We start from the raw sequence: 282,257 nt of genomic DNA on the forward strand, positions 1-282,257 counted from the left end.
TGTCCCTGGCTCAGCTGCTTTGGTGGCCGTTCCTCTGGGCTGCCACCCGCTTGTGCTCCCTGACAGCAAATCACCCCTCAGAGTCCATCAAGGCCCAAGGGAGACAGGAGGCGCAGCACCAGAGGAGCTGTGCACCCCCGGGCAAGGCAAGAGGGGCTGGGGCAGGAGGGTCCAGTGGCCACTGCAACATCAAGACGTGCAGGGACATGCTTGTGGGTCAGACACTTCATCCCTCTGGTCTGGGGCACTGGGCTTGGACCGTGCCACAGTGCCCAGGTCACCAGGAGCCTTGGGCTGAGCTTGCCCAACCACCGAGGTGGACCCGCCACACCATGACCAGCAAAGGCTTCCCTGGCTGCAGCAGAGACCCGTCCCCTCTGCCCTAGGGCAACGGAGCTGCTGAGGGGCTGGAGCACAAGTGTGATGGAGCGGCTGAGGGACCTGGGGGGTTCAGCTGGAGAACAGGAGCTGAGGGGAGACCTTCTGATCTCTGAACTGCCTGAAAGGAGCTTGGAGCCAGGGGGGTCGGGCTCTGCTCCCCAGGAACAAGCGCCAGGAGCAGAGGAAACGGCCTCAAGTTGCGCCAGGGGAGGGTGAGGTTGGATTTAGGAACAATTTCTTCCCCAAAGGGCTGTGGGGCATTGGAACAGGCTGCCCAGGGCAGTGCTGGAGTCACCATCCCTGGAGGGTTGGACAGACAGACATGAGGTTTTCAAGACATGGGGCAGTGCCAGGGCTGGGGAACGGTTGGACTCAATGATCCTGAGGGTCTCTTCCAACCAAAGTGATTCTATGATTACGAATCTCTCCAGCAGTTCATTGTGGAGGGAACGCTGCTCATTAGACAGCAGCGCTAAGCATACGGTTTGCAGTTGTGAGCATAAGGAAACGCTGAGCTAATTGCTGCACGAGGAGTGGGAGTACTCTTGGCACGGAGCTCCAAACAAGGGGAAATGAACCTTCTCTTTTCCTCAACAGCCTCCTTGCAGAAGGCCCCTGTTGCCCTGAAAACAGCAGCTGCTTCCACGAGCACTCATGGTGCCCACGCTGATCCCTACGCCTCGGCATGGGGGACGAGGACAGGGGGGAGAAATGGGACAAGAGGACACCAAGGGGATCCTGAAGCAAGGCAGTGATCTGCAGCTGGTGGGAAACCGTTTCTTTGGCAACACAGAAAATTAACATATGACAAATACCATTTGGAAGAGCCACTGCAGTCAAGGCTGGGTGCTCACCTCGGCTTTGGGCTGTGCTTTTTGTCAGTGCCCACCTCTTCCCCAGGGGATCCACAGCGGAGCTGGGCACAGCCCCGCAGCAGTGGCCAGCGCTGCCGAGGAGCCCCCGACCCAGAGCAGCCGGGGGCTTTCCCAAACCCACTGGGATCCGCAACTGACTGTCTGATCATCAGTCAGAACTGGGGCAGGAAGATGAGAAAACATGGGAAGATAATGCACCACAAAAGTAAAATATATCTGCCTTAACTATTCAACAGCCTCGACGAGCACAACGCTTCAGCACGCTGCAGAGAGCAGCTTCACTGGGCGCCCAGCCTGGGTGGGCTGTTCCTCACAAGAGCAATTTCATTCACCCAGCTCCCATCTGCCCTTTCACATGTTCCCATCACCAAGTTCCACCTGCAGTCAACTCCACCAGCACTTTCTCATGCACCATTCTCACCCGCCTCAGTGAAGCTGCTGCCTGCACGAGGGCTGCGGGTCCAGCTGCTGTTCACGCCACCACGTCTCCAGTTCGCAGAGCCCAGGGCTGCCGGCAAGGGAACTCGGTCCATCCGCCCAGCTGAAGAGCTCCCATTCCCGCCTTGGGCAGCCTGAGTGCTGCCTCCTTAGGGCAGCAGTTTACGAGACACTTTGAGGTTGGAGAGTACAGAGAACTAGGAAGAAAAATTCAGTCTGACTTTGACTTGCAGACAAAGGCCACGAGGATAATTGCAGTGACTACCGTTTTTCTTTTTTTTAATTATTTTTTCTGGTTTAGGTGGGTTTATTCCTTTTGACACCTTGCAGCTCAGTCCTTCCTTTGCCATTATTTTTGGTATTTGCTTTCCTTCCTTTCCTTTGTGTACCTCAGCTGACGGCTCTGGTCTCTCGCAGCCCCACGCTGTCTCTGCAGCTCCTCTTCCCCACCACCTGCAAGTGTCTCCTCCGCGCTGCTGCTCCTCACCCGCAAAGCAGCTCCTGCTTGTCACCGAGCTTAGCAGCATCCAAACCAACCCTGGGAAACACTCAGGCCCTGTGGTGCTGCCATGCCCACAGCCCCCGTCAGGCTGAGGAGGAGCTGGCCCAGCACCCAGGCACGTTTCATGCCGATGCCCATGCAGACGGTGTCCGTGCAGCGTGTCTCCGGCAGCGATGCAGCTGAGATGAGGGGGCTGGAGCCCACCAGCCCTGTGAGCAGTGTGCACAGACCTGTGCAGCTGCCAGCATCGTTCCAACCGCTGGCAAGGGCTTTACAGCCAGAAAGTCCATGACTCTTCCTGAAGTGTACCAAGGGGAAGCTGTTCAACAGGATAAACTATGCTGGAGCACTAGTGGTAATTGTAGCAGCAGCACCAACCAAGCCAAGCTGTTGCATTGCTCTAGAGGTGACAGAACCGGGGGCAGGGGGTGCACGGGGTGCCCCAGCAAGGCTGTGGGAGAGCAGAGTAGCTGGAGCGAGCCTGGCCTGGCCGGGGGGACAAACAGCTTTCCGTGCACCAGGGGGAATGATTCGTGTTAACCTTCACACTACACTTTGGTCACCTGGTTCCCCTTCAAGCCGCTGCAATCGCAAGCCCGGGCGCTCCTCACAGCCGGGGTCACCGCTGGGGTTCCCGGCCGTTCCCCGTCAGTCGCGGTGGGGCAGCTGGCGGCTGTGCGGGGACGTGGCCCAGGGAAGCCCCGGCACATCCCCGTCTGACGGGTGAGTCGGGGGGTCACCGCCGTCCTGCTCCCCCAGTGCGCAGTCTCCGTCTGCCTCCCCGCAGCGCCCCGCTGCCCGCGCCGCACTGCTGCGGCCCTGCAGCGCAGACATGCTGGTCTGCTGGCCTTGATTCTTCAGCACCTTACCTGTTCTTGTCTTGACCCAGAACCCTTCCTGCAGAGAAATGACACTGTGTGTCTGCTGACCCTTGTGGGCCACGTCTCTGGGTCTGGCCGTGCTGGCACCTCTGGTGCCGCGGGAGGCAGCCGGGGGCGCTGAGTTGGCTTCTCCTCTTGTGGCTGCTCCACCGCTGGGCTGGGGCTTGTGTCCCACCACCTGCTGCACATCTGCAGCTGGACCGCCACACGCCTTGGAGGCATCAGCAGCCCCTTCCCTGCGCGACTGTTGCTTGGCGGGGTGCCGGGCTGTTCCATAGATCTTCTGAATTACAGTATAGCCCGTTTTTGTGTCACAGCAAATGAGGATTTTCTCTGCACTGCCAATCCAGGTCTCTTGTTCTGGAGACTGAACGTTGTGCGCCTGCCCCGCTCCTCCTGGCGCAGCTGGGGAGCCCTGGGGCAGCTGCACGGTGTCTTCTGCTCTTGGCCAACTTTTCTTCTTCCAAAGCTCAATTGTTCTCTCCCGCTCCACCAGCTCTATTTTCTGAAGGTTGCTGTGCTCCAGCAGCAGGCTGCTCTCAGAGGGCGACACACGGACCTGGCTTTGCTGGTCAGGTTGTCCTGACTCCTCTTCTGCAAGGTGATGGGGCCACAACTGCGGCTCTGATGCCTCCTCACTGCCACGCCGTGACTCCTGCCCCGACACCAGCTTGATGCCGTGTCGTGGCTGTGGCTCTGATGTCTCCTCCTTGCCATAATGTGACTCCTGCCGTGACACTAGCTTGATGCCGTGTCGTGACTGTGGCTCTGATGTCTCCTCCTTGCCATGATGTGACTCCTGCCCTGACACCAGCTCGATGCCGTGTCGTGACTGCAGCTCTGATGTCTCCTCCCTGCCATGATGTGACTCCTGCCCTGACACCAGCTTGATGCCGTGTCGTGACTGCAGCTCTGATGTCTCCTCCCTGTGACGCCGTGACTCCTGCCCCGACACCAGCTCGATGCTATGTTGTGACTCTGGCCTCAATGTCTCCTCCCCGCCACGATGTGACTCCTGCCCCAACACTGTCTTCATGCTCTGTTGTGACTGCCGCTCCGATGTCTCCTCACTGCTATGCCGTGACTCCTGCCCTGACACTGGCTTCACGCTCTGTCGCGACTCTGGCCTTGCAGTCACCTCGCTGCCACGTTGGGACTCCTGCCTCGACACCAGCTTGACGCTGTGTCGTGACTGTGGCCTCGATGTCTCCGCACTGCCACGACGTGTCCCCTGCCCTGAGGTCAGCTTGATGCTGTGTTGTGACTGCCGCTCTGATGCCTCCTCGCTGTCACAACGTGACTCCTGCCCCAACACTGTCTTCATGCTCTGTCGCGACTCTGGCCTTGCTGTCACCTTGCTGCCACGTTGGGACTCCTGCCCTGACACCAGCTTGATGCTGTGTCGTGCCTCTGGCCTTGCTGTCACCTCGCTGCCACGCTGGGACTCCTGCTCCGAGATCAGCTTGATGCTGTGTCGTGACTGCGGCCTCGATGTCTCTGCACTGCCATGACGTGCCTCCTGCCGCAACGCTGGCTCCATGTTCTGTTGTGACAGCTGCTCCGCTGTCTCCTTGCTGTCGTGACATGACTCCTGTCCTGACGCCAGCTTGATGCTGTGTTGTGACTGTGGCCTCAATGTCTCTTCGCTGCCGCGTCGTGACTCCTGCTCCGATAGCGACCTGATGCTCTGTCGTGACAGCAGCCGCGGTGCCACCTCGCTGCCACGCCGTGACTGCTGCCCCGACGAGCCGGGGCTGCTGCCCCGCGCCCCCCGCGCCAGGACCGTCCTGCTGCCGCGCGGCACCTCCTGCCGTGACAGTGGCCTTGCTGCTTCAGGATGTTTATCTGAAATTTCCTCTTCTGTCCCACGTACTGATCTCGTCTCTATATTGATGCTGCTCCTGGATCTTAGAGCAGGGGGTATCTGGATTTCTGCCAGAAACCTGCTTCTCCAGACCTGACTCGTCTGCTGGCTCCTGTTGGTGACTTGTCTGCCTCTTGGGCTGATCCAGACGGTCCCCTCCTCAGGGCTGTAGGTCACCCTCTGTCCCGTCCTCGTTCTCTGCCCGGAGTCCATGCTGAGCGGTGACTCCGGCCGGGGGGGGCCGCCAGCCGCTCTGCCACGGCTCGTCCCCCAGGCAGGACTCTGCCCCCAGGCTCTGCCAGCTGCCCCCGCTGCAGCTGTGCTGGGGGCTGGGCCGGGAGCCCTGCCCGAGGGACGGCGGGGACACGTCCTGCGGGGGCTCCTGCTCCTGGGCAGCTCTGCGGGTTTGCTCCATCTCAGAAAGCTGCTCCTTGATCACTGGCCTTTGAGCAGCACTCCCGTCACTGCCAGCTCGCGGGACCACATCACCCACCTCCCGGTGTGACCCTTGGCTCTGCTGGGCTCCTGGTGCCTCCGCTCCTCGGGCATCAGCTGCTGGTTCTGTGCCCATCGCATACTGGCTGCTGCGATGCTGGCCTGCAGGCTGCTGCGGGAGAGAGCATCCGCACCCGCACGTGGTACCGGGATGGGCTTCCTCGCTCTGCCAGCGCTTGTGGGGTGGTGGGTGGGGGCGTGGGGCAGGAGGCTGGTGGTGGCGTGGGGCAGGAGGCTGGTGGTGGCGTGGGGCAGGAGGCTGGTGGGGGCGTGGGGCAGGAGGCTGGTGGGGGCGTGGGGCAGGAGGCTGGTGGGGGCGTGGGGCAGGAGGCTGGTGGGGGCGTGGGGCAGGAGGCTGGTGGGGGCGTGGGGCAGGAGGCTGGTGGGGGCGTGGGGCAGGAGGCTGGTGCGGGCGTGGGGCAGGAGGCTGGTGCGGGCGTGGGGCAGGAGGCTGGTGCGGGCGTGGGGCAGGAGGCTGGTGGTGGTTCCTCTGCCCTCTCCTGCTCTCCAGATGTTCCCACCACTGTGAGGTCACAAAGCAGCCCCTGCCCCGCTGCTGCCTGGCTGTTCCCCCCCAGCCCCTCTGCTGCAGCCAGACCGTGGCCCCACAACCCCACAGCCGTCCCAGCTTGTCCCCCTATGCTGCCCCACAGCTGCCCCAGCCTGCCCCAAAGTGGACACCCTCATTGAATCATAGAATAGAATCATGGAATCATTTTGGTCAGAAGCGACCCTTAAGATCATCAAGTCCAAGCGTAACTTAACTCTGGCACTGCCCCATGTCCCTGAGAACCTCATCTCCACATCTTTCAAACCCCTACAGTGATGGCAGCTCCACCACTGCCCTGGGCAGCCTGTTCCAATGTTTCATAACCTTTTCTGTGAACGAACTTTCTCTAATACCCAAACTCATCCTCCCTTGGTGCAGCTTGAGGCCGCTTCCTCTGCTCCTGGCGCTTGTTCCTGGGGAGCAGAGCCCGACCCCCCTGGCTCCAAGCTCCTTTCAGGCAGTTCAGAGATCAGAAGGTCTCCCCTCAGCTCCTGTTCTCCAGCTGAGCCCCCAGCTCCCTCAGCCGCTCCATCACATTGTGCTCCAGCCCCCCACCAGCTCCGCTCCCTTCTCTCCACTCGCTCCAGCACCTCAAGGGTTTCTTGGCATGAGGGGCCCAGAACTGCCCCAGGATGGGCGCTTTGGCCTCCCCAGTGCCCAGCACAGGGGGACGATCCACTGCCCACCATCCCCTGCACCCCACACATCCCCTCATCGCCACCCCCATCACCCCCAGCCATCCTCCGCACATGCTGTTCCCTGCCATGCTGCCTTCCCCAAACCTGCATTAACAACCTGCCATTTTTGTCTTGGTTTTGTTTAATTGCAAAATTCATTCAGGTTTTATAAACCTTCAGCTCATCGCCCAGCTTGTTTGTTCTGCTCAGCTTATTCTGGAGAAACATCTGCTTCGGAGGATTTCAGCAGAGGAGGCTTCTCACAACGTGCAGCTGACAGGGCCACTGCCACTCATGGGCCAACACTGCTCCTTAACAATCTTGCACTCCTATGTGTATAATTTAAAGATAAATTAAGAACCCCGTGGCTGCCTCCAAAGATGCAGGAGAACTGTGTGCCTCATTTGTGCTGTATGTACAGCTGAAAATCCCCTTTTAATTTGCTCTGTCGCAGTTAAATATTACTGCTCGCACCGCATATAACATCTTTTACGGCAGCAAGACAAAAAAAACCATTATCTGGATAAAGAAGTGCAGAAACAAGTTTCCACCCAAATCTCAGCACAAACAAACCCCCACTCCTAGTTCATGATACATGATCAAGGTTTTATCAGTTCTAAATCAGCATGTATATATAGAGCTATAATGCAACCACAGGTTAAAAAAAATAATGATAATAAAGATTTTTTAGTGAATTAACAATGCAAGAACACTGAATTACTGAAAAGAAAAGTTCCTAGGGAAGCAAATGAAAACTGAAGATGTAGGAGTAAAACCTCCAGGCTAAAGCTGTTGTGATATGCACCCAAATAAACTTGAAAACGTGCGTAGGAGCCAGGAGCCAGCCTGGTCAAACCAACCTGGAACGGGCAGTGCCCACTAAGCGAGGCACACCCGGCACGCTTGTGCACAGCAAGATGGATCTGTAATAACCACACAGAAAGCAAAGGCCGGAAGAAATTCATGTCCAGAGAAAGGTGGGCTTTGCAATTAGTATTTTTCTTCCAAACTTCACAAAATTCTTTCATTTTTTTTTTTTAACAATGCATTCTATTTCTTTCCAATGTTTCAGAGCAAAGCTGTGGTTACCTTTGGTTGAGCACCACCCCAGCAATATTTCACCCCGCTGGTAAACGCACTCGGTGCAACAGCATCACCCTGCTGGAGGGCCCGAGGCCACCGCAATGCCAACACTGTGCGTTTATACAGCTCGAATGGAGCACATAGAAGATGTTTCCAAAGACGCTGCTGCAGAAAAACGTGTGGTTTTCTCCCTCCTTTGCAAGATTCTGGTACTCCCCGTGGGACCCAAACTTTTGTGGGGGATTGACCACGGAGTTAAGTACACAGCCCATGTTTTTAGTGCTCTCAGAAGAGCCACCTAAAACTCACCATCTGCACGTACGCCCTGTGGGTTTGTCAAGCCTTCCCAAGTGAAAGCCCCAATCCGTGCCAAGCGTGCTCCAGCCCAGCATGGACGACCTGTCCCCCGGCAGAGCACCAGCCGTCCCCAAGCCCCAGCACTCACTCGCTGTCCTCGGCCACGGAGAAATCCCCGTTCTGGAAGAGACCGCAGCAAGGTGGCTCTGGTGGGGACGGGTGGCAGAAGGGAACGCTGACCGGTCCTCCAGGCTGTGCGTCGCCCCACCAGGCTGAGACAAGAGGATGGTGTGGTGATATCATCAAAGGACACGAGCGGATGAAGAAGCTGAAGCGGGCGAGGGTGGCCGGGGCGCTCAGGCAGCTCGCGGCGCTGAGCCCCACGCGTCCACCAGCGTCTGCCAGGGGTCCTCCTCCGCCTCCTGCTTTCTGTATCAGAGCTGGTCCTGTGGGGAGAGACATCATCGCCCTATTTGCCATTTTGTGGAAATGAGTTTGCGTTTGCTGAGCGCTAAACCTCCATTCCTCGCCTAGGGAATTCGGAAAGTGCTTCTGCCGGGGACTGCGGTCCTGAGCTTCTATTTTCTCCCTATATAAAAAAGAATAAAAGCAGGACAATTCTTCCCTCTTCTTCTCTCTTTCTCTTCTCCTTTGAGTTACTACTATGGGCTGTTTCAGGTTAGAGCTAGATATCTGTTTATACTCAAATATATGTACATATATATAAAAAATGCTATCAATCACCTCAATGTTTCATTCTTTGGAAGCAGGCCAATAACAGTATCAATTTTTCCCATCTACTTACAAAATAGCTCCAAGGTAAAAGGTCTCAAAATTACAATAATTTCCTGCCAAGAAAGTAAAATGGAACGTTTGAGGTAGCCACGTGGGTTCTCACTTCAGACAGCGCAGGAGGAACGCACACCTACATGGCTTTGACGGGGCCTTTCTGAGGCTGCTTGGATGGCTAAATTTGGTTACATTTGGGATTTTTACCTAACATATTTTATAAAAGCATCTGAAAATAGTCTTAGATTTGCACATGCAGTATCTCCATTATATATTATGAAGTACCAGGGGGTTGATCGTTACCTTGGATTTCAATTAACCAACATGAAAACCTGTGAGACAAAACTGTAAATCAGTCACTCCAGTCTTCCGAGGAAGCTGCACCAACCACTTGAGCTACAGAGAGAATATTCCTCAGGATGGCCCAAACGGCGTTTTCCTGGTGCAACACTGCAGCACTAACAATGAACTAAGAGGGACTCAGGTTTAGACTCAGGCTCAGGCTTAGACTCAGGCTCAGGCTTAGGCTCAGGCTCAACAGACACGTGGAAGCAGCACAGGGCCACGGCAGCAACTGCATGATGTTCTGCAGGAGAAGAAGGAGGATGCCAATATTTATACTGAAATAAGAATACAGCCCAACAGCTGTTTACCACACTAAACCCTTTTTCACATGGGATATAGGCAGCCAGATTCAATCTGTTCCAACACATCTATCGCTCAGAAAATCCTCTGGATTTTCACCAGGAAATCTCACTTTTGTATCATCCACACACATGCTGTTTCCAGCAGTTCTGTCTCTAACAAAAACCCCCGAGCATTTCAGCTTTACCGCGATGAATCCAGCTTATCCCAAGCTGGACGACACCCGAGGGTGGGTGCACGCAGTGCTCTCAGGGTTCCTAATTCCTGCCCATTTCTGGAAGCCTGGCCACCGAGACCATTCCCAGCAGAGCTGATGTGGCTGTTACCTCAGAGTCAGCAAAACCTGTAGCCGTTCTTTCTGTGGGCAGCCCAGGATGCAGGTTACCCAAGGATGGGTGTTGATCCGCTCGTGGGCACCAGTCCCCTTTGGTTTGTGCTGCGATGCACTCGCAGCAGCGGTCCCCGGCAGCCAGGCTGTTGCATGCACATACAGCTCTCGGATATCTGCTTACAGGACGGATGTGTGCTCCTCAACTGTCATCTGGACCTCGCACACCATCTGCCTTCGCAGGAAAAGCCTGACAAACGCTTTGCACCGCACTGTGAGCTTGCGGGCTCTGGGCTGCAGGAGGAAGCCCCGGTGCAGAAATCACCACGTTCCTCCACGGGTTGACACCTTCAAGCAGCAGGTTGTCACCTGCCCACTCCTTCTGCTCGTGTCCCCCACCCAGCAGTCTGATTCTGCGATATGGAGGATAGAAAGCGGAAAGAATGATGAAAAGGAGAAATACGTGCTTGAGCAGCGCTGCTCGCAAACTGCCGTAATTGGATTTGCGAACGCAATTACAACTGGAGTGTAGAAGGCCACGGCCAAACCCTGTGTGCTGTTTGTGAAACCGTGCAACTGAGTATGAAAAGAAGGCGCAAAAATGAGCTAACTGCTCTTACCTTGAAACGCTCTGAGAAAATACCTCCTGACCTAATTCTGCCTCACGGAGTCAACAAAATCAGAGCCTGAGGCGCTCCAATTAGAAATCACCAAAATGTACTGAGCTTTAAATAAGAGCACATTCGCTATTAGAGCAATCGCGGATCTTGCGTTGTAAAGGAACCAGCCCAATGATAAAAATACAGAAATCATCAGAAATAATTCAGCAGAGCTACAAAATTTCAGTACCACAATAGGTGATGTAAGCCAAGCAGTACTGGGGCCAGCGGGTGAACAGCTGGCAAATAAGGAAGGTGAGAAGTCAATCAAGCAAAATGAAATCAACTGTTAAAAAAATAATAAAATTAGTTGGTACACACTGCTATGGTAGAGAAAAGTTGTGCCTCAAAAGCCTGTTGCAGGTCCTTGATGAAGCAAACAAACATCTCTGCGCATAAAGGTGGGTGGGTCAGCGTAGCATATTGGGCATCACAACGTGTTTCATCAAAGGCTTTGGAGGAAAGAACCTGTTGTAGGGCAGGAGGAAAGTGTCTCCTGGGTCACTTTGCGGGGAGATAAAGACAAGCAGCAGGTCAGCAAGGGGACATCACACAGGGCCAGAGGGCGCGGGGAAGGAAGCTCGGCAGCACTGTCAGCAGCACGCCACACAACGCGTGCAAGGCGCAAAAACTCCCTAACGTGACAATATCATCAAAATTATTCACCGTCAAAACCGAAGTTGATGAACAAAACATTTCACAGCAGAGAACGACTTGGCAAGAGGAAGGCTGATGGCACCGAGTGCTGATCAACCTAAATAACGTAGATGGGAAAAGCACGGGCTCCCGAACCACGGGCAGAGCCCGGTGCCCCAGGGGAGGCGGGAGAAGGAAAGGGTACGGTATGTCAGAGACTGTAGAATCACAGATGGTTTGGGTTGAGGGGACCTTCCCAGTGCCCCCATCCCCCCCTGCCATGACAGGGACATCTGCACCAGCTCAGGGTGCTCAGACCCCGTCCAGCCTGGCCTGGGATGTCTCCAGGGATGGTTCATCCACCACCTCTCTGGCCAACCTGGGCCAGGCTCTCACCACCCTCAGGGCAACAATTCCTTCCTCATGTCCAGCCTGAATCTCCCTCCTTTAGTTTAAAACCATCACCCCTTGTCCCTTTCCAACAAGCCCTACTCAAAAGTCTGTCCCACCTTTCTTATCAGCCCCTTTTCAGCCCAGAAAGGCCACACTAAGGTCTCCCCAGAGCTTCTCCTCTCCAGCTGAACCCCCAACTCTCAGCCCGTCCCCCAGCAGAGCTGCTCCTGGGATCATTTCCACGGCGCTCGCTGCTCATCCACAGCACACGGATTCTTGCCAGGCACCCAAACAGACCAGCTTTGTTCAGCCTGGGAAAGAGACGCTCTGGGGATGGGATGGGATGGGATGGGATGAGACAGAGCAGGGAGACAATCTCGGGGGCTTGGGAGACACAGAGAGCAAGAACAAATTCTCATTACACAGGTTATAGGTTACCTTGTGAAATTATTAGGCACTAAGCTGAAAATAAAGCTTAAGGAGGAGTTCATCATATAGCACATAATTAACTTGTGGAATTCACTCCCCCACAGACTGCTGCAGAAACCAAATTAGAAGTAATTTCCAAAGGCAGAGACAGACTCAGGAAAAACAGACCCACTGGTGGATATTAAGCATGATACGGCTGCTCTGGAGAAACGCTACAGGAAAAACCTCTTTTTTTTTTCGTTTTTGTCCTTATAGCCTTTTCCTAAACTTTTTTACTGCTTTGTCTGAGAACACGTCCCACAGCTGTCCGCCCAGCCAGCTGTGCATCGCTCCGATGGCGCAAACCGGACCGTGTCCGTGCTCCGTGCAGCTGTGCCCAGCGCTGGCTGCAGCTGCTGCAGCACCGCCAGCCGTAACGGAGCCGTGCCCAGCGCTGGCTGCAGCTGCTGCAGCACCGCCACCCGTCAACGGAGCCGTGCCCAGCGCCGGCTGCAGCTGCTGCAGCACCGCCAGCCGTAACGGAGCCGTGCCCAGCGCCGGCTGCAGCTGCTGCAGCACCCGCCAGCCGTAACGGAGCCGTGCCCAGCGCTGGCTGCAGCTGCTGCAGTACCGCCACCCGTAACGGAGCCGTGCCCAGCGCCGCTGCAGCTGCTGCAGTACCGCCACCTGTAACGGAGCCGTGCCCAGCGCCGGCTGCAGCTGCTGCAGCACCGCCAGCCGTGACGGAGCCGTGCCCAGCGCCGGCTGCAGCTGCTGCAGCACCGCCACCCGTAACGGAGCCGTGCCCTAGTGCTTCCTACAGAAAACACTGCTGCTGCTCACAGACCTACCCGTCTGCCTTTAAAATTCAGGCTGCGTAAGCCACAGTTACCCATTTAAAAATGAAAATATTTTCCTGTACATTGATGACCTAGTGCATCAGCAGCTTTGCTTTCTAGTCCATAGTGAATTTTCCTTTTCCAACATTAGCGATTGCCAGGTTTTTGAGTGAAAAATGTCACATGCGAACAATTTAAGGTTCAATTTAAGGTCCCAGGATGTCAACATGATTCTGATGGAGCCCTGCGTGGACTCCCAGCCTTCCTCTCACAGTGACTCTTGCCTGATACACGTTTCAGGTGATAGAAGATAATCCTTATTACAGTGAGTAATGAAGAAGGCAGAGGCAGCTCGTGGTGCCTGCAAACCGGCATGGCAAGCCGACCGGGCGGCAGACGGCGCATCTTTCAGATGCACATCTGTGGTGCAGAGGAGATGCTGCTGCAGCGAGGGATTCGATCCCATCACACTGTTAATCCCCCACTCTTCATCGCTGAACAGCCGGCGCGGCTGCCGCGGGGGCGCTCGGGGCAGTCCTGCTTCGCCAACCTCAGACGTGCTCCAGGGGCGACGGTTATTCAGATCACGCGGGTTGATATTTCTCTGGAAATACATCTCTAATATATTTTATTTAAAATAGATTCAGTACTCTCCATTTTCAAAGCAAAAAACAAGGGCCCGGAGCAATCTGCAGCTGCAATTCAAATTTAGACACAAAAAAAGGAGAATCTTATTCCTTTTCCACGTGGTGTTGACCTACATAATCCTTGTGCGCCCAGCCCCAGGGACACCGATGCCTTTTTAGATCTACCCTGCCTGACCGTCCCCTGTCTCTGGGTTTCAAGTGCTCCCACACCAGCACAGAACCAGAATTTCTAGGAGCAGATGGAACACAAATTCCATTAAGAACAGAGGATTTTTCTAACCCAGAACGGTTGCTCGGTACGACAGGAATTCCTGTGACCAGACACTCACAACGCAAAGGAGTGGAAATCAGGTAGAGACGCAAAACTTTGATTTGCACCTATATATCTGAATCTGCTAATTGTGCCCTCTGGGAGCTGAGCCTTTTGAAAACAGCGTTTCTTTGGACATACATGAAATAACTCCTGGCTATCTCAAACACAGTCTTTATGAATAAAGTAAACATATGTTGATCCGTTATTTCTAGAGTAATATGCCATCTGCTATTTGACAACAGGTTCCTCCGAGTGTAGTGATTAGTGATGGGTGAAAGTGGAAAGCCATTTTCTACGAGATTTTGCTCACTTGCAGACATTTTGTGCAATCAGAATCTATCAACGTAAGTCTTGAAAAATTATCAGGAGGTTATTTATTCCAGCCCGTGGCACTGAGGAAAGAACACGCCACCAGGCGTTTTCCAACCGGTTCTTGCCAACAGCCACTGGTGGACACACCACAGGAGAACCTCTCTGACCCACTGACCACCCCCTTCTAACCCACCCCAGGTCCCATTGGCTTCCTGGCCACCAGGGCCCAGTGCTGGCTCATGGTCACCCTGCTGTCCCCAGGACCCCCAGCTCCCTTTCCCCTACGCTGCTCTCTAATAGGTCATTCCCCAACTTACACTGGAACCTGGGGTTGTTCCTGCCCAGATTCAAGACTCTACACTTGCCCTTGTTAAATTTCATTACATTTCTATCCATCCTGTCCAGGTCTCTGATGGCAGCACAGCTTCCAGTGTCACCACTGCTCCCAGCTCGGTGTCACCAGCAAACTTGCTGACAGTCACTCTATTCCCTCATTCAAGTCATTGATGAATCTATTGAATAATCCCTCCCTGCAGGGAACTCCCCGAACCACCTTCCCAGCTCTCTCTTCCCAGTTGTGTGATTGAAAACTCTGCTCCTGCCCCGGGAAGAAAACAGGACCTGTCTGTGTCTGACAAGAGAAACCATTTGAACTTCAGTTTAGATTAATTTGACGCCTGATTTAGGCAAAATTCTATCATTTCTTGGCAGGAAAGAACAGTTAAAACATAACTGAATGAAACCTTGAAACAAAAATTCAATACAAACTCAAAAGAATTGCTGTTTTAATTTCACAAATGCCAACTATGCCCAGGACCCCAGGATCGCCAGCTCCTCTCTGAAAAGCAAGCTATGATTTTGAACGATTTAGGTAATTAATCACTTCAGTTTTCACTGGACTAAGTGACAGGGAATGGAATCTCTTCCAAAGCACGAAGTGCACCTGCTTTCAGAGCACACTGAACAAGATGGAGATAAAATACACCAAGTCTCAACAAATATACAGCCCAGCACATTAGTAGATCATTAAAACTGTAGCGAAAACTTCCATCAGACCATATTGTGGAACACTTTTCTCATTTTCAACTACAATAAACTCGAGCAGCACCTGAAAAGCTCTTCTCATCCTAAAGCCTGAGCAGGAACAAAGTAGGAAGGGTGACAAACCTCGAGCACACCATGTAAAGCCGGGAATAAAAGTGCTTTTCTCATCAGACTCTTGGGGCTTTCAGCATGGAAGAGATAGAAAACATGTCAAAAGCACCCGAGAGTCCTCGGTACCAGTGGGGGCTGGCACACCCAGTGATAGCAGCATGGGCATCTGCTCCTCGCCCGTGCCCACGGCAGAGGGAAATCAATGCAGCAGCTCTGATTTGTCTCACCTGCTCACCCACCTGCACACCAGGTCTCACTTGACACAAGTGCTGCTCCTGCCGTGCACGGGTTGCTTGAGAGCCCGGGTGAGACGAACACGGGTGGCAAAACAGGACAGAGCGTAAGGAGATTGTGGGATTCAGCTCAGGAGAAAATAACACAAAACTATCCTTTTTTTTTTTTTTTGATGTAGACTATTTCAGCTGCAATGCACCTACAAGGACCATCGAGTCCAACTGCCCAGCCACTTCAGGGCTGTCCAGAATTCAAAGGATGTTATTAAGGGCATTGTCCAAATGCCTCTCAAACACTGAGAGGACTGGGGCACCAAGCACCTCTCCAGGAATCCTATTCCAATGTTCGCCCAGCCCCTCCGAGCCCCAAAACGGAGCTATCGTGGACAAAATAGCAGCTGCCACTAGTGCAGGAGCTATAGGAGACTGGGAGTCCCACAGCAAACCCACTGAAGTGAACAGAAGTGATCCAGCGGGTGCACAACTACCATACCAGCGTCCAAAGTTTGCAACATGAGTCATGCGGCCATAAATCAGACAGGAAAATAATAAACCTTGAAGAGTGTGCCATGGCAAAATCAGGACGAAAGTATATTAAGACTTCCAAGAGTGGGCAGAACATACATTAATTATAGGCCCAAAAGATTGCTGTGAGTTACTAAGATGACAGTATAGAGTATTAGTAATTCCTTAGATATTATTTTGCTCCGTTTACTCGTTTCCACAGCATGTAAACGTTCTGATTTAACACTTAATGATGGGCTCACAGAAATACGTGTGCAGCACGTCTCTCCCAATAATGATACTTTTCACGTTTCTTACGGCCATAAGCACGCAGCTGAAGAAAGGCTGGAATAATCACATTATATATTACAGCCATTTAGTTGTAGAAATGGAGCATGAAATAAACACTTTAGTTCATTAGCCCTAGTAAAGCAGCACAGTGTGAGTCCGCTCTCCGTAATCACCGGTAATGCGTGCTCAACCTGGTGACACGCTTTATCACCAAACCTGCGAAGCAGCTCAGGGTCTCATCCTGGAAATGCAACGTGTGCCCCCAAGAGATGGTTTTCTGGAGGAAAGAGGCTGTATTTTGTAACGTGTTGCTTCCCCACGGCCACCCCGCAGCAGGCGATGCCAACAGCAGGCAAAGCTGGTCCCTACAGGTCTGGCTGACCCATCACTCCAAACAGGTGGTTTGAGAGCCCCAGGGAAGACCTGGCTGTCCTTGTTTGGGGTCTGCTCAATCTGCTAATTAATAGATGCAGCAGCCCTGCTATCTAATGCAGATGCGACACGCTGGTGCCTGCGAGCGCCCCGGGAGATCTGCAGCCCTGGAGCGTCAACCACGAGCTGCACGTCCACGATGGGGCTTCACAGGGATGGGGACGAGGTGGGAGGAACGTCCTCCTGGCTTTGTGCTCTGGGCAGCTTGTCCCCTTGATGAGATGTGTTTTCCCAGGCTGGGTCCTGCTTGAGTACCACAATACAGAATGGTCACTCCCACAACAGAGATGCTTTTCTGGGATTCAGGAGATGCCCTGGACTGTTTGGGAAAACATTGCTCTGTGTTTCTTCCATGACCAGGGCCAAGCTACATCTCCATTCTGAGGTTTGGTGTTTCAAAAACCGAGCTATAACCCATCTCTGCACAAGGCTCTGATCCCCAAAGCTTCCAGTGGCCTGAGAGCACGTTCAGCCCTGAGACCCCAGTGAGAAGGGCCACAAACACTGCAGGGGAAATCAACCCCGTCAGAGCTTCCTATGGCATGCGAGGTCCTCCACCCTGGGTTTCTGCCGTCTAAGAACGGAGACTCAGGTATAAACCAAATTAGCCAAGAGCCACAGCAGCTGCTGATCCCCGGGTGGCCCTTCTCTTCCCTGCCTGACTGGTGCCTTCCTCCCACTCGCAGCGTGGTCCTCCTCCGGGAGCGTGGTCCTTCTCCAGGTCCGCGGTCCTCCTCCAGGAGCGTGGTCCTTCTCCAGGTCCGCGGTCCTCCTCCGGGAGCGCGGTCCTTCTTCTCTGGGAGGAGGTGACGCCAGCGCCTTCGGGGAAAGTCAAACTTAATGATGAAACGGGCAGGAAACAGCCTCACTTCATTGAAAGCAAACGGAGCAAGATCGACATGCAACAAAGCAACTAATTTGCCGCAGCAGTCCAACCTGGACCCGCGGGTCCCTCCAGCTCGCTTGGTGCTCCCAGTACAGACCAGTGCCAGCCATGGCACGGCCAGGGGAGGGATGGACCCAGCACCCGCATCACCCAGCTCGACACTGGCGCCCAGCAGCGCCGCTTGGTGTCCTTTCCACAGACCAAAGCCTTTTGCTTTACATCCATCTGGATTTATTTTATGTGCCATCTCTGCATCCCTGCACGGCTGTGAGGACTGAGCGGGACCCCACACTCCTCGCAGCCCCCATAGGAAAGAACACAGCAAAATACCTACAGCAGTGTTGACAAAGCGCGGGTCTAACCCAAAAGCCTTGGCTTTTTGTTTTTTACTGTCTCTTTCTAACAATAATCTGGAAATAATGAGAAAATTACTCCTCCCACAGAGGAGCAGGAGACTGTTGTAGGCACTCCAGGACAAGAGGCTATTTCAAAACGTACTCTGTAAAATATATGCATATCAGCTACAGCTTTACTCTGTGGCTCAAATTGTGCTGTTATCTTGGGGAAAAAATGAGATGGTTTCCATTGGAGAGCAGGATCTACATCTCCTTTAACAATTTCTTGCCAAACCACGTAAAATATAACGCCTGTTCCTGTGTTCTTTCAAGACCTGAACCCAGTAGAGTAGCAAATGACCAAAAAGAAGTGTTTAGAAGGACTCATTTTCATGCTCTGCAGGCGCTAACCTTGTCTCCAAAAGCCAAGGTTGATGCGTCCCATGCCAAATTAAACCGAAGATGTAGGCGGTAATGAAAAGGGTAGCATTCCACGAAAACCCTCACTTTTCAGTTAGAGAGGCCATGGTTTATTAGATATGCAAAAATCACAATGTCAAGGTAACTTTGCAAGTTAAGCTTTCTTCCTAAATGCTCACGTATCCCAGTGGAAGGGAGAAGCTGCTCTGGATTTTCATCACTTGTTACCTGGATGCTCTGCAGAAGAAAACTAAAATGCTCCGTTGAAAATAAACCATTTGTCTCTTAACGCACAAGGGAAACATCCCCTGATGGGGGGATGGAGCATCCCCCGCCGGGGTCCCAGCAGCGCGGGATCCCCGCAGCAGCAGCGCCGGCGCAGAGCGGCTCACCACGGCAAAATCTTCCCCAATCTTCTAACACGCTGCTTCCCAACACAGATTAAAAGCCTCGACGTCCAGATGTGCACGTGATATCTGACCTATTTACATGAACTCCCTCCCTGCCGGCAAGAAGCAAACCAGAGCGAGAGCTCGTTACCAGCCTGCATAGCCAGAGGAGAACCCGAGGGAGGCGGAGAACGCAGATCCCGGGGCCGGGGGAAGCAGGGATTAAACGCAGTGAGCGGCCGGGGTGAAGCCCACGGGGCTCGGTGCGATCCTGCACCCCGGTCGCTCCCCGTCATCTCAGGGCAGAAGAGAAGGAAAGGCAAATGGTGTTTTACTGCAGCTGTAAAGTGAAACTACGCATGAAGAAGCAGAAAAAAAAGGAGCAGATTCTAACTCATTGCAAACCAAAACGAGCTGCAGAGGACATTTCATCATGATTTCTTTTCCGAGGGAAAACAATATTGGAAATCTGCAAGGCCTGAGATTTGCATCTGAGGCCAATACGCTTTCCCTTTCTCATCTCCATTCCCCTTAAATCTTTTATAGGAGTCGTTAAAAAATGCTGCACACTACCACAGTCATAACAAATAAACTTATGCCCATTAACAACTGCCTGGAGCACAGCGGGAAATCAGACAGATATATCAGTACCCCCGCGCAAAACAAACGCGCTGGCAGGAAGAGCAAGGCTTTCCGCACAGCCCGTGCCAGGGACGGCAGCCACCTGCCTCTCCAAAATAACATCTTCCTGCCCCCCGTGCTCCACGCTACACACGGCCCCGGCTCCCACGGCGCAGCCTCAGCAGCTCTTTCCCTCCCTGATTATTGCACTGAAATGGGAACTGGAGCATGCTGTGCAGCCCAGGTGAGAGGCAGCTGTGCAGGACGCCCACAGGCAGCTGTGCAGAATGTCCACAGCCAGGTGTGCAGGACGCTCACATGCAGCTGTGCAGAATGTCCACAGGCAGCTGTGCAGGACACCCACACACGGGTGTGCAGGATGTCCACAGCCAAGTGTGCAGCACGCCCACAGCCAGGTGTGCAGGATGTCCACAGGCAGCTGTGCAGGACGCCCACAGGCAGCTGTGCAGGACGCCCACAGGCAGCGGCACAACCTGCAGAAGGCTCCGGGGAGAAGCCACTCGCTGCGGTGCCACCATGAGCAGCACGGTGCTCAGCCGTGCCGCCTCCTGCAGCGGGCTCTCCAGGCACGGGCTGTGCTCGGAGCACGCGATGCTCCCGAGGAGCTTCAGGAACAGCTCACGAGCCACGACAGGTCGGTACAAACCACGTTTGCTCTGTGTGAAGTGAAGCGGGGGCTTTGTGTCTGGTGCTGGTTTGTAGTGTGCTACCCTGATGGAGCCTGGGGAAGTGCTGCTGTGATTTATTCATATCCCAGCAAACCAGCCTTCATTAACTACTGAAACTTGCATGTGGAAAAGGCATGTACTGTCGGGTGCTGTTTAATGAAGAAAAATGAGGCAGCCGGCACATACATGGCAGTGAGAGCTGGATCTCTGGCTTCCCTCCCTGGGCACCCGCTCCCTCCTCCGCATTACTGATCAACATTTTGAGAGTTTCGCAGCATTTCACTCCCAGGATATGTGGCCTGTCTCCTCTCAGGATGCTGCCTCAGGCTGGTACAGGCAACGGCCCATCAGTCCCGGGGATTTTATGCCATTCCCATCTATACATGGCCGCATCCTTCCCACTCTGCACAGGGGCACAGCGCTCGGGGCTGTTCGGAGCTCTGGGTGCTGCTGAGCACGGCTACGCCACAGGTTGCCAGTGAGCTCAGCATCCATCACGCAGAATGAAGAAAAAGCCCTGGCATTGCCTTTGCCTTATTTTCAGTGCAGCAGACAAGGTATTTCTCCGCTTCGGGCCACGCAAATTACAGACGGTACAGCACTGCATATAAAATGTTGTGCTGCATTCAGAATTCACTTCCAGTTTCGATGCATTTGAGGTTTAGCTGGCTGTTCATGGGGAAAGAGAGAATACAGACTGGCAGCACGTTTAGTGCAAAACAGCAGCCGAAGGCCAAATGGCTTTGGTTTCCCCACGCAGGACCTCATACGGACAGCAGGGGTATGGGCACTCCACCCTTGGATGGAAATGCAGTAAAAAGTACATGTTGAGGTTTATGTTGCTCAGGTTACAGGAGCCCAGGCCAGTTTGGGATGTGTCTTCATGTACGAGATGAACCACGTCCCCTCCCCCAGCCCTGTCCCAGCAGCAGCACTGAGCACCAGCGCTCTGAGCATCCTCCCACCCACAAACAGCCACACACGCCTTCCATTAAGCTCTCCATTTTCTTTAACTGAACTGCCACTCGTGCCTGCTCAGACACCTCCTCAGCAGTACCAATATTTATCTAACAGATTGAAAAACTATTTTAATTTTCAGGAAATATTATTTCTTTTTCCCCTCCCTGGCAGCCTGACATACACAACAAAACAATGAACAACCCGCATTCGTTTCACGCGTTTCTGAACACGTTGGCAACCACCGTCAGAACATTTAATCGTGTTGCTCTCATAACGTTTGTTTTGCATAGTTCCACAGTCACTTCGTGGAGCACGGCCATGGCTAACGTGACCTGCCTCGAGTCATATGCAAGAGATAGTCTCGTACTTCATCCAAATTTGATACCGAAAAGACCTGCAGAAATAAAAGCTTAGGATATAAAAGGCAAATGTTGTTGCAGCCTTCTTGCACTCTTCCCTGCACTTAATGCAAAGCTTGCTTGTGGTAAATGGGTCGGAGTCTGCTCTCCCTGGTTGTGAGCGAGTCTAGAAACTGCACTCCATGTGAAACACTTATCTTTGACTAATTCCACCGATATCAGATGTGAAACTGCCACCGGGTTCATATGTCTCAGCTTCGCTTACCTGGGCTCAGCAGATAATAATAAAGGAAATATTACCTGCCTACAGCACCATCTGTGCACTCACACTGCTCAGCACCGCTAATCAATTCCGCCTTGGCCGGCTCTCTGGACCAGCCGTGGGGACACGCGGGTACCGGCCATAAGTCCCAGACCACCTTTCCTTCCAGGCTATTCATCTGCCTTTGACATTTCGTAGTTCTCCAGCTTCATAAAACTCATTTCTTACTTGTTTCATGTAAATCAAATTGCATGAGACTTCTGCCTTCAGATTATAAATGATCACATTAAACTAGAAGATGCTCTTGGCCACAGTCTAAAAAATGTGATTTTGTACAGTTGTTCTTTTTCCTTTTTTTTTGTGAACAGTCAGTTTTGTACGTTCCCACACCTGGCCATGCGCACATCTGTGTCCAGCAGGCTGGCAGCCGCGCACCGCTGCGCCCTGCCGAGAGCTCGGGGCAGGGCTGCATCCAGCCCAACCACCAGCGGGACACGGACCTGCTGGAACTGGCCCAGAGGAGCCACAGCAACGATCCCAGGCTGGAGCAGCTCTGCTGGGGGACAGGCTGAGAGAGCTGGGGTGCTCAGCTGGAGAAGAGAAGCTCCGGGGACACCAGAGAGCAACTTTCCAGTACCTAAAGGGGACCTACAAGATGGGGATGGACTTTAGAGCAGGGCCTGTTGCCATAGGACAAGGGGTGATGGTTTTAAACTAAAGGAGGGAGATTCAGGCTGGACATGAGGAAGGAATTGTTGTCCTGAGGGTGGTGAGAGCCTGTGCCAGGTACCCAGAGAGGTGGTGGCTGAACCATCCCTGGAGACATCCCAGGCCAGGCTGGACGGGGTCTGAGCACCCTGAGCTGGTGAAGATGTCCCTGTCATGGCAGGGGGGGCACTGGGGAAGCTGGGAAGGTCCCTTCCCACTCAAACCATCCTGTGATCCTATGGCTCTCTTTTGGCACAGGGTCACCGCTCTCTGCCTTGTGCCTTGCAGGGGCAGCTGCTGCTGCTGCACCCCGGGATGTCCCCTCTTCAAAGGGTCCGACCCTCCTGCCCCCCCAGCACCACCCGGGCTGTCACACCACGGGGGTGCAAACTGCTTCATCTTCTGCTCAGCCTCCAACAGGCCGTGAACACGCTGCTGGCAACCACCCTACCACTGCATTGCCAATGGAAACGTAATTCTTAGAGTCAAAATAAGTCAGAGCAGCAAGATGAACAATGACAATAAAGTTTTGCTCCTTTTTCTATTTTCCTCCCCCCACCCCCAGCCGGGTGTCAGATGAAGCTGCGCACTGCAAAGCAGAGACATAAATGTGTAACATGTCACAAAGAGCCAGGGGACTCTGCACCCATGTAGGTGCCGTTCCACCTAGTTACGCTAGAAGATCTTTTTTCTAATGATGCTAAGATACAATAAGGGAAGATATTAGTGGGATTCCAAGGGCTGGCTTGTAACGTCCCACAGCTGGGATAGAAAACGCTAAAACAAAACCCAGCATTCAGGAAGGGGTTTGGGAGCTTGAGCTGGTACAAGCCAGTCTTTATTCACACTCAAGAAGGGAAACTCCTTTGGCCAGGCATCTGAGCACGATCCGCATCCCTTCCCGAGAGCATCCTGCAGACGGGATCACTGCACACCCCACCGGGAGCGGGTCCCCAGGCACCGGCAGCCACTGGTGCAGCCCCGGGAAAGGGGCAGAGTGCAGTGTGCCCCTGCCCTGCTCACACCGGCCCAGCCTGGGCTGCCGCAGGCTGCTTTCTCCTTGTTTCCTTGAATTACATGGGAAAGTATCTCCCTGATCTGAAGGTAATCGGCAAAGCAACCTGGGCACTCAGGAACTTTGTGAAAATAAATGTGGGAGGCTAAATTAGTTTCAGCATTTTTAAGTTGCATAAGTGCAAAGGCAAAAAAAAACCCTCCAAGAGCAGCAATAACAAATATTCCCACTGAGGCTGGTTTGCCGGAGGCTGCAGGGGGAGGAGGGAAAGTGGAGCAGGAGCTCAGCCCCAGCAGCCCCAAACCCGCAGCTCCCAGCCAACACAGCGGAGCCAACATGGCTCCAGATCTCCAGCACCAAGAGCAGCCACGGGCACCTGCAGCCACTGCCCCAGTCCCACCCGCCCTTCGCCCACCTCTGTTACAGGGCTGAGCCACGCTTGGGCATAAAATGAGACATTTAATGAGGTGTCGGTGCCTCCTCCCTGAGTGCTCCGGGGAGGATGCCGAGCAGGCGATGCTCCTGCTGCAGCATCATGGACCACTGGGACTTCCAGAGAAAAGCCTGGGCATCTCCCCCAGGGTGGCAGGACCAGTGGGACAGCATTGGGTCATTTAACCCAGGGGCTGTCAGATGCACCCTTGGGGGAAAAGGGAGGGAGAGCAGTGACCAGCCCTGCTCAACACCTGGCAGACCCCACACCACGGACCCACGAGCGGGAGCAGCTGCAGAGGCCCCGCTGCAGGCTGCCCATGAGCCCGTACTGAGCTCTGCCCCTTACACCTGAACTACGCTCCGTCTCCCTGCTGGCAGCCCGTGAGCAGCCTCCACTCACAGGGCTGTTGGCAGGACACCAACATACACACAGGAATTGGTGCCCTAAGTCATGATGCTTTAAACAAACAGGACTGAAGGAAGCATGGAGCCAAAGCCTTTGATGTATGAAATGTATAAATAAGGAAAACACTGTGGGTTTTTTGTTTGGCTGGTTGTTCTTTTGTTTTTTACAATAATGGTGGTGAGAGCCTGGCCCAGGTTCCCAGAGAGGTGGTGGATGAACCATCCCTGGAGACATCCCAGGCCAGGCTGGACGGGCTCTGAGCACCCTGAGCTGGTGAAGATGTCCCTGTCATGGCAGGGGTACTGGGGAGCTGGGAAGGTCCTTCAACACAAACTATTCCATGATTTTATAATCCTATGATCCCATGTTGGCAGGTACTGTGCAAGGGACACCGTCACGCACAGCCCACGTGCACAAGCGACACCCGTGACCAGGCGCAGCAGCGCTGCCCGTCCCACCGCAACACCAGCCATGAGAAACAGGGCACAGTGTGATGGGAGCGAGACGGGAGAAAGGGAATGGCTACACCTCCTGCAAAGTAACAGCATAACTAGCTGTGTATATAGACATGTGTGCATTGTACCATCAACAAATAGTATTTTGATCTTCTCCTACTAATATTTGGGGGCAAAAGAAAAGCACCAAACACTTCCCCAGTTGCCAACGTTGACTACAAAATCCCAGTCCCAGGTCCCCACAAACAGCCACTGCCTGACGGGAGCACAGGACAAGCAGGGACGAGCTGCTGGCTCTTCCTTTTAACCATGTCATTCCGCTTTCAGCAAGTTTGAACCGAAAGAGTCGAGTGTCAGCACAAAGTGTCAAGTCTTGCCAAAGGCCACGATGGTTTCTCTCTTAACCAGGTTCTTCCAGCAATGCTATTGAATGATTTTCTGCGGCAAACACCCAACGTGTCGCCCACGTCCTGGCTTAGCCCCCTGGCTCACCTGCTGCTCCCAGCCTGTGGGAACCAAGCACTTCACACAAAGCCATGTAAAACCCCTCAACAACCTCTAAGCGGCTTCAAATCTTGTGCCAAAGCGGTTACCCAGGGAGCCCCTGGGGAGACAGAGGCTGGATGCAAATAAACAGCACAGAACGACTTTCAAAAGAGGAATGAAGGAGGAAAAACCCACCAGCTCGTGTGTTTGAGGGCTGGCCAGGGATCAGCGGGGACTTCTGAACCGCCAGGCCAGCAGAACACAGAACCTCTGCCTAAACTCCCACTACTCCTGGCTAAAACACTTCTTGTTGCTTTCCCGAGGGCAACACCTGGGTACACACTTGGAGGGGCCAAAACGTCAACCAAGGTCCCCCCAGCAAGCTTGGGCCACGCTGGAGCCAAACACAAACCTCCCACCCCTTTTGAGGCATTTCTTTACAATTACGTTCCCTGCGCAAGTTTATTAAAAAAAGTGTGGTTTATGGATTTAATTAAAGTACCGCATATGAGACCTTGCTAATCCTGCTCATGCTGCAACTGTATTAAAGCGCTAAAAATCAATATATTTGAGCTTAAATATTTTATTATGGCAAGCTGTTAAATATTAATGACGTAACAAGCAATCAGTGTCACCATTTCTGCCTCTTCCATAGGAAACGTGCAGGAAGTTAGAACAAAACGAGCAATATCTCTGCTTGGTTTGATGGCCGGGCAGCTGGGCTTTCCTCAGCCCACCAAATAAATGTCACCGGTGATTTACCCAGGTCACAAAAGCACCTTCCCATGGCTGCTCCCCCTTGTTACAGGGGATGGGGACACGGGCAGCAGAGTGGTGACAGGGACCTGGTGGGAAAGCAGCGCTCTCCTGTTCCAAAGGTCGCCACCCGCTGCCAGAGGACCGGGGAAGCCTTCCACCCAAACCGCGTCCCTGAAATACACAACTCTTAACGATGCTTCTGCTTACAGGCTGTCAAATTATACCGCACAAAATGAATCACAAACACGGGTTTTGTAATCACATTTTAGAGAGATCTGAGTTTATTAATATACATGATCTTGTAAACCTGGCTCCTGCAAAAGAGGCAACGAAGGAGCCAATTTGTTTGTGATCAAATCCTCATTCTAGAGCAAGTCAATCTTATTTTCCGTCCTGCCACCTCACAAACAGCACATGACAGGCTGGTCTGTGCCCGGGACGAGCGCTCGGCGGTGCCTGGATCCCCGGGGAGGGCAGCAGGGGCAGATGCTCCCTGGCAATTATAGAATCACAGTTCCCCCAGTGCCCCCCCTGCCATGACAGGGACATCTGCACCAGCTCAGGTTGCTCAGAGCCCGTCCAGCCTGGCCTGGGGTGTCTCCAGGGATGGTTCATCCACCACCTCTCTGGCCAACCTGGGCCAGGCTCTCACCACCCTCAGGGGCAACAATTCCTTCCTCGTGTTTAGCCTGAGGACGCGGCGTGTTGGGAGGAGGAACGCCCCAGCCATGGCTGCGCGGACCAGCCACTTTTGGAGCACTTTCCACGGCTGATCATCATTAACCCTGTGTTTAAGTGGGGTGGGAACTATCTGACCACCTGCAGATGTTGGCCATGCAAATACCCACACCCACAGCCCCTCCTGTGGGGACCCGGCACCCCGGGTGCTGGTCATGGCACGGGATGCAGGTGGACACCGGGACCACCTCTCGGTGTCCATCTGACAGCAAGACACAGGGATGACACAGGGACCATAAAATTCTGTGTGTGGCAGGACGCTGCTGTGAGCAACGCCAGCCTTAGCAGCTTTATCCAAAATTAAAGGCCATGTAGACTCCCATTCCCCCCTGGTACGAAGGCACACATCTCCAGTGCCATGCCTGGGACTGCAGGTGTCCCTTGTCCTGCTCACCAGTACTCACACGTGCCACCTGTTGTCGTGTTCCTCCACACACTGTTGTTTACACCCTCCCAGGGACATCCATGCACTGAGTTTCTGACTCTGACTGTTCAGCAACACCGCGCATCTAATTTTTAATCTGACTAATAGGGTTGAAATGTCACACTAATAGCAACCTCTGTGCCTCATGGTTTTCCTCTATCACTCAATCCTTCGTTATCAGGTAATTAGAAATATTTATCTCATCCTGCACTGCATGTTTTTTCTCTGAACAAAACCTAAGTAGATATTTCCAAGGGGTAAAACGGCACCAGGGATGGGGCGGGGGAACGGGCAGCACAGGGAGGGCCCTGCAGCACACCTCCTGTGCCCAGCTCGGGGCAGGGGACACCCCAGCTCTGCTCTGCTCTGCACACCTCCTGTGCCCAGCTCGGGGCAGGGGACACCCCAGCTCTGCTCTGCACACCCCCTGTGCTCAGCTCGGGGCAGGGGACACCCCAGCTCTGCTCTGCTCTGCACACCTCCTGTGCCCAGCTCGGGGCAGGGGACACCCCAGCTCTGCTCTGCACACCTCCTGTGCCCAGCTCGGGGCAGGGGACACCCCAGCTCTGCTCTGCTCTGCACACCCCCTGTGCCCAGCTCGGGGCAGGGGACACCCCAGCTCTGCTCTGCTCTGCACACCTCCTGTGCCCAGCTCGGGGCAGGGGACACCCCAGCTCTGCTCTGCTCTGCACACCTCCTGTGCCCAGCTCGGGGCAGGGGACACCCCAGCTCTGCTCTGAACACCCCCTGTGCCCAGCTCGGGGCAGGGGACACCCCAGCTCTGCTCTGCACGCCCCCTGTGCCCAGCTCGGGGCAGGGGACACCCCAGCTCTGCTCTGCACGCCCCCTGTGCCCAGCTCGGGGCAGGGGACACCCCAGCTCTGCTCTGCACGCCCCCTGTGCCCAGCTCGGGGCAGGGGACACCCCAGCTCTGCTCTGCTCTGCACACCCCTGTGCCCAGCTCGGGGCAGGGGACACCCCAGCTCTGCTCTGCACACCCCTGTGCCCAGCTCGGGGCAGGGGACACCCCAGCTCTGCTCTGCACGCCTCCTGTGCCCAGCTCGGGGCAGGGGACACCCCAGCTCTGCTCTGCACGCCCCCTGTGCCCAGCTCGGGGCAGGGGACACCCCAGCTCTGCTCTGCTCTGCACACCCCTGTGCCCAGCTCGGGGCAGGGGACACCCCAGCTCTCCTCTGCACACCCCTGTGCCCAGCTCGGGGCAGGGGACACCCCAGCTCTCCTCTGCACACCCCTGTGCCCAGCTCGGGGCAGGGGACACCCCAGCTCTGCTCTGCACACCCCTGTGCCCAGCTCGGGGCAGGGGACACCCCAGCTCTCCTCTGCACACCCCTGTGCCCAGCTCGGGGCAGGGGACACCCCAGCTCTCCTCTGCACACCCCTGTGCCCAGCTCGGGGCAGGGGACACCCCAGCTCTGCTCTGCACACCCCCTGTGCCCAGCTCGGGGCAGGGGACACCCCAGCTCTCCTCCAGCCACATGAGGCCACTTGTGGGTGAGAATGAAAAACCCTGACCATGAGTCCCAAACGGGAACAACAAATTGTCACCAAACCCCTGGCAAACGTGGGAAACACCACCGGGTCCCATGGGGTCCCTGCCCCAGCACCACAGCTCTGTGCTCTGCGGAAACACAGGTGTCCCATCCCAGGGGCACAGAGTTGGGTCCCCCCATGGGATGGGGACACTGGTCTCTCACCACCCATGGCTGAGGGAGGCGGTGCAACCCCCGAATCACATCGTTCTGCTGTCACTTCTCACTAGAGCTTTGCCAGAAATGTTATTTCTACATTTCAGTTTGTGTTTTCCTTGTTTTTTTTTCTCCTCTAAGAAAACAAGACCTGGGGAAAAATCTTTCCAGGTTTTAGATTGTCTGAAATAAATAAAAGCAACAAACTGATTCGGCTTTAAAAGTCATTAAAATGGAGAGAAATCAAGTGCCTGTAATTATTACCAGCGGAAGCGGTTCTTTTTCCTACTCGTTAGAACCCTCTTTGAAGCCAACAGCATCCTTCATGCCCAATGAGATCCTCTCCCATCACCCTATTTTTTGCCGTACGGAAGCACACCCGTGCCGCTCCTGACACACACCCCGCGGCGCTGAGCCCCAGCTCTGCACGCTCCCGCGGGTGCCCCGCTGAGGACGAAGGACGAACACGGCTGACGGGCCCCCAGCCCCACGTCCCAGCCCCATCCAAAGGGGTTTCACAGACACACCTGAGCCCCCAGCTCGGCTCTTGTTCTTTCCCGGGGCAGCAGGTTCGTGCTGCGCACCCGCGTGACCCCGGGCTGGGCAGCAACACCGCACATGGGAGTGTTACCAATAAAACCACAGCGAGCTGCCTTTGCTGGTGATTTCTGTCTGTACCTGCTGTGCAAATCCCAATCCCCACAGCACCCAGCCCTGTTCTGCGTAGCTCCCTGCAAGCGCTCTGATATCAATGCACAAATACCTCCTTACCTTATGCCATCAAAAAGCCAGGGAGCATCACATGCAGCTGCAAATGCCTTTTCATCCACCAGAGCTGCTTGCTGCGGAAAATTCTCACCAGCACTCAGCTGCTAAGCTGCAAACCTGCTCCGTGCCAGGTTTAAACCTGCCACTTAAACCACCTGAGCGATGCCGCAGGTGACCCCATGCTGCCCATCAGCAGCAGGTGCCACCAATCCGGGGTCCTTGTCAGGGGCTTCTTTCTGCTCGGGCTTGTGGTGACACTGGGGACATCGAGCAAAGGGACCTTCTCCCTGCCCAGGCGGATGTGCAAGAAGCACGTGTGGGAGAGGTGCAGGGCATTGTGAGGAGGCTCAGTGCATTTTGGGAAAGCTCAATGCATTTTGGGAAGACTCGGGGCCATTCGGGAAGGTTCAGTTCCTTTGGGGGCGGGTCAGTGCGTTTTGGGAGGGCTCTGTGGTTTTTGTGTAGGCTCAGTGCGTTTTGGGGAGGCTCAGTTCCTTTTAGGGAAGCTCAGTGCGTTTCGGGGAGGCTCAGCGCGGTTCGGTGCGGTTTGGAGCGGCTCGGCGCGGCTCGGCGCGGTTCGGCGCGGCTCGGCGCGGTTCCGAGCGGCTCGGTACGGCTCGGCGCGGTTCGGAGCGGCTCGGTGCGGCTCGGAGCGGCTCGGTGCGGTTCGGCGCGGTTCGGTGCGGCTCGGAGCGGCTCGGCGCGGTTCGGCGCGCGGCCGGCGCTGCTCTCCCGGGCGGGGGGCGCTCCGGCGGAGCTTTGCTGCCATCTGCCGGGCACCGCGGGCTGCTGGGCGGCTCTGGGGGGCTCCGGGCGGTCGAAGGGACCTTTACCCGCCCCTTGGTTTAACTCCCAAACCCGAGCGCCGCGTCGGTCCTGATGCCAGCAGAGGGTCGCAGGCACAGCCCGCCGCCAGCACGGGGCGGCTTCCCGCGCCCCTTTGGGCTGATTTTAATAGGACACAAGCACCAGGAATCAAAGGAAGTGGTTTATTGAAGTCTCACAAACCAAAAAGCCGTGTTGACACACAACACGCAATAAACACCTCTCCAGCTCGGCCCCTGCACCCTCTGGCTGCAGGGCCCCCTGGCTCCAGGACCGCTGCACCCACGGTCCCAGCACAGGGCAAAGGACCATCTCCGAGGAGATACAGAATGTCATGTCTGTGTTTCCATATTTCGTTTAGAAAAGATGGAGAGTGATGGAAGCCGGCGCTGCCTGCAGGGCCGGTGGGAAGCCCGGGAGATGATGCTCGAGGAGGCTGGGGCTCCCAGCACACCCCCCTGCACACCTCTGTGCACCCGGCTCCGTCTGTCCTCGGCAGAGCCGGGCGAGCACTTTGCTCCCACTTACGTTCCCCCATCCTTGCCCTGTTCTCCTGCTCCTGGAGCGCCCAGTGTTGTGCAGGCACCTGCACTTTCTACATACTCTGATTTTTCTGGAAGAGTGTCAGCATTTCTCAGGCAGGGTGTCACTGTCACAGCTCCACCAACACCCCTCCGCGAGACAGACTCTCCTGGCCACGTGCATTTTGCTTCGCATCTCCAAGCGGCTGACAGCCGGCAGGGGGGAGAGCAGAGGACCAGCCCACCTGCAGCAGCATCCCCGCGTTGGGAGGTTTCTGGGAGCACGCTGGGTTTCTGGGAATCCCCTGCTTCCCACGCTGCTCCTCTGTGGCACAGGACAGACGTCGTCCTTCTGGGTACATGGAGCCACCCAACCCCGTGCTGGCGCTGTGCTGGATGAGGCAGCGGGTGGTGCTGCACCGGCAGCCCCCAGGGCTCCGTCATCTCCAGATCAGTCGGGGGGGCTGGGGTTTTGGGGTGGATGACAAACACCCCTGGCCAGTGCTTGCAAGAGGGAGTTTTCCCGGTGCAGGGCCAGAGGACAGCGCCATGGGGTGCTGCGTCCCAGCGAGGTCCTGCTGGAGAGTCCCCATGTCCCCATGGGGACAGGGTGGTTGTGCGGTGTCCCTCTCGTGCCCGCTGCCCGTGCGTGGCCATTCCCATGACAACACGCTGCCACGGCGCAAACACACGATAAACCCGGATGGAAATGGCTAAAAGCAAACTCCATCGTCTGCTCCGGTGACAGAGCCGCTGTTAGCGCTCGCCTGCCCGCGCTGTTCCTGCAGCTGGGGAGAGAAACAGAGGGACAGAAAAACTGACAAACTGTACATTTACTGTGACTGTCCCCGGACGCCGCTCCTCCCTCCTGCCCAGCTCCTGCTGGTGCCCATGGGTTGGACCTGTCCACAGCACCCCAAAATACTCCAAAACCACCGAAGCGCTGAAGGCAGGAGGAGCTGCAGCTCCCCCGAGTTCCTGCCCTGTCCTCCTCCCATGAAACTTGTAATTCGCTGCTTGATGGTTCAGAGAAATCCTGTGGTTTGCATTATTATTCAGCACAATCTCATCAGCTTTTATCCTTTAGCAGTGACCTTATGATAGTAAGTTAAGCCTACAGAAATAGCATTTGTAATTAATCTATTTCCATAAGATTAGCATGTCAAATGTCACAGGGATACATGTAAGATCCCTTCCAAGCTTAAAATCCCTTTGTCCAAATTGCTTTAAAACGGTGACAGTCTCATCAGCAAGCAGCCAGCCGGGGGGCAGGGAGGGCTCCCATGGCCCCTCCTGCCTGGCCCCCAGCCCTCCGCAAAAACCACCAGCTGCAGTCGGTGCTGCCAAATAACACTTTCTGCCCCATCCACCCGGAGTGGCCAGCGCCAAAGAGCTGCTGAACTCCCCTGGGGCAAGGGGACAGCCCCCAGCAAGGGGACACCCCCCAGCAAGGGGACAATCCCAGCAAGGGGACACCCCCCAGCAAGGAGACAATCCCAGCAAGGGGACACCCCCCAGCAAGGGGACAGCCCAGCAAGGGGACACCCCTCAGCAAGGGGACAATCCCAGCAAGGGGACACCCCCAGCAAGGCGACAGCCCAGCAAGGGGACACCCCCCAGCAAGGGGACAGCCCCTCAGCAAGGGGACACCCCAGCAAGGGGACACCCCAGCAAGGGGACAGCCCCGCACCGCTGCCATAGCACGGGCCGAGCCCGGTGCTTTGTCCCCCATCTCCCCAGCCCGGCTCCGGCATCGCTGCACGGGAGAGTCGGTGTCCCCACTGACCTCTTCCGCTGCAACACTGATGCACCATTTAAAAATCGGCCGAGAGATGACGCCCGGAGATACCGAGGGATTTACTTTATCTTTGTCTCACAGGAGAACATTGCACACAAAGTCCTCCCTACCTGCCGGGAAAATCCCTGCTTGATTCCCACCTGCCGGGAAAATCCCTGCTTGATTCCCGCACAGGTGCTGTGGAGTTTGCTGCCGTGTATTCTCGCGGGGTTGTCACAAAACACCCCGAGTCCCGCCAGGTCTCTGCTGCCGCTCCTCGCGCAGCGCGGGTGCCCCGGCTCCCCCAGCATTCACGCTTTGGCTCAACCGTGCTGCTGCCTCGCAGGCGGCGTGGCCTTCGCACCCCACGGTGTGCCCAGCACCCCATGATGTGCCCAGTGCCCCATGATGTGCCCAGCACCCCATGATGTGTCCAGCGCCCCATGATGTGTCCAGTGCCCCACGATGTGCCCAGCACCCCATGATGTGTCCAGCACCCCATGATGCGCCCAGTGCCCCATGATGTGCCCAGCGCCCCATGATGTGCCCAGCGCCCCATGATGTGTCCAGCGCCCCATGATGTGTCCAGAACCTCATGATGTGTCCAGCACCCCATGATGTGCCCAGCACCCCACGATGTGTCCAGTGCCCCATGATGTGTCCAGCGCCCCATGATGTGTTCAGCGCCCCATGATGTGTCCAGAACCCCATGATGTGTCCAGCACCCCATGATGTGCCCAGCACCCCACGATGTGTCTAGCACCCCATGATGTGTCCAGTGCCCCACGATGTGCCCAGTACCCCATGATGTGTCCAACACCCTATGATGTGCTCAGCGCCCCAGGATGTGCCCAGCACCCCATGATGTGCCCAGCACCTGCCTGCCCTGACAAGGTCCCAGCACCCCAGCAACGGGAGTTCAGGCAGGAGCAGGTGATGTTATAACTGCCTTTCCTCCTGGGGATAGAGCAGCTTGCCCGTGCTGAAAGCTTCCTTTTGAGCTTTTAAACTTTTGCAGAAAGAGGAAAAAACCCTTGTTTTCTAAGCACAATCGTCTCCCCCCTCTTCCCGGTTTGCGGACAGGGGTCTGTGCGACATGTGTCCCCGCAGCCGCCCCGGGCAGCCCAGCCGCTGCAGGACGCTGCCGCACGCCGAGCAGCCCCCGCGCACAGAGCGGCGCCCGGATCCCAAACTCCCTCACCGAGCTGACTCTGCAAAAGTCACTGAGCGCTCCTGCCTCTGCAGAAGCACTTTACAAATACAGGCGGACAGACACACACTCCAGGTCACAGAATCACAGAATCCCAGAGTGTCAGGGGTTGAAGGGCCCTGGAAAGCTCATCCAGTGCAATCCCCCCATGGAGCAGGAACACCCAGATGAGGTTACACAGGAAGGTGTCCAGGCGGGTTGGAATGTCTGCACAGAAGGAGACTCCACAACCCCCTGGGCAGCCTGTTCCAGGCTCTGACACCCTCACCATGGAGAAGTGCCATGGTCTGTGCAGCCCCTCCAGCTGCTCTGGCGGGATCGTCACTCGCACCCCGGCCCTGCGGCCCCAGCGTCCCCCCGGGCACCTGGAGCCCCTCGCCCAGGGGACTGGCTGCGTGACCAGGAGCCAGGACAGGTTGTGTGACAAGGAGCAAAAACAGGCTGTGTGACCAGGAGCCAGGACGGGCTGTGTGACAAGAAGCAAGGACAGGCTGTGTGACAAGGAGCCGGGACTGGCTGTGTGACCGGGAGCCAGGACGGGCTGTGTGACCAGGAGCCAGGACGGGAAGGACCACACAACCCCATGAACCAGCCACCACTTGTACAGGACCGGCCCTTTCTGCTATTCCCCATATTTGTTCTCCCTAAATCATCTCTGTCCATCCCCTTCCTCACATTCAGTTCCTCCCTGATAATCTCAGAATAAATCCCATGTGATCCCAAAATACAGGGTGTTTCAAAAAGATGGAAATCACTATATCTTTGCAATTGGGTCTATCTCCCTGAAACACCCTGTGCCCTCCCCTGTCCCACAGCACGTCCGCACCCCGGGGCAGCGGTGCAGTCACCGTCCCTGGAGGGCTGGACAGACGGAAGAGGTTCTCAGGACATGGGGCAGTGCTGGGGTGGGTTGTGGTTGGACTCGATGATCTCAAGTTCTTTTCCAACCAAACCGATTGTGGGATCCGCTGATTCCCCGAATCCGTGCGAGCAGAGCCAGCCCAGCCCCACAGCGCTGCTCCGGAGCGCTGGCGCTGAGCAGAGCCCGGCACTGGCTCCGCGTCTCCCCGGTCACCCCGTGTCACAGCTCATCTCGCAGCATCTCCAGGGAGTATTCAAATGAAGGGTTTTTTTCCGTTTTCTCACTCTATTTCTCTTTTTGCTCTTGGAAATACAGGATGACACTGTGCGATAAGGTCTGTCACTTTACATTAAACAAACCAGACTGGTTTTTATCCTGCAATAATCTGAATGCAGATAAAACGTGATACCCCTGGGAAGAGAGAAGCCATCAGGAGGAAGAAAGGGACCAAAAGCCAGTCATCTGGATACCTCCTGGGATTAACCGAGGGCTTTTCAACTCTATAACATCATGACAGCTTTTTATTAAACCAAACACCAATCAGACCTTGTTGTCTTCAAGTCCTTGTAGCAGAGGCTCTGTGGGGTCATTGTGCAAAAGAGATGCTACAGGTGGTTTTGGAAAAACACGCTCACTATGAGGTTAGTAACAGCAATTCAGAGCAAAAATGTAAACCTGAGCCTACACCGTGCTGGCGTTGTCCCCTTCGGTGCTGTGCCCAGCTGAAGGGGGGTTTTAAGGAACTTGGGGAAGAGCCGTAGTGAGTCCATCAGTGAAGACAAACGTATCTCGGGAGCTGTGGGACTGGAGACCGTGCAGGGCAGAGCTGGAGACCCTGCTGTCTCTGTGCACGCCGCGTTCCTGAGGCTCCCGGGCAAGGACGAGCGCAGCAGGCGGGTGGCATCGCCCACCCACGCTGCCGGGAAGGCGAGGGCTCGCAGGGCGAAATGTCACCAGCCTGTCTCAGCTTCTCCCCACAGGCTCATCAGCCACGCTTAGGGGACAGGAGGGACCCCCATGTCCCGGTGTCCTCCTGGGGGGCTCTCCCCGCTCTCCAGCTGCCCCCAGAAGGGGTTTGGTTCCTGTAAAGCCCAAGGTGTCGCAGCTCTGCGGTGCGCGCGGGGGGAGCGGTGCGGGCGGCACACCCGGGAATTGCCGTTGTCCCACCTCCCCAGCTGCCACCACTGACACCCACCGCGTCCCTCGCAGCTGCCAGCACACGCTGTCTGCCGCTTCACTCCCAGCGCCGGAGCCCTCCCGTCCGCTACCCGGCTGGAACGCTGACAGCTGACCACCGCACATTATCCATCTCACCCAAGGCAGGACAAGTGTTTTAAATGCTGCAGTGATTCATGGTAATTAGAGAAACTCTTGCAAATACTCTTTTTCTCTTCTCTTCTCTTCTCTTCTCTTCTCTTCTCTTCTCTTCTCTTCTCTTCTCTTCTCTTCTCTTCTCTCTCTTCTCTTCTCTTCTCTTCTCTTCTCCTCTCCTCTCCTCTCCTCTCCTCTCCTCTCCTCTCCTCTCCTCTCCTCTCCTCTCCTCTCCTCCTCTCCTCTCCTCTCCTCTCCTCTCCTCTCCTCTCCTCTCCTCTCCTCTCCTCTCCTCTCCTCTCCTCCTCTCCTCTCCTCTCCTCTCCTCTCCTCTCCTCTCCTCTCCTCTCCTCTCCTCTCCTCTCCTCTCCTCTCCTCTCCTCTCCTCTCCTCTCCTCTCCCCTCCCCTCCTCTCCTCTCCTCTCCTCTCCTCTCCTCTCCTCTCTTCTCCTCTTCCTGCATACTCGTCACGCCGATGTGGAAATACAAAGTATTTGCCATTTAAGATGGTGGGAACAGGACCATGAGCAAGCTGGCACCCCCACAGATGTGCCTTAAAACACCATGAGCAGGACGCTCACCCCGAAGCACAGTTTGGTCCCGGTGCAGGGCGGATGGCACCGTTGGTCCCGCTGCCCCAAGCCCATGCAGGTGCTGCTGCCCCGGGAGCCCCCAGGTTTGCTCCGGTGCATGTGGGACCTCAACACTAACGAGGCAAAAGCTGAATGTCCACATGTGGCACAGCTTGCAGAGCCTCCCCCCCAGGGTTCCACCACCCTTTCATTCCTTCCTTCTTTTCACAGCTTCTCAGTGAGCTTTGGAGGACCTTGAAGAATAAAGACATGACTGTGTTTGTTCCCTGGTTGGGTACCAGCCTGAACTGAGGTAGTTTAATCTGAATAACTGCAAACCCTTTGGGAAATTCATGCTAAATTTGTAAAGTATTTTTATCTCTGGCTCTCCAAATTGATCTGCACAAGTAAGTAAAGTACTTTTTCATTTAGGACAATTCAGGATTTAAAATAAACAGTACGGCAGGGAAAACTCAAGACTGACTTTGTGTATGTGCCGGCATACCTCGAAATATTAACTTTGATTTCCAGTACCACCTGGGAATGAAGTAGAAGTTGGAATGGCGTGTTTAGGAGACACCTGCCTGGCTGTGAAGCTGGACATTTCCCAGCCAGAACTGTGATTCTGTGATTCTGTTGTTCACATCTCCACATGCCCGTGCTGGGCTCTGGGACCGCAAGCTCACGCTGCTGGGTCCCATTCCATCCCGGGTGGGCTGTTTTGGGCTCTTTTTCAGCCTCCCAGGGCAGCCTTGGCAGGTGAGATCTGTAGAGAGAGACTGGAGCAGGCTGCCCAGGGCAGTGCTGGAGTCACCGTCCCTGGAGGGTTGGACAGACGGACATGAGGTTCTCAGGACATGGGGCAGTGCCGAGGTGGGTTATGGTTGGACTCAATGAGCTTGAGGGGCTTTTCCGATGAAAACAATGCCATGATTCTGTGAGTCGTTGCCAGCCCAGCACTGCCCAAGTGCTGCTGTGTGTAACCTCATCTGGGTGTTCCTGCTCCGGCAGGGGGATTGGACTGGATGATCTTTCAAGGTCCCTTCCAATCCCAAACATTCTGTGATTCTGTGTGATTCTGTGTCCCTGCCAGGGCTGGGTTTGAGGGGACCCCGGCAGCACTGCAGGAAGAGGCCCCAGCAGCGCCCGGCTCCTCTGTGCCCATCTCACAGAATCACAGATGGTTTGTGTTGAAGGACCTTCCCAGCCCCCCAGTGCCCCCCCTGCCATGACAGGGACATCTGCACCAGCTCAGGGTGCTCAGACCCCGTCCAGCCTGGCCTGGGATGTCTCAGGGATGGTTCATCCACCACCTCTCTGGGAAGCTGGGCCAGGCTCTCACCACCCCCAGGGCAACAATTTCATTATATCCAGCCTGAATCTCCGCAGGTCACATCCCCTCCCTGAGCCCCCGGAGCGCTCGCTGATCGCTGGGGGTGCTGCCAGTGCAGGGGTGCGGGTCACAGCCACAGCCTCCCCAGGTCGCAGCTGCCGGTCCTGCACCGGCTGCTGGGGACGTGCCCGCCTTTCCCAGCATCTCCCGCTGGGGCCGGGTGGCAGGGAAGGAGCGGGCGGCCAGGCAGGGCTGGGGACAAGCAATGGCACCAGCTGGGGCGCTGCTAACGGGATGAAATGTGCGCAGGGTCCCGGCAGCGCTGTGCCCGGGACAGCGGTGACAGACACCCCGACACCCCTGCCCACGGCTCGGGAGAGAATCCCACAGCGAACGGCCCCTTGGTGGTTTTATTGAGCTGGCCAGCGCCCCCACGGGCAGGGGGGCCTGGCTGGGTGCGGGGGGGCCGGGGGGCTGAGACCCCACCCGTGCGTGTCCCTGCGTGAACCAACACTGCCATCCAGTGCCCGCCAGCGCCGCTGCAGCCGCCCGTTCCGACACCGGCGGCCAAACAGCTCCGGACTGAAAAACAAGACTTCATTTTCCTGCAAGCAGCCCCCGCAAGCCCGTCCGTCCCTCGGGGGAGTGCTCGCGTTTGCTCCACGCTCTCTGAACACCGTGAGTTGAAGCCGACCAGGAGGAGCAGCTCAGGACCCGCGGCGTGCGCAGCCTCCTCACCCGCCTGGGCACTCCGTGTTCCCTCAGCATCTCCCCATCTCGGCTTCAGGCACCAGCACGGGCAGGGACAAGGGACATCTCCTGTCCCTAGAGCCCAGGTGGCCCTTGAGCACACAGGCCCGTTGTTGGGGCAAGAGGGCAGCAGGAGGCACTGTCCAGTTTCCTTCAGCTGGGGCTGGGGGAGCTGAACTCCCCTCCTTGCCCCACAACCTGTCCCTGAGCCTGCTGGGCTGTCACACATCCCGAACCCTGTGTCACCTGGGCCATGCTCTTTTGCAGCGTCTCTGATGCAGCCACAGCCCAGCACTCTCACAGCATCCTTCACGCAGCAGAGCAACATCCAGAGCATCCTCCTTCACAGCATCCTTCACAGCATCCTTCACACAGCAGAGCAACATCCAGAGCATCCTCCTTCACAGCATCCTTCACAGCATCCTTCACACAGCAGAGCAACATCCAGAGCATTCTCCTTCACAGCATCCTTCACAGCATCCTTCACACAGCAGAGCAGCACCCAGAGCATCCTCCTTCACAGCATCCTTTGCAGCACCCAGAGCATCCTCCTTCACAGCATCCGTCACGCAGCAGAGCAGAGCCTGAAGCTCGGGGGTGGTTTGGGTGCCTGTCTGAGAACGTGGGAGTGTAAAAAGGGTAAACATGAGTATAAAATAACCTCCCTCCGCGTCTCCTCTCACGGTGCTGTGGGCACACCCGCCCTGGGCCGGCACGCTGGCGTTTGCCAGCCCCCACATCCCTGCTTTCACACCACGGACAATTTGGAGCTGACAGACCAGGGCTTTCAGCATCCCCTGGTGACTCAAACGTTTATCTGGGCTGGGAGCAGAGGAAAGCGAACACTCCATCTCACATTTTTCCTGGCAATATACATATCAGTAATTTGAAGATACTAAGTATTTATTTTGGGTGTTTGGGGAAACACATCCATCTGCTCATCCCTGACACGGGGGGACACCTGCAGCTTCAGGTGCATTTTTTAGCCGTACCGCTGGGCTCAGCATCCCCAGCCTGACCCTGCGCAGCACAGCCCGAGCATCCATGGGCTCGGAGAGAAACGTGTCCCCCGGGCCGCCCTGTGCTGGGAGCACTGGTGCTGGTGCACACCTGGGCGCCAAACCCCGCAGTGCCCATTTGAATCAGAGGAAAATTCGGAAGTGAATTAAGATAAAGCCAGTTCATCCAGGTCCTGGGAAGCAGGAATTGTTCAGAAATCCCTCTGTGTTGTGAGGAGGGGGGATTTCCAGCGCTGGTAACTCCTATTAGAAAATGCAATCCAGTAGATGAGCAGCTTTGCAGTGAGGTCCAGCAGGGAACCCCCACTGCCTTGAATCCCAGTCATCTGGGGCTGATGGTCAGACCTTAAACCCGGGCTTCTTGCTCTTGGCATTTCCAAGTTTACCCCAGAAAACTTCCCAAACGACAGGCTGTGGCTGTTGTTGACAGGTACAGGCTGTGGCTGTTGTTGACAGGTACAGGCTGTGGCTGTTGTTGACCGGTACGTACTGTTTCTGTTGTGCTAAAACCATTTCAACATGGAAGCAGAGCAGCAGTTGGTTACTGAGGGCAGGGAGGGCAGCGGGTCAGAGGGGGAGCGGAGGGAGGGGAGATGGTGCCAGTGGCCACTGATGGGGAACCGCTGGCCCAGGGTCCCCAGCCCGTTCCCCTGCACCCGGTGTGACGCTGTTTGCTGAGGGGCAGAGGGGCACAGCCACTGCTCCTGCCCCACTGGGCATCGCCCCGCGCATCCCATCCAGCCGGGCCTGCAAAGGCATTTAGGTTTATAAAAAAGACTTAAACTGGCCCAAAAGCCAGCATCCATCACTCACTGCTGGCCATTTCTGCATTTCACGTTGTAATTGTCACAAGTGTTGTTGTGGTTTTAAGTTTGTTGCAGGTGAGTGTAAAACAACGCGGTCTCTGTAGCTGCTGTCGTCCTGAAGCAGCAGCAGGTTTGCAGCAATCCAAGATGCTGCACCCTGGGGACCGGGGTGTCCCCGGAGACCCTGACTCTGCCTCGGCATCCTCTGCCACCAGCATCTCTCCCGGGGACCTGCGGTCCCACACAGCACACACATCCCCCAGGGCGGGCAGAGCCACCTGCAACCAGCCCTCATCTGCTGGGATTCACCCCCTCATCTGCTGGGATTCACCTCATCCTGCTGGGATTCACCCCCTCATCTGCTGGGATTCACCCCCTCATCCTGCTGGGATTCCCCTCCTCATCTGCTGGGATTCACCCCCTCATCTGCTGGGATTCACCCCCTCACCCTGATGGGATTCACCTCCTCATCTGCTGGGATTCACCCCCTCATCCTGCTGGGATTCCCCTCCTCATCTGCTGGGATTCACCCCCTCATCTGCTGGGATTCACCTCCTCATCTGCTGGGATTCACCCCCTCATCTGCTGGGATTCACCTCCTCATCTGCTGGGATTCCCCTCCTCATCTGCTGGGATTCACCCCCTCATCTGCTGGGATTCACCCCCTCATCTGCTGGGATTCACCTCCTCATCTGCTGGGATTCACCTCCTCATCTGCTGGGATTCACCCCCTCATCTGCTGGGATTCACCTCCTCATCTGCTGGGATTCCCCTCCTCATCTGCTGGGATTCCCCTCCTCATCTGCTGGGATTCACCCCCTCATCTGCTGGGATTCACCTCCTCATCTGCTGGGATTCACCTCCTCATCTGCTGGGATTCCCCTCCTCATCTGCTGGGATTCACCCCCTCATCTGCTGGGATTCACCCCCTCATCTGCTGGGATTCACCTCCTCATCTGCTGGGATTCCCCTCCTCATCTGCTGGGATTCCCCTCCTCATCTGCTGGGATTCACCCCCTCATCTGCTGGGATTCACCCCCTCATCTGCTGGGATTCACCCCCTCACCCTGATGGGATTCACCTCCTCATCTGCTGGGATTCACCCCCTCATCTGCTGGGATTCACCCCCTCACCCTGATGGGATTCACCCCCTCATCTGCTGGGATTCACCTCCTCATCTGCTGGGATTCACCCCCTCACCCTGATGGGATTCACCTCCTCATCCTGCTGGGATTCACCTCCTCATCTGCTGGGATTCACCTCCTCATCTGCTGGGATTCACCCCCTCATCTGCTGGGATTCACCTCCTCATCTGCTGGGATTCACCCCCTCACCCTGATGGGATTCACCTCCTCATCTGCTGGGATTCACCCCCTCACCCTGATGGGATTCACCTCCTCATCTGCTGGGATTCACCTCCTCACTTTGCCCTTTCTCTGCTTAAAGAACCGCGCTAGCTTGTCTTCTGGGAAACCTGGACCCTTGCTGTTTGAAAAGTGAAAGCCTTTCTCTGGTCAAGGGGTGCTGGAGCCAGCAGAAGGACCTGGCAGCGGCACTAGCCACCGGGCAGCGGTACCAGCCACTGGGCAGCGGCACCAGCCACCGGGCAGCGGCACTAGCCAACGGGCAGCGGCACCAGGCACCGGGCAGTGGCACTAGCCAACGGGCAGCGGCCCTAGCCAATGGGCAGCGGCACTAACCACTGGGCAGCAGCACTAGCCACTGGGCAGCGGCACTAGCCACCGGGAAACATCACTAGCCACCGGAAAACGTCACTAGCCACCGGGCAGTGGCACCAGCCACAGGGCAGCGGCACCACGTGCAGCATGGGGCGCCATCCCGCGGGCACAGCACAGTCGGTGCCGGGGCCAGCCCAGCAGCAAAGCGGATAATCTCTCGAGCGATACAGCAGCTTTCTGGGGGAGACACAGGCCGACTGTGGGGAGCCTGATTTTAAAATTCAGCGGATGATAACACGCTGCAAGGCGTAAGACACGAATCGCACAGCATCAGATGTGTTTTCCGCCACTCCTGCTACTTTTAGGCAGCATCAGTATTAAAAAGCCTGCGGGAGGAAGGGCTGGGAGCAGGGGGCAGGAGAGGAATGTCAAGGCTGGGGAGCAGGGAGCAGCGCGATGGACCCGCTGAGTCGCACCCAGCCAGGCTGGCTTTGCCGTGACAGGGGACAACGCTCCCCGGAGAAAGAGCAGCCTGATGGAGGAGGTGCAGCCTTCTACGGCAAATCGGCACAAAACACAAGCTGCAGCACAGTTGCTCCCATGCTTTAAGCTGCTGTGTGCAGCCCACGGGTGGCTGGAGGAGCCTGGTGAGGTGGGGGGTGTTTGCAGCCCCTCCGGGCTCCCCTTCCCTTGGGAACAGCTGCGGGGTCCCTGCAGCCCCACACCGAGGGTTGTCCTCCCTCCCTTGGCAGGCACGGAGCAGCGCTGGGCTCCAGCCACAGGGATTTCTCTCCCCGCAGGTTCCTGTTGCAAGATGAGCATCCTGAGAGCCGGGCGGGCAGGGACCGCTGCCCGCACACCCTGCAGGAATCGCTGCCCACACACCCTGCAGGAAAGCGCCGCCCAAGGCACAACACAGCACTTCCACCGTCAGGAGTGACAGTGGGTGCGTCTTGCTTTGGATGCAGCGAGACGCCTCCAGGCAGCTGCCATGGAGGCACCCAAAGGCAGTTTTACGCAGACACCAAGTTCCAAAACAGACTTTATTCTGGCTGGAAAAGTGCAGCCAATAAATGGACCAAAACGGGGTTCATACAATTAGTTAGCACTCCGACACCATAAAACAAAGGTTTGGATGTCAGTTGAGGAGGTTATTGGGGTGCAGCAGAATGAGGATAATGAGGATCCACAGCGTGCATGCACGCACTCACAAGAAACAAACCAGAGCCCTCTGACTCCAGGGTACTCACAAGAAACTATCACTCACCTGGCTAGGCAAGGACTACACTCACCTGGCTAGGCAAGGACTACACTCACCTGGCTAGGCAAGGACTACACTCACCTGGCTAGGCAAGGACTACGCTCACCTGGCTAGGCAAGGACTACGCTCACCTGGCTAGGCAAGGACTACACTCACCTGGCTAGGCAAGGACTACGCTCACCTGGCTAGGCAAGGACTACACTCACCTGGCTAGGCAAGGACTACACTCACCTGGCTAGGCAAGGACTACGCTCACCTGGCTAGGCAAGGACTACGCTCACCTGGCTAGGCAAGGACTTATTCAAGGATACATCCAGTAAATTATCGCTCACCCAAACGAGTAGATGAGGCACTCCCAGTCCCAGGAAGTTTCCTTAGACGGTGTCCCAGTTTAAGGGGGGCCCTCCAGCACAGACTCGCAGCTCCCAGAAGACCACGCAAAGGGGATCCTCAGAGGGAACCCCGTTTTATAGTCTGATCAGATCTGGCTGTGGGCATTCCAGAAGCTTCTCAGCTTCTCTGGGCCCCTCCTCTGCTAATGACCCATCAACCCACTCCAGGTACCAGAAGGGAGCCACTAACTGCCCCATTGAGGGCTGCGGTTCTCAGGGGGGAACTGCAACTGCCGCAGCGGCTCGCGGGGCGCGGGACGCGTGTGCCGGCGTCACTGCCGCAGGCAGCCCAGCCCCAGCCCCAGCCTCTCCTCCCCTCTGCCTGCAGACGCAGCAGCTGCTTGTGGGCAGGACAGCGCACACAGTTACAGACCGTGGGGATGCTGTGGATATTACCTGCTCCAAGGCTCCGCTCCCAGCCCGGCTCCGACCTCCACACCACTCCCGCGGCTGTGAAACGGGCGACGGCCCGGGCAGGGCTGCAGACCCCGCGTGTGCTCAGGAGGATGCCTTCACTCACCCGCCTCCACGCAGCGGTCTGGGCTTCTCCTCCGCCTGCAGCAGCGCGCGTGCCTGATGCTCAGTTACTTCCACGCGGTTCCTGTCGGTTCCCACTTTGCTGCGGTGTTTCCCTGCTCGGCTCGTGCAGCAGCCGGGAGATTCCTGCGCTCCAGCTCAGGCCTGGCCGCTGCAGCTGAGAAGAGACGGTGACCAGCTTCATTTCACAAATTACTGCATCACAACTTGATCTGAATCAATGCCGGATGCATGGGTGTGCAAGGAGGCCATGCTGTGTACAGCTTCCCTGCTTTAAAATGCTGCTCGGTTTAAAGTTTTGGGGAAGATTTAGTGTTTTGTAACCTACCTGGCACAGAGGCGACCTTGGAGCACAGGGACAGAGACGCTGAGCATTGCCCTGGCAGTAACACCAGAGCAGACCCTGCGGTGCTTTACTCACTGGTGCAGGCAGAGACTGGGACACTTGGGGAAAGGTTTTCAACCCCTTTTATTTGCATTTTTAAACACTTTCCCAGAAAGAGACAAATCATGTTGTGCCTTTGGGGTGCTGTGCCAGCAGAGGTGACAGGATCGGTCCGTGGGGTCCACAAACACCCCAGAAGTGACCACAGCAAGGGTGGAGCAGGAAAGGTCACAAAAACACACCTTGTTTCCAAGGGCAGCCAAGCTGATGTTCCCCATCTGTGCGGAGCTCCATCGCTGTGTTTGGCTTGAGGTCAACCCCCCCGGAGGTGCTGGTGCTCCGCCAGGTCAGAGAGCGGGGTCCCAGAACCCTGTCCCCCCTCCCTGAGGATGCCCTGGGCATCACTGGGTATATTTTGACCCAGGCAAAGAGTCTCTTTCCCGCTTTGTTTTCCCTTTTCTCCCCTTTCCCAGGGCACTGCTGGAGGGGCTGCTCAGACACCGCGTTCCCCCGCGCGCTGTGCTCGCCCACACTGAAGAGCTGCGATCGCTCCCACGTGCGGCGGAGCAGAACAGGCTGTTAGTTCCCCAGGCTTCTTCCTGAACTGCAAGTTGGTTTGGGTTCTGCTGCCTTGGACGGTTACACTTTCCCACAGACAGCAGCTCCTCCATTTCCAGGCTGTGCGGCTGCATTTGCTTCTCCCCAGCTCGTGGAAGCCTCTTCCCTCAACTCGTGCGTTGGCAATGGTCACAGGATCACAGGACAGTTTGGGTTGGAGGGACCTTCCCAGCTCCTCCAGTGCCCCCCCTGCCATGACAGGGACATCGTCACCAGCTCAGGGTGCTCAGAGCCCGTCCAGCCTGGCCTGGGATGTCTCAGGGATGGTTCATCCACCACCTCTCTGGGTACCTGGGCCAGGCTCTCACCACCCTCAGGGCAACAATTCCTTCCGCACACATTCCTCCCCAGCCCCTTGCTGCCTGCACTAGTAGCGCTGTTGATTGGTACAGACCATTGTATTTAGTTTTGCATACACAGAATATACCTATTAATAACACAAAATATCATGTCTTTACCTTCAGCAAGCATGGGCGAATTCTGCAAAGCAAATCCGGGTCCACATCAGAATGAAATACCTGCTGCATCCTGACGTTCGTGATGGGCTGAACAACTGCTCCACAGCCTGGAGGTTTTAGGACTAAAATATGGCTCCAAATTTGCAGCTCAAAGCTATCGGTATTTGAATTTCATCTCCAATTAAATAAAGCACTCAAGCATGCACTTAACTCTAATGCTCAAGTAACATCACTGAAAGCAATATCATTTTTCTACTTCAAAATGCACAGGACTTGAATTTCTAACAGCACCGCCAGGAACACAACCTGCTGTACGCACGCCCTGGGACAGGGGGAAAACAAGGGGGGTTTCTGTCCCCTAGAGAATCAAAGGGCACCCACTGCTGCTCTTCTAGTTAAACACGGCTCTTCCCATTCTGAAAAACTCACATTTTGAAACAAGCCCTTTCCTTTCCCCCCACATTCCCCAGCCCCCGCTGCCACCCACCCTCACCCGGAGGGTCACCTCCGGAGGGGCTGGGGAGCGGGGACGGCACCGGCTCAGCCGTTACCCTTCCCGAGGACACTGTCCCGAGAACAGGTACTTACATGACTCCTCAAGCTAAGAAAATACAGTTTTCCTTTGGGAGGAAAAATGCCCGAAGTTACGCTATGTGGTGACCTTGCTCTGGCATCATCCTGCGCTGGATGGGTCCTGTCCCTGCTGCTGGCACCGGCACAGGGCACGGAGCCACCAACAGCTGCAGCCAAAACGGCCCAAATGTGAGGGTCTGCGGCGCCTGGAAACGCCGCACAGCGGGATGCAGACAGGGATGGACGCACGGACAGATCTTGTTCAGCAGGGAGCGCAGAGCCGGGCAGAGCAGAGAGCTGAGCCAGGTGACACTTCATAGGATTTGACAGTTCATAGGATTTACAGATACGGGCCTGGACTAAGTTACATGAGCTGTTTTTCCAATAATTGTTATTAGAAACACACCGCACTGATGTGATGTTTGTTTCAGTTACATTCCCACTCATTCACAGACCAGGCCAAGCACATTCACACATCCCATGCACTAGGGGGCGGTTTTCCAGCCCGAGATCCCATTCTCACCAGTCTGGGCTGTAACTCTTCACAATTATGAGAAACGTACTTGAACACAATCTGTCCAAGGCCTTTTCTATTTTGCTGTGATCTAATTACGTTAGTATTTCTTTGACTGTCCAGCCGGTCATGTTAGTGCTGATCTTCCTTTACCATCCAGGTGGCTGGAACCGCACACCTTGCTTTCCCACAGGGGTCTGGGCAGGGGGAGCCGCTTTGCCACCACAGGCTGGTGCAGCTGGCATGGCCCAGGGCAAACGGCATTTTACTAGACTGCAGCTCTACTAACGGAGAAAGTCAGGAAACACAGGGCTGTCTAATCTGTGTGGAGTTAAAAGTGCAGCATGGCTGATGAGAGGGCCAGAACAGGGCAGAGGATCACAGCGGTGTTTCCCAAGGAAGAGTTAAATTAAACCTTTATGTGCTGAGAAACAGGAAAGCGGTTCTGAGGAGCAGAGTCCGATGTGTTCCGTGGAGCAGAGCCTGGTGTGTGCCGTGGAGCAGAGCGCTGGTACAGGAGCAGAGCCTGGTGTGTGCCGTGGAGCAGAGCGCTGGTGCAGCAGCAGAGCCCGGTGTGTTCCATGGGGCAGAGCGCTGGTGCAGAGCAGAGCCCGGTGTGTTCCGTGGAGCAGAGCGCTGGTGCAAAGCAGAGCCCGGTGTGTTCCGTGGAGCAGAGCGCTGGTGCAGGAGCAGAGCCCGGTGTGTTCCGTGGAGCAGAGCGCTGGTGCAGCAGCAGAGCCCGGTGTGTTCCGTGGAGCAGAGCGCTGGTGCAGGAGCAGAGCCCGGTGTGTTCCGTGCAGCAGAGCGCTGGTGCAGGAGCAGAGCCCGGTGTCTTCCGTGGAGCAGAGCGCTGGTGCAGAGCAGAGCCCGGTGTGTTCCGTGGAGCAGAGCGCTGGTGCAGGAGCAGAGCCCGGTGTGTTCCGTGGAGCAGAGCGCTGGTGCAGGAGCAGAGCTCGGTGTGTTCCGTGGAGCAGAGCGCTGGTGCAGCAGCAGAGCCCGGTGTGTTCCGTGCAGCAGAGCGCTGGTGCAGGAGCAGAGCCCGGTGTGTTCCGTGGAGCAGAGCGCTGGTGCAGGAGCAGAGCCCGGTGTGTTCCGTGGAGCAGAGCGCTGGTGCAGGAGCAGAGCCCGGTGTGTTCCGTGGAGCAGAGCGCTGGTGCAGGAGCAGAGCCCGGTGTGTTCCATGGAGCAGAGCGCTGGTGCAGGAGCAGAGCCCGGTGTGTTCCATGGAGCAGAGCGCTGGTGCAGGAGCAGAGCCCGGTGTGTTCCATGGGGCAGAGCGCTGGTGCAGGAGCAGAGCCCGGTGTGTTCCATGGAGCAGAGCGCTGGTGCAGGAGCAGAGCCCGGTGTGTTCCATGGAGCAGAGCTCGGTGTGTTCCGTGCAGCAGAGCGCTGGTGCAGCAGCAGAGCTCGGTGTGTTCCATGGAGCAGAGTGCTGGTGCAGGAGCAGAGCCCGGTGTGTTCCGTGGAGCAGAGCGCTGGTGCAGGAGCAGAGCCCGGTGTGTTCCGTGCAGCAGAGCTCTGGCGCAGCAGCAGAGCCCGGTGTGTTCCGTGCAGCAGAGCGCTGGTGCAGGAGCGGAGCCCGGTGTGTTTCATGGAGCAGAGCTCGGTGTGTTCCGTCCAGTAGAGCGCTGGTGCAGCAGCAGAGCTCGGTGTGTTCCATGGAGCAGAGTGCTGGTGCAGCAGCAGAGCCCGGTGTGTTCCACGAGGCAGAGCGCTGGTGCAGGAGCAGAGCCCGGTGTGTTCCGTGGAGCAGAGCGCTGGTGCAGCAGTGTGAGCGGTGCTGGAGCCGAGCGCCGGCCCGCAGGCAGCACGGCTGCAGCTGCACAGATCTGTCTTTCCTGCATGCACCAAAGGTGGGCTCAGAAATGCTATCTTTTTTTAAATAAAGCACTTTTTTTTTTTTTCCCCCCATCTCTAGTTAATATTACACCGCTAAAACCCCCTAAAAGTTACCCTCCTCTCTCCATTATTATTCTGGGCCATTCCTAAAGTTAAGGTGAGTGTATTCAGTACCCTCAGGACCCAGAGGGCTGCCCAGCGCTGCTGGAGGTCAAATACTATGCAAAATGTTTGTGTTTTTCTGACACAGCCTTATTTTTTCTTAAATGGATAAATCTTTACACTAAACTAAACTGGTGGGAATCCTCGCCCGCCCTGTCTGCTTGCCAAACGTGTTCTGAAGTATAAAACCTGATTCTATGACTTAAGAACTACACCAGTGTGTAAGAGAAACCTGCAGAACTAGGGAAAGCTCAACCTAAGTCCTTGATGGCTGTTACCTCAAAGTGTTTTGTTAACATAGTATTTTTTTTCTCCAGGAAACCCACTTTAGTATTTCCCTTTTTTAGCAGCTTCAGCACAACTCGAACTTTATCAGGCGGTGTTCTCACAGCCTACACGATGACAGGTTTTCTGGGCAGTGTTGCTGAGCACCAGCACTGAACGGCATCTCATGCAGCAGCCACCAGAACCTGAATTCAGGCCTTGGGCAAGAAAGCGAGTTCAGCACACTAATGTACAAAAATTAAGCATTTCTGATTGTATTTAGATGAAGCCAGGGAAATACTGATTTCCTGGCACAACTGCCAAGACTTACATTGCCAGAGAAAGGGGTACCTGGTGGTACTTCATGGAAACCATCACCCCAGGTGAAACCACCACCTACCACGTGGATGTGAAGAGCTGTAAACACTGAACTAAGATTATGTACCTGCGAAGCCCTTTGGCCTGAACAGCCCATTCTCTGCAGTCACTCAGTGATGCTGCGTCTTCACCAGGAGCTTTCTGAGCACCAAGAACACAGGTTTGTGTGTTCCTGCCATGGCAGCGATTCATCAGGGAGGCGACAGTTACAGCCACAGGGACAGATGGGGAACAACAACCCACGCACTGAAATCCTCTTCCTCGTGAGCTTCTAATAATGAGGTATCATTGCTTTGGACTAACAACTCACAAAGCTGTTCCTGTGTGAGAATTCTCAAGCTACAGTGTTATTTACATCCACCAAAACCAAGTGTAACAACAAGTTTTTGCTCAGGTTTATTTACTAAATCGTTTCACATTCAATGGAATAGTTACAACAATACTTACAGAGCATTATCACAAGAGCAAACGCATTGAGAGCGCTCATAAAGACCCAGAACGCAGGTTACGGTTATTTTCCTGTTGAACTCAACTGCGGCTTTTGTAAACAAGAACAAAACCAGAACGCTGCTAAAAAAGATGGACACATAGAAACACTCTACGTACACAAAGCTACATATATTACTTTATACTCCCAACCAAAGCACTCTGGTCAAGTCCGAGTACAATTTGGTGTTCTCTGTACAATTATGAAATCCCGCTAAAAATTATAGTTACCCTTGGGTTTAAAATACAGCACAGCGCATAAGGCAAAAAAATAAGAATTATCATCCAGTTCTTGGAGTTGAGTTGAATATCAAGAATTTAAGGCAAGCTTGGACATTTTGCATTGTTTCACATAGTGAATGGGGACTTACGAATGGGAAATCCACACAGTAACACGCTATGTCCCAGGAAAAGCTGCTGTAACGCGTGCTGGCCACGTGCGCCCTCCTGAAATTCCAGCCAGACTTTCTGAAAGCAAACACCCCTAGTGGAGAGGCCGTCAGGAGCTCACCGACAGACCTGAACTAAAAAGAGCAGAAATTCAGCATCTCTATGTACACATATAAACTCAGACCCATTTTAAAGTGCTTCACAGATAATTTTGAGTGATTCAGAAAGAGAACTGGATGATAACTTATAGTTGTATGACATCTTAGTTGAAGGTCCTTAATTTTAAAACTGCGAGACAGACATCACAAGGAGGGTGTTGTTCTTTAAACGCAGATTTAAACTGGTTGTCGCGTCTGATCTTTGATAACCAAGCACTTCAGTGAACGGGACGAGGAGCACCCGGAACAGAAGACGGCATGACTGCAGTGACATGACCCCAATGCTGATACACCGCTCGATCCATTTCTAGCTAAACTCCTCACCTAATACCAGCACTACATTATATTGGGTATTTTCCCCATTCTGCAGACCAAGCCTGTGCTTGTTGCTGCTGCTCTGCCAACTGGAGCAACACCACAACACGGCTCCATTGCTATGGGCTCATCTGACACGGCCACGGCCCAGGAAGAGAGGAAAACCTGGTGCAGTTTTAAGTGCTTTGACTTCCATAAATGAGAGATGTTTCTAGAGATTGAATAACCATCCAGACCACCCTGACCTGTGGATTTGTTTGTTCTGATGAAGTCAAAACGGTTTCTACACCTTGCACCACTTTCTACTAACAGTTCCCATCAGAACATCTCGGTGAGTGTCGTCCCGCATGGAATCCCAGCGGCCTTGAACTCCAGAAGGTTCAGTACGTACCAAACTGCGTGGAAAGCCTCCGATCAATAGGAGGCACTAACTTCTTAAGTAAAGAATTTATATACATTTTTTTAATATTTGTTTGTCAAGCATCTTTATCTCAGGTGTATATTGGAAGATACAGTAATTGATGGCATCTCTGGAACAGAGTGAGAAGTGAAACAGGACATGGAAACATTCAGCTTGTGCCTCCACCTGAACGGCAGGAGAGGGTGGAAACATCTCCCCCAAACCTCCCACGTACAATCATTTCACTACTTGAGTCCTATCAGAGTCACCAGAATAATCCAATTACGTTATTATTGCTATAGAACTAGAATCCTTAGCGAGTCAAATAAACTGCATTGAAAATGCTGACATTGTTTTAATTTGATTTGCTTTTAAAGTCCTACTTAATCCCAGCAAATCTGAAGAATGCGTGCAGGAAGTTATGATCTGTGCAAACACCTATAAATAATGTCTATAAATAACGTTTTACGGTGTAAACACCCCCGTGTTTCTGACTGTTTCAAATCCGAACGCTGGCGTCCGGAGGAACGAGGCCCATCAATGACGCCCTGGGCGGCCGGAGCAGCTCTGCAGAGCGCACCGCAAATCACCTGCACCCAAACCTCCCCTCAGCGCACTCACACACAAATGGCTTCTAAAGCAACTATTGGAAATATTATTGCACCTTCCAAAATAATACTATACCGGCTTGAAAAACAAGGGGAAACAAACATGAATTTAACATGTTAAAACAAAGGGAAAATAACTCTGGAGGCAGAAAAATTCTTCAGTACCAGGCCTGGCAATACACGTACAGACAACAAAACAGAAAGTCAAGACAAGCATGGTTCCTAGCTAAAATCAGACAACAAACAAAGCATTCTAAATCAGCTAAAATTCATGTTTATTCACTCATCTATTTTAGAGAAGGGTCATAACCTACCGCATCACTTTCTATTTCTCTGCCCAAATTCTCACTAAGTTCAGTGCTATGACAAAGCTGTGTCGTTAATGAGAGGAGTGGACCTGCAGCACCGGTTCCTCACACAGGACGCGCTCTGGGGACGAGCAGCTGCGCCCCGAGCTGCTCACCCGCTGCAGCTTGTGGGAAAGGCAAGGCTGTGCGAAAAAACCCGGACTGGTCACGCCCTATTTATGAGAATAAGGACAAAAATGTAGATATTCTGAAGGAAAAAAAAAGTAACAGAGAGCTCAGCGAGTACGTTGTGTTACTCTCGGCAGTTTTCATAGGCACAAATGTATTGAGTGAATAAGAACGAAAACCAGCAGAACACTGCAAACGCCCCTGCTGTGCGCACACCGCACCCAACTCGAACAGCCGCGCCGCTGAGTCCTGCCTGTAGCACCATTGGGGTATCTGCACACTCTGAGAAAGCAACCAGACATGCCTATAAAAAAGAAACTTATATGGAATACGGACACACGTGTGCTTGGGAGAAGGATGGGATGGATCCATTTCTGAGTGTTTGTTTTGTATCGTGCTATGAATGCTGCTGTGGCATCTTCCAATGTATTATTGACATTTTTCCTTGCGTTACCATTGAACACACAGAGCAGACCAGCAAGATGAGGTCCTTTAAGCCCCCACTATTTATCCACAAAAAGAAAATATCAGGGAAAGTACAAAATGTGATTTCATCAGATCAAAAAATTTTGTGAAGAGGCAATAAACTTGCCTTGCAAATGTCTTTAAGTCGTTACTAATTACCATCCCAGCCCTCCTACCAGTATGTGGGTGGCAAAGGGGAGTGTGCAGGCAACATACTATGGCATTTATTATTTACAAATCTTGAGATCCAGAAACAAGGCAGCCCTTTAGTTACTGTTCATAAAAAACATCATGAAGCACTGGCATTTTTGTAATCTGAAGACGCAGCCAGACGAGTGTCAGCAAACCGCGCGGCCCCACGGCACACTCGCCCACCTCCAGCCCCAGCACAGGGAGCTTCACGTTCAGGGTAGACAGGAGGAAGGGAGAAAGGCTCTAGACGTGAAAGGGTTAGATACACGGCAAGTTTTCTAACCATATCCCAGGCATGTACAGCACTCTCTCAAATCCACTGCCATCACCAGGGCGCGATCTAAACCCAGCTGGTGATGAGCTTTCCGTTCCTTCTGCCCGTGTCGCTGAAGGAACAAAGGCCAATTACCGGAAGAAAACAAATCCTTCCTCATGTCAATCCCAACTCCACCGCGTTCCTCCAACCTTCCAGCTCCGGCAAACGCAGCTCACGGTCTCTGCCAGCGGGGTTCATTTTCAAGCACGTTAAGCTCCATCTTCACATCAGGTCCACAAAGTCCTACTTTTCATCAAAGTGCGGTCAAACCAAAATTGCATCGACAGTACATCATCCCTGCGGAGTCCAGCCAGGTGTCCGCGATGGGATCGTACTTCTGGACAGTGTTCAGGTAGGACGACCCCGAATGGCCTCCGACCACGTACAGGTAGTTATCAATCACGGCTGCGCCAACGCCTGCGGGGAAGAAGAAACAAGTTGCACTATCACCAAATGTGGCAATAAGTAGTAATTCTGACCCTAAGCTGAGCAGTGCCCCCCAGCCCAGAAGCTGAGCAGGTAAGTTCTCACAGCCTCCCCTTCTTTGGGCCGTCTTTAAAGCAAATGCATGTAAATGAAGAGCCCGACTCTGTTCAGTCGTTACACTCCTTTTCAACTCTTCTCACACACTTTCCTGGGACAAAACAACGCTCTTCTGTCCCAATGCCCCTTGTCAGGGAGACAGAAGATGCACCGCTGAGTCTCAACATAAAGTACAACAGAACAGTTACCGCAGAATTGCTGACACTCACTCAAAAGTAACAAAAAAATAAAAGGTAGGGTAGAAATATTACTTCATATTATTTTTGTTAGGGCTCAGTATCAATAAACTAGATGCTAATTAAATTAGAGAAATCAATACTTTCACAAAGCTGATTTAGTGATCTTTAGTCCAATTCACAGACAAAGGACAATGCTCTGCAGGCAAGTCAGTGCAAATCCATTGCAGCTGCTGTCGGGTCAAATGACAGTTTCTTTCCGAAAGGATGTCCCAGGGAACTGCGGAGAGTCCTGCACGTCCTACCTGTTCTGGGTTCCTTCATGGGTCGACACACAGTCCACTGATTTTGGTGAGGATCGTATCGCTCAATGCTCGATAAGTGAGACACACCGTTGTGTCCACCTACTACAAAAATGAAGCCCAGCATGACACCGACACCAAAGTTGATTCGTTTGTCAGCCATCGAAGCTACTGTCTCCCACGAGTTCATACTTGGATCATAGCGCTCCACGCTGCAAAGACAAACAGCTTGTCAGCCTTGGATTTTAGTGACATTTGAATTTCACAAGAAACCAGCATTTGTCGGAGGTACATGTAGTTCTGCCAACCAGTATTACACACCAGGAAAAACGCAACACAAAGAGAAAGGGCCTGAGCTGATGGAAAACTCCGTAGCGTGGTGGCTTTGTACCACCCAACGTAGCACACAAGAAACTAAAGCCAGTGATATCACCTATGAAGCATCAATCGCATCCCAGTGTCCTTCGACAACAAGCAGTGTTGCCAAAAAGCAGTTTTAACATATTTCATCCTGGCACAGCGACTGTAGTTCAGCCGCGTCTCCGATGTCCTCGTGCCACTACCCTGGGTCCTCAGGTGACAGATGGAAACAAAGCGACATTTTTCAGCGCTGGCTTCGGAACTGAGAGCTCTTTCAAGGGTGACTGCTGCTGCTTATAAAAAAAGCAACTCATGCAAAACTGAGCACAATGCAGATCTGAAGTCTACCTATTTGTATCAAAAGCTTCCTGGAGGCTTGCCTGAAAATAACACACAGAGAGGAAAACACGTGGAGAGCATCTCTCTCCAGAAAAGCAGTACAGAGGGTGCTGATCAAAACACTAAGAACAGAAAAGGCCTTCAGGATAAAATCAAAATTAATTATAATCATTATTTTTTTAACCACCAGAGCTGCACAATGGTCAGAGTCATTGACACACACATGGAACTAACTCTTTGCTTCACAAACCATTTCATATAAAAACATAGCAAGTACAGACAGTAAGTGCAGTTAATGATTAATGCGATGTTGTCAGACTACACTGTTAAACAATCAATGCATCCCTTCCTATAAGCAAGATTTTCATTTTCATCCTTTATTCAGCTATTTAGGCTTGTAGTTGATTCACTGGCTTCCTGAAGGACACACGGCTCATTTGTTCCTATTGACTTGAAGAGTACAAATGATTTCTTTGCATAACTGAAGGCCCCTGTCCACCCACAGAGCAATGTGGAACAGAGCAATTGAAGAGCGTGCCAGTACCAGGGAACCTCCTTGCGAATGCGAGGTCTGAAGCAAGCCTGCTCCTCCCCAGGAGACAGATTACTGTAAGATTCCACCGGAGGTATGTATTTGTTTTGTGTACACTGAGAAAGCAAAAAAGTCCTATTAATTTCAAGGTGGTGTTTTCAGTGTTAGAGCTGACCATGCATGCCTGTATTCAGCAGGCTTGCGGTACAAGACTCGTGCCAAGCAAGCCTGTCCTGAGTGCTGCGGAACCGCCGCGCAGCACTGCGACACACAGGAGTGCGCTGCACAGTCACCCGGCTGGGGCTCTGCAAGTGGGGTGTCTTGCACCACCTTGCTTAGTTATATGCACATATGTCTTTGTCTTTACCCTTTTCCCTTCTAAGGGGTTTAAAAACAAACCAAACCAAACCCTCAAACAAGCCAGCCCTGAGCTGGAACACACAAAGGTAAGTTAAAACAATGATTTCCCAGTTGAATTATCAGACTGATGCTGCAGAACAAGGATTAATGAGGCCCACTGTGGATTACTGATCTTAAAATATTTTTGTAATTGGCTGCTTAACACAAGCTCAACAGTGAGTTTTGCTGATTTCAAGCTTACAGCATCAAGTTCCACGCATCAGAAGCACACACCTGTTCATGTGGGCTGGGCCATAACCACCAATGGCGTAGATCATTCCGTCCAAGACGGCTGCAGCAAAACAGCTTCTTGTTTTGTTCATCGGGGCCACCAGCTGCCACTCCTTCACTTTGGGAATGTATTTCTCCACCGTTCGTAAATAAGACTGCCCATCGTAGCCACCCAAGGCATAGAGCTCTCCCGCCAGAACCACCACTCCCAGGGTACTCCGGCTCTCAAACATCCTTTCCAGGGACGTCCATGTGTTCGTGTCGGGGTCCCAACACTCCACGGAATTCTCGTGCTTTCGGTAACTGATGCCTTGGCACACGTGGGTCGCAATCCCTCCTACAACATATAATTTCTGGTCTAGGACAGATACTCCAAATTCATAGCGGGGAATGCTAAGAGGTGCCAGGCCTATCCAGGAGTCATTCTGAGGAAAATACATTTCAACACTGGAAAAGAAAAACAAAGATTCTGTGAGCAAATCGAACCTTCTGGAGCTCTGTGATGTGCACATGTGCATCGAGGAACAGTCTTAAGATTATTATATGTCCTGAATGATGGTTGCTGTTTCTTCTAACAGCCCAAACATCAGCTGAAATCAAATGCAGCTACTGTTCTAAAGAGCTAAAACCCCAGGGCCGCACAGCGAACACTGTGATGCAGCAACACAGCCAGGAGCCACGGCACTGAGAGCTGGAAGCACGGGCAGGACAGCGCCATGGACAGCGCGAGGGGAGCAGCACGGCAGCTTTTGGGGACAGGTGTGACTGGGGTAAAGCTGAAGATACAAACCGCAGGGATACACAGGGTAAAGTGAAAAGCAAAATGTCAGAACAGCCACAGAGATGAGAGAGAGCAAAAGAGACAATTACAGAGGAGAAAGCACAAGTCTATATATATTTGCAAACATACATTTAGAAAGTACCATTTGCAGTTTTACAAATACCTATTTCACATGCGCTGTATAATTTAAATGAAATGTCAAAGCAGAACAGACTAATTTGGAAAGCCTGTTTTCAAAATCCTGCTTATTTGCATTTTCTTTCAATTATACTCAGTGTTAAAATATGGTGGGTCTAGCCTATCACGTATAAAGTCTAGTCAATCTACATCAATAGTTTAGTGAATAAATTACTTAAATGATTTAAAAGAATAGCTGGTACACAGGAGATCTGATCTGTTCGAGCACGCGAAGGCTCTGGAGCACTGGCAGCACCCAGCAGGGCCGCGAGACACCCGCCCGGCGCCCGGCACCCGCGCCCACTTACACACAGGCTACACTAAATATATCCTACGGAATCTTGTCATTATGAAGCAGCAGCTGACTCTACGTGAAAATAAAACAGCCCTCCTGCAAGTACAAACGAAAAGCAGAAGGAGAATAGTGGAATTAAGGTTGCCTAATTCCCAATTTTAATTGTATTAGGAAGTGTTTGTTTAATCGATCTGTGACTTTTTTTGGTATGCCAAGAGCAACTGTTTAAACTTAAGTACGAACGGAAACAATAGCTTAAGAAAGACTAATATGAATAATGAATTAAGGAAGAGGAAATTCCTGTCTGCACTAAAACATGGTTAATAGCAGTGAAGAGAATTATTGTTTAAAAAAAAAAAATAAAAATACTTTGGTATGTTATATGACCACAGTCATTGAAGAAGCTGTCGAAAACAGAGCTGAGGAATCCCAGAGGCCTACTTTATTTGCTCAAATAGTCTTTTTATTAAATACAAATCTGTTTACTTTTTAAATCTATAAACCAAACCACGCCCAGCCTCCAACATCTACTTCAGTGTCGACCCCTGTTATTGTGAAAGTTAACTTCAATAACTGACAACATATCTAAGCAGAGGCAAGAAGAACATGCAGATCTTCCCAAGTTTCTCAGGGTATGTGTGTATCTGCAAGCACAGAACTGCCACAGAAAAGAACATCTCTGAGTAAAACCTCATTCCGCATGCCGCTGTGGAACCAGGCCGGGCGGCGTGTCTCAACACCAAAACCACTATACGTGGACGTGTAAGTAGGAATATACATGCAGAGCCACACACGGTTTCTCTACTGCTTCTGGAAATGTTAATACAATGTTATAAGCAAACCCAACCACACCCGTATGGGAAGAGAACTGTTCTATTACATTCCTTTTGCTCAGCAGATTCGCCTTGGTGATGTACTCCAGTAACTGCAGAGGACGTTCATGTGCAAACTGGGTACAGAACGAGGGGCACTTACCCGTTTCTGCCAGCACAGACACGGACACCTACTCAGCAGTGGAGATTAGGGCCGCAATTCCACTCTGATCAAGAACGTGACACTGCTAAGAATTACCTCTTCACTGCTCTCTGATTTAAATCTATTTTCATTCCAAGGGCTTTCGAGTTATCAGGAAGTATATTTGTCATATTAAGCTAAATTTTCTTATTTGATTGTTCTGGAATAATAATAGATCAGGGAAAAATTATGTAAAATGAGAAGACCTGGGAGGGTAAAGAAGTAGCATGCAGACTTACATTAATCACTTTTATTAACCAAATTCTCAATGAACAGAATTAAAATAAGATTGTACAGCTATTTGTGTTGGTACAAACAAAACCCTGTAACACTGAAGATTACTCACGAAATCAAAAAGCATTTTGAACTCAGTGCTTGTCCGTGTTCAAAACAGCCCTAGTTAAGAGTTCCTGTGACAGAAAAGCAGGAACCATAGTCCTGCAAACCACAGCTCTCCAACGACTGCCGGAGCCCCGACCCAGGGCAATAACAAACACGCACCAACACCGCACTACTCACGTTCTGCAACAACTTTACCACTACTTACCTTTCCAAACACGCAAACAGCCCAGCTTTTCCTCCCACAGCACAAAGAACTTTAGGAGCACAGCGAGGTCGCGTCATCAGCATGGTCTGGTGGGACAGTCTGTGTTCGGGCATGAAGTGGTATTTTAGGGCCTCGTTTAGCAGATGTTTACACGTGTGGTCATCACGAATGAGATGGTTTGCTTCGTATAACCGCGTAAGAAACTTCACGCTCAGCAGCGGCAACCGCACACAATGCAGCAGCTGCGCTAAGTACTTCTGCCGCTCCTGCACGTCGTATTTGATCCAGGACTCTAGTGCATAAAAAACAGTTTCTTCTGTCACGACATTCAAGCAGTCATTGGAAACAATTTCATCCAACTCTGAATGCGTAAGCTCAAAAAATTCTTCCGTCTGACAAACATCTTCAAAGTTTTGACAGATGTACTTGTTAGCAGCCAGGTAGAGGTCGTGGCAGCCGTAGGTCTCTGCAAAACGAGAAATCCCGATGCAGTTGCCAGGGTCGAGCTGGCTTTCGAGAAACGCGCAGCACTCCTTCACGACCAGTTTGATCTGGAGCAGGTTGGCAGCCGGAAGAAGCGACTCGACCGTGTCTTGCGAGATGAAGACGGTGCCGGTGTAGGCGTACTCCACGATGGCCTGCAGAGCCGCCTCGTCCACGCACTGGAACTCCACCTCCGCGTTCTCCTTCTCCGACAGGTTCCCGGTGAACATGGCTTTGAAGTAGGGGCTGATGCTGGCGAGCACCACTTTGTGGGCGTGGATCTTGACATCGCCCACCCGCAGGATAATGTCACAGAGCTCGTGATGCTGGCGAAGGAGGTTCAAGCCTTGCAGGAGCTGTTCGGAATGCAAGTGGGTTAAGTTGGCGAGCATGTAGGTTGGAGACGACTGGTCCATCTGTGACAAACAGAATTTTTCACGCGTTACTCAGGGCTCCAGCTCTACAGCTTCATTACTCATGTTACTTCGACATGCCACACATAACATTTAAAAAATATTTTTCCATTTTTGCTTTTATCTTAATTAGGTTTATTACTTTCCAATTTACTTTTTCAGTCCTTGTGCGCTATGCTTTTTCATGCAAGTTAAATCCAAGACAATCCAATGTTTATTAATAGCATATGCTATATTAATCTTTGACTTAAAAAAATCCAAATCATACCAATCCAAACACCACACCCCTTCCCCCTTTTTTTTTTTTGTTCTGGAGTAAAATGCATATTATCTGAAGTGTTGAATACACGATAAGGTTCTACATCAGATATGTGAGAGAACTGAACAGGGACTGAAATAAAGCTAAACAGAGATAACTAAAGAGTAGAACTGGCTTGTGTGAGACAAAGTTTTGGAAGTTCTGACAGCCCTTTCTGCTGCGGACGTCCCGGCCTGCCCGGCGCGGCTGGGGGGCAGGCAGCCCCTGCTGTGCTTCCCCACGCAGCAGGGACCGGCTCCCCGTCCCACCCCCGCTGCACAAAGAGGCAGAAAAGTCCCACAGAGCCCTGGGCTGCAGCTCCACAAAACTCCCAAACGCTTCTTCTAAAAAGGTTTAGTTTGCATCTCGAGAACTGAAAGCAGTACAATACCTGCTCTAATTTCAGACTCATGAAAATTCCAGCAGTGCTGCCCACCACTACCTGCTGGAAAAGGATCTTAGCTCTTTATTGACACTGAATTATTATACCAGGGAGAGGGTGGAGGGTGTGAACATGTCACGATCCTGGACCACAAGGAGATGTAACTATTGTTCTACATGGCAACCACCCAACTCCTGAACTGAAAGGCTGATTTAATTGTGATTTGCTAAATGACTACGCAAACTGCGACATCTCACTTCTTTTATCGTTACTAAGAAGTTCATCATTTTTGCAGCTCCTTAACTGTCATGTAATTTGCAGCGAGCCCACTTACAAAGTGCTTAATCTGAAAGAATAAAATTAGTTGCCAACAGAACATAACAGCACTGACAGAGAACTGAAGGCTTAGAGCTAGGGATAGAAAACCTCTTATCCATTAAAAGATAAGCTCATCCCTCTCCTATTATAACCTTATATTGGAAGAAAAAAATCTCTAAAAGAAAGTATTTTAAGCAGATCTGCAAGAGGCAAGATTCCATACAACACTTTCCACATAATATTTTTGCAGCACAAATTACATGGTGGGGGGGAAAAGAGCTGTTCAGCAGCTAAGCCACTTTATTCTCCTTCTGTGGCTGTGCTCAGTTCATAACTTATTGTGCGTATATGCAAAAATCATAAAACACAAGGCAACACCACACGGCAGGAAAAAGGAACGGATACAGTTCAGATGCAAAACCTCATAAAGCCAATTCTAAATAATAACTTTTGGTAGCAGCTGGGCAGAGCTGCCTCCTGCTGCACCTCACACACCTCCTGCGTGGCGATGCTCGTCCACCCCGCGCGTTTGCATGTGTCTGGTTTACTGCTGAACGAGAAATCAGCAGCTGGAACACCAACCAGCCCTGAAGAACATAATCTAGGAAACGGTTTGTGCCCACAACGCTAATCAAACGGGGCTCTGGGCTATCAGATCCTGGCCACAGCCAGTAGGTAACACTTATCTGGGACAGTAGGGAGATAATGGAAATCAAAGGGCTAACCAGAGATGTAAATAACTAAGCTCGCTTACTGCAGGTATTTTCTCTTCTAACTCCCCGGTCAGTGCGGGAGAACTCGGCATTTCCCCCACACGAAAGCAGCAGGAAGCGCCGCTGACACATTTCTGTTCAGGGCAGAACTGAAGCGCTCGCCAGTTCCTCATTTCGGCTGCAAAACGCTCGCGGGCAACGCGCGGCGGGGCCGGTTGTGCCCGTCCCGGGCTCCGAGCCCGAGAGCCCCGCCGGGCTCGCCTCAGCTCCGCGCGGCGCACAGCGCCAGGCCCGCCTCTGCACGCCAAAGCACCTGCAAGAAATCACTTCCCAGCACCAACCGCCTTGCTGGCGAAATGTCACGCTCCCCGCGTCCTTGTGCGGCAGCTCCAGCCCGGCCCGTTCTCCGGGGCAGGTCCCCACACACCCGCGCCCGCCGCCCGCCACACACCGAGCGCGGACACAGCCCCCCCGCCGCCCCGCGAACGGTTGCAGGACCGCCCCGGCCAGCGCGCGTGCCGGGCGGGCCGGTCTGACCTGCGGGCGGGGGCACAGGCCGCGCCGAGGCCCGGCCCGCCGAACCGCCGCTCGCTCCGCTCCTCCGCCAGCGCCCGGCAGCGCGGCGTCACTTCCGGGCGCTACCGCCCCGCGCCCTCTGCCAATCAGCGCCGGGGAAGCGCCGCGCACCCACAACCCCTGGGCCCGGGCAGTGCCACTTCCCACACCGCGGGAGGGGGAGAGCGTGGCTCCGCTTCACCGGCGGCGCAGCCCAGGCACCTCCCGCTCCCGCCCCGCGGCTCTCGGGTGTGCAGCGGGGCATCCGCGCTCCGCAGCGCTGGGGGAGACGTGAAGGAGCAGTCAGACCTGCGACGGTCCCCCCCGCCCGCCGCGCTGTGGGCGGTGCCGCGCAGGCGCGCCGCGCGCCGGCCCCTGGCGACAGCGGTGTTGTGGCGCGCGGCGTTGCCGGGGCGGGTCCGGCCGCCCATGGCCGCGGCTCCAGCGCTGCGCCCCGCGCCATGGAGCCCCCGGCGGGGCCCGAGCGGCGGCTCCCGCCCTGCCCCGGCCCCGCTCCCCCGCGCCCCGGGCGGCCGGCGGGGCAGGAGGGCGACGCCGCCGCCGCCGAGCTGCCGTGGGGGCCGCGGCCAGCGCTGTGTGGAGCAGCCCCGCGCGGGCGGCGCCGCCTGCCCAGCCGCCCCGTCCGCCCGCCCGCCGCCCCGCTGCGCGCCCTCACGCCGCCGCCCGCCCGGCGCGGCCCCGGGGAGCTGTCCCGCAGCCTGGCCTGGCAGCGGCAGGAGGAGGAGGCCGGCGCCGAGCCCTTCCCGCGGCCGCCCGGGGAGGACGCGCCGCTCCCCGCGCAGCCCGGCGGCACCGGCCTGAAGTTCGGGCTGCTGCCGCCGGAGCTGCACGCCGGCCTGCTGGACCAGGAGGACTACCGGAGCCGCACGCAGGCCGTGGAGGAGCTGAAGAGGGTGGTCGGAGCCGCCAGCCAGGCCGCCGTGAGCTCCGCACCTGCCCCCGGCGTCCTGGGGCTCATCGGCCTCCTCTGCGCCCTCCTGGACGACTCCAACTTCAAGGTGGTGCTGGGGGCGCTGGAGGTGATCCACCTGCTGGCCCTGCGCCTGGGCGACCGCGTCCAGGCCTTCCTCACGCCGCTGGTGTCGGCTGCTGCTAAAGTGCTGGGGGACAACAAGCTGGCCGTGCGGCACGAGTACAACCGCCTGCTCCTGCGGCTGATGCGGGCAGCGGGGCCGCAGCCCGTGCTGCGCCTGCTGCTGCAGCACGAGTACCTGCAGCACAAGAACTCCAAGGTCCGCGAGGAGGTGGTCAACATCTGCATCGTGGCTCTCCTCACCTACCCGGGCGAGGAGCTGGACTTGGCCAAGCTGGCGTTCGGGCTGGCTCCAGCGCTGCTGGACGGCAAGCGCAGGGTCCGGCACGCTGCCATGGAAGCGTTCGCTGTGCTGGCGTCTTCCATGGGGCCGGGCAAAACCGCCCTTCTCTTCAAGGCGGTGGATGCCGTGGAACTGGAGGAGAACGGGGATGGCGTGATGCACGCGGTGCAGGCTAGGCTGGCCAGAAAGACCTTGCCCAAGCTGGTAGACCAAGGCTTTGTAGAGTACGCTGTGCCCTTGCCATCATCTGGTCACAACAGGGGCTCGTGTTTGCCCCCCGGAGCAGATACAGACTGGTTGTTGATGGGCAGCAGGACGCAGAGTGCACACAGTTACTGCGGGTACCGCGCACAGGACGATGCTGTGCCCAACTCCAGCTCCCACGGTGCGTGTGCCGATGAGGGAATAAGTCCAAGAAGAGTCCTGAGTGCGGGTAAAGGAAAAAACAAGCTGCCTTGGGAAAATGAGCAGGCTGGAGACGGGGAAGGCGGAGCAGGAGTCAAGGTGCCTCTCACAAGGAGTGTGGAGCAGGTAGGTATTTGTAGCTCACTGGGCTTGTTTATTCTAAGACATGCTCTGAAGAGAGATTTGAAAGTTGCCAAAGGCTTATTAAATTACGGGTATTTGTGAGGTGTGGCTGATACTGCTAGTACTTTATGTGCAGGGGTCTCAATGTGTGTGTCAGTCTGGGAAGGCAGATTTGAGGACACTGTATGTCAGATTTAACACCACAGGAACCAGACAACATATCACTTATTAAAAAAAAAAAAAAATCTTTATTTTTAGGTTACCTGGACTCAATGAGGCACTTGTCACATCTGGCCCTAGTGACCCGTCCCTGACAACGGCTAGCCAAAATCCAGGGAACGCGTGCAAAAGTGGGGACATTTGTGTTTGTGGACAATTTGAGAGTACCTGGTGGACCGTGGGGGGTTTCCTGAACACAAAAGCTGTTTGGTTCCGTCCAGGGCAGGCAGAGCTCTGGGGCGAGGCTGAGCCAGCGCTGCTTGGCAGCATGCTAACCTGTACAAAAACCTGGCGGCTGCCAAATGTCTGTGTGGCTCTTGATCCTCAGTCTGATTTGACTGGGAAAGTGTAGGAAACAGCAGTTCTGAGTTTTGATTTTCCCACTTGCTGACCATGTTGGCAGCTGCAAAGGGAAGGAACCTTTGGGGAGGTGTTCAGGTCCCTTTTATGTTGGCAGTGTCCTGTTCTGGGACACATTTGTAAACCGTCCATGTGTTTAAGACCTGAGGGTGCAGCTGCCTGTGTGGTTGTGGTTTTTTGGTGGGTCTTATTTTGTCTTTAACTGGACATGTTTTAAATTTATCGTAACTTGATCTCCAGTGAGTGAGTTTCAGGCAGTGGATCTTTTCAGAACCGACTCCCTCACTACCACCTTTGCGTGTTCAGAATTTATCTCTTAGTTTCTTAGTAACTTGTTCCTGGATAGGATGAGGCCGTGAACAGTGCTGCTTTGTGACGGCTCGTTTTTAATAACGTCTCCTAATGAAAAGAAACATGAGTTAATGCTATTGTAGTGTCAAATCCCTAAGTTTGTATGTATACTTGTACATACACAAGCTCGTTCCCTTTGTTGGTGCAGGTATTGGCTTTACTGAGACTCCTCAAGAGACCTGCATCTTTCTGAGTTGATGAATCAGGCAACTAAGTTCCCTTGGGTTATCTACAGAGCAAATAGGGTGTGGGCAACAAGTTATGTAGCAAACACCTCTCGAGCAAGAAGGCTTTTCGTTTTGAAGCGGCTTTTCAGTGTTGGCTGACACAATAAGAGTGGGTTGGCTGCGTTCTGCAGCACCTGTGCTGAGCTCTGGGCTGCGTGCTGCTGCAAACAAAATGCAACCAGCACACACCAAAACCGGCTGGTGGAAGCGCCTCTGCCTGAACCAGCCCTTCCTTGAGGTCACAACTGCTGTGGAAATTGTTCTTTTTAAAATTATTATTATTATTTTTAATCTTTTTGTACATGTGGTTGTATTTATTCCTGTAAATTGGGAGGAGTGGCCAAATTTTCCATCCCTGGAGCAAGTGAAAGAAATAATTTATGGTTTCTATTTTACTGCATACGTAAAGTGCACTTACAAATGGCGTGAACTTAAATTTGACCTGGAGAAATAGCTACATGTTCATGGCTTCAAGTCAGTGATAGTGAGGTACTTGGTTTACTAAGGAACATCCTTGATACCACTATGATAAATGTGGTTTTGTATGTGTATTTTTATGTGTAGCATGAACTTCATGGGTGTAAATGCCCCCATGTAATATTGGGCTGCAAACCAACCCAGCTGTCAGGTATCTGTGTGACTGAATCCCTGTGGGATGACAACTTTTCTTCTTTTCCCCTTGCAAGACTTTGCCATAACATCATGCAAATACTTCAAGTTTAAATGGATGTTTTCCTTTCCTGATCGTCTTTATTTTTACATCCCTGTGTATTATGCTGAATATTTAACTTCGTTCCTACTCATGAACAGATGTAGAACTTGCGTTTGTGCCACCTGTGTTTGCAGAATGAGACCAGAATCTGTTTCAGGCTTTATTGGGTGGAACAGTGTTGTGAGCAGGACTGTGTGTGGCGATGGGCACAGGTTCCTTTCCTGAGTCTCTTTTCCTTGCTGCTCTGCAAGGACTCGAGCTGTGACATTAACCAGTCTTGCTTTTCCTTTGCTGCTGCCACGTACTATACCATAGGTGGCAATGAAATTACTTCTGCAGGGAGAAAATCCCATTTGTCATGTGCTATATTTATTCCTATTTAATAAGAACTAAATTTTTTGCACTAATGACTGTTTTTCTGAGACAACCTGTGCCTCCTAGAGATTCCGTTTGCCTCTGTCTCTTCCCTCTGCCTTCTGACTCGCTGTGTTTGCCTCTCACTTCCATTTTACGTTGTTTTCTTGCATATTTAAGTTGGTAGAAAGCAGATCGGTAGCTTTGAGGCGTCAGAATTTGAAGACTTCGTAAGCTGCGCTCTGCCAAGGGAAACGCGTCATGCTCCTTTTGCACTCTTGAAACATGTCCGAATAACCAGAAACCTCCAGAATTCATTTCACATTGCAGCATAACTCCACGTAGCTTTGTGTTTATGTGCAGGTAAGTACTGACAGGACTAACATTTGAGGTCACCTTTGATAGGATTTGAAAGCTGCCTGTTTTAACTCGGCTGTAGATGAACACAGCACCGAATTACAGCTGCATTATCACCAGGTTGCTTTAGTGGTATCGGTTTGCCTGAACACTGTGAACAATGTCAAGAGCGCTGTTCCTGTCGTTACGAAGACACATCTGAAGGCTGATGCAGCACAGCAGCTGATACTTTGCGTTCAGTGGGTTTGAAAAATGTGGTTGGATCCATGTGCAAATTCAAGCTGTTTCTTTGCTGAGTGTACGGCCGGCAGACATAAGGCTTTACAATGAGTCTGCAACTGGCTTTTGGGAGCTGGGTTTAAAAATTGTTGTGGGTTAAACAGCTGCCCACCTGCCCAGCTCTTTCACAACACGTTAAGTGGAATGTAAGTTGGACCTGGCTCAAGGAGTAACTGTGTCTCTCTGAACAGTCCGCGTTTAGTCTGCTCACACTGCTGAACCATCGTACATCTCCCTGCGACAGCGGTTGTTTGACTGATGCCGGTGGCACTTGTTTGTCACTCAGAAATAGTGCTGGCACTCAGTTTTTGCTTCAGCGTCTGTAAAAACTGTTTGGCTGTGCCGGGGCTCCTGTGGAAGACAGAACACGATCTAATGCGGCTCCTGTGGCTTTGCCCTCAGTGAGGGAAGGAGCAGCCTTGTTTACAAAGAGAAGTGTCATGGAGGTGTTTTATCAGAAGATAAGGCAGGTGCTGCTCATCATCGTGTGGAAGGGAGAGAAGAGCAGGGATTCTGTTTAGTTTCCTCCCTGGTGACTGGCTGGGCAGCCTCTGCTGGGTGGAGAGCCGGGCTGGGCAGCCAGGGACCTCCCGTGGGATGAGGCTGATTGCTTTCAACACTTCACTGAGTCCTGTTGGCTGGACCCACATTTACTGTAACGGGAGCTGAAACAACACTGTGGTCTGAGCGTTGAAGTATTTACTGGATCACTGTGGGCTGACAGCGTCGTTACCCTGTCCGCACATCCTGATCGTTTGTCTTCTGTCGCTGTACATCTGTCTGCAGAGGCTGTAAAGCTCCCCGGGGCAGGGCACGTCTTTCTATCTGCTGTTATCCCGGGGTGTGTTTGTACCTTCAATACAAGGAGAACTGTGTTTTCACTTAAGGCACATGAATAAGCCTGGGCAGTGTTTCCTCTACTTGAAGACATTCCTTATTAACTGAAAGAGTTTGCCATAAGCTGTGTAAACAAAGCTCTTTTTCTTGGGGCGTTTAGCAAACAAAGTAAAGGGGAGAAAGAAGGCTAGCGCTGCATCTCCTCTCAGTTGTTTTCAGTAAGGTATATCATGCATAAAATTCAGATAGTTGACTCGTTTGTATGAATGTAAAAAATTAATAATTAATTCAGACATTCCTTTGAAATGAATTTGCTTAAAAATTAACTTTTGGAGTAATTCTGGGGCTGGAAGAATGCATGAAATGAGCTTAATGTTTAAAGTTGTTTTTCTACTAGCGTTTTTAGGGTCATGTTACGGAGCGATTGTCCAAGGCCATGTCTAGACTTTCCTGATCAGATAAGAGATGAAGTAAAACATGTGTAAGTTAACGTGTACTAAAAATACAGCGTCGATAAAGCACGTTCGTTGCCTCCAAGGGTTTGTCTGAAGGCAGCTCCTGTCCGCGATGTTGAACTGGGCTATTGATGACACATTTCCCTGCAGTCCCTGAAGTCCTTTGAGAGCGACAGTTTCGTGGCTGTGCGTAAGCTCAGGGTTGCCAGCCGTGCTACGGGGTTGGGGTGGCTGGCAGCACAGCCCCACGTGTCTCTGTGTGCCTGCGGGGACGCGCCGCGCTGCCGCCTCCAACTTTGCCTAATGCCCTTAGCGAGAACCCTTAAAGCGAGAGGGGCTGGAGCTGCCCCCACCTCACCTTCCAGGCGATGCCTTTGTTCTGGGATGAGAAAGGAGTGTTCTCCCCAGTAGTAACGGCAGAAGACACGACCGATGGGTCAACACTGCAGGGCCTTTCTCAGGAATCCGGTAGCTCCAGCGCCTCTCCGGGAGCCGGGGAGCAGTGGTGGGAGCAGCGGGACGTCGGGTCACCCGCAGCCGCCTGGCCCCGGTGTGCCGGCTGGCACGGGCTCGGACACACGGACACGGGGTTTGCTGGCAGAGACCCGGTGCTGGTGATGGGGCTCAGCGGTGCTCTGCCTGGACGGGCACTCGGGGGGTGTGCAGCACTCACCCCTCCAAAAGCTCATTAAACAAAACTGTCTCGGTTTAATCCGTGGGTCTTACTTCTGACAATGAATATCCTCTGGGTAACGTGCTGGGTTGTGTACTTCAGTGCTTTAAATACTGAGACTGAAGGCTCATGGCTTAACTCTAACTCTATGTGTAGTTTGGGGTACAAAAGCTCTTCCTAAAAATCTCAGTGCCACTTCTGTAGAGCTTACGGGCTCCCCTGCTCTGCTGAAACGTGGGGAAACCAGCTGGCTGCCCCAGCCCCAGCACGCTGCGCTCGGGTGGCTCAGCCCCAGCCCCAGCACGCTGCGCTCGGGTGGCTCAGCCCCAGCCCCAGCACGCTGCGCTCGGGTGGCTCAGCCCCAGCCCCAGCACGCTGCGCTCGGGTGGCTCAGCCCCAGCCCCAGCACGCTGTGCTCGGGTGGCTCAGCCCCAGCCCCAGCGCGCTGTGCTCGGGTGGCTCAGCCCCAGCCCCAGCGCGCTGTGCTCGGGTGGCTCAGCCCCAGCCCCAGCGTGCTGTGCTCGGGTGGCTCAGCCCTGCCGTGCGTGCCCTGCGAACACTGCACTGCATGGAGAGCAGAACAGCCTGCTCTGTCTTGCAGGATGAGAGTTCCCTGTGTTTTTTCCCCATATGCTGAGGGGCCCCATGCTGGCTGTTGAAAGCAGGGCTCTTTTGGGGGGGAGCAAGAGCATTTGAACGTTTTGCTGAAGTTTTAACCCATGAAGTGTTCATGAACTACACACATTTTCATATAACTACACTGTGGTGTTGTTCTCCATTTACATGCTGGTCTGATAACCGGAAGACTTAATAGCTGGATGTTATGAAGACCTTAGTGGGTGTTCAAGTGACCTGTGAAATGAGTTTCATGGAACTCTGTTTTCCGCGGTGCTCAGGAGGGTTAAAGGGCTGAGGCCTCTGTGCTGGGAGCTGTGGTGTTCTGCAGGCTGGGGGCATGTTTTGGGGTGACACCGTTCGGTGTTTGTGCTGGTGCTGATCTCATCCCTGGGACTGTGGCGCTGGTGGCTGCGGGTGTTCGATCAGGACCTTTCATCTCGGGATGTCAGAACAGAGCGTCTGTCGGTGATGGGTCACTCACAGGGCTGTGCTTTGGTAACCGAGTTGATGTTCTCATGGGTGGATTCAGGTATTTTTACAACGCTGGTGGTACCAGTGGAATTTAAATGAAGCTGAAACCTTTTGAGAAATCCCTTTGCCAGGATCTGCTATGTAATTTGGTGAAGGGACCTGGGGTGCTGGGGACAGCAGGGTGACCATGAGCCAGCACTGGGCCCTTGTGGCCAGGAAGCCAATGGTACTGGGGTGGGTTAGAAGGGGGTGGTCAGTAGGTCAGAGAGGTTCTCCTGCCCCTCTGCTCTGCCCTGGGGAGACCACACCTGGAATCTTGTGTCCAGCTGTGGCCCCTCAGTTCCAGCAGGACAGGGAACTGCTGGAGAGAGTCCAGCGCAGCCACCAAGATGCTGCAGGGAGTGGAGCATCTCCCTTATGAAGAAAGGCTGAGGGAGCTGGGGCTCTTTAGTTTGGAGAAGAGGAGACTGAGGGGTGACCTTATTAATGTTTATAAATAAATAAAGGGTGAGTGCCATGAGGATGGAGCCAGGCTCTTCTCAGTGGCAAACAATGATAGGACAAGGGGTAATGGGATCAAGCTGGAACACAGGAGGTTCCACTTAAATTTGAGAAGAAACTTCTTCTCAGTGAGGGTGTCAGAGCCTGGCCCAGGCTGCCCAGGGGGTTGTGGAGTCTCCTTCTGTGCAGACATTCCAACCCACCTGGACATGTTCCTGTGCGACCTCACCTGGGCATTCCTGCTCCATGGGGGAATTGACCTGGATGAGCTTTTGAGGTCCCTTCCAATCCCAGACATACTGTGATTCTGTGATCTGGCAGCCTTAGGTTTGCGTTTGTCTGCTGTCACCCTGCGTGCCAGTGTTTAGCAAATCTCTAGTTGCTCTCATAATAATATGTATAAAAGAAATGGGTTTTTATTGCTGTGGCTGGGATTGGAACAACTGAGCAAAGTTGTACAGTCGTGTCAACATTGTGTAATTTGCTCCTTCTGTATATATTCTTTTGTCTGTATGGAAAACCGGGGTGTCAGTAATTTGTAGGAGTACCGTTTATTCACAGACTGGAAGATGTGTAGATTGAGAACAATGTTTTCAGGCTGGCTGATCACAGAAGCAGGAATGCCGAGCTCTTATCTCCGCTTTTATCCCAACTTGTAATAATGTGGAACAAACCACTTCCCTCATTTTTCTCATTTGTGCAGTAAACCTGGTGTCCTCGGGGTCCCCGGGCGATGAGAAGCCAGCACAGCGCTGCTTCCTTCCCATTTAATTCAGTGTGCTTACTGCAGATCCAGCAATCGGAACTTGTTTTGTCTTCTTTGCAAAGCTTCGTTATTTGCAGGTCCGATCTGCTGACGCCTTTCACACCCGCTGGGCTCCTGCTGCCACCTCCCATTGAAAACGATCTTCTTTATTTGGAAAGGACCTGATGCTTTTGTGGAAACTCTTGAAGTTTTTTGTCTGTGTTCCAGAACCATAAAAATGTCTGGTTTTAAGATATTATGTGATCAAGTAAATGTCATGATGATTTAAAAACTATTAGAGTGTGCTCATAGCCGTGCTGCTCATCTCATGACTGTGCTGCTTCAGGTTTTGAGTTCTGGCCACACTTTGTTTTGTGAACCCCCTTGAAAATATGAAACATGAAATCAATCCCCATCAAGATACGAAATGAAACCCCACCAGGATATGAACTCGGAGCACTTGGCTGCGGTCCCAAGCACGGTGCCCTGTCCGGATCCGCGGGCAGCCCTGGGTCCCGCGGGGGGTGCCCGGTTTGCACCCGCCCCGGGCTGGGAATGCAGGAGGTAATTGAATCGCACTGGTGGAACTGCAGTGTCCCGGTGCAACAGCTTTAGTGAGGTTCCCCGTTTGAGAATCTAATCTGTCTTTATGGTGAACTGAGATGTTCAGTGAAATTAAAAACTGCATGTTTCTATAAATGAATGTGCTGTGTATGTGTCAGATCCAAACTCCCCGCTCGCACAAGCGCTCTATTGAGTAAAGGAGGGTTTTAGGCTTGACTTTATGCTGTTCTTTCCAGTACTGGATAAATATTTCCATTTCTGTTCTGGCTTCTCTTTCGGGCTCAGTGCGAAGTTTTGTCTGTGAAAGGGGAGAGCAGAGTTAAAATAGCCTGGTAATGATTGACATTACTGATTTTGCTATTTCAATCAGAAAACAAGAAACCTTTATTTAAAGCATGATCTTTTCTTCGCTAAATACTTATGTTATTGAGATTTTTCCTTTAGCTGTAGCTGGTTCTCATTACAAGATGCCGACACTGCCAAGCACAGTGTTTAGACTCAATCCGGAGCTGCTTGTTTCACACCTCGGGAAGCCACTGGCTGTTTAAACATTTACATGGCTTAATGTACATCGCTCAAGATGTTAATGTATTTTTTGTTGCCTTTTCTTTTCCTTCAGTGCGAATAGTGTCAGCCTGTATTGGGGTGAGAACTGGAAAGGAATTAAAATGCTTTATAACACTTAAATGCCGAATCGCACTTGGTTCTGTGGGTGGGGTGAGGCTCACAGACACACTCTTGCTTTTTGTTGTCGAAGTGATAGGGAAAACGACCCTTTATTTTCTATCAGTTGTCTTGAACATATCGGCAGTGGTTTGTGTAGCTTTATTGCGAAGAAAGGCGGGTGTGGGCTGTGCTGGATGGCAAGGTGAGGCGGGTAGTTCTGTTTGCACGGGAAGGGCTGTGCATTGGTCTCACACACCTGAATGTTCCTGTGTTCTCCTTTCCCCGCAGTTCTCTGCGTGCGGTGATCTCCTCCACCCCGCGAAGCTGCGGCCGTCCCAGGGAGCACCGCTCGGCGACCAGTTCTTTGCCAGCAGAAAAAGAGCTTCGAGGAACTTCCTTCCGAACTGCGTGGATTTGAACGGGGAGCATCCCTCTGTTTGCGCTGGTAAGTCACAGCACGGAAAAGCGTTCCATCTGCTGTTGGCAAAACACTTTTAGAAGAACCCGAGTGTGAATTTGTAGCTTCATGAACACAATTTATCATTTCTTGATTATTTGTTATTGATTTTCATTACCACGAAGAGCTGACTGCTGGGCGCAGGAGAAGCTGTTTGCCAGTCTTGCTGTGTGCACACATTTTTGTCATTTCACGCAGACCCAGGGGAGTTTATAGATCAGCTCTTTTTGCAGACAGCGAGACCAGAAAGAAATAGTGTGGTTATGTGACCAGTGTGTTGGAGGAAAGGACTCTGGCTGGACTTGTATCCTGAGATACGGAGCTGTCTGCTGCTCTGCAGGGTTAGGATCAGCAACAGAGGAATTCGGACCATATTCTTTCACACTGCAAAATACAGATAAAGCAGCAAATTAAATTAAAAGGAGACGCAGAATTGTACTGACTTTAGAGCAGGAATACGTTGCTGGCTGCAGTAGCAGTTAGTATCTAACCAGGATGCTGTCACGGCATTGTTGGCGGGGTATGAAACACCAAACCGTAAAGCAGGTGGCATGTTGGGAAGGTCGTGTTTCTGCAGGCAGGCTGTTCAGAAGAGCAATCAGTGCGCAGCTCTTGGAGCTTTGCACATGTTCTCTTGTTGCTTTGCGTAAGCAGCTGCAGTGCAAAGCTGTCCCAAGAGTAAGCTCTGAAGGTTGTTTTAAAGGTTCAAAATGTTTGGATGCTTCTGCAAACCACGTCTGTAGAAGAGCGTAGGGGTAGCGCTCCACTTCATTTGCGCTGGCAGTGAGACTCAGTGATTTGTTTGAATAGCCGAAAGGCACGTGAAGAGCTCGGGCAGGCCCGGGCCTGACTTGTCCCTGCCCGCGGCGGCTCTGCTCTCGGCTTTGCCGACACGCGCCAGCGTTCCTCACCGCACTAAAGACACTCGCTGTGTTCTGGGGCTCTGAGGTCTTGTCTTCCCTTTGTTGTCACATCTTAAATGAGAGAGCAGCTCTGGGTTTTCCTTTGGACCCCTGCAGTTCTCAGTTGGAGAAGAGCCCTGGAAGAACAACCAGCCGTTTTTCCAGCTTGTGCCCATGCACAGTGTTGTGAGGTTGCTTGGAAACTCCTGAATGAAATACTTTGAAAGTAGCTATATCTGACACTGGAAGTTAGATAAAGAGTCTCAATTCACTATTAAATATTATGGTGTATTTTTTGTCGAATATCATATGTGAAGTATTTCTGTAGTTATTCCTGTGTTTCTTTCGGAAGGTGCTCTGGGCTCCCATCAGCCGCAGGTTTCAGGGAAATGGGGAGCACTCGGATGCACACAGACACGCAGGAGGAGCGGGAGTGTGGACAGTTTACAGTTTTTAGGATTAAATAGCTGTCAGCAAGACAAAGGTACGTGGATTCTGACTCTGTCATAAGTCAGTGCATGTTACTTTGGAAATGCCTCTATTTCTATGCTGCCTTAAGAAATAAGAACTATTACTGAAAGGTTGTTCAGCCCCTGTTCAGCCAGATTTGTACTTCCCTCCTGTTTGTGGTTATGAGTTTGCAACCCACACGGTTGGTATCTGACTCTGTGCTATGTAAAAGGTGGTGTGTAACAGAGCCTGAACTGGTTTTGACAAACTGATTTAGAGAGTTCTGTTACTGTCACCAGTCAGGTCCCAACAAGGGCCAGGCTGGAGCCTCGTCCCCCGGGATCGTGAACGTCCCTCTCGGGTCCCTGCGAGGTGTGGGGCACAGGCTGGTGTTGGAGCACGGAAAGCTTCTCATTCTCATACCGTTGCTTTAATTTGTGGGCCCTGTGCGCAGCCCTTAGCAGACAGGTACTGGGGCGCTGCCGCGCCAGCCGGTTCATGCTGCTGGGTTCAAAATCGGGTTGCGGATTCGGTTGAGTGAGGAACAATGCGATTTGCAAAACGCAGTTAGCTGCTGTATCTGTTTGCTTGGGTAAGATGCTGACCTTCGGTTGCAACTATCTATAGACGCTGTATTATTTCATTGTACGTTATTGTAAGCGCCATCAAAGAGGCTAATTACAGCAAATACTGTTTTCATTCTCTTTGCTCAGTTTGTGCCAGCCTAAGTTTTCCCAGCAAGTCCCAGAGAAGCGTTTGCAATCAAGCGGAGCCCACGGGGTCCCTCCAGGGTGCCAGCGCCACCCAGGGCACCTTCACGCTGCCGTCCTGCGCCCTGCGCTCCCCCCGGCACAGCCCCAAGCGCCTCTCCCCGCCGGCCCGCTCCCCAAACGGGCCCCAAGAGAACGGGCTGAGCTTCTCCAGCTCCTGGCCGCTCAAGAGCTTCGAGGGGCTGCCCAAGCCCAGCGCACCCAAGCACCTTCTCGCTCAAAAGCCAGCAGACAGCACAGGTAGGAGAGATGCCAAGAGAGGAAAACGAATTTCAGGTTTGCATCGTGGGTGGTTTCAAGTGGTGGCAAATAAATGGGGAATTATGCAATGCCCGAATTTCTGTTAGAAACTGAGGGTTTTATAGCTGCTCTAGTCTCGTCACCTCACCAGAGGCTTCTTTAGAAAGGGAAGTCTTTGTATTTCAGTGGATTCAAACACTGGCATGTTTTGTTCCTTTCGTCTTCTAAATACGTGAGATAATATGCACCTGTTCTGCTTTTCTTAAAGGCTTTATTCAAATCTGCTCCTACTCAGCCAAACAAAACACATTTATAATAGGAACTAAAATTGTGTGCCTAAGCATGTTTTTCTGTTCTCACCTCGTTGTAAAAGGAGTTTTCGGGTGTAACACAGAAACGAGACGTGAAGCTCGTTGCGGTGAGTCCAGGGCTGAGGTCCGTTTGTCCTCCGCAGGGCAGGACTCGCGGGACGCGCGCTCCGCGCTGCAGCCGCGGCCCAGCCTGCTCGGGCACCGCGGGCTGAGCGGGGCCAGGCCCGTGCCCCCCATCCCCCGCCTCGCCAGCCCCCTGCCCGACAGGATGCGGCTCGTTGTCACAACGCGGAGGAACGAGGAGTGCGAGGACGTGTGGCTGAGCGACGTGGACGGGAAGCTTGCGGCCCATCTGGCAGAGCTGAACGTCGATGACGAGGAAGTGGACCAAGAAGAGGTTGGTTTAAATGTGACATAATGCACTTCTCACCGTTCATATATTGTATCTTTCTGAACAAGTGTCAGGAGATAATGTTTCAGACTTTAATTTTGTGGCACTGTCATCAGTACAGGAGGTTTCAATGAGGTCATAGAGTCCCAGGTTGGAAAGGACCACAAGGATCACCTAGTCCAGCCTTTCTTGGCAAAGCCCAGTCTAGACCAGCTGGCCCAGTGTCCAGTGCTGGAGACCCCCCACCTCCCTGGGGAGGCGATTCCCATGGCTGGTTGTTCTCATGGAGAAGAACCTCCCTCTTGTGTCCGGTCCTCGGGTGTCTGACAGAAAAGCCGATGGTGAATCACACTTCCCGAGTTTGTTCAGGCATCTTGATTTCCTGCATTTTCCTCCAAGTTCAAGTTGTGATGTTCTCAGTTGCCGTAGTACAAAGGCGGAACTCTGGACCTTTATGCAGCTTCTGTTTGCATTGCTTTGACCTAGTTTTAAATTTCACGGCAAATTTAAGTGATAATCCTTTCTTCAGTTATAACAAAGGGCCCGAAATAGCAAATAACTTCCATGATAAAGGTTAATTTGGCTCAGCCCAGGAGTTTCCTCAGCACCCTGGCTTTGCTGCAGCGGGCTGTGCTGATAGCCATGCACTGTGACCCAGCTCTTGGAATGCAGCCCTTGTTCTGTGGAGTGAAATGAGGACTGATGTGGAGCTGGGTGAGGGGGTGTCCCCTGCGGCTGTTCGTGTGACACAGGCACGCTGGGCGTTGGGCTTGGCGGGTCAGCACCCTCCTGGACCTGGAAACACACTGGTCATTATGTGTATCCAGTATGTGCCACTCAAGCCATGACATGGAAAATATTTAATACCACTCGATTATTTCCAGGGACGGTGGGGAGTTGGAACTGTATCCACACTACCCTCACCAGCACCAATCAAAACCATTGCAGCGTAGGTATGATGGGATTTTGTGTGATCTTCCCCACATGATCCCATGCAACGCATCCTTAGTTCTGTCACAGTTCACAGAAGTTGTTTGCATCTCAAATCCTGTCTCTGGTCTCTGCGGGTGTGGGAGCAGTTGCTGTTGCACTGAGTGGCTTTGCCCGACTGTCTCCATCTTCTGCCCTCCGCTCAGTGCTGAACGGAACTGAGGGTGGGAAACAGACAGAAGAATTTGTTGTAGTTCACACACGTTCAGCAAGAAGAGGAGAGGCTGTGCAGTAGCACGACGCTCTGGTCATTACAGATTTTCTTGCCTGTTTGGGTAGGAGCTCTGCTTGCCGGGCACGGTTTTCAGGATCCACTGCTGCGTGTTTTGCAGCTTCGTGCGGTTCTGTTGTGGAAAGCCTGAGGTCCCAGGTGTGTGCACTATGAGCCATCTTACCCTCCTTTAGTTCATTTAGAAAGAAAAGAGCAGCTGAAGGATTTTTGCAGGAATCTGTTCTTGTGTTTTGCAGAGTGAAGCCAGGATACAGTGTCGCTGTGCATTTGCATTTCCCTGCAGGGTAATTATTCTTGTGAAGTAAAGCAAGGAAAGGGGTCATTATAATATTGCATAACCCACGTGGTGTCACGTGCACTGGCTCCAGTGAATTGAACGGCACTCTCAGAAACGTGCTTTCTTTTGCTTAAGAAAGGATTTTTCCTATGCAGTGACTAAAACCTGTCGTTTTGTTTCAAACCCCGTCCAGATGCAGAACTCCCTCAGGTCCGTGCGGAACAGCGCAGCGAGGAAGAGGGCGAAGCTCAGCAGCAGCGTTTCGGATGTGGAGAGCCCCGACTCCGCCGTCCGGCTGGAGGTGTCGGCGGGCTCCCCGTCGCGCGGCTCGTCCCGCAGCGAGAGCGGCGTGTGCAGCCAGGGCTCGCTCGCCTCCCCCGAGCCCGCGGGCCCCCACGCGAGAGTCACGTGAGTGCAGCTCCCACGCAGCTTCTGCCCGTGGTCTATCAGATTGCTTAAGGGCTTGGCTTTTGGTCTCCTATCTAAAAATAAATCGCTCTGTACGGTAGCTGCTTAATTATATTACTGTAGTTTGTGCTGGCTTTGAAATCAAAAGAGATCCCTGGTGCAGCCATAGGAACCCAGTGCACTACACACTGCGTTAAGACTTTATCCTCCCACAGAAGGTGTGTGAACCACAGCCTAGAGAAATTAGTAAGAAAAAGAATGAGCTCAGAGGAAGGATCAAGTTTGCTTATTATAGCCTGGAAACTGAAGAAGAAATGGTTTGGGTTTTTTGCCATAAGAGGAAGACAATGTAGATGTTTCTTACTGTGAATCAGGGACTGTTTCATTTTATTACTGGCAGTTGTTAATTTAAAATGCCTTCACAGAGATTTAGATGGGCTCTGACTAGGGTGTATCGTTGTTCCTATGAAAATTCGTTGTATGTTTAACAGGTCAGACACCGTTCCCCTGCTGGGCAGCAAACCCCAGCCTGCAAGGGCATCTTCTGCGGGAACCAGCGACCCACACGTGGCGGAATGCAGCTCCAGCACAGGTATTTCCCGCTGCTCTTCAGGGTATGTCCTGCTTCACTGAGGCAGCAGAATGGTCACCCCACGCATCTGTTCTTGTTCAATGAGCTCATGTCCCTTCAGCGCCTAAAGAAAGGTACTTGCTGGAGCCTGTTTGGTCAAATTTGGCTTATAGTGTGGTACTAGAGGTGGAAAGGAACTCCCGGATTTCTGTCTTTCTGTGTCAGGCTGAAATGTGTTAATGCAGATGCCACCTGTGAGTGTGTGCAGCTCAGGATCAGGGCAGGATTGAGTGAGCATTCACTGGACACCAGCTGGGTAAGAGCAGGAAGGGTCCAAACGTTGCCAGCAGTTCATTTCTTGGTAGGAAATTGAAGTGCTGCTGTTGTGTTTTACACCCACACTGAAGTACAGGTAACTACAGGTTTCTGTAACGGGCAGGAACTGATTGTTCTTGCTTATGTTTAATTGATTTTGATTGAGCTGGATGGAGGAAAGGGGCTGAGGCAGCCGTGTCACCCAGGTGCTTGCTGGTTCCTTTCCCCGAGCCCTGCTCTGCTGCAGCCTCGTGCAGCCTCAGCCCTGCATTCATTCCCGAAAGTTTACCAAGTGGAGTTCAGTTGAAGCTGGAGGGCATCTTACCCGTCTGAATTGGCAAAGCCATCGCATTGAAAAAACAACAGTTGCTACTGAGACTCATGATCTTTTTTCAGGAGTTGAACTTGCTGCTCCTCATCTCAGCTCAGGCCACTTTCCTCAGGATGAATTAGCAAACAAGCTTGTCAAGGAACAGCATAAATTAGGAAGCAAGTACTGCACGTACACAGTAATTCATGTTGCGGTTAAGCATTTTGCATTCATTGTATGAAAAGAACTTCTGTGAGGAGTTGACCTTCAGTGCAAAGTGCTGAGCAGCACATTGACTTTGCCCACTGAGCCAGTTAATCACGGTGTTGTGGGAGAGCTTGCAGGCTGCTGCGGGAGCACCTGTTAACTCATGGGATGTGTGCGCTAACCATAAAGAAAAGCCTTCTGCTCCTGCTTCTGGCTGCACTTGGCCCATCACACCAGTCACATCTCAACATCTCTGGACTTTCAGACTTACAGAACTTGTAAAAATCAGATTGCTATTTAACCGCTCACATCAGCTGGAAGTTTTACTTCTGGCACTGAACATAAATCCCCTTTGCTGCTGTTTGTATTTGAAAGGCTTTACACTAAAAAATGATTGTTCACGCTTTGGGTTAGATGTTCAGCTTGGGTTCACCTGCGGCTGAAAGCTTCCGCCTGTGAAAATGAACAGAACCTCAGCATCTCTTGAAATACCCAGCTTTCTGAAACGAGTTTACTGTGTGCATGGAACCAGGTGAGAATCCTGTAGTTTACAGGAAAAACTGTTCCTAATTTGGTTTTACTATTTGTTTTCCGCTTGCACGGCCAGCGTTTGATGAGAAGAGCACGTCCCAGGTTGGTGTCGTTGGTCAGCGTTCAAACGGCGGCAGCGGGTGCGGAAACGACGAGGACAAGGAGCAAGGAGACGTGTCACGTACCCCTTTAAAAGGTCAAAATACGGAACACCAAAGAAGTGTGAAGCAGTCGAGAGGTTTGTGAGTTTGCTCTTTGTCTGAGCTCTCATTTGTGGCAAAACCCGAGCCTATGTACAGCCTTTTGTAAAACAGGGTTTATAGCATTTTAGAGCATTTCAAGGTGTTCAGCCAGGTTTCCTCTTTCCCTCCCCTTACTCTAACAGATTGTGGATTTTTTTGGCATTAACTGAAATTAGAGTGACAAATTAAAATTAAAAGTCAAGCAATAGTACGTGGTGTGAAAAAAGGGACCAAATTATTTTATATCTCGGTCTGAACGGAACAGCTCCACGAGTGGTGTTGTTCATTGGTAAAATTAAGAAACTTAAAGCATTATACTTTACATTTCAGTTTTAATGGTGTTGTTTTAATGCCTGGTAGGAGCTACTGCTCCCTACAGCAGAGCTGTTGTGTGTATGGTATAGAAGCTCGGTGGGTTTTGAAGTCAATTGGGGAGCACACGGTTTGATCTCCCTCGGAGCGGCTAAAACAGACATCAAGTAACCACGGTTTAGTGACAGACACAACGCTAAATAACAAATTCCACATGTTAAAAGACATTGAATAACGAAGATCTTTGTCCCAGTAAGACTTTTTTTCCTCTGTCTCTTGTTTCAAGATGAAACCTGATGGCTCTGTCTGTTCCCAAGGTTTGGTAGGAATGCTGGGGTGCTGGTTTTTGGGAAACGTTTAAAGCAGGTGATTCGGGTGAAATAGCAAAAGCAAAGGTGTCCTTCTCTTGTCACAAACTATCATTTTTATTTGGAATGAGTGTGGCCGGTGTGGAAGCACATGATGTCTGTCATCCGCCTGGCTGAGGAGCTGGAGGGGCTGCTGATCTATATGGGACACGGCATTAAGTGCTGATGGGGGAAAATATTGGAGCAAGTTCTGTTCTGATTCAGTTATGCTGAATTGCGTAAGAAACGGTTCTGTACTCCCACCGAGGGAGTTAGAAACTTGTGTTTCTTTTGGTGAAACCAGTTGATTTAAAAATCCTCTTACAAACATGGGTTTTCTTCATTGTCGTTTAGGAGAAATTTCATTTGCTACCTGTTTACTGTGGTTTCGAAGATATCAATATTCAGTAAATCCTGACAACTTCAGTAACTTGAAAATACACTAATTCATAAGTGATCAATTTAAATGTCAGTGTATGATGACATTTTAGAAGACTAAAACACATCCCAAAGCGTAAAGTACATGATTTACATTGTGTGATTTCTTCTTTTAAGGTCTTGCAGAGCCCATGTCTGGTTTTCCTCCGATGAACGATCCAGATCTCGTGTCCCCTGGTGTCCTGGCTGAAGACGCAGTCGCAGTTGTTGGTAAAGGTATTACAAACCAAAATTATCTCCTGGAGCTCATCAGAGTTTTGAAATGAGGGAAAATGTACTTGGGTAGAGCAGGAAGAGGAAAAGCAGATTCCTCACAGCACTGTTGATTGGGGGCAATCTCCAGTTCACACGGGAATACCAGGAATTCTGCTGGGAGTCTGGCAGTCCCTGGAGATGCTGTTGGTTCCAACAAGAGGAATGGCAGCAGATGATTAAGGTTGGGTCTCGGTTCCATCCCAGCGTGCACACTTGTACGTGTGTCCGTCCTACTCGGCAGAGTAAGGTACGAGTACCTTTGGGTGGGAGTTTGCACCAGTAGCACCATAGCAATGGCTTTATCTTCTTCATTTGTTGGTTGTCTTTAGTTTTTACTAAGTTCTGCCAAATAACAGGGTTATTGTGGGGAGGGCACAATGTGCTGTGCCTTGCAGGTGTTTTTGGGAGCTCCTCCAGTGCCCGAGCCCCCACGCAGCCCCCAGTGTGCGCTGCCAGCGGGGGGGACCCAACGGAGCCAGTGGGGAGCGGCGGCCAGCAGTTCCACCCCGAAAACCAGAGACAGGTAAGGAACTCAGCACCATTGCATTGTCCTGCTCCCTGGCTTTATGGGTGTGAACACAGCTGGGTACGGGTTTGCGCTCTCTGGGTTACGGAAAACAAGAGTTTGATTAAAAAGAGCAGTGCAGGGAAAGGGGCCTGGGCATCCTGGGGTCCACAAGGTGACCATGAGCCGGCACTGGGCCCTTGTGGCCAGGAAGCCAATGGTACCTGGGGTGGGTTAGAAGGGGGTGGTCAGTAAGTCAGAGAGGTTCTCCTGCCCCTCTGCTCTGCCCTGGGGAGACCACACCTGGAATCTTGTGTCCAGCTGTGGCCCCTCAGTTCCAGCAGGACAGGGAACTGCTGCAGAGAGTCCAGCGCAGCCACCAAGATGCTGCAGGGAGTGGAGCATCTCCCGTGTGAGGAAAGGCTGAGGGAGCTGGGGCTCTGGAGCTGGACAAGAGGACACTGAGGGGGGACTCATTCCTGGGGATCAATATGGAAAGGGGCAGTGTCAGGAGGATGGAGCCAGGCTCTGCTGGTGACAACCAGGGACAGGACAAGGGGCAATGGGTGCAAACTGGAACACAGGAGGATCCACTTGAATATGAGAAGCAACTTGTTGGGGTGAGGGTGTCAGAGCCTGGCCCAGGCTGCCCAGGGGGTTGTGGAGTCTCCTTCTGTGCAGACATTCCAACCCGCCTGGACACCTTCCTGTGTAACCTCATCTGGGTGTTCCTGCTCCATGGGGGGATTGCACTGGATGAGCTTTCCAGGGCCCTGCCAACCCCTGACACTCTGGGATTCTGTAAAATACGTTAATTCGTAGCTCAGATGACCTGCAGCGCTATGCAAGTCCTTTAATTTATGTTTTTCTTTGGGTTCCATTATGAGGTGAAGACTAAAGCTGGGTTAACAATGAGAAGTCATTTGTCAACATCTGGTTACAGAATCATAGAGTCGTTTTGGTTGGATGACACCCTCAGGATCATGGAGTCCAACCATAACCCGCCCCGGCACTGCCCCATGTCCTGAGAACCTCATGTCCATCTGTCCAGCCCTGCAGGGCTGTGACTCCAGCACTGCCCTGGGCAGCCTGTTCAATGCCCCACAGCCCTTTGGGGAAGAAATTGTTCCCAGATCCAAGCTCAGCCTCCCCTGGGCAGGCGCTGACTGCACACACAGTCCTGTGCTCCTTAGTTACCCGCTTTGCACACACCGAGAACGCAGCTGCTGGTTCTGCTGCTTGCGCAATGTTATATTGAGCCTAAAGCAGAAGTTTCTTGTAGTTCAGCATTATTTGTCTAGCAATTGTTAAACAGTGTGAATACCTGCCCCAGAGCACGGTTTCCCGAGGAGTGGTGCTGCGTCCTTGATTATGTTGACAAACGTTAAAAATTTCAAATGAAAATCCCAGTCTTTCTGAAAGCATTTGAAATAACCTATTGATGTTACTAAAACTTTAAGTTAATGATAGACAGTGTCTTAATTTTCTGATTGTCACTGAAGATGTGAATAGTTGGCGGGATCAAATTCAAAGGAGAAAATGGGGGAACGTATTAAATGTTACTGAGTTTTCAGTAGGAATTGTAATTGTCTTAATAATTCAGGAGGAAAGGCTCAGATCCAAGGGGTAAAGACCGCGGTTTAAAAAACCCCTCTGTGCTTAAACGTTACTGTAGAATGTATATTTGTTACTTAAAACTCTAGGAAACTATACAGCACCACTGGAGAAACAAAGACCTTTGCTTTTAGACCTGAATTCCTGAACCATTCAGGTATTTTGGTGTAAATTATGTCTGTTAAACGTTGGAACCTGGAGTGTTGCGTCCCTTTGCCCATAGGACGGCTCGTTGTGCAGAAGGTACCCATCCAGCTATGGCAGGGCGGGTTTAGTATTTACATCAGGGATTCCCCTTCACTCCGTAGAAGGGCACAAACAGTAATTTTCCATGCTTGCCTTAGAGAATATCGAGAAGTTATTGGGTAACTTGTGCATTGCATTGTACTGCAGATCATAGCGGTGCGTTAATGTTCCGCAGGTGAAAGTTGCCTTGTCAAAATCTGCCCAGGAGAAGATGAGGCGGAAGAGAAGAGAAGAGCAAGAACAGGGTCATGAAGAACAGCAGGAAGGAAAGGAAGAAAACCCTTGGGAAAGACTTCAACTGAGTGAGCCAGAGAAAACAGCGACAGAAAGTGAGGATTAGGGTTTGTCTTAATAATAGACTATTAAGTGCTGCTGAAGTGGAAATTACAATTCTGTGATAATTGCCAGAAATCGTGACTCTTTAGTGTGGCATGAGTTATTACTAGAGTAAATTTACACTGCAGTTGACTCTTCAGCCGTTGGTTGTCAGGTTTGTAACGTGGAGAGGGAAGGGCTTGCGGGAGATACTTAAAAGACTGTAGTTAAGAAATATTTCAAAAGACAAATTAGGACTGGAAATAGTAGTTTTTTCCTTTTTCTCTGATTTTTTGTTGTTCTTTGCACATTTCCTTTTCTTTCCTAGACTTAAACCTCTGTGGGGATCTATTAACATCATCAGGAAATGTATGTTTGTCGTTAGAAAACGTGGCCTTGAATCCGTCATTAAGAAGAACATCCAGTTTGAAGAAAACAAGATGCGCAGCCCCACTGGATCCTGGTGAGCTGGTACAACAGACTAAAGACTCTTAGAGTAGTGGGATTCCTACAGTTCCGAAATACCATCAGTTTAATATGGTTGATTTGTCCACGGGACAGTCCTGAGGGGCTCTGGTAGTTTGATACCTGGCGGGTGGTGAAGGGCATTTGAATGCGACACTGCTCCCTTCAAACCTTTTTCATCCATAATTTGTCAGGAAGATATTTGACACGAGAGGGTTTCTAGTTTGCTCAGCAACTTGTATAGTACATTAATGGCAAATTGACTCCCTTCTGTCTCCAGAAAAAACATTTCTGGGAACATTTTGTTGCAGAAATGCCTTTAAACCATCCGGTAGAAATCTTTTCAGAATAGAAGCTCGCACTCACGATGGGCAAAGGTCTCCAGGGTTTCTCAGGTGCCTCTTTGAGTTTTAGTATATGGTGCTTTAGCACATTGTGCATCTGTGTTTACATTGGGAAGTTGCAAATGCAGATGTAGTGGGTTGTTTGAAGTGGTGGTTGTTTGCAAAACAATTCATTCCCGTGACTGGGATGCTGCAGGATGCATCGTACCTGGGAGAGCTGTCCTTTTGAAAGCTACCTCAAACTCTTCTTCCCTTCCTTTGGATTAACTGTTTCCTTCAGATGACGCTAATTGTTTCTTATGGTTCGCGACTGCGCAGATGAAGCTCCTCGCGGGGCCCGCGGGCGCTACAAGGAGCGGAGCCCGCCGGTGGCGCAGAGCCCGGAGATGCTGGCGCCGTGGGAGCTGCAGCCGCTGGCGCGGCCCGAGGCGGCTCTGGCGCAGGCGCTGGCGCTGCTGGCCGGCGAGGACTGGTACGTGCGCACGGCTGCCGGCGCCGCTGGCGTCGGGGCCGTTCTTCTGGATAACCTCATGAAACAAACAGCAGCAAAACCTGCACCATCAAACACAGTGAGGAGGATGGCAAGTGATGTAGGAGAAAAAAAGGAGAGAGTTGTTTTCGGTCCAAGTCTAGAGTAAAGTGTAACTGCTGTAAATTGAGGATTGAGAGCCTTGTAGGGCTGTCTCTGTGCGAGCCTGCAGTGACTGGAAACGCCGCACAGCGGGACGCAGACAAGGATGGACACACAGACAATCTTGTTCAGCAGGGAGTGCCAAGCGAAGCAGAGCAGAGAGCTGAGCCAGGCTCAGGCCTTTACTAGCCATTGACAGTTTATAGGACTTACAGATACGGGCCTGGACTATGTTAGATAAGATGTTTTTCCAATAATTGTTTTTAAAAACAAACCACACTGATGTTATGTTTGTTTCAGTTACGTTCCCACTCATTCACACACCAGGCCAAGCACATTCACACATCACGCATATGGGGCAGTTTTCCAACCTGCGATACCATTCTCACTGGCCTGGGCTATCGCTTGTTACACTCATAAAAACCATACTTGTGTATAATCTGTGCAGGGCCCGTTAGCTGGAACTGCTGTTTCCACGTAAGCCTCGCTCTGGAGAGGCCCCCGCGCCGCTTCCTGTGCCACCCAAAGCTCCCTAGCTGGCCCAGGGCTCACGGCACTGCTTCCTGTGCCACCCAAAGCTCCCCAGCCTGGCTGAAGGCTCACGGCGCCGCTTTCTGTGCCACCCAAAGCTCCCCAGCTGGCCCAGGGCTCACGGCACCAATTCCCGTGCCACTCAAAGCTCCCCAGCCTGACCGAGGGCTCACGGCACCGCTTCCTGTGCCACCCAAAGCTCCCCAGCCTGGCCGAGGGCTCACGGCGCCGCTTTCTGTGCCACCCAAAGCTCCCCAGCTGGCCCAGGGCTCACAGCACCAATTCCTGTGCCACCCAAAGCTCCCCAGCTGGCCCAGGGCTCACAGCACCAATTCCTGTGCCACCCAAAGCTCCCCAGCTGGCCCAGGGCTCACAGCACCAATTCCTGTGCCACCCAAAGCTCCCCAGCTGGCCCAGGGCTCACAGCACCAATTCCTGTGCCACCCAAAGCTCCCCAGCTGGCCCAGGGCTCACAGCACCAATTCCTGTGCCACCCAAAGCTCCCCAGCTGGCCCAGGGCTCACAGCACCAATTCCTGTGCCACCCAAAGCTCCCCAGCTGGCCCAGGGCTCACAGCACCAATTCCTGTGCCACCCAAAGCTCCCCAGCTGGCCCAGGGCTCACAGCACCAATTCCTGTGCCACCCAAAGCTCCCCAGCTGGCCCAGGGCTCACAGCACCAATTCCTGTGCCACCCAAAGCTCCCCAGCTGGCCCAGGGCTCACGGCACCGCTTCCTGTGCCACCCAAAGCTCCCCAGCTGGCCCAGGGCTCACGGCGCTGCTGCTCAGCTCGGCGAGGAAAGCCGTCCTGTGTGGCCACCAGTGCCAGCAGCGGGCAGGACGGGGAGAGGCGGGTGCTCAGATAGTCCTGCTGCACCCTGAGAAATGCTTGCTTTGAAAGAATTGCCTGCGTTACATGTCATACCTTGATTTTATCATCTAATCTGTTTTCTATTTGTTTTCTTGGAATTCTGTGTTTAGATATTTTTAGGAAAACTTGCAAGTGTTTTGAACTTGGATTTTGTTTTGCACAGGGAGAAGAAGATGGAAGGTCTGAACGTCGTTCGCTGTTTGTCTGCCTACCACGCGCCTGCTCTGGCTGCAAAGCTGCACGAAACCAGCCTGGCTGTGGCAGAAGAGGTTACATTTTACTCTGAGTATTTCACTGACTAGACACGTGTGTATGTATTTAATGCTCTGTGAAATGGTGAAACGGTATGTTCACCTGTGCTTAGCTTGTCTCTGTTGGACGGTCTCCAAAGGATGAGTCCGTCGTTCAGCAAAGCAGCTCATACTTCAGATACCAACACTTGATTTGATTTGATTTGCTAAGAGACTGAAAAAATGTAGTTTGTAACTTGATAACATTTTCATGTGTTTGTATTTTAACTCTCACGCGTAGTGAATCAAGTCAGAAATGTGTTTCTCAGTTGCTTTTAATGTTACTTAAAACGTACAAAGGGAAACATGAAGCTTTACTTATTTTGCAGTGCATTTTCTAAACATTATTCATTGTTTGTCTGGGTTTTTCCTGTGTGCAGGTCAAGAATTTACGCTCAGGTGTTTCTCGAGCTGCTGTGGTCTGTTTAGGGGATTTGTTCACCCACCTGAAAACGAGCATGGATCAAGAACTAGATAATGCAGTAAAGGTCCTTTTGCACAAAGCTGGTGAATCCAACACATTTCTAAGGGAAGAGGTAGACAAGGCTCTGAAGGCTATGGTTACTAATGTGACTCCAGCACGTGCACTTTGTTCTCTTATAAATGGAGGGCAAAGGTAATTCTTACAAAGACTTTTTGAACACATAACTTGTGAATAGATTAAATTTATCAAATAATAGGCTTTTAAAAAAAATTAATCCAGATACTAAAGGCAGAGATTTGAAAATACAGCAAGTCAGCTCTGAAAAAACCAACCACCAACCACCACAATGTTTGCTGGCCTAACAGTAAAACGTGCCCTCTCTGTTTCTTTCTGTACATTATGGGAAACGTTGGCTGTTGATTTTTGGAGCTTGGTCTATTTTCCGGTCATTTTGCAAGACTGCTAGTTTTATCCACTGTCAGTATAGCGTTCGTAGGACACTGCTGTTCTGTTCTGCCTAGCAACGCTCACACAGCAGTCTCGTTTTCCGTTTGCTCTGCAGCCCAATGCCTGTCTTTTCCAGCTCTTCAGCACCACCCTTGATTGAGGAAGATGATTTACAACTTACGGTTCTCTAGCTGCAACTATCTTGAACTGATTTCAGGTTCTTTTCTAGACTTTAACAGCTGGTTAAGAGTCTCCTTGGCCTGCGTTTTGACTGCCTTGCAGCGGGGTGGCCTCTGTTTCCTTGCATACCTTGACCATGAGACGCCCCAGTTTCTGGTGCATGGGTTGGCTCGAACCCATAGCTCAGCTCAGCCTGGGGTAGAAGTTACATTCCTTTCTCTTGCTTCCCTGTTAAATATCTTGCTCTTTTATCTCCTCACTCGTGCTAACAGCAATACGTAAGCCACTAGGCAGTCCAGTACGTTAGATACAGAGACCTACTTAATCTCTATTTGTCATCACTTAGATGACATTTAATAGGCTGCATCTCTCGCGGCCTATCCCTTCCACTAAATACTTCAGATTCTGCATTATAAATCAATCTTTAAAGTTTCTGCACAGCTACAAATCATAATTCAACATGTTTCCAATTTGGTTTCCTGGGAAGCTGGTTGTTGTGGGATATATTGATTCTGTCTCCTCAAAGCCCATGAGAACCATCCTGCAATTACCTGAGCTTTAAACTGAAAGGCAGGTATCAGCCCTATGGACTTAAATTATGCATGAAATATGCTGGCATGTAGTTGTTTTGGTGAACTGAAGAGCAGCGACAGTAACCGCATGTGGCTTTAGTTCAGACACCATGGAACGTGGTCTGTTTCTGCTCTCCCGTCTTTTCCTCAGAAACCCCTGGCTGAGCAATGCTGATCATAACCCACTAAATCTGATCCCCCTTTGCAGGGGCAGATTCAAACACACGGGCTGTAAAGACTGACCCCTCCAATTTGTGAGCTCAGGGGTGTGTTCGCACACTTGGGGCATCAGACGGATATGAGCTGCGAGTCTGCAGCAGCCCCAGTGGCAGCACTGATCTCGTGGCCGCTGCAGCCATGCAGTGCTGGCGCAGGGCGCGGTGTGTGCGGTGAGTCCCTTGCAGCGCTGCCCCGCAGCCGCCCTGCTGCAGCCATGCAGTGCTGGCGCAGGGTGCAGCGTGCGCGACGGGTCCCTTGCAGCGCTGTGCCCCGCAGCTGCCCTGCTGCAGTGGTGCAGTGCTGGCGCAGGGTGCAGCGTGCGCGACGGGTCCCTTGCAGCGCTGTGCCCCGCAGCTGCCCTGCTGCAGTGGTGCAGTGCTGGCGCAGGGTGCAGCGTGTGGCGGGTCCCTCGCAGCGCTGTGCCCCGCAGCCGCCCTGCTGCAGACGTGCAGTGCTGGTGCAGGGCGCAGCGTGTGCGGCGGGTCCCTCGCAGCGCTGTGCCCCGCAGCCCCCGCCCCTGCTCCCAGCCGGCCCGGGCAGCGCTCCCGCGGCTGCGCCCTCTCCGCAGCCCTGAATACACGGCTGTCTGTCAGGATGGAAACCTGGGAGAAAAAGGACACCTGTCTTCAGTATGAAACTGAAAGGTGCCATTTGACACGACTGTGTCATTACGCACACGGTATATTTTCTAAATTGGGCTTATACGTTGGGTTGCTTATATTCACCACAACTTCTGTATTCACGTTAACGATTATCGTTTTGCTTACAATTCATAAGACCTTTTAAAATTTACCTATTTCGACCCACTTCAAGCCTGATGTATTAACACTTGCAACCCCCATTAGACATACATACTGATTCTTCATCAGCCACAAAATTGTTTTTGACTTTGCCGACAAGAACAATTAGAACTGTTTTCATTTCCTTTTGCGAGAGACCGCTCCAAAGGCACTGGGAATAGGCGCTTGTTCCGGGAGCACGATCGCAGGGCTAGAGCTGAAAGTGCATTTCAGAACTTTTTAAATCTTGTGTCTTATCTGCGTGAGTCGTGTTTAATTCTAAGGTCTTATGTGCACACACAAAACATGTCCAACTACTTGGCATGAGCAGCAGGCGTTCGAGGGGAGCCGGGGCTTATCTGCATCCGCGTAGCGAGGTCTGTAAGCCGAGCAGGGACGGAGCAGGAGCCAGAGCGGGGCTGTGTTCTGGGTTCAAACGTTGTGGGTTAGGCAGACCCGGTTTGTGCTGGGGGTTCATGTCCAGCTGCTGGAGCCTCTGCTGAGCTTTCCCAGCCCAGCTCCTTTCCTCAGCTCTCTCCTTTGATCCTGTGCCTCCCCACGAGCGCTGAGCGGGCGCTGAAGCGTCCTCAGAGCGGGGCTGTAACCAAAGATCAACACAAAACCAGAACAGTTTGAGTTTGCAGGATTGTGTGCGACTTTGCAACAATGTGGGATGAGCGGGTGCCGCAGAATTGATAGACGAGGTTAGATTGACGCGCAGGTTTGAAATCTGATTCCAGCTTTTCTGCCATTTCCATCCGCACAGATGTCCAGCAGCCCCTTTTGTAGGAAATACACCTCTGCAGGATAGTTGATAGAAAACTGCTTGGTTGAATTTTAAATTGATATAAAACACACAAAATGTGTTTCTGAGCACAGGGACTAGTTTTTCACAAAACTGACGGAAAGAACATGTAGTAGTGTGTTTCCTAAAATATTTTAAAATGATTTTAAGGAAAACTAGAAGTTAAATTCTAAAAAAAGAAAACGACTGGTTTTAGTAATCCAAAAGCTGCAGTTAGAGGTTGAGACTGACTTTAAGCAAAAAGGATACAAGTTTTCTTTTTCCATTCTGCATTCCTGTAGTTCGGGATGTCAAGTGAATGTAACGACGTTTAATCCAACGCGTTATCCTTTTAAATGAAGTTAATTGTCTTTGCTCCACAATGTTGTTTCTATGCAGCCAGCACGAGTATCTGCACATGAGCAGTATCGTGGTTGCAGGTTCTGCTAAAATGGCAAAGAGACGTCGTGCGCTGCGCTGGGCAGAGCGCGGCTGCGGCTGCGGGGCTGCCCCGGCTCCGCGCTCAGCTGCTGTGTTTCCTGCAGCCACCTGCACTCGGCGGTCAGGAGGTGCACAGCCCAGCACCTGGCGGACATCCTGGAGAGCATGGGGCCGGAGCGCGTCCTGGCTGGAAGCAAAGCTGGCGCCGATCGGGTGCTACCTGCCATAGCCAGGTTTGCACAGGACAGTTCGCAGCAAACGAGGTGAGTGGAATCAGAATCGGTTTGGTTGGAAAAGACCCTCAAGATCATGGAGTCCACCCGTTCCCCCACCCCTGGCACTGCCCCATGTCCTGAGAACCTCATGTCTGTCTGTCCAGCCCTCCAGGGATGGTGACTCCAGCACTGCCCTGGGCAGCCTGTTCCAATGCCCCACAGCCCTTTGGGGAAGAAATTGTTCCCCATATCCAACCTCAGCCTGCCCTGGCGCAACTTGAGGTTACTGGTTAAGATGGGCACGTTCCAGGGGGCTGAAACCTCTGCGCAGCTCAGGGTGATCCTCTGCAGGGACAGAGTGGAACCGTGGAATCATTTCAGTTGGAAAAGACCCTTAAGGTGTTGGAGTCCAGCAGTTCACTGGCAAGGCTGTTAGGCCAGCAGAGGTGACAGGGCTTCCCTGGCGGCTGCTGCAGCCTGCCCACCCTGCTGAGGAAGAGGAGGGGCCCCAAGGACACGGGTCAGTGACGCGGTTGAGTTAACGGCTGAATGAAGGGAACACGCGCACTGGCTCCTCGCTGTCTGACTCACGGGGCAGGTCCAGCTGATTTAAAGACTGCTGAAATGGAAGACTGTTCTCATTAATTTCCTCGGTTGTTGATTAAATAGTGGTTGTTAAGCATAGTTTGAGGGAGGATGAAAAGAGCACCTGGTTACACAAACACATAAGTCTTCCCACGCTTTCGTATTTTGGAATTGCACACCTGTAATTATCAAGAGTTGCAAAGCTAAGCCGTGTTTATGGGGGTGCATGTCGTGGTCTGTTCCCCTGCAGGTATTACGGTCGGAAGATGCTCTTCATTATGATGTCTCATCCTGATTTTGACAAAACACTTGAAAAGTATGTGCCGCCCAAGGATTTGCCTTACATTAAGGAATCTGTTAGCAATCTGCGTGAGAAGGTGCGTGGAAAAGCTCTTACCAGCTGAGAAATGTGGACTTGTGGCTGTGAAGTGTGGCCAGTGGGTGTACAGGGCACGGGAGGGGTGTGTTGGAGGAAACGAGGGAGCGCAGCCTGGCAAGGTGCTGGGCTGCCCTGTGGGTGTCACATTGGCTTCTGCAGCGTCTGCAGCAGCGCGGGACTGCGCCAGCTGTGCTCATTAACGGTTCTGCCTCTGTGCAGGGGCTGGGGGAGATGCCGTTGGATACACCCTCAGCAAAAGGAAGACGTTCCCAGACTAGTGGTGTTGGACATTCGAGGTCGTCGTCGACTTCCCGAGATGCCCTCAACACGACTGACAGGTAATGGGCTGCGGTGTCTCACCTGTTAGTGACACGGTCTCTAGGTAACAGCCTCACCACGGCAAGACAGCGTAGAAACAGCCACAACAGGCTCATGGAAATTAAACATGCCTGAAGGAAAAGGGAAAACATGACATGTCCCAGATAAGCTCTTTTAAATAGGGTAATTGGTCAAAAATAGCTTTGTGCATTTTGAAATCAGTTTGTTTATTGACAGCTTCTGAAAGTACACACAGGACACGGAACACTTGGAATTCACCGCGGTGAATGTCCCCATCAGTTCAAGTTATTGTTGAGAGACTGTGTAGAAAAATGTGCCTAATAGTAGGTGCAGGACAAATGATCTGTTTGTGCACTTACCTGCACTGTTTAGTCAGATCCTAACGGGGGATGCTGAGGTTTCAGAACATACTCTGTCCGTTTGTAGTGTTCTGGTTTGGTCTATTGAACTGAAAGAGAAACCCCTCAAAATATAAACCAAGCCAAAAACCTGAATGTAGAGTTCATAGGGGCTGGGACGGCCTCTGGGTTGAAGAAATTGTATCTGTTCAGGAACAGATTGCTGTAATGCACACTCTGCTGTTCAAAACAATAACTCATTTCACATTTGATGGTAAATTTTGCCTTGGCGTTAAAGCTACGTGTCTGCTTCCCTCAAAGAGGTGCTGCCTGCTGCACTACGCCGAAGAGTCTGGGATTCAGGTACTCGAGCGGCCTGGGATGCAGCGGCAGGACGGGAGACTTTGGTGTCGCCTTTTGCTCGCACAGAGCGAATAGGCTGGAATTGGAAAATGCAGTAAAGATGCTTATTCCATTCTGCATCAAAGACTTCTGTTCTCAGGTTAGGAATGAGCTAGTGACGTTACCTGGACTGGTCTGTAGATGCAGGGCAGTATCTGGACAGAGAGTGATTCCACTGATTTTTCAGTTGTCCGTGACTGTCTTGTTGATGAGGTGCTACAGAAAATGTGTCTCAAAATCCTCCCTGAGGAGTCGTTGAATTCCCGCCTCAGTGCAGCACGTCGCTTCAGTGCCACCCAGACTGGGATGGGGCTTTAAGTGCTTTGAGAATAAAGGATTAAACGGCAGTAGCTTCTTTCTCTTTGCCGCGTTGCTGTGCGGGAAGGTCGCGGCTGCTGGTGGTGACAGGGGCGGCTGCTCTGGTGCAGGGACATGAACAGGACGCCTGCCCGCTCGCGGCTGCTCTCCTGGGTACAAAAGCCTTTAGAGCAGAATGGATACCGAGACTTGAGGAACAACACTTACTACTAGGTGATTTGTTTGAAATCACTGTGTTTCGGGTGAAATCCTTCTTCACCAGAAGGTTTTCTGTGTATTTGGGACATTTGCACTTCCATGGGAAGAGGATGTGTGAGATGCTCCTGCGTCAGCTTGCGAGTGTGCTCACTGAGCGACTTTTTCCTTTCCAACAGAGACACCATGGAAGCCCGCGAAGTCACAAGAAGAACAGCTCCTCGTAATTCACTAGAAAATGACGAATATGTTAAAGACATTATAGGCTTATTGAACGCAAAAGACTTTCGTGATCGAATAAGTGGCATTAAGCAGCTGCTCGCAGATACAGAGAACAATCAGGGCTTTGTTGTTGCCAACATTGTGAAGGTAACTGCGTGAGAACATTTTATGTCAAAGGTCTTTAAAGTTGTGTCACGAATTTTTCTGATAAACTCTTGGCTCCTTCTTTCAATACGAATGTCTGATGGGCAGGAGAAGATGGAGGAGCCGGTCAGGTGCTCTCAAGGGCGAGATATTTAAGCTACAAAGGTAGAAAAGGAAGTAAATAGGAGGAAGAAGTTGAAAGTTTTCACTTAGGGATGGCATTTATTGAACTATTTCTGGAATACCGCCTGTAGTTTCACATGCCACGGCTCAGTAAATATCAAAATACTGGAACGGGCCACAAAAAAGCAGCAAGAATAAATCAAGATCTGAAACATGGCTGCAAGTTCTGCCTGTTGTGTTTACCCGGGAGAAGGTGAGGAAAGGTCTTTATGAAGCTAAACTGCAGTGTCCTTCCTAATAGGAAAGGAGAAAAACCCTATGGTGAGTCCAAGAGTTGTAAACTGCAGAGGGATGTAATGCAAGCAGAACCAGGATTGTTCAGTCTTTGCTGTGCATCTATGAAATATTCTATGACACCTTGCGATATCTTAACTGTGCATGTGTTCGTAATCTGTAAAACATGCTTTTTGCTAAATAGAGCTAAAAATAGCTGTTTGCAGAAAATATTAGTCATACTGAAAGGCAGAGGTGGCCAGTTCACCTCCCTTACCTTGGAAAGGACTGACTCACGTTCAGATGAGATACAGTTAATAATACACAGTCTAAAAATGTTGCTTTACCCACTAAAAAAGAACTGTCTCAGGTGTTTGCATATCAGAGCTATCTTTGCTAAGATGGACAACTAAAGCGTAACAGTAAAGCGGGAGACATCATGTCCAGCGCTGACACCCAGTGCTAATTGAGATGAACGCTGTTCGGATCCTTTTTCAGATCTTCGATGCTTTCAAGTCTCGCTTACATGACTCGAACAGTAAAGTCAACCAGGCCGCGTTGGAGGCGATGCACAAGATGGTTCCGCTGCTGAAAGACAACTTGTCACCCACGATCAACATGTTAATCCCCGCCCTGGTGGACAACAACCTCAACTCCAAAAATGCAGGGATTTATGACGCTGCCACAAACGTTATTCAGGCTCTGTGTCAACATGTAGGTGAGTAACTGGCTCTCTCTTAGCTCTGAGTGCCGGTTGCTCAGGGCAGCTGTGGAGTCTCCGGCCTCGGGGGTCTCCGAGGGTCCCTTCGCCCTCTGTGGTTCTGGGGTCCGGGAGCCAGAGCCTGTGAATCTCAAACACGTCCAAGAACGCGATTCTTGCTGATTCGGGTATGGCACAACTGTTTTCCTTCCTCCCGCCTTTGGGCTCTGGAGCGGGACCTTCGTATTTTTGGTAAATGAATGTGCTGCGTTCTACCAGATGCTAGGAGTCAGTTATTAATAGTAGCTTTTTATTCTTTTCTGCCCTTAAATAGATCACTATGCTTTTTGAAGTGAATATATCACAAGTAAGGCTCTTATTTACATGTTTCCAGATTGTGTTTATTCCCAGACTGTTTAATTTTCTGCTTAAGAATTTTAATGTGTTTTGTTCCTTGCATTTAGACAACTATTTGCTCCTGCAGCCGTTCTGCACAAAAGCCCAGTTTCTGAATGGAAAAGCGAAACAAGACATGACAGAAAAGCTTGCTGGTAAAGTGGTGTTTGACTGCATGTTTGGTTGATTGTGTAGCATCCTAATTAGGCAAATTCCTCACACGATGGTGGTGGATGTATGTTGTCCCTTCTGTCACGGTACGTCGCAGACATTAATGATGCAGATTTCACCCCCTTCTAATGCAAATTGAAGCTATTGCTGACAAAAGATTATTATTATATAGTCAGAGGGAAGATGTATAAATACATGGAAGATGTATAAATACCTTCAGCTTATAATTTCAATATTCAGAGAGAGTGAGTTTTGTTTTGTGATGAGTTTTGTGCTGTCAGTCACTGAGGAGGTTGCAAGTTTTGGTGTTTTAAGTGAACAAGGGACGTCTTTATGGGAAATAGACTTGGAGCAAACAGATACTATTTGCCTGACCTTCAGGGTAGTTCTGTGTATGGTACTGGTGAAATTGAACTAAATATAATGGAAAGTCTGTTCTTGAAATATTCCTAAATTGATGCTTTCGGAATGTGTTAATCCCCAACCTTCAAACAGTTCATCTCTTGCTGGGATTTTCTGGAGTAGTTTGTATTACGTTTCAAAAGAGTCCATTCTAGCAGAAAGGCAAACATTTGCAAATGAAATACTTAAATCGTGACGTGATTCTCTGAGCAAGGAAAATGATTCATCTTATATATATATATATTTTTAGTATAAGTTTACTTTATTCCTTAAACTCAAATACCTACTGCATATTTCTGAGATAGTGGGAAGACCATAAACCAGCAGGTGTTAGGCAGTGCGCTCTGAGCAGTGAAGGTCCTTAAGATAATCCTAACTAAACAAAATTCAAAAAACCTCTTTTCTTTTGCTTGTTTTAATTGAATGGAAAAGTGCAGTTATCAGCAGTACCAGTGCTGCTGTGTTAACTCTCGAGAGACAATAACAGGGTGTTTGTAGGAGAGGCTGGAGCTTTTCTGTCGTGTGCAACAACAGACAAGCTCTTGCGTATCGCGGCCATTCCTTCGCTAGCTGCTTTGAGAAGGTGATTTGGCACAAAGTGCTTTTATAAAGACCCCTCGCAGCCTGGGATCACTTCTGAATTGTGTCATATGGCGCACACTGCTGGGTGACCTGCTGCCTCTCCCGCAGATCTCGTGACGGAGCTATACCCGCGGAAGCCTTACGCCGTGGAGCAAAAGGTGCTGGTTGTCCTTTGGCACCTCCTGGGAAACATGACGAGCAGCGGCTCTTTGCCCGGAGCCAGAGGAAACATCCGCGCGGCCACAGCCAAGTTAGCCAGAGCACTGTTTGCACACATGGGCCCGAGTCTCTTAGCTCACGCCGCGGCCCAGCCGCCGCACATCAGGAAGAGTTTAGAAGAACTTCTGGAGGTGGCGACCTAAAAGAACAGCCTCTGCACGCGTGGAACGCCATGAGCTGGCAGCGCCGCGCGCGCCCGGTGCGGGTCGCTGCGGGCCGGGCTGGCAGAGCTCTGGGTGCGCTCCCGGCGCTGTCACCGCCCGGGGACGCAGGACGGGTCCCTTCTGCTCTGCACGTGTGTTCAGAGCCCCCGCGCAGCTCCCTGTTCGTAGTGAATTAACACACTCGCCACATCGCCATGTTTGACTTGTTGAGCCTTGCACCAGTCAGTGGAAGAGAATCACAGCGGTCACCATACAGTACAACAGGGTTTTGTGTGATTATTGGTGAAAAATACGTATTTTTTTACCACACTTGCGCATTGTGCAGTATTACTCGCTGTGCCCGCTGTCCGTTTGCTGTCTGCACTGGGGGAACCAGCCCCAGCCCTCCCTGGCAGCGCCGGTAAAGCTGCAGCCTCACCCCCCACCAGTACTGTACGCGTTTTACACAGGAACCCGAGCAGAATAAACGGATTTATTTCTGTAGCGCTGCTGCCGCCGCCTCCGTGTCTGAGAGGGAGGAGGTGTAAGTTGGGAATGAGCTGATGGAGAGCAGTGCAGGGAAAGGACCTGGGGGTCCTGGGGACAGCAGGGTGACCGTGAGCCAGCACTGGGCCCTTGTGGCCAGGAAGCCAATGGGACCTGGGGTGGGTTAGAAGGGGGTGGTCAGTAGGTCAGAGAGGTTCTCCTGCCCCTCTGCTCTGCCCTGGGGAGACCACACCTGGAATCTTGTGTCCAGCTGTGGCCCCTCAGTTCCAGCAGGACAGGGAACTGCTGCAGAGAGTCCAGCGCAGCCACCAAGATGCTGCAGGGAGTGGAGCATCTCCCGTGTGAGGAAAGGCTGAGGGAGCTGGGGCTCTGGAGCTGGACAAGAGGACACTGAGGGGGGACTCATTCCTGGGGATCAATATGGAAAGGGGCAGTGTCAGGAGGATGGAGCCAGGCTCTGCTGGTGACAACCAGGGACAGGACAAGGGGCAATGGGTGCAAACTGGAACACAGGAGGTTCCACTGAAAGAGGAGAAGCAACTTGTTGGGGTGAGGGTGTCAGAGCCTGGCCCAGGCTGCCCAGGGGGTTGTGGCGTCTTCTTCTGTGCAGACATTCCAACACGCCTGGACACCTTCCTGTGTAACCTCACCTGGGTGTTCCTGCTCCATGGAGGGATTGCACTGGGTGAGCTTTGGGGTCCCTCCAGCCCCTCACACTCTGGACTCTGTCAGGCCGCAGCGAGCGGCGCCATTTCGAAGGGGGAGGGGGAAGAGGAGCGCGGCCCGCGTGCGCGCGGGGGGCGGGGCGCATGCGCAGTGCGGGGCGCGCAGGCGCCGTTCGCTCTTCCTGGGCCCGGCGGCGGCGGGAGGCGCGGGCGGCAGCGGCCCGGGCAGGTACCGGGGCGGGCAGGGCCTGGGCGCGGCGGGCGCCGGGGCTGCGGGTGGAGCGGGGCCTGGGGCGGCCCGGGGGCTCGGCCGGGCCGGCTGCGGCGGCGGGCGGGAGCGGCGGGCCTGAGGGGAGGACGCGGCGCGGCCGGGGCTCCCGCGGCCCGGACAGCCGCCCCGCCGCCTGCCGCCGCGGTCCCGGGCGGCGGTTACCGGGCCGCGGGAGAAGCGGCCGCGCTTGCCGGAGCACGTTTCGTGCGTCGTTACGGTGTTGTGGGCGCTAGAACGTGGCTCGTGGGGCAGCAGGCGCGGCGGGGCCGGCCCGCGCTGCTCCCCGCCCGCGTTTGTGAACGCCGCTGTGTGGAACGCACCTTGAATTGACACGGGCTGAGTGCGTGGGTGCAAAGCTCGTACATTTTTGCACGTATAGAAATAATTGTATTAGCTTTCTCAATCTTACATCTGCAAGCATCCACTCAACTGCTTTTTTCAGGTGTTTGGGCTGCTGTTTGCATCACGTAGCCCTCTTATGCCTTGGTTTTGTGGTCCGTACGGAGGTGTGGAGTGGCAGCAGCTGTTCTGATGTCGTGTATGTTCTCTGGTAAAGGCAGCGATGTTGCTTGCCCAACTTACAGAGCGTGTTTATTCTTAAAATCAATATTGGAGCCACATCTCCAGCACTCAGTAACCAAACTCCTTTGGTTGCGGCTTTCCGGAGTGACCAGGCGGTGGGGAAGAGCTGCTTGTTAACAGAGTAAACTGCTCATCTGCGTCCTCTTTTCCCGCAGAGCAGAAGCCATAGGGCGCTCTGTGTAGTCGCGTTGCCTTCGTGTGACTCTTGAATGGCACGAACTGTTCATTTTTATGAATAGTTACTGTATAAGGTTAAAAACTACGAATTCTTCAGCTTAAAGAAATTGTGTTGGTCTGATTGCCAGATGACGTATACAAAGGAGAACAGAAATACTGACTTTTGAAAAGCAGTTATTAGATAGTTGCAGCGCAGGCCATGCGGGCTTTTTGGCACCACTCCACCGTCACTTGGCCTCGTGAACTCCCAGGAAAACATGACCTGTTATCTGGTGCATTGAAGCTGCCAGAGATAGGAGACAGATATTTGTCCTTTCTGTTGGCAGCAGTTTTCTTGCCACTATAATATTGCTGGCTTATCGATGTATTTGTTGAAGTGGAAGCAAGCGGTCTGTTTGTTCTCTTGTCGGGCTTTCAGCGACAAGGGTGGGGTGAGGACTTTTTAAATGCAAAACTTATCTGCTGTTATCTCCTCTGAGGAGAACTGAAGGGAAATAGGAGGGGCAGCTGCTGCAGGGCGTGAGGGTGGTGGTCTCGCACTGTTGTGTGGTTACAGCTGGAGCTATTGTGTTCTGCATGGGTGTTGCACTTCCTGGGATCCCTCCATCCTTAGCACAGAGCCTGGAGGTGGAGAAGGTGGTGGCTGAGGTCTGGCGGTGCTGAGCAGCACCCAGCCCCCCTAGGCTGCACTAGGCTGGACTGGGCTGGACCAAAGTAGGGTGGGGCTGGGCCTGGGCAGCAGCGTTTGGCAGGAGATCAAGCTGAAGATCAAGTGAAGATGAAGCCCGTCCTGAGGGGCAGGAGGAGCCTGTGCATGGAGCCGGTGGCTGATGTGAGGGGAACCTTTTTTGTGGCCATTTGGTGCCACTTAGTTTAGACAAACATCCTAATTGGTATGGCCTGAGTCTAGTGCTGATAGCAATTCTTTCCTTTGCAAAGTTATCACCTAAACCAGTTCAGCTGGGTGCTGAGGGGATGTTTTAACGTGTATTTATTCTACAAAGAAGTTCGTCATTGGTACTAAGTAGGAGAATTAAATAAATTTGAACTTAATTTGTTTTTGGAATAAACTTCCGCTAGATCATACAGGAAAACTGTATTGGTTCATTTTCATACCTCACTAGCTGCTTGTGATCACTCACCTTTTAGAAAAAACACAGTGATTTGTACGTGCAGGTGTTAAAATGTATGACTACTATTAGAGTTTTCTAAGTTGTGAATACGGCTCCTGCATGAAGCAGATCTGATTGACGAAGGTTTGTGGTGAGATATGTGGGTGCCCAGAGTGTTTGGGAGACACTTGTCTGATAATTCACAGCCAAGTTCTACTTGAATCCTCGCTGCACGAATACTGATCCTCTCGTTTCCGCAGGATCTGGTTGTGCGCAGCAGCGGTAACCTGCGCCATGGAGAACTCGGATAACCCAGAGGAGGAGAAGCCGACCGTCAGCAACGAGAGCACGGACAATGGCGCCGAAACAGCGACAGAGGAACAGCATATGGACTTCAGTACAGAAATTATGAGTGTGACTGAGATGGAACAGTCACCTGATAGTTCCCCTGGCCTGAATGAGGAGAACACAGAGGAGAGTGAAATTCCGAATATTGAGAGTTTACAGACAACAGATATCGAGGCTGGCTTCCCGCCAGACTTTGACAAGTTCTGGAAAGTGGTAGACGACAATCCCCAGGATTTCACAGGATGGGTATATCTGCTGCAGTACGTGGAGCAGGAGGTTAGTACATGGCCCCTTGGTCCTTAGCCTCCCAGAAAGAAACAAAGAAAAACAACCCGAGTCCTGCATATTCCAGTGACAAGGCTTGAACTGCATGTTGGGCTGTCACAGATACTGTTTGGAGACAGTTGCCTTTGGCAGTGTCGTCAGCAGAGATCACAAAACACACTCAGTCCTTTTAAAGACAATATTAAAACAACAGCAGTTTTTAAAATAACGTGAGGTGTTTTTTTAAGGAAAGGATTAATTTCTTTAATTGTGTATTTCTTGCAGAACCACTTACCGGCGGCCAGGAAAGCGTTTGACAGGTTTTTCACGCACTATCCATATTGCTATGGGTATTGGAAAAAGTACGCAGACCTTGAAAAGCGCCACGACAACGTTAAGCAGTCCGATGAGGTATGTAGGGAGCTGGGCCAGCTCGGCCTCGCCCGGTTAGCCAAAGAATGACCAACCTCCCGCGAGTCATTTGGCTGCCAGTACCTGCCGTGCACGGCCAGGTCTGTAGGGATTTTGTTTGCACTTGTCACGTCTGTGGCATTTGTAGCTAATGTTTTTTCTCTTTGTTGGCAGGTGCGTTAAACCTCTACAGTTTGTCAAGCTTTGCAGTGCAAGCCTCTGTATTACACTGCAGCTTAACAAGTAGGGCAGGGCTTTTCTGTCACTTACATTTATTACTCATTTTCAAAGCAATATAGTTGGTTTGCTGGTCACAATTGCTCCATCTTATTGCATTTTTGGTCAGACGCTGTCAATGATGCTCTAATGGGTCTGTGCCCTATGGTCTGTACCCCAAAGCCTGCCCACACAACCTGGTCAGAATGCAGGGACCGCTGCGCTTTGAAGATCAAGACTCTGCACGTGGAGATCAGAACATTGCCATGTTCTATCCAACCTCCACCCAAATGGTAATGGTAGATTATTTAAACAAAATTCCAGTAATTAGTATTTCTAAGGTTCACCGGACAACACAGTGTTGCCTCTCTCTTAGGACACCAGTGAGTATTTGAAGTACAGTTCCCGTTCTCTTCATAGGTTTATCGCAGAGGGCTTCAGGCAATTCCTCTTAGTGTTGATCTTTGGATACATTATATAAACTTCTTAAAGGAGACCTTGGACCCCGCTGACCCTGAAACTAACAGCACTATTCGGGGGTAAGTTGAAAGCAGCCTCGGCGGTACGAGCAGCCCGCACACGCGGTTCGTAGCGCTGTAGTGGGGTTAGTCAGCTGGAGCTAAGGGGTGAGCCGAGAGCAGCCCGCACGTGCCTTCAGGGTTTTTAGGAGATGATGGAACCAGATTCCATAAGAAGGGGCAGAGACCTTTAGACCAGATGTTAGGCAATACTTAGTGCAGAACAGGAAGAGGTTTCTCATAGAATGTTTTGGAATTCAATTCCGTGGAGGTTTTTGGAGTGTGGCTGGAATGTGTTCCAGCTCATTGTGGCTGGCGGAGGTCCTGCTTAGAGTCAGAGGTTGGACTAAAGCTTCACCCAAAGCCTTAGCTGAACGTAAGGTGAAGCAGCTTCTAGGTGCATGATTGATGTATGGCTTTGGCACGTGGAACCGCTAAAGTAGCGGCTTTGGAATCTTTACAAAATATAAGTTGTAAACATTTTGTATTTTCTTAATATCTTGAGTTCCTGTTGCCTTTGTTTGTTCTGTTGTGGTAGAGCTGGAGGAAAAAATGAGTGTGAACCGTGTAAAATTCTAGAGATCTCGATACAGATACCTGGAAAATGCTTTGAAGAATTTACTCACAACCACACTTATGTTCATTATTTAAATGAGGATGCTCATAATCCTTAGAGAAATAAGAGCCAGAACTTTTCTTCCTCGTTCTGTCACCACATCCAGAAACAACTGTCAAACTGTTTCGTTTTCAGAGCTTATGAACACGCAGTCTTAGCTGCGGGGACAGATTTCCGCTCTGACAGGCTGTGGGAAATGTATATAAACTGGGAAAGCGAACAGGGAAACCTGCGGGAAGTCACGTCCATATACGACCGCATCCTTGGGATTCCAACGCAGCTCTACAGTCACCATTTCCAGAGGTGAGGAGAAAACAGACTTAATTAACACTGAGCTTCTTGAGCGCTCGCTAACCTGCTGCTGTGGGAAAATGTTCACTCAGAGCAAGAGCTTGAATTAGTTACTGAATTTTGTATACTGATGTACTTATTGGTGCACTCATCCAGTTTGATTGTTTTAAAGTACACATACACATTGTAGGAACTTGGGTTTAGTTAAATTCACGAATTCTGCTGTGGAGTAAAGGGAGGCCTTGGAGTTGTGAGGAAGAAGAGAGGATGTCTTTGGGAAATCAGAATGAGAAGTTTTGGGCTTCGGTTCCTCATGCAGTGCTCACGTGCGGTGACCCTGATTGGATTGGCTGAAGAGTAGTACGTGGCTGAGTTTTAGGCAGTAGAATTCTGCATTCATACGAGAGGTCAAGAGGGAACCGAAAACCTCAGTTAAATTCTGCACCAGTCTTCCCCGTAATTTCTACAGATCTTTTGGGTTTGAAAGGGAAGCGTCTCCTCTAAAGCCAATCTTGTCCTGTGCCATCACTTTTACATGGCAAGTGGGCTGTCTTTGCCGCTGAAGTTCACTCTCCTTTCGTTTCTCTTTGAAATGTGAAGCTTTTCAAGTCTGGTGGATGGTAAAAGTTGCTTTTTGTCTCTGTTTTGTCAGAAGCTGCATCCTCAGTGTTGCTCTGGATGAATAAAATAACGCCAAACCCCGCTAGGATTTATTGTCGTGCTTGGTTACACAGAGTATTGCAACAGAAATCATCACATTTACGGCGACTTGTTTCTGCCTGTCTTAGGTTTAAAGAGCATATACAGAACAACTTGCCTCGAGACTTCCTGACCACGGAGCAGTTTGTGGAGCTGCGCAGGGAGCTGGCGTCTGCGAACGGCCACAGCGGGGAGGACGCGCAGCCTGCGGACGACCTGCCCTCGGGCACCGAGGAGATCACCGACCCTGCCAAGGTGCCCGCGCGCAGGGCTGGGGCTGCCACACTAGTTTGTTCGGGGACAGTTTTGTCTGTAGCTGAGGTGTTCCCATAGTTCTCTTGCACATCAGCGCTGTTTGGCTCACGTGGTAACAGCCTTTGTCTCCAGAAAACACCTTTCTGGTGTTTTATTAAAGAAATGATTATTAAGTATTAAAGAAATGGAGTTAAAAAATGAAAGAAGTGATGTGCAAAATTTTAGGAATGAATATCAATAATTCCGGGTTAAGGATTAGGAACTGTGGTCTGAGAAAGCTCTTCATCAGCGATGGTCTGCACGGGTTTGTGGCCATCGAAGGCCCAAGAAAACTCTGAAAATGTACACGGACTGAAACCAAGTTTGACTTGGATCCAAATTCATCTTTAATCTCAAATCATCTTTAGCGTAAGAACATGACGAGAGAAAACCAGCTCGGGGGGTTGTGCTAAGGGCCAAGGCGCCTTCGAGGCAGCGTCCATCCCCTGGCTGTTTGGGGTCATGGTCTGTCATCTCTGACACTCTGCATCTTGCTGTCCTTGTAAAACGCACTTAGAAAAGTGATGTGGTGTCCACCTGTGTTACATTGTTGAAAATTCTGTTTTTAGCTGGTCACTGAGGTAGAAAACATGAGGCACAGGATCATTGAGATTCACCAGGAGATCTTTAACCACAACGAACATGAAGTCAGTAAGAGGTGGACGTTCGAAGAAGCGGTAAGTGTGGCTTTTTCTGCGTAAGGCAGCGTGCACAAAAGGTTTAAACGTAAGGCTGGGAGCTTGGAATGTCGAGTAACAGTTAGGACTTAGAGTTTAAGCTGTTGTTGGGCTTAAATATACATGTACGAAATTCTGTGTCTGTCACTGCTGCCTCATGCGTCCGGGCTGTTGCACAGTAATAATGGGGTGAAGGTAATTGTAGTGGAAAAGGTAAGCCTGCCCTAAAAGGAGAGATATTTCTATGGTTTTGTATTTTAACATTACACTTTCAAGCCTGAAATCAGTTAACTTTGTTTCCCAAAAGTAACCATCCCAACATGCGGCTCCTGTGTGTAATGTATTAAAAGTAATTAAACAAACTAATCATTTGATCGCTGCAAATGTGGAACTTTTTCTGCTTTGGAAAAAACAGCCTGATTTTTTTAAGTCTTTTTCCTGTATTGCATAACATGGTTCTTGTTGTAAATTCACTTCTTTTTGAAAAGTACATGGAAAGTCTGTCCCAGCTGTTGGACACGGGCTCCTCAGCGGTTACGTGATGTCAGCGCTGCCATGTTGCCTTGTCGTACTTTGTTAGACTGTGAGGAGCTTGAAATAAAAAGTTCAATGTGTCTTTATAACAGACAGCAATTAGGGAGACAGACCGCGGAGCAGGAGAGCGCTTAGACCTGCTCTGCTGCTACTTGAGCAGGAACAAGGGACCTGTGAATTTGTCCAGGTGGAGTTCAGGGTTCCATAAGGGGCTTCAGTGAGGAGCAGGAATGGGGTGATTTGCATTAAATTTTAGGTGGCCTTGAAGAATTGAATGTTGTCTGGAAGGAGGCTCTGCGTTTAGCTCAATGTTTCAATGTCTGTTCTGAGCTCGGTCCCAGACGGCTCCTCTTGTGCTCCTCAGTGACAATGCAATTGTGGTAGCTCTTGGAAACACCAGCTTAGTGTGAAGAGTTCATAGGAGGTTCAGCTTGATACTTTGCTTTCCCTTGCCATGATTCTCAGCTCAGTGCTGGGTTTGGTTGGTAGGACGCGCTAGCCCGGCTGTCAGTCCTTCAGCTGGCTGGGGGTGTGTGCGGGGACACCATCCGTTGCTGTTCATGGCGTTGTGACCACAGGTTTGCAAGGGAGAAACTGCACTGATTCTTCCTCAGCTTCTGTAAACACTTGTGCTGGCAAGTCACTAGCCCAGAATGTGACCGTAACATCTGATCGATGCTTGGGTAACCCCTGCAGACTTGAATAGATAATGATGGGTGGTTCTGAAGCCCTGGTTATTGCAGTGGAATGATTTGAGCGGTGCGTGGCTCTTTGTGTTGTTGAAGCACGGTGGTGGTGGGCTCGTGGGTCACCAGTGGCCGTCCTGTGACTCTTGCAGATAAAGAGGCCTTACTTTCACGTCAAACCTCTGGAGAAAATTCAGCTGAAAAACTGGAAAGAGTACTTAGAGTTTGAGATAGAGAACGGCACTCATGAGCGAGTTGTGGTCCTCTTTGAAAGATGTGTTATTTCATGTGCCCTCTATGAGGACTTCTGGATCAAGGTAAGGGAAGCGCTTTACCACCCACCTCCTACCGATTGCACACCTTGACCTAGTGACTAACCGTTGCACTCTTGTGGAACGTTGTTCATATATAACTATATCTGTTGCATTAGGAGATGGTCTGCTTGCAACCAGATTTGACTGCTGCATATGCCAACTTCGTTGCCTCTCTACGTCCTTCCTTACAGAAACTAGTCTAGTGGTTCAATAAAGGTGCTGAATGGGTTTAAACAAAAGAATTTTATCGTTCTGTCCTGGTTTTAAAGACAAATACAAGCTTTACATTTCCCGTCTCTGCTCTGTTTTCGACTGTAGTATGCCAAATACATGGAGAACCACAGCATCGAAGGAGTGCGGCACGTCTACAGCAGGGCTTGCACCATCCACCTGCCCAAGAAGCCCATGGTGCACATGCTGTGGGCGGCCTTCGAGGAGCAGCAGGGTAAGAGCTCCCTTCGCTGCCATTGGAAGGGGTGTTGGGAAGAGCCTGTGGGGTGTCTCGTGTCCTAAAGCATCTTCACCGGTGTTTTAGGCAACATCGATGAAGCGAGAAGGATCTTGAAGACCTTTGAGGAGTGTGTTCTAGGGCTGGCGATGATTCGCTTGCGGAGAGTGAGCTTAGAACGCAGACACGGGAACATGGAGGAAGCCGAACACCTGCTTGAAGAAGCTGTTAGGAACGCCAAATCAATTAGCGAATCGTCGTTTTACGCCATCAAGTTAGCTCGACACCTCTTCAAAGTACAGAAAAACCTCCCAAAGGCAAGAAAAGTGCTGTCAGAAGCCATAGAGATCGACAAAGTATGTGTTCCCTCCTTGCTGTGGTAAAAAACCTGCTCTTTGTCTCAACCTTGTAATTGCTTTTTAAATACGGCAACAATGATGACAGGAATTGTAACTGTACGTAACGTTGCGTTACCACATGGAGACACCAGTCCCTCTAAACTGATGTTGCCGTATTTGCAGCTGGCAAATCTGGAAGTTTGCAAACTTCTTCACCAGAAGCACCGTGTGCTTCATTCCTTCCTGCTTCCTTTTTAGAGCCTTAAATAGTGTAGGTGTGTTCACATCTCCAGGTGAACAGCATTTGTTGTGGAGGCAGGACTCGTAGTATTTGGCACTCCAAATACTACTGGCTTACTATTAGCCCAGAGTGACATGTGCTTTTGTGGTGTTAGATCACTTCAAATCTTGCTCTAGAAAGAAAATCTTACTATTCTGATGTGTATTTATGATGTAAACGTTCTGTATGCATCTGGTAAACTTACATTCGGCTTTAATACCGAAATGTGACACGTGTGACTTCCCGTACATCTTTTGCACAGGAAAACACGAAACTGTATCTCAACTTGCTTGAGATGGAGTACAGTGGCGATCTCAAGCTGAACGAAGAGAACATCTTGAGCTGTTTCGATAAAGCTGTCAAGGGCGCCTTGTCTATAAAAATGAGGATTACGTTTTCTCAGCGAAAAGTGGAATTTCTTGAAGATTTTGGTTCTGATGTGAACAAGTAAGACGTAACCTTTGTGGCGGCCGGATGCGGGTCCCCTAGAGAGCGCTTGTGGGGGCAGGGAAGGAGCAGGGTTAGCGGTATCTGTTACATTGGGCTCTGTGCTGAGGAATAGCTGCTTTTCTAAACCAAGCTGCTGTTTTTAAGTAGGAATATCTTCTCAAAAGATTATCACTTTTTTTCTGAGATGCCCGGCGCCTCATAGAGTAAAACTGCTGCCCGTAAGTGCTGCCTGTGGTTTTCTCTTGCTGAGTTTATAGCGGAGGATCCTCAAAGCGAACGTGCCGAGTTTTGTGACAGGTGTAATTTGATGTCCCGTACCCTGTCAGCTGCCGCTTGAGGGTTCCAAAACTGCACGGAAGCGTTAATGATGCTGTACACTTATGTGGGAGCATCAGGTGAATTAGTTAAAACTATATCTACTTTTTTCCTCTTTATTGTCAAACAAGCACTTGTTTTTATTCACATTTAGCAGGTAATTAACTTGGAAGGGCTAACCATGAGTTAGTTTCTCAGCTCTGTGTGTTTATCGATAGCTGTCCCTGGTTTCCGCTGCCTCTCAGTTTTTACTTGCACCTCAGCCAAGCGCTGCAGGTTTGGGATCAAACAAATCGAGGATTTCAGCTCCCAGATAACACTGGAGCACAGAATAAGCACCAGAAATGGTTTTGAGCAGAAGTAATTCTGGCAGAAGCAGCCGTTTGCATGTGATACCTTGTAAACTGGTACAGAGCGGATCAGATGATATTTAGCTATTAGTGAGAATTTTAGCTGGGAAGTAGAAGTATCCCTCTCTCGCTCAGCAACATATGGTTATACCTGATCATAATAATATGACTCTGTTTTGTGTTGAATACACCTGTGCTTCCCCTGTGGTTTGGGAAAGGGCTGTAGGTGATACTGTGGAGCTGGAATACTTTTGTATAATACTGATTTGCAGTATTGAAACAATGCCAGCGCGGCACGGCCGGCGCCAGCGTGCGGCCGTGCAGTCACCGCCGGGAGCAGCTGCAAATAACAGGGCTTAGAAAACTACTTTATAAAGGAACTGTGTGAAGTGGGAGAACAGTTGAGCAAGTTGGGAATTTCTGAGCTACCAGAAGGTTTTTCACTCCATATTGTGGAATTGCTCTTCACATGAAGCTTGTTGGCTTTCCCATCTTCATGGTGGGTTGCCGATTAAAGTTGGTTGATGATTTTGGTCTAGAATGTTGTTGTAGTTTTAGTTTGAAATGGTCATTTTAAAGTGTTTGCTGATGTTTTAAATGTTCCCATGAAGATGGTGGGCGAAGCTCTATGTGTTCTTGTCTCCTTCAGGCTTCTGGATGCCTATGACGAGCACCAGGCGCTCCTGAAGGAGCAGGAGTCCTTGAAGAGGAGAGCGGAGAACGGGTGAGGGGCCGGACGCGGGAAACGCCCTCAACACCGTGCACAGAGCGAGCTTGGACACTGCTTGCATTTTTCCTTTAAATACGCACAGAGACACACAGACACGCACGTATACACACACACACACACACACATATATATGCACACGTATACGTACGTATTTTCCAGCTGTAAACCTACTGCTTGCAAGGATAAGATCTCTGCTTTTTCATTACTTAAAGTATAAACTAAATAGGGCTATATTGTTGGATAAAATATTTGCAAGTAGGTTTATTGGGAAATACCTGTCTCAATTTTGTATCACAGAAAAACAGCACTGGTAGAAATAACTCTGTGTCTGAGCAGGAACGCGCTTTTGGTGCCTCAGTTTGAGCAGCAGAACAATTCAACAACTGTTCTGAAGCACAATGTACTGCTGTGTCTCTCGAAATCAAATTCTGTTATCCTGTTTGGACAGGGCACCAAGCTTAAAAATATTACTAACCCTTACCCATTATAACGAGTCTGACACGAACTCACGCTCACCATTTGATCACAAACCCCGTTTACCAGCAAGTTTTCCCTTGGCAGATCTGAGGAGCCAGATGAGAAGAAGATGCTCACGGACGACCCGACTCTGGCGTCGGCGCAGATGCTGGACGGGGACATGCAGGTGAACCAGGCAGCGTACAACTACAACGCCTGGTACCAGGTGGGTCTGTGCTCGTGTTCTCAATGCCTGCGCGTTGCGGGATTCCCGGTGGCAGTGAGGAAAGCCCAGAGTCAAAACTGAGCCCCTGCTTTTCTTGGTTGCTCTGTGGGCTGTGACACACAGAATCCCAGAATGTGAGGGGTTGGAAGGGACCTGGAGAGGAGCAGGAACACCCAGATGAGGTTACACAGGAAGGTGTCCAGGTGGGTTGGAATGTCTGCAGAGAAGAAGACACAAGCGTAAAATACTTCTAGTGCAGAGCAAGATGAGGGGTCTGGCGGCAGGGACGTTGCTGCGTGGAGGCAATAGACATGGAAGCGTTTTGCCCACGAGAGTTACCTCAGGTGTGTTTTGATAGTTCCTTTCTCCAGCTGGTAGTTCCCGTAACGTCTCCATATGGATTGCACTGCACTATCTGTACGGATTGCACTGCACTAGTATGTAGTGCGTGCAAAACCAGCCCGTTCAGTAGCTCGTCTTCGGGGCCGCTCTTGCGTGATGTTTGTGCTGCCTCACGCCTGCGTGCGGCTGCCCCATCCCTGTTTGGGGACGGTCTGTGCGGTGGCCTCTGCTGCTGCAAAGCACTGGCCGTGGGGACAGCAGTGCTGGGCATAACACAGCTCTGGGGTGACAGAACGCAGCTCCTGCCCCCAGCACCTCGGGCTCTCTCCTTCATTTGAGGTCCTGCTGGGAGTGGTGCTGCATGTTTATTGAGGAGATGAAAACACGACAGGCAACCTTTGCGCTGAGCCTGGTGTAGACCCGGCCTTGCAGCGAGCGCAGCCCTTGGTTTAGGTCAGGACCAAAGGTGGCTCCAGAGGGGTGGCAGCCCGGGCCCTGCCCTGTGGCCACGCTCGTTCACGAGGTACCGATCCCACCGTGCCGGGTGTGACACAGGCACCGCGCCACCGGCACAGCGCCACCGCCGCACTCTTCGGAACAGCTCCGGTTACAGAGGGAGCTTGGGTGACTGCCCTGGAACCGGAGCTCGCTGTCAGGTGTTCTCTGTGCCACACGAGCGCTCGCACTTACAACGTTAATTTTTCTGTTCCTAGTACAACTACCAGAACGCGTGGAATTATGGACAGTATTATCACCCGACTTGATCTGAAGAGGGAGTGAAGTTCACTGTGCTGCAGTTTCAACAAAGATGGAATTAAAAAGAAGTTTATTTTTCTAAATTAGGGATATGAAAGAACTGTTGTAATACCTGCTTTTCGGTCTTTTGCATGTGAGGTGAGCTGAGGTTCACAAGGTACGTGTGAAGCAAGATTTGTGTGCTGGTAACTGATAAATGGTATCTCTGTACAATTCTACTTTACCATAAATGCATTTTTTTAAAAAAAATCCCTGCACTAATTTATGGAGATATCTGATGAATTTGTTCAGTCTCATAATGATTCCATAGACTTAATCAGTTAAGCTGTAGTTTTTTCAGGGGTTGTTGTTGTTTTTCCCCAAGGCTGTTCTGAGCAGCGTGGGAGCCAGGCCCTGCTGTCGCGACACGGCCGCTCTGTCGCGACACGGCTTCCTGCCTCACTCCTCTTGTGACGATCGAAACCCTTCAGGCTACACTGGCAGCCTTTGCAAGCTGCGACACCTGTTTTCTATTCTGTGTGGGGGTCAAAAGTGAAAACACAGTGCAAAATGATGTTGCATTCTTTTTTAAAAAGCACAAACTGTGTTTGGGATGATTTTTGTATTTAGTTTTTCATGTACACAGTGTGAGCAGACTTTTTTCATTTTGATCAAAGTGATCATTCTCATTTTTGTAATAAAAGCAAGGAATCCAGTAGTCCTCTGAGCTCTCTTGGATTGCCTTTCAAGCTGTGAGTCAAATGCCCGAGTCTCTGTTGAGCGCCTGTTCTGTTCCAACACCCGTGGCTGCGGCACAGAAACCTCTGCAACGCTTCCAGAACGAGGGGTGGGCAACACAGCTGACATGGCTATGAACACCTTGAAAGGAGACATCTAGTGGGTTTTTTCCCCCTAACTTAAGGCAATGCCTCTTCTAATACTTTAGGTTAAATTTCTGGGTGAGTGCTGTTCTAACAACCAGAACACGAAGCTGAAGCCTCACACGAGGTATCACAGTGGATTCTGCTCAGGAAGAGGCCCCTGGGCAGGGCAGGGATAACAAGAGCAGCCCCAGCCACCCCACAGGGCTCTGCGCTTGAACTCTGCGCTCAGGTCAGTGCGGCTCCTCCCGCAGCAGGACAAAGGAGGTTTAAGGTGGTCAGATACACACACGAGTGAAGTCACTTGCATTATAAACTAGGTTTGCTTTAGTGGTACGGTACTGTACAGCAGTTGGGGGAGGGAAAGCAAACTTCATTTCAGTACAAGGCCACAGTTGTAACTGAATCCTCAAGTCACAAGAGCAAAACTGCATTCTCAGAAGCTTTCTTGATCATAAATGGATTCCCAGCAGCAAAGGAAACTTCATTCGATATCCACCAGTTCCACTTCAAATAAAAGTTTTGCATTTGGTGGAATCCTGTTTGAACACATTAAGGAAGCTTTAAAAAAAAAAAAAACAACCCATTAACACACAAACCCATGTTAAGTGATTTACCACCTGTTCCCCATGTGTCAGTTTTATATTTCACCGATCCATTTTAACATCCTGGATTTAGTGCGGACCCACAGCTGCTCTCTAACGTGACTTGTGCTGACGCATTCAGCACCAGTTCCACACGCCCCCTTTATTGAGATCATCTGGAGATGAACTGCCCCATTCTGGGACACAGGCACTGGTGTCCTCCTGGGACGAGCTTCCTCTGTCCTGCTGTCCCACTGAGAGAATTCCTGGACAGTCTTTGAAATTATCATGACTAAGGATTTGGGCATGAAACAACAATGGTCCCTGCCATACTGGGCAGCATCCCCGTCCCTGCTGCTGCAGCTGGAGGACAAAGCAGGCACAGAACAAACGGCATGCTCTCCTCCAGGGGACTCCCTGCGGGAGCTTTTCTCCAAAACGAACAGGCAATCACATCCATCAATTAATGGATATTTTTTTATATTTGTTAACATTCTAAGCCTGCTATGAGTAACAAGCTGATGCTCCCCCTCTTATATCCCTGTTCTTAAAGCCCTTTATTCCACCAAGCATTTCCAAGTTACTGAACGAGCAACTGAGCGGGGAAGGATACTTGGCATCGGGCTGCCCTTTCTTGCCGTACGCCCACTCCGGTTCAATTTCCAGTTGAGCCTTCTCTCCTTTACTCATTGTTAAGAGCGCTTCATCCCACTGAAAGACAAAATGAAAATAAGAAAAAGGGCTTTTCTAATGTATTGCAAGGAACACCGCGCGGTAGTGCATCCCTCCCCAGCACGCTCGCCCACTGGGTGGTGGTTTCACCTTCTGACCTGCGGAAATGCTGCCCTCAGCTCATATCGCAGCTCCCTTGTCAGCCTGCGCCCTGTTCACTGCGCAGATTTGAGAGTTAACTCTGTGAAGATGTCAGTGAACTGATAAAGTAACGTGCTGGTTTGAGCGTAACCACTTTGGGAAGGCAGTTTGCAGCAGACGGCCACACAGAACAGGGGGCTGTCTCTGCTGTGCCACTGGATTAGCATTTATTTAAGGCTGATTTAAAGACTGACTGTATTTCAGTGCCTGTCCCTCTTCCAGACTCCCAAAGCCACGTTCAGTTCAGCGCTGTATCAACACTCCGCAAACAGCTGCTGCTCACGCCTATAACTGCTCCAAGAGCGTATCTGGCACCACACGAGCACCAGGCGACTGCTGCTTCTGCAGTACTGGCCCCAGCCCATGGACATCATCCCCCGTCTCAGTTCCAGTCCAGTCACCCATAAAGGCCTTTTTCCTGCACAGCAGCAGCCTGAAAGATGATGCTGGATTGGGCTTGGTTAGTTTGTTAAAGTCAGGTAAGCACCAGCTCCTCCCTGTGTTATCTCGCGCAGACAGGCAGCAATTTCAGCTGCTGCCTGTGCCCAACACACCAGGGCTGTGGCTTCCAGATGTGAGGGAGCAGCTGGGGGAGCAGACGCTCGATTCCTCCACCCAGGGCTTTCCATCCCTCCTGCAGCTCCCGCCGGCGCGCCGCAGCGCTCGCTGCCGCACAGAGCGCCAGTTACAGCAGCAAACTGCAGCTCACGGCGGTCACAGCAGCAGCCAGAGCTTCAGCATCCAGCTCAGAGCCAGGATCAACTGAACGGCGCACGATGAGGCACAAATACCAAAAAGCTGCTGAGAGAAACTGATCTTCTGACAGACAGAAGCCCCCTGAATGCACAGAGACGGACGGAGCCCTGGGAGCCCCGTCACCCTGTCTGTAGCACAAAGCACTACACAGAAGCAAAAGGCTGTGATGTCCCAAGGAACACAGAGCTGCTCCACACACCGCTTGATGAGAGGAATGACACAGCAGACAGAGGAACGCATCTGTAAATCATAAATATTACATCCTGCGGATAGAAACGCTTTCAATTTCCCTTTGCAACCCCACAACAAACAAGGACAGCAGCTCAACATTTGCACCCGGGTTATACACCCTGCAGAATGAAAGCGTTTTGGGTTCTGAGGGAGCTGTACATGCTTTACTTACACCTCTGATGACTTTTCCTACGCCAACTTTGAAACTGAAGGGTTTGGCTGCTTTTTTCTTCTTTGCACCTGAAAGACAGTTTTATGTTCATTTGTTTTAACATCACACCAGCATACACCGTACTCCTATCCAAAATACTGTTACGGTAATGCTTTATGTAAACACCTGTTCTTACTGTATTATTTTTAGCCCACTGTCAGATTTTTAGGGGAAAATTTAGTGCTGGGCACTAAAAACATAATTAAATGTTCAAGTTGCACCAAGAGCTCAAGTTGATGAGCAGCCTTCAGACACTGATCCAGTGAACCTGAAAGACTCATTTCTGAATTATTAAAGTTGATGGTACAAGTCATAAACATGTTAGTGAGAAAAAAGTCAACAAGGAATGTGCAACATAACACAGTAAGCACAATGAATCACAGAGTATTCCAGCGGCAGCCCTGCTGTTCCTCCTGGCGCTGGACATCACTACTGCAAAAGTGCTTCCAGCGTTTCAGAATTTCATAGACCTGAATCTTTTGATTGAGACACTGTCACCAAAAATCCCAGCACACTTCTCCGCAGTGGCTGCAGTACAGCAGACTACTTGAACTCACTCTTGTTCCAGTGCCTCCACGTTTCCGGGTTTATTACAGGAGCACACCAAGACGTGTCTGGAGAAGCTGACTCCACTGTGCGGGATCAGACTGCACAGATAAGGGAACCTCCCTAAGCGGGAACTGTCGTTCCTCCAAAGCAGTTTCAGCACGGATTAAATCCCCGCATTCCACGTGATCTACAGCCCGGAGAACGCCAAACGTGAGCTCTGGCAGGATGCAGCTGCGTAACTTAACACCAGCCAGGCCTAAAATACTGCCCTGCATCTGCTCATGGAAAATGGGGCTCCGGGGCGGCTGCGGGGCCACCACGCTCAGCTCAGCACACAAAGGCCAGAGCAGTCTGTCAGGACTCCTGCCATGCGCATCTTCCAAAAGCGAACGCTGCCCAAGGCTGATTAATGATCATAGCTAATGTCCCGTGTGCGTTTGCAGCTAAAGCCAAACGACCTTACTTGTTTGAACATTGGTGTCGAAGACTGTTCCATCCTGTAGTTTTCCTGTGTACCAGCAATGAACAGTGTCTCCTTTCTTTGGAAAGTTGGTTTTATCGCCCTTCTTCAAAATTGATTTTGTGTACTTTGGTGGCCCCTAGGTTTATAAAAACAGAGTTGTGACTGCTGCATTGACCAGTCCCACACCAACCACACACACAACAGAACAACCACTTAGTTTGCAGAACTAAATGAACATGCGCAGTGTTAGAGAATCACAGAATCCCAGGATGTCAGGGGTTGAAGGGCCCTGGAAAGCTCATCCAGTGCAATCCCCCCATGGAGCAGGAACACCCAGATGAGGTTACACAGGAAGGTGTCCAGGCGGGTTGGAATGTCTGCACAGAAGGAGACTCCACAACCCCCCTGGGCAGCCTGGGCCAGGCTCTGACACCCTCACACCAACAAGTTTCTTCTGACATTCAAGTGGAACCTCCTGTGTTCCAGTTTGCACCCATTGCCCCTTGTCCTGTCCCTGGTTGTCACCAGCAGAGCCTGGCTCCATCCTCCTGACACTGCCCCTTTCCATATTGATCCCCAGGAATGAGTCCCCCCTCAGTGTCCTCTTGTCCAGCTCCAGAGCCCCAGCTCCCTCAGCCTTTCCTCACACGGGAGATGCTCCACTCCCTGCAGCATCTTGGTGGCTGCGCTGGACTCTCTGCAGCAGTTCCCTGTCCTGCTGGAACTGAGGGGCCACAGCTGGACACAAGATTCCAGGTGTGGTCTCCCCGGGGCAGAGCAGAGGGGCAGGAGAACCTCTCTGACCTACTGACCACCCCCTTCTAACCCACCCCAGGTCCCATTGGCTTCCTGGCCACAAGGGCCCAGTGCTGGCTCATGGTCACCCTGCTGTCCCCAGCACCCCCAGCTCCCTTTCCCCTACACTGCTCAGCCCCCTTGCACCCACCACCCGGGCGGGCTGTGCACCCACCTCCTCCGCGGCCTCCTCGCTCTTGGCCGCCTTCCCCTTGCTCTCCTCCGCCTTTGCGGGCTTCGCCTTCTCCGCCGCCTTCTCCTCGCCGTCCGAGCCCTTGAAGCGCTGCGGGGATGGGGACAGGGCAGTGCCGGGTGAGCCGCCCGCCCGGTGCCCCCCGCCCGGTCCCCCGCGCCCCTCACCTTGCTCCGGAACAGCTGCGTGTAGGCCGCGATCAGCTGCTCCTTGTTCGCCGTCTTCGCCACGTTCTTCACTTGCCCCAGCAGCTTGTGCTCGGCCAGGAACTGCGGGACACGCCGGTGAGCGCTCACACACACACAGACACACGCACAGATGGATGGATAGATGGATGGACACTCACCGGCTGCGCCGCGTGTTCCTGCAGGAACTTAATGATGTCCTTCTTGGGCAGCGCCTCGCTCCGCAGCTCCTCCGCGCTCCAGGGCTGCGCCGGACACGCCGCCGCCGCCATCTTCCCGCCCGCCGCCACCTCCTCCTCCTCCTTTCGCACCGCCCAAGCTACCCGGCGGGCGCCGGGAGGAGGGAGGTGGGAGAAGGGGTCGCTCCGCCCTGCGGAGCAGGGCGGAGCGACCCCTTCTCCCACCTCCCTCCTCCCGGCGCCCGCGGGGATTTGAAGCGGCGGCGCTGGGAGAAAATGGCGGGCGGCGCGCGCCCCCTCAGAGCGCCGGGCGGGCTCGCGGCGCGGCCGCTTGAGGGGCGATGAGCGGCGGGCGGCAGAGCACCCTGCCCCAGGCCTGGCGGCTGCCGGCCCCAAACGCTCCGGAAAAGGAGAAAGAGGAGGTGGCAGACGATGAGCTGCTGTTGGCGGCGGCCGCGGCGGACACAGCGCCGGGTTTCTGTGAGGCCGCGGGCTCCATTTGGATCTACCCCACCAACTACCCGGTGCGCGGTTACCAGGAGCGCATGGCCCGCGCCGCCCTGCTGGGAAACACGCTGGTCTGCCTGCCCACCGGGCTGGGGAAAACCTTCGTGGCCGCCGTCGTCATGTATAATTTCTACCGCTGGTTCCCCTCCGGCAAGGTGCTGTTCCTCGCCCCGACCAAGCCGCTGGTGGCCCAGCAGATGGAGGCGTGTGCCCGGGTCATGGGCATCCCGGGCCGGCACATGGCCGAGATGACAGGTACGGGTCGGGGTGGCCTCGGAGGAGCTGCTGCTCTGAAAGGGCAGCGGCCTGAGAAGACGTAGTGGAGGAAAAAGGAAACAAACAGAACTCTGGTTTTTAGGACAAGCAGATTTCAAAGGTGTTAATGTGAGATCTTTGCGATAGTTAAAAGCCCAGGTCACCGGTGTGAGGGAGGTGGGGCACTGGGATGCGTTCTCTGGGGTTCACAGGGCTTTGGGGTTTCCACACAGAGCTGTAAAATCACAGAAAGTCCTGAGCTGGGGGGACCCACAGGGATCATCGCAGTCCAGCTCCTGTCCCTGCACAGGACACCCCACAGGTCACACCGTGTTGTCCGGTCTCTTGTTGAACACTGTCAGGTTGGGGCCGTGACCCCTCCCTGGGTTCAGTGTCCAGCACCTCTGGGGAAGAACCTTTTCCTCATGTCCCACTGACCCTCCCTGGCACATCTGCTGCCGTTCCCTGGGCTCTGTCACAGAGCAGAGCTCACCCTGCCCCTCCTGCTGAGGCACCTGCAGCCCATGAGCTGTGCCCTCAGTCTGCTCTGCTCCAGCTGAGCAAACCCAGGGACTGCAGCCGCTCCTTGTATACTCTGTATGAAACCTAAGCCAAAGAATAATTACCTTTTTTTTTTAAGTTCCTACAAACCTCATGATCTGTAGTCCATTGCTTACTGAAGTAATAGCCTTAATGACTGAATCCATAAGGTGTTTTCAAGTGCAAACCATTGTCAGAGGTGTGGATGGGGTGTAGGGCTGCAGGAGGCTGCGGTCATCTTCATCTTTCTAACATTGTTTTCCACAGTTCTGGGTTTATGGTGTGAACTGTGGGGTTGTCCTGTGCAGGGACAGGAGTTGGACTCCGTGATCCTTGTGGGTCCCAACTCAGGACATTCTATGATTCTATGGGTTTGCTAGTTTAATGCAAAAAAATCTTCATAGTCATTGCATCCGCTTTTTTTCTTCTTCCCCTGCAAATGGGACTAGCACAAAGGTGTGCGCTATTTTGAAAGCCACCTGTTTCCCAAAGCCAACGTGACCATCTGCCAGCCCTGTCTGCCTTTGCTTTCGCTCTCTGGGTTTGGCTTGTTAGCAGCAGAACGGTTTGCTAATGTTATTTCTTTAATTTTCAGGGGGAACCCAAGCCCTCAGTCGGAAGGAACTGTGGGCTACCAAGAGAGTCTTTTTCCTTACGCCTCAGATAATGGTGAATGATCTGTGTCGTGGGACATGTCCTGCTGCAGAGATTAAATGTCTGGTTATCGATGAAGCCCACAAAGCTCTTGGAAATCACGCCTACTGTCAGGTAATGCAGCAGTCACCTCATGCCTGTCTCACAGTCACGAGAATCTGCCCCTAAAATCACATCCAGGATCTCCATGGAGTGTCACTGTTGTCATTGCTGCAGGGAAATTGTCCCTTATGTCCTTAGCTTTGTGTGAGAGAGACCAGACCATTCTTCACATTGTCGGTGCCCTGGTTTTAAGTAAAACCTGGATTAAAACTTGGTGTGGTGGGGTGGGAAGCTTTTTAATGTCTGAATACAATTTTCATTTTTGTTTCAAAATGTTTTTTTGACTGGGGCAATTAAAAAAAGTCAGGATGTTGTTTCTTTCAGCAGTGTTTGTATTCACGGGTGTGCTGTGCTGTGTGTGCTCTGTTGGAGTCACTCTTCAATGGGGGGAGGTATTTTTATCACAAAAAAAATGTGGGCTTTTTTGTCAAGTTCTTTATATTAGTTAAATAAGTTCACGATTTCTTTTTGAAATTGGGTTTTGTCTCGATTAGCAAAGAGTTTGGTGTGTTATCTCGGCTTAATCTCCTATCAGGATGTGACCTGAAAGAACATTACAGCTTTATACCCTGGAGAAACTGATAGGATGTCTCTGGAGTTGCCTCGTTGCTTACTAGCCAAGATTTCTGTTTAGTGGCTTTTGCTTTGGCTATAGTTGAGCAAAGTCTCTTCTGTCCCCGGTGTCAGCCCCAGGGTGGTGAAGCTGGCAGGTTTGTTCTCTGTTCTAGCTAAAGCTTCACATGAGTCAGTACAACTGTCAGCACGGGTGGAATTCCTTGTTAGTCTCCATTTACTTATTCTCTGTAGATTTTATGTATATAATTAGTAATTTTCGTCATTTTTTTGCCTTCCCTGTGCAGCACAAGATGGTTGGAACGCACAGTGTTTGCTCTGGGGGAAAATGGAGCAGGGAGGCAGTTGGGTTGTTGCTGGAGTGTTCAGTAGCTGTCGCATGTGTCCCAGTTGGGCCCTAGGGAGGGCTGTAGAATGAGAACCTGCGAGGGCTGAGGGATATTCAGCCACTTCCCCAGTTGCTAATGCAACGTTTTCAAGTGAGACTCAACTGGCCGCTGGTTGGTGTTGTGCTTGTCATCTAACTTCTCTTCAGATTGCATGGGACCGTTCATCCATTATTTACTTTCTTTGGAGTGGTTCTTCAAACTTCTGTTTTGGCAAGCTGCTGGAGTTAGTGTGCTGTTAATCTTGTTGTTAAATTAAGATAATTTACCAAGGTTGTTCTGCTGAATGGGACTGGTTTAATATACTTAATCAAGATTAAGTGTTCCTGGATAAAATGGCTATAAACTGAACACTTCCTGGCTCCCATTTGAATTGAGATATACTCCTTTTAGAATATTTTGTTTAAGCTTTTCCTACTTACTGCATATTTTCATGGCAAATAATCTCCTTTAAGGCTATTATTAATGGAAACTTTCCTGTCCTTAGGTTGTGAGGGAACTAATCAAATACACAAATCAGTTTCGGGTCTTGGCCCTGAGTGCCACGCCGGGCAGCGACACGAAGGTGAGTCAAAGCTGCTGGCATGGCCGCAGTGCTGAAGTTTCTGTAGCAGCTATCTTAATGCCATTTGATACAGCGTGAACACCGTGTGGGATACTGAAATCTGTTAGAATTCCACATAAAAACTGAATCTCTTTACAATCTGTAAGTTGCTGAGGGTTTGTCTTTTTCATGCTATAAACATTATCAATATTTATTTCCTGACCTTTCTAAAAGGAAATAATACCCTGTTGTCTGGGGAATACAAACCCACTTGAACAGAAAAGGATGTCCTCCCAATGGAGAATGGCTTTCGTGTTCTGTTTGGTGTAGTCTGTTGGGTAAGGCTGAGTTTTCAGTTGATGGCAAATGCACTAAATCCAGTTTAAGCTCCTGGCCCAGGTTACTTCTCATCAGGTGCTTCATGGGGCCCCCAAAGCCAAGGGCAGAGCTCCATCACTGCAGCCTTGTGCCCCGCATGCTTTTTGCATCCAGAAACTTAGCATTCTGGCTCTTCCTGTACCACTTGACAACTTTAAATGGAAACTCTTTTATTTTTCATCTATAAGTAGTAGGTACGTTTTCCTTAGAATTACATTCCAAGACTGCTAAACCATGGAAATGGTCACTTTTATGCGAAACTGACTTACATTGTTGGAGTCAACATGGTTTTTTTTGTGGCTTCTCCCACAGGCTGTGCAGCAAGTGATTTCCAACTTGCTCATTGCGCAGATCGAGCTGTGCACTGAAGACTCTCCGGAGATCCAGCCCTATTCTCATGAGCGACTAGTGGAAAAGATTGTTGTTCCACTCGGTGAAGAGCTGACAGAAATCCAGAACACCTACATCCGGGTGAGTCGCTGCCTTTCCTTATTGGTAAACGGACAGTACCACTAACCGTGTCATTTCCCTTCTTTTTTACATCTCTTTCTAAAGTAGCAATAACTTGTAAAGGTACCAATTTCCTATGCAGTGAACTTTGCCTTTGGGTATGAGGAAAATGAGAAAGCATGGTTTCAACTTGAGCAGCTGCTGTTTCACTTTGCACCAGTGATAGCTGCCACTTCGCAAAAACTTCCAAAGCTCTGATGGAACATTGAAAATTGAATTAGTTTCCTCGTCCTCTTTGGGGAGGCCTAAACTCAGGGGTCCTGAATGTGGCTGAATTTAGTGGTGTTAAGGTGCTGAGAAAGGCCATGCTCGTGTTGGCCGGGTTATTGTCAGCCTTATGAAAACTGTGTATTGAGGGAGACATTTTCTCTGATTAAGAATATTCTTTAGAGCTTTAAGTCATCTGTAAATGTAATTAGTTCTCCTTGAGTTTTTAGTATGTTTGTTTGGTGTTTTTATTTTCAGGGGGAAGGTGCTTGGTATGTGTGGTTTGGGTTTTTGGAGGGGTTTTTGGTGTTTCCCCCCCCACTTCTTTTTTACCAATAGGTAATGTTCATGTATAGGACAGGTGAGCAGGAACCAGAACTGTTAGCCAGTCGACACTGACTTCATGGTCTAGTAGACAATAGTGTTACATCAGCTACCACTGTGAAAATTAAAAATGTATACTATTTTTTTGGGGAAGAGGCATAAAAAAATTAGGATTAAGTTAGTACTGATTGTTGGCCTCAGAGTGTGTTTTTGGTTAAAGCTTAATGATTTTGGTGTAGTTTACGTGACGACCATTGCTCCAGTGAACTTATTAATTTATTTCCTAGATTGAATTAGATCAGCTGTATTCAAACCTGTGACCTGGGAGTGTGTGTAAATGAAGAAGTTAACTGATTAGCTAGCAAGAAATTTAAAGATAGGTTTGCATTACTACAGGTGCCTCTGAATGCTCCTATGGAGTGCTGGGGTTTAATCTGAGTCGTTCCACCTGAGATTTTAGCTGAAATAAGCACAGGTTAGGCTAATCTGGTGTAATTGAGGAGTAGAGACAAACTTTGACTACGTTGTGGCTTCAGTGGTTTCTGTTTCCTTTCTTTGATCTGGTATTTGCATTTGTATTGCTGCTGCTTTACGGAGAGACAACTCCCAACAACTCTGGGGGTGAAGTATGGGTTGTGTTCTCTTTGGTCTCAGTCGTGAAGTGTGTTCTGACCAGCCACATGATTTAGGAGAGAACTCCGATAGGCATGTTCTCTACAGTTTGCTTCTGAAAGCACTGTGGGTTTTTTGGAAGTTATTGAAGTTTTTTGGGTCTTGGAGTGACCATTTCAAATTTGGGGCTGAAGCGGCTTGTTTAAAATCGTAATAGCAACTTGTGGCTTCTGCTGTTCCCATTCAAATAAAGACAGCAAGAGGACTCGTGTCTGTTAGAGAAACGAGAGCCAGGTGTATCTGCACAGTAAAATCATCATCTTTAATGTCGACAAACGGTAAATACGACAACATTTCAGTGAAAATGAAGGACAGTGTAAAACAGCGCAACGTGACAATGCTGGGCAAATGGTGTTTAGATTGGTGTACGTACAGTAAGCAAGGCCCTGAGTATCACAAGAGCTGGAATAAACTTGAGGCACTAATGCTTGTTTGAAAAATACACAGTATGCAGGACAACATTCATCTCTTAAGGCTTCATCATTGAATCTTCCAAAAATATGGGTCAATTCTGTTTTGTTATTTCCTTTGAGTAGTGTAAATCAGATAACTTCAAATTGAAAATGGAAATCCATTAATTAATGGCTTACAAAGTAGAGCCACAGGTGGATAATAAAATATTCTGCTAACAGGAGTTACATAATGAAGCTTGACATGATGTTTCCAAACTTCCTCCATAATGTATGTGAGTAATAGTGATGTTTCCTTGGCATTCACTGTGTAACCATGAAGGAAACTTCACTGTGGGGCAGTGAAACCACAATTCTTTGTGCCCCTGCTGTGGGGCCATTTACAGAACCTGGTACAACTTTCTGTTGCCATAAAGTGTATCTTCAAACGAGATGAATTGGTTCTTTGCCGGCAGCAGAAGCCATCTAATAGAACTCAAAATAAATACTATATTGGAATTCACAGTTACATGTAACAACACTGAACACATTGCTGCAGTGAGGACACCAGCACACTCAGATAAACACCTTATTTCTATATTGCAGTAACAGTGTATCTATAACATACCACTAGTAGCTGAGTCGCAGGAGTGTTTAGGTGAAGATTGCCTATGGAAAGAGACATAAGATAGAGCAAATGCTTTGAAAATATAAAGTATGTACAAACGAGTATTTTCTGGTGAGAGGATTTAACTGCTTCAAATAGCTATTTGACGTTTGTTGTGCCGAAGCATTAAAACAATTTCTGTAACTGGCAAAAGCAATTAAATTGCAGAAACTTCTTTGATTTGTCATAAAATCCTGTCAAAGATGAAAATTGTTTTAATTTGGTCATATGAAAATCTTGGGGGGTGGTGAGGGCAGAACACAAGCTGCTCTGGAACGCCTGCCCGGGCCTTCTGCTCAGCTCCGTTTTAAACCCCTCCGATTGTTTTCCATTGATTTGTTGGCTTTGTTAAGACTGGCTGGCACTTCCAGCCACTGAGGAAATGTTACAAACAAATATAGAGGAATGTAAATAGAAATCAAACAGGAAACAATTCAACATATTGAAAAGGAAGCCTTTCTTTTGCTCTCTGAGACTCTATTTTGAACACATTGAGAGGAATAAAAGACATGACCAGTATCTCCATTGTCTTGTTCTATTAACTGAGCAAAACTTTGATGTGCATTTAAATTGGCACATCAGACAAAGTGGTCGCTAAGTGTGGCCACAGCTGGCACAAGCATTTGTACCAGATTTGATAGTGTTCTGGCTGCAATAAGAGAGCCCCCAAACACACAGTATTTTTTGAGATTCTACCCCCCCTCCGTCAGTTTAAAATCCAATTAATTTGTGGCAATACGAACATCTGTGCTGGCCCAGCGCAGGGTATCTGGACAGCCAGGAGTGAGTGAGGACTGGCTGGGTTTGTTTTTTCCTACAAAGACGATGGGTTGGTTTGTGTTCACAGGAGGAGGTTTGATTTTCCTCTCCTTGCCGTGTCCCAGGGCTCTCGGCGGCAGCAGCCCCAGGGAGCCCCGGCTCCCCCGGAGCCTGTGCAGCGGGGCACCGCTGCGCTCTGCTCCTGCTGCTCAGCAGGAGCTGCCAGGTTAAGCATCAAATCAGTTTTGTGGAGGGCAGAGCCTTGTGGAACCGGGAGGCCTGGAGTTCGTGACACCTGTGTGTCTGTTCATCACAAGTACCACATAAATCCACTTTGTTTGCCACTTAACTCTAAGCTGGCAGACACTGACTCTAGTTACTGTTTTGTATGTTGTAACTGAGTAACACAAAACCTATTTAAAGCCTAAACCCTGTCATCAATACATACTGCTGGTGATACACTCAATGAAATTCTACATAAAAAGACATCTACTTCTATCCAGATTAAACTCTACCATCATATCTGTCTGGGGAGACACTAGGAGGGGATTTTTGAGAGCAAAATTGTTTGCTACCCCCATTCTAAAGTGCGGTAGGTGCTTGTTAGCGAGTGCCGCTTGCAGGCTTTCTGATGCCTGTAGAACTGCGTGAGCTTGTCTTTGGAGCGCAGCGTGCTGCGCTGGCAGGTGTCTGCTTCCAGAAATACCGTGTAGGTGCGGGTAAAAGAAACAAGCTGCAACAAGGAAAGCTAGATACTAAGAATTCTCACAGTGAGCGTGGTCAAAGGGTGGAACAGGACCCAGAGGGTTACAGGCTCCTCAGCTCTGGAGGTGCTCAGACATTAATATGACATTAATAGTGTGGTGCTGCTAGAAGAGCGTTAAAAAAGTACTGAAAAAATTACTTGCTTCAGTGTTTTAACATCAGCATGGTTAGAACATGAAAGTGTTCAGAAACCTGGACAGTCAAGAGCAACCGCTTTCTCTTTGGGGATGCCAAACAGCGCCATGGGATTACCATGAGTGTGGGACTGAGGTAACCTGGAACCTTGGCTGCCAAAACATTAATGAGCATTAGGACTGTTCTGCCTTCTTGGTCTTTCCTCATAGTTAATAGTACTTTGGTTGAACGCTTTTTGAGGTATGCACTGAACGTCTGCGCTGCACATGGTGACGTTAACAGCAGTCAGCACTGGCCTACTCTTACTCCTTGGTTTAATCCCAGGGTCTAAATCTGGTAGTTCTCTTCAGAATGTTGTTTTTCTGCGTGTGTGAGGCAAGGTTAACGTGTGTCCCACTGCAAACCCCAGGAGGGTGTTTGTGTGGCCGGTGCAGCCCTGGGTGCCGGAGCAGGGACCTGCCCAGGACTGTCCCGAGCCACGGGCCGGCTGCAGGAGACACGTCTGTCTCCCTTATCTTGGAAAGAAAGACAAGGTGAACTAACCTTCAAAGTGCTAAAAATCTCCGTAAAAGTTGTGTAAAAACTGTAAAAGTTGACATAGGAAAGCGTGTATTTTTCGGGTATTACCTCGGTTTGATTGTTAAGGTGGAGTGGTTGCCTTGCTAGACTGGCTAAAAGTCACATTTCTAAAATCCCAGAGGGTTTGCCATCTGGTCTGACGTGATCCACGTGTGAGGTTCTGCCGGTAGACGGGAGCGGGGGCTACGGCCTCTGCAGGAACCAGATCTCGTTGTGGCGGTTGGCAGCGGCCGGGTTTGTGTAGCCTGCGATGATGAACGTATCCTGCAAACATAACTCGGGGCTATCCAGAATTTCTGCCAACAGGTTTATTTCCCTCATTATAGAGTCTTCATTGGTGATTCCTCTGAAGCTCCTGTAACAATCAACCTCATATCAAGTTCTTTTTAAAATCCACAGTTTTTCAAGAGCCTAGAAACGCCTCCTTCTCAACTATCTAGTCGCGTTTCACAACTGATAAAACCTGACTGTCATCCCAAATGCATAACAGGGTTTTTTAACTTTTGTAGTGAAATGCCAGATGCTTTGTTCCCAGCTACATAGAACAGTCTGTGTTTTGAGATGCTGTTGGATCTCACATCTATAGATGCGTCACTTTCCCCAGGAGGCTGCTGACCGTTATTTCCTGAATATCCCAGCCTCAGAAAGCATGCAGCTTTTAACAGTTACCCAAATCAAGTCTTACTGTTTGTTAGCTCTTAGAACTTGATTTTAAAAAGGTAACGTGCCCAAACAGAAACCAGCATGTTTTTACTAGAGCAGATTGAGACCGTTTCTCACCTGCTATACACGATGGTAGAAGGCCATTCTTCAATGATGATGTCGGAGTCAAAGGGATGCGGCGGCTCATCCTGCAGCACCGGGGGCAGGTAGTACGCCACCGTCACCGACTGTGTCATCTCCGACTGCGACTCGTTCGTGTGGACTATGGTCACAATGGGCACGGTTATCCCCAGGTACAGTCCTGAGGAGACAGGCGCCACGCTCAGAACATACAAAAGCAGGTCTACACAGCGTGCTTGACGCCTGAACTAAAACTGAGTAACGTAACGTGAGTGCCACAGAGCACAAGGAGTTTTGTTACTGAAAGGAATTCAGTAGGAAGTTTTAGAAAATGGGATTGTGCATTCCAGGTGGAAGCAGCATCTTATTATGCCTTGTAGTGTGTGTGTGTGTGTGTGTGTGTGTGTGTGTGTGTGTGTGTGTGTGTGTGTGTCTCAGAAACCTACATGTGCAAATGCGTGTGCATGTCTAAAGTGCGGTATTTGGTGAGCTCTCCTGCCTTCCTGTAGGACAAGGAGTTTGGCTTCACTTCTTTCCCTGTTTATCCTGTAAACTGACCTAGTGTCCTGTCTTAAATATTTGGGAGCAGAGAATGTAGGCAAGAGAAGGGAGCTGCGTGGGGAGCTGGTTTGGGATTCACTGTTACCGAGCATGCTGGTGTACTTTTGCAATGCTATAGGAAAGCGTTGGCTGTTCTGCCTGCGCGGGTGGCGCTGGTGACAAGGAGCGGGAACTGCACTCCTGTACACACTTTGAAAACACAACTGCAGTCAAATTTACTGTTAAACAATGTTAAAGTATTAAAGGAATGGGGAAAGTGGGGAAAATATGCGACTAGGGAAAAGATTTCACGATCAATGTTTTTAGTTTCTTGAGAGATAAGGGTTGACTTGGTTACATGTGCTATTACAGAACAAAACGCTGGGCATTGCAATACGGGGAAAAAAAGAGAACTGGGGGCTGGGAGCTGAAACCAGATGAAATTGAGTTGGGAACTTAGGTGCACGTTCCGTGCAGGCACAATCTATCAAAGGCATGGTGGACTTGCCATTATTTTAAAGCACTTGGCTTAAAACTGGCTTATCTTTCTGGAAAATGTCCTTCAACCACACATTTGTGGTGTCCATTCAGACATGCTCAGGTTGAGTATCGTGAACTAAAATGAAGGAGGCAAAACATTATGGTCTCTTCTGGCGTTATACTCTGAACAGGATCTTAGAATAGGTGATTTCAGCACTGCTGTGAAAACTAAACCACTACAGTTCTGCAGCAAAAGCCTATTTCATAGCTGAGCCTGCAAAATGGGCAGAGCCAGTTCCCCACAGTGCTTGGGACACGCTAATAAAAGCTAATACCTGTCTCCCCAATTAGGAGCAGCTAGTGCATAAATACAGCGTTTTGACTTGAACGTAGAATTGTGGTACCAAAATTACCTGAGGAATTCTGCTCACAAATGTACCTCATAAGCTTCATGAATCCAAGGCATATGCTCTGCTCATACTGTTTTTCTTTCATTTTTATACAAGCCCATTTGGCTTTTCCATACTGACGTTTTTCGTAAAGGAGATCTCCAAGCTGCAAACACAGTAAGAGAATAGTTTTGTAGTTAAAATTAATCACCCAAACAAATAAAAGTCAAACAATATTTCAGTGCTTTACTCGTAGCACAATGAAATCAGCTGCTTCAGGTGTGTGACCAGAGAGCAGCAAGCACGAGGAGTGGTTTTCAAGTCCCCGTGTACCTGAAGCAGGTTCAGTTTAACTGTGAGTGCACACACGCTTCATGTCCAGGTCCAAGCTGGCAAATGATAAATCAGCACCCAGAGCAGCGCAGCGTATGTGTCTCACCCGAGTACAGGACTAGTTGCCTGGCTTTCCGCTGCCACTGACATAATCTTGAAAGGAACGTGGATTTTAATGCTCCCTCATATAACTCAAGAAGGGCTGTGCTGCTTATTTTGGACCAAAATTAGTTTCACATGGCTTTCAGGTATTTTTCCTTTAAACTAAGGAACTGTCATCTTTTGGACTTGCAGTATTAACCATTTAGTTGCAAATTACACTGAATAACCTTCTTTTTTATCTGCAGTTCTTACAGTAGCACTGAGAAATTGCTTTGAAACATTTAATTACAACACAAACAGTCAGGAGTCCCAGACTGCTCAGATGAAGTATATGCAATCAAATAGTGGTATTTGTAAATCTGAATTGTATAGATCTACTTAAAAGAAATGCGACAAGAATTCTTCATACGTGGTTAGTAAATATTTCTTGATTTGTCACGTATTTAAGCTCAGACACTTGTTTGCACGTTTCCTGACCTGTTAACAATCTGCTGGACATCAGCTTCAGTTTTTCACTACAGGATAAGTTGGATTTGATAGGACAGGTTTGCAAAATGCTGCTTTGTTTGATAATGACCCATGATACAAAAGTCCAGCTTTGGTTTGAAATTCAGTTATTAATCTCTTTCAAGTATTCTTTGATAAAGTTTTATTAATATGGTTGTGTAAAGAAGCAAATGCATTGATTTGAATGAAGAAAATAGGCATTTTATTTCAAATGCCAAACCATGAGGAGTTTTGTTAAATTAATTCTAAAGATGTCAAAGACTGTAATTCCTGGTCGTCTTCTGACTTTCCTGATAGTTTCTACTTTATAAAAAGAAAAACTCACGTGTGCAAAACCAGTGAGATGTTAAAAATGAAAGGTAGCTACCCAGTTCCAGTGTTTTGCACTCACAATGTTGAATGGTTAAATGGTTAAAATGATGGTGTAAAGCAGCACGTTTTGGAAGGCGGGCGCTAACAGCGGGAGGGAGCAGTACCTTCTCCTTGCGCTGGATGAGGGTGAAGGGGATGCTCTGTCTCTCCTGGGGGCTGTTGTTCCTGGTCAGCTGCTGAATGGGCTCGGCCATGTCTGCAAGCAGAGAACACAGTGCTGGAGGAACCACAATGGAACAGGGTTCGTTCTGCTGCCCCTTAGCTGACCCTCAGGGGCTGGTGTTGGTAACACGTGTGGGCAGGAGGAAAGTGTCCTCTGAAGTTAAAGAAATAGGAGATAAGGAGACTTAAAATTGCTTTGTGTATACTTCACCGAAGAACTGTATCTTAAAAAGACGTATTTGTTTAACAAAGAAATTAGAACACATTTGTGTTAACAGAATTGCTTTCTGTCGCATGGTAGTTTTATGCATGTGCTGTCTGGTTAGATACTGAGTACATTAGAGGAAAGCTCTTATTTCAGTTTGGAAGGAGCAGAAGACTGACTTAGAGTGAAAATTAACTCTGCAGCAAAACTGAAATGTAACTTATATAGGGGTGTGAGTAGCGCAAAGCAAGTTTTGGTGTTTGTCAGGTTCCATTGCACCTGCCAGAAACAGAAAAGAGCGGTGCAATGTTCTCAAATGGTCATATTCACCATGAAACATTGGTAAAGATGAAATGAACATAACAGCTTTATTTGGTAAACAGGGCACTGTGCGGTTTGCCCTTTAATTAATTGTCAGACTTCCGGTCGGGCTCAAATGGATAGAAGGAGCAAATCTATTTTAGCTGCATACATAGTACTAGCATACTATAGTACTTCTGTTCTCCCACAAGACTGTAATTTAAATATGGCTGGATTAGGTGTATTTGCAGCTATGGTTGCATTGACATCAGTTATAGCTGCAGTTCATAAATGAAGCTGATGCCTAACAAACAGGCTTGGAAACTCTGGCTATAAGGTTAGCCTTAGGAATGGAATGGAAAGCTAGTCCCTTGCCTTGCAAAGCTGAAGAAATGTAGGCATTTGTGTACTTTGACAGAGGATTAGGAACTTCACTTTTCTGTACGGTGTTTGAAAGCCTGGATGTGGATTTCTGCTCTGCTGCCTCGTGGTGTCGGTCAGACGTGCCAGAAAAGGACTAAAGCTTCACCTGGACCATCAGCCCTTCTCTTGGGTGTTTCAGTGCCTCAGTATCTTGGGTGGAAAAGGCAGGAGGATGAGAAGAGCATCATCCACCCCTCGGAGAACAGGAGACCTGTGGTGTGGGAGAATTAGCTTGGCCTGGGTCACTTAGTGAGTCTGTAGCTGAGCCGGGAATCAAACCTACATCTCCTGGCATCCAGTGCAGGGAGTTTAGCTCTAAGACTATTTGGAACAGTATGATCCTTTTAATGAAGGGGAGAAGGCTACAGTTTAGTTAATTTTAAACATGTTAAAAAAACCAAACCAAACCAAAACATAATTGGTAAGCATTAAAAATGTAAGCAATAACTGACATAAAATGTATGTCTTTGGAGACTGGAGAAAAATAAAAGCAGATTAGACCTCAGCAGTGAATTTTTCCATACAGTACTCAAGAATTAGGAAACACTTTAGGACTCTAGAACTGTTGACTCTTTTCTATTCCTTTATTCATAACTGTAGGCTTTTTTTCCTTATTAATGCATGGGGAAGAAGTTACAACTAATTGAGTCCTCTCAGGAGTCTTATTCTTCAGTTCATGACTCCATGTCTGTCAGGCATGACAGTATAATTTGTATTATAAATATCTTAGCCTGGCCAATACTTAAATTATACTGCTCAAAAGCAAGTGAGTTGCTTCATGCATCGTCTGTCAGTCCAGGCTTGCACACCTGAACACCGGCATGACAAAACAAGGCAAGATGGCTTGTAGCAGCGTGGCTGGGTAAGGCTTGGCTTGGTGACAGTTCAGCATCGTTATTACAGTTGCTGCTATAGGTAGGTATTGTGAAAGAGGCAAATCTTTTCAGACACATTTAGATAAGGCACATTTGACAAGACTTGGGCATAGCAGCAAGGTTGAGCAGTATTTAAATTGCTGTGTGTCTCAATTTGTGCCTTAGACGTGCTGGGAGTGTCAGTGGGGTGGGATGTACCCGTGAGCTGCGCCCTCCGATCACGCACATGGTGACTCTAGAGCGTCAGCGCTGGAACCAGCGCCTGCGGGAAACGAGCCCTGGAAGAACAGCACCTTGGGAGCGCGCTTGTTAGAGGATGTTCTTATATTGAAATTAGAATTGAGGAGTTTAAAAGTAGCTGCTGTAGCATATTTTCTGTGTCTACTGGGAGTAGATAAAATGGAATTTTCAAGCCAAGAAAGTTAATTATACCTTCCTGCACCTTTAATTTTCTTTTCTCTTTTTGTTGCAATGTTTGGCATAGACCAGTTGGTCCGTAGGATTAAGATCTCGTTACCCATGGTAAATTGGCGTGCACAGACACCAGGCTGGCAGTCAGGAGTCAGCCAAATGAAGCTCCTATATTTTCTTATGTGGCGATGTCTGAGAGCAGCTGCTGGACAGGGACAGCAGTCCAAAGGGTGATCTGCTCCCTGTGGCCAGGCGGGTTTCTCCTCCCACAGAGTCACCCGCGGTTCCTCCCCGTGTTCCCCGAGGCTCCAGGGTGCTTAACCTGGCTGGATAGCAGCCACAGATGTTAACGGTTGAGTTGGTCTTTGAATGTAAACTAATCTGGCCAACTCTCTTAGGCTGCTCTGGCTGAGATGTGCTCTGTGATACAGCCCTGGACAGTATCTGAAGAAAACTCTCCTGTTTAGATTTTTGTAACATTTGCTCAGCATTGCAAAGTAAACCTTTTGTAATACAGTAACTAAACTGTGGCAAAATGCTACTTTGGACATATTTCCTAGGCTTAATATCCTGCCTAATAAATCTTAGTGAAAGAGGGCATTGAAATTCCCGTGTATTGGAGTACCAGGTAATTTCATGGGAAGGAATCTTGTTTTCTGCTGCACAAAGGTACTCAGGAAGATGAGGCTCCTAGGTGTGACTGGAGAAGGAGCTTGTGCCCTTTGCTGCGTTGGAACGTTTTGCAATGACAGTAGTTTTGTTTTGGTAGTGTCCAGTGCCGTGTTGTTTAAGGCTTTGCTGCTGGCCATCCTCTTAAAGCGGATTTATGTGAGCAGTGGTGATGCTAACAATATCTGCAGATGGGAGGAAGTTTCTGAATCAGCTGTCTATGTTACTCTCTGCTGCTTGTTATGAGTTACCTGACTTGTTACAGTGTTTCAAATTCTTCAGTCTTTCTTAAAATGGAAAGTAAACAATTTCTTCATGCCATAAGCCTGGGAGGCATGCTGTCAGAAAGCAAATTCCATCTTTTACTTGTTCACCCTGTGCCATCCTTCACTTCACCCATCTTTCTCTAAAGAACTAACCTGTCGAATAGCTACAGCAAGGGGAGATTCTTAAGACAAATGCTTTTGCAGGTAGTGAAATTGAATATTAAGACTGAAAACTCGCATCAGTCATTTTTAGTGTAAATAGGTCAATCCACTACTACTACAGCTGCTTCCCTAAGTTGAAAAGCCTTGTGAATCGCCCTGTGCAAAGCTTTAGCTCGGACTGTGTGCCACAAGTGTCCATTGCAATGCCCCGTTCTGTACACCCACGGGGACAGCCGGCCTCGGGTCCCCTTTCTGTACACCCACGGGGACAGCCGGCCTCGGGTACGGGGCTACCTGGCTCCTCCCGGCCCGTCCCCCCCGTCCCGAGGGGCCAGCTGGTGAGTCGCAGGGCGGGCTCTCCCGAGGGGAACGCTTTGCAGATGCCAGCCCGTTGCCGTGGCACCGCTCCGGTCCCCGCGGGGAGCCCGTCACCAGCATCGGTGCCGCGCTCGGGGCTGCCGAGGGGGACCCCCTGCCGCCGAAGGTCGGGAATAACCGGGAAGGTTACGGGACCGGCCGGTAAGCTCGGAAATACCGCCTCGCTAATCCCCCCAAGCCCAGCGGGCTGCTGTGGGCGAAAGCGGCTTAGCCCGGGCCGAGCGCTGCCGCCCGCGGTCCCGCCGGCTCTTACCCCGGGGCACGTCCACCTGGTGCCCCCTGCCCACGCTCTGCCAGTAGCTCAGCAGCCGCTCCTGCTCCTCGTCCTCCATGCGCTCGGCCTCCTCCTCCAGGCTGCTGCCGTTGCTGTGGTACGCGGAGTCCGGGCTCTCCTCCGGCATCCCGTCCAGGTCCTCCAGCGTGATCATGGCCGGGCCACCCGGCTCCGCGCCGCTCATGCGACAGCCGCCCGTCTCCATCGCGCCGAGCCGAGCTGAGCGAAGCCGAGCTGAGCCGAGCCGGGGAGCGGGCTGGAAGCGCTGCTGCCGCCGCGCCGCTTTATCAAGGGCTTGCCCGGCCCAGGGATTGAGGGCGGGGGGGCGAGCGCTGGCACACGCGGGGGCGGCCCCCGCCTCTGCCCGCCCGCGCCGGGGCAGGGCCGGGAGGGAGGAGAGACGGGCCCGCTGCGCGCTCCCCCCTGCGCTCCGCTGCGCTCCCCCTGCTCCCACCTGCGCCCCGCACCGCGCTCCCTGACCCCCGCTCCCCCCTGCGCCCCGCTCCGCGCTTCCCCCGCTCCCCCCTGCGCCCTGCTCCGCGCTTCCCCGTGATCCCCGCTCCCTCCCGAACCCCGCTCCCTGACCCCCGCTCCCCCTGCGCTGTCCGAGGCAGAGCCGGCAGACATGGGCTCCGGCAAGGCACCCTGCTCACTCCGCTAGCAATTGGGATGATCTGTAGCTTCACCTGGGGCTGTAGGATCCAAGCAGTATAGATCTTAAAGGAGTTTCTCTTTCATGTGTTGGTTTTTTTTTCTCTATTAACTCGTGTTCTCTTTCCTGCCTGTTCTGTACATTTTTTTCCCCATGTCCTGTTAGTCCTTCTTTGTTGTGACTTTTTATATTTTCAAACCATGGTTGACACACAGATCCTTCTTTTATTCAGGAGTCATTCCGAACTGGCTCAGGTGAGGAGTGCAAAAGCTCTGGGTCATTTTGTTATTGAAAAGTCCAGTGTAGGTAGTGTTGCCCAGGCAAGCCTTTCTGAGGAGGAGGTTGGGGATGGCCATGACAATTAAAGCAGAATCTGAATTTGAATTGGTGGTCTGTGTGGAGCACGTGATTCTTTTTGGAGTCATCTTTCATTCCAACTTTAAATTTGATGTGAACTAAGTGGTTTGTTCATTGTTTTTGTTTGTTTGTGGTTTTTTTTTTTTTTGCACAGGCAGGAAAGGGGAACCTGTCGGCTTCTAGAATTTTAGAGTAATAGGAAAATAGTCCTGTGCCGTGCACTGTTGGGAAGCGTGCAGGAGACCAAAGGCTGGGGATGTACCTGTTGACTCTGATGTGTGTGAAGTGATGCTTCACCTCCCACCCCAACCCCCTGTTTTGCCTTTCTTTTGTTTTCTGATCATGCTCAGCTTTGGTTTCCCAGCCCCAGGGGCTGCTCTTGCGTGACGATGAAGTATTAATTGCCTTAGAAGCCAGAGATGTGCAAGTCCTGGCGATGCGCTGACACTCCAGACTGACATCCTGCTGTTCCCATCACCTGTTCTGCCAGCCCCAGCTGAGCAGCCAAGCACTGGTGTTGGGTGCAGAACCGCAAGGGGAGGAGCAGGGGCCAGTGGGAGAGTCCTGAGCGATCTGTTGTTTCCCGTAGCATGGGGGGTTTTGCGGAGAAGTGGAAGGCAGCGGCTGCAGTCAGTGGAGCAGGCGGCTCCAGCGTGGGGACGTTTGGCCTCAGCCGTGGGCAGTGCCAGCACCGCAGGCTCTGCTCCATCTCCAACTCACCCACAAGGCAAATCCTTGACAGATGCTGCAGATGATGTTTGATTGTCTGATGGTTTGATTTCTTGCTGCCTAGAGCACAGACTCACAAGCTGCATTGCAAACATGCTGAGGTGGACAGTATTTTCTTGCAGTTACCTGATTTTTACTTGTTAGAACTTGCTTTTTGTGGCAGCTACATTACTGTGAGTAGGTACCTTGAAGTAAAGCACAAGATGAATTGCTCCACATCACAACTAGTGTCTAATTACACTTAGTGCGATGCAAATGCTGGGTTCGGTTTTGAGGGTAGGGAATTTTCAATGTAATTTTGGCAGCTGGATTATTCCTTCCCGGTGAGGCCATCCTGGCTCTTGCAGGAACCCCTTGTTCTTGAGGTGACTTTGAGGCAATGGGTAGAAGCTCTTCCTCCGCCTACCCTGCATTAATAATGCTGACAGTTTCTCACAGAAAACAGTCGCAAGTCTTTTGTTCAGGCATTAATAATGATAGTGACTAGTTGCTTAGATGAAATGATTTCTGTTTAGAGGATTGCTAAGCGTCGTTGCTGGAGGTGGGGAAAAACCAAACCAAACCAACAACAAAACCAAACAAAATACAAACCAAAGCAACAGAACAAATAAAAAACTAGAAAAATTGTCTAAAATCAGGGCTAAATTTCTCTATTTGTGAGAAATGCCGGTGGGTATTGACTGTTACCTGTGAGAAAGAGACTGGTAGGAGTTTAAGATCCTGCTTTAAAGATCCACCTGCACAAATTCCTGTGTGTGTTTATTTGTGATCTGCTCAGTAATGACCCCCAAAGCGCTACGTTGGGCCGTGCGCCATGGTCTGTGTCGGGGCGCTGCTGCCGCCTGAGCTGACAGTCGCTGGTTGTTGATAGAGCTGAACAAAGCTGAATTTTGTTGTATTTGGGGTTTTCCCCAACTCGTTAACTTGGTGCATGGCTGCCGGCTAATCAATAGCCACTCTTGAGAGAAATGGGTTTGGTAGCACTGTGTTCCTGGTGCTTTCCTGGCAGATTGTATCTCGGAATATAAAAGACAAACAAATATTCAGCCTTACAAATTGAGGACATGAAATACCCTCAGTAGGTGCTTCTTTGTGCCCTGTGGCAAAGGGATGACCTTTACTCCCAGCGAATGGCAGACTGAGACAGAAAAGCCACCTGTTTCTTATAACTTCTCAGTGAAATTAATGGAAAAGTAAAAACTGTAGGCTTTTTTTCTTTTTTGTAACTTCTAAGAAATGAAAAATGCTGTAACAGGAGAAAAACAAGATGTTATAAAAGCACAAACTCTTGTATCTTTCTTATGAATAGCAGCTTCAATGGGTAAGAGATCCCCGGGGAGACTGTCAAGTGTCTGAATGAGTTAATGTAGACTTGACAACAGGACTTTGAGAGGTGCTGAGATTGTTACTGGGTTGATCAGTATTGGCTTTGGACAATTATAAGATCAGCCTAAAAACACTGTCCCCTGCTGGGGCCCTGTTGCTTTAGTTTCATTATTGGAGAGGTAAGAAAATGTCAGTAGAAAGCTTACACAACATAGCACTTTTCTGCCTCTTGTGTAGAGTTTGTTTGTCATGACTCAAAGTTTTACAGGCAGAATAACCAGAACTGAGCACCAGTTGTGGCTCCAGATGCTGTTCGCAGTGCCTTCCCTGTCATAAACCCACATTTTTTTCTATGAATTGTCCTCCTTCCTTTCTTTGAGGTACTATACTATGATTTGAGAGGCTTCAGCAAATGTTCTAATAAACATTTTGCTTTCGCGTGTTGTGTGTGCCTGGGAAGTTTCCTTCCTGGCAGCGGCAGGTGTTTGTGAGCGGCCCTGGCTCCAGCGCCGTGGGCCAGTGCTGCCGTCACCGGGACCTGGTGGAGCTCAGGGCTGGCCCAGCCTGGGCTCACCGCGGGCAGACACCGAACGCGGATGTGACTTTCAGCAGCACGCGGTCATTACACTCACACTTGCCGAGGCAGCACACTTTGTGAAGCCCAAACCTTTCTAGCGTGTCCTAAACCAAAGCAATGAACGCTCTAGATCTGCACTGAACCTTCACCCGGAGCTGCGCAAGGCCCTGGGTGCTCTGTGCTTCCTGCAAAATCTGTTTGCTGTCCCCCCGGGCACTGATCACAATTCTATTGTGAAGGGTTGTGATAAATCCACCTGTGGAGCTGCCTTTCTAGCGGTGAGTGGTGGGCTCAGAGCCTGCAGGAGCTCCCCTCTTTCCCTTTCTTCTCTTGCTTTTCCCCGTTTGTTGAACACTTGGCAGTCTGGAGCAGTGCTGTGGTGTGCTGTGCGACCACACCAAACCCCGGGTTTGTTCTGTGGTTGTTCCCCACCCTGGTTTGCTGGTTCTGGTTGAGCAGGCTGGGGTGTCAGCAGGACTCCATGTGCTTTCTCCCAAACCCATCTTCTCTGCTCTGAAAGAAATGCAATGCAGTTATAGTGTTTATGCATGGGAGATTGCTTGTTTTTCTTCGGTAATTGTACTTGCAAATCTGCAGTAAAGTAATTAGGCGGTGGCGTTTGTTTACAGCCTTTGTTACTGTGCCAAGAGAAAACAGATTAATAGCAGTTTTTAGTGAGAAGCAGCTGGAACAGCCAGAGCTCTTTGCCGTGCCAGCTCTGCCTGTAGCACACGCCGTCCTCAGCTAACGTGGGAGCTCCTGACACGCGGCCCGAGCCAAGCTCGGGGACAGGCTTCAAACAGACAGCGTTGTTTGCTGACCAAGATCCCTCCTTCAGCAGAGCCCTGCATGTGCTCCGCAAGTTCAGTGCCGTATGGGATCGCTTTACCACTTGTTCTCTATATACTGGTGGTAAATCTGTCAGCTTTTTGAACTCCATTTACGGAGCTAGAAAACACCCATAAGTCCTAGTAAGCAATTAATTTGAATTGATTCTACAGTTCTGTTTTTAAATGGGTAACATAACACTTAAATGTTTTGGAAAGATGGAGGCGACTTTCCAGAAGTATTATCTTTTTAATTAAAAGTAGAGGTATGGACGCGAGATAAATGTAATTGCTGTGAGTAGAGCTGGTTTGTGTATCTCTTCTAAGTAGGTTATGTTTACTGTTCCTTGTTAGTTTGGAAGCTCCAGGTGACTGGATCCTGCTGTCTCTCCTAATAGTCTTCCTCGCTTTGTTTTGCAGAAGCTGATTAAATCAGACGGGGTGTACATTGGGCACACAGCGGCAATATCATTTTCTTACATCTTATAAACTAGGTCAAGGGATGAAACATAAAAGTACACGTAACCAAAATTTCTTTTTAAAAGAAGCTGTGCAACAAGTCTAGGAAATAGAAACCAGTGCTGAAATACTGTACTTCTGTGGGCATTGCTTTTTAATGAAAAGGTTCTTTTCTAGAGAAGCACATTTGTGTTCAGAGACTGGCTCCATTTCCGCTACTTGAGACATGGTTTGAGCTTCATCTTCAGCATTCCGAGTGTCCTCCTGTCCAGCTGGTCGGGGTTTGGCGGGAGGGTAATACGTAGCAGAGCATTCAGAACTGAGCCTGGATGTGCTGGATGTGCTTTTGCCGCTGGCTACAGCGCGCTGTGGGACGGACCTGGGGCCAGGCTGGGAACCCCCAGTTTCCTTTCACCCTGCCCAAGTTCTCCCTGTGGTTTTGAGTCTGTGGGGAGTTAACGCTGCTCTATCTGACAGTGACAATTATTCCCACCCTTGTCTCAGGGTTTGCCACTTAATGCCACAGGGCACTGCACACAGGGAGATACCGAACTGTGAAATAATCCAGGCAGAGAGGAGTTAAACTAACCTGCCTCTGCATTGATGTGGTATAAGTAGAGTGTGGTTTTAATAATACTCTTGCAGCCTAGCAGGTTCTAAAAACCCAGCACACACTACATGTAGCATTGTTACTTAGTGTGTAACATGCATTGCACTTTTACAGTCAACTTTCTTTCCCTGTTAGGGCAAGCTGAAGACATAATTAGATCAGCATTGTTTGAGGCCTGAAAGTTAGACCTGGTTTTATTGTGCAGCTGGACTCGGTTTTCAGCGGGCTGAAAGAACAGCAATAAAGGGCTTAGGCATTTGTTATGCTATGGGCTTCTTAGTGCAGCTCAGCTGAACTGCCGTTCAGATGGCCGGCAAAGCTGGGGAGCGCTGCGTGTGCGTGTCCGCGGCGCGTGGGAGCCGGCTGCTGCCAGGCCAGCTCAGGCCACTGTCGGAGGAGCTCCTCGTTGTGCACTGGGATGTTTGGTGCCACTAGCCAAGTGGGCCACCAGCTTGTAAGGAATTTTGGTAGAACAAATCTGATTACTCCAATTATTACAGAGTTAGCACTCATGCACAACTAAGTCTACGAAAAAACTCCTGACCACCTAAGGCTGAGAAACAAGGAGGAAAAACAGGATTAAGATGAATTAGTGCAGGTCAGTTCCCTTGTTCCACCCATGTGGAAAGCAGGTACATGTGATGGATCAAAACAAGTTGCCTGTTGGCACGGCTGCTGAAAGAAACGGGGCACTCCAAACCTTGCACCCTGTTGGCTCCTCGTCCGCCTGCCTCAGCTGAGACTGCTCAAAGGTGAACACAAGTCTTCCTGGGCCCGAACCACCACTGAATTCAGGTTATCAGGCCGAGGGAGCCGCAGCACCGGTTCGGTACCAGCCCACTCTGCTCTGTTAGCACTCTGCATGGGGTGCTTGCACTTCTCAGTTATCTGATGGATATTGGTTGTCCTGGGGGCAGGAGGGTGTTCATCTATAGGATGGAGGGCACAAATCCTTACGGAACTAAGTTGTGATAGTTCTACTGATCTTAGGAGAAAATGTGCTAAGTTTGCCTAGAAACATGCTGGTAAGGGAGAACCTCCGGGTGAGGCAGAGCACCGGGTGGGCATCCGGTAAGCAAACAAATGCACAAATCAATACCGCTTGGTTTGAAAAATCAGTGCTTCAAATAAAATAAATGAACTATGTGCGTTCTGTCGTGTAAGATCTGTAAAAACATACGCTTCCACATCTCTTATATACTCCTGTGCTTTGTTTGCAGGTGCTAGAAGCATTTGCTGGACGCCTGATTAAAATAGGAGTTTTAGCAAGACGGGATATTCCCAGCCTTACAAAGTACCAGATAATTCTAGCAAGAGATCAATATAGAAAAAACCCTTCTTCACAAAATATGGTAAATGTCTCCATTTGTTCCACATTATTAAAGTAGCAAATAGATAGTAATACTCCATAGTGTACAACGTTTCCTGGTGCATTTTTAGTTAATTTCCTTTTTAACGTTCTGTTTCCAGCCCCAGAATAAACCAGGCTTACTCGTGCCACATTTCTTGATGCTAATGTAGGAAAGTTAAGGATAAGATGAAGAACTCCATTTCCAAACTGAAATTGCCTTGAGAACTTAGACTATAATTACTGAGTGCTGAGTTCACACTTTCCCCTCAGAGCTACATTACTGCCTCTATTTTCCTGTTAATTGTCTTGAAGAGGCCAAATTTTGCAAACTGAAAAAAGACTATTACCTTAAAAAAAGAGACTGAGTACCTTAAAAAGAACATTGGGCAATAAACTTCCCAGCAGGCAGGACGGCTGTCCTCATGGACATTTTGTAGCCTGGGTAGGATGCCGGGAATCCCGCTTTGCCAACGCCGACGGGTGGTGCAGCTGTCAGAACTGGAGTGTTGCTGCATCGGGAAGTGACGAGCTGGTCTTGGAGGTGAACACAGGTATTTGGAAGAGGCAAACAGATCGGCTTCATTGATCGTGAGGGATTGTATCACCTGTTTCCTGAAGGTTTTGACAGATGACAACTCACTGTGCATCAGCTGGCGCTTTGGCTCTGTTTCTCACATGTCAATCTTACTTTTGTCGTAAGGATTGCGCTATGATTCCTGCTGCTTATCGACTTCCTAATTGTACTGATGGACCTGCTCTGTTTTCACAGGGAATGCATCAAGGCATAATTGAAGGAGATTTTGCGCTTTGTATCAGTTTATATCATGGTTATGAGCTGCTGCTGCAAATGGGATTACGGTCATTATATATCTACCTTTGCGGAATTATGGACGGATCAAAAGGTGAAATGTCTTCAGAAACATCCTTCTTGTGTCTTCACTGCTCGTCTAGTTTACCTCATCTCTATGGCTAGACCTGCACAAGACAGCTTATAGAGTGGATGGGTTCAAATAAAGTCGGTATTTTGTCCCACTTCATTGCTCCTGGAAACAGGTTAAACACAGAGTATATTTGGGAAAGCCAATGTGTTTATATGGCAGCAGCTCTGAAAAAAACCAAAGCACAAACAGCACCCAGAGTCAGTGGCAGTAACAGCTTTGGAGAGACAGAGAACAACCATCATCAGTTTAAACTGAGAAATTGCTTGGTCTTGTAAAGCATTCTTCCCCTATAGCAAAACTCACATACACGTGACTTTTAAGTGGTTTAGCCGGGTTACAGATGTGTCCCCATCACGTTAGAATTTCTCTCCCAGCTGTGCAACATCTGCCATGCTTGCCAAGAGAGGTAGAAAGTTGTTTTCTCTTCCGGCCTCAGTTTATGTTCCTATTTGTGTCACTGGCTGCTGTGAGTCTTTTGCAGCTCTCCGCAGTCCTTGTGAGGGCCGTTGGGCTGCCGTTGCTGCCCAAAGATCCGGTTTGGCACTCCTGTCTCTTTGAGGGGGGGTTTCCATGTGGCAGTGTCAGTGCAAGCGCGGAGGGGCAGGCTCCAGCTGCCCCGGTGCCCGCGGTGTCGCTCGGGGGTCTCTTCTTCAGCCGGGTTTGCCCTCTGCTGTGTAACTGCGCACTGACTTACAAGAGCTACTTTGCCTGCAGCACTTGTTAGTTAATATGGCACTGCCTTGTCCTAGGTGTGAGCCAAAAGCGTACAGTGCTTGTGTCATGTTATAGGACAGCTATAGAATGTATTTTATAGGAGGCATGTGCTAACAATTTCTCATTAATTTCATGCTTTTGACATTTTTACAATTCATTGCTTTCACACGTGTGGATTTGTCCATTTGTGATGGTATAGTGCTGTTAGAGCACTCCATGTATTTCAGAGCTGCTCAGATCCCTTAAACCCCTATTAAGAGATGACCGATGGAATATAGTTCTAATATAGTTCTAATAGGTGTTCTGTGCTGGTGTTCTGGTAAGACTGCTTTCTGGTTTGAGCAGAACAAAATTCTTTTCAACATGGACATAAAATAATTCAATAAACTTCTTAATTTTAGCTGTTAGTCTGGGTTCCCTTCCCTTTGAGTGGCTGGCAGCGTTTCATACAGTCACAGAGGGACCTTCCCAGCCCATCCAGTCCCACCCCTGCCATGAGCAAAGATATTGATGCCAAACAGTGCTTATTACAGTTTCTGAAGCCAACATGTGTCTTTTCGCTCTTGAAGGGAGCTTGCTGCTTCTGGGGAAGCTTGTCTTTGGGACAGCAAAAACTGGGTTCACTCCAGAGGGTAAATACTAAGGTGTTTCTACTTCTTCCAAAGGGCTGACCCGTGCGAAGAACGAGCTTGGTCGGAACGAGGACTTCATGAAGCTGTATCAGCAGCTCACAGACATGTTTTCTGATGCATCTCAGGCTTTAGCAAATGGGAATGTTTACAAAACAGGTCAGTATTTCCTTTCTGTTTAAATGCAATGGTAGGTACCTCTACACAGTTTGTAGAGGCAGGAAGCTGCTTGTTGTGATACTCTTGGCTGGTATCCTTTACTCCAGATTGTTTTCCCTGGGTCCTTACCTGTCTCCTTTCTCTCCTTGGTTTTAGGTACCTCCAAACAAGTTTTCTATTTTGAAGTTTTTAATTCCATTGAAAATGAAATGTTAAAATATCACTGTTTGACTAGATGTCTTTTACAGTGTGACTGTAACAAAAGGAACAACCCTTTCTCAAACACTGGGTTTAACAAATGTGCTTCCAGAAGTAGCTGACTGGTTAGTTGAGGTGAATGCAATTAGAACTAGTGTCAGGGATTTGTGTGTCTCAGAGAACTATAATGGGAGGAAGTGAAATTTACTAACCCTTCATACTACTTGCAGGTTTCCTTATATCTTTGATTTATCTCCTTTCCAGTGTTTGAAAATAAAAAGGGATTTATCTACAGTCATCCGAAACTAAGGAAATTGGAGGAAATTGTAGTAAAGCATTTCGAATCCTGGAAAAAGGGATGTTCAGGTAGGTACCAACAACTCAAAAAGTATCCAAACAGCTGAACCTGTGGATCAGAACAAGCAATATCGTACTGATGTACTTCCTTATCTGTTCAAGTGCTTTTTTGTTTTCCGTGTTTGTGTATCTCTGTGTGGAGAAGTCCTCCTCAGAACAACTATGCCGTAACGTTTATTTGAGAGCTCTTCTGTAAGCTCCTGTTACTCCTGTGCAGCCTGCTCTGGTCACCCCGCCTTGGCAGGGCTTGGACTGGATGGTCCCCTGAGGCCCCTCCAGCCCCAGCCGCTCTGTGGTTCTGTGTGGGATTATTCATTTGATAGCAACTGTTGCACCAGCTCAGTCAAAAACGCTGGTACACTTGTTGCTGGTGATGCTCACCGTGGCAGATGTGCTCTGGAATCCCTCTCTCGGGGCAGTGCTGCCGTTCCTTCTGCCAAGTGAGACGCAACAGGGTTACGGAGCGTCGGGATTACAGTTCTGATAGCCAGCCTGTTGCTAAGCACGACAAACCTTCAATTACCGCCATCTTTCTCTCATTCTTTTGCATGCTGACCCAAAGGGAAAACAAAATCACCTCAGACAGTAGCCTGAGATTATGAAGCAGAATATTCCGAATCGGTCAGATATCTCTGGTTTTAGGAAGTTTCAGCTTTGTGATCCAGTTGTTGCTTTTGGAATGATGACACCAGTAACAGTATTTTTTTGCAGCTTCTTTTTTTTTCCTGTGTGTATTTGGATCTTTGCGCTCCAGGAGCTCTGATAGTTTCTGATCTGCCCTTCCATTTTGGTTGCTTTTTATTTTATTTCTGTCTTAGACGCTGGACTGTCAGAATGCACTTTGACGGACTGCTGCTTTCTAGCAGGAACTTTGTTTCCTCATTTCAGATTCTGTTAGTTTGTAACATGTCCAAATGCATTTGATCAAATTACTTACTTCTTTTCTTTCTTCTTCTCCTTCCATCACCTTCCTCTTTCCTCCCTCCGTGCCTGGCTCTTCTTTCCTAGAACACCACCATTCTATCCTATTGCCTTTTCGTTTCAAATTCTGTATTCTGTGCTGGAGTTACTCTAAGTTTTGTGCTCAGTACTCTCCTGTCTTCTTTTGATAGCACGGATTTTGCTGTCACATGAATCCCGTCAGATATGCTTTTCCTTGCAATGTTGGTCAGACATGTCTCTTAATGTTAATGATGGGTAACTCATGTACAAGTGTTTGGTTCTGTGTGTTTCTGTCTGTGCACATAAGTCTCAGAACTGAGCAGGTATGAACCGTGAGTCTTTACTGTTATAAATACGTAATTATGGTCTGGTCACAAAGTTGGAGGCTTTCTGGTAGCTTAAGGAGTGTAGTGAGATCCAGCTTGTGTCTTCTTAGCTCGTGCATCTCCCACCCAAATGCACTGGGCAGGTGGCAGAAAGAGTGAGACACTGTGATTTCATTTATTTGCATCGTTATTCACTGTGTCACAATGTCTATTTGAGCAATAACCCCAAACCTGTATTTCTACCCTTACTCCCTGTTTCTTGGAAGTAAACTCTAAATTCACACGCACACAAGTAGCAACACCCTAAATTCTGGTTTTGGACTCTGACACACCCGTGTCCTGATTTCTCCCTCCTCCAGACAAGAATTTGTCATGAGTCTGTCAATAAAAACTTGAGTACTCGTTAAGCTCCCAAACTTAATTGCGTATATCTTTGCACCATCAGAACGCTCTGAACAAAAAGCCTCAATCATTATGTGAGCAGCAGAAAATACGCTCATGCAGGCGTGCAGCATCTCTAGGGGCCAAGCAGGAGCCAAGCAAGGCCCTGGACCTGGCTCTGCTTTGTCCCAGCTCCGCGATACTGCGCTACTCTGGATCATTAGCCGCTGTGTTCATGCCTGTTCAGCTTCTGAAACCAATAACTGATTCTACAAAGCATTTTCCTTGAAAAGCCCTGCACTTGAGGTGGAAGAGCATTAATTAGAAGTCATTAGCCATATTGGGGACACCACCATCTCTTTTTTCCCCACTTGAAATGAAAGCTCTCCTGTAAGAATTTCCAGGAGCAGTGCCAAGGTGCCCGTGACACTCAGAGCCGGGTCTGACTAGAGAGGAGCCGGGCTGAGCTGGAGCTCCTGGCCGAGGAGCACCTGGCCCTGCACAGGGAGCGCTCTGCCCGGCCCTGCAGACATGCTGGCTCAGCATAATGAGCTTCCCCCAGCTAATCTTCCACTCTAGATTACTTGTCAGATTGATTATGGGCTGCTCACGTCTTCGAGTTTCTGAGCCTGGTTTTGGAGATGGTCAAGGAGGTAACGGCAGCAGTAGAATATTTTTTGCAGTGCAGGGACAGGTGCTACTGAGCATTATTGCTAAATATGCTCAGAATATGCTAAAAAGAGATATAGTGTAATGTTGTTTAGAGTAAAGTTAGCAGAGGAGAACCATATGAACTGGTGTAAGTAAGGGATCTCCAGCCTGCGCTTATTCCAAGGTGTGCTGTCAGGCTGCTGGAGCTGCTTGATGCTGGAGCTACAGGCGCAGCATGAAACTGGTGTTGAGCACCAAGTGACTGTTCTTCGTGTGTTCAGGGAAACATCTTTCTATGCATCCAGGCTTGAGTATTTGAATTCTTTGTTTAACCTTTGAGTGAGATAAAGGTGGTTTGTGGAGAACTGTATAAAAGAGGAGATCTTGATCTGTGGGAATGTGTTTGATTTCACCTGGGGGCTGTGGCTGGTAACGCGTGCGAGCTATGCCGGCTTCGCTTCTTCGTTATCTGCTTTTAGAGAGTCTCTTTTTTAACATGCTGGGTTTTCACTTTGTAACAGGCACGTTGCTTTGGTGTTTGAGTGGGCTAAAGAGAAGCTGACTGTCCAGGCTCACGTGTAGCTCACACAGCCTGTGCTCATGCAGGCAGATACCTTTATATTTTTAACAAAAGAAGAAGAAAAAAGGTTGAGCACCCAGAAGAGAAAATCCATGATAGAATAACATAAGGAATGTGGGTTGGATCAAAAGCACCTTACTAAGAAACAGTAATTATTTTTCCTTTTTTGTTGAAGAGGCAGAAGTTATCTTTGCTATTGAAATGGGAGACAACCTGCCGTAGTAAATCACAGGAAGCCAGTGTACAGCTCCTTTATTCCAGCGACAGCGGCTTGTTCCTGTAGTGCGAACCCCAGCTGACTCGGGCTGTTTAAGCAGCAGATTTAACAGTCACATTGGAGACCCTTTGGAAGAATGCATCTTAAAGTTCCTTTCAATGCACTTGCCATCAAACCCGAGTAACATTAGTAGTGGTGCCTCAGATATAAGGTATTCTCACCATAGCTGCTGTAAATTTTCCTGTTAGAACACTGCTTTGGTGCTAAAGAGGAATGGTTGGAGCAGGTGCATAAGGGAGCGTTTTCTGGGAGGTTGGTGTTAATAGGCTGAGCGGCTCCTACGTGCCGGTTTCTCTGCAGTGTACTTGGACAAAACCTTCCCATTAAGTGAGACGAGAGCTGTGAATGTGTAGCTTGTGGGATGATCTACCCACAACATTTTATTGGTAATTATTTTAAAATCTGGCTCCCTAAGCAGGTGAAGGCACGACCGAAAGCACCTCTGCCAGTGCTGCGGACACCAGAGTGATGATCTTCTCGTCGTTTCGAGACAGCGTGCAGGAAATCGCGGAGATGCTGTCGCGGCTCAGCCCGCTTGTCAGAGCGATGACGTTCGTTGGCCACTCCACGGGAAAGAGCACAAAGGGCTTCACGCAAAAGGAACAACTTGAGGTAAAGAAGAGATGAGATCTGTGCTAGGAAATAGTCATTAAAAGTATTAGTTGTGTAAATAATTACATGAGTATCAACACAGTGGCAGAACATTAATGCTGTTAGTAAATTCCTATGTAGTTTAGTTGCTTTCAGAGTATCTAAAATTATACTCACTCAGAACGCACAAGTTGAAATATTTTATGTATTTACATTATTTGAACAACTGCTAAATTTATTTATATATTTGAAAGTCTGCGGAAATATTCAAATACTTGCTTAGGGGATTCTTCTTTTTCTTGTAGGTAGAAAAAATAAGATATATCCTTAAGTTTTGATTTAGCAAAGTTTAAAAAAAAATGAATTGCAAAGTTGGGAAGATCAGTTTTAGAAGAATGCCGTGGTTGGAGGCAGAATAAGGTGTGCTTTTTTCCCTTTATTTTATAATTGAAGAACTGATGTGTTGATTTTGATAACAATAGCGTGTGGTTTTTGATCATTTTCTGGCTGACCTGTTACCTCTGGTTTGAATGCTTTACTCAGGTGGTGAAACGCTTCCGTGAGGGCGGGTATAACACCCTGGTGTCCACCTGCGTCGGGGAGGAAGGTCTGGACATCGGGGAGGTGGATCTCATCATCTGCTTCGACGCCCAGAAGAGCCCAGTGCGGCTGGTGCAGAGGATGGGCCGCACGGGCCGCAGGCGCCAGGGCCGCATCGTCCTCATCCTCGCCCAGGGCCGTGAGGAGCGGGTGAGCACGAGTTCGCTTCTCCCTCCTGTCCTGGTTTGTTACAAACAGGTTTATCTTTTAGTGAATGTGCGTGTCAGCTGAAGCTTCAGATCAGCTGCATTTTCCTGAAAGCCAGATCCATGTTTGGTAGACACAGCAATGGGATGCAAGGTCACTGATAAGGATGGATGGACATCTCGGGAGAGGGGCAACGAGAAACAGGTGACCAACAACTGACCAACCCAGTATAACATCCCATTCACCTGGTACTTCATAGAAAAGGGGGAGATCACCAGGATCTCGTCCCTTTTCCTTATGGCGAAATTAGCAGAGGACCTTGCGAGTCGTCCCTGCGAACCAAGGCCAGTGCCAGACTGAATCCAGCTCCGGTTGGCTGCAGAGTCCAATCCAGGACTTGGGCTGCCGGCTCTGCAGTTGCCGGCACTTTCCAGATTGGTTTGGGAGAGTTTGGATTATTTTCTCTATTTGATCAGCAGCATTAGTAAAACATTTTGAATTTTCCCAGCTCTCTTCTCTCGGTCCTTCTTTCCCTCCTGATCACCTGTCCTCAGTGGGAAGGGGGGTTAACAATACACCTGCCAGGATTTTATTGTCACCGCGCAATCAAACCTCAACACCTCCGAAAAAAAGTGACTAGTTTAGTCCATTCCAGGGAACCATAGACTGTGCATTAAAATCACAGCGATCCTGAGCACTCCTGGCCCTGCGGGAGACTAGAATAGCCCACAATATTCTAGAAATACATGCGCTTTCTCAATGCGAAGGGCTTCAAGCCTCTGTTCTCAATAATGCTTATTTTGTAAATGATGAAGAGGGACTGGGCAAATCCAGGTGCGGAAGGCGGTGTGGAAGAGCGAGGGCTGGAGCCCTGGGCTGCTGATGACACCGCGCCTGCCCGCGCGCACTGAGCGCGAGCAGACTTGCGTGTGAGGTCTGAAGAGATCGGCTTAAGTGGAAATCTACTTTTGCTAAATTCCTGAACCTCAGCACTCAACGCACAATGTAATTAATTAATCGTCTCTGAGCGCAGGCTGCCCCTTGGGAAACCAAAGGGCCAGTGGCAGCCTAAGCTGGGAGCCGGGGCCGCCGTGCAGGCAGGAGGGGCAGAGCCGGCCCCCTTGGCGTCGCTCCTGCCCGGGACTAGTTGCGGACTAATAGGAAACTGCATCTTGACCGTTGCAGCGTGCACCCCTGTTTGAACGCAGGGCATTTTTAGGGCTACCTCACTGTTTTGGCTGAAAGTTGATTTTGTTCTTCCCTGCTTTTGTTTGGTTCTGAGCTGGATCGGCTTTCGTGACAGAGAAGCCTGAGACTGGTATAAGCTAACTGTAAGCCCAAAATTGTAGAGTCTTGCTATTATTTCGTTCATTCCAGTTTCTGGTTTAAATCTGTAGGTAGCAGGGATTTAATTCAAAATGGGAGCCCCAAGATTCCTATCTGGGGAAAAACCTGCTTTGAAGGAATGAGTTCAAAGGTATAAAAGCGAATGGTATTTGCAAATGGCTGTTTTCTCATGCTGCTCATGAAGAGCGGTACGACTGCAAGCACTGCTCTGCAGTGGCATTTTGAAACGGTCCCTTACGTTCCTGGAGTTCCAGTTAAGTAGCTGGATCACCGGGTTCTTCAGATTTTCTCAGAGATCTTGTGAAGCAGAGCTCTGATTGTCCTGAAGGTCGGACACTACTTAAAGATTCTTGTTTTGAGATCATGAAATAAATTTAATTGGTTTGTTTTGGCGTTGGATTTTTTTGATTGACGCTCCTAGATCTGTCAACGTGGAGATTCTTGCCCATCACATAACTTGCAGCTGAGTAAATCACGGTCTCCTATTCATTACTGGGATTTTTTTAATCAAACCACATCAAATCAATTATAAAGCTTCTGGGGAAGTGTTATTGGAGCAGTCAGAGTGCAGGTGTGGAGGTCGCTGTGTGCAGAGAAGGGCCCGGTGGAGCAGGGCGAAGGAAACAACTGCCACGGGGACTTAGGACAAGGAACACTGGGAGGGAATCCTCTTTCTTTCCTTAGTCTCTCCATCTTTGTCTCGGTTTCTCTGTTGCACAATAAGAACGGAGTGTAATTAAAAGGCCGTGGAGCACATAGGACATTAACAAATAATCTTATGCCTTTTTTTTTTTTGCTTGACCTCCTTTCTTTGTTTCTGACGTAACCTAATTGACATCGGCCCTGGGTCTGTTGTAGGTTGTGGGCTCCCCTGGGGAAGGGCTGTGGTTCCTTCCCTCTCGAGCGCTGTGCCTACTTCTGATCCGTGTGCAGAGCACGAAAACTGTGCAGGGGTTTATAGCTTGTAGTGCTTGCAACCTGAACAACAATCACTGTTCTTTGGTACTTCCTTACATTTTATTACATTTGTTTTGCATGTTTTACCTGGGCGCAAAATGATGATAATTCAAATTTAATTTGACTTGGATATTTTACTATGGAAGCTCTTTAAAAGAAGAAAAAAAATATAACTTGGTAGCTATGTTGTGATGTATTTGTTATCAGATTTTCAATACAACCTTACTGCTTTATCTTCCTCTTCCTCTCCTCTTTCTCCTCTTCCTCTCCTCCTTCTCCTTTTCCTCTCCTCCTTCTCCTCTTCCTCTCCTCTTTTTCCCCTGTCTGCTTTGGTTACAGAATATGGGGCACACCACAAGGCTTGAACTTAAGAGTTCAAAACCGTGAGCAGTGGGTTACGTTGCTCTCACTGACGATATCCACAGACAAGGGGATATGGTTGGCTCTCGGGGCCTTGTGTTGTGTTCTGTTTCAGTTGTGTTTGAGGAAGAACAGAAAAAAAATCAAAATACCTTGATAACAGAACAGAAAATAATGAGAAACTCCAGAGATACTCACATGTTCTTCTACTTTCGATCAAATCATGTGAAAAAACTATCCAGCAACGTATGATTTGTTTTCTCTTGTGCAGACTTACAATCAAAGCCAGTCTAACAAACGGAGTATCCACAAAGCTCTTTCAGGAAACAAAACGCTTCGTTTCTACCAGCAGAGCCCGCGTATGATTCCAGAAGGCGTCGATCCGAAGCTGCATAAAATGTTTATTACTGCTGAGAAATATGACCCAAGCGATTCAAGGATGCTTTCCAAAGAGAAAAGATGTAGTTCCCTGCAGCATAAATCTGCTCTCTTTTCCTGTGTCACCGGTAAGAGGCTTATGGTGTTTCTCTAAGCACCCCGTAAGCTGCTCTCTCACGCTGTTCTATTCCCGCAGCCCAGGCTGTGCGCTCACTCCAGGGCTGGGGCTCTAGCAGAAATGCCAGTTTGTCAGCTCTCACCTCTCGCCCGTGGTTCCGTGCTCACCGCTGCTTTGCTTCCGCATCCTTGCCCTTCAGCATCCTCAAATCACCCTTCTGACCTTAAATAGTGCACTTCAAATCAGACTTTTGTCTTGTCTTCCTCCAAAGAGCTTCTCATGGAGTCGATGACTGAAGGTCAAACTCCAACTGCAAATGGAAGAGGAAATGTTAATGATGTTAATGATGTTAATGTCTTGTGAAGAATTCTGATATACCTGTGTCCAGTGGCATAGGCGTCACTTAATGTTTAGTGATCGTTCTGTACCAAATCCGGTTTGGAGCTCCAACAGTTAAACTTAGTGTTTTTGTTAATACAAGAAGAGTATGTCTTGCACCTTTGGAAATGACAATAAACCAGAAATGCTTGAAAACGAAAAGATTTTGAGGGGAGGAAGAGGATAAATGAAGGGTGGGATATTAATGAATTGCACATATCTTTGGGGGAAAATTAATCTGAAAAGAGAAATGGCGCTTTAGCTGATAGTGACATGGCACTGGAATGGTCGGTAACCTGAACAACAGTATAAGATAGGAAGAAAGAGCGAAGTTTTGTAGATACTTGGAAATTGTCATGCTTGATCATTTTAGAACGTTTGTAGGTCTGTTGTAGCGCACAGAAAGGCGAGGCAGTCAGTGCATAAAGATGATAATATGCTGAACATAGCTCCTGCTGAGGGAATAGCGCTTCCCAGGCCAGTGTCACCAGGGTTTTGTGTGACATAGGTTGGTGACCACCGCGGCTGAGGCACGTGGGGCGTGTGGGGTCTGTGCTTGTGCGGATGGTTCAGTGCCCGCCTCGCAAACCACTGAGCGCCAGCTTCCTGTTCAGCCCCTTCGTTACTGTCTGGAGCAGGTGGCTGCTTCTGATCGTAATGGTAGCCAAAACAAATCTCAGAGAGAAGAGGAAGAAAGGTCTTTATTTTTTGCATTTCCGCTCCGTATTTCAGTGTCCCCTTGCAGGTCGGAACACGGGCAGAGCCAGCAGGAGCAGTGCTGGCTGCCCCTGGGGCTGGGGCTGGGGCTGGGGCTGGAGCTGGCTCTGGCTCTGCTCCCACTTCAACTGAAAGGACAACATTTGAGTTTTGGAGAAAAACACGGAAAATAACACTAATGCTTTTAACGATATATTTGTCTTTGGTAGTATGTTTCACTTTAACTCATCAATTGTTCTTAAAGATCATTAATTACTGTTAAAAAAAGCGCGTGCTACTTCACATTTTTTTGCACAAGTCAGAACTGTTGTAGTAGCAGTGTTGATCTTCTGAATTCTTTTTAACAGTGACCTTAAACCAACTGGGTGTTGGTGACTTTTCCCAGCTGTGGAAGATCCTTTATGCCCAGGACTTGAACTTGACCTCTGAACCATGAGGGCTCTGCTCTGGGGTCTCTAACAGACGCTGTCACACCGTCCCGTGCACACAAAGTCTCTGGCGGGGCAGCTTGAGGGGGCTGAGAGGTGGCGTTAGTTCAGTAAAGGGCAGTGGCTGCGGATTGATCCCAAATGCTGTCTGCAGGGTGACTGTCACATTAACTACATTGCTTTTCTCCAAGCTTCTCCCAGCTGGGCTGGAAGCAACCACGTTCTTACCACACTCCTGACACTGATGCTCCTTCGCTGTTGGCCCCGCTGGCCGCTGTGGTGGTCAGGCGTGGGCAGTGCTGACTGCCTAAACCTGCCCTGTCTCCTCATTGTCACCAGGGTGTCCGTGCTCAGAGCCAGCGGCACCAGGGCCTTGGCTTTAGTTTGGTTTTACCTGGCGTTGTGCTCGTGGTGCCTCAATAGAGGACATTGATTCAAAAATGACAGATATTTTTGTCTTAACAAATAAATGTTGCTTCCAGTATGGAAAGAGTAACTTAAAAAAAAAAAGGGCTTATTTGCAATTTGTTCCCCGAGGTCCCCGAGACACGTTTAGAAATTGAAGCCGTAAACTTTCCGTGTTTGCTACACTGGCTGCATGGCCGATAGGTATTTGAAATACGTATATCTCTCTATTGACATCTGTCTGTCCATATCTTTGTTTATATGAAGCCTTCCCCAAAACAATCGTTTAATAGATAGATTTATCCATAATTCTAACACACTCAACACTGTTTTAACACTTGTATCTGACATTAGATTCCCTATATCTGGTTCTGCTTGTGGCACAGAGAAGGTATTTTTTCTTTGGACTGGTATTGTATCAAGTTCTTTTTATTCTGTTTATGCTTTTTCTTAAAGTAGGGAACATTTTCCCGGTGTTTTTCCCCTTATAGGCCAAAAGCAAGTACAGTGCCGTGAGAACTGGTCTCTGTCGGCTGAGGAATTTGAAATATGGGACAGACTTTACAGGATTAAGGAGAGTGATGGAATAAAGGAACCGATATTGCCCCGAACTCGTTTTGAAACCTTGGAAAACCTGGAAGAGGTATCGGTGAGTTTAACCTGCATGTGACGTTGCTTCACCATGAGGCCTGAGGGATGCCCTGCGTAACCAAGCTGACAAAGCTAACAGAGCCCTCAGTAACCGAGCTGGCTGTGGATTTGGAGGAGGTCTGTGTTAAAAATGGGAATTATAGGTAGGTTTTTGAGGTTGAGAATTTAGGAATTAGATGCTTGATATGGGTCTTTGAGATTGGGTCTGTAAATGAAAAATGCATTTAAAATTCTCTCAGCATCCATGAAGTTATGTTCCTTTCCGAAGCGGTCCATGCAGGATGTTGTATTCATGAAGGTGTTGTTGCCCCACATTTTTATTCCCTTGTTTATGTAAATATAAACATGTTACGGAAAGAAAAGCTCAAGTTTTCCAAGCTCTTTTTTGATTCGGTGAAAAAATGAGCAGCTTTTGTGTAATTTCAGCACTGAAACTGAGCTGTCTTCTATTGAAAGTCGTAACAACACAAAGCACGGAATTGGTTTTATTTTAGACCTGACTTAAACCCTTGTGGTAAAGTTTAGATAATGTTCTACATTCGGAGTATTTGTTGTCCCTGCCAGAAAAGTAGACATTAGTTTTGCTAAAGCATTTCTTGATTAAAATCTCATTACCAACCTTACTTTGAAGCCGCAGCAGCATGAAGACAAAGCGACTCATGAGCTTTCCTTGTCCGAATGGAGAATTTGGCAGAATCGTCCTTTCCCTACGTTCATGGTCGATCACTCGGATCGTTGCTGCCACTTTATCAGCGTTATGGAAATGATAGAGCTGATGAGACTGAAACAGGTGAGGTGTCTGTGTCTGCTGTTAACATGCCCCGTTAGAGTATTGAACATTAACGATGGCTCTAGTTCTGCCTGCTCAGCAGAAAGTGGGGACGTGTTTGCCTGGGGCTGGCTCGGGCATTGGGAAACGGATCATGTGGATTTAATCGCTTTCAACGTGTCTCCTCCTGGTATCCTGGAATTCTTAATCCTTTCCCCCAACGTCGTTTAAACACAGGTAGTGTTGCCTTAAAGAGAAAAAACCCACCCATCAATCATTCTTGTTTTATTGGATCTAAGTATCCATTTTTTACAAAAAAGACATTAAATACAAGAATTATGTAGCCAAATTATTCCAGAGCATAATAGGCATTGGAAATAATTTCATATCATGTATGTACATTAAACACATCCCATAGAAACTATGCAGGAATGTATTGCATGTTTTAAGGTGGTTGTGTTTTGAGGCTTTTTGGGTTGTTTTCTGTAAAAGCTTTAATTGAAAAGCTAATAGCTCCTGGGAATTAAAGGCTGAGAGGAGGGCAGTCAAACAAGCATGGATGAAAAACATTTGGGAGATGAGAATTGTGTTTGCTAACAGTTACGGGAGCGGACATGCCTTTATAATTGAAGGTGCATACAAGAAAACGTGCGTGGATTAGGCTCTGTGGACAGTACCTGAAGGCTTCGGTTGTTCACTGCGCTGTGTTCTCCTCCAGTTCAGCTCTTCTGTGTTCCACACATGTTGCTTTTTAGTGTGTTGAAGTTTTCTAGGTCATCAGAATCTGTTGCTAAGCTGCCAGTTTCCTGAATAACCGGACTAATCAAAGACGAGAATAGAGACATTGTAGTTGTGCTCCTTGCTAGGAGAGTGTAGTAATGGAGAGCTGTAAATAGACTTGCAGAGCTCAGATAAGCTCCCGCACTTCATCACCGAACAACGGCGTTCCTGACTTGTTGAGTGTGTTCCGAGCTGGGGTTGAACACGCTGCCAGAGGCCTTGGGGGCAGCTCAGAGAGCTGAGAAAGCCGAGGGGCAAAGAAATGCTTAAAAAGGTTAGAATTGCTCTCCTAATTGAGGACTCTCCTCCTCACCCCCAGACCGGGCACTTGAAGCATCCGTGACTTAGATTCCTCTTGTGCAGGTGTATTGGTACCAGCAGTCTGTTCGGGTTCCCAAGCACCTTCAAAGTTGTAGGTGCTAAACCAACATCTGGCACCCTTAAAATGATTTACAGAGCAAAGTCGTTAGTCACCGAGCGAGTCTTCGTTCTTCTCCCCCAACTCTGCCCAAGCAGGTGGCAAAAATTACAAGCGAAACAGATATTGTGTTTGCTTTCACAAGCTTTTGCAGAGGTGGGAGTGAGACAGCCCAGCTCACCTCCCTCTGCTCCCCGCGGGTAACGAGCTCAGGATGGCCCTGCAACAGGAAGGACCCCAAATTCTGCCTTTTTACATTGCGGCCATCGCATTTTGCGTGGCCCTGCTGGCGGTGACACGTGCCATTGTAGCACACCAGCTCCCTTCAGGTACCTCAGCACATTGCAGCGCGGCAGAGAACCTGCAAACAGTGGCCGCGTTCTTGGAAAATGCTGGAATATCTGCGTCAGAAAGGAAGGGATACGGCTATTCACTGATGACAACTGATCAACAGTTGGCTTTCACGATTTCTAATTTGACAGCTAAAAGCTGGATTGTGATACTTTGTTGGTAACGCTCTTGCACTCAGAAGACGGGGACTGCCTGTTATTCAGCTGCCTCCCAGCTCAACGTTCCGAGCGTCATCTGGATTGATTTCCAGCCAGCTTTCTCTGATCTGTCTTAACTAGTCATAGGTGGAGACGCTGAACTTTCTCATCAGTTAGGAGAGAAAACATAACTGGGTGCCACTGGCACGCTGCGTGACACCTTCTGATGACTCCCTGAATACGAGAGCTGACAACGTGGCACATGCCCTGCTGAACTCTAGGAAAAAGCAAAGCACCAGCAGCAACTCTGGCCATGGCTGACAAGGCTGACCAGGCAGCAGCTGTAATCAGCACTACACCCCCTTTTTAAACTTCAGTGCTTGTTGGCCTCCTCCTTATGTCTAAACCAAATTGTCAAGGTTCAAGGACATCAACCTTCGCCATAATTGTTTCACAAAAAGCAAAGATGCAACGTTATTTTGTCGGCACTGAGGGTGATTTCTTGTACACGAGTTTTATTAATATCTTCTTAAGCCACCCTAGATTTCTCAGAAAGGCGCGGACAGCCTTCCCAAGGCAGGATACGGAAGGGCAGCGGGTGACGTGTCACCCGTCCGGTGGAGAAGTGGGGACACTGCAGCAGTCCTGACTCACCAGGAACATCACACCAACAAAATCCCCTTGCCCTGCAGTTCGGAAGGGAACAACCATCTATATTGCTAACGTGAGAGCACGTGCGAGTATGGGGGAGGTGGGTTTGGTTTCCTGTTACTACCAGTCTTGTCCTAATGCAGTGTTCCTACAGCTTCAGTTCTGGTGAGTCAGAAAACACATACAGAGAAAGATGTGTAGAATTATACAGTAAATCAGACCGAAGAACCTTTCAGTGTAGAAGATATATTTTTTAAACATCTTGGTTCTAAACCATTTCTGCTAGTGAATGCTGCCTCGAGGGCCGTCGCTGTTACCGTAGAGCAGTTCAGTTTGGACCCGTGGAGCTCCATGCTCCAGTCCAGGGCCCGTGCCGGTCGCGTGGCCGGCACCTCCGCAAGTCACGGCTTCGGGCTCTCCAGGCCTGGAATCCCACAGCTTCTCTGGGCCCCTGGCTCAGCGTTCGATCACCCTTGTGGTCAGAACTTTCCCTTCTTTGACGCTGTGCCCATGGTGTCCCTCCAGCAGCCTGCTCCGCCTGCCCTCTGCTCTCCCTCTAGATAAAGATGGCAGCAAGATCCTCTCTTTGTAAGACTGAACAGAGCTGCCTTGTCCATGGGTTAGTGCCAGGGTTAGCTCGTGGGTGGAGTCAATGATCTTAAGGGTCTCTTCCAACTTAAATGATGCTGTGATTGTACATCCTCGTGCTCCAGCCCTGTGACACTTCTGGCCACCTCTGCCAGACTCGATCCAGTCCGAGATATTTCTTGTACCCGGGGCCCAAAACCAGCCTGAGCGCTCCAGGTGTGGTCTCACAGATGATGAACAGAGAACAGTTGCTGTCCTTGCCCTGCTGGTGACTCTTGCTCGTGGAGCCAGGTGTGATGGTCTCTGTTGCAGAAGGGCACAGCGCTGTCTCGTATTGCTGTCATCCTGTTGAGGACCTTCTGGACATCAGCTCTGCCCTCGAGCGTGTCACCTGCTTCTTCTCACCTGCTATCATCTGCAAAGTTACTCGAGGTGCACTCTGTGCTGTAGTCAAGGTCAGTAATAAAAAGCCTCTGAGAAACGGTCCCATTGAGCCACTGGTGGGTCTTCACCCCAGTCCTCACAATGCTTTAATCATGGGGGTCCAGCCAGTTTCCACCCACGCTTGTTGTCCATTTGTTCAAACCATCTCTCAGGGGTGCAGCCATGAGTGTGTGTCAGAAGGCTTGCTAGAGTCAAGGGGAACAATATCCACTGCGCTTCTCTTGCCCACAAAGCTGCTTACATGAAAGGTCTCAAATTCTTCATCCCTGTGCATTCTATAAGCTGATGGAGATGTGCTGTTGACAGCCTGAGTGTTTTCTTCCCAGCTTGATTTGAAGTTTGCACTTCAAACTTAAGATTAGTGTAAACGTAATATTCACGTAGCATTCAAATCTCAGAATTTAGATTTTTCTTATGATATAATATTCCCAACACTATCGCATTTAAAATTGTTTACATCAGGATCTTTAAAAAATAAAGCGAGCTTTGCCACATTGCCCATGGCCAGAGCGATGGGAAGGCGTGGATGCTTCACTTTGACAGTAACTACTACACTGGTTTTATTTGTTTCGTATTGTAAAGTGCTTGTTCTTAGAATAAAATATTAATTAAACCACAAAAGTAGAGCAAAATTCGAGAAGCGCAGGGATTGGCAGGCAGGGTGTTGGATTTCCGCGCGGTGCCCAGGGCAGGTGTACCCAGGCGGCTCTGTCCAGGCTGCGGTCCTCGCTCTGTGGGTGCGTTTGAGCTCGAGCTGCGCTGGGCCGGGGTCTCCCCGGTACACAGCGCACCCCTCGGGCTGCTGGGGCTTTAAGCTCGGTCGGTGCACCCTCCTTTGGCCCGGGCAGTCTTGGGGAGGGTTGTTTCTCCAGCAAGTTTCAGTGTCAGCAGCTTTGCTTTACCAGCAGCTTGCTTTGGTTTGGATGTGTTTTTAAATCGTAGGAAGCGTTACTGTTAATTAGCACAATAGCATCAAGGGACATTACTTCAGCCTCCGGTAAATTGACCTTTAGCAGAAGTTAAGCCTGTAAAAATCTGCCTGAAATGTTAGTCTTGTATGAAGATAAGTGGATGGAAGGATGAACTGTTTTAGCTGTGATTCAAAGGTTTCTGCATGGATGTGCGGTGCACCCGGGTTCCTGCTGTACATATTGTATTGCCAAATGTGCCACTGCTGGTCTGGCTGATGTTAATTTACAGCTCCGAACAGCAGACAGATTTAAGACAAATTCAAGTCAAAGCTATTCCCTTGAATAACTAAGATATCGAACTTCAAACCATAGCTCTATTGATTATTTTCCTACTGAGGGACAGAATACAAAACCGGGCAGATCGTTATTTTACTATGAATAACCAAACGATCCAGAAGTTTCTGATGAAACTAATTATATATTGGGAAGAATCTCATGGAGAGATTTGTAATAAGTCGATAGGAGGCAGCTCAGGTTTTGGTGTGTTCTTTATGGGTGGTTTCTGTTAGGGAAGAAAGCTCAGGAATTCACCAATGTGGAGCTTTCCTTGCCCTCTACTTGTTCAGTGACTCCAAACAAGCTTCTGTGCAGTTGTGATTTGTGTAGTAGGTTAACAAAGTCCATTAGAAGCCTTAGATATTTTTAAACAGATGAAGTGAAAATGTTTGGGATTTTTTTTTTTAATCTTGTATTTATATGCAAACTTAGAGAAGAAGTTGGCCCCATCGAAAGAAAATAGAGAAGAAGAGCTCGCAGCCATGAACCCGCGCCGGGCACACCCCCTGCAGCAAAGCCTTTAATGCCGGCCTGGCTTTATTGCTACAGCAACGCGTGCCGGGCAGATGGGGCTGGATTTTCTGTGAGCTGTGAGCAGGGATTTTTGTGTAACATGGTAACAAATCAAGTCGTCCTGATGCAAAATAATTCAATAGCTTTGAAGCATTTTTGAAAATTAAACTGTACTGTTTGGAAACAAGGTCAGGGCAAAGTAATCACTCTGATTGACATGCTGTTGGTCCGTGTTTCTGAGCATAAGTGATGGGGAATCTGAAGTGCAAGTGCGTTGCTTTTCTGGGTGGTAGGCAATTCTTAATGACTTCTAAAAAGTGACAGTGTTGAATGTGGGAGCGTCAGTGTCCCACTTCAAACCTGCCAACGTGAGCTTATACTCGGAGCAATTGCTCTCCTTAGACAAAAGAAAACCCAGAGACTCCTCTTAGAAGAATCGTCTCTTTCACCCCAGTAGTCTCTGGTACAAACACCTTGGGAAATGGGGTTTACAAGATGAACCTGGAATAGCTGCCTCTAAAATCATCTGTCATTGGCATCTGCCTTGGGTTCCCTTGAAGGCTCCGTCAGGTGGAATGCCTGACAGCATGAAAATGTTCCCAGGGTACCCTGAAATTCCAGAGCACCCACAAAGGCTTTCTGTGAGCTGGGAGTTTTAAACCAGACTGGTTTAGGGGTGAAATGCAGGGTTTCCAGCCAGCTCTGACTTTTCCAGGAGTCACTGAGTGCAAAGTTAAAAAGGGCTCAAATAAGTACAATTTTTGTAGGTTGTTTTTAAAGGCCCTCATTGCCAGCGGTGTCTGGTTAGAATCCTGACCTGAGATATGGCGAGAATTCCTCAGCAGCAACAAATAATTGAAGGCAGCAAACGCCGCTTAGTCAGGGTGTTTGTGGCAGGCAGGCTGGGGATCTGGGGGCTGCTGGCTCCAGTTTGCAGTTTTGGCGCTGGATCTGGAACAGCCGTGAGCAGATAATCACAGCGAATACCATGGCCTGGGATTCTCTAAGCTGTGCAGAGGTGACCTGGCCCATTCTTCATTCACACAAACCAACCTGCTGGGTTTCCTTGCTGGAGGTTCGTTCTGAGCCGGGTGGCTGTTGGGAACAACCTGCAAGAGTGAGGGTCTCAGTGCTCCATATCGTTTCTCTGGGCCGTATTGATTCTTGTTGCCAAATGATTTGAGCCTGAATGCTAATTGAGACCTGGGTTAGATTGTTCAGACCCTTAATTGCAGGTGCTTTCTGTTTGTAATGATCCTGTGGGGTTTTGTGCTTACAGCGAGAAGGAAGCAGGAGGAGGCAGAGGGTTTGGGGTGTCTATGCCAAGGACAGTGGGACTGAGCACGTTGTGTGGCACCTGGGAGGGCTGAGCGGTGGCAATTCATGATGGTGTATCTGCTGTGGTTTGGGATCACTCAGTGTTCATAGCGATCTCTGATGGTGTATCTGCTGTGTTTTGGGGTCACTCAGTGTTCATACTCATCTCTGACGGTGTATCTGCTGTGTTTTGGGGTCACTCAGTGTTCATACTCATCTCTGACGGTGTATCTGCTGTGTTTTGGGGTCACTCAGTGTTTGTACTGATCTCTGATGGTGTATCTGCTGTGTTTTGGGGTCACTCAGTGTTCGTACTGATCTCTGATGGTGTATCTGCTGTGTTCACTCAGTGTTTGTGCGCAGAGCTCCATGAAATCCTCCCGTACCCGTTGTGCCGCAGGCTCGGGCACACCAGCCACAGATATTCTTTCCCCCCAAGTCAACGATCACAGTTTTCTGGAAAACGTGCCATGGTGTTACATCTGATGGAAACCAAATAAAACATCAAGTATGTGATACAGGATCGCCAGCTTAAGTCTGCAGGCAAGAGAAGCTTCCTGTGCGTTCTGTGCTGTGGTATATATACCCTATTTCCCCAAAAAGAAGACAGAGTCTTATATTAATTTTTGCTCCAAAACTGATTACTTATTTAAACGTATAGCTGCCTGGACACTTTAAATAGACTTTTTAAAATGAACCCTAACTAGGGCTTATTTTTGGAGTAGGGGTTATATTTTGCGTATCCTCAAAAATCCTGAACAATCATGCTAGGGCTTATTTTTGGGCTAGGTCTTATTTTGGGGTATACAGGGTAGCACTATGGCAGCAGCTGCCGGCCGGTTGTGGGTCTCTGTGGCTGCTCCGCGTGTTCCCGATGTGCCGGTCAGCAGAGTCCTGGGCGCGGGGGGGACTCGTGCTCCTGGTGCCTCCCGTGGGTTTGCTCTGCTGTTGGGTTGTTTGGTTAGAGGTGTGTGCACGTGCACGGTCATTTTGCATTTAGCTTGCTGGATTTAACGCTGCTATATACTGCTTTTCACAAGCTGTCAAAATATTTATGTATGTGAATAATGGGTCGGTTGTTCCTTGAGCTTTGACAGACGGCTCGTTTGGCAGAACGTTTACAGTAGGCGTGCCAAGTGCTAACTGGCAATAATCCATTCCTATAGTCCTGGAACTCTTGCAGGAGCTGCTATACACCAAATGCCTTTGAAGACATTTATGTTTGGAGAGATCATAATATTTTAATAACTGTTTGTCATCGGTGCATTATTATAATATTATAAAGTTTAGGGCAATATAATCTCATTTATTTAGGACACCGAACTGCTACTGTAGTTGAAAAACTGCTTTTAAATGCAGGGATCCTGTTGTCTGCTTGGATGTATTTCCAGTATTCATATGGAAATGCAGCAAGCTTAGGAGATTATTGCAGGAATGCTTTGCTACCCATATTTTCATGGAAATTTGTGTGTATTGATGGCAGTTGGGTATCAATAATGTGAGACCGTTAGGAAGGGAAACATCGCAGCCTTTGGAGAAGGAAATTGTGGTTTCTGTGTCCCTTAGGCTTCCTTCAGCACTCAACTACATATATGTTTAAAGGTCATCTCATATAATATACTTGAACTTCCTAAAAGGGTTTTTGACAGTGTTCCTTCCCCCGGAGTATCTTCTGGAGTAGGAGGAATCCATTAATCTGCTCACTAACCAGTTCCTGAGCGGTATCAATAACGGCCTGGACTCCGGTGCAGGGAGCTTCGCACCGAATCACAGCAGCGGGAAAGTCCTTTAGCCGATGTGTAAATGGTTTGGAAAAGTGATCATTTTTACTGCAATAAAACTAAAAGATGGCCATGAAAGCATTGCAACATTTCCCAAAGAGCTGGGCTGAAAACTCGGTGAAGTTCCAAGTTGAATGGAGGCGAAAGCTGCTTTTGCCAGAAAGGAATTCTTTTGGATACTTCTGTGTAAACATTAGTTTAATGATCACTGTTACTCAGAAAAAGAGATTAGAATTTTAGAGATCAGTGAGGAAGGAATATAAAAAAAAAGCAGAAAAAATGATATGATAATCAAAATATGTCATATGCTCATATCTTGTGTTAGGGAAAGTCCATCTGCTGCCCTCAGGGCCATTGCAGATGTAGTCTTAGCCAGTATAAGCTCAGAAGGGCTTGTTCTGGGGAAGGAGCGCTCTGGAATGTCTTCATTTCCATGCTTTTCTTGCTCCGATAGGAGTCCCTGGGTTAAAGCAGCTTTTGGGGGTTTGTCCTTGTGCTCCAGTCTGGTTCCTGGGCACTAACAAACAGGTTCTGGTGCGTGTCCGAAGCGACTGAAATGCAGCGGTCCCTGCTGCTCTTGCCTCCGTGCCAATCGAGCTTCTGATTACAGAAGTCAGAACTGTTAAAATAGAGATTGTAGCTGTTTACGGACTTACCGTTTCACTTGTAAATAGTAAAACCACCAGAGTTTTGGCAAACATCTGAATCTCGTTAGATGTACATCCACAGCAGCTTATGAGAAGAGAGAGGTTAATTTTGATTTTGATAATGGACGCCTTAAATTTAAATACTAGAAAACAGAGTGTATGTGTGTGCATATACATATGTTTATAGTTTAGAACTGAAAATATTAATATCTTGGGTGTGCTTTTCCTTTTTATTTTCTATCTTGAAAACGTGTTGTTTTTTTTAGATCGAATCAGTAATCCTAGGCAGGGTCATTGATTTAGTGCAGCAGCATAAGCGAGTTGCCTGTTCTGCTCTTGCATGACCTATTTACTGAGTCCTGGGTACACCGGAGCGTACCAGGTTCTGGGAGAGCTGACCAGGTAGCTCCTACAAGTCACACACATTCAGGCTAACATGTGGCAATTATAATTCTGTCCTTTGGCTCCATCAGTATTAAGCAGACTCCCTGGGAGAAGGTGTTTTGTTTGGGGGAAAGTATTTTGATTGACTCGGTTGAACCAGAACAGTTATATAACTCCATGTAAGCCTGAAATCAGGTTACTGAAGTTAGTTCTGGATGCTGAATTAGTCCTCTGGCCGCTCCGCTGGCCCCGGCTTTTCTTCCCTACACGAGTCAGGACGTAGCGATGGGCACACGCCCTGGCCTAATGAAGTTCTTTGCTGTGACAATTCCTCGCTCCTGTTTTCTGTGTTGCACCCAGTTACTCATCCGTGCAAGAAGTTCCCCACTTTGCTCTCTGTCGAGGTTTCTCTAAGGATCTTGGCAGGGATTTTGGACAGGCTCTCAGAAAGCGGGAGGGTGGTTGGCCTGAGAGCATCTCCATGGTTTTGCTTCTCGGTCTCTTCAAATAAATCTGTTGGGTTTGTAAGGGGTGGTTTTGTTTTCAAAAGCAATATTGGCACTTCTGAAGAAGATTCATCCAGTGATTCTATTGTCCGTTATAGCTTCTACTAACTTACTCAGTATGGAGATAAGGTGCTTGACCGTATGAAATGATTTACTGTTATCTGTTCCACCTCTGGGCCAGCTGGGATTTGAATTATCCTTTCGCCTACTCATAACCCTCATCTTTTCCTGCAGATTTGATTAGTTATGGGCTACTTAAAAAATGCAGAACAATACAGAGCCAAGAACAATCGGTGCTGTGCCTCTTAGGAGTGTGTGGGTGGCAAGAGCATCGCCTACTTGTGCTTCAATAGGGTTAGTGGTCTGGCAGCTAATCAGTCTTTAATCCATTTAATATACGTTATGTTCTTGTGATGCTTGGATACTTCAATTGGAATATTATGCAACCTTCAATTGTTACTTACATAAATCTAACCAGATTGTTATCAACACCGTTACCTCGTCAGCCAAATGTGTAATCTGCTCAGATGACATTTGTGAAGTTAATTGGAGCAGGTGGTGTTGGTTGGTGTTTGTTACTCCTCTGATTTCATACAAACGCTTGTCTCTTGATTCTGTCTCTTGACCAAGCTTGAGGGAAGCTCATTATTTGGAACCCGCACATACTCAAATCAGCCTTTAACCCTTTCATGATATTTTTTTTTTTCTTCAGTGTTCTCATATTAATACTCTAAGGCAGCCTGTGCAGCCTGGGGATCTCCTTGGAGATCTCTTTTTAGAAAATCCCACCTTTTAGTTTCTTTGGATGTGTTTGTAAATGAGCAGCCTAAGCTGTGTGTAGCAGCTGTAACATCTGGAGTACGAGCGGAGTAGGTGTTTCCCAGCCCTTTGGAGGTGAATCTCTAGTGGCTGAACTGTGCTGACCCATAGAAACGCAGACGGTGTCACCGGGACACGGGGACATTGCTGGGACAGGGTTGGTAACTGGCTGTGCTCCCGAAACAGCCCGAGCACATTCTTCCTGATCTATTCTGCACACGATCCTTTCTGTGGCCTGGCTGTGAAGCTGGGGGTGATCTCGAAATACTGAGTTTATTACTATTCCCAGGAGTGAAAAACCACTGTTAATATCAGGCAGGATGTTTTATCTATTGCGTAGAAACTGTGATAGGATATGACCAGTCTCCAAGCGCATGGAAGACGGTGGCAAATCCTGTTTTCAGGAGCACAGTTAGACAAGGCAGGCAGCAGTAATTTTAGGTATGGTTATTTCTGCCATGTGCAATGGGGCAGAATGAGTGTCCAGGGTATTTTCCAAACCTGGTTTTCCTGTAAGGAGCGTGACGGTAAGAGGTTGTCACGGCAGCTCCGGCTGTACCCTCTGCAGAAACCCCGGCAGAGCTGGAGAAGGGTGCGATGGGACTGGAAGATGCGGGTGTCAGAGTCTGAATAGTGAATATCAGCATGAGCAGAACAAGATGCAGTAGAACTGCTCTCAGAATATTCTCACGGCTCAGCGAGGAGGGTTCAGGAGGTTCTGATTATGAGGACCTTGCTTTTTCCTGCTTATATATGGTTGGATTTTGGAGAATGTAATTTGCATAGGGAGCAGGTAACCTCTTATTGTAAGAGTCAGTTTTATCACCCACTGTATAAAGGTGCTGTGTTCAATTCAGGGATTAGTAAGTCTAGAGATTCATCTGACTGAACTGCCAAAAAATAACAATCATATCTCCTGTTTAGATCTTTCATCCCCATTTTTATTTTTCATTAGCGAAATAGGTTTGAACTCTGCAGGAGTGTTTGAAACCATTGCTTTGAGAGCCCCGTTTGACCCTCCTGTTCCTTGGGGAGACTGCATGCCTTGATTTTGAAATCCTGCTTTAAAAGAGAGAGTGAGAAGGACAATAAATAGCTTTTCAGTCCGGATAGTCCTCATATGGATACCTGGCTGGGACTGAGGTCAGCATCTATTGTGCTCTTTTCAAGTGTGTTTTTAAGAGCACTGGTTGCCTGGGTCAGTGCCTTTCGAACAGCAGATTAATGAGCATTCCTGACAAAAGATAAGCTCGGAGTATGTAGGTGAGAAGTTGTTAATGTGCTGTCCATGGCAGGAGCCAAGGTACAAGTGACAGCAGGAAGAGAACAGAGCGCTCTGGGCTCACTTGTGCTCAGATGAGGGTTTTTCTGCTCACAGCACCTTTCAGAACACGCTGGTCCCCCCAATGGCGAGGACAGCAGAGCTCGCACACCGTGCTGGCAACGGGCAGGTGATGCTGTGGTTCTGTGATTGCTTTTCTGCTCACAGCACCTTTCAGAACACGCTGGTCCCCCCAATGCTGGGGACAGCAGAGCTCGCACACCGTGCTGGCAACGGGCAGGTGATGCTGTGGTTCTGTGATTGCTGCTGCTGACCCGAGAACCCTGGCTGAGCTGCTCGGCGCCGAACGCTGGGCCTTGGTGCTCTGATAAAGTCTCTTCATTTATCTGTGTTATCGTCTGCTCTTTCTAAAACATCCAGGTTTGGGTTTGCAGTTGCTGCCAGCAAACGCTGTGTTTGCAGGTTGTGGTCTTAAACGCAAAGCGCTTTCCTTTTCCTCTTTTTCCTTTCTAGTCACCCTTAGGCGTATGAAAACATTAGTCACTTGTTCTAAATATCCTTGTAAGCCTGTATGTGTTTATAGTAAATTTTACACTGTGTTTGTCTGCAGGGAGACTGTGGCTATGAACTGGAGCTTCAGCCTCACCTCCGTATGGAAGACGTGACTGTTCAAAGGGATAAAAGCCACCTTTCCGTGAGCAGCTCCACATCTGATCAGAAAGCACGCTCATCTAGAAAAGACGTAGCACACCGATCGAAAGTAAAACCGTTTTTACCTGATACCAATGACAATGGAAGCGAATTCTTTTCCACATTTAAAATAACAAAACCAAAGGCTCCTAAAAGAACCTCCAGAGCAGATTTGGAAGTGGCCACGCTGCCTTCAGACCCCGGTGCTTCGGGTTCTGGCTCAGCCAGCAGGCTGGGGCTGCTGGGAGGTACTGACCAGCACAGCCCAAACCATGAGGAGTTACAGGTGACGTTTGACTTAAATGGATGCAGTGACCTGTGCGACAGCAGTGCAAGTGCTGTAATCCAGGAGAGTGCGGCGATAAAGGAACATGAAACTGTAGATGAGGCCTGTAGGTCGCTAGGTGCGAACCACGCAGATTCAGGTTATAGTAGCTTCACAGCTGAGAAATCACCTGCATCCTCTGACTTATTTTATCTTTCTGAATCATACGTGAACTCTTCTGCACTTGTGAAACCATCTGAGGAGCCTCCTTGGTTAGAACAAGTATTTTCCCGCGTGAAAAGGCTTTTGTCACAATCTCCTCCCGCTTTGAATAAACTCGATGATTTTGAAAACGTGATGAGAAATGAAGAAACAATATGTCCTTTTCAAAAAGGTATTTCTGATAGCTATTCAGAGAGACTGCGGGACAGGGTCTGTTCTGTGTCATCACAAGGTGACCGTTCACTGCAGCTCTTTGAGAACCCCGCGCTGGAAGTCAGCAGTGAATTGTGTGCTCCTGGGAGCACCTGTTTTCCAAAACCCGTGTCATCTCCTGAGACTGCAGCTGTTGAGGACAAGGAGGAACTTCACTGGAATGACAGTTTCGGTAGCCTATTTGACAATGAAGAATTCACAGAAATTCAAAAGAAAACTCCAACAATAAATCACACGCTGATAAATAACCCCTCAGAGTACTCTGTTCAAAAAGATACAGAAGATCTTGACATTAACAAGAAAAAGATGGTTATTGTTGGAGAGCAGAGTGTGCATTTATTTGAGGATGGACCCATGTATGACACAGGGAAGGGGAGCTCTTCCCCGAGCACCAGGCGCTGGGCCGGGCCGGGTGCCGGCGCTGGGCCGGGCACGGAGCGGGGCTGTGAGCGGTGTCCAGCGGAGCCGCCACGGGGGAGCAGCCACCCTGCCTGCCCGGAGCAGCCGGCAAGCAGGGCACCCTCAGCCGCGGGGCCGCCGGGTGGTACTGAGTGCCTTCTGCACGATGACGACAATCTCTGTGACTGCTCCCAAGAGCTGTTTTCTGTTAATTTTGATCTGGGATTTTCCATCGAAGAGTCTGAGAACGAAATCTTGGAAGAAAATATAAATACTAATACCAGAAAATTAAATGGTGCCTCGGGGAGTCACGTAGATGTTAAATCCACTAAAGATAAAAAGAAATTACAGGATGATAGCTCCGGACTTGAAACATCGCCAAAACGGGATGGCAGAAGTCTTGGGAGAAGAGACATTTCCACACCACTGTCGTTCCTGAGCAGGAGCAGGAGTGATGGAGGAGGGGCCGGGGGTGACAGCACTTGGCCCTGCTCCAGGCCAGGGGCCAGAGAAGGGGCCGGGGGTGACAGCACTTGGCCCTGCTCCAGGCCAGGGGCCACAATGGGCAGCGGGTCACCTGGAGCTTTGGCTGCTGCACTTTCCACCCCAACAGGTAGAAGGGGGTTGAACAGTGAAGGTATCAAAAGAACTCTGAACGTGTTCTCTAGAGCCAGGGAGGACATTCCGGAGCTGCCTGTGACAGCTCAGGTGGATCCCAGCCCCCGCAGGCAGGACATGGGGAGCTCAGCTGGGGACGCACTTGGTTCCCCTTTGGGAAGAACTGGAAACGCCACAGGCACCACCCTGCACAGCTCACGGGTGTCGCCTGCCCAAGGTGGGGATTTCACAGGGGCGGTTAGTTAATGTCTTTGTGGTTAAACAAAGAGAATCGAGTGTCTTTTGGATCTCCCATTTGGTTTCATGACTTCGGTGGGAAGGGTGAAAGGCAAAGAGAATAATGGTTGTGATACTGCAGTACGTGGGAGCTGGAGCTGCCTCTAAAGCCCTTTCTTAATCCCGCTGTCTGTGTAACCGTCTGGATGGGCCGCACTTGGGTCCCTGAATCCCTTTGTGTTTTCCTGTTGTTCCTGAGGAACAGAAACTCGACCGATGGATTTCTGTCGGTTTAGTTACATGACAACTCACTTGCACTTAAAGTTTTCTGATTGTAACTTCAGCACAAACCTGGGCTGTGTTAAACACATTGACTATTTGTAGGCTCTGTTCTATTTTATTTCATCCTCTGTCTTCCCTTGTGTCTTTTTCTGGATTTGGACAAACAGACTATAAAAAAATATATATTCAGATATTGCCAATATATAAATGACCATCATTCTTCACTCACAGGTCACTTACAGATGATCTGCACACCCTTTGTTGTCTTTATCTCTGAGTAACCTTGAATTACTTTCAAAGTAATTCAGGCTTGATAGTACTTGGTCTGATTTGTAGGGCACTTTGAGTTTTTCTGAATGGTTTTGTTACTGTCCTTAAACATCAAAGCAAAGCACAACCCAATCCTTTTGGTACCTAAAGCGTCTTTTCCCCCTTTTCTTTCCATTTGTCTGATATGGTATTTTCTGAAGACGATGGATTGCCACCTTCCTTCCTGAAGCATCGCACCTTCAAACCAGTATGTTAGTTTGACAAACCAAAAAATTGTGATCTGTTTAATAGGAAATAATTTAAAAACCTCGCCAAAAACCCCCAAAGTGCAAAAAGAAACAAATTCTGGTTTAGAAGTGCAGGGTTAATACTGAACCTGAATCGGATTGTTAAGGGCTTTGTCTGGTCAGGTCTTGAAAATGGCGCCGGACAGTGGGTGGTGTAGGAATGACACTTATTGGTGTTTAAATATGTTATTGTACAAGTGGAATATTTGGGAATTTTGTGCATTTCCTTAAAGAAATTCAGCCCTCTGGGTGACGTGGGCAGAACCAACGCTCGCTCCCAGCGTGGCCGTGAGCATCCCTGTTTGTCCCGCAGAACGTGACGAGGATCCTGGATTTCATGTATTTCATAACGACCTTTCATTCGTTTCCTTTGAAAAGCAGCAAAGGCTGCAGGTGTGTGACAAGCAGCTGGGAAGAGGCTGTTGTAATGAGTTCTGGCTTTGTTTCAGGCTCCCAAAGGGATCTGTGTTACAAAACGCTTCCAGAACTGCAACTCTTACTCAACTGTAAGGGCTGCTTCTCCCCGTTCCTTTCCCTTCCCTTTCTCTGTGCCTGCCTGTGGGCAATCACTTCCAGCCAGACTCGCTGGGGAAGGAGATTTATTGTTCATCCCAGCTGGAGATTATTTCTTTTGATTAACAGGGCTGAAGAGAACAGTATTTGCCACGTAGATCAATAAGTAATCTCCTTTGCAGGTACTTTGACAAGAGAGACAGATTTTGATTGCTCAGTTATAGCAGTATTGTACTGTGAGCAATGCATTTTCTTCTGAACGCTGTTTACTATTTGTTCTGCAGGAACCAGCAGTGAGAGTGAAGAGGAGATCGTTTGCCGGAAGAAAAATAGGAAACAAATGAATGTTTTGAAGTCTCCTGATGTGAGTCTTAGCAAAAAAACCCAAGAAAATGACAAGTGAAACACGAAAACATAAATCCTCTTTGCAATTATCCTGATTTCTGTTTGTGTAGGTTATGAACGACAGTGATTTCGAATCGCCGATTCGGCCCATCAGGAAACGTCGACACCTGCTTAACATGGTTAGTGAGTGCTGGGGTGAGACAGGAGAGAAGTAACAGACTCACTCGTGGAGTATATACTAAACATTCCCTCTTTCTGCAGTCGGTAGGCAAGTGTTCTCATTAAAAACACTTAATGCCAGCTGACCTAAGGCAGGTCAGAGTGTAATTGCTTTCCTCCTCACAGTTCCTTCCTGACGTCTCCCGAGATGCACTTGGAGTTGTTGTGTGGCAGTGAATTATTGTCACAGGCAAATCACCTTTCCCACACAAAGCTTTGGATTTAAAAAAAAGGTCCATGTTGTGTTCGACTTGACTTTTGTTCCAAATAACGTGGTTTTCTGTTCCTTTTGTATTTAATAAGATGATTAGCATCGTTGCATTATTTTGCTGTAATGAATCAATCACAAAAATCGCGCGTTGCTTAAAAAAAAAAGTAGAAGAATGCCTGTGCAATTAAAATATTGCTTATAAAGATGTAGGAGAATGCCTGTGTAATTAATATATTGCTTGCTTGGGTCTTATTAATTGGCGTTTGCGCCGTGTTCCTCTAGTCGGACGCGTCCAGCGATGACAGTGCGGATCTTCACAAGAGCTCCGGCGGGACCACGAAGAGCAGCTGGAACAAAAAGCAGCTGAGATGTGTGAAGCGGCTGAAGGTCAAGAGCGGTTTTACATACAAGGTATGTGATGCTGGGTGTCTTGGGATGTTGGGGGTCCCATTTGGAGCCGTTTCCGTGGAAGCTGCAGTGCAGATAAGGGCTGTGCTTTGTTGTGTGTGTGTATGTAAGTGCACGTTGGCGATGGTGCAAAACCCGCGTTAGAAGAAATGTGTCTTTGGGCATGAACAGCACGTTGCCAAAGAAAACCAAAAAAGAGACAGACACTTAGTGAGACTCTGCTCTCTGTTCAAACTGCAAGAAATAACTGAAAGTATTCTGTAATTTTTCTATATTTAAATTTTAAAAACCCCAAAGAGGCCAGAAGTGTTGAGCCCTGGCTTCACATACCGAAGGTGAACATTTACTGTCATCGAGTCACTCATTCTGTGTAATTTAAATACACAGCTCGTGTGTATTTTGTGGTGTGAAAAATGGAGCTTCTGTCTATTTTACAGCCTTTGTAGGATCTGATACAGCTGTATTGTAGAAGGCATGCAGTTAGGCACTCGTTTATTTTGTAGGCCATGGTTTAGGAGTGTCGAGGCTCGTAGCAATTCCACACAAGTTTGCTGCAAACATTTGAAATGGAATCTTGAAACGCTGGATAACGATCTCGATCTTCACATCCTCTGCCCGATTCTCAGAGGAACCTGCAAGGCCCCGCATAATGGTGTTCTGAAGCAAAGTCACAATTTACATCACACGTAAAGATACTCAAGGATTAATCAGACTCGGGAGGTTCAGGTACTTGGCCAGAACCAACACTATTAGGATATTTGATTGTATGAATTTACCACCTTCTCTGATGGTCTCAACTTTGAACATCTGAAGACAGAAATGGTCCCTTGACCCCAAAGCTTAAACCTGAACTTTGTGTTTTACCCTTGAGTCTGTCAGTGCACCAGGAATGGATGCAGGAGACCATGCAGGGCCAGAATCATATATTCACAGTAAGGTGAAAAGCTCTTAAATATGTGTGGATGTGGTCTACTAGGCAGAAGTTACTGTTGTCAGGGCTCTGGGGCACATTATTCGACAACCAGTGAAAGGACAGGGGGCAATGGGTGCAAACTGGAACACAGGAGGTTCCACTTAAATGTGAGAAGCAACTTGTTTGGGGTGAGGGTGTCAGAGCCTGGCCCAGGCTGCCCAGGGGGTTGTGGAGTCTCCTTCTGTGCAGACATTCCAACCCGCCTGGACACCTTCCTGTGTAACCTCATCTGGGTGTTCCTGCTCCATGGGGGGATTGCACTGGATGAGCTTTCCAGGGCCCTCCAACTCCTCACATTCTGGGATTCTGTGATTATGTTGGATATTTTTAATATTTTAAAGATAATCTTCATTGCGGAGACTTCTATATAGCATCAGTGTTTTATATTCTGGAATACAAAGAATGGGGTAGACAAAAAATCCAATTTTCAATTCTGTTTAAGCATTTTTGGTGAGACCAAAGCGTTCATGGAGAGCGTGTCCCACGTGCGCTCCGCCTTCGCGCACTGTCTGCCCTCAGCACCCCGGCCATGCCTGTGCGAGGACTCAGAGCCGGGGCAGGCGCAGGACCCAGGGCGCTGTGATCCGCGCTGTGCTCCACCGGCGGCGAGCGCACAGGACACCCGCAGTACTGGAATGGGGACGGAGAGGAGGCCAAGAGATCCAAATAGCTGCTGGCACCCAACTCAGAGATTCAGTAAATAATTGAAGAACCTGGGAGCTTGTTGTTTCCTGAGCATGCCCCGGCCCTTGGCTGTTAATTTCTGGTGTCACGGCTCTTCTCCCGCTGTGAGGTTTGGCCTCTGCGCCGTCCTTCATGGCGAGAAGGATTAAGGCTAATTGGTAATAGCGTTGGGAGTTCTTTCCTGTAAACAGATGACCCCAGCGTGGTTCAGAATAATCAAAACTGCTCTAGAAAAGGAGCTGTTAATAGTGCCTGGCTTTCAGGCTTGCTGACTGCTGCAAGCAAACCATTAAAGGACTCGGGGAAATCTGAAAGTCAGGGATGTCACTTATTGTAGCACGAGATGCTCCAGTCTTCCCTGTACTGAACTAAAATTTACAGCATTGTGCTTTTTTTTTCCAAAATATTTTGAAGGCAAACAATTCTCTTGGAGTAATTTGGATAAAAAATAATTTGTGGGGGGGGGGGGTTTTTCCCCCATGTTTTACTTCAGTACTTTGTAGCTGAAATGCTAAGAGAAAAGTTAGCTTAACATAGAGTATCTCTGACAGAACATCTTCCTGAAGCCATTGGCTTTGTTTCCTTGTACACTGTTGTGAATGCTTTGTTGCCTGTGTCTGATGGAACTTAGTACCAAGCTTTGTGTCACGTCTCCCGTGCTGCAGCTCATGAGTAGGTGCCACGTCTGCCCTGAAAGAAAAGCCCTTTCTCAATAATGAGTCGCGTTTTCTGATGGCTTCATGAAACAATTCGTCCTGAATCCCAGACAGAAGGCGGCAAACCAGTGCCAAGTCTGAACTTTCTAGTGGACTTGGGCTGGGACTAATCCAGCACATCTAAATCAAAACAGACTTTTGAAAGCAAATAAAATGGGTAAAACTAGATATATAAGTTACAAAATAATTGGGAGGCAGCTTCCACGTAACGGTTGGTTTGTCTGTTTTTTCTTTTAGAAGGCAGCAAGGCAGTTTCTAGATGAAGAAGCTGAGCTGTCCCAGCAGGATGGAGATGCTGTTTCATCTGATGAGAGTGACGATGCGGAGAGCGAGCTGAGCTCTTCGCTCGCCCAATTCCTGAATGACGATGCAGAGGTCACGCAGGTGTTAAATGGTGAGTGGGTTGCTTCTGGTTTTCAGAGGGGCTGTTGCTTAGCGAAGGTGTGTGACAGGCTGGGCCGTTCATCAGCCTGTGGCAGCTAACAAGCAGTAACCTCCTCCGCTGGGCTAAATTGGATGCTTTCCATCATCTCTTTGTGCCTCTTCTGGCTTTATTCTCATGGTTTTGGGATGCAGTGAGTTCCTCGCTGGAGTCTGTGCTGTGCAACGGCCGGTTCTGAGAGCCATCCGCCCCCACACTCCGGTACGGCTGAGCAGAGACACAGATTTCCATTTCACTTAGAAATTTCTGAATCTTTCAGGACTTCTGTTACAGACAGACCAAAAATATGGTATGAAATAACAAGCTGAATGTTAAAGTTACAGTGCTGACACTGACAGCGCTGAGGAGGTGACGCTGATTTTTGGCCGAGGCAGTTTCCCACCCCTGTGCTGATGAGCCTCGTCTTTCCCTGGGGTATTTGTGGGATGGAACCGTCTCATTACCAGTTGAGATTCCCAGATGTTGCTGAGGATTCTCCTCTGGCACCGGGACTGTGGGTGGTTCCCTGTGAGATCCTGTGTGGGCTTCAGTAACCCCCGCGCTTCCTCGGACGGTCTCAGTGACTGTGTGTGTTTTGGGAGAGAGCAGGGAAACCTGTGATTTGGCACACAGGGCTCTGCCTGCTCAGAACCCGCTCCGGGGCAGAGCTGCTCCTCGGCTTCGGGATTCCACACGTCCGCAGCATTTCAAACTCTTGTTTTGTGAAACACAGGTTTTTGGGAGACTGCAAAGGGATTTCTTAACGTGGAAAACATGATGTAACAATAAAGAATCAAAAATGATATCCTTACTAATATGTGTTCTCTTTTATCTTCCTGTTCTCATGGAGACTCTGAGATGAAAGGAGTTTACCTGAAATCTGTACGCAGTCCAGCTCTTGGCAATAGATACAAAATGGTTCATCGTGAATTCGACAACATGGACATTTTCTCGCAGGTATGAAAGGAAACGACTGCTGTCCTTGTGAAACTCCGGTGCGGGTGACCGTGTTTAGGTTCTAATCCTACTTTGAAGTGCAGTTTGCAACATATTGTTGATAAATCAGTTCTAACAAGAGACTTTCATCCCCCAGATTCCTGAGCAAGACCAGGCGTATGCAGAAGACAGTTTCTGTGTTGGAGAGGAGGAAGAGGACACTTACAAAAACAGTGACTCTAGTGAGGAAGAAGTGTGCGTTAATTTTGATCTCCTAAATAACCAGAGTTTTGTTGGCAGCAGAAAACAATATCTCACCCGCCGCAGGAAAAAGCTAAACCAGGCCAGGATGGGAGAGAGCTGCTCTGAGCCCACGCCAAAGAAGAAACCAGCCCGAATTATTGTTCTCAGTGATTCCAGCGGGGAAGAAACAAGTGTCAGCCAAGGGAAGGCCATGAAAACAGACTGTTTGGGGGCAGAACGGGAAAGCGCTGCAGTACCCAGGCCATTGCCTTCAGTCTCTGCTGCGCAGCGCAACAAAACTGCTGGGGACATCAGCGTTCGTCAGCCTGGGGAGAGTAAGAGTGAGAAGCTTCTCAGCTCGAAAGCTTCAGTATCCGAAATGCTGGATTTTCAGCCAGAGCACCCAGCCCTGAGCACACACGTCCCACCCGCTGCCCCGGGCTCGGGGAAGGAGCGTCTCCAGGCTCCCCGTCAGGTTGGTGTTGATTCACAGCAAGGAGCTGCCTCTCCCCTCGCGTTTACTGAGGAATCCCCCGCGCTGGGCACCTGCGGCAGGGTTGCTTGGAGGGTTGTGAGCAGGACGGCAGCAGAGAGAGCCGCCGCTGCTGGGAACGGAGCAGCCCTGCTCGGCTCGGCCTGCCCCAGTCGCCTCCCTTGCCGTTGCTTTAGGAAGCTTTTGTACTCGCAGTTGTCACGGTCCGTTCGGTGATGGACTCGTGAGGGTTTGTTTACCTTGATCTTGAAGTGCAAAATTCAGGCGACCAAAATGCCAAGGGGTTATAATTCACACAGTGTTACTTTATTATTTTGCCCATAAAGCAGCACACAATAGAGAGAAAGGAAAAGAAAAAGGGGGGAAAAGAGGATTATAGCTATGACTGGGTGAGTCCCAAAGGCGTCCCTCTGGTCTCCGGTCCCGTAGAGTCCTGCCGGTCCTCTGTCGTGATCCGGGATCCTCTGGTGGGGAGATCTCAACAGTGTCCATTCTGGTCTCATCTTTTATCCTTCTTCACCTCCCTCACTCCCATTGTTTGAGGCAGATCTCCGCCTTTGTTTCACAATCCAGGCTTAACTGTGCAGACCCAAAAAGTCCCCGCTTTGTTTGCCAGGACCCGTCTGCGCCGGCGTGTCCAGCGTTCGGGGGTCTCTCTCTGGTCACTGGTGACTCAGCCCCTTGGCGATCCTGGCCGTGTTCCTTGTCACTGGCCATTGTTTGGGGAGCAGGTGGGGCAAATACTGTTCTGTCTTCAGACCAACTCTTCCAGCAGCACAACTGGGAGAGTATTTTAGCAGTCAGAAATTACAGTTGTGGATTAGACAATATCTTGAGTCTGACAATCATGGAGGAATATGGATCTGTTTCAAACAGTAGAGAGTGTCCCCTAACTGTTTGGGTTTTGTAGTTATAAAATACTTGTTCGCTGTCCCAATTAAGACCCGTCATAGTCTGAGGTTGGGTTCCTGATCTCTTACACTTTTCTGCCTGACTTGTGTTGTTTACAATGTTCAGTTTTGTTGAACTCGTTAGCAAAGGCTGCATGCCTTTGTCATTCAAGCTGCTAAGTAATTAATCAACTAAGGTGGGAGATTGCTTATCCAAGTGTTAATCTGGAAGTGTTTATGTTTTGCAATATCAAAAGTAGTTTTAAAAAATATTATTATTAATTGGAGTATTCAAAACAAAAAGTGGAACAAAGTGTTAAGCATCGCTATTTGAGAAATGTGTTTGTTTTTATTGGCCTGTTATTCTTTGGCCTGATGCATCTGTGATCTCTAAGAAACCCTCTGTGTGTTCCGCATTTGCAGGTGGACGGTTCTTGGAAGAACAGCCATAGGGGAGCCGCGGTCCCGCCGTGTGCCGGCCCTGCCCGTCCCTGCCCGCCGGGGCCCGCGGTCGCACCGTGTGCCAGCCCTGCCCGTCCCTGCCCGCCGGGGCCCGCGGTCGCACCGTGTGCCAGCCCTGCCCGTCCCTGCCCGCCGGGGCCCGTGGCCGCACCGTGTGCCGGCCCTGCCCGTCCCTGCCCGCCGGGGCCCGCGGTCCCACCGTGCGTGCTGGCGGCCGCCCGGGAGGTGTCCTCGGGCCCGCGCGTCATCTCCGCCCTGCGCGCCCACGGCGTCCCCGTGCAGCTCTGCTCGCTCCGCGACGGCGACTACGTCGTCAGCAACCGCGTGGCGGTGGAGAGGAGGCTCCGCTCCCAGCTGCTGAGCTCCGCCGACACGAGGGAACTCGCGCAGCGCATCCAGCGCCTGCGCGGCGTGTTCGAGAGGGTCTGCGTCATCGTGGAGAAGGACAGGAGCAAACCAGGTACGGGGTGCTGCTCTCTGCTCACGCCTGCGCTGCCCACGCTGGGTTTGTGTGTAACATCGGACTGAAAACCCGTGTTTTAGTCTCTGTAGCTGTATTACATTAATAAGATCACCAGCTGAACAGTAAAATTTGGTTTGCTTTTGAGGACCATTTAATATAGGCAGAGATACCCAACTGGATCCAGAGGGACACAGTGCTTGCTAATTACCGAGGCAGGGAAACGCAGGTTAACTTAACCACTCCTAACTGAGCCTGTGCAAAGACCCCGACTTCAAACAGATTTCAACAAAGGAACAAGCACAATCTTACCTGTGCTTGGCATTACAATACTAGTGAACCCAACCCCTCTTTGTGAGCAGTACCTAAGGACCTGTAATACCCTCAAAGCCGGTGTGATACCCTCAAACCGTGCGGGGAACTCCTCCCAGCTCAGAAGGAGAGAGAGGGGCAGCCTGCTATTGTGCAGAGCAGCCCAGGCAGCGGCTGCTGCTCGAGGCAGCAAAAGCCGATCAGCTGAATGCAATCAGTTCTTGGAGAAAGCCAAAAGAGCATCTCTCAGAGCGCTGCCTTGGGCGGGCTGCGCGGGGCCATGGCCCGTGTCAGCAGGCGCAGGGCACACGAGGCTCAAAGCCACCTCCTGACCTCATCAAACGTGTGGAAAATTCAGGACTATTTCTTTAATTTATCTGGTTTGGACAAGCCATTTGTTTGAATCCTACAATTAGGCAATCAGACAGTTTTAGTACCGCAGTCTATTCTCAGTGCCGCCTAGAAAAGAACCGAGAGGCCTGACTTGCACCTGCTTCCCAGGAGATGGAACTAGAGCTCATGGCTCCAATTAAATTACAGATGTGCGGGGATATAAAACTCCACTATTGAAATCAAATTGTTGGGGATGCAGCTTTGGTTTTGTGACCTAAATCTGATTTGTTGGTAGTTCAGATACGGGAACAATGACAGAAGTGGTGGCTGGAGCTGTGGTTTCTCAGAGGGGGCTGTAGATAAGTGGATTGTGTTGGAGCTGCTGAAGCTTTTGACCCCGCTGCTGCGGTGATTCCCATCAGTTCTGCCTGCTGTTGTTCTGCTGTTCCAGGCTGCTGCTGGGTTCATGTTCCACAGCGCTCGAGTGCATCGTTACCTTTGCAGCTTTACCCGATCTCTTCTCATTTGTGTGTCCTGTGGTTCATCACTTACTGTGTGTTCCTCCCTATCAGTTCAGTTCAGTTTGCAATTTCAGTGTTAATGCCTAAACTCTGCCTCTCAAATAACCAAGCAAATCCTTCTCCCACGACCCCTCCTGCCTCCTTTCCTTGAGATATTTTATCTTGATTTTGGTGGTGAATTCTTAAAGCCGGGGAACTTTGAGCTGTTTTGCTTTGTGAATGATTCACATTAGGTTGTTCACAGTAATTTAGTGCTTGAAAGTCGCTGAGGTGTGTGTGTTTGCACTGTGCAGGAGAGCTGTCGCGCTCGCTGCAGAGGCCGCAGCACTACGACGGGACGCTGTCCGCCCTGGTCCAGGCCGGCGTGCGGCTCCTCTTCAGCTCCGGCCAGGAGGAGACGGCGGCGCTGCTGCGAGACCTGGCTCTGCTGGAGCAGAGGAAGAGCGCGGCCATCCGCGTGCCCACGGAGCCGCAGGGCCGCAGGCGGGACCTGCTCCACTTCTACCTGAGCATCCCTCGGCTCAGCTACCCCGCTGCCCTCAACATGTGCCACCACTTCGACTCGCTGCGGAACATGGCCAACAGGTAACAGCACGCGCGTTGCGGCTGACCGTCCTTTCCCTGTGTCACCCGCGCCCTCCTGCTGTTCCTGCCCGCGCCTCCCTGGCTCCGCATCCATCCTTTTCTTTGTGGGTTTCTCAGTCTCTTCAGGCTGCGTGACCGTGGCAGTGACATGGTGTCTCAGACCAGTGATTGAGGGCCCTGTGCATCCCGCTCCCTCCTGCCCTGCATTTCCTCTCCCTCTCCTGAGCTTGCTGCTGTGCTCGCAGCCCCAGAACCCCGGGCAGAGGCCGTGGCAGCGGCTCCTGCCGGTCCCGTTGCTCTGGCCACCCGCTGGCAGTGTCCTGTTGTCCCTTGCAGCTCCCCGCAGGCCATCGCCGCTGCCGCCCAGGTCAGCCCGCAGAAGGCCGAGGAGATTCACCGCTACCTGCACCACGGCTTCGACGCGCAGCTGCTGCCCGAGAGCCTCTGCGCCAAGGGGACGGGACCCGCAGGTGCCCGGCGCTGAGGGGAGGGACGCTGTCTGTCTGATACTTTTAACTGCACTTTACTGAGTCTTGATTCACTGTAAGATATGTAAATAAATCCCTGCACACACCTCCGCTGCTGTTTGTCCCGCTGCTGTTGGACAGGGTGGCGGGTGGAGCGAGGCAAGTGGCTGGTTCGTGTTTGCTGGGTATATTCTTTTCAGAACTTCTTTAAAAATGTGAATAATGGTTGAAGTCTTGTGGCAAAGAGGTGGTGACAGAGGGCAAGGAGCCCATGGGCGGTTACCGGTCGCTACTGCAGGACTGGTGCCCATCTTTCCAAGAAAAAACATGGATCTCCACCTGTTTCTTTTGTATCTTGCCCAGAGCGCCGGGCGCTTCGCTGGGTTTGAACTCGGGACGGGCCCAGGGCAGCGAGGGCTCTTGTCCCCGGGCGCCGGCTCCCTGTCCCCTCTCCTGGCGGCTGCTGCCACACGATGGCTGCCTGGAAGAGCCTTTTGACTCTTATTCCGTCCTGTCCTTTCCTGGAGCGTGTTCATGAGGGGGAAATCCTCCAAAAAGAGGTGAGGAACGTTGCTGGCAGCCAAGGAGCGTGGCTGCTGCAGCTCGTCCTGCCTATTCAACAGCCAGAGGATGAAAACGCAGACCCATGGAGCACTTGGGAACGCTGCCATCCCCCCACAGAATCCAGTTCACACAGGAGTAAAATAAGCTTGTCCTTTTTAATTACATACAGCAACTGTAAAAATTCCAATTCTCAGCAGAGGAAATGGGAATTGCTTTTTAATTAGTTACAGCCTACCAGTATAAATTTATTGTACAGCAATATTTCATCTTAAGTGAATTAAACCTTGCCGGTACTTGGTGTCCAAGTACACTTCTGCCTCCCCCAGGCCAAACAGGGTAGGGAAAGGAGGAGGCCGGGCAAGAAAGTGCCACTTTGTACACATGGAAAACGACAAACACTGCAGGACAGGCAGCATGAGGAGAATGCTGTTAAAACACATAAAATCACCGCAGGTCAAGCTTAAACTGAACTCAACATCACAGCAACACCACGTGGGAGGGGTGGCCAGACCCCTTCGCTTCGCAGGAGAGGTGCGCAAGTGTTGAATTAACAACGTCCATGAAGTTCATGAATCAGAAAAATAGGAATCGTCCTTTTCTTCACTGGATGAGTCTCCTGCCTTGGCCTCAAAGAGCTTCCCTACAACACTCGTCTCCTTCACTTCTGCAGTAAGAAAAACGGGATTAGTGTGAAAAGAAGTCACAGAAGGTCCAAAAAGCAAAGACGCTTGTGAGAAACAGACTGTGGAAAACTTATTAAACACCCAGATTGTGGACACCAAACAAGGCGGCGGTGACGTGACAGTGAAGGGGCCCAAAACGAGGGAGAAACAACAAGTACTTCACAACAGGTACTTACTGTGATCAAAAGTGAACTTGGCTCTGTGCGACGCCGGCGTCCCGATCACGGCCCCGGCCTAGGGAAAGGACAAGAGGCCCCCTCAGAGCTGCTCCCTGAACACGGGCGCTGTGAGAGCGGAGGCACAGCCCTTGTTCTGCCTCCGGGAGCTTCTCATGGGAAAGCCAGAAGAATTTCAGCACTCAGGATACCGGGGGAACAAATACATCAATTCAGGGACTCTGTGATACAAGGTGAGAATTATTGTTTCCAGAATGATTGTTATCACAGAATTCAAGAGCAGTTACAAATCCTGAAAAAAACCCATATATTTTATCCTGACAATAAATAGCTCTTTTCTAACAAAAAGAAACTTTCTCCCAGAGCAATAGATAGAAAATGCAGAAGTCTGGGGGGCGCAGGGGAGGGTTCCTGTTTTCCGTCCCAAACAGTCTGTGATCTGAGGACCCTTTTCCCCGCTGCTTGGTAACCTTTTGCATCGCTAAGGCCCAACCAGGCGCCATTCAAGGAAACCGGCATTACCGCCTTCTTGACGTTGTCCCAGGTGCCTCTGCTGCCCTGCGCGTTCTTCTGCATGCGGAACACGTGCCTGTCGTAATCGTTCCTGCAGGTGGAATCACACGCGTCAGTGTGCGTGCCGCCTGTGCAATCCGCTGGTACGGGTACAGGCGTCGCACGTACAGCTCTAATCCAGGAGACAATTAGCATGACCTTTAAAAACAGTTGTTGGTCAATTAAAGATAACAGCAGCTCCAGGTGTGCAATTAGATCACAGGCTGGAACCCATGCTAAGTGTCAGACAAAGCTGTGTCACCTTCCCCGATGAAGCTCAGTTCTTGTCCGTTAGGTAAAATGCCACTGAATCTGCAGGTTTCAAGATGATTCTGGTTTCAGTAAAGCCTGAAGCAATTGGGTTAATGGGTTAAGACTCAGAGCGGGCAGAGACGCCTCTGCTGAGCGGAAGCCCAAAGCGCTGGCGCTGCTGTTCTGGACCAGCCTTGGCTGAGGAGCTCAGAGGCTGCCAAAGGAAAGCGCTGGCGCTGAGCACCCCCGGGGAGCGTGGGATCTCCCACACGTGCTCAGTCGGGAACCGAACCGGGGTCCTGGTTCCAGGAGCGATCTTGCTCAGAAGACACAAATCTGCCTCGAGGCAAAGGAGAACAGCAAAGGCGGGCAGCGGCCAGCCCAGCTCCTACCTGTTGATGGGCACCAGCATCCCGGGGCTGATGTGCTCGCACTGCGGGGTTTTCGCCAGGGAGAACACGGACGAGGCGGGTGTGATGGGGATGTCCGTGAGGGTGAAGACGTCATCGTTCTCTTGGCTTCCCCGGAGCGTTGGCAACTACAAAGTCGCACCAGAGCAATCAGTGACTGTGCTGGAGCGGCTTCTGGCGCATCTGTCGCTGCGTGGCAGCAGGACACGGCCTCTCCCGCCGCTGCCGCCCCCTGCGGCACCAGGAGTCCCTGACTCTATTCCTGCCATCGGCAGCCGCTCTGTTCCCTCACTTGAGCTGTTTGTGACCCCAGCGCATCCCTCACGAGGCACAGAAGCGGGCAGCGTGCCCAGCACCCCGCTGCGCGGCGCCAGGACGCCATGGAGCAGCCAAATGGTGCCTCTGTCTTGCCCTTGATCCTCCTCCCGTTGGTGCCCAACACCTTGCTGGCCTTTTCTGGCTGCTGCTGGACAGTTAGATAATTTCTGATTACAACTACAAGCTGAAAGCCGACCATCACTACTCAGCAGGATTCAGGATCACACTGTGAACTTCTGCTCCTTCCATTTTGAAGACAAAGAACTGGGGAGTTCAGAGAGGAGAGCCACAGCAGCAGAGCGGGGCCTGGGGACGAGCTCCGCCCGGCCCTGGGACAGGACAGGCAGCAGGTGCGAGTTCAGAACAAATCAAAGATTGTGCCGCTTCGCACAGCAAATCAATCAGGTCTGGAGCTGAGCCCAGGAAAGCGCAGCTGTGAAGGGTCCGCACGGGGTCGAGGGGGCGCTGGACTCGGCTGGGGAGGGGGATCCGCTCACCGCCCCTAAATCCACAGGGTCCATCTGCAGGCTGCACCTCTCAGCACACACTGCACAGGGGGCAGTGTCTTGGGCACAGCTCAAGCTGGGCAACATGAACTGGACAACAGCAGAAAGGAGAACCCTTTGAACGCTGCCTCAAGTGGGATGCTGCAAAAGAGGAGGCTCCTGGAGAGCCCCTCTGCAAAACCGGCGGCTGGCACACGGATGCCTCCATCCTTTCACAGCAAATCCGCTCACGCTACCCATGGGGAGTTCTCCATCGCACGCTGCAATTTACAGAAAGCAATAAAGACAGCACTGCTTAAATTCTGACTTTCCAACGAGCCACAATGTGCTTCTGGATGAGTGTCAGAACCAGAAACGCGCTGCAGGTACCAAGAAAACCCACACAAGAACAACTGCATCAAGAGATGTAGAGGCGCAGTTTGGAGTCCCCGGTGGGACCGAGGTGCTGGTGGTAATAGAGCTGGTCTGGCCAGGTAACAGCAAAAACAAGAGTGCATCACAGAACCCCAGAATGTGAGGGGTTGGAGGGCCCTGGAAAGCTCACCCAGTGCAATCCCCCCATGGAGCAGGAACACCCAGATGAGGTTACACAGGAAGGTGTCCAGGCGGGTTGGAATGTCTGCACAGAAGGAGACTCCACAACCCCCTGGGCAGCCTGGGCCAGGCTCTGACACCCTCACCCCAAACAAGTTGCTTCTCCTCTTTCAGTGGAACCTCCTGTGTTCCAGTTTGCACCCATTGCCCCTTGTCCTGTCCCTGGTTGTCACCAGCAGAGCCTGGCTCCATCCTCCTGACACTGCCCCTTTCCATATTGATCCCATGAATGAGTTCCCCCTCAGTGTCCTCTTGTCCAGCTCCAGAGCCCCAGCTCCCTCAGCCTTTCCTCACACGGGAGATGCTCCACTCCCTGCAGCATCTTGGTGGCTGCGCTGGACTCTCTGCAGCAGTTCCCTGTCCTGCTGGAACTGAGGGGCCACAGCTGGACACAAGATTCCAGGTGTGGTCTCCCCAGGGCAGAGTGGAGGGGCAGGAGAACCTCTCTGACCTACTGACCACCCCCTTCTAACCCACCCCAGGTCCCATTGGCTTCCTGGCCACAAGGGCCAGTGCTGGCTCATGGTCACCCTGCTGTTCCCACACTCCCCCCAATTCACGAGGTTTTACTGATGGAACTGAACCAGCAGACTTGCAACCGCCAGCCAGAAAAGCACACCCACAGACAGACTGGTTTCCCAGGTTTACCTTTACTCCTCTGTTCTGAAAGGGCGTCGCGGTGAAGATGTCGTCATGGTTGTCCTTCGGCAAGTGGTCCAGGAAATCGCGCATCTGCTGCTTTCTTTTTAAGGTTCCCACTCTGGCAGTTATGGGAACCGGCTCTTTCTTATCTACGTGAATCAAAATATTAATTATTCTAGATAGCAGCTAGGTAACAGTTTTAAAATTTGCTAAGTACGATCACTGCTGGGGACACAGTTCACCTCTGCTTTGTGGAAATGTCTTGTAGTTTCTTTGCGACCTTTTGAGTTCTTATACAATTGTCCTGGTTTGCTACAAACAGGTTTCTCTTGTAGTGAATGCACCTGTCAGCTAAAGCTTCAGATCAGCTGCATTCTCCTGAAAGCCAGATCCATGTTTGGTAGACACAGCAGTGGAATGGCAGTGGCCAATTGAGCCATCATGCTAAAAACCAGAAAACTCTAAAGAGATCCTTTTCTTGTTACTTCGGTTATACATACTTCACTGCTCTCCATCATCTTTGCCAAGTCTTGGGAAACAGGAGAGGTGCCCGAGGATTGGAGGAAAGCAAATGTCACTCCAGTCTTCAAAAAGGGCAAGAAGGAGGACCCGGGTAACTATAGACCGGTCAGCCTCACCTCTGTCCCTGGGGAAGTAATGGAACAGCTTATCCTTGGTGCCATCTCAAGGCACATCAAGGATAAGAGGGTTATTAGGGGCAGTCAGCATGGCTTTACCAAGGGTAGGTCATGCTTGACCAACCTCATAGCCTTTATGAGAATGTGACAAGGCGGATGGATGATGGCAGAGCGGTGGATGTGGTCACCTTGACTCCAGCAAAGCCTTTGACACAGTCTCCACAGCACCCTCACAGCTGAGCTGAGGAGGGGTGGTCTGGACAATAGAGCAGTGAGGTGGGTTGCAAACTGGCTCAAGGAGAGAAGCCAGAGAGTGGTGGTCAATGGTGCGGAGTCCAGTTGAGGCCAGTATCCAGTGCAGAGCCTCAGGGGCAGTGCTGGGGCCGGTATTATTCAATATATTAATTAATGATTTGGATGAGGGAATTGAGTGTACTATCAGCAAGTTTGCTGGTGACACCGAGCTGGGAGGAGTGGTGACACTGGAAGCTGTGCTGCCATCAGAGACCTGGACAGGCTGGAGAGCTGGGCGGGGAGAAATTTAATGAAATATAATGAGGGAAAGTGTAGAGTCTTGAACCTGGGCAGGAACAGCCCCAGGTTCCAGTACAGGTTGGGAAATTACATATTAGAGAGCAGTGTAGGGGAAAGGGACCTGGGGGTCCTGGGGACAGCAGGGTGACCATGAGCCAGCACTGGGCCCTTGTGGCCAGGAAGCCAATGGGACCTGGGGTGGGTTAGAAGGGGGTGGTCAGTAGGTCAGAGAGGTTCTCCTGCCCCTCTGCTCTGCCCTGGGGAGACCACACCTGGAATCTTGTGTCCAGCTGTGGCCCCTCAGTTCCAGCAGGACAGGGAACTGCTGCAGAGAGTCCAGCGCAGCCACCAAGATGCTGCAGGGAGTGGAGCATCTCCCGTGTGAGGAAAGGCTGAGGGAGCTGGGGCTCTTTAGTTTGGAGAAGAGGAGACTGAGGGGTGACCTTATTAATGTTTATAAATATCTAAAGGGTGAGTGCCATGAGGATGGAGCCAGGCTCTTCTCGGTGGCAAACAATGATAGGACAAGGGGTAATGGGATCAAGCTGGAACATAAGAGGTTCCACTTAAATCTGAGAAGAAACTTCTTCCTGGTGAGGGTGTCAGAGCCTGGCCCAGGCTGCCCAGGGGGTTGTGGAGTCTCCTTCTGTGCAGACATTCCAACTCGCCTGGACACCTTCCTGTGTAACCTCATCTGGGTGTTCCTGCTCCATGGGGGGATTGCACTGGGTGAGCTTTCCAGGGCCCTTCCAATCCCAAACATACTGTGATACTGTGATTTATGACACACTCCAAGCTCTGCCACATAACTCTGTACTACAGCAGATAACCTTCTTTGCTACTGGGCCCTGATGTGTCTTTGTGTCTGTATCTCCCATTACATAATAAATAAAACATTATAAATTATTTAAAGACAGCAACATACCCAGAACCAAGATGTTGGTACTTTTCTGTTCTTTTTTTTCTGAAGCGGTGGCTTTCTTGGCGCGTGGCTTGGGCCCCTTTGCCTGCTGTTCTTCCATGTACTTGTGGTGGCATTCCTCGGCGGAGCGGGAGCCCACCGCCATGGCCACCTCCACCCAGAAGCCCTTCTTGTGCTTTGGGAACGCAGCGACGGCCCTGCCGAGAGAACAGAGCCACAACGCTCGTCACGCCCAGGAACCCGCGCTGCTGTGCCACGGGAAACACGCAGGGACCGGCTGCCCCCCGGGAATCACTGCAGGGCGCCGGTGGGAGAGACTTTCCAGATCATCCAGTCCAACCGCTACCCCAGCACTGCCCAGTGTCCTGAGAACCTCGTGTCCGTCTGTCCAACCCTCCAGGGCTGGTGACTCCAGCACTGCCCTGGGCAGCCTGTTCCAATGCCCCACAGCCCTTTGGGGAAGAAATTGTTCCCAGATCCAAGCTCAGCCTCCCCTGGCGCAGCTTGAGGCCGTTTCCTCTGCTCCTGGCGCTTGTTCCTGGGGAGCAGAGCCCGACCCCCCCGGCTCCAAGCTCCCTTCTGGCTGTTGGATGAGAGTCTTGTCCCTGGTGTCTTATCCAGGTGCTCTAAAAGTTCCCTGGGATGATTTAAGCTAATGGCTCACAAGATAAACTTCCCTCTTATTAGTAGCAGATGCCCCCATCCCGCAAAACACAAGCTCGTGCCTTTTCGGGTTTCTAATCTAAAGGAAACAAACCCAAATACGGTCATTTTATTACTTAACGCATTTATTAAATACTGCCCAGTAGCTTAAGGAATTGGACAATGCGTTAACTAAAAATGTTTGCAGTTAACCTTCCCTTTGCAAGACTCAAATACATAAGCATGTCATGTTTAACATTTTTTTCTGTTAGGGAGACAGATGCTACCTCTGGCTTACTGTCTTTTTTCTAATTTGTTAACAACGTTTATTTTGCAAAAGGGAGTTAAAACGTAAAGGACAAGTTTAAAACAAGGTGAAAGAGGCCGAATCTGACAGTCCAACCCCAGCCCAGCAAAGCCTGCCGTACGTTACACATCCTGACGGCCGAGGGAACCTCTGCCCTGTGAGGACGGAGCAGCCACTTGCCTGTAGAGCTTCTGCAATTCCTTTTCAGACCAGCCATCAGTTGCCCTTGGAAAAGGTGCAGAATTCCCTAGAATTCTTTCCCTCTCAGGTTTTCTTGCTTCTGCTGCTGAGGACTTGGCATTCTGAGAAACTTGACAGTTTAGGTTTTTATCAGCTACTTTAGAATTCCTTTGTTTTGTTTGAGATTGTGCTTCATTGGCTTCAGACTCCACGTCAGACTCAAGCAACCTCAGATGGTTGAACCCGCCTCTGGTCATCCTCGCGTTCTCGGGCAGGCGGGAGGCGCTGGACTCGCTGGCAGGCGCTTTCCCTTGGCGCGAAGGGGAGCCGCGGGTGGCGCTGGCCCTCGGCGGCGCGGGGCAGGAGCCACCGTGGTGCGGGCCCGTGCTCTGCTCACCCCGCACCCTGTGCGCGTCCCCCCGGGACCTGCCACCGTTTGAGGAAGTCTGTGAGTTTTGAGTCTCTTTTCGAAATAAAGGTTTATTTTTCCTTTTGATAGCCAGCGGGATATCTTCGCTGGATTCCTCTTCCTCATCTCTGCTTGACAACTCTGGTAAACGCTCGTCCTGACGTTGTTTGGCTGACCTCAAGGAGTACTTGTAAGCCTGCTGATACGTGGTCAGGTCTCCATGTCCTGTTCCTCTCTTCTTTGTCATTCCGCTTCTGCTGTTGGAGTTATGTTTGTTTAGTACCGCAGTACTTGAGGGAGTCAGCTTGGCAGAAGGCTGCCGTTTAGTTTTTGTACTATTGATTGCATCTCCACTTCCATCATCATCTGAAATTAAGCGCCTGGGCTCCCTGCTTCTAGCAGACTTGTTTGGTGGTTGGGAACTTACTCCTTTTACTCTGTTTTGCCCTGAAAGAGAGGAGCTCAGAGTCATACCGCACCTGGCAAGGGAAATTCACTGTGTTCTAGCCCACTGTGTGTGTAACACGTCCCGCGGTCCGTGCGCTCCGTGGGCAGCGGAGCCGAGCGGCACGGCCCAGTAACCGCACACAGGGTTAGCGTGCAGCACGGGGAGCCGGCCCGGTAACCGCACACAGGGTTAGCGTGCAGCACGGGGAGCCACGCTGGGGACAGCTGGGACACGGGTGAACTAAGTACTGTGTCCCTCTGAAATGGCAAAATGGCACTGAAGAGATAAAGTGGTGATGTGAGGAAACATTCCATCACGTGCGTACACGAAGCACGGGTTGCGTGCAGCCCGTTTCCACAGCGCTACGTGCCGGGCAGCTGCGAGCTCTGCTGCGCGCCGGGGCTGTCCTGTGCGGGGACAGCAGCTGCGCTCAGCGATCCTGGGGGGCCCTTCCAACTCTGTGGTTCTAACTCATTTCTGCTGTTAAGGGAGCTCCATAACTTTACGAAACATGAGAGTAGAGCCAGCAGCCAGCGAAGCTTCCTGAGACCACTGCCCCGCTGTTCCCATCGTGTGTCTCGGAAGGATTAAGTGAAGCTCTGCTGCCCTGGTGTACGCTCCTGTGTGCTCGGGATTACACCCGTCAGGCTACAGACACGGCAGCGTGTCCCGGCACTCGAGAAGCAGAGAAAATCCATTCCCACGGGACTCTGACAAGGAGGACGCATCCTGACCCCACCTGTAGCGCTGAGCTCCCTCTGCACAGCTCGGGACAGGCTGCCTCCCCCCGCTGCAGCAGGCGGGATTATCGAGGCTACAGAAGGGAACGTGGAAGTATTGGGCAGATAGGGAATAAAACAGTGAACATAAAACGTTGTTGAAATACTGCAGCTGAGGCTGAGCAAACATCAGCATCCCAAAAGCTTTGCTTGTGCTACAAAGAGCTTTTCTGCGGGAAACATTGCAGTTGCTTTAAAGGAGAAACTTCTGCTTTATATTTACATTGTTTTCAGGGTTCCGTCGTTCCCCAAATCTTTTTAAAAATCAAGGTTTTAAAACTGTGAACACACTTTTTTGCCCACATCGGCACTTTGTGTACTGTAATTCATGCGGTGCACAGGCAGCCCCCGCTCACCGGCCCGGCGAACGCGGCAGGCTCCGAGATCCGCAGGGGCTGCCAACGATCAGAACCCTTTCATTTCAACTGCGTGTTCCCATTGTGTATATAAAGAAGTGATTTACAAGCCTCGTTTATATTTGGAGCTGTAGCACTAGGAAACCAGGCATCGATGCTACTCTGATAAATCTTCATAGAAGAAGCAATCGACCATTTAAAGATTTAAACAGTTTCTTTGCATTAACGGGACGTCAGCATCCTGCTCCGGCACCCAGCTCGTAATCCCACCAATTCTTGTCAATAACTTGAAAAAAACTCACAATTTTTTTACCTTTACTTTGGCTTTTTGGTCTTCGTTCCGTTGCCCTCATGACGTGCTTGCTTGCTTTCTTCTTGGAGTTGGAGCCAGTCTTTTTTTGGGACTTTTCACTACTAAACATCTTCAAAACAGAACAATTTAATGTAAACCTCTGCAAGGTTACACATCAAGCTCTGAAAAAGCCAAATGGTTTCAGCATTGGGAGGTTCCCAAGTCACTTACACCGTCCGGTACGTACGGAATGAGCTGTGCTGGACACGGCTGTTCACACAAACACATGCAACCAAAGCTACTCGGCCGCATTCCCTTTCAAGTTTAATACTCTAAACCACAACTGAAAAATATCTATGTATTTATCTTCCAAAAATACCCGTATTTTATCCAGAAGTAATTCCCCATCATCTCCATTTTACAGACAACAACGATTATCCGGTCATACAGAGATTAAGACTATCTGGGTTTTCCTTTTAAAATGTTTTAATAATGTTTTCAAGACTTCCTGCCTTTTCAGTTCCTTATAAGAGCTGGACTCTTTCTGTTAGATACCAGGTTTATTCATTGTGTTTAAGATACATTGGAGTAACAATATGGAAAATGATCTTACCATGCCCAAATAATCGACTCCTCCTTTCTCTATAGTAACATTTAGTTGCTGATCCACGAGTTCACGTTGCCCACACCAGAAATTTAATGGTGGTTTAACAAGGCGGCCGCTGCGCGTGTAAACTCTGTCTGGGTCACTCGACACTAAATTGTGGTTTGGGGTCGTATCTACAAGAGAAGAACACAAACAAACAAGTTTTCTCCCAAACAGTGCATTGAAAATTCCGGTTTGCAGGCTGCACGAGCGCAGCAGCAGCACTGCATTTAACCCAGCTCATCTGCGCCAACTGCACGGGACATGTAAAACTTAATACAATGTTTTGTTGTGCTTTTCAAAGTGTTCAAGCCAGAAAGAAGTCCAAGTTAAACCCCAAAGCTACTCGTGTCCCTAGGAAAGCCAGGATTGCATTATAGGGCAAAGAAACAAAGGTGCATCATTGGGCTATCGCTTTACAACCCTTTCCTCTGGAAACAAAGCCAGCACAATTAATTCTTCCACAATCCATCCATCTCCAGCTGTTTTCACTCCCTGGGCCTTAACTATGGCAAAACCATGGACATGCCATACAATAAACCTGCTAGGGAAAGCAGCTTGCAGAAAACCCAGCCCTTCTTCCAAAGAAAAGGGTTATGAAATACTCACAAGCATTCTCATTGTAGCCTGGCAGCACTTCATAGGTGGTGTTCTTTATCTCAGCTTGCTTTGCTCCTCTTGCTAAACCTTCTGCATGTTTCAACACAGCCGTACCCACTTCCGAGTCCGTGTCTTCATCTTCATCCTCACTACTATTCCGTTTCTGTTCTTTCCTAATGATTTGGAGTTTAAGGAAGGAAATAAGAAACATCTGGAGCAGCTGTCCTTTAACAACAGAGTAACTCGGCCACGTCCCCCACGCGCAGTGTCCCTGTGCTCGCACACATGGAGCCGCCACAGCAGCCAAGCCCTTCGCTTGTGTTTGAGGTGGTGTCAAACACACCAGAACAACATCAAACCAGTGTCATGAAGAACATGAAAGCGTGGCCTTCCAAAGCAGCGGCAGGATTAGCCTGGCACGTAGTCTTCACCTACACATCTACAGTCTTTTGTATTTCCCTAGCGCAGTGCTCTTAAAAAGCAAAATCTCAATAACTACTTGAAAGAAAACCACAATGGAACAGAATCTCCAAAGAAATTACCTTCTCCTCTGCTCAAGTAGCTCCTCAACGTATTCCTTCCACTTCTTGGAAAACCCAAATAAAAACTTTTTGGTGAAACGGTAGGGAAATCCTGCTTGAAACAGAAGCAGCATTAGCGGTAGCTGAGCAATATGTTTAATCAGAAAGGGCAGAAATACCATCCAGCAGGACGAGCGGGTTGTAAGCACCTCAGAAGCTCACTACGTCTTTAACATTAGAAAGAGATGGGCTCCCCCAGCCTGGGAGAGGAATGTACTTGTGAGGGGAGTCGTGCACACAAGAGTCAACCAAGGGGCCGTTCACTACAGGTACATCAGAGTATCCAGCAACAGTATTATAAACATGGGAAGTTCCTGAGGTAGTACAGACACAGCAGAAAGACTCTCGTCTTGTCTCTGAAATGGGGAACCAACCCTACAAACCAAGAGTTGTGCTTGTCTTTAGTTTCCCTTGTGATTCATGTATGAATATTGAATCTGTTCATGGTGTTTTCCACTGTTTTGTGTGTTGGGGATGCTGGGAGCGAGGGCGAGCAGAGGAGGATGTTTTGCCATAGTGCCAAGCCCAAAGATCAGAGGAACTGACCATTAACTCTCGGGCTCCGGAAACCTCTGCAGTACTTGAGCCCCTCTGCTCGCAAGTCTGACCGTCACTTCTCCTCCTCAGAACAGTAAAATACAAACAAGTATTTACCAGAGGAATTAATAAAAACCATTTCAAGCCAGAGAGCAGCTAAGGCAGGAATTTATCAGAATGCAGCCCGGTACTGCAAATGAGAAGGAATCAGAGCTGCAGACATTTTGGATGCCTCGTGCTGGACCTGGAAGAGCAGAAAGTGCGTACCTGCTCATTTAAAGAGCGTGATCATGCACAACGTGCACCTGTATTAAGGCAAGTGCTATTCCATCCATGGCACGGGTGATCTGCACCTTCCTAGACCTGCTTGTGAGAACGAACAAGGCAGCTCGTTTACTAGTGAACATGACAGAATGCAAGAAAATCAGAATAAAGCCTGACCTTCCTTTAGCTTTGTGTGTAAATTAAAGTTCCTTTAAAATTCCATGAGCTTCCAAACAACCTGAAGCAGGAAGTTTTGCTGGATTTGGTATAACATACCACTTAGATCCTAAAGATGAATCAGTATACCAAATTCTAAAGCACTGACACAATAACCAGTCTGTCTGCAAACGGAAACTCCACGTGCCCTTGCAGGGCTGGTCATTAATTACTGAATAGTAAGACACAGAATGCGAACAGCAGAGTCATTTCAGTAGTGTATAAACAATCCTTATTTGAATGTCTTAGCGTTATTTAAATGGCAGAAGACTGACCAAAATTACATAGGGTCAATTTTAATTGAAAAAAACAACACGTTTCTTTACAATAATGTGTTCATTGGCCAGGTTTGTGCTGGGAAAGCCCTCTGAGTGCAGCTCCCTACCAATGCCAGCTACAGTTAACGTGAGACAGCCTTGAGGAATCTGATGCTGGAGTCGCTGAAACCCCACCGAGCCCAACTGGCAGGAGAAGACAAAGCGTTCGCCTCAGCGGTGTGTTCAGCCATTGATCTACAGCCCTCCACGGTCTGTAGTGCTACATTAAGAATCATCTTCTTACCCTCCTTCCGCATCGAAGCCGAATCCATCCTGCCCTGCAGCAAGTAGACATTGCCAGATGAGGTTTTCACTTGGTTGTAACTTATGCGTTCTACAACCGCATTACTGTGCCAAGTCATGTTTTTCCTATCTCTAAGAAAAGATAACAAGAGGAACAGAATTAAAACATTGTTTTCATGAAAGAAGGAATTTGAAACTGGAATATTGATATTCCACATGAGACTGGCAGTGTTACATGTTTTATGAATGACACAGACAGTGGCAGGATGCACCAGGTTGTCTTTTCTCAGCTTCCAACAGTTAGTGAGATATGGCAGGAAGCCGAGCCCCAGAGCCGCAGCGCCGGGCGGGAGAGCCTGCGGAGCTTCCCGCTCGGATGCTCAACACCCACCCACGTGTGGACTTACTTGCGCTTTCCTTCAACACATATTGCAGTGTTACCATCCATCACTTTAATTCTCCAACTCGTCAGGCAGACAGCTTTCTGTTACCAAAACCAAAAGAAAGAGTCATTTTTCAATCAGACTAAGCTATGCAACATCAGCAAGCAAGATAGAAATTAACTCATTTATAACTTAAGATATTTAGGCACCGTTGCCCAGACCAGAAAAACTGAAATTAACCGTTAAACACGTAAATGTTGAAGAACAATCAAGCTGGAGTCTGACGCACAAGTGAAGACAGGGATTTAAATGATAGAAACTTTTGAGTAATTTAATGGTGACTTTCAGAAGCCAAAGCAATTGGCTGAGGCCTCTATCCAAAAAGCTCCTCACAAAAACACCAACCCTGTGCCACACCTCTTGTCATCTGTCCTCCCTGCTCCGAAAAAAAGTTACCTATGAAAAATAAAATGTATTTATTAGCTGCATTATTGCTAAAATTTGGTATTGAAATGGCCGTATCTGACATTGCGAAGTACCAGCACTCCGGAGCTGCAGTACCTTCACTTTGCATTGAAGTGCCAGGAAGCCAGTTGCACTTGAGCTGCAGTTTGGAAAGCTCTGTATGAAACACGTTGCTTTCTGATCAGCTTTTTTTTAAAACAAAGTCATCTTTTAACATCTGAAACTATGGCTATTTCTCCTCACAACTTCAGCTACTAAACTCCAGCTCCTTGCTGTAATGACGTTTGCCTTTTGACCATGGAGGACTTAACCCTGCCTGAGAGCTGGTACCAGACCTGTGCTGCCCAATAACAATTCCTGCAGCATCCTCTACTCAGCTAGAAATCTTTAATATTAATGGATATCTGCTCCTTATCTGAAGAAAAGCTCAGCAGAAAGGTAACTTTTTTTAATACAGAAAAACATATCAAACATGCTTGACAATGGTGAGGCAGAACAAAGCAATTAACTTGCTTAACAAGAACTAAATAAATAACTTGTTTAACTTGCGGAGGACTGCGACCCCACAGATTTCCCCAGGGAACAGAGGGAACGCAGCCCCTGGGAAGGTGCTTCCCCAGCTTCAGAAGCCCTGCCCGCCCGGAGATGCAGTGATGGAGCTGCAACCCTGCCAACACGTACCCAACCGAAAACAACATCGCGGAGCGCTCTCTTAGGAAAACATTCTGGGCCCACTTAATTTAACAGAAGCTTGGATGTTCTGTAGGAAAGCCCAGACCTTCTCTCACAATGGGCTGTACAGGTGCAGTTCAGTTTAGAACCGTGCCCAGGCTGCCGCTAGGAAAGATCTCTCCTCGGCTTTGTGCTGACCAGGAGCTGGACTGCCCAGCGACTTGGTCCATGACCATCACACCAACACAGGGCAACTAACACATTAAAGAGATGAGGAAAACAAACCCTTTTGATGAGAAAGCATTTACCAGTACAATCTGATAACATAAGGGTTTGTTCTCTTCTGAGTGCTCGCTACTTTTGACAAGAAAAGAAGAAAGAAATGGCAACTCTGAGCTGCAGCAGCCCACAGGAATGCGGCAAAGCCCTAAAGCAAGAAGCTCTCCCACCTCTTTGTCTGCTTTCCCAGCAGCAGGGTCTGTGCGAGGCTTGTCCACAGGCACCTCGCAGCCTCTTTTCGGCTTTTCCTTCCTCGGAACGCGGGCTTTGGAAGCAGAGAGCGCAATGGCACACGAGCACTGAGAGGCCTTTGCAGAATTAGTCTCCAGTGTCTTTCCTACTCTGTGAGCAGCTTCCTTATTACTTGTCCGCAACTCTCTTCTGTCTTGACGAGGTTCAGCACGTTTTGCTTCCCCATGTCCCCGCCTTTCTTCTAACCGATTCCCATTTTTAAAATGGGGGGAGTTTAAAGTCGCAAAATCAGTCACTGTATTTTGAGACATCTCATCATCAGCATCCACTGATTCTATAAGGAAATTATCCTGCTCATCCTTATTAGCAGCCCCATGTTCTGTAGGATCCTCCCTGAGCTGCTCAGCCACAGCAGATGTGACAAACGGCTTTTCCGCGGCTGTGGAAGGAGGAATGTTCTGCTTGACTGGGTCTGAAGGCGTTGGATCTGCACAATAAAAAACCAAAAAGTAATAGCAAAGTAGACAGTGATATTTCAGAATTAATAAAAATACATGGATAAGTTGCTCCATTTTTAATCAGAGATTATATTGATTAGCAATACAACTGTGAGAGCACTACCTATTGCAATTGTTAACGTTAACAGTGAGCCGCTCTTTGGGTTTGTTCTGACTAGCGTTTCCTCACCACTGGATCGACACTCCTGCTCTTAAGGTCTTATCCCACTTTTCTCCCAAACCAAGCTAGCACATACTGTATCCATGAACAGCACATCTTTACCAGTCTTCCTGTCTTTTCTCTAACGAACCCTCCTTGCAGAACAACAACAACAACGCTTTCACGAAAACAAACATCACATAAAATCCCCACCTTTCCAGCCTTCAGGATCTGGACTTCTGGCCATGCGGCTGCTGTGCCAGGAGCTACAAGCACTGGGGGTTGAGTTTTCAGGTAGACTAAGTTCAGTTTTGAAGCTGAACACTGTGGATTTTGGCATGTGTCATTTTCTCCATCTGCATTTGTGAAACTGAATTACAGGACACATGCATAGACAGGGTTGCTATCAAATAACTATATGAAAAAAACCCCAAATACTAGAGAACTTCTCACAGAACCAAACCTTTCCTCTTTATGTATTAAAAGCTAAAGAAAAGAAAAGAGTGGCAAATAAGAGGTTTAGGATTTTTCCACCAGGTTTCACATTCAAACGGCAAAGCGTTGCAGCGGGTCTCTGAGGAGCTCTGAGCCGGCTCCGGAGCCCGCGGGCAGGCGGCTTTCGATGGCAGAGACTGTGCGCCCAATGGGCTGAGGATGGAGAGCATCACGGGCAGAGCCTGCGGCCCTAAACCGGAGCTAAACCGAGTCTAATGCCACCTCTGGGTTTGCAAAGGCACATTTGCAGGTTTCTTGCTCCATTTTCCACTGCACGCAGACAACAAAGAAAGAAGAGTGATGCTCTGCCAAAGCAGGCTGGAGATCTGACACAAGAGCAGAGACCCTGAAGTCAAGGGAGCGTTTGAGGCATTTTTAAGAGCAATACCAAGTACCTTTTTGTTGCTGCTGGAGTTTCCGCTTTACACGCAAGAAGAACTTCTGAGGGGATTCCATTAAAATTGGGTCTGTGGCGAGTGCTTTTCTGGTTTGCTTCTTAAGAATCTGAGTGCAAAGTAATTCTGGAAAATAACAACACAAAAACAAACAAACAAATCTTTGAATTTGGGGGAGAAAAACATCTTCATGTAGGGAGCGAGGAAAGCAAAGCACACGCTGCATAAGATACTAAATTCCATTGTACAACATGTTTTCTTGCCTTTCCCAAGAGGGATGTGCAATACAACCTTTCCCTTTCACCGGGGGTGAGCTGTCACCTGAGCTGCATGGGAGCAAGCAACACCCTCAGGTGTGTGTGTGCACATCTGGTGTCACCCAGCCTGAAGAATCAACAGGAGTTTGGAAGTGCCTGGATCGGTACCCAGGGTTGCCCTGACCCAGGTGCAGAACCTTGCACTTGGCCCTGTTGAACCTCACAGACCCACCCCTGGAGCTTGTCCAGGTCCCTCTGGATGGATCCCGTCCCTCAGGTGCGTCACCCGCAAACTTGCTGAGGCTGTCCTTGATCCCACTGTCTGTGCCCCTGATGAAGATATCAACCAGCACTGGTCCCAGGGTGGACCCGAGGGACACCACTTGTCACGGTGTCCATCTGCACAGGATGGATCTGTCCCATGACCTGACCAGGCACAGAGGTGAGGCTGACGGGTCTGTAATTCCCAGGGTCCTCCTTGCTCCCCTTTATTAAAAATAGGGTGTGATGTTCTCCTTTTTCCAGTCACCACAATAATGGCTTAGTCTCATTTTTATTGTCTCCAACACAAGTGGTTTTGCGTTGCAGCAAGATTTTTTCACATCTAACCATAAAATGAGGGCACTGCCAAGCTCCGTAACCGCGAGTTCTGTTGAGAGCAACTTGATAACCCCCAGTGAAGGCTGCACACAGCTGCCTGTGCCAGGGCCCAGGTAAGACAGGCTGAGCAATTAGCCCAGTTCTCTGTAGTTCTGTCTTAAAATGAACTCACACAAACCCCCACCCAAAACTGCATGACAGAAGTTTGGTACGTGAGATTCCTGGGTACCGTATTCCAAACGGGAATACACGGAGCAGCAAAGCAGAACCTTTCTGATGAACCAGCCAATATGCCAGTGGGTCTGGTCACAGCATGACAATAACAGCACCATAACAATAACAGCACCACGGCAACCGCGCAGAAGAGGATGTGCTGTGAGTCCCCAGCCTGGAGCACCCGGGACACACCCCCGAGGGATCTCAGACCCCAAACTATTCTTCCATGAACCTTTCTCCTCTCTATATTGACTGCATGGAGTAGTTAAGCTAGTTAAAGATTTTTGTTTTTAACTTATAAAGTGCAATTCTATTTTTCAAGATGTTGCAAAAACGCAATCCCGTTCATGAAAAGAACAGAGGGAAGAGTTAAAGCCAGACTGAGCAAGAAAGGGAGAGAACACCATGGGAGGGACACTTCTGAGGCAAATAAAGGCAAAGGGAAATCAACTACGGTAGATACACATTTCAGCATTTAACCTCCCCCACGGAAACATCAAAAGTAATCCCAGCCACGTGTAGGAAGAACAACACCTATACCAGTATCTTTTTTAAGCTATGAACACGCACCGGCTGCTTTTCACCGACCCTGGAAGAGCCACAAGCGAAATGCAGAGGAAGCCACCGCGAGCCGAACGCGGAGCACGGGCGAGACTGCGCGGAGGAACGCGGGCACGCACCTTGCCTGGGCCGGAGCGGCCCCGCGGGGGCCCGGGGGTCCTGCCCGCCCTGCGCCCCGGGCCGGGGCTGTCGCGGGGCCCGCTGGGCGACCCCGGGGGTCAGGATGGAGTCGGCGCTGCAGCCGCCGGGCTGTCCGCGCTCCCGCCGCCGCTGCGCGGCCTCGGCCTTGAGCCGCTGGAAGACCTTGGCCGGGGACTCGTGCGCGGCGGGCTCCCCGGCCCGGCGCTTCAGCCGCCGCTCGGGGCCGGGGCTCAGGTAGGCCCGGAGGACGCTGGCATCCAGGCGCTCCCACCCGGCCCCGCCGCCCGCCGGCAGCGCGGGCTGCCGGGCATCTCCCGCCGCTCCCCCGGCGCCGCTCTGCCCGCGGCCCTCCGGTGCCGGGCCGGCCTGCGGGGCGCCCGGGCATCTCAGCAGCTCCTTCAGCGGGGTCAGCGTGTCAGCGGCGACGCTGCTGAGGGACACGGAGCGGCACGGCAGCTGCTCCCGCCGGGCCAGGGTCCCGCTCATCGCGCCACGGCCCGGCCCGCCCGCCCCTCAGGCGGCGCCCCCGCCCCCGCGCCGCCAAGATTTGAGCGGGGCCGCCGCACCCCGATTGGCCGCCAGGGCCCGTGGCGTCACTGCCCGCCCGGGCCGCCAGCACCAGCGCGGGGGGAAACGCCGCCGAGCGGAAGTTGCGGTAAAGTTGCGGAAGAAGGCGACGGTAGAGGAGGTGGGGCAGCGCCGCCCCCCGCGGGGGTGGTTCGGTCCGCCCCGCCGCGCGCCGTGGCCGTTGGCGGCAGCAGTGCTGCCGGGGGCGGGATCCGGGAGCCTCTTATCCCGGTGTCCGGAGCCGCGTTCCCGGTGCTGGGGCGGGCACAGCCGGGCTGAGCGGAGGGTGAACCGGGCGGGGCTCTGCGGGAGCTTTGTCTCCCTCGGCCCGGCTCTGGCGTCTGGTCAGCCCGGCCGTGTGTGAGCGTTACCCGAGCGCCGCCCCGCCGGGGTCGGAGGGGATGCGGAGGCACGGAGCGGGGCGCTGAGGGGCTCCCGGAGCGGTGCGAGCCCGGGGGCCGCCGGGCCCCCGCTCCGCAGAGGCAGAGCGGAACGCCGTGTGCGCACCGGAGCTCGGAGCGTTCGGCACGGCGGGAACCCCCGTAGGTGTTTGAAAGGCAGCGGTACATCAGTGCGTAACTGTGGGGTAAACGGGGCTGCGGTTAGAGCTCTGAAAGCGGGCAAGCTGCTGTCTGTCCTAGGAGACACGCCACGAGGTGCTGTTTCAGGAGGGAAATACCTGTGTGATACACAGAACGGCTCTGCCGGCCGGTGGGCAAGCACGGTGATTAATTAACTAACGGAATCAGGCGAGCCAGCACAGTGATTAATTATCTCACGGAATCAGGTGTGCCTGCAGCTGCACCAGCCCAAGGCTCGGAAATGGAGCGCTGTGCGGGAAATGCCCTCGTGTTTGCCGCTGTTGATCAGGTGCCTGCGAACAAAGAACGGCTGCGTTAGAAAACAAAAACGTAGTTACGCTGGATATTTTGGGGCTCTATTTGGTGTTTTGCAGCTTTTTTTTTTTTTTTTGTAATTAAAGTCTTTGGCCTTCTTACAGGAAATGCAGGTGCTAATTAGCAGCCCAGATTGTGTAGCAGACAGTGACCCTGTGCTTGCAGCTGCCCAGAATTTGTAACGCGGAGGAGAGCCCCAGGTACGCGGCTGCCCGTCTTGGGGTCAGAGGCTGCTCTGCCTCTGGGGAGCGGGCGGGAAAGAAAAGAGCTGAGTGAGAAGCACGTTTTGCGAGAATAGGTTTGGAGCCCCCTGGTGAGGGTTTCAGATGCTTCCGAGCTGCTCCCCCAGTTACAGAAGAACAAGAGTATCCGCTGCGGGGATGAAATCTGACCGGGCGAGCGCTGCCGGTTCCGCGTTGTGTGGACACAGGCGTTGCAGAGGGGTTTGGTCACGGGGGGAGCTCTGCGGGCTGGACGGGCTCATTGGGTGTCCGCTGGGTTTATGTTTTACATGTTACACGTCTGATTGTGGTTTGTGTTTAACTGTCTGTGCAGCTGGTGTGGTTGCAGCCTGGCTAGCACAGCACTGGCAAGCCCAAAGCAGCACAGCAGTCTTTAGTACACTGTAATGTTATCAGTTTTTAATGGTGTGTGTTGCGATGGTTCCGCTCCTCTTATAAAGCAAAAAAAAAAAAAAAAAAAAAATCTGATCAACCCACAATTTAATCCGTATCTCTAGTGATATCTTATTGCTGTTATAGTTACTTTAATACTGATCAGATTAGCTTTTGTCTAAGAAGATTTGGTTGGCTCCGGTTCCTTGCAGAAGCCATCCTGTGTCCTCCTTTCAGGAGGAAAAAACAAGTAGGATCCCCAGAAAGCTTAGTGAGTTGTGGTTCCTTCTTTCTAGTCTAGGAGAAGTTTATGAGATTTGGAGGTGTGGGTCAGGTAGCTGCAGATGTCCATATTTATTATAAACTTAGTTAACAGGGCAAAGCATGTCCTCTTTTACATACTACCAGACACCCAGGGAGCTTCCGAAATCACATCTTGTGAATAGTTTCCTCTCATTTCCTGATTCTTTGTTCCATAAAAGAGAGAACAGGTCAATTATATAGTTAGGAAACAATAATTCAGACTACGTACACAAAGCTACGAAGACAGAATGAGTGGAGTAGTTTGGTTTTTGCTGGTGCTGTGTGTTGAAGAACAGCAGCTGTGCACACGGGAGAGCTCCATCTGTGGGAAAGCAGCTACATCTGGAGCTAAAAGTGCAAGTTTTTAGCTCAGATCCACAGCTCCAAGCGATGGCCACTCGATACTCTTATCAGGTCTTTGTGCTGTGAGATTAAGAGGAGACACATGTATTTTGCTAATTAGAAGGCATCTGTTTAATCTCAGCAGTTACAAGGAAGGACCTGAAAATTGGCATCCTGACAGTTGGTTCTCTTTGGGGAGGCTGCTGGTGCCAATAAAGATCTCCCTGGAAAAAAGGATTAATCACAGGGCGGATCTTGATTGGGTTATAAAGGGATTCCAAGATGTGTTTTTCTGGTGTTCTGCCTCAGTTTAGCACTCAGTGGAGCGATCCCCACTGAGCACGAGGCGCTGCCTGGAGCCGCCGAGCCGGGGGTGCAGCCGCCAGTGCCGCTCGTGTTCCCTGCGTCACCCACCGCGGTCACAGGCTCCTGCGCGGACAGAGGTGCCCAGTGTGCCTGGGAAATCCTGCTACGCTGGTGCTAAAGAAATGGCAGCTTTGCATTGTTGGCATTTGCTATTTGCTATTGGAATACATTCTTAAATACCGGTGGCTATGCTCATAATTTTTAAGGTGCTTTTCTCAGTTTGTTTTTTATACTGCTGATTTATACTTGCTATTTATTTTAACTATGGAAATGTTAGACAAATAAATTTGAGCAATATTAGAGTTCAAAATGGGTCACAAAGTGGAGACGGGAACTGCTAATGAACGTACAACCCAGTGGTGGGTCAAGAAGTTTGGCAAAGGAGACAAGAGCCTTGAAGCTGAGGAGCGGAGTGGTGGCCAGCAGGAGGTGACAATGACATCCATCATCGAAGCTGAGCCTCTTGCAGCTGCATGAGAAGTTGCCGAAGAACTCAGCGTCAACCATCCTACAGTTGTTCAGCATTTGAAGCAGATTGGAAAGGTGAAAAAGCTCAATAAGCAGGTGCCTCAGGAGCTGACTGAAAATAAAGAAAATTGTTAAAGTGTCATCTTATTCTATGCAACAAGAACAAACCATTTCTCAGTCTGACTGGGACACGCAGCAAAAAGTGGATTTTAGAGAACAACCAGCAACAACCAGCTCAGCAGTTGGACCGAGAAGAACCTCCAAAGAGCCCAACTCTCACCAGAAAACAGTTGCAGTCGCTGTTGGCTGCTCTGATGCCAATCCCGTCCACTCCAGCTTTCTGGATCCCGGTGAAGACGTTACCCCTGAGCAGGCTGCTCAAAAAATGGACGGGATGCACTGACACCCGCAGAAGCGGCAGCCGGGATCGCTCAGCAGAAAGGGCCCGCGTCTCCGCGCCATCGCTGACCATGCGCAGCACACCCAGCGCTGCTAAAGCTGAACAGATTGGGCTGCAAAGCTTTGCCTCATCCATCATACCCGCCTGACCCCGGGCCAACCGACTGCCCTTTCTTCAAGCATCTCGGCAGCTTTTTGCAGGGAAAACGCTTCCGCAACCAGCAGGATGCACAGAATGCTTTCCAAGGGCTTGTTGAACCCTGAAGCACGGATTTTATCCTACAGGAATAAACAAACCTATAGGAAAAAATGTGTTGATGGTAATGGTTCTTATTTTGATTAATAGAGATGGGTTTGCACCTAGTTATAATGATTTAAATTGATGGTGTTTTTGCACCAGCCTCTCCAATCTAAGGCGTTTCCAGACTGGGCTGGTATGAGCCCTTTTGGTAACCACTGCAAACACACAAGCCAAGAAGCCTATGTTGGAGATGGTGCGTGAGGTGCAGCAACCTCAGGGCCAGATCTGCGGTTGATCTGAAATAAACCACCTCACGTGCTGTTTGGCTCAGCATCTCATGCTTTTCACCTTTTTCATGGAAATACTGAAGGTTTTCTCTTTTTTAGGGGGGTCCTTTGAACAGATGCTGTCAGTGAAGCAGTCATGCAAATTATATTATATGTAATAAGCATAGAGGCATAAGAATAAATGTCTCAAGTCCTCGGGGTGGTTTTCCCTCACTGCAGTCTGGCCATCGCTCTTCTGCACCCAGGAGAGAATCCCAGATGTTCCGTGTTCCCAAAACACGCTTCCAATGGGAGGAATGGAGCACAGGGAGGGAGCTTGTTTAAAATTAATTATCTTTCACTGCATCCTATTGAGCCCAGATAGATTACCGTTGATAATCAGAGAAATGCCTTGCCCTGGGGGTTTCTGTTCTGCATTGCTGCGGTTACTGTGATGCTCTGTGGAGAAGCTCAGTCTCTATGGCTCCTCTCTTCTCTGGAGCTGTTTTGCTGGTAGTAACGCTGGTCACATCTACACATCCGCCTGCTGTGTAACTTGGTGCTGGTGCCTTTACTGCACGTCACCTGTGTTTTATGGCAGGCATACTCCCCCTTTTAGGAGAAATCTAATTGTTTTCTTAATGCTCAAGACTTTTTTTGTCATGCAAGTCATGTTTCATTCAGATTTTTGAGGTCTTAATTAATTGTGTGGCTGAAAAAACCTCTACTGGTTCCTTTTCTGAGGGCGGGGGGCAGAAGCGAATACTCAATATTTCATATGTGTATACATATATGTATATACAGGATGGTTTATTACTGGCTTTAACATGCAGAAACGCAGAATAACCTTCATTAAACCCTTTCCTGCTGCAAATTCCCAATGGGTTTGCGGCATCTCGATGTGCTCGACTCTCCGTGTGCTCTGTGGGCTGATTTGGGGCAGCTGGATGAGTGGGTTGCAGTGGCTGAGATGTGGAACCAGGCTCTGGTGTGGTTTGCAGAGCACTGGGACACGTTCGGTGAATTACCAGGGGCCCGAAGCAGCGGATTTGGTTTGATGTCAGTGCTGTCTCTTCTGGATGCTGCCATATTACCGATGTTCTCAGCCAGCAGCATGAGGGGCGGGAAGAGGGGATGCAAAAGGGGGCTGTGGTTTAGGGATATCAGAAAATTAATTACATTAATGAAGAAATGAAATTAAATGAAATGTCGCTCTGCAAGCACCCAACATCATGAAACTGAATAATGGGGTTTGAATCTAGACTTACCTCTTAATACAAGACAGTGATTGCTGCATTGGGTAACTGGGATTCCTTAATTGCTTTTTTTTAAAGAGTTTTGTAGAAGCCTCTAGGGATTCAGAATGAAACTTCTGAACCGCTTTTGTCTCGTCTCTTGTTCATTCCCATATGTGACCAAGGGGTGACTTTGTTTGCAGAGCTCATAATGCATATTTCTTACCCAAATAAGCTGGGTGATTGCACAAATCAGAAATAGCTTGTGCGTAAATGAGGTTTGTTGCTCTGTGATTTCCAGTGTCCCTTGGAGGTTTTCCTGAGCCAGGAGTACAACACTCGCAGCGTTTGAGAGACCTGGATATTGTCTGTTGGAAAAGCACCGTGTTATGATCAGGTGATAACATTACTTTTTTTAATTGACACATCAAAGCACTGTGAAAAACTTGCTTCCCAAGCCCCTGTTGGTATCCAGTGGAGAGATCCCGTTCCTGTGGTGCGGGGGCAGAGGGGTCAGGATGTGCAGAGGTGGTTCTGTGGGTGTAAATCCCGCCGTGCTAACCCCGGGGTGGCTTGTGTGCGCACCTGCCTGCTCAGTGCAGTAACTCCAGGAATGTCCTTGGCTCGAGCAGCGTGTTGTGTGCAGGAACCGTCCTTGTCCGGGACGTTTCCTGTTGCTCTGTCCTTTCCCACCACCAGAATCCAGCTGTACCATTTCTTAATGTTTCCTCCAAGTCCCTGTTGTTTTATCCTAAACTAAGCTAGATGTATGTTCCTCTGCGGTCCTGCTCTGCAGCTCTCTACTGCTTCTCTAGGTCTTTACTCCTCAAAAATATTGTCATTACAATTCGGAATTTCCAGTAACCCCTTATTTCTTTCTCATAGTTGTATTTTCCCAATGGTTCGTTGTTCAAATGGACTTTATGTGTAGTAAATGAGATTTATGTGTGTTTACTCAGTGCTATTCTGACTACGAAAACAACTTCTAAGCAAAGGAATCTAGAAGCGTGATCTCTCGTTGATGGTGTCACAGTGACGGTGAAACCAAGGCTGGGACAGTCCGTCCGTGTTCCTCCTGAGGGAACGACTCATCATTTCAGTTAAACATGGTGCATGTGCTCATGTCAAGTGGCATCTCACCCCAAAATCAGAACAGTGAGAAGAGGAGCCGGTGTGAAAAGAACCTTCTGGAAGAAGTTGCTTTGGCCCACTGACGGGTTTGGAAAACGTCATTGGGGTTGGCGGGTTTAGTTCTATTCAGGCTCACGTGGAATAGCGAGGTTGCTGCACGGATGGTGGTTTAACGTGAAGCTTGGTGTGGCTTTGAGGGCTGCGGGTCCCTCACAGCAGCGCTGGCCAGCGCTGGGGAGGTGGAATTCATTGTTTGGTGCATGGACTTGGCTCTTGTTTTATGAACAGTGAATTCATTTGCATTCATCTTGTTCCTGCTTGTTTAGTAATTTTGGTTGGAATGCGAATGTGTTAGTGAAACTAATTTGTTTTGCTGTGAAAGATTTGCCCTTTAGTCAAGTTTTATTCATGAGTGAAGAGATAGCCAGGCAAATAATGGACTGAAAGCTTGAGTGACGTGGCCTGCGTTAATCAGGGTGCTAACATGTTCTTTACAATGTCCTGCAATAGGTGCACACAATGAAATGATAAAAAGAGAAGAAGGAAGTGGGTCTGGTTTTATATCCCCTTCTCAGAAGACTTTCTAGATGGAATGATGGCAATGCTTGTGGTCTTTTGAGCATAGCGTCAAACCATGTGGATTTCCATCCTTCTCTTTGGGAAGGAAGGATGGAGCAGGTGCACCAACTCATTGATGTGGTGCTTTGCTCTTTTTGCACAATCAACAACCAGATGCTGGTCCTGTTCTGGAGCTACTGGAAAGAACATCCACATGAGCTAGGAAGGTGATATTAACCCTGTTGGGATTTTCTCACCATGCTGTCAGCAAAGCTCTGTTAGTCTGGTGAGGAGGTGAGTTGTTTTGTCGATGGCACCACTCCTGTGAGGGAGGATCTGCCCTCGAAGGTGCGGGTGTCGTTTTTGCACCATTGTTTTTGTCTGCTAGAATTTGTTTTTGGAGGAGAGATGTGTGGAAGCAGCACAACTGGTTAGCTGAGTAACACACGAAACAAATCCGGGTCTGTGGTGCACCCGGGAGGAGCCCACGGGAGAGTGGGGGCGGCACAGGCTCGTCTGCCGTTCTGTCCTGGGTTTGTTACAAACAGGTTTCTCTTGTAGTGAATGTGCGTGTCAGCTGAAGCTTCAGATCAGCTGCATTTTCCTGAAAGCCAGATCCATGTTTGGTAGACACAGCAATGGGATGCGAGGTCACTGATAAGGATGGATGGACATCTCGGGAGAGGGGCAACGAGAAACAGGTGACCAACAACTGACCAACCCAGTATAACATCCCATTCACCTGGTACTTCATAGAAAAGGGGGAGATCACCAGGATCTCGTCCCTTTTCCTTATGGCGACATTAGCAGAGGACCTTGCGAGTCGTCCCTGCGAACCGAGGGCAGTGCCAGACTGAATCCAGCTCCGGTTGGCTGCAGAGTCCAGTCCAGGACTTGGGCTGCCGGCTCTGCAGTTGCCGGCACTTTCCAGATTGGTTTGGGAGAGTTTGGATTATTTTCTCTATTTGATCAGCAGCATTAGTAAAACATTTTGAATTTTCCCAGCTCTCTTCTCTCGGTCCTCCTTTCCCTCCAATCGCCTGTCCTGAGTGGGAAGGGGGAGAGGAGGGTAACAATACACCTGCCAGGGTTTTATTGTCACCCCACAATCAAAACCCTCAACACATGGGGTGAGAGGCCAGGGTTGGTGAAAATCTGCAACAGGTCCAGCCCCGTCTCACCTGGAGGAGTTGTCAGGTGTTGTCCCGGGGTTGCACAGGGCTGACTTTGCTGGAGTTGTCCCAAGAGCTGTGCAGAAGCCTGTACAGCTGTAGCGGCTGAGGCTGGGCTGGCAGCAGGACTGTGCGGCTGTAGCGGGTGAGGCTGGGCTGGCAGCAGGACTGTGCGGCTGTAGCGGGTGAGGCTGGCGGGCACACTGCAGCTGTAGCGGGTGAGGCTGGGCTGGCGGGCCCGCCGTGCGGCTGTAGCGGCTGAGGCTGGCAGGCCTGCCGTGCAGCTCAGCCCGTGTTCTGCCGCTCTGCTGGGGTTCCAGGTTTTAAGCATTCCGGAGGCGTTTCCCCTCTCGGAGCAGCCCACTGTCTGTGTCCTTACTGCGCTCTCCTTCGCTCACCTGCAGCTCCCGTTGCACCTGGACACGTTTGTCACGTTCCATCTCCACGCTGGCAGGTCCGTGTGCCCACTGGCATTCCAGCCCGCTCTTCCCGCTCTTGCCTTGCTAACTTTGCTAACTGATGTCTGTGAGCTCTGCCGCTGGTTAGCCATGCTGCTCACAGCACGTGCTTGGGCTTTTCTTCCTCTAGGGCTTTTATTTTTGTTCCTGTTTGTTCTCCCGCCTGGCGTATCAATATCACCCATTGCAGTGCCAGGTCCTTCTCCCTTAGTAACCACTCACATCCTTTGTGTTGTTATTGCACTGAGTAACCTGCTCTTGCATGAGGGTCTCTTGATAGACTCCTGTTTGCCCGGGTTTCCTCTCTAGTTGAAGTGACCAGCAACGCAGCCTTAGCACTGAGGTCGCTTTTCCCGGGTGGTTGTGCTTCTTGGCGTTACCTGCAGGGCGTGCGTCACCTCGCTGGTTGTGGATCATCCCAGAGAACAAACGTGACCTCTAGAGGAGTGCTCTGGTAGCTGTGAATGCATGACGGATAAGCTGAAGAGCTGTAAAACCTGTAAATACGCTTTATTTGAGGACATTGCTCAGCAAACGGGGTTAGGAGAGAATGCCTCGGCACACGTGCTGGAGCACGCCTGTTTTGATAACTGGGTTTGTGACACGCAGCTGGGGTCAGGCTTGTGTCAGGCGCTGTGCAACAGCACCGGGAGGCGAGCGGTGCTCTCGGCTTCCCCGCACTCCCCATACAAAGGGCTTCGGCTGCTTTAATCAATGAAATGTTGCTGTTCCATCCCTTGCTCACCCCGGACTCCCGGCCAGACACTTTTGGTCTCATCGGCTTGTGTTGGTCACGGTTCGTGCCAACTGGAAACTTGAGTTTGGAGCGGAAAGCTTGGTGAGCAGGTGGGAGAAATAGCCCCTGATTCACTGTACAAGGTGATGCCGCCCTGCTGTCTGACCCGCGAGCGGCCACACCGCTTGTCACTTCTTACAAAAGAAGCAAAAACACTTAAAGCTTAAAATGGCTTTTGTTGAGTCTGCTAATTAAAAGTCCCAAGGCCTGTTCATCGCTGTGATAGAAAAGTACCCGGTGCGTGTTCTGATCCAGTTTTGCTGGTGTGTTGAGATGCTATTAATGGTCTAAATGTCTGCAGCTACAGTATTAAGCTGCTAACATGCTAATTTGGCCGAGCACGTTTATAAAAGTTTTAAACCAAATTAATGCTGTTATGCAAACATTATCAATATACTTGTTTTAAACTCTAAAAGGAGCTGCTTTGTAACTTGTTTTAAAAAGATACGTTTGAATGAGGAATAAGACAGTTTCCTTGATCTTTGTAACATTTTGCCCAAGTAAGGTTTAAGAATCCCAGAATCCCAAAATGTGAGGGGTTGGAGGGCCCTGGAAAGCTCACCCAGTGCAATCCCCCCATGGAGCAGGAACACCCAGATGAGGTTACACAGGAAGGTGTCCAGGCGGGTTGGAATGTCTGCAGAAGTCTTTAAAATATTTTGCTGCTTATAGATTATTTTGTACAACCGTTCAAAGTTGGATTTTGTCATAGCGGGTCCTGCTCTCTCGGCTGTAGAGGCACAAATAGCGGAGCTGCGGATCAGCCGCTGAATGCCAAGTGTTCCCTTTCAGAGCTCGCTGGGCCGGGTCTCACAAAGTCCACGGTGGTTTCTCGGGTGTGAAATAAATAACTTACGCTTTTTCTATATATAAACAACATTTAATCCAATTCCTTGTATTCCTTAAACACGTGTTCATTAGAGCATAAGCAAAACAGCGCTGGGTGTGTGGGGGATTCGCTCCACCCAACACGCACACCTTTAAACAATAAGAAGTGTGCTTAAATACAGTAAGGTGTTACATATTCATAATGACCCCAGGAATGCCTGTACATATTTATAACCTTTCCCTGCTTCTGATTAAAATGAGTCTCAGAGAACCATTCCCACAGACCCTCCCCTGTTGGCCTGCGCAGTGCCACTTGGTGAATTTGAGGAGGGGTCTTTGGGGGTCTTTGGATGAAGCTCCTTCAGCTTCGTCACAGTGAACTTTGTACCTTTGACTCATTATGTTGAATTAACTGGGATCCAAGCTGCCAAGTCGATTGAGACCAGACTGGCGCCCCCTTTTGCTGTAAATCTTCGTTATCTTGTCTCCTCAAGTTTACAGCTGGTGCAGTAAAACTTCTTATCTTGGCATTCAATGGGGTTCTGTTCTTCTTAACATAAAGCTCTAAACTAAGCATTTATTGTGTGACTAAGCCTTAAAGTGTTAGTTCGTTAGTAGGCACCCATTATAAGTTTAGTTAACCCTTAAAATGTTAGTTCCCTCTGTCAATATAACTTCATATACATGTTTCATGGAGCTTAACCACCTTTTTCCTTTTTCTGTGTCGCATTTGGTTATACCTGTAAACATTAAACATCTTAGCACGAATCGCAACTGCATTTTTCCCAGGTGGGAGGATGTTCTGTGCGGGTGGGCAGAGCAGCCCCTCGGAGAGCAGGGAGCGGCGGGGCGGCGCTGGTGCCCACGAGATGGCAGGAGCCGCCTTTGCAGCGGCTCTGCTGGAACACGCTCGCTCAGCGTGCTCACTGTGTTCAGTGCTTGAATGGGACCCCCCAGCTGTGGTTCTGAGAGACAGCGTTTGAATGGGACCCCCCAGCCGTGGTTCTCAGAGACAGCGTTTGAATGGGCCCCCCCAGCCGTGGTTCTGAGAGACAGCGTTTGAATGGGCCCCCCCAGCCGTGGTTCTCAGAGACAGCGTTTGAATGGGCCCCCTCAGCCGTGGTTCTGAGAGACAGCGTTTGAATGGGACCCCCCAGCCATGGTTCTGAGAGACAGCGTTTGGATGGGGACCCTCCAGCCGTGGTTCTCAGAGACAGCGTTTGGATGGGGACCCCCCAGCCGTGGTTCTCAGAGACAGCGTTTGAATGGGCCCCCCCAGCCGTGGTTCTCAGAGACAGCGTTTGGATGGGGACCCCCCAGCCGTGGTTCTCAGAGACAGCGTTTGGATGGGGACCCCCCAGCCGTGGTTCTCAGAGACAGCGTTTGGATGGGGCCCCCCCAGCCGTGGTTCTGAGAGACAGCGTTTGAATGGGCCCCCCCAGCCGTGGTTCTGAGAGACAGCGTTTGAATGGGACCCCCCAACTGTGGTTCTGAGACAGCGTTTGAATGGGACCCCCCAGCTGTGGTTCTGAGACAGCGTTTGAATGCGACCCCCCAGCCGTGATTCTGGGTTTAGTAGGTCAGAGAGGTTCTCCTGCCCCTCTGCTCTGCCCTGGTGGGAGGGAGGGGCAGATCCCTTGTTGAGTACCTCCCCTAGTAGGTAGCGCCTCATTATTTGTCTGCTTGGAATGTGAGATGATTAAGCCATTGTGTGTCTGTAAAGGAGCGTATACGCCACTGCTTTTGCTCTTCCCCTGAAGTACAGGATGAACTGCAGCAAACTGATATAAGTGGCTGAAGGTGACTGTAGAATCACCAGACAGCTGGTCTGGGTTGGAGGGACCTTCCCAGCTCCCCAGTCCCCCTGCCATGACAGGGACATCTGCACCAGCTCAGGGTGCTCAGAGCCCGTCCAGCCTGGCCTGGGGTGTCTCTAGGGGTGTAGGTGTTGGAATGGTTGGAGCCCAGAAGAGGCACCAGTGGCGTCGCAGGGGCCGCTCCCTCTGCGGTCCTGCTGTCTCGGGTACGCACCCGGTCTCAGACATGCGGTATGTGGCATCTCAGAGCTCTTGGGCATGGCCTAAGCCAGGAAAAGCCTCGCCTGCATAATTCTCTGCCATCAAAGCTCTGCTAATTGAAAATGGAAAAAAAATATCTATTTCTCTCAGTTTTTGAAATGAAGAGCTAGTAATTTCACTCTCTCTTGGAGTGTTACTCTAGTGGTTATGAAATTTAGCTTAATCTGCATTAATACTGCCTTTTAGCATTGGTTTAGGAAAGAGCCCAAAAACCAACATGGAGCTCCAAAGAGCTATTATAGAACAGTCACAGGCAGAGTGCTGGAGATCCTTCTTTTATGGAGAATAATAAATGTTAATGTAGTCCTTAGCATTTCAATGTCATGATTAAATATTCCAGAGTCTTATTAATTGAATATTTTATATTCCTGCAAATGGCCTTGATCTGCACAACGACATACTAATTCCAAAGCGCCATTTGAAGGGAAGGGAGAAAGAACATCTTCAAATTCCTTGAAGGGAGCAGCGCAAACAAGCCTTTTTGAAATGAATGCGGCGATGTGCTCTTTGGCAATTTACTTTGCATGAAGCAGCTATGTGGGGAAAATGTAAATATGTTTGTGGGGTGGGTTTTGAGGTCCCGGGGCCCTATGGGGGGTTGGCATTGGCACACAGCAATGGGAGCAATGGGGTATGCGGGGGAATGAACATTCTGCAGGTGGCAGCCGCGGCTCCTGTCAGACACCCGCATTGCCATTCCAACTGGGAGGTATTAACCTTGTCCCTCATATTACCCCCTGTTACAATATAAAGAAGTATCAGGCTTCTATTCTCCTGAAGTCGTAAAGAGTTAGAAGTGTAGAGTCCTGCATCTGGGCAGGAACAACCTCAGGTTCCAGTATAGGTTGGGAAATTACGTATTAGACAGCAGTGTACGGGAAAGGGAGCTGGGGGTGCTGGGGACAGCAGGGTGACCATGAGCCAGCACTGGGCCCTGGTGGCCAGGAAGCCAATGGTACCTGGGGTGGGTTAGAAGGGGGTGGTCAGTAGGTCAGAGAGGTTCTCCTGCCCCTCTGCTCTGCCCTGGGGAGACCACACCTGGAATCTTGTGTCCAGCTGTGGCCCCTCAGTTCCAGCAGGACAGGGAACTGCTGCAGAGAGTCCAGCGCAGCCACCAAGATGCTGCAGGGAGTGGAGCATCTCCCGTGTGAGGAAAGGCTGAGGGAGCTGGGGCTCTGGAGCTGGACAAGAGGACACTGAGGGGGGACTCATTCCTGGGGATCAATATGGAAAGGGGCAGTGTCAGGAGGATGGAGCCAGGCTCTGCTGGTGACAACCAGGGACAGGACAAGGGGCAATGGGTGCAAACTGGAACACAGGAGGTTCCACTTGAATATGAGAAGCAACTTGTTGGGGTGAGGGTGTCAGAGCCTGGAACAGGCTGCCCAGGGGGTTGTGGAGTCTCCTTCTGTGCAGACATTCCAACACGCCTGGACACCTTCCTGTGTAACCTCATCTGGGTGTTCCTGCTCCATGGGGGGATTGCACTGGATGATCTTCTAAGGTCCCTTCCAATCCCAAACATACTGTGATACTGTAATTACAATCTCCCGAAGCAAATTCACCGCCCTGTTCGGGGGATGATGTTAATTTTCTCCTCTGTAAAAGACTGCCGGTGCCATTCCGGGCGGCGTGGGATGGAATGTTCTCTCCTCAGCGGCGGTTTTACTGGCTGAACTCCTGAGATGGACAAACAACATGGACCGAGTTCTTCCGGGATGAAAGTAGTAGATGGCGTTTATTGCTACAAGTGCATTTTTATACAGTTCTACCAATTCTTGTGTCTCTTCACTATTAGTTACAAGTTACAGCACTAACATCTCCTTGGCTAATTTTGCTGTTGTCCATGTTATTACTCTGCGCTCTTCTCTCTCACATGTACAACTTGATATCTCCGGATATTCCTTTACTCTTTCTCAAGGGTAAACCTTAATATGTTCGAGGCTGATCTCTGTTCCCGTACTCTCTGTCAAGGATTCCGCAGCCCCGCTGCAGTTTCCCACAGCCGCCCTCGTGTCCCGACGTGCACCAGCCGTGGCCTCGCGCCTTGTGTTTTTTGGGACCGTGACACTTGTGTGTGCCGTTCATTAACCAGCTCTGTTGTTTTCCTGCTAGCAATGTTTTCCTTTCTGTAGTAGAGGAGTGATAATTTCTTTGCCAAAACCTAAGTAGCCCAAATCTGCGGCAAGAAGTTTTCCTTTCTAGTTTATATTTGTTGTCTACAAAAACCTGGGTTACTTTCAAGTTTATGGTGATAACATGAAGTTCCCAGCAGTGAGGGGGTTTGGAGACACTTGTTGCTGCTGTGCTGGGCTCAGCGCAGCACCCGTGTGCTGTTGCTGCTGTGAAACACACGCCATGTACCCCTGCTGGCAGCGGTTGGCTGTTCCCGCTCCATAGGTACAACCGTGCTAACAATGACACCTCGGCTTCCTTGTGCTTCGCTCACTCTTGTTGTAGAACATCACAACTCAGTGCTTGCCTGGCAGAGCTTTAATGCAGCACGACAGCAGCTCTGCATTATGATAAATGTATCTTGCTTTTCTTCACTCTGTTCCCTCTTCCTCACGTGCTAACAAGAGCAGTAAATAAATAATAAATAACTAAGCCATTGAGGTTCTGCAAGAGGCAGCCACTTCTGACAGAGTCATCTGCTGCTTCTGTGCAGTTGTGGTTCATCAGTCCTAATTTGGCCCTAGTCTGGACCACAGACCTTTATCCAATAAGCTGCTGACAGTGCAGAACTGCAGCAGGACGGAGCTGCGGGGCAGTGGGCGGCATTTGCCCCTGCCCGGCTCTCCCAGCACGGGAATCCGGGCACATGGAGCCGCCAGTCACTTTCACATAAGACCAGTGAATGAGAATAACATACAGAAGTGCTTCTACCAGCTTGCTGTCCCATGAGACTGAGCGCTGTCGGCATCTTTTTCCGTGCTTTCTCCCTCCTCTTTAGATAAAATCCGAGTTCACTGCAGCGCTTTTCAGATGACGAGAAGAAAACCTGTTAAAATTATTTCCAAGGGACATTAGCATCTCGGCTGGCTGGAGATCAGTTGGGCCGGCGGCTTAGACAGTGTGAGGGAAAATCAGTGTGAGAAGAGACAAGCGCTAATGCAGTAAGGAGGAGAAGAGCTGCTGTGGGTTGCTATGGCTACTGGGGACCTCTTGCTCCGCATCCCTGGGATGTCTCCATCCCAGCGGGACTGTATGTGCCGGAGCTGTGTGTGTGTGCCAGAGCTGTGTGTGTGTGCCGGAGCCGTGTGTGTATGCCGGAGCCGTGTGTGCCGCAGCCGTGTGTGCCGGAGCTGTGTGTGCCGGAGCTGTGTGTGCTCACTGCAGCACCGTTGTGACCACGAGACCGGCAGGTCCCGGGGCAGCTTGGTTTCAGGGAACAAATTCCACTGGCCCGTGGTTGTCGGTGCTGTTGTGAGCAGCTGCTGGGGATGGAAGCGCCTCTGTTGGGTTAGAGAACGGTGTACAGAGGGACTGCCTTGCTTATGGGCAAACCAGGGCCTCCCAGGGGACGTTTCTCCCGGGTGAGGCTTTATTCTCATTCCTGCTGCCCTACATAAGCCTGCGCTTTCCCCTGCCCCCCAGCTCAGCTCAAAGCCTTTGTCTAGCAGAGCACCCCCAGCAGCTCTGAGCTTGGGGTGCTCTGTACCCCACATGGGTGTTACTGGCCACACAACGCCGTGCAGCACCAGAGCCGGGACTTTCTGAGGAACTGGCTCAAGTGTCTTTGTTAGAGTGGGACACAAAAGGACACGGTGCCCACTGGTGAGACCTTTCCTTCGGTTCTGGCTTTGAAGTCCTGGGGGGAGTCCCTCTGCACCTTGAGGCTGAGGGAGCTGGGGCTCTGGAGCTGGACAAGAGGACACTGAGGGGGGACTCATTCCTGGGGATCAATATGGAAAGGGGCAGTGTCAGGAGGATGGAGCCAGGCTCTGCTGGTGACAACCAGGGACAGGACAAGGGGCAATGGGTGCAAACTGGAACACAGGAGGTTCCACTGAAAGAGGAGAAGCAACTTGTTTGGGGTGAGGGTGTCAGAGCCTGGAACAGGCTGCCCAGGGGGGTTGTGGAGTCTCCTTCTGTGCAGACATTCCAACCCGCCTGGACACCTTCCTGTGTAACCTCATCTGGGTGTTCCTGCTCCATGGGGGGATTGCACTGGATGAGCTTTCCAGGGCCCTCCAGCCCCTGACACTCTGATTCTGTGATTCTGTGAGCCTGTTGTTCGTGTGCCAGGTCACCCTGCTGAAGCAACGGGCTTCGCAAAGGCAGCTGGTTCTTTGCTGTGCCACAGCGTCCTGCCTGGCTGTGGGAAAAGCCCGTCGCTCGGGAGCTCAGACACTCCTGAATTGCTTCTCAGCACCTCCCAGCATTTTACACACAATATTTTACAGTCATTCTGTCCTCCATTCCAAGTCGATGTGTTTTAGAAGAGCGAGCAGTAAGCTTAGCTTTCTGTACTGGTTTTATATCCTGGCTAGCATTTTAATTTTATCGTCAGCATTTCCCCTCACAGTGTTTGCGGTGGGCAGCTTGTCCTGGTTGCAGGAGGGCGCTCTGCGCTACTGTTTGTGCGGAGAATCACCGGTGCACAGGCTGTGATTTCAGCGCTGCTGGCACTGATCCGTCCTCGTGGTGCTGCGGGGGAGTCGCTGTACTGGGGCGTCATTCACAGACCTGGAGCAGACTGGGCTTCACCAGGAGATGCTCCTCAGACTGGGCTTTACCGGGAGATGCTCCTCAGATGGGTCTTTACCAGGAGATGCTCCTCAGACTGGGCTTTACTGGGAGGTGCTCCTCAGACTGGGCTTTACCAGGAGATGTTCCTCAGACTGGGCTTTACTGGGAGATGCTCCTCAGACTGGGCTTCACTGGGAGATGCTCCTCAGACTGGGCTTTACCAAGAGATGCTCCTCAGACTGGGCTTTACCGGGAGATGCTCCTCAGATGGGGCTTTACCGGGAGATGCTCCTCAGAGCTGGGGTGGTGGCTCCATGGGCTGTGGTTGTGCTGCTAAAACACAGATCTAAGCATCTGTGTTTTGGGTGCTGGTAATACCAATGGGATACTGCCTTATGAAAACCAAGGAAAGAAAGAGTATCCCCGTGTCCTGAGGGGATGTTAATCTGTAAACTAATTGCGAGCAAATGTAGATTTCTGGACTTTTCCTCCGCTCAACATCCTCTAATTAATTCTTGTTGCTCCCTTCTCTTTCGTAACTCGTTTTTATTAAAGCCAGCATCTGTTGTCTGTTTGAAGTTGATTAAAAACACTCTTTAATCTTTTTTCTAAAATAGTTATTAAATTTCCAAAAGAAGCCATAGCACTGCAATATCCCTCCTCTTCGCTCCTGCTACAGGCAGGAGCAGCTCGGGTGCAGCATGTTTTGGGAGCTGGAGCCGGAGCGGGTGCTGAAGCGGGTGCTGGAGCAGGTGCAGCTCAGCCAGGCTGGGCCCGTGTGCCGCACATCGCACAGCATTCAATATATTAAATATATGCCGTTAGATACAGCCGTGTTAGCGCTCAGGGCGCTGGGGGCTGGTTTGCTCTGCTGAGACGTTTGTTCAGAGCTAGTCTGGATTCTTCTAAATGCTCTAGTGGTATTTTCACACCCTCTTGAGAAGTCCCGCATCCCCCAGGCGCTAAGATGGGCTTTGGTAATCCAGCGCTTTGTTAACACTGGAGTGGTCAGACAATCAGAATCATTTTAGTTGGAAGAGGCCTTCGAGATCATCAAGTCCAGTCGTTGTGCATGCTGTGCAGATGTCATTGACACCTGCTCCCAGAGCCCGGCTTACACGGGCTGTTGGGACCGTATCATACCAGGGATGTTCTGTGTAGGGCTGCATTGTACAGTGAACTACTGCATAACAATTTATTACAATACCAATATTAATTGTGTTTAATGGTATTGCATTGAGGCACGGAATGACCTTACAACCCTTGAATTTATAAGGAACGTATGCATTTATTTACAACGCCGGACACACGGGGAATCATTTCACCTAATGCATGTGTGTATTTCCAGTAGCTGTGAGCTCGGTTAAATGCAGTAAAGTGTTACATATTCATGACAGTTTTAGGAACGCCTGTACATGTTCATAACCTGTCCCCGGAAGGCGGTTCTTATGACAATGAGTCCAGGAGACATTTCCACAGTGTGCACCTCCGGCTCCTCCTGGTTGTGATCGCAGGGATCGTGACCCCGGGTCCTCTGCTCCGCACACGGGACCTTTGGTCAGTGTGATGAGTGGGTTGGACTCAGACTGCTGGGTTGGTTGAACTGGCGTATCTCCTGTCCTGTGCCCAAGTTTCTGTTCTCTAGTTCACCCAAGGATGCCCCAAGGATTATTATCTTTGCAAGGATCAGCGAGCTCCTGTTTCTCGTACAATAAGTTACACAGAGCTAAGCAAGGCTCGGCAATAGTGATGTGGCTTAAAGGATTAGTGTCTTTAGTGATGTGGGGTAGGGTTAGTTCTTTAAGTGTCAAGTGTTAGGTTTTTTAAGTGTTAATTAGTTAATTGTCAATTCCCTGTATCATTCCCTCCTTTTCTAAAAGGTTAGTAAATTCTTTTACTAATGTGATGATTCTTTATCTATGTTTTATCTACCTGAAATAACCCATCTCTATCCTTAAACAGATTTTTAATGTTAATGCAAAAGTCAGGTGTCTGTCTGCTGCGCTGCTGGGCTCTTTTGGGGCAGCTGACACCCGTACGGCTGGTGCTCCGGCAGAAATGGCATCGTCTGGGCTGCCGCGGGAGCTGCATGCTTTGGCGTGGTGACCCCGCTCACTGCAGCCCTAGCATTTGTCTTCTCTTCTGGGTTTCTTCTTGCTGAGGTAGCAAGTGCTGCCTGGGCCGGTCACCCAGAAGGACCAAAGTTAGTTAAGTCCAAAGTTAGTTAATTGTCAATTCCCTGTATCAGCACAGGGCTCGTGCGAGGGCTGGGTAAGAGCTAGCAATAGAGACAAAGGAGGCTCTGAAATGTTAGTCTTTCAGCTGCCGCAGAAGGGAAGGTTTCTGTGCTGAGAAGCGATGGGTGGTCGTTTTGGGAAGCAGTTTTGCTCGTGAGAGGTGTCCTTTGCCATAAGGAGAAGGCGTTTGTTCCCACAGGTGCTCAGCACTCCTCCGGCGGTGCCCGTTCGGTTCCTCACAGCGATCCCTTCCGGCGAAACTGGGGCATGAACTATCACTGGATTGATACGGATGCTGACAGGTCCAATCTCTGTTCTCCTTCCGAGAGCGTCCCCTGGGCGATCTCTGTCCTCGGGGCTGGCGAGTTCGGTTGGGCACACAGTGACCTTCCCTCCCAGCTGTGCAGGATTTGGAGCACTGAGGCTTCGTGGTGCGCGCTTTGCTCTGAAATTATTGCTCTGTGCACCCCTGAAAGCTCAGGTGACCTCAGCTGTCACTCACCGCCTTTCGTTTAAGCAGAAGGAGCAGTAGAAAGAGCCGAGGAGGCAGGAATGTGGCATCACGTTCTCTCGGCAGCCCCAGGCGCAGGCAGGGCTGCCTCACACACACTATTTTCATCTCATTTTGCGGTGCCCTGAGAGCGGATTCAGCGCTGTGCTGCAGGATGCTGCTCCTCCTGGGGGTAACCGCATGGCTGCCTCGCCGTAATTGTGCTGGTTTGGCTCCAAGCTGAAGTTTGCTTTGCTAACTGGCATCGCGCCCTCAGAGCCGCGCAAGGGAGGGAGCCGCCGGGGACCAGCCCTTACAGCCCCACACTTGTGGGTCTAGGGGCTGCAGGGGAGGTGGCAAACCCTGCTCTGCCCCGGCAGATGGTGGCTGTTGGGGACCCATGTCCTCGCTGTCCTCGGGGGTACAAGAGTGTCGCGGGGAAAACATGGAGGGTGACAGTACAAGTTGGGGAATGACCTGTTGGAGAGCAGTGCAGGGAAAGGGACTTGGGGTCCTGGGGACAGCAGGGTGACCATGAGCCAGCACTGGGCCCTTGTGGCCAGGAAGCCAATGGGATCTGGGGTGGGTTAGAAGGGGGTGGTCAGTAGGTCAGAGAGGTTCTCCTGCCCCTCTGCTCTGCCCTGGGGAGACCACACCTGGAATCTTGTGTCCAGCTGTGGCCCCTCAGTTCCAGCAGGACAGGGAACTGCTGCAGAGAGTCCAGCGCAGCCACCAAGATGCTGCAGGGAGTGGAGCATCTCCCGTGTGAGGAAAGGCTGAGGGAGCTGGGGCTCTGGAGCTGGACAAGAGGACACTGAGGGGGGACTCATTGCTGGGGATCAGTATGGAAAGGGGCAGTGTCAGGAGGATGGAGCCAGGCTCTGCTGGTGACAACCAGTGACAGGACATGGCGCAATGGGTGCAAACTGGAACACAGGAGGTTCCACTGAAAGAGGAGAAGCAACTTGTTTGGGGTGAGGGTGTCAGAGCCTGGCCCAGGCTGCCCAGGGGGTTGTGGAGTCTCCTTCTGTGCAGACATTCCAACCCGCCTGGACACCTTCCTGTGTAACCTCATCTGGGTGTTCCTGCTCCATGGGGGGATTGCACTGGGTGAGCTTTGAGGTCCCTTCCATCCCTGTCACTCTGTGCCTCTGTGACACCGCAGCCGGTGCTCCCAGTGCTCCCCGTGCAGTGTCCCGTTGGTCCGGCTGCAGCTCGTCTGTCCTGGTGTCCCCACGCATGCACTGACTGGCTTTGTGGGGGACGCTTCTCTGCCTCAGCAGAATTGCTGGGCCCATATGGGATGTTTTCTAACTTGTTTTTTTTGCAAGAGCTGAGGTAGGAAACTGGAAACAGCCCCTTCTCAGTGCTGTGTGATTGTCTGTGCTCGGGAGCGGGGCAGATGTGCTGGCGGCACTGCAGCTGGGCGACCGTGGGTGCCGGATCGGTCCCCTGCACCGGCAGGAGGGTCTGGTTCGTGCTCTGTGCGTGCCAGTGATCCTGAGGGCACAGCCAGTCACCTCATGCATGAAAACACGTCTTTTGGCTGAGTGCTTGCTTTCTGCGTTATCCTCTGTGAAACGAACGCAAGAATCACGGTCCTTTCTTGTGTTGGTTGAGACTGGCTGTGTGTGTTTCAGCCCTCGGTGCTGCAGAACCGGGAGCTGAACCATCGCTGTGGTGACAGTGAACATGCTTTGGAGTGAAATGATGATGATGGAACAAGTTGTTCCGTTTCGTTTATCCGCTTGGGCTGGCAGTTCAGCCTCACTGAGCCCCGCCAGGCTGTGCACCCAGGACACAGAGCTATTTCCACACTAAACGTGAAGGGGCTGGTGTGAATTTCCACGAGCTCTCTTGTCAGCTTCTCCTGCTCTTCCCTCAGCAGAGAAACCAGCGCTCGTTGGGGTGTATTTGGTGTGTTCCCCTGGTGCCGGCACGCCTGCGAAAAAACAACATCACCTAAGCTGCAGTAATGACACTTTTTCTTCCAAGGTCTTTATTGACAGTGACATCTGGCACGATAAGGAGATTGTTTCCTCTCTACTTTCCCCTCATCTCAGTTCATTTTCCCTCCCCAAACCATTTGGGATACCTGTAGGAAATGATCAGAATATCACAAATATGTTTATCACTGAAGGCTGGGAAACAGCTGTAAAAACAGCAAGAGGAGCTATGGGAGTGCGTGAGGATGGAGAGAGAATGGAGGGAGAGCGGTGCAGCAAACGCTCGGTGTGGAACAACGCTGTTCCGGAGCCTTTCTGCAGCCTGGCCCACAGCAAACGTAACACAAGAGCCCAGTGCTCCCGGTGGCCATAAGTGACATGACCGAGGGTATTTGTACCAGCTCATGAAGATGCAATAAGATAAGCAAAGTTCTATTTGCTCGCTACAAGGGTGACAAAGTAATTTTCTCTTGATATTCAATTTCTACACGCCCCCTGCTACGTAGAAGGAATTATAAATGTGATTAACAGAGAGTAGTGTGACAAAATGACAGCTTGGGCGTGCTAAACGGCTGAATGGTTTTGTGTGCAATCAGCAGGTCAAAAACCATGTTGTTGTGCAAGCTGGGGTGTTGAGCTGCCCGTGCCGACTGTTCTCCCTGGAAAACACAGGCGAAGAGCTCCTCTTGTTGTCATAAAGAAAGAATAGTGGTGTTGTTCAAAGTGCCCAATAGGCTTCCAAATGGTTCCATTGAGAAGCAGGAAAAGAAATAGGTATTGTAAAATGAACTTAATGTGGACTGGCGCTAGAACTCCTCATGGCACAAGGATCAGGAAGAAGCACGATGGTCATCAAAAGCCTGTGGTAGCTCCAAGCTGTGAACCAACAGTCATTTCTGTCTCGGTGAGATCGTGTTGCCTGGGAAAAGAGTTATTTTGGCAATGGCACAATGTAATGGCCAGTTTATTGTTGGGAGAGCCCTGTGGCGCAGATGCCCAGACCTTTACAGGACTCACCGTCTGCGGTTCCCACCGCACCCTGCAGGTCCAGGGCCACTGACCTTGTGCTCAGCATCTTTGAGAAGTGTGACCATGTCATCTAGTGAACCAGCGCCAGCACGTGTCACTGCCTGTGCCACCGTCTCATGCTGCCATTCAGTATTTGGGATGCCTTTGTTTTGCACGTATTTGGGAAACTTAAGTTTACATCTGAAAACTTCTTTTCGTGGGTATTGCAAAGTATTTTGAGCATCCCAGTTTCACTCCAAGTCGAAGGGGTAAGACTCGGCAAAGGGTTAATGTTTGTCCTGCTGCTTTTACGAGGCAGTTGTTGCACTGGAGCTGAAAGGAACCTGGGGGTACTAATTGACAGGAAGCTCAACATGAGCCACCAGTGTGCCCAGGTGGCCAAGAAGGCCAATGGTGTCCTGTCCTGTATCCAAACCAGCGTGGTCAACAGGACAAGGGCAGTGATCCTTCCCCTGTGCTCTGCATTGGGGAGGCCACACCTGGAGTGTTGTGTTCAGTTCTGGGCCCCTCAGCTCAGGAAAGAGATTGAAGTGCTGGAGGGTCCAGAGAAGAGCAACAGGACTGGGGAAGGGACTGGAACACAAGCCCTATGGGGAGAGGCTGAGGGAGCTGGGCTTGTTCAGTCTGGAGAAGAGGAGGCTCAGAGCTGAGCTCAGCACTCTCTAGAACTATCTGGAGGGCAGTTCTAGCCAGGGGGGGATTGGACTCTTCTCCCAGGCTTTGTGACTCGGGATTCAGTGAGCATGTGTTTGCTTTGTGACTTGGGATTCGGCAAGGCTGTGGTGGAGGTGGTGGTGGTGGCGGAGGTGGTGACGGTGGCGGTGATGGTGGAGGTGGTGGCAGTAGCAGTGGTGTCTCACAGGGTCCACACATTCAACTCTGCTTTGTGTCCCAGTGATATTCTGGTTGGCTTTTCAGCAAAACCAAATCCTAGATCTTGAGATGGGCACAGCTTGACACTGTTCATTCCTAGGTGTTTGACCACTGCAGGGTTTTGACCTTGTGCATTGAAGACTATCTCTTTATGACCATTAAAGCCACTAATGAATGCAGTCCCAGTCTGCTCAGCCTTGCAGAATATGATCAGGGTGTTACAGAGCTCAGCTACTGCTAATGAGGATGTGGTAATTAATGGCAGTCTTGTCTGAGCCAAGTGGGAAAAATTCAAGATCACGAAGGAAGCGACGTGAGAGTATCAGAATACAGGACCTGGACTTGAGGAGAGCAGGATTTGGTCTATTTAGGAAAGCGGCAGGTGAGATCCGCGGGAGGCAGCGCTGGAGGACAGAGGAGCCCAAGCAAACGGCAGGTCTGTTGGATCAGCCTCAGGCACGAGAACTGTCCGTCCCATCGTCAGGAAGAGGAGACCCAGCAGGGGACGAGACCAGCAGGGCTGAGCGGTAAGAAGCTGCATGGGGAACACGTGAGCCAGTTCTGGATGGGGTGGGTGACTTGGTGACACTGATGAGGCTGGGGCGCTCTGGACCTTCTTTGCTCCTGTTTTACCAACAAGGGTCCTGGGCCTCTGTGCTTTGTGAGGGGCTCAAGGAGGAGAAAATCTACGAGCAGTGTTGTCCACTGTCTGCTCAGGGATTGCTCGTGAAACCTGGTCCTTACCAGTCCATGTGTCCAAAGGTGCCGAGAGAGCTGGGTGGTCCTTGCCAGGTTGCTCTCTGTCATCTCTGAGAAGTTGTGATCAAGTCGTGATCTAGTCATGCAAGTAGAGAGACAGATGTTGTATTCGTCTTCAAGAAAGGCTGAAAGAACAATGCAGGGAACTGTCCCTGGGAAAATGAGGCAGTGAGCTGTCTCAGACTGCACATCTGGGCACGTTAAGGAGAAGGTGACATTATGCCTGACCAACCTGGTTATTTCCTATGATAAAATGACTGCATGTGCCCATAAAAGGAGCGCGGTGAATGGCAGTTACCTTGACGTTAGCAATATTATTGTCATGATATTATTCTGTCCTACAAGATTTGTGTTTCTAAGTTGGACGTTGCGGTTTGGGAGGGTGGATAAACAGCTGAGTAACAGCCCGGTTGTCTGTGGGGCTCAGAGGGAGATGGTGGTTCTGCGCTGTGCTCCTGGGGGCTCAGAGGAACAGGGTGCACAGAGACCTTGCACACAGAGTCACAGAACCCCAGAATGTGAGGGATTGGCAGGGCCCTGGAAAGCTCATCCAGTGCAATCCCCCTATGGAGCAGGAACACCCAGATGAGGTTACACAGGAAGGTGTCCAGGCGGGTTGGAATGTCTGCACAGAAGGAGACTCCACAACCCCCTGGGCAGCCTGGGCCAGGCTCTGACACCCTCACCCCAAACAAGTTGCTTCTCATCTTGATTGCGGGGTGACAATAAAACCCTGGCAGGTGTATTGTTAACCCCTCTCCCGCTTCCCACTCAGCACAGGCGATTGGAGGGAAAGAAGGACAGAGAGAAGAGAGCTGGGAAATTCAAAATGTTTTACTAATGCTGCTGATCAAATAGAGAAAATAATCCAAACTCTCCCAAACCAATCTGGAAAGTGCCGGCAACTGCAGAGCCGGCAGCCCAAGTCCTGGACTGGACTCTGCAGCCAACCGGAGCTGGATTCAGTCTGGCACTGGCCTCGGTTCGCAGGGACGACTCGCAAGGTCCTCTGCTAATGTCGCCATAAGGAAAAGGGACGAGATCCTGGTGATCTCCCCCTTTTCTATGAAGTACCAGGTGAATGGGATGTTACACTGGGTTGGTCAGTTGTTGGTCACCTGTTTCTCGTTGCCCCTCTCCCGAGATGTCCATCCATCCTTATCAGTGACCTCGCATCCCATTGCTGTGTCTACCAAACATGGATCTGGCTTTCAGGAAAATGCAGCTGATCTGAAGCTTTAGCTGACAGGCACATTCACTACAAGAGAAACCTGTTTGTAACAAACCCAGGACACTGCTCCATCCAGGTTTCTCAAACCCGTTCCCTCCTTTCTCTGCCAGTTCTCATCCCCTTTTCCCAGCTCTTAAGCCAGACCTTGGGCCTCACTGTTAACTGCTGTCATTTTTAGAAATATCCTGCTTATCGCAGTGGAGATGTGGAGATCAGCTTGGGACTGGCCTAGCGCAGAACATGCAAACTGAGACGCCGAACGCTTGTCTGAGGTGTGAGCGACGAAACCGGGGGACCACGATGGGAAACACGGAGTAAGCTCCTGGTTTGTTGGGGAGCGGGATGGGCAGCGTGGGACAGCTGCTGTGTGTGTGTGTCCTGAACCGCCTGCCCTCGCCTCAGCCAGCAGGGAGTCATTTAACTGTGAAAGCTCTGAGGTGTCTAATGGAAAACGGTACAAATAAATAAGAGTGAGAGTGGGTGCCCAATCAAGCCCAACAGCTGTTTCTGCAGCTCCAGGTTTTGTGTTTTGTTCTGCGAATGCAAACTCTGTTGATCCGTGCAGCGCTTTCATTGTCTGTCTCAACATAAATAAGTAAAAATAACAATCCAGTCGGTGTGTAATTCGGTTCGGCTCGTGTGAGCTGCGTTCTGACTTTCCGTAACACGAAGAGACAGTGGCGGCTGTGCGGTGGGTGTGCTGCGGCAACCCGGCGCGGCCGCCCCGGGGAGCACGACCAGCCCCACGGCTTCTCCGCATCCGCTTCGCCAGGTCACGGCTGCCCGAGCGGCTCCTTTGTGCAATTTCCTACCATTCAGTACAGCAGAAGCAAATCAGCCTTGGTAGTTTATTTATAGATCCTGTAGATGCGCAGTTCTCACATTCCATTAACGAGGGCAGATATGGGAGGAACTTTTTATCCATTACGGACCCCGTGCTGCATAAAATGCTGTGCGTTTTACTGGAGGCTCTGCTGTGGTAACCTTTGACAAGTGATTAGCGATTCAGCTAGCAGGGTTTTACTGATGTCTTGGTGCATGTGTACTTAACCACTTCAGACTCGTTCAGCATATTAATTTGATTCTGTTTATAATAAGAAGCCCAAATGTTCAGCATCACCATACTTACCATGAACTGCAAAACAAGCGTTCTTTATTTGGAGAGCACGTGCTGGTGTGGCAAGTCATAGGAGGTGATAAGGCCAAGGCTTCCTTCTTACTTTTCATGTTCTTGTTCCATTTGCATTTTGGCCACCGCTTTGGGTTGCAAGACCCGAAATGCCCCCTGGGCCCCCCTCCCTGGTGACCCCTTGGAGCATCTGCTGGTGAGCGCTGACGGAAATGGGGTTGCCTGTCATTGCACACAGGACAGCAGCCGTCACCGGCAGGGCTTCGATGACTCTTCAGCACAGTCTTGATCACTTTCTTAAGGTTCCTTCCCACCCTTTGTTCTGCTCTGTGCCACAGATCTCTGGTCCAGGCGCTATGGGTGACACCCAAGGCATCATTCGTGCTTCTGAAGAGCAACACTGAGAGGATGAGAGTGCCAGGGTCTGCAGCCTGGCCCGTGTCTCTCCTGCACATGCGCAGACCAGGGGGTTCACTGCTCATTCCTGCCAGGTCCGGGGTGTGTACGAGAGCTGATGGGCGGTGTGGTCTCTGCATCCCCTCTGTGTGGGCAGCGCTGGGACGGGAGGAGGAGGATGCTGCATGAGGAAGGCACAGGGCTGGATGGTCGCTCACCGCTGCCCGTGGCTCTCGGGCAGCTCATAGGCGTCTTTGGAGAACAAATTCCGAAGATGCTCCAGTCATACGATGTACACAGAGACGTGGGTCTCCGGAGGTGTGAAAGCCATTAATCATGTGGAATTAAGGCAGTTAATCAAGTCTCAGAAGCTGACAAAAAAATTGTCCCTGAGGCTTTTTACCTTGAATATCTTTGGAAAATGATAGTTTCAGCTTTCCACTTGGCTAGCTCTGTAAGCTAATTCACTTTCCTCAGCAGCAGCCCAAGGTCAGCTGTGGTGGGGCTGTGATGGGCTGTGATGGGCTGGGTCAGCGGGAGATGCTGCTCTGCTCTGGTTCAGCTCGGGGCTCCGCGGTGACTGGCATGGCTGGCTGGTGGCACGGAGGTACGGCCGGCTGGTGGCACAGAGGTACAGCCGGCCGGTGGCACGGAGGTACAGCCGGCCGGTGGCACGGAGGTACAGCCGGCTGGTGGCACGGAGGTACAGCCGGCTGGTGGCACGGAGGTACAGCCGGCTGGTGGCACGGAGGTACGGCCGGCTGGTGGCACGGAGGTACAGCCGGCCGGTGGCACAGAGGTACGGCCGGCCGGTGGCACGGAGGTACAGCCGGCCGGTGGCACGGAGGTACAGCCGGCTGGTGGCACGGAGGTAGGGCCGGCTGGTGGCACGGAGGTACGGCCGGCTGGTGGCACGGAGGTACGGCCGGCCGGTGGCACAGAGGTACGGCCGGCCGGTGGCACAGAGGTACGGCCGGCCGGTGGCACAGAGGTACAGCCGGCTGGTGGCACAGAGGTACAGCCGGCTGGTGGCACAGAGTTACAGCCGGCTGGTGGCACAGAGGTACAGCCGGCTGGTGGCACAGAGGTACAGCCGGCTGGTGGCACAGAGTTACAGCCGGCTGGTGGCACAGAGGTACAGCCGGCCGGTGGCACGGAGGTACGGCCGGCCGGTGGCACGGAGGTACAGCCGGCTGGTGGCACAGAGGTACAGCCGGCTGGTGGCACAGAGTTACAGCCGGCTGGTGGCACGGAGGTACGGCCGGCCGGTGGCACGGAGGTACGGCCGGCCGGTGGCACGGAGGTACAGCCGGCCGGTGGCACAGAGGTACAGCCGGCTGGTGGCACAGAGTTACAGCCGGCTGGTGGCACGGAGGTACAGCCGGCCGGTGGCACGGAGGTACAGCCGGCCGGTGGCACGGAGGTACGGCTGGCCGGTGGCACGGAGGTACGGCCGGCCGGTGGCACGGAGGTACGGCCGGCCGGTGGCACGGAGGTACAGCCGGCCGGTGGCACAGAGGTACAGCCGGCTGGTGGCACAGAGTTACAGCCGGCTGGTGGCACAGAGGTACGGCCGGCTGGTGGCACGGAGGTACAGCCGGCTGGTGGCACGGAGGTACAGCCGGCTGGTGGCACAGAGGTACAGCCGGCTGGTGGCACGGAGGTACAGCTGGCTGGTGGCACAGAGGTACGGCCGGCTGGTGGCACGGAGGTACAGCTGGCTGGTGGCACAGAGGTACGGCCGGGTGCTGTGACAGGAGCTCGGCTGGGCAAACAGCACAAGAGCTCCAGACATCAATTTACCTCTGCCTGGAACTTGAAATATTTCAGTTGCAAACGTGCCAAGTGAGACCCCGCGTGCGGTAACACAGAGCAGGACCGTGCTGGAGGCGCAGGCGGTGCTCGTGCTGTCTGCATTCCGAGTTCACGCAGAAACACTCATTTAGCTAATCTTCTCTCATTACATAATTTATATAATTAATTTCAAATTGAATCGCTGCAGATGCTGATTCTGCCCTTTTGGTCGTCTGCTGCTTTCTCTCCCATCCAATCCAGGAGTGTTAATGGCGGGGGGCAAAGTCCGCCCCGGGTGCTGCTCCCTGCACTGGGGTTTGGCTGCTCTGCCTGCTGGGGGCGCTCTGGCTGTGGAGCCCCAGTGGGGAGATGTGGGGCAGCGCTGAGCCCCCCTTGTCCGCAGCATCTGCACCCCCCGGATCTCCCGCCATGCCCTGAACTGGGTGCGATGGCAGCACGGGGATCGTTTCCCAGCTCCGCAGTCGGGGCCAGAGGAACGAGGGAATTAAACAAACACTGGAAACACTGAAAGGCAGAGAATCCGGAATCCTCCGGATGTCACTGTCACCCTGCGCTCACACAGGGACGGTGCTGAGGGGTCCCCATGTGAAACTGCCCATCCGCACTGCTCTCGGGGGTTTGTTCTCCGTGGTTTGCGTGGATGTGCTGTGCTGGGAGGAGACGCGAGGGTACAGGGTGAAGATCACCGTGAAGCAGCACCGCTTCGGTCCTTTGTCCTGCACCCAGGCAGGGCAGAGTGGCCACCTAAATACAGAGAATGACGTGTCTGTGTGCTGGAGTTTCTCCGGCTTTGGCGGTAAGCTGGCAAACAGCCCCAGGCTCAGCAGCACTGCAACTGCTGTGCCGTGCTGCCGCAGCGCAGGGCTGGGTTTGCGTGGCACAGGGAGATGATGGGACTTTTGGAGCAGGTTGGCCCGTGGTCGCAGGGTGATTCGGAATCGGATGCAGAGCCCATCACACTGGTGGGAGGTTTTCTGTTTCCTTGAGGGCCTTTGAAGCCGTTTGCTGTTGGGCGGCTGGAGGAGGCGGCACACGGTGGGCGCACACACACGCACAGACACACACAGACACACAGACACACACACACACAGACACACACATACACACACACACAGACACACACGCACACACACACACACACAGACACACACACACACACACAGACACACACACACGCGCACACACACACACACACAGACACACACGCGCGCACACACACACACACAGACACACACACATGCACACACACACACACACACAGACGCACACACACGCACGCACACACACGCACACACACACACAGACACACACAGACGCACACACACGCACACACACACACGCGCACACACACGCACACACACATGCGCGCACACACAGTGCCCCCAGGAGCGCCCGGGAGGCGCGGGGAGGAGTTCAGCGTTTCTGAGTCTATGGTCCGTTCCCGCAGACACAAAGCTCCCATCGCACAGCAGGTTTGCCCAGGAAAATGAATCAGATGCAGCCTGAGGAATGTGCACCAGACTGTGGGAGATTTGAGGGCTTTTCTTGAGGTTGTTGTGTGGACGGGTTTCTATTAGATAAAGATTTATTTCTGAAATAGCCAAAGGAGTCTCAAGGACAGCTCGTGAACATGGACAATATCCAATCAGCCAATGCGTGCTTGGAGCGTGGACGTGTGATCAAGAAATAACTGCATATATAAGGAGGCTTGTTTCTGTAATAAATGGCTTCGCTTGAATTCACATTGGATTGTGTGGAGTCCGTGAGTTTTGGCCGTCGCACCAGACCACACGTCCCAGGCTGCCCGCTCTGCACTGTGATGCAAATGGAAGAAGCGGCGACTGTTTTCCGTCCTGCCGGCAGACTGTGCTATTGCAGCGCCATTACCGGCGTGGTTCTGTGGGGCACTGAACGGGACCCAGGGCCGTGTTCTCCACCTAGTTCTGATGGCAGTGACAATGGTCCGGTCCTGCGTGCAGCCTCCCCGAGGAGCAGATGCAGCGCGGGACCGGGGCGTCCCGTGACAGCTCTGCTGTGATCTCCATCCGCAGCACCCGCTGCCAAGCACAGTCTGTGTCATGTCCCGCTCCGTGCCATGCACAGGCGGGTGGGAATATTGCAAATCGCAGCGACAAGGCGGCTGGAGAGGACAGAGCGCCGCTGTTTCTGCCCCTGGCATCAGCGTCGCAGGGTGGGATGAGACGTGTCGGCTCCTCGTGTGGATCCCGCTACAAACCTTTTCCCTGAGTGGGGTGTCCCATGGGGTTGTCTCACAGAATGGACCCCCAGCCTGTGCCACCGTGGAAGAAACACTCGTGTTCACCCCACCAAAGACCGGGCTTTAAAACCAGCTCTAGCAGCGAGAGTTTTCCTAAGCTGCTGTGTCCTGAGAGCACTGTGCTGGGCAACAAAGATGCTGCAGGGAGTGGAGCATCTCCCGTGTGAGGAAAGGCTGAGGGAGCTGGGGCTCTGGAGCTGGACAAGAGGACACTGAGGGGGGACTCATTCCTGGGGATCAATATGGAAAGGGGCAGTGTCAGGAGGATGGAGCCAGGCTCTTCTGGTGACAACCAGGGACAGGACAAGGGGCAATGGGTGCAAACTGGAACACAGGAGGTTCCACTGAAAGAGGAGAAGAAACTTGTTCCTGGTGAGGGTGGCAGAGCCTGGCCCAGGCTGCCCAGGGGGTTGTGGAGTCTCCTTCTGTGCAGACATTCCAACCCGCCTGGACACCTTCCTGTGTAACCTCATCTGGGTGTTCCTGCTCCATGGGGGGATTGCACTGGGTGAGCTTTCTAGGGCCCTCCAACCCCTGACATCCTGGGATTCTGTGATTCTGTGTATCTGGGCTCCCGCTCTTGCAGTCCCGCTGTCCCCGCAGGTGACAGGTTCTGGCGCTGCCGTGTGACTGAGCAGAGCTGGGACACGCGTGTCCTGACCCCTGGGGCTGCAGCTCGTGCCTGTGGCTCCTGGACACCGCTCAGGGCAGCCCAGAGCCCAAGGGCACCCGGGGTCAGTGCTGGGGTCTGAACCTGTGTATGGTTCCCCTGGTGCTGCTGAGCAGCAGGAGCAGGAGCAGCAGCAGGAGCAGGAGCAGCAGCAGGAGCAGGAGCAGCAGCAGCAGGAGCAGGAGGAGCAGACACGCTGCTGCCCAGCCCACCGCGTTCCCCCTGCTCCCGGCCCTGCTAACACACACAGTGCCACGGCTGCAGGAATAATGGACTGAGAAAGCATTTGGAACCATTTTAAACCCTTGTTGCACATCAGTCTGCGATGTCCTCACTGCGTTAATATTCTGGAGAGAGTAATGTAACACAGCCATCTCATGATTACTCTGCTGATTACAGGTCATCATTATATGTCCCTTTTGGAGCTTTCAGCCGGCTCTGTGCTTTGAAGCTGAAGACAAATAATGAAGGTGCAGAGCAGACAGAACCTTCTCTCTCTGTATCTTTGGGTAAAATACCTTCTTTGATTTATTACCTGCCCCTAAGAGAAGCAGGACATAAATTACTGAACGTTGCCAGATCTTTCAGCTCTCATAGGCAAGGCTATTTGCTAAATAGTCTATTTGAAGGTCTTCTTGATGCTGCTAAACATCCCAGACGCAGTTTGCTTTGAAACATGAGTTCTTGATGAGTTTCACTCTTAAAATACACCGGAGTTTCTTTTCTTACCAAGAACATGTGTTTGAAATGGAGAACACAGTTGAGGGTTTTCATCTGTAACCATAATATCATCTTCCGGAAATAGCTTTATTTTATAAAATTAGTTCTTCTCAGTTGCCTTCGTTTGTGGAGAGATCGGACTGTGGGTCCAAGGTGCGAGTCTACAGGACAGAGCGGCAAACCAGGATAACTGAGAGCAAACCTGCTGGACGTGGGTCCCTCTGCGCCATCTGAACCAGGGACCCAAAGCTGGGCACAGCGCCCGGTGCAGAACAGGGTCACCCCTCTGGGCCTGCTGGCTACCAGCCTCGGCCCCTGAGAGTCCCCTGGGGCTGCTGGCTACCAACTGCAGCCCCAGAGAGTCCCCTGGGGCTGCTGGCTACCAACCTCGGCCCCTGAGAGTCCCCTGGGGCTGCTGGCTACCAACTGCAGCCGCAGAGAGTCCCCTGGGGCTGCTGGCTACCAACCTCGGCCCCTGAGAGTCCCCTGGCGCTGCTGGCTACCAACTGCAGCCGCAGAGAGTCCCCTGGCCTGCTGGCTACCAGCCTCGGCCCCGGAGAGTCCCCTGGGGCTGCTGGCTACCAACTGCAGCCGCAGAGAGTCCCCTGGGGCTGCTGGCTACCAACCTCGGCCCCTGAGAGTCCCCTGGGGCTGCTGGCTACCAACTGCAGCCGCAGAGAGTCCCCTGGGGCTGCTGGCTACCAGCCTCGGCCCCTGAGAGTCCCCTGGGGCTGCTGGCTACCAACTGCAGCCCCAGAGAGTCCCCTGGGGCTGCTGGCTACCAACCTCGGCCCCTGAGAGTCCCCTGGGGCTGCTGGCTACCAACTGCAGCCGCAGAGAGTCCCCTGGGGCTGCTGGCTACCAACCTCGGCCCCTGAGAGTCCCCTGGGGCTGCTGGCTACCAACTGCAGCCGCAGAGAGTCCCCTGGGGCTGCTGGCTACCAGCCTCGGCCCCTGAGAGTCCCCTGGGGCTGCTGGCTACCAACTGCAGCCCCAGAGAGTCCCCTGGGGCTGCTGGCTACCAACCTCGGCCCCTGAGAGTCCCCTGGGGCTGCTGGCTACCAACTGCAGCCGCAGAGAGTCCCCTGGGGCTGCTGGCTACCAACCTCGGCCCCTGAGAGTCCCCTGGGGCTGCTGGCTACCAACTGCAGCCGCAGAGAGTCCCCTGGCCTGCTGGCTACCAGCCTCGGCCCCGGAGAGTCCCCTGGGGCTGCTGGCTACCAACTGCAGCCCCAGAGAGTCCCCTGGGGCTGCTGGCTACCAACCTCGGCCCCTGAGAGTCCCCTGGGGCTGCTGGCTACCAACTGCAGCCGCAGAGAGTCCCCTGGGGCTGCTGGCTACCAACCTCGGCCCCTGAGAGTCCCCTGGCGCTGCTGGCTACCAACTGCAGCCGCAGAGAGTCCCCTGGGGCTGCTGGCTACCAGCCTCGGCCCCTGAGAGTCCCCTGGGGCTGCTGGCTACCAACTGCAGCCCCAGAGAGTCCCCTGGGGCTGCTGGCTACCAGCCTCGGCTCCTGAGAGTCCCCTGGGGCTGCTGGCTACCAACTGCAGCCGCAGAGAGTCCCCTGGCCTGCTGGCTACCAGCCTCAGCCCCGGAGAGTCCCCTGGGGCTGCTGGCTACCAACTGCAGCCCCAGAGAGTCCCCTGGGGCTGCTGGCTACCAACCTCGGCCCCAGAGAGTCCCCTGGGGCTGCTGGCTACCAACTGCAGCCCCAGAGAGTCCCCTGGGCCTGCTGGCTACCAACTGCAGCCCCAGAGAGTCCCCTGGGCCTGCTGGCTACCAACTGCAGCCCCAGAGAGTCCCCTGGGCCTGCTGGCTACCAACCGCAGCCCCTGTGAGTTCCCTTTTTTTCCTTGCAATTAACTGTTCTTGTGCCTCGAGGAGGCTGTTCTTGACCATTAGCCAGGGGCATATTCTCATCAGGTCCTGCCAAGTAGGTCCATGAAGAGGCTAAAATAATTCTCTTTGGAAGCTCACAGTTGTATTCCAGCTGTTTATCGCACTCTAAGGATCTTGGACTCTACATTTTCTCATGGGCACTGAATCCAAGGCTGCGTCACCCAGCAGTTCTCTGCCTTGTTTGGGTAGTGGGTCCAACAGAGCATCTACCCTGCTCGTTTCATCAATCACTTGAATCAAGAAATTAATACCCTCTATAGATCACCCGGATTGCTTGCACCCAGCCACAGCACCCATCTGGCAGATTCTGAGGTGCTTCACGTCACCCATGGGTGCCAGGGCCTGTTCTGCAGCTGCCTAGAGAGGGTTTGATCCGCACGGACACTCAGCTGGGGCTCAGCTGGCTCTGGTGACCCCCTTGGTCCTCCCCAACCGGCCACCAAGCGGCACCTCCATGTGTCACAGGATCACAGATGGTTTGGGTTGGAAGGAATCACAGAGATCACGCAGTTCCCCCCTGCCATGGAAGGGACATCGTCCCCAGCTCCGGTTGCTCAGAGCCCCGTCCAGCCTGCCCGTCCCCAGCAGCTCCAGACGAGCTGGTCCCAGCACGTCCCATGTCCCCGAGCCCACTAGTGGATGTGGGTCCCCACACCGGTGGCACCATCACCCCAGCACACGGCACCCACGCGGCTGAGGGCGGGCAGAGCCAGCTTTGCTAGGCCAGGACTGAAAATAAGGCACGGATGATAGCAGAGGGTTGGAAACGCGAACACGATGCCGTCGGGTGGGGAATGGCTTGTCAGCTGCGGTTCAGGGGTCGGTGGAGTGATTTATTTTTAATTTGGATGGTTGACAGCTGTGATTTCATTTGTTGGCCTCTCACACACCAAATAGAATGTGTCAGCTAATATGTCACATCACATAAGACCATCACAGTGTGCGTGTGCTGCAGCCACGGACACCTCTTAGTGACTCCCTCGCGAACCAGCAGCCGTGCGGCAGCGCCGGGGGCTCCAACAGGAAGCAGAGACTCGGTTCTTCCTCCTGTGTCCTCTCCTGATGGGCTCGTGTGATGCTTTCGGGTTCGGGGTGACGGGTGCCAGTGTCGTCCCAGCGTTGCGGCTGGAAAAGAAGAAGGTTGAGTGTTCAAAACCATTCCTACCATCCATTGGCATGGAGGGGACGGGTCTGTGCACGGGGGATCTCTGGGCGATCGGGTCACGCTCCGTGGAAGTGCTCTGGTAATGTATACGTAGGCTTAAAGCCTCGAGTGAAACCAGCCTTCTATATGGAATTAATGTTGTGAGTGATCAAATAGGAATGCAGATGTTCCCTACACACTTTTCAGTAACATCTGAAGGGTGTTGTAAGTAATCTATCCGGCAACAAAAACTCTCCAAGTAGAAAAATACGGAACGCATTTCACATCTTTCATACTAAAATGATGTTTTACCACTGCAGGGAGAGATAAGGATTTAATTGGTAAGCGACAAACCCCAAATTCGTTTGGATTAAAGTGCCGTTATACATTAATACTAAAAAATAATGCATTTACTATCAGTGCTGCTTTTGATGAGTGTTAACTGCTGTATGAAGCAGCTTTAGTGTGGGTCACGGGCAGATTACGTCCATCGCAGCGGGTGTGCGGTGCCGCTGGGTGTTCCCGGCGGTTGTTAATGCTGCAGCGGTGCACAGCAATGCCCGTCCCGTCCCATCCCCTCTGCAGGCAGCGGAACGGCAGCGGCGAGGGCTGCAATGACATTTTGCAGTGTGTTCTCTCAGCCTTCAGCAGTCATGGCTCCCAGTCCCATCTGTCCCAAACCTGCTGTCCCAAGGGACCCAGGTGTTCGAGCCCCATAGATCCCAGCCCCATTTATCCTGAACCTGCTTTCCCAAGGGACCCAGGTGTTCGAGCCCTATAGATCCCAGTCCCATTTATTCCGAGCCTACTGTCCCAAGGGACCCAGGCATCCGGGCCCCATAGATCCTTCTTGAAACAGAATAAGGAGCAGCAAAGGCATGAGAAAATAAGCAGATAGAAGGTTCAAATACAGACTCGGAAAATATCGTTTGCACAAGGAGATCCACACAATTACTGAGAGGATGCTAATTGACTTGCTCTGGGCTCCCTCCTCTGGTGCGTGTTGCTGGTGCGCACACCTGTGTCTGCAGCCCTACGGGAACAGCCAGCTGCTGCTCGTTGGGTTAACGAACCCAGGTGATGTTAATAATGGCTTCACCCAGGGCTGAAATCTCCTTTTTTGGTGTTTTTTTGTTAGAAAGCAGCTTGGCCCCTGCCCAGTGGTGCCATTGGTGCCCCAAGACAAGAGCTGTGCCCAGGCCTGGCCATGCCGGGCTTTGCTGGAGCTGGACCTGGACCTGGCCATGCTGGGCTTTGCTGGACCTGGACATGCTGGGCTTTGCTGGAGCCGCCCCCAACTTTGAGGAGGTAAGTGGCGCCCGTTCATACTTCCTTTCTAACTTCTTCCTTCTGAAGTGGTTATTTCAATATCCTTGAAAGGCACAATATTAATTATAACATGAGCATCTTGTTTGCACAAGGGTTTTTTTTGTGGGTTTAAAAAAATAGATATATGTTTAGCTTCAAATGTGTTTTACAGATATTTTTTTAAACTTAATGTCTGTTTTCCTGGGACGCAGTTCTCAGGGTGACCAAATGCTGCTTGCTGTTAGAAGGAATTATCTTTAAAACATCGAAGATGTTTATGATTGAAAAATTGCTGCTGTGTGCATCAACTTTAGTATATTCTATAAAATGTTTATGCCCAACATGAGTAATGTCTGTAGGATGCTATGGTGGAAGTGAATCTATAACGGTCTCGCTGAAGATAATGGCTGGGAGGCTGAGTTGTGCTGCGGAACGTCAGGAATAAAAGAGGAGGGGTGGTAATTGATAATAAACGTGTTAAAAAGAACAACAGACGGGTCAGGGGCTGTGGCTGGTTCCTCCGGCTCTGCGCATCGTCAGCTCTCTGTTAATTACCATGGGCTCGTTAGCTGCTGGGGTGTTGAGGAGATGGTTCTTCTCTGGCCCCACCGCGGTCTCAGGGGTTTCCGTTCTATGCTTTAAGTGCCTCCAACCTTCCCGCGGAGCAGCCGCGGTGGGTGCCGGTGGCCGCACGGACCTCGGCGCTGGGACAGCGTTGAGCTGTGGGGTTGGGGCTCTGGCTCGTGTGCCCTGGGGAGGCTCCCAAAGGGCTCAGGAAGCCTCGTTGTGCTCAGACGGTGAGGAACTTGTTTGGCTGCCCTGCTGTTTTCCTCTTTGCATCGCAGCCTGATGTGGTGCTTGGGGAGCAACGCTGTCTGTGCCCAGCTCTTGGTTCTTTGGGTCTGTGGTCACTGCAGAGAAAGCTCCAGAGAAAAATATATTGGGGGGAAAACATTGAAATGGATGATTGCGTGGGCTGCGGTGCTGGTGAGCTGGGTGGTGGTTAAGGTAGATTTCTAGGCGTGTGATGGGAACACACCTGGGTTGGCAGAGACTGCTGTGGGGTGCACGGGGCTCTCGCTGGCTTGGGGTGCAAACAAGGGGAAGCAGCGATGTCCCAAACACAACCCTCCTGCAAAGGAAATAATGAATAGAAACGGGGGGAGGAGAGTATTGCGTGATAGAGTTCTACAAGGTACCGATGGACAAGAGCTGGGTGTGGAGAACAAGAGGCAAAGTCCTGCAGGGCCTCAAGGAGATAAAGCGGCCGCAGCTCCTGAGCACTCTGTGGGAAGGAGGACCCAGCAGAGCCCAGCTCAGGACCAGCAGCTCAAGCAGGACCGAGCGGCTGTTGAAGCGCGTTGCTGAGCTGAGCCTAAGTGCGCCTGGTCTGCGCTCGTGGGGCTGCAGCTGCACCGGAGCTGTTGGACAGGCACCTCAAATGTTCAATAATCCTCCAGCCTTGCGATCAGCAACCAATTGTGAAAAACCTAAAGAAATCTCATAAACACTCAGTTATTTTGTTAATGTGCTCTGAGAATAAAGTTAAATGGAAAGTGCAGCTAAGCCATCCCCATTCACAGCTATTTATGCAGGGAGCAAAGTCTAATTAAGCAGTTTTAACGGGTCTGATCCTAAGGTGTGAAGTTTATTGAACACTTGGGTAACTATTCAATTAATCTGTAGGTTTTGCGAGCTGGTTTAATTCTAATTCACGCCAGGATCAATCACTCGATTTAGAATGAACTAGAACATAAAACTTTAATTCAAGAATGGTAGAAGTTAAGTAATTGTCACAGATTGATTTTATTAGCATAATCATTACCAATGTTCTTCCAAACCGATAAATATTGCTTAAGAGACTTGAAAAGATTTTAAGATTTACTATTAAAATAAGCTGAGTTTTCTCTGATTCTTTTTTAATGATAAGTTTAAATAAAATTGGCTTAAATATGGAAGGATGGTCCATTAGGAAAGCCCGACCTTGTGTTTTAGTGCCTGGCTGTGATTGCCAAATGCTTTTATTGGTGACAAATGTGAGTTGGTGGGGGCAGCGGCTCTTCCCACGGCACCGAGTTGCTGTTTATATTTAACCCTAAAGGCATTTTATTTTCACAAACTGACAATAATTTGAGTTTTGAATTCTTGGTGAGAGTCATAAAAAAATATCTATTTTTTCAGCCTGGGTGGTGGGGAGGGAAAGAAGGACCGAGAGAAGAGAGCTGGGAACATTCAAAATGTTTTACTAATGCTGCTGATCAAATAGAGAAAATAATACAAGCTCTACCAAACCAATCTGGAAAGTGCCGGCAACTGCAGAGCCGGCAGCCCAAGTCCTGGACTGGACTCTGCAGCCAACCGGAGCTGGATTCAGTCTGGCACTGGCCTCGGTTCGCAGGGACGACTCGCAAGGTCCTCTGCTAATTTCGCCATAAGGAAAAGGGACGAGATCCTCGTGATCTCCCCCTTTTCTATGAAGTATCAGGTGAATGGGATGTTATACTGGGTTGGTCAGTTTTCAGTCACTGTTTCTCGTTGCCCCTCTCCCGAGATGTCCATCCATCCTTATCAGTGACCTCGCATCCCATTGCTGTGTCTACCAAACATGGATCTGGCTTTCAGGAGAATGCAGCTGATCTGAAGCTTTAGCTGACAGGAACATTCACTACAAGAGAAACCTGGTTTTAACAAACCAGGACAAGTCCCTCTTTATCCTTTAGGACGAGATCACCAAGGCTGGACAGAACCTCTGGGGATGGTGTGGTCCAAGTCGGCTGCCCAGGGCCAGGTCAGGTCGTGCCTGGATTTGCTGATTTAATTTAACCCTTTGGCACACTGAGCTGTACCTGGGGGTGATTCCCGAGCTGTGTCCTCTGGAACACTCATTCTTCTCCAAAATTCTTATTTTGGTTCTGGAGAGGAAGGCAGTGGTGCTGTCAGCCAGACTTGTTTTGGTTCCCAAGAGCTGAAGCAAGAACAACTTTCTCATTCTGTTTGATTAAAAGTAATAAATACGTATGTGCTCTACCCTAAATATTTAATGGGCAGAAAGTTATGTTGTGTTAACACCAACATCAGCAGCCAATAGTGGCACAGCAGTTGTACGGCCCACCTGCCGTTTCCCTCTTCCCGTTTCATTTCTACTGCAGAAAATGCTGCCGTCTCCAATTTCCCTTTTGGATAAAGTTGGGTCTGGTTTCTACTTCCCAGCAGCTGCTCAAAGGTCTCTTGGTGTGTCTGCAGACGGATTTACGGCTATGGATGCTTCTCTCCATCCTCCCCGGGCCGAGTGCAGACAGACGGACGGCAAACCCAACGTGTCACTCTACAATGCATTGACAACCTGGTAACACCCGAAAGGCCGTAACGTGGTTTCCCTGCTGCTGGAAAACCACAGACTTTCCCATTAGACACAGTCCTGCAAGGCCGGGCTCTTTCATTCTTTGTACTTTCAGGCTTCTTCTACATAAAGGCTGGTTCCAGCATAAGAAATAGCAAGAAATTGCTCCTTAAAGAGGAAAGGATAAAGCAAGATAAGGAACATCAAAGCAGATGCCATTACGATATATCCAGAAAGAAACAAGAAACTACAAGGTGGAATCTGCTATTAAAACCCAGTAAGACTTTGCAGGGAGACACATTTATCTGACCGATAACGGGGCCGAGCAATCTCCTAGTTAATGCAGGTGGGATATCCAACAAAAGATGGGGCTTTAATAGGCCTGATAGTTTCAGATCTCCACAGGAGTTCGGCAGAAAAATATGGTTTATTGTAAAAAGTATAAACCTGAAAGTTTTAGGAAACTTTTAAAAATAGTTTGTGCTTCTTCAAAGGGGACCTGGAAGTTCAATAGACGTTGGGAGATGACATGAGCTCGTTAGGAATCAGCCTCACTCTGTTTTTTCATCAATGGTTTTGAAGACTCTTTGGCTAATACAAAACCTGTGATAAATTAATCTCCATGCATTGTAGTTGGAGTGGCATGAGGAAATTAATCTAATAACTAATCAAAAGCCCTTTGGATCTGGGGAAGGACGCTGCAAGTACAACCGTAAGGCTTTTCTTCTCTCTCTTATCAGTCCGAAGTTTTGAATTGCTCGGAGTCACAAAGGGGTACAGGCTGGAGCGGGGGGTCCCCCCGGCGCAGGGCTGGGGGTGCTCGAGGGCATCGCAGCCTCATCCCAGTGCTGCAGGACTCATGTAATTCGGGGCTTTTCTTCTCGTTAGCATCAGTGTGTGTGCATAAATGAGGGTTTCTTGGGTAGGGCCGTGTCCTACAGCTTTGGCCAGCACAGCCAACAGATGGTGATGCTGCTGCGATGAAAGAGCTGTCTTGTCGTTTCATGGTGTATGCTGAAGGGAGTGGAGCATCTCCCGTGTGAGGAAAGGCTGAGGGAGCTGGGGCTCTGGAGCTGGACAAGAGGACACTGAGGGGGGACTCATTCCTGGGGATCAATATGGAAAGGGGCAGTGTCAGGAGGATGGAGCCAGGCTCTGCTGGTGACAACCAGGGACAGGACAAGGGGCAATGGGTGCAAACTGGAACACAGGAGGTTCCACTGAAAGAGGAGAAGCAACTTGTTGGGGTGAGGGTGTCAGAGCCTGGCCCAGGCTGCCCAGGGGGTTGTGGAGTCTCCTTCTGTGCAGACATTCCAACCCGCCTGGACACCTTCCTGTGTAACCTCATCTGGGTGTTCCTGCTCCATGGGGGGATTGCACTGGGTGAGCTTTCCAGGGCCCTCCAACCCCTGACATTCTGTGGTTCTATAAGCGGGCACCGTTCAGCTGTATCCCAGCTGTCCCAGCCTTCACCCTTGAGCATCCTCCTCCCCGTGGCGTTGGGCGCTGGAAGCAGCGTTTGCCAGCAGTGCCGGGCAGGTCTGGGCTGGAGGCCCCTGGAGCCCAGGAGGCTTGTCCAGGCGCCAGAGCGGTGCTGCGGGCACAGGACACCAGGCTCCGGGAAACACAGATGTCCCTTTGGCAACGTGTCCTCTGGAAGAGAAGCACTGTGCCTGAAGTTCTCTTGTTTATCTCGTTTCCAGTTAAATTGGACTAACAGCATTGATTCATATCGGCAGCACAATCTGAGCTGCACGTTGTTGCTGCAGAGCTGTTTTGTGCCAAACACAGGTGACGTTTAGGGATTCTCTCACGTGTAATCAGCAGAACGGAGAGCACGGAGCAGGAATTGAGGTGGCTGAAGCGGTAGAAACGACCGACTGGGTTCCCATGAGTTTTTTTGGCAGATCCCTAGAAGTCCCAAACCAAAATGCACGAGCACTGCTCCGGTTGCTCCTTCTGACCCATCAGGTGGGAAATTTCAATTGCAGCAGCCGAAGGGCTTTACCGCGAGCGTGTCACGGCACCGTGCGGAGCGATGCGCGGCCGGGGGCTGTGCCGCCTGCCCGTTGCGTCCCGTGTCCCACCATGGTGGTTGTGCTCTGATTGCTCAGCAGTTACGCTCCTTGGACACAGAGGAAAAACATCTGCCCTTTCTATCCAGATTTAGCTGCTTATCATGCCGCGCTTTAAATACCTTCAAATGTGATTTTTCTCTTTCCGTCTTTCCACCCTAACTAAATTATTGAAGAATCTGTCAAAATGCTTCCACACATGCATTTGGCCTTAATTAAGGAAAGAGAAGGTTTTTAATTGATTTTAATATTATATTACAAGTACAAGGCATTTTGGACGGGCTCCCCCGGGAAGTCTCACACGAGAGCAGCTGAGGCTCGTGTTTGATTTTCGGTTGCTTCCAGCCCAGGTCTCCAAGGAGATGGGATGTCTGTGACAATGCTGTTCGTCCCCACTGAATAAACATTGGATCTGCTGACATTCCAGCTGATGGTGACGAGGAGAAGGATCAAACGTTGACTTATGGGGAAGTGTGTGTTGGGAGCTTACCCGTAGGTGTTTGTGTTGTTCTGCTTACAGCACGACTTGATCTTAGTTCTTTTCCTTTCTGAGCTCCTGTGCTGCACAGCCCATCCCCAAAACAATGTTTTATACTTTGGTACTGAAGGCACAAACTAAGCTTTACCAAAACCAACCCAAACAAAATCCAGTGCCAGGCTGTCTAAGGCTCAGCCTAACTGCCCATCTGAGCCCTTTCCAACCTCAGACCCACCTGCGCATGGGTGGATTTTCCAGAAGATATTTTTCAATAGCCAGCTGTTACTTGGAAATGTTTGGGATCTTTTTCCTCTTAACAACCCGATAGAATCGTCAATAAGAACATACTGAGAGTAGCTGCTTGATGTAGGGTGTCTTCTAACTGTTGTATGTAAGAGTATTTTTTTAATCTCTTTCTTCCTGGAGCAATGCAGTGATTTGAAATGCATTCAGATATTTCATTATTCCTTTGGGTTTTACGATAATGGGTTTCAGCCCCAGATGAAACCCCATAGAGTAGAATAGAATCACAGATGGTTTGGGTTGAAGGGACCTTCCCAGCTCCCCAGTGCCCCCCCTGCCGTGACAGGGACATCTTCAGCAGCTCATGTTGCTCAGACCCCGTCCAGCCTGGCCTGGGATGTCTCCAGGGATGGGGAATAACCCCAGAGTGAGGAAAACCGCAACAGTAGATCTAGAAAAGAGCAGTTACTTGTGTTTGCAATTTCAACAGAGCCCCAATAATTCTGTATCATGGCCAACACGAGCCTGGAGCAAAACACGGCTGCAGGGTTTGACTTGCACTTAGCACAGAGCTCAGTACAAGTGGAAATAGGGGACTGAGAAATATTAAAGGCTGTCACAGCCCAAGGCCAGGCTGGGTGTGATGCTCCTGCAGTGAGCAGAGCACTGTTGGGTTGGGTTTGAACCTGTTGGCTCCCAGGGACCCTTCCCAGGTGTGGGGATGTGCGAGAGTGGGTCTGAAGATGGAGCAGCGTTGCCTGACCATGGCCATCAGGAACTGCACCCTGACAGCAGAACATGGACAGTGACTGTGGGAGAGGCCGAGGAGCCGCATTGTGCTGCTCTGGTTTCTCCACACGGGGGGTGCTGCTCCCAGTGCTGCCGTGGGGACTGCACCCGCTGCTCCAGCCAAACCAGCCCCCGCCTCCTCAAGGGCTGTTCTGAGGGTCTGTCCTACCCGGGCACAAGAGCTGCCGGGCACAAGGTTGTTCTCACCTGCAGCCTCAGTCACACCTGCCCCCCCTGCTCCCCAAACTATGGCCAGTGACACGGAGCACGGCCAGAAGCTGCCAAGGGGCTGAGCCACCAGTGACCAGAGACAGACCCCCGAGCGCTGACACGTGAGCGCTGGCAAAAGCCAGCGTGGATCTTTGGAGCCTGCGCAGTTAAGCCTGGGCTGTGAAATCAAGGTGAGACTGGGCTGAAACAATGGGAGCAGGGGGTGAAGAAGGATGAGAGATGAGACCAGAATGGACATTGCTGAAGATCTTCCCACCGGAGGATCCCGACCCGTGACGGAGAACTGGCCGGACTGCATGGGACCGGAGACCAGAGGGAGCTTCTGGAACTGGATGGTGATAAACACAACCTCGTTTCCATCTTCACTTTTACTTTTCCCCGGTTCTTTTCCCTTTTTTTCTCTCTCTGTATCACATGCCACTTTACGGGCAAATGAATAAAGCAACACTGCTTGATTGAATTATAATCCCTGGCATTTTGGTCGCCTTAATTTTGGAAGCGGGTGCTGATTCCCGTTCTCCTCCAGCCGCTCCAGTGCCACCGAATGCCCGTTCACACTCCTGTAACAGCTTCCCCAGGTACAGACTTTGCTTTCAGTCCCTGTTGGTACTTTTGTGAAAAGTGGAGTAAATAAACCGTTAGACTAATGAATACTTGGTGTTGGTTTTATTAGGAGAAACCAAATAAATGGATACCCAGAATCAAGGCAAATTGATTTGCTACTGTAATTTTTACGGGCCTAGAGATATTGTTTTGAAAATTTAAAATTCATTGAAATCCCTACGGTGCTGGCAAATCATTAGTTTTCTTATTAATAAATATTGTTTACGCTGTTAGGATCTGGGCTCTAAATGAACAAAACCCCTTACGAAGAACAGCGTGAAATGCACACGATTTAACCGCCCGTGCTCGGAGGTGATGGGAACCCTGTCCCGAGCTCACACAAACAAAAGCTTCGTGTTCCCGCACATCAGGACCCGCTCGCACAGCTTTTATTGTCGTGGAATTTCATTCCTGATTAACAGATGTTCATTTATGGGCTCCTGCTGTTTCCTGGAGTGCATCGCAGTGTTGTATAGAAGCTCTAATCATGTTATATTGTAATCAACAAATGTTAATCAGGCAACTCTTAGTTTTGCAGGTCCAAAAGGAATTCTGTGTTTCATGGCATCATTACAATAACCTTTAAATCTTAACCAGCAACCCAGAGCAGGTCTGTGGCATTTAGAGCTTGTCTGCAGTGGCCGACCCATCAACAAACAAATTCAGAATAGAGCAAAGCTCCCACCCTTGTCCTGATGTGCTGGTACCTTTGCAAGGACTTGGGGGCTCTCCATACTGCACCACGGAGCTCTGGAGCTTTGGGCAGGAGAAGGGGACGTTGGAGCAGAGATGGTGCAAAGGGGACACCAGGTATCGGGTTCCTTCATCAATACTTCCTGCAGAATCTGTCGAGGTTTGATTGCGCGGTGACTATGAAACCCTGGCAGGTGTATTGTTAACCCCTCTCCCCCTTCCCACTGAGGACAGGCGATTGGAGGGAAAGAAGGACAGAGAGAAGAGAGCTGGGAAAATTCAAAATGTTTTACTAATGCTGCTGATCAAATAGAGAAAATAATCCAAACTCTCCCAAACCAATCTGGAAAGTGCCGGCAACTGCAGAGCCGGCAGCCCAAGTCCTGGACTGGACTCTGCAGCCAACCGGAGCTGGATTCAGTCTGGCACTGGCCTCGGTTCGCAGGGACGACTCGCAAGGTCCTCTGCTAATGTCACCATAAGGAAAAGGGACGAGATCCTGGTGATCTCCCCCTTTTCTATGAAGTACCAGGTGAATGGGATGTTATACTGGGTTGGTCAGTTGTTGGTCACCTGTTTCTCGTTGCCCCTCTCCCGAGATGTCCATCCATCCTTATCAGTGACCTCGCATCCCATTGCTGTGTCTACCAAACATGGATCTGGCTTTCAGGAAAATGCAGCTGATCTGAAGCTTTAGCTGACAGGCACGTTCACTACAAGAGAAGCTTGTTTGTAACAAACCCAGGACAGAATCCCATCATTCTCTTTGTGGTGTTTTGAGCAAGGTGGGTTCAGCCAGGAACCCTCTCCCTGTGGCCTGGCAGAGAACGGCTTTTCTCCTGTGACCACCAGGGGTGAGGAGTCTCATCTCCTGGTGTTTATTCCTATAACCGCTTGTTCTTGTTCCTGCTGCTTTGTTGGTGTCGGGCTCTGCCTGTTGTGATGTTATATCGTGATAACGGTTTGGTCCCTGTGGAATTTGCTGCCTCAATACTGTTCCTTTCAGTCCAAACCAGAACAGTTCTGGGTTTTTCCCCCCCCCAATGCTGTATGGTCATTATTATAGCAACACGGGCTGCATCCTGTGCAAAAGCTGAAGCGTGGCCATATGGCTCTGTTTCCATTCACACGCTCTGCCCTCATTGTGCCTTATCTCACCCTTATCAAAAACATCGCTGTAAGGATACAAAGACCATAATCGAGCAGAGGGATCTAGGCAGATCTGGGCAGTATTGGTATGTGAACTAATCTGTGCTGAGGTTTAAGGGGTGTCTTTGATCTGGTATGAAGAAGTCATGGGGTCCATGATGAGGAGAAGAGGAACACAATGTGGTAATTAATGGGATCAGGTAATGGGTGCCATGGCCAGTGGCCTCCAGCCCGTGGGGATCACACACAAAGGAGCCGCACTGAGCTGAGACAAAGGACCAGCCTTGCATGGTTAATGGGTGAGGAGATAGAAAAGGTTTAGTTTCCTAAGTGCATCCATTAAAGAAGTTCAAGTGAGAGCTGCCCAGTTGGATGGGAGTGTAAAACATTGCAGAGCGTTTGTGTAGAGAGGGAGAGCGCTGAGAGCTACGGCTCTTTGTGAAAGCTTTGGAAGAGGATACGGTCAGCAAGTGCGTTACCTGGGAATGGAACCGGGTTTGGAGAATCTGTAGGGCTGCCAGGAGATCCACCTTCAGTCCAAAAATGTCAAATTGTTTGGAATTTAAAATGCCTTTTAATTTGGAGTGACACAGTAAGAACGACGTCACTGTTTCAGCATTGTCAAAATGAAGTGTTTTCCTTAATTAACACGTTAATTCGTTGGGTCTTGGAAACACGGGAAAGGTCTGGCTCCGCAGCAGGTTGTAACACATGCAAATCTCCCGTAAGAAGCAGAATTTACATCCTCCCTATATAACGCTGATTATCATGTTCACGTCCACACCACCAGCTCTGCTCAAATCCCACATCAACTGTTCCGTCAATGGGGAGTTTGGACAGAGCGGGGACCGGCCCTGGGTCACCCCGCTCCGTTCCGAGGTTTCCTGGCAGCGATGTTGAAGGTGGTTTCTTGCTGTGAAGGTTGTCTTGAGGTCCCATTAGCAGAGTTTACGTGGCACCGTCAGCATGGAGTCACATCTGCCTGGTGTCGGAGAGGCGCCGTGGAACTGAAGGGCCTGGCAGGAAGGGCCGCGCGGGAGGAGAGTGAGCAGATGTGTGAGGGAGCGCTCGTTCCTTAGTGCAGCTCGTTTACCGCCCCATTCAAGTCAAGGAACAAAAGGTCGTGTAAATGAGGAAGCGCTCCATCTGGTTTTATTCTTCTCCAAGTCCAGCGCTGTGCTTTGCCGTGTTAAGTTATTTGCAGCAAGCCCCTGACAAAGGAGATAAAGCAATCCGTTTGCCATTTGAGGCAGACTGTTGTTGTTGTCACAGTTTGATGGGCTGACACTGACGGTTTCCCCCAATTCAAATCTTACAGGCACCCTGAGGTTTTCTCAACATGGCTGCGTTGCTAAACCTGGATTTTAAGTAGAATCCCTTTATGTGCCAGTTGCCATTGGATGGTGTCATGGGGAGGGGAGGAAGCTCTGAAATGTCAAGTTGTCCCCAGGAAAGGCTCCGACGGGCGGGCGGAGCAGGAACACGCTCCGAGTCCTGCGGAACCAGATGCTGGCCATGCTGGCTCCTCTCTTCCTCCTCCCCACATTTGCTCTTTTAGAAAACATCTAAAGTTCACAAAAATTAATTCTGGCGAAGTCACAGAATCCCAGCATGGCCTGGGTTGGAAAAGCCCTCAGAGATCATCCAGTCCAGCCCTTGGTCCAACTCCAGCCCATTGACCAGATCATGGCACTAAGTGCCATGTCCAGTCTCAGTTTCAAACCCTCCAGGGCCGGCGAGTCCAGCACCTCCCTGGGCAGCCATTCCAATGCCTGACCACTCTCTGCACAGAATTGCTTTCTCATCTCCAGCCTCAGTTTCCCCTGGCAGAGTTGCAGCCCATGGCCCCTTGTCCTATTGCTGATGCCTGGGAGAAGAGCCCAATCCCCCCTGGCTAGAACTGCCCTTCAGGTAGTTCTAGAGAGTGCTGAGCTCAGCTCTGAGCCTCCTCTTCTCCAGACTAAACAAGCCCAGCTCCCTCAGCCTCTCCCCATAGGGCTTGTGTTCCAGTCCCTTCCCCAGTCTTGTTGCTCTTCTCTGGACCCTCCAGCACTTCAATCTCTTTCCTGAGCTGAGGGCCCAGAACTGAACACAACACTCCAGGTGTGGCCTCCCCAGTGCAGAGCACAGGGGAAGGATCACTGCCCTTGTCCTGCTGACCACGCTGGTTTGGATACAGGACAGCACACCATTGGCCTTCTTGGCCACCTGGGCACACTGGTGGCTCCTGTTGAGCTTCCTGTCCATTAGTCCCCCCAGGTCCCTTTCTGCCTGGCTGCTCTCCAGCCACTCTGTGCCCAGCCTGGAGCTGCAGGGGGTTGTTGTGGCCAAAGTGCAGCACCCGGCACTTGCCCTTGTTGAACTTCATCCCATTGGAATGGGCCCATTTTTCCAGTCTCTCCAGATCCTCTGCAGAGCCTCCTGCCTTCCAGCAGCTCCACACTCCCTCTGCTGCCACAGTGAGGAGCCAGAACGCAGCTGGAACGTGGAGCATATCGTGTTGAATGGCGGGGCAGCCAAGGGGAAAACACAACGGCTACTGAGACACGGGCAAGCCCCGGGGCAAGAGCGAGACAAAATGGATACGGGGAGAAGTCAGTCTGATGAGCTAACAAAATTGGAGTTGTCCCTGCTGCATTTAGATATCTGGTCATTTTAACTTGGATAATCTTTTGCTTGAGCATTTATCATGCAAATGGTACATGAGTTGTTATCTATTATTAACTTACTAGAGCTCTGAAGCAGCGGGCGGAGAGGAAGCTCAGCAACGGCACAAACGGGTCCATGACAAGCGCTGCTGGACGAACACCAGGAAAAGCAGCTGCGCTGTGGTTTGAGCTGCACTGCACCCGCGGAATAAACACCTTACAATACTTACAAATGAGAGAGAACCTGTAAAACGCGTATGTCTCTGCTAAATGTGTCCCGCTACAAATGCAGGAATTCCCAAGAAGACCAATTCCATCTCAGTTTCCAAGTCAACATTGCAAACTACTGAGTTGGAATGGCGTTAACCGCGTTGCTCAAGAACTTCTAAACCACATTAGTCTCATTTAATTCAACTTAGAGGAGCACAAAGTGAATTGAGCTCTCTAAATGTGGTCGGGTCTATTTTCCAAAACGCCCTTTTGAGTCCAATTCATGTTACACCATAGGTGACAACAGCGGGAGGAAATGTCCCTGAAGTAGGTGTAGGAAGGAGCAAACCCAGCTGAGATTTCTGCTGCTCTTCTTGTGTCGCGACAATGCAGAATTAGTTTTCCGTCTTGAAAAGATGTATTTTTTTTTTATTTAAAGCTAAAAAGGATTTATAATTTGAAACACAACAAGAAAATTTCCCTGACAAGCAAAACATCTCAATGGCTAGTATTATTTTTGTAACTTTTCAATTTCCTTTCCACCATATGGCTTAAATTGCGTGGGAATTAATATTATTCATAAATGCAGTACAAATAGGAGTAAGGCCAATTATAGCAAAATATTCACCATTTTTTAATCTCTAAGGTGATGGGAAAGGCTGTTCTCCTGCAGACTTAATACCTTAACAAAAATCGCATGGTACGCAACGTTTGACTTTCGCCCCGTGGTGCTTGTCAAGTTTGTGATGTTTTGCCAACGGATTAACAAGGGGTTTATTTCAGTGAGTTTTTACGAGCCAGAGGGAATCTGCCATTTGGCTTCCAAACATTTGCAACGTGCTTACGCGAGTAATTTGGATCTGGTGGGGTTCAGTGCGGAGTTTCTGGCGTCTTGTCCTTTCTGGCCGCTGTTTCGGGCAGCTGATAATTGCTCCGGGCTGGCCATGGCACCGGGGGTTCAATTGTGCCCTCAGATGTACAGTTTGGATATCGCTGTGGAGCAAGTGACACCGGATTTCTAAGTCCTCTTTCACTTGGCAATGATTCACAGCGTACCTGTTGGAACCTTGTCAGAGCCCGCGCCACATCCCAGCTCCATCTCTTCCCGTATCCTCGTTCCCATAGAGAAGAGGAAACACAGACGCATGTAGAGTGATATCTGCGGTGATCTGGCTCGCTGCTGGACACCCGAGGAGTTTCATCAGCAAAAACTCGCACCTGGCATTTTTTGAAGTTTAATTTTCCTTGGCTGCCCATCTTCCATGAACTCGTGTGGTCCATAAGAGGGGGATGCTTGCTGATTTGTGCTTATTTACATTCCATGCTTAAGCACAGAATAAGAGGAGCGTGTTCACCAATGGTGGAAGCTGGAGCTCTGCAGATGTTCCCAGAAGCTGGGTCTAGGCATCAACCCCGGTATCAGTGGAGCTTCAGACCGTGATGAGCCAGGCTGGACTTAGTTAGGCTGAGACACGTTATGGTGTAGACGATGCTTGAATTGCTGCTGGGAGAACATGGGTCTTGCTAAACATGTCAGCTCCAGGCTCCTGCTGCATGGCAGCGGCTTCTTGAGAACCAGGATCAGAGTTTGGACCGAGCCCTTGGACAGTGTCGAGGGTTTAGATTGTAGGGTGACAATAAAACCCTGGCAGGTGTATTGTTAACCCCCTCTCCCCCTTCCCACTCAGCACAGGCGATTGGAGGGAAAGAAGGACAGAGAGAAGAGAGCTGGGAACATTCAAAATGTTTTACTAATGCTGCTGATCAAATAGAGAAAATAATCCAAACTCTGCCAAACCAATCTGGAAAGTGCCGGCAACTGCAGAGCCGGCAGCCCAAGTCCTGGACTGGACTCTGCAGCCAACCGGAGCTGGATTCAGTCTGGCACTGGCCTCGGTTCGCAGGGACGACTCGCAAGGTCCTCTGCTAATGTCGCCATAAGGAAAAGGGACGAGATCCTCGTGATCTCCCACTTTTACATGAGGTATCACATGAATGGGATGTTATACTGGGTTGGTCAGGAAAACCTGCTGACCAGGAAAATGCACTTATTTTAAAATATTTTCTCCTTTGGGTGGGGGAAAACCTCCTTCTGCCAAGGAAAATAGCTTTTCTATAGAACCTAAGGCAGATGGGCAGTTCTGCCTCACACCGTTCAGGACCGTGTTGCAGATCCAGCCCCACGACTGTTTAATTGTTCAAGTCTGAGTCTCCTTGCAGTGGCCGTTGTGTCCTGAGACCAGATTTTAACAAGCAGAGCTGATTTAATGAAGCGAACCTGAGTGGGGTTGTGAGGGACATCACCCAAGTGTTTCTAGAAGAACAGATAGAGTTTTGCAATAAGTGAATGCCATCTGGTGGTATGTGTGTCGGACGGACTCTCGGCATCTGTTACAGCCCCAGAGAGGAGAGCTGAAAGAGAAGAATGGGAAGAAAAACAGATAATGCATCGCTTCTGAACTCAACTATAGCCTGGCCTCTGACGGCCCTTTTTAATGTTTGCCAGCATAGCGAGAAATACACAGGGACGCTTGAAAGCGTATCACCGATTTTCCATAAAGAAGCTTTGCTTTATTTTGCTGTTCTTTTCAGTTCTTTTTTCCTCCACTCATTCAGTACCTGGAGGTTCTCGCAGGAGCTTTGAGGTTGTTCGGTTTTGAATGGGCTGCGCTGAAAATATCCGCGGCCGCTTGGATAAATTGCGGTGAGCTCCCGGTGGGGCGTGCGGGGTTGAATAGCGGCTTTCATCTCTCCTCCCTCTCCAGCTCCGCTGCTTTGCAGCCGGACTTTTCCTCTGAAACCCTGTTCCCTCCCAGCCATTTGGATCTTTTGTTTCCTTTGAGCCTGGCTCAATGGTCGGGGTTTAGTTAGTACACGCTCAGGCCGCTCTGCGCTGACCTGCAGCACGGCGTGGAACTGCTGCAGCGCGGGGAGAAACACCCGCAACATCCTGGGTTGCAGCTAATTGCAGAGTCAGCTGTACGAGAGCAAAATGAGACCGTGGACTAAAACCGACACTCATACTTTAGGTTAGGTTCGCACTGCTAATTATTTTATTTCCTTTATGCTGCGTTGACATTTGATACGTAAATCCTCTGATTTATATCCCTGTATATCCCAGCTGAGCGCGAGTCGTCCAGCTGACAATAAGCAGGAGTTATTAATCTCAGGTTTAGCATCTTGTGTGTAGATCCCGCGCCCGGCGCCAGGCTGGGCCAATGGGTTTGTCTGCAGGGCAGGAGCGGGGTGAGCTCGGGGTGGTCGTTGTGCTTCCCCCTTCAGGGCCAGACAACGGGAACCAAACCAGAGGCATCCATCTGTGTTTTGTAGCGGTGGTGCCTGAGAGATTTCCCGTATTTCTCAGAATCAGCACTTCCCACCTGCCTTTCCCAACTCCAGCGATTCAGCCACAGTGCCCATAACCTTCCATGGGAGGGGATGGGCACTAGTTATCAGCTTGTTTGTGCATCTTAAAAGGTTTTAGTTCAGCTTTAGTGATATTTAATCCTGGACAGGTCTGCCGCTGTGTAGCATTTCTGGCGCATGTTTAATTGCACCAAAGTAATTAGTATTATTGAAACAAACTTGTGTTGAAGAGCCTCCATCATCCCAAAAGACTTTGGGATGCCGATGTAACTGAAATGGGGGCGGCCGATCTCCCTCATCTTACGCTCATCTGAACGCACCCAGGACGTTCTCCCACCCCGTCTCAGCATCTCGTGTCCTCTGGGCAGGAGCCTTTTGGTGCGGCTGGAGGCATCGGGACAGACACGGGAGAGAAATTGTTGTCCCTGAGGGTGGTGAGAGGTGGCCCAGGTTGGCCAGAGAGGTGGTGGCTGAACCATCCCTGGAGACATCCCAGGCCAGGCTGGACGGGGTCTGAGCACCCTGAGCTGGTGAAGATGTCCCTGTCATGGCAGGGGGGACTGGGGAAGCTGGGAAGGTCCCTCCAACCCAAATCCTTCCAAGATTCTACAAACCCAACCTCAACCTCTCCAACTCAACCGCCCCCACTCAACCTCAACGTCTTCAACCTCCTTGACCCAACTTCAACCCCACCTCAACCTCCTCAACCTGAGCTGGTGCAGATGTCCCTGTCATGGCAGGGGGGCACTGGGGGGGCTCTGAAAGCCCTTCCAACCCAAAGCATCTGTGATTCATCAGGAGCAGCAGCACTAACCCTCTTCTTACTTCATTTAGTCAGTGGCGTGTTACAACCAAAGAGGATATTAGGAATTTTCCGTCAAGTGCTGTTTTGATGACACTACCTATCTCAAGAGGCAACTTGTGGATTCGTATGTACATTATCAGCACGGATGTATTCATTATAGCATTAGTGCTGAGGAGCTAATGCATTCTGCTTGTAAACAGCACGATCCTGAGGCCGTGTGTAACAGACACACATCAGCTGAGCGCGTTATTTCTGAGCTCTGCCGCCCGGCCTCAACGTGTCCTTCTCCTTGCAGAGGGAACAGTTATCGTGCTCTGTTTCCCCTCTCATTCAGGTTCTAACCCGCTCTAATTGCATTAAGTGGCGCCGCTCGCTGCTGGCAGAATCGCAAGCAGGAAAAGAATCATTATTTGTTACAAAAAATTACATCGTTCGAAATGGCCAGGAGAAAAACAACAAAGGAAGAATAACTGTGGTGTTGACAGCGGTTGGTTCTGGATTTTTAATGATGACTTTCAAAATGCAAAATTTATCATAGCAAATAAGGAGAACCACGTATTTTCTATGAAAATGGAAAGCTGAAAATCTCTTTGGTCATGGGAGGCAGCGGCTGAGAAGTGAACGGGGTTTGACTGGAGCGGGTCCGTGCGCTGTGTTGGGTCCCCAGCCTGTGGAGGACTGTTTGCTTTGTGGCGGCTTCTCTGCAGAAGGGGACCCGGAGCACCGGGGTTTGCTGGATGCACGAGGCAGCTCCAGGGCTTCGGACCCACCTGCGAGCTGTGCTGGGCATGGGGAAAGCAAACGGTGTTCGCTGAGGAGCTCTGATGTGTGCAAATGTCTGCAAATCCAGTGTGCAGTGCCAGCTCTGCAGCACGGGCTGCGCAGGGGCTGCAGGCGCGGGGACGGCTGTGGGGGGCCGGGTGTTGGGGACAGCGGCGTGCAGGGCCGGGTGTTGGGGACAGTGGCGTGCAGGGCTGGGTGTTGGGGACAGCGGCGTGCAGGGCCGGTCCTGGTGCAGCTCACCCCCCACAGCCCAGGGACTGCTCTGCCAGTGTCCTGGTTTTGGTAAAAACAAGTTTCTCTTTCAGTGAATTTGCCTGTCAGCTAAAGCTTCATATTAACTGCATTTTCCTGGAGAACCAGACACATGTTTTGGTAAACCTAGCAATGGAATGCAAACTTATTGATAAGCACGGATGGACATCTCGCGAGAGGGGCGACGAGAAACAAGTGACCAAGAAACTGACCAACTGTGTATAACATCCCATTCACCTGATACTTCATATAAAAGTGGGAGATCACGAGGATCTCGTCCCTTTTGCCCTTTTGCCTTTGCTTTTTCCCTTTTCCTTATGGTGACATTAGCAGAGGACCTTGCGAGTCGTCCCTGCGAACCGAGGCCAGTGCCAGACTGAATCCAGCTCCGGTTGGCTGCAGAGTCCAGTCCAGGACTTGGGCTGCCGGCTCTGCAGTTGCCGGCACTTTCCAGATTGGTTTTGTATATTTTGTATTATTTTCTCTATTCTTATTAGTAGCATTAGTAAAACACTGTTAATTTTTTCCAACTCTCTTCTCTCTGTCCTTCTTTCCCTCCCGATCGCCTGTGCTGAGTGGGAAGGGGGAGAGGGAGGGGCAAAAGGGGGGAAGTGGGGGGGGAGAGGGGGTTAACAATACATTGCCAGGGTTTGATTGTCACCCCGCAATCTAAACCCTTGACAGCCGGCCACGTTTGCTTTAGAATCACAGAACCACTTTGGTTGGAAGAGACCCTCAAGATCATGGAGTCCAACTGTAACCCACCCAGCACTGCCCCATGTCCTGAGAACCTCATGTCCGTCTGTCCAACCCTCCAGGGATGGTGACTCCAGCACTGCCCTGGGCAGCCTGTTCCAATGCCCCACAGCCCTTTGGGGAAGAAATTGTTCCCCACATCCAACCTCAACCTCCCTCGGCGCAACTTGAGGCCGTTTCCTCTGCTCCTGGCGCTTGTTCCTGGGGAGCAGAGCCCGACCCCCCTGGCTCCAAGCTCCTTTCAGGCAGTTCAGAGATCAGAAGGTCTCCCCTCAGCTCCTGTTCTCCAGCTGAACCCCCAGGTCCCTCAGCCGCTCCATCACACTCGTGCTCCACATGAGCAGCTGTTGGGATGGCGTGTGGCGAGCTCAGTCCTGTGTGCATGGGAAGGTGACTTTCCAGGCCACGGCCCCCCTGAGATCTTCAAAAGTTGGGGTGAGCATTTCAAAGCAGCCCCTGAACTCTGCGCAAGGGCGACGGTCTGATGAAGGTTTTGTGCTGGAGTCTCCATCTCCGCAAGCCCGTCCTGCAGCCCCGCTCTCTTGAGCCCACTACGCTCTGCGCCTTTCTGCTATTTATTTTCCTTCTCTTTTAAATATGTGTGTCCTTTTTGCTCTCTCTGTTCCCATCTGGGCTGGATTAGAAATGCTCTGTTTGCTGTTCAATTAAAGTGGCCTCTCAGATACTGCAAAGTTCAAATAGTTTTAGGTTTTGCCTTAAATATATCTTTCTGGATTTAATGGGCTTTGCAGGCTATAGTTTCAAAGTGGCTGTTAATGGGATTTGTACAAGGAACTCTTGCTTTGTTCTCTTAAAAATAATATAAGCAGTCTTTCCATTGGCATTTAATGTAATCAGTTCAGGCATGTCAAGAGGTGTCTGTCGGGCATCACAGCGAGACGTGGCCTGTATATGATGGGTCTGCAGCACAGCAGCCTGCTAATTAACTAAAATCATTGGCTTTTGCTTTCTTTAATGCTATTACTATGATTATTGTACCCTGGAGAAGGTCTGCGCTGCAAAGCTCCGCTAAGAAATAAAAGGAGATGACAAAGTCAGCAGCCAGGTTAAATTTGTCCCCACTGTATGGCAGCGGCAACCTGGTGGCAATGCCCGTCTGCCATGGCTTCGCTGCTCGTTCCGGAGACGTCTCAAGGACTGGAAGATTCCCATTCCATCAGTCTGCTCCAGATCTCTGGGGCTGGATGACGAACCCTGTTGGAGATGCGGCGATCGAGGGGCCCCGCCAGCCCCACACCTGCTGCAGCATCCTCCGCTGGGACAGAAATGCGGCTTAAAGCCGCCTGGTCCCCGATAACACCTCAGCTTGTGGTTGTGCAACAGGTGCTGGCGCTAGAGGGTGTTCGGGTACATTTATTGATCCTCAGCCTGCTGTGCTGGTTGGTGCTCAAAGGCCAGGGGAGCGCGGCGGGCGCTGGGCGGTGGGGGCGCTGGGCGGCGCGGGCGCTGGGCGGCGCGGGCGCTGGGCGGTGGGGGCGCTGGGCAGTGCGGACACAAAGCCGTCTCTCAGTCTCACCTGCAGCCGTCACTCTGATTTGCCGTGTGTTTCACAGCTGAACGGGGTGGACGAGCCTCAGCTGCTCACGATGGGAACCTCCCAAAACAGCTGAGCTGAACCAGGGACAGAGGGTGGGTTTTATTTCCTCCGAACCAGCCTTTTCTTGGAGGGTGCTGAGAGGAGGACGGCAGCAGTGGGCACCTTTCTGTTGGTGTGCTGCTGTTGTGATGTGTAAAAAAAACCCTTTTCACTCCTGTTCAGGGTATTTTTTCGTGCTCTCTTCCCACTGTCCCTTTGTGAGCTGAGCCCCCAGCGCAGCGGGGCTTTCCTTCGGGACCAGTCCAGCCCTCCCGTGCATCCCTGCATCACCGTGACCTCCTGGGAGGGACGAGGTGAGGGACTGTGCACTCGTGCCTCCAATTGCATATGTCACCGTGCTCTGCTCCGCTCATCCTCGCTGCTCAGCACTCACAGCAAGTGCCGTAACAGCCTCTTTAATTAAGCAGATAGGAAAATATTGCAGCTATAATCCCAAGCAGCTACGGATTTCCGTCCCTTGCAGGAGGCAATGCTTTCCGTCCCTTGCAGGGGGCAATGCTTTCTGTCCCTTGCAGGAGGCAATGCTGTCTGTCCCTTGCAGGAGGCAATGCTGTCTGTCCCTTGCAGGGGGCAATGCTGTCTGTCCCTTGCAGGAGGCAGTGCTTTCTGTCCCTTGGAGCGCTCAACAACTCGGGTGGGTTTTGGGTGGTGCTGGCTCCCAGCAGAACTGGTGACGGTGGGACAGTGTCCCTGCGAGTGCCAGCGATCTGCTGCCCCGTGGGGGTGGCAGTGGGGCAGAGCCCCACGTCAGCGTGTCATGGGGAGCCTTAAGGAGCCTTTTCTAAAGAAGAGCCCAGCTCTGGGTCTGCACGCATCCCAGGGCTGTTGCGCTGCTGTCCCAGGCGAAGGGTCCCTGGTGGAGCTGCCTTTGGAGAAGGTGCACAGCTCCGGGGTTTCTCTTCCTCTTCTTGCATTTGCAAACAGACAGACAGCTTTGCATTTGAACATACTGAGGTGAGACATGGGCAGGTTGCTGCTGTGCCGTGATCATCTGCAGGACACACTGTGCTCTTTGATGAGGTCTGGCATAAATCTTTTCTCCGTGTTGCCTAAACTGTGACAGATCATCTCCGAAACACACACATCCTGCAGGCCAGGAGGAGGCAGGGAGAAATCACGGCGAGAGAATGGAGATAATAATGGAAAGCAGAGCAAAATCTGTGCATTTCCTACGCATATGTCCAGCAAACCCAAGCTACTTGGTCTCCATTGAAAAAAATGGGGTGCGGTAAAATGCAGATGTCTTTTTATTAATGGAGAAAAGCCAGTGACATGCTCTTAAATGAGGGGAAGGCAATTATCAGTGGGGTGAATCAGCCGGCGTTCCTCCCTGCGCTGCCTCTCTGTAGCTCATGTAATGTGTGTTGAAGCCATCAGCAACACGTCTCGCAATTGCACATTGTACTGAGCGCAGCTTTAATAGCATCTTCCTGTGAAATGACAGGCAGAAATAAATGTCCTTCAGAATGATTTATACCCTGCTTTAGGTGCCGGTTGTAAAAATACACCAGGTTTAAATCACTGTCAACCTTGAAACAACAGTGGAGAAGGTGGCGACCCCAGTTAAAAAGTAAACAACGCAACTGTGGTTCTCAATAGATTGAACTGCAAGCTGTCTTTAGAAACACAATCCGTGACTTTAATGTTGTCTGCTTTTCAATTAAATGGGAGATGAGGGTGGTGTGTGCATTTACAATTGCATTCCAAACAGCTGGATTGGAAGCCGTAAGCCACAGCGAAGACTTGAAGCTAAGTTGCATTAGTAACCTACATTAAACTGCTGTTGACTGGGAAATACAGATAAGCCAAGAGACTAAAACAGTGCAAGGAAGAGTAAAAAACATGGTTTTACCCACTTGCAGTCTAAAGATTCATTTTTTGGTCTTTTCTAAAAGCCACTTGAACCTGAAATCCCTTCATTGCACGGAAAGCAGCAGAAAGCCCTTTGCTGGGGCTGGAGAAGCTGCAGCCCCTGCTCCGCTTGTCTCTGGGTGAACACAGGACACCAATTTGTGCAGTTATTGCATTCTGGACATTTGTCTGTTTTCCCAAGCTGATATTGCACGATCAGAGCCGCAAACAGGTCAGTGTGCCGGTGCTGTGACACTGTGCTGGGTCTCCGGTAGCTGAAGGTGCCTCAGGGCGTGTTAACACCTTTTCTGTGTGCCCGAGGTGCCCTGGGGACCCGGTTCTGCTGCCTGGAAAGCCCTGGGGCCCCGGGGCTGGTCCAGGCGGAGCAGAGTCCCGTTGCCATGGCAACGCGGGCCCCTCCATCAGCAGGGCAATGCTTAATTAAACCCTGCCTGCTCTAGATGCCCAGGCCCCACCAGGGGGCCATTCCTAGCGTTCCTTCAGTTTCGGGTTATTTTGCAGATGACTTTTGTGTTCAGCTGAGGGAGGATGGCCTGAACATCCAGTTCTGCAACCTGACATTTTCCTGTTGTTTTGCCTTTGAAAAAGAAGAATATTAAAACCCCAAGCCCCACAATTCACGCACTAATGAAGGCATCGTGTCCTCCGCGGGTCCCCCGTGTTTTCGGAGCAGGGTCGACATCCCGCCCCGTGCTGCTGTGTCTGTTGCAGCCGGTGTTCAGCCTTGCTGTGCACAAACACACGGGGATCCCTCCGTCTCCTGCTTTTGCTTTGTGAGAACAGGTCCACGTGAACACATGGTAAAAGGAGATAAGCGAAGAAAAATGGCAAAAGGGGGTGTTGAGGGTTTGATTGCAGGGTGATAATAAAACCCTGGCAGGTGTATTGTTAACCCCGCTCCCCCTTCCCACTCAGGACAGGCGATTGGAGGGAAAGAAGGACAGAGAGAAGAGAGCTGGGAAATTCAAAATGTTTTACTAATGCTGCTGATCAAATAGAGAAAATAATCCAAACTCTGCCAAACCAATCTGGAAAGTGCCGGCAACTGCAGAGCCGGCAGCCCAAGTCCTGGACTGGACTCTGCAGCCAACCGGAGCTGGATTCAGTCTGGCACTGGCCTCGGTTCGCAGGGACGACTCGCAAGGTCCTCTGCTAATGTCGCCATAAGGAAAAGGGACGAGATCCTGGTGATCTCCCCCTTTTCTATGAAGTACCAGGTGAATGGGATGTTACACTGGGTTGGTCAGTTGTTGGTCACCTGTTTCTCGTTGCCCCTCTCCCGAGATGTCCATCCATCCTTATCAGTGACCTTGCATCCCATTGCTGTGTCTACCAAACATGGATCTGGCTTTCAGGAAAATGCAGCTGATCTGAAGCTTTAGCTGACAGGCACATTCACTACAAGAGAAACCTGTTTGTAACAAACCCAGGACAGAGGGGAAATCATAGAATATTTTAGTTTGGAAAAGATGCTTTAGATAATTGAGTCCAACCATTAACCCAACACCGCCAAGTCCACCGCTAAGCCGTGTCCCTAAGCCGCAATGAGCCGGGTCTGGCTGGGCGAGCGCAGGGCAGGATCGGGCCTTTGGGGGACGATCTGTCCCCATCCGGCCCAGGGGTCCCTCTGGGGGGTCCCGTGTGTGGCTGTTCTGAACATTATGAGCGTGTGGCGCCTGGTTGCATCAACCGCCGTGGCTGTTAATGTGGCCGTTGAATGATTTGCCTTTTCCCACAGCGCTTCCAGGAATTGTTTTAAGTTAATTTTAAAAATTACTGTGGCTGGTTGCTTAGCATTTCTTGCGCAGCATCAAGTGAGTTTACCCTGATGGGTTAGTGCTTTGTGAATGCTCCTATGTGACCAGCCTCACAAACGCAACGTTAAATACGGTCTCTGGTATTATTATGATCATAATTCGATTAACCAAGTTCCCACTGCTCAGCCCAGAGGAACAGGTGACACTTTGCATTGTCTTTGCTCAGTTCTGGTGCTGATGTCTTGGAGTGGAACTGGGATGGATGATGATGCTATTTTTTCATGAAAGGGCATTATTTTCACAGTCCCTTCAGATAGGGGTAACACATTTTGCACATGGAGCTCTCAGAAATATCACAAAGCCGCCGTATATCGGCAATGCGATAGAAAGCCAGCGATGCAGCAGGTGAGGGGACGTGTTGACACCAAGATGGGGCAGCAGGACACAGCGCAGACTCCTCACCTGCATCAACAGAGTTTCATTTGCCTTTTCCATCTTTTGAGGCGAAACAGGTACCACTATATGCAATCAAAGCTCTTTCCAACATCCCGTTTCTGCTCACACAGAACTTTGGGCTGTTAGCAAAACTTTGTAATCACAATTTACATGCAGGAAGGCCGCCAAAGTGTAAATGAGTCAATACTACAGTGCAGAGTCACAAATGAAGTTACTATAGAGGATGATTAGCTAATTGTGGTTAATTACTTTGAAAACATAACAATCAGGCCAAACAGTATCATAAAGAGATCATTCTTTGTCACTTCATTTCTAACAGGGTAACAAGCCCCCAACTATTTCCCTACAACTAATTCTTTGCTTGCTTCAGTCTGATACCTGCTGATAAGATGCTTTACTTTCAAATGATAAATTATCCTAATTAACTTTAATTGTTTGCAGACAATTTTATGCAAATGAGGGCATTTAAGGAGCAGAAGCAAGAATTCAGCTGTGGATTGGGGGATGCTGAGGAGTACTGAACTGTTCTCATAGCAATGGGCCTGTTGTTGTTTAAAGTAAGCGTTTGCCTGCTGGTGTGATGCTGGGGGGTGGCAGTTGTGCACCCCTGGTGGCACAGGAGACAAAATGCAATTACAGGTGGCGTTTTCAGCCTTTCCCCAAAGAGCAAAGCGGCCAAGATGCACACTGAGTCGTACTCCAGGCCCTCCTGACAAGCTTGAGACACTAGGGATGCGAATGATCTTCCTCGCAGCTTCGTTTCCCCAACTGTTAAATTGCTATGAGCTCTTTTTACTGGTGATCTTCTCTTGGAGTGTAAATCGGGCTGTGCCTCTCGCTGGGAATTCTGCTGGCTGGGAAGGATTTTCTCCCTAAAAGCGGGGAAACTGGGCGTATTCAAGACCAGTAAAATACTTTGAGCTATTTACGAGCAAACTGGATGTGCTGGGTGTCCCAGGTGAGGTTGGGAGGGTGCTGAGCACCCACAGCACCCAGCAGGTCAGGCCAGGCTGGGGTGCCCAGCAGCAGCCAGGGCAGGAGCAATGTCCCATGGTTGCATCCAGACCTGCTGGGAAGTTCAAAGCAGGTGTTTGCAGTTCTCATCAAGGTAACGGTATAATGAGAGCTGGGCTGGGGAGCAGAGGGGAGTGATGGAGGGTGGTGGGTGCTCTGAGGATCATCCTGTCCTGCAGCTCTGCTGCCTGTGGAGCTGGTGAGTGCTCTGCTGTTCTGTGCTTCTTTTTGCTGAGGTTTCTACTGCTTTTTCTCTGGTATTTCAGCTTTCCTGTGTGTTCATGTGCTGGGGAAGGATGAACGGTTGGATTTAATGAGAGGAGGCTGAGCTCCCCCAGAACGCTCGTCTCTCTGCTGTGGGTATTATGTGTTGATGTGTTTAGTGCCAGATTAAATGCCATTTGGGTATTACAGCTCTCCTTTTCTGGAATTAAAGAGAGGTACCTAGGAACGCTATACTTAGTGCTGTCTATTTTCTAATGTAGCATCTCCAGTGTTAATCAGCTGAGCCTGTAGCATACAGCGGCCCTGGGACCGGCTGCTCGCTTCATGAGACAAGTCCCGTTCTAATAATAACTTCAGCGGAGTGAAAATGTGTTTTCATTTAATAATTTAGGAGGAAAGTACAACGTTAAGATGGGGGAAAGCTGCTTTTTCCAGACTAGGACAAGAAATGACACAGTGTTTTGAAGGAAGAACACTGGCATCTTGGTGGCTTGAGCTGGTGGCTGTGGGTTTGGTCTTTGGGGCTGTGCAGAAGTTGCCCAACTGCTTGTGCACTTGAACTTGGGGTGAAATGGTAATTTTAGTATTTATAAATAAAATTTAAGAGAGCTCGTTTCTACTGCTAATCAAGCTGCAGCAGGTGAGGTGCATTTTGACTTAAATGAATCAGCGGTTGTTTGCTTTTCCTTTGGGGAGTTTAGAGCCACCAAGATGCTGCAGGGAGTGGAGCATCTCCCGTGTGAGGAAAGGCTGAGGGAGCTGGGGCTCTGGAGCTGGACAAGAGGACACTGAGGGGGGACTCATTCCTGGGATCAATATGGAAAGGGGCAGTGTCAGGAGGATGGAGCCAGGCTCTGCTGGTGACAACCAGGGACAGGACAAGGGGCAATGGGTGCAAACTGGAACACAGGCGGTTACACTTGAATATGAGAAGCAACTTGTTGGGGTGAGGGTGTCAGAGCCTGGAACAGGCTGCCCAGGGGGTTGTGGAGTCTCCTTCTGTGCAGACATTCCAACCCGCCTGGACACCTTCCTGTGTAACCTCATCTGGGTGTTCCTGCTCCATGGGGGGATTGCACTGGGTTAGCTTTCCAGGGCCCTTCCAGCCCCTCACATTCTGGGGTTCCCAGCCATTATGTGGAGCAGCCCCACCTCTTTGCTGGTCCCTTTCATTGTGACCATATTCTAGTGTCTCTGTCTTGCTGTGACCTGCTCCTGTCCCCCCAGGAGCTGTGAGTGGGGGTGGGATGGTCACCCCAGGAGCTGCATCCTCAGCAGCCACCTACATGGTGCCAGCCCAGGGCAGAAGGAGAACTCAAACATGCCTGTTCCCCATGCTGGCTGTCTCCAAAGGTCAGAGTGGGGCTGCACAGCTGGCTCACAGCTGGGGCCAGAACCCGTGTGTGTGGTTGGTTGGTTGTCCGCGGTGTTAATGCCTCAAGCCGTGCTCAGCCCGCTGCCTTTTCTCCAACAGCTTGTGGTCAACACCAAATCACTTTAAACAAATCACAATGAACTGTGGACTTTGTCAGTAAGCTCTAAGTTTGGCTTTTATGGCTTAAAAATATAAGTATTTTTAAAAACAAAATGAGCTTGCTTCCCTTGGTTCTGCCGTGTGGCTGTTGGGTTCTCCTTATTTGACATCTGAATGGGGGTGACTGTCCCTGATGTTGGGGACAAAATGAGCAAGAACAAACTGACCTCACTCCTTGTTCTCACTGGTGAATGTGACGTTTGGTCCAGATCCACAGTGGGTTTTAAACTTAAAGAATTGCAGAATAGGCCAGATTGGATCATCCGGCCCGATGTGTCATGGGCAAGGGAGCTGCTGTGGGGTTATTGAGGTAGATCTTTATCTTGCTGCTACTTGGAAATGAACCCCAGTAGCAAAACAAGCTTTGCAGCAATGGAGGTAGCCTGCTCGTGATAGGACTTTTGTTTAATAATATCAGCTACTATTAGTTTCCTTTGTTCTTCAACTTACTGAAGAAAATATTACATTGTCGTGAAGCTAAATTACATCTTGCAAAAAGTACAAGTGAAAATGAAAACTGTTGACATTAAAAAGTGTCTTATTGTAGTCAGCACCCAGAATCTGAGCGGTCATGCTTCTCCGGAGTTTTCATGTGCTGTAACGCTGGCTTTGGCTTGTGGGTATGTCCAGGGCACGTTCTCTTTAGCCAGAAGCTGTTTAACAACGAGGCTTCGCTGACGAGCACCAGCTGGTTTTCAGTTTGACGTCCTCATGGTGCATTTTCTGGGTTCTGTACGTGAATATCCAAAGAAACTGAGGAAAACGAGCTGTGCTTCTGCCAACATTGCTGTTCGCAGCGGGGGAGACCTTGCTAATCCCAAACAGCACCAGCGCCTACACAACTCAACGAGTTAGGAGGTGGTTTTCACAACTAGACTTTTCACGTATATAATATTTTATGTGAAATTAAATGTACGTGAAATTAAATTGTAGGTGAAATGAAATGTACGCTCTTTAATTCATACCATGGCCAACTTTTTCCCCCTTATTTCCAGTGAAAACAAATTCCTTTTGACCTGTGATCTTTCCTTGCAGCAATTTACCTTTGTGACCTTTTCTTGTGATTTGAAGATTGATAGCAGTTTCTAAGTCTGTGTAGCCTGTAATCTCTACTTACGATTCAGAAAGCAGGAACAATAACCCGTGGTTTATTTGCTGAGCGGTTGCAGTGCCGGCGATGCTTGTTTAGGTTGTTCTCTCCCCTTTTCCTGACCCACTGTCTACAAAGAGTCTGTTACCAACCTCAGCCGTCTGCTCTCCGAAAACCCCTGTTCTGCAGCTCTCTCGACCAAGAGCAGACACGTACCATCCCAATGTAGCTAAAATGGGACATGCTTTTGAAAAGGTTAGGCGTTCAAGCAAAAACTGAGACTAAGAACTTTATTCTCATCGAGTTTGTGTTTGGCTAGAATAAAATACATTCTTTAGAGAGGGACACGTGCGGTTGGGACAGCTGGGTGTGTGTTGCAGGCAAGGTCTTCACACCATTAATAATAAATGACAAATCATCAGCACTTTCCTTCAGAAGTGATGTGCAGCAAGTGAAGCAGCAGCCTCTGATCTGCAGGGGAAGCTGCTGAAATCACAGAATCCCAGCATGGCCTGGGTTGGAAAAGCCCTCAGAGACCATCCAGTCCAACCCTTGGTCCAACTCCAGCCCATTGACCAGATCATGGCACTAAGTGCCATGTCCAGTCTCAGCTTAAAACCCTCCAGGGCCGGTGAGTCCAGCACCTCCCTGGGCAGCCATTCCAATGCCTGACCACTCTCTGCACAGAATTGCTTTCTCATCCCCAGCCTCAGTTTCCCTGGCAGAGTTGCAGCCCATGGCCCCTTGTCCTATTGCTGATGCCTGGGAGAAGAGCCCAATCCCCACCTGGCTAGAACTGCCCTTCAGGTAGTTCTAGAGAGTGCTGAGCTCAGCTCTGAGCCTCCTCTTCTCCAGACTAAACAAGCCCAGCTCCCTCAGCCTCTCCCCATAGGGCTTGTGTTCCAGTCCCTTCCCCAGTCTTGTTGCTGGTGTTTCTTTCCTTTCCCTCAAGCATAATTATAATATGAGGTGCTGTTTGAAACCACAAGTTCTATTTTTTGTTTTTTCTTGCTTAAAATTCTTGTGTTGCCTGAGTTTTTCATCTCGGTTTCTTAGGTTTGATTAAACTCATAAGTGTGAATCTGTGGTCAATGAGGTCCTGGGTGTCTCTTTGCCTGGTTGGGGCTGTTAGGTGTTAATTTGGTGGAAATTCCTGATGTGATGCTTCAGCTGTCACCCGGGTGACTTTGCTGCAGGTGTATCAGCATCTTAGAAATGTGAGAAATGAATGAAGTGTGGCAGAATGGAGTTAATAAAAAATAAACCTTTTAAAGGGACCTGTTGTGTGAAGAGATGTGTGATTTCCATCAGCTCGTATGGTTTAGGACAGTTGATGGGAGATGGATGTGGTTTGGGGTGCAGGTGGAGAGTGACCCCTGTGCTCGTGCAACTAATGGGAGAGAAGTGACCTCCGCAGTAACTGCTGTTCCAGTTGGGGGGTTGTTTGGTCTGGTTTGGGTTTTATGTGGTGGGTTTTGTGTTTTGGTTGGGTTGGTTTGGGTGTTGTTCATTTTCTGTGAGTGTGCGTTTTTTGGTTGTGGGGTTTTTGTTTTGCTTGGAAACTGTAAATTCAGTAAGTAGTTATAAAGATGCCCCAGAAGGTTCCTTGATGGGTTTTCTACTCCTATTCTACTTGTTTTATCCAAAAAGAGGCACGATCACTTCTTCCCCATAGATGACACGAACCAGCCTCGGAACCCTTTCTGTGCCTGTTGCTTTCAGTTCACCCGTGGATTTTTGTCACCCGGTTCTCTTGAAAGGCGACTGTCGAGGTTTAGATTGTGGGTGGGGTGACAATAAACCCTGGCAGGTGTATTGTTAACCCCCTCTCCCCCTTCCCACTCAGCACAGGCGACTGGAGGGAAAGAAGGACAGAGAGAAGAGAGCTGGGAACATTCAAAATGTTTTACTAATGCTGCTGATCAAATAGAGAAAATAATCCAAACTCTCCCAAACCAATCTGGAAAGTGCCGGCAACTGCAGAGCCGGCAGCCCAAGTCCTGGACTGGACTCTGCAGCCAACCGGAGCTGGATTCAGTCTGGCACTGGCCTCGGTTCGCAGGGACGACTCGCAAGGTCCTCTGCTAATGTCGCCATAAGGAAAAGGGACGAGATCCTGGTGATCTCCCCCTTTTCTATGAAGTACCAGGTGAATGGGATGTTACACTGGGTTGGTCAGTTGTTGGTCACCTGTTTCTCGTTGCCCCTCTCCCGAGATGTCCATCCATCCTTATCAGTGACCTCGCATCCCATTGCTGTGTCTACCAAACATGGATCTGGCTTTCAGGAAATGCAGCTGATCTGAAGCTTTAGCTGGCAGACACATTCACTACAAGAGAAACCTGGTTTTAACAAACCCAGGACAGTGACAAATGGCTCTATTTTATTCTGGCTTTGGATTGCTGAAGAGCAGCGTGCTCAGCACCATGTCCTCATAAGGCGCTGGGATCTTGCGCTTGCAGGTGATCCTGTTGCGGTGGGTGGGAAGGGAGGAGATGTCCCCATTGAAAACCTGGGCGGGGATTTCCTTAAACACTCCGCTTACCCTTATAAATTCAGTAATGTGAATGTGTTCCTTTTTGCACATGCACATAGTTTATATCTAAACAAAAACTTCAGGAATAATTTACGTGTTCCAGGATGGTTTTTGTACTAATTTGGAATCAAAGGACCTTAACATAATTGCTTATTTGAATAAGAACCCAGTTGCATATAAAATATTTATATTAATTGGGGAATTAATTGCTTATCTAGCAATGCTAAAATAACCATTTCATGAATCTCAAATATGAGAATGAACTCTCAAAGGACAACTAAAAAGGAGAGACCACACAGTCTTTAAGGTTTGCTGAAGTTTAAAGGCTCTGTTTAAGAATTATTTAAGGAAAAAATCAAAGCTATTGTAGCACAAAAAGCCTTTTATGCAGGAAATAGGAGTGTTTGAGCAGAAACTCAGCTGCTGTTAAAACCTCATGGAACTTGAGGGAAACTTGACAAGAATAAAGTGCATTAAGAAGTTCGTGTCCTAATTGCAGAGGTTCCCTGGGGGTGTTTCATGATGCAAAACACAAGCAGAGCGGCAGCCCAGCTGCAGAATCCTAATGGTGTGTTCACACAGCCCACGGGGAACGGACGTGTCAGCAGGGCTGCCGGTGGGGACCATGGAACACACAGTGTCAGGGGCTGGAGGGCCCTGGAAAGCTCATCCAGGTCAATCCCCCCATGGAGCAGGAACACCCAGATGAGGTTACACAGGAAGGTGTCCAGGCGGGTTGGAATGTCTGCACAGAAGGAGACTCCACAACCCCCTGGGCAGCCTGGGCCAGGCTCTGACACCCTCACCCCAACAAGTTGCTTCTCACATTTCAGTGGAACCTCCTGTGTTCCAGTTTGCACCCATTGCCCCTTGTCCTGTCCCTGGTTGTCACCAGCAGAGCCTGGCTCCATCCTCCTGACACTGCCCCTTTCCATATTGATCCCCAGCAATGAGTCCCCCCTCAGTGTCCTCTTGTCCAGCTCCAGAGCCCCAGCTCCCTCAGCCTTTCCTCACACGGGAGATGCTCCACTCCCCAGCCATTACTTGTGGGGGTGTTGCAGCCTCGTGTGCAGGAGCAAAATTGTTAGGTGTGTAGAGAAATCAATTAAGAGGTTATTGTTTTCTCGATGACGGTAATGAAAATGACTGGTGGGTTGCACCTTGACTTTGCAAATTGGAGCCATGTTATTTTGGGTGGTCTTGAAGTTTAGTCTGTGAAGATGTTTCTGGTAAAACGTGACTGGGACGGCGGGGTTTGAACGGGCTGGGTTTGCTGTTTGAAGGGGAGAATAAGAAAAGCGTCTTCAGAAAGTGCAAGTAAACGAAAATGGAGCTTTCGATGGTTTGGTTGGTGTGCCGCTGGTGATACATTTGACTTTCAGCAGCTCGTTCTTTCTGAAATTTTAATGAATGTTTTTTAGGAAAAGAAAATCTGAAATAGAAATCTGGGCTCACCTTGGGGCGGTGCAGGGACAGGAGGGGACACAACCGCACAGGTCATGGCGGGGGGGGTGCAAGACGGTCAAATAGTTACAACTGTGTGTAAACTTGGCAGCAGTGCTGCTAGGCTGAGTCTAACAAAGCAGGGGTTTTCTTAATCTCTTTTACATTGGGAAACTAGAGAAGAGAAGAGAAGAGGGGATTACAATGAAGAATGTGCATTCTTGTCACTGCATTTTCCTTTTCACCAGTCAGACCATTCAGCTTGAAAACAGCCGTTCTGCTGGAGTGTATGTTCTGTAAACACGGATGGAACGCAGATGTTTATTTAGTACTTGACTAACTGGGTGGCACTTAAACTTCATAAAGGTGCATTAGCAACTTGAGAACATGCTTTGTGCTGTTGCCAAATACTGAAACCATGCATATAAATGAGACCCATTTAGAGGTGTTTGAGGGAAGAAATGTCTCCCTTGGAGCACTTAGTGATACGGATTTGACTGAAGTTGATGAGATGATGAAGGACCTGGTGTAGCAGGACATGTCTGCTTTGGGTTCTCTGTAGAATCATGGAATTGGTTTGGTTGGAAGAGACCTTTGAGTCCAACCATAACCCTCCCAGCACTGCCCAATGTCCTGAGAACGTCATGTCCGTCTGTCCAACCCTGCAGGGCTGGTGACTCCAGCACTGCCCTGGGCAGCCTGTTCCAATGCCCCACAGCCCTTTGGGGAAGAAGTTGTTCCCCAGATCCAACCTCAACCTCCACCAGGTATAGATCCCATAGCTTTGGGTGGCTGAAGAGGCCCCTGTTTAGAGCTCTGGAGAGGAGGAGCTGGACACTTGTACAGACTACAAGGATGGCCCAGGCCATGGAGATGTGTCTGTGCATGGAAAGACCGGGTAAAAAATGTCAGCCTGATAAAAGACATAAGATGGGTATGAGAGACCTACAGGGCACAGATGTATGGCAGGGGACTGGGTAGCAATTGTTGACTGTCAAAATTGTGTATTTGGGGGTTGGAATGAGCTGATCTACAACTACTAAAGGGTGATTATAGCTTTCCCACCTTCTTTAGGAGCAAACAATTATTGAGCAATCTATGCAAGCTCATTGTACTGTCAAGCGCTTGGTTCTGGCCGGAAGCCTGTGTAATTCAGAGAAACGTGAAAAACTTTGTAAACAAGCATGAAACCAAAGTCAAAATTAATTGCAGCCAAAAGCTGCCGTAAAAAGGAACAGCCGAGAAATCACTGGTGCATTTTAACAGCTGCTAAAAGGAAGAGGGTAAATACAATATTAATTTTGTGACTTATTTTTTCACACTTCAGTGAACATAATTTTTTGTAATTGTATTTACTGGGCTTGGCTGTGTTGAAAGATAAGGGATAATTAAATTCTTGCCTGATGGGAAGAAGCCTACGAAATTATACCTTTAGAAATATGTTAACAATACTGTAACATTAGGCAATTCAATCTGATATTAATTAATGACAAGAGAAAACATTATCAATGGGTAAGTTCTAAGAACTTGCTCTGTGTTCTGAGAACTCACAATATTGTTGTGTTTCCCCTGTAATTAGAACTTTGGCCAGACCCGACACCCCCAGCCCTGCGCTGTGTTGCTGTAGAACTCAATATTTTACCACCCTTCCCGTTTTGCTTTGGTTCCCGACTGTTTTATTGACTCTTGATGCTGTGTCTCAGGAGTTCCCAAGACGTGTTGGTTACTTATCTCGTAGCGCTAGTTGGATTGGAAAATTGTGTGGAAATTCTAGTTTTTGACGTTGTAGCAAAGAGATCCAGAGTAGGTCTCTACCTTTTGTACCCAGAAACTATGTGAACCACCTCTATGTAACCCAGACATGAAGCCTGTGACTTGTTGTAGCTACAAGCAATAGGAGAGAAGTTGTGAGGAGCTGCCTCAATGGGGAGAACCTGCATTGGGCTTCTGACCTTGGTCACGGAAGGTTAAATATTGCCCATTATTGAAACCCTAAACCTGTGTGTGAAGGCCTTTGATTGGCAAAGCAGGAGTTTAAATGTTGCTTTACAATCACTTTTTGGCCTCGCTGGGCATGATTTGGTTTGTTTGTTCATGTTTTCTTGATCTTCCTTGATAATTCAATCTCTTCAGTTCCTTCAATACTTATAGCGTTCCAAGCTCGTGCCAGTTTTCCTTCACATTACTAATACTGAAGATCTTAGCAAGGGAGTTCATTATTCCATGGATAATCTTAGGGTGGTAAAGGGCTCTTTTATGATGGGAGTCCTCCAGGTAGACTTCAAAGTAGTGCTAAATACAATTCAGCACATTTAAGCGGTGCAAAGAAAGAATAATCACTGAGTTCCTGTGAAGCTTTAAATGGGTGATGGTGGTTGGTGTGATGGGGCAGAAATGCTCTACTTGCTGCTGGAAGCTTAGTCATAGGGAAGTCCAAGTTTTCTGTCGCTCTTGGTGTAATCCAGTATAATCTCAACACAAAAGAGCTGCAGGGGTGACGAAGGTGACAGGGATGCTCACAGCATCTTATTCTGTAGCATATCCCGGCGCTGGCCCCATAAACACTTTCTCAAGACTAATTGTCATGGCTTTGGGGTCCTGTGGCTCCTGCCCAGGAATGAAAGGAATGCGTGAAGGCTTCAGCATCTTTTCCTTTCCTCGACAGTCCAAAATCGGTAAGCACGCAAGATGCAACCATTTGGAAAGTAAAACCCGTAATTAAACGCACTTGAGAAAGGATGGTTTCTCCAAACCGAGGTGTTGAGGAGTGCAGTGATGACCCGGACCACTCATCAGAGACCTGGTTGTGTAACTCCCCTTCAGCAGAGCAGAAGTTATTTGACTAATTCTCCATGTGACTGCATGGCAGAGGAGGAGCCGGGGGATCTGGCTGCATGCAGAACAGTCCTGGTTTTCTTTCTAAACCTGCCTTTTCCAAGTTGGAACACACACACGAGGTTTGTGATGGGAACGTGTAGTGGGCACGCTGGGAGGAGAAAAGAAATAAGTTAGCTGTAACTTGGTGAAATAAAAAAGGCAGAGGGCTGTTGGATGCAAGAAAATCAGTATTGACATTAGCTAAGAACCTTCCATTTGGTGTCAGGAAGTCAATAATGAAGTATAAAGAGCAGGAAGCTTCAGCAAACTCCTGTCTCCTTTTGCTCTTTAGAAAAGGCGGTGAACTTTATTCAACTTCTTCAGAAGGTGCTGAGGAAGCGTCCAGCCCCGGCCGGGCTGGGCAGGATTGTGGTGGCTGGCCAAACATCAACAGACTCGCCAGGCTTGACCTTTCGAAATCCAACCTTTATTCTCTCTTATCTTCAAATTCATTTCTATGTGAAAGAGCACTTGGAGTTAATCTTTTGTTTCCCCTCCTTGGGATTATACCTGGCTATATGGGCTGTGTAGGTAATTAATAATCGATACTGCTCACAGGAGCTGCATTGCTACGAGACAAGCAGATCCGCAAGGAAGAAAAGTCAAGTGTTTAGTGCAATACTATTGTGTCAATGAGATCATTACCAGCACAAAACAGAGCTATGCAAGCCATATGGGTGCTCTGGCTTTACAAATGAATGAAATTTGCTCTGAAATCTGTGTTGCATCTAAAAGTTTTTGGGGTTTTTTAGCCAAAATGAAATGATGGAAAAGTGTAGCTATTGCCTTTCAGAATCCATATGCTGCATGTTCTCAGGAGAATATGGGGTCATGTATGCTGATTAAATTTGCATCAGTCATTTTGTGAATTCGACTTAATGATAACTGTGTGATGTGTCCCAGCAATGTGGTATTTGACCTGTGAGATATTAGAGTTCCACGACAATTAATTAGGGTGAGGGTGATGCTGGAGCAGAGCAGGGGAGTGGTAACTGCCCCACCAAACCTGCCGGTGCTGGAGGACACTGGGCTCCAGCTCTGCACTGCTGTGGCAGACACTGGCTCGTGGAACCCCGGTCGTGGTCAACGTGTTCACCATGCTCTGATGCGGAGGGAGATGCTGGTGTCTGTCCTGGTAATCGGGACCTCAGAACCTGCTGTGTGTTTGGGGTTTTTCTGTTTTCTCAGAGTCTTTCCTAGATTCAAAGTCACCTACAAGCACCAACAGTTCCAACAGTTGTCCCTTTCTTTCTCTTCCATCAGTGATGTTGGGTCAACTCTTGAGCTTGTGATGTGCAGGGTTTGTGCCGAGCTCACTAAAAGAGCTTAGAAAAGGTAGGACTTATTTGACGTATAGATGTCCTAACAGAGGGTGAGGAATTGTTGTCATTACCACTGAAATCCTGTCTGCAGTTGCCAACTGAAGATGTGTAAATCCTTTCAGTTTTAGGTCAGTGTGCCGGAACACCCGGCCAGGAACCGCAGGCACTGCTGACCTGTGGCTTTAGACATTTTGAAGTCGCACAATTTGTTGAGTTTTGCTTTAACACGTTGTCACGGTCCGTTCAGTGACGGACTCGTGATGGTTCTTTTACCTTGATCTCAAAGCACAGAATTAAGGCGACCAAAATGCCAAGGGGTTATAATTCAGTCAAGCAGCGTTACTTTATTAATTTGCCTGTAAAGCGGCACGCGATAGAGAGGGAGAAAAAAAGAAAAGGAAAAAGAACTGGGGAAAAGTAAAAGTGAAGATGGAAACGAGGTTGCGTTTCTCACCATCCAGTTCCAGAAGCTCCCTCTGGTCTCGGGTCGGTTCTCCCTTGTGGGTCGGGATCCTCCGGTGGGAAGATCTTCAGCAGCGTCCATTCTGGTCTCATCTCTCATCCTTCTTCACCCCCTGCTCCCATTGTTTTAGCCCAGTCTCACCTTGATTTCACAGCCCAGGCTTAACTGCGCAGGCTCCAAAGATCCACGCTGGCTTTTGGCAGCGCTCACGTGTCAGCGCTCAGGGGTCTGTCTCTGGTCACTGGTGGCTCAGCCCCTTGGCAGCTCCTGGCCGTGCTCCGTGTCACTGGCCATAGTTTGGGGAGCAGGGGGGGCAGGTGTGACTGAGGCTGCAGGTGAGAACAACCTTGTGCCCGGCAGCTCTTGTGCCCGGGTGGGACAGACCCTCAGAACAGCCCTTGAGGAGGCGGGGGCTGGTTTGGCTGGAGCAGCGGGTGCAGTCCCCACGGCAGCACTGGGAGCAGCACCCCCCGTGTGGAGAAACCAGAGCAGCACAATGCGGCTCCTCGGCCTCTCCCACAGTCACTGTCCATGTTCTGCTGTCAGGGTGCAGTTCCTGATGGCCATGGTCAGGCAACGCTGCTCCATCTCCAGACCCACTCTCGCACACGTATCTCAGAACCATTGGCTGAAGTGTCCTTTAGCTGAATGTTGCTTGTTACACATAAAAGGATTATGTACTGCAATATGTAAATGTGTAACTTGGTTCTTTGGGGTTGAACGTGGTGCTCAGGGCTCGTTCCCGGTCAGACAGGTGTCCCACAGCGTGAGGCCAACAGAACCCATCAAAATGTTCCTTGATGGGCTCCATGGATCTGGGTATTCGGAACATGCAGGAATGAAGTTCCAGGTGAGCTCTGTGTCCCCTCGGTGGTGCTGGGGGTTTGGTTTGCTTGTTCAGGTCCACGTTGTGCCCATCTCGCTCAGCTCCCGCACAATGTCACAATGTGGTTCGGTTCTGTACCAGGAGTGTTGTAGGCAAATGTATTTCAGGAGGGAAAAAGTATTTGGTGAGTAACTAGCCGATTTTTTTAATTTTCTAAATTATTTTTTTAATATTAAGGCTTAGCTGGTTGCTCCCAATGTGCCCAGACTCTCATGGCTCTTCATTAGACTTTGAAGTGCAAAACAATGTGACTCGTTAAGCTTCCAGGGACGTGTTGTTGCAGAAGACATGGGGCCATAGTGAATATTATCCTCTTTTTGGTAGGAATGGCGTTAAGCATTGGAATTGGTAGCGAAACCTCTTCCCCCAAAAGACTTGCCGGAATATTAAACTGCTAAAAAGATTTTTAAATAATAAACCAATTTTTTTTCTATATACTTGCAGCAAGTTGAAGAATAAAATAGATCTTATTTTATTCAATCTTTATTGCTGGTTTTATGGCCTATTGTAGTAAATCAAATTCTCACGTGTCGGTATGAATTCAAAATAAAACTAAAGGCTCTATAAAGGTAAAATAACAACTGAGGTTTTATTCCAGTTGTGTGTGGCTCCTTTCTCTTATCAAAAAATACTTCTGAACTTCCCCTCTAAAATGAATTGTGAGTTTCTAAATCCCTTTAATTTCCCTGTGAATTAGAGTCTGTAATTACATTTTTCATCTTGGAAGGTGGTTTTTGGTGATGATTTCCTTGCCGGTGTGAGAGGAGAGGAACAAACCAGCCTCCTGTACCCCTAGAAAATAGTTCTAGTTTAATCTCTGAAAGCTTAATTACTAATGAACCTGAAAGTTCAGTGTAAATAGTCAACATCGATTTGTTAATTCACATTTAAGGTGGATTTTTTCACTTTTTAAAACTTGATAATACTTCTTAAGGCAATCTTTAACTATTTTTTTTGCTACTACTACTTCTATTGTTATGGAATTTAAAGGAGAACTAAAATTGTAAAAGCATTTTCCAGTATTAAGGTTTGATATTTATGGTCCTTTATGCAGATTTCCAGACTGGGCAATGCAGTGGCACAGCTGGGATTTTATAGTTTAAAGATCTGGATTAAAGGCTGGGAATGAAGAGCAGAAGCACAGCGTTGCTCAGGTCAGGGTTCTATACTACTGCTGTGAATTATTCTGAGTTTGGTTGGGTTTGGGGTGGTGTATTAAAAACCCCACACATTTGTGAAGGAAATGATGCTTATTTTGAGTGTATTTGTATTTTGAGTGTATTTATGTTTATTTTTGCGTGTATTTTTGTCAGGGTGATGCCATCAGCGGGGGATTTGGTGTTCACGCTCTACCTTTCTTCTGCAGTCACACTGATTGATGTTTAAGATGAGATTTACAAGCTCGCATGCACAGTCCCTCTCATTTGTTGATAATAAAATTATCCAACTTCCAAATCTTTAATTTCTCCAAGACCACCATAATACTGTGAAATATTTTCTCATTACGAAGTAGGAAGCGAAGTCTGGGCCTGGTTGCCCTGGTCATTGGATGATCAGGCTCTGCTGGTTTAGTCTCTGGCTGTTTCTTAGTCTTTTTCATGCAATAATTTGTACATCCCATTTTAAATCTTGCAGTTTATGTCGCTGAGACCATTTACTGGAACAACATCATGGATTTCTATGGCCCTTCTCAACAACCTTTATGAATTTGTTGTGCTTGGCCTCAAGGGAGTGGATCTTATAAACATGGTGAAAATTTTGTTGTTAGTATAATTGAAATGTTAAGTTTGATGGGAGAATTGGTGGTAGTCAAGATATGTGTTTATAGCAGGTTATTTAGATCAATGGCCACGAGTAGGTTTTGGATCAAAGACAAAGCAGAGATGTGTGGGCAGAAGAATAATTAACCACCGGCTTTTCTTATGTAAAAAATGAGGCACCTTAGGCACATGGAATCCAAGTTGTTTTAAGGACTGGGAACAACTGTTGCAGGTGTAATAGTTTCTCATGTCATGTCCTCTTGTGCTGCAAGAGGGATTTGGGGGTGAAGATGGGCTGGCAGAGGTTGGATCAGGAGAAGCTCCGTCATTGCTTCCACTTGACTACCCGGCCATAAATTAATGGAATAATTGGTTTTCTCACTACAAATCAAAATTGTATAGAAGTGCCTTGTTTTCCACAGCGTTCCTCTATTAAATAAAGCTGAGTTGGTTTGTTTTCCCCTTTATGGAAGCTCCAGTTCCCCCCGGAGCCTGATTGCTCCCAACGTGCCCAGACTCTCATGGCTCTTCATTAGACTTTGAAGTGCAAAACAATGCAACTCGTTAAGCTTCAGGTATGTGTTGTTGCAGCAGACATGGAGCCATAGTGAATGTTATCCTCTCTTTGGTAGGAATGGCGTTGAGTAGGAGCCGACCTGACTCCTGTCGTGTGGAAGTGACCTCAGGAAGGGAAACGCACCATTAGAGCTGCTGTTTTCATTTCGATATCACATGCAGAGGCACGAGAGTATCTGTGTAGAAGGCTTTTGCTAAAGGCAATGCACCAGAGATGATAATCCTGGTGCTATCGTGAGCACTTGTGATGGTTTGTACAAGCAATAGCAGTTACTGCTTTACTTTTACTGTAGTGTGCTGCTATTACTTCCTTGGAACAAGAGAGAAAAATTACTCCCTAAATTCTATTGATTTCTATATATTATAGGCTTAAAACTGCAAGTTTCTTTGTGTCAGCGTGGCTCATGCTAGCAGGGACTTCTGCTGCAAAAGAGCAGCACAACAGTATTCAAATATACAATCTATTTTTAGCCCTTATATGAAGCAGCTTTGGAATAACCTGAGAAAAGTGGGTGAGAGAAGCCGTGTTCACTTGTTTCCCAAAGACTCTTGTGGTTCTCCCCATGTGCAGCTCCAGTCTGGGGGGTCGGGTCTGGCCCAAGCAGCACATGGGTTCTCCTCTTTATGGAGAGGGTCCTCAAATGGCCAGAAGAAATGCAGGAATCCTACGGTGTCATGGGCAACAAATGGTTTGCGTTCAGCTGGGCTGGCTGGGGTAGCACCGGCAACCTGGTGGTGTTTGCAAAAAGGATTAGAAAACAGTTTTAGTGAAGAGGTTTGGAGCAGGGTCCTTCCTGGGCTGGATTTTAAGGCATCAAGATTTGCAATAACCACCTTGATTTTATAGATTATTTTTTTATTACAGCCAAGGGAATTATTTCTGAATAGTAGCTAATGATGTCTCTCGGGCCAAGCTGGTGCGTGGTGGAATTGGCTGCCGTTGATGGTGTTCATGTTGAGGATGCCAATTGTGCTGTGTGCTGTGAATGTGGGATCTGGCTGAGCAAAAGGAGCTCAGGAGATGTGCTCACGAACAAGAACTAAGGTGAGAGTTGCTGCAGCCAAGGGTGCTGATGTGCCTTGTGTCTGCGCTACGCAGGCAGATTGATCTGGATCCTAAACCAGCTGTTCACACTAACCAGTAGTTTGTCACCTGATGTCACCCAGCCAGCGGTCGGTCCGCCTGTCACACAGCAGCGCTGGGGACAGGAGGCCAGAAGCTGTGTTTTGCGAAGTTACTATCTTTTTGTTTTCTTTTTCTTCCAGCTAATTGCATACGGTGCTGCTACAGCTGATTTATGGAAAATGCTTTAGAAGAAAATTGCTGTAATGATAGAAAACCATTAGGAAGTGGCTCTCTTAATAGCTTTCCATGGGAATTTACAGGTATAGTTAAAAGCTGCTGGGTTCTGGGTGGTTAAAAAGCTTTCTGAGTGTGGTGCCTTGTAGTGGCTGGACCGCAGTGATCCCATTCGCAATCCAAGAGTTTGGGTAGCGCTGGACACCTGTGTGACAAGTGTCCTTCAGGAGGTGGGATCTCTAGAACATCAGCGCTTTGGTGCCGAAGCAGGAAAGAAAGCAAAAGATTGTGAACGTGTTCTTGTTGTAAACACAGTAAAAGTCGACTTGGAGCTGGGAATGTTTGATTCTAGGGCCATGGTTCAAAGGTACAATAATCCTGGTCCTGCTCGATGCACAAGACTTCAGCTGTGGGGTAAGCAGTGGCTGCATAGAAATTTGCTGCCACTTTGGATATTTATTTTCAAACCTTTGACTTCCTTCTGGAATCTCTTCCTGCTGTTCGTGCTGCTTGTGGTGCAGCCCAGGAGATCTGGGCAGGACCTTGGGCTTGGCCTTGCTGAGCCTCGGGAGGTTCGCACAGACCCACCTCTCCAGCCTGACAAGGTCCCTCTGGGTGGATCCCGTCCCTCCACTTGTCACTGGTCTCCACTGGGACGTGGACCCATTGACCACCCCTCCGTATTCCCTCTATTTTGCCACTTCCATGTGTCCCCTTCCAGTTCCATTGGATTAACTTCAAGTGGGACCTGGAGGAGTTGATTGCAAGCTCTGTGCTGCGTGGCTGTTACATGGGCCAGGTGTTTGTGGATCTCATCTACCTTCTCCAGCTCTCCTAGCTGGTTAAATTAAAGCTTTTCTCTATTGTTAGCACATGCAAAATTAATTGGTAACCTGGCTGGAAAACAAATTAGTGACCTGCCGAAACAACTGTGTCTGCAACCCTGTTTATGTCTTTCAACTGATCTGGTTGGTCTGAAAAAGATACTATTTTTATTTAGAAATTTGCACTTTTTTATGTCTAAGTTTTCATTTTCGTTGCTGAATTGAGGTCCTGCAATATACACCTATTTTAAATACATTCCTGATTTTCTTCTGCCAGAACTTTCATCTGGGTACTGCAGAAGCTGTTACCAGCCAACGGAGCATGTTATAAGTTATATACACCAAGGTGAAAGTGAGCCTAGCGTAATGCAAGTTAAGGTTAATTTCCTTGCTGTAGCCACTATGCCAAAGGAGATGATAGTAATTAGAAGAGTCTTAAAAAAGCAATTTAAACCTGTAAGTGTTCTTTAATCAGCAGTAATGAGGTTAGGGAGGGAAAACCCAGCCCTTGCTGTGTGTTCTGGCCTGTTCAGCAAGGAAGAAATTGCTCCTCGATATGTTTGTTGTGACATGAGGTTTGGGTGCAAAGAGTGAGACCGAGTCCTTGGGCCTCGTTTGAGGAGGTTTGATCTCAGTCCTGGAGGCTGGGAAATGTGATATTATAATAGTGCTGGGAAATGAGCATCTGCTGGGGAAAATAAGGGCGAAGGGAGCCCCGGTGTGGCTTGTTCCCTGCGGGAGGGAAAGGGGAGACGCCAGGAATGAGCAAGAACTTGGCAACTCTTGGAGAGAAGGTCTCAGAGAAAGCAGGTCGTGATGTGGGCCTTGCGAGGAAAGCCTGGGTTGAGATGGACCAGCACCATTCACGTTGCAGAGCCATCTATATCAGCTGGTGGTGTGCACTGCATACGTGCGTAAGCCAGGTTTTGCTAAGCTGAGGTTCACACCAGGGAGCTTGAGCTTAACTAAGTCTGCATTTCAGTGTTGATAACCAGGTGCGTGGGCAGCAAAGAACACTTAGAAATCGGCATTGTGAAGCTCAGCGGTGGTCTGGTCAGAACTGCACAAACCAGGGAGGAACATCATCCCCTTTGGGGTGTCAGTAAAATAGTTATCGGTCCTTGATAGATGTCCAACTCTTGGAGTTAGTTTCAAATTCTTGTGAAAATTAAGCCACTAAGAATGCAGAAAATGGAAAAAATATTCCAGTGCTTTTTAGGACCTGATTGTGGTTTTTTTTAGTTGATTTTTTTTTCTTAAGTGTCCAAAATTCACGTCCAGACTTCCAAAAGAAGTTAATGCCTTGTATGCTTCTGAATATTCAGTTCAAACTTCCACTTGCATGAGGCAGGATGTCAGTTTTGTGTGTATTTTTTACTTCCTTATGGGTAATTGAAGTGTTTTCCAAGCTCCAGTTATTTTGGGTGCTCTGGGCACTGGAACGCTCTTAAAAGTTTGTGTATTTCTCCCTGGGTTTGCTGCTCCGTTCCTTTGAATCGCTCTCAAAGTTCTCCTGAGTTCATGGGACTTGGTTTGACCTGGAAACTTGAATTCTCACAAGGTTGTAGTTTTTGTTTTCCCAGGGTTTGGGGTTTTGTTGTGGGTGGTGTTTGGGTTTGTTTCCTGTTGTGTTTTTCCCTTCTATTTTTATGTCTTTCCACAAGAGAACAAGTTTTCTGTCCGGGTGTGTGTATATTTAGTTCAGTTTGCCTACTGTCCTTGAATGGGATATTGAAATACAACAGGCAACACTAAAATACTTGAAATCATGGTTATAATTTCATTTCTCTAACATGGCGTGAGCACCGAACTAAAGCTCCTTCTGTGCTGAGCTCAGCATTTTCGTAAGAACATGTGAACAAAAAGTATTTAGGGGCTGGGTGAAATTTGGAGCTCAAATGTTCAGTGTGATGTACTGAAGAGGGTGCGGAACACCAGGACAGATGGTTGTGTGCCTTTGTTGCCAAGTTCACGCAGCCATCAGGGGACACAGGGCTGGGTATCGTTTGCCAAAAACCCAGAAATTCTGTTTTAATATAGGCATATAAAAACAAAGACTTTGGAGCGCTGTTATATGGTGATTATGTAGCTATTAATGAGGAAGAAAATGAGAAAACAAGAGCGCTCCTGAGATCCCGTAAAATGCTTTGTGGTGCAATATAAGCTAAAGCCGGCCCGTCATGGTGATAAAAACGATAAAAGATACATGGAAATGAGGACAGTAAAAAGTTTGAATGGATTAAATTTTGCAAATCATTGTACTGTTAAAAAAATGCAAATGAGAAATGAATGGCTGTATATAAGCGACCATAAGGGAAAATGAGAAAGGGAAGCCGGAGGTTGGGTGATAAACTCGCTCCATATTAATGATGGCAACAAATGCTCAACTGTCTTTCAGAGCCTATAACGTGCTATTACAGCAATCAAGTAGGAACAATATTTAGCATCCAGCAACTGTTGTCCATTTTTCATGTTCCTGGGTGTTTCTGACTGTCATTTTGCCAGCGGCAGGAAACTGTTCATTGGCAAATGTTGATCAGGAACGTGTTGTCAAAGCTGAGCATATGACCGTGCTGGGGTTTGGAGGGTTGGGGTGTTGACCGTGCTGTTTAATGAGCCTTTTGTGATTCCTGAGGACGTGGGCTGGCGGTTCTTTCAGCCCCTGGACCATGGGGACGTTTGTTGTGAGTTACCTCACCCTTTTGAAGGACGCAGCTCCTGTTGTGTGTCAGTTTTCCAGTGATACGTCCCACGTGAAATGGTTTTGTTGCTGTTCCCAGTGGGCTGGGGGATGTGATGGGCAGGTACCCTTGTCCCTGTGCCTGGAGGTACCACGGCATCGCTGGAGCTGTGGCTGAGGTGACCTCAGGAGAAGGTCTTTGCTCATGCAGCAGTTACCGTTTCCTCAACCGCTTGAGAGGGGACATGTTCTTGGCCACGTGGATCAAAATGTTTGGACCTCAAGCAAAATTTAGGTGGCAGGACCTTAAACTTCTATATTTTAACAAGAATGACCACTGTTATTCTGTAGTGTGAGAAGCAAGACAACGTGACAGTGCTCACCTCTCTATCCCTGTTGCATCCCTGCAGTGCATCAGGGGTGACTGCTGCCACCTCTGCCCCTGGTGGCTCCCTGGAGCTCCTTGGTGCTCACCCTGGACCATGCCAGTTTTAACTAGATGGCAAAACCCAGTCAGACTCAGTATCTTGTTCCTGGTGTCCTTTGTGCTTGGTCTATGTTCTGGTCTTGCTGTCTGGTGAAATAGAACAAGGGCAAGTGTAGAGTCTTGAATCTGGGCAGGAACAACCCCAGGTTCAGTGTAAGTTGGGGAATGACCTATTAGAGAGCAGTGTAGGGGAAAGGGACCTGGAGGTCCTGGGGACAGCAGGGTGACCATGAGCCAGCACTGGGCCCTTGTGGCCAGGAAGCCAATGGTACCTGGGGTGGGTTAGAAGGGGGTGGTCAGTAGGTCAGAGAGGTTCTCCTGCCCCTCTGCTCTGCCCTGGGGAGACCACACCTGGAATCTTGTGTCCAGTTGTGGCCCCTCAGCTCAGGAAAGAGATTGAAGTGCTGGAGCGGGTCCAGAGAAGAGCAACAAGACTGGGGAAGGGAACACGGAGCCTCGCAGCCGCTCACAGCCCAGCATCCCTGGGTCCGGCTGCCACTGCACCGCCTGCCTCAGTTTCCTGTGTTAAACTAGAGAAATGTCTCCTGTATTGGTGTCTTGTTCCTGAGTCCTCCCCTTGATGTATAAATCATACATCAACAGGGAAAGTTACTTAAAAATGGGTTAATGAGATGTGGCCCAGAATGTTCCAAAATGCAGCTTCCAAACCTATTGCTAATTAGGCACCGGAGCCACTAATCTAATTTTAGCCAGTGACTGAATTTATTCCTGGTGGAATAAAATGCACTTTAAATCTCATTTAAAAGCCACAGAGATACTCTTGACAAATTAAAATATGAAATTAAAAATATATTTAGTTTGTTTCTGCATCATTAAAACAATCCTCGGAGCAGATAAATCCAACTCCATGCCTTTGCGCTTTGGTTTTGAAGGCTGTTTGCTGTGGGATCACGAGCTGAGCCCTCTCTGTGTCTTGTGAGATCAGCTGCTG

At 50.3% G+C, this 282,257-nt stretch overlaps 7 protein-coding genes across 17 annotated transcripts; 3 read left to right on the plus strand and 4 right to left on the minus strand.

Moving 5' to 3' along the window:
* Positions 1-49,974: 49,974 nt before the first annotated feature.
* Positions 49,975-62,198, minus strand: KLHL28 (kelch like family member 28). 4 transcript variants are annotated; one of them, XR_013922139.1, is made up of 6 exons: positions 61,645-62,168; positions 58,997-59,895; positions 56,186-56,629; positions 54,325-54,533; positions 50,352-53,717; positions 49,995-50,064 (listed from the first exon to the last, which is right to left on the minus strand). XR_013922139.1 is itself a non-coding variant. In XM_080344584.1 (5 exons), the coding sequence occupies exons 2-5, from the start codon at positions 59,893-59,895 to the stop codon at positions 53,554-53,556; spliced, it is 1,716 nt and encodes a 571-aa protein (XP_080200710.1). In that variant the 5' UTR covers positions 62,141-62,198; the 3' UTR covers positions 49,975-53,553. The 4 variants fall into 4 exon arrangements, 3 of the variants coding, with proteins under 3 accessions (XP_080200710.1, XP_080200711.1, XP_080200709.1); XM_080344584.1 differs by having other exon boundaries at positions 49,975-53,717; positions 62,141-62,198; XM_080344585.1 differs by having other exon boundaries at positions 49,975-53,717; positions 61,917-62,168.
* A 341-nt stretch (positions 62,199-62,539) lies between these two features.
* On the plus strand, positions 62,540-97,637 carry TOGARAM1 (TOG array regulator of axonemal microtubules 1). Of its 5 annotated transcripts, none has more exons than XM_080345778.1 (22): positions 62,540-64,026; positions 72,701-72,857; positions 74,100-74,255; positions 74,935-75,231; positions 75,686-75,939; positions 77,626-77,840; positions 78,332-78,432; positions 79,851-80,012; positions 81,231-81,329; positions 81,740-81,891; positions 83,909-84,062; positions 84,377-84,511; positions 85,176-85,329; positions 87,054-87,159; positions 87,561-87,796; positions 91,131-91,289; positions 92,077-92,203; positions 92,425-92,543; positions 93,977-94,166; positions 95,058-95,277; positions 95,724-95,810; positions 96,919-97,637. In XM_080345778.1, exons 1-22 carry the CDS (start codon positions 62,620-62,622, stop codon positions 97,170-97,172), a joined length of 4,941 nt encoding a protein of 1,646 aa, XP_080201904.1. In that variant the 5' UTR covers positions 62,540-62,619; the 3' UTR covers positions 97,173-97,637. The 5 variants fall into 5 exon arrangements, with proteins under 5 accessions (XP_080201904.1, XP_080201905.1, XP_080201907.1 ...); XM_080345779.1 differs by having other exon boundaries at positions 81,764-81,891; XM_080345781.1 differs by having other exon boundaries at positions 79,851-79,970; positions 81,764-81,891.
* An 876-nt stretch (positions 97,638-98,513) lies between these two features.
* On the plus strand, positions 98,514-111,742 carry PRPF39 (pre-mRNA processing factor 39). Of its 3 annotated transcripts, XM_080344781.1 has the most exons (14): positions 98,514-98,573; positions 100,747-101,110; positions 101,384-101,509; positions 102,146-102,264; positions 102,995-103,162; positions 103,939-104,104; positions 104,713-104,820; positions 106,193-106,357; positions 106,673-106,799; positions 106,890-107,158; positions 107,683-107,867; positions 109,185-109,259; positions 109,827-109,947; positions 111,003-111,742. In XM_080344781.1, the coding sequence occupies exons 2-14, from the start codon at positions 100,781-100,783 to the stop codon at positions 111,051-111,053; spliced, it is 2,010 nt and encodes a 669-aa protein (XP_080200907.1). In that variant the 5' UTR covers positions 98,514-98,573; positions 100,747-100,780; the 3' UTR covers positions 111,054-111,742. The 3 variants fall into 3 exon arrangements, with proteins under 3 accessions (XP_080200907.1, XP_080200909.1, XP_080200908.1); XM_080344783.1 differs by lacking the exons at positions 98,514-98,573; positions 100,747-101,110 and adding an exon at positions 101,856-102,018 and having other exon boundaries at positions 101,408-101,509; XM_080344782.1 differs by lacking the exons at positions 98,514-98,573; positions 100,747-101,110; positions 101,384-101,509 and adding an exon at positions 101,577-102,018.
* A 120-nt stretch (positions 111,743-111,862) lies between these two features.
* FKBP3 (FKBP prolyl isomerase 3) lies at positions 111,863-117,053 on the minus strand. The gene is made up of 7 exons (XM_080344784.1): positions 116,907-117,053; positions 116,728-116,829; positions 116,543-116,650; positions 115,573-115,708; positions 114,522-114,589; positions 113,103-113,200; positions 111,863-112,444 (listed from the first exon to the last, which is right to left on the minus strand). The coding sequence occupies exons 1-7, from the start codon at positions 117,015-117,017 to the stop codon at positions 112,390-112,392; spliced, it is 678 nt and encodes a 225-aa protein (XP_080200910.1). The 5' UTR covers positions 117,018-117,053; the 3' UTR covers positions 111,863-112,389.
* A 186-nt stretch (positions 117,054-117,239) lies between these two features.
* On the plus strand, positions 117,240-179,926 carry FANCM (FA complementation group M; the record flags this gene model as incomplete). Its single annotated transcript, XM_080344574.1, has 23 exons — positions 117,240-117,686; positions 118,822-118,994; positions 120,429-120,506; positions 121,176-121,334; positions 140,259-140,390; positions 141,159-141,291; positions 142,710-142,832; positions 143,295-143,396; positions 146,963-147,156; positions 147,679-147,885; positions 150,818-151,052; positions 153,462-153,619; positions 154,259-154,411; positions 166,866-168,879; positions 170,515-170,594; positions 170,686-170,754; positions 171,288-171,416; positions 174,024-174,180; positions 175,058-175,164; positions 175,301-175,861; positions 177,193-177,691; positions 179,151-179,442; positions 179,779-179,926. The coding sequence occupies exons 1-23, from the start codon at positions 117,266-117,268 to the stop codon at positions 179,924-179,926; spliced, it is 6,324 nt and encodes a 2,107-aa protein (XP_080200700.1). The 5' UTR covers positions 117,240-117,265.
* LOC308041235 (heme-binding protein 2-like) lies at positions 126,054-133,706 on the minus strand (the record flags this gene model as incomplete). Its single annotated transcript, XM_080345777.1, has 5 exons — positions 126,054-126,225; positions 126,651-126,834; positions 128,087-128,228; positions 129,481-129,572; positions 133,481-133,706. The coding sequence occupies 5 exons, from the start codon at positions 133,704-133,706 to the stop codon at positions 126,054-126,056; spliced, it is 816 nt and encodes a 271-aa protein (XP_080201903.1).
* Positions 179,927-180,713: 787 nt separating the features above from the next.
* Positions 180,714-199,337, minus strand: MIS18BP1 (MIS18 binding protein 1). Of its 2 annotated transcripts, XM_080346229.1 has the most exons (16): positions 198,809-199,337; positions 197,056-197,181; positions 195,487-195,995; positions 193,925-194,001; positions 193,519-193,649; positions 191,902-191,992; positions 191,369-191,532; positions 190,727-190,893; positions 190,135-190,243; positions 187,830-188,685; positions 186,704-186,897; positions 184,613-184,755; positions 182,529-182,674; positions 181,855-181,936; positions 181,333-181,390; positions 180,714-181,137 (listed from the first exon to the last, which is right to left on the minus strand). In XM_080346229.1, the coding sequence occupies exons 1-16, from the start codon at positions 199,314-199,316 to the stop codon at positions 181,040-181,042; spliced, it is 3,459 nt and encodes a 1,152-aa protein (XP_080202355.1). In that variant the 5' UTR covers positions 199,317-199,337; the 3' UTR covers positions 180,714-181,039. The 2 variants fall into 2 exon arrangements, with proteins under 2 accessions (XP_080202355.1, XP_080202356.1); XM_080346230.1 differs by lacking the exons at positions 180,714-181,137; positions 181,333-181,390 and adding an exon at positions 181,525-181,553.
* Between the last annotated feature and the right edge of the window lie 82,920 nt (positions 199,338-282,257).

This window comes from Nesoenas mayeri, assembly GCF_963082525.1.
Source record: "Nesoenas mayeri genome assembly, chromosome: 5".
Lineage (NCBI taxonomy): Eukaryota > Metazoa > Chordata > Aves > Columbiformes > Columbidae > Nesoenas > Nesoenas mayeri.

Bases quoted from the DNA above. Each gene is read 5' to 3' on its own strand.
- TOGARAM1 (XM_080345778.1), top strand. From the start codon at position 62,620: ATGGAGCCCCCGGCGGGGCCCGAGCGGCGGCTCCCGCCCTGCCCCGGC. The intron at 84,512-85,175 runs GTGAGCTGGTAC...GCGACTGCGCAG, and splicing joins CGCAGCCCCACTGGATCCTG to ATGAAGCTCCTCGCGGGGCC. The intron at 85,330-87,053 runs GTACGTGCGCAC...TGTTTTGCACAG, and splicing joins CTGCTGGCCGGCGAGGACTG to GGAGAAGAAGATGGAAGGTC.
- KLHL28 (XM_080344583.1), bottom strand. From the start codon at position 61,776: ATGAGGAACTGGCGAGCGCTTCAGTTCTGCCCTGAACAGAAATGTGTC. The intron at 59,896-61,644 runs GTAAGCGAGCTT...TGTTTGTCACAG, and splicing joins TAGAAGAGAAAATACCTGCA to ATGGACCAGTCGTCTCCAAC. The intron at 56,630-58,996 runs GTAAGTAGTGGT...TTTCTTTTCCAG, and splicing joins CTGTTTGCGTGTTTGGAAAG to TGTTGAAATGTATTTTCCTC.
- FKBP3 (XM_080344784.1), bottom strand. From the start codon at position 117,017: ATGGCGGCGGCGGCGTGTCCGGCGCAGCCCTGGAGCGCGGAGGAGCTG. The intron at 115,709-116,542 runs GTGGGTGCACAG...TTATAAACCTAG, and splicing joins GCGAGGAGGCCGCGGAGGAG to GGGCCACCAAAGTACACAAA. The intron at 112,445-113,102 runs GTATCCTTCCCC...GTGTTCAAACAG, and splicing joins AAAGGGCAGCCCGATGCCAA to GATTCCACCAAATGCAAAAC.
- MIS18BP1 (XM_080346229.1), bottom strand. From the start codon at position 199,316: ATGAGCGGGACCCTGGCCCGGCGGGAGCAGCTGCCGTGCCGCTCCGTG. The intron at 194,002-195,486 runs GTGGGAGAGCTT...TTTTGGTAACAG, and splicing joins CTGGGAAAGCAGACAAAGAG to AAAGCTGTCTGCCTGACGAG. The intron at 181,391-181,854 runs GTAATGCCGGTT...TCCTTTCCCTAG, and splicing joins GGGACAACGTCAAGAAGGCG to GCCGGGGCCGTGATCGGGAC.
- PRPF39 (XM_080344781.1), top strand. From the start codon at position 100,781: ATGGAGAACTCGGATAACCCAGAGGAGGAGAAGCCGACCGTCAGCAAC. The intron at 102,265-102,994 runs GTAAGTTGAAAG...TTTCGTTTTCAG, and splicing joins ACTAACAGCACTATTCGGGG to AGCTTATGAACACGCAGTCT. The intron at 109,260-109,826 runs GTGAGGGGCCGG...TTCCCTTGGCAG, and splicing joins AAGAGGAGAGCGGAGAACGG to ATCTGAGGAGCCAGATGAGA.